General features: G+C 45.2%; 2 protein-coding genes and 1 long non-coding RNA gene across 4 annotated transcripts; all 3 read left to right on the top strand.

Moving 5' to 3' along the window:
* Positions 1-10,128: 10,128 nt before the first annotated feature.
* On the top strand, positions 10,129-13,455 carry LOC137449291 (uncharacterized). Its single transcript, XR_010989346.1, has 2 exons — positions 10,129-12,769; positions 13,257-13,455. It is a non-coding gene; the product is annotated as an uncharacterized lncRNA (long non-coding RNA).
* A 9,311-nt stretch (positions 13,456-22,766) lies between these two features.
* On the top strand, positions 22,767-164,455 carry LOC137449277 (uncharacterized). Of its 2 annotated transcripts, XM_068154630.1 has the most exons (6): positions 22,767-24,911; positions 86,904-87,038; positions 88,696-88,784; positions 89,239-89,473; positions 158,914-159,050; positions 160,710-164,455. In XM_068154630.1, the coding sequence occupies exons 2-6, from the start codon at positions 86,954-86,956 to the stop codon at positions 160,710-160,712; spliced, it is 549 nt and encodes a 182-aa protein (XP_068010731.1). In that variant the 5' UTR covers positions 22,767-24,911; positions 86,904-86,953; the 3' UTR covers positions 160,713-164,455. The 2 variants fall into 2 exon arrangements, 1 of the variants encoding a protein (XP_068010731.1); XR_010989344.1 differs by lacking the exons at positions 88,696-88,784; positions 158,914-159,050; positions 160,710-164,455 and adding an exon at positions 118,486-119,265.
* A 6,251-nt stretch (positions 164,456-170,706) lies between these two features.
* IRF2BP2 (interferon regulatory factor 2 binding protein 2) lies at positions 170,707-174,444 on the top strand. Its single transcript, XM_068154618.1, has 2 exons — positions 170,707-171,979; positions 172,215-174,444. The coding sequence occupies exons 1-2, from the start codon at positions 170,965-170,967 to the stop codon at positions 172,928-172,930; spliced, it is 1,731 nt and encodes a 576-aa protein (XP_068010719.1). The 5' UTR covers positions 170,707-170,964; the 3' UTR covers positions 172,931-174,444.
* Positions 174,445-243,793: the final 69,349 nt, after the last annotated feature.

Raw genomic sequence — 243,793 nt, 5'->3', positions numbered from 1 at the left:
AAAACAGTCTTCTCTACGAGCTGCAGAGTGACGCATTAGTAGGCCGTATGCCCAGTGTAAAATCAACAGAAGAGATTCATGCAAGCTAAGAGCATGCAGCTAGATGTTCATAGGAGAACTTGTTATCCCAGTTCAGGTAGATTTTCACAGGAGCAGAACCTGTTAGCCCAATTCTCTTCTCTCATAGCTTTCTAAAAGCCTGTAGTGCTTTTGCTCCTTAATCCTTTGAGTAAGATAAGTTATGAATCTACTCAGGCCAATCCATAATATTTCATCACTTACCAAGGATATTTTTCTCCCTTCCTGTCCTAGGGGATCTGTAGGTTCCTCCTATAAGAGAACTAGAAACCAGCAGTACTTACTGCAGTTAATGGGCTTCTGTTTTGGCTGGTACAGCTGAGATGAGGCAGATGATTGGCCTGCTCTTCAGGGGGAAGAAAAGAAAAAACCCCAAGACATCTATTTGCTCTGCCTATTAGGTTGGCTTTTGCTGTTACTTGCAGGAGTCTTTTCCACTTCTTGCATCTCCTAAATCCTTGTCATTCAGGTTTGAGAGCTGAGACTATCTTCTTTGGCACCAAGTCAACAACCTGTTTTTTAGCACCAGCAGCCATTCATATTTCACATTAGTGTTCCTTTCTGTTCCTTTCAAGCAATAATCATAAATATCAACTTTCATTCCTAGGGCACTTTTCATCCCAGGGTCTCCCAAAGCACTTTCCAAGCTTAACAAGCATATTATAGAGTACTCCTTTAGAAGGGATGAAACTTGCTTCCCATTAAAGCCCAGTTTTGGAAAGAAAACCCCCAAATTACAATGTCTTCAATACACGAGGGAGTCTTTGCAGCGGTTATTTACTCTACACATTCCCATACCAAAAAAGATTGCTTCTTGCTCCTCCATTCTCTTGTCTCCCCTTGCTTAATCCAGCAGTGCTCAGTTACTTGGGGAAGAAGAGTGCAAGCAATGAGAGTGCAAGTAATGAGAGATGATCATTCCCAGTGATCTGAGGAAGTGTTTTGTTTTGTTTTGTTTTCCCCAGAAACCTATTGCTGCCTTCAGCAGTTTCTTGTGGCAATTCTATTTCCATGCAGTCTATTTTCTCTTTACTGGGGCAAATATCCCAGGCCAGAGTTGAATGTCAGCCAGAGAGTTTTGGACTATGCTAAGGATCATTGTGAGAAACTGTAGTCCTCTTCAGGCCAAAGTCGGATGGCCTAATTTAGGTCATATTCTCCTTCAGTCAAAGCAAAGCTGGTTACTTTGTATTCAGATGAATCATGACCTTTCAAATAGTCCTTTATTCAGCTCATCTGTGGGAGCAGTAAGCTCGGAAGATGGTTGCTGGTAGTTTCTGAAATGAAAAATCACATGATTTGTTTTAGGGCAGCTTGAATCTGACCAGTGTCAGTTTATTTTCAGAAGGATTTACTATGGTGACACTTGGCCATCTCATGATGCACAAAGATTTCTTCTATGCTGGCTCTGTGGGACAGTGCTCTTTGCTTGGCTGAGAGAGGCCCAGGTGAGGCACATGAACTCCTGTTGGTTCTCCAAGGACATACTGAAAGCCTGTAGCAGAAGAAGGAACAAAAGCCCTATCACTGGTTCAGTGCTTCAACCACACAAATATAATTTATCAGTATAGGTACTTTTAGATGAAAGATACATCAAAGCATATTTCTGGCTGCTACCTTCAGAGGTAGCACTAAATCCCCTGGGGGAACACAAGCGGCGAGATATGATCCAAGTATCAAAATTGCCATCTTCTTACTGTCTCTCCTCTCTCACAATGGTTAGATTCACAGGGAACCCCTTTCTTGGAGTTGTTATGTCATCTTTTCCCATAAGGAGGTTTTGGTTGAGAGATGCATTTTCATTCTTTTCCAACAAGATGCTACCTAATCAACACTAACTCTGAAGATCTGTAAACTGGCAAAGGATCCAAGAAGAATAATGAACCAGCAGTTACTGTTTACATTGGCCACCTTGTTTAAGTGCTGATATTAACATCTGTGAAAGGATTCATTCATCATTGAAAAAAGAGATGTGTAGCTATGACTAAAAGCTTGCTTGGGAGGCCGTCTTCCTTCTTTCCTCTATCAACAAAGATTGCAAACGAAAGGAGAGGATTTTGCAATGGATGTTAACCCATGCCTATTATTTCAGTATGAGAATAAGCCACTCAAATTATTGCATGACTGTTTCTGATAGTGTAATGAAAGCAGCAGTAAATTGATTGAAAAAAAATTATTTATTTTTGTGTGTCTTATTTATTTATTTGGAGCTCTAGATATCTATATTGAAAGTGACACTCTTGTGCTTGTTTTTTAAGCAAAAATCCTGCAATACAACCTCAAATGCAGCAGTAAGTTCTCATGTCATGGAAAATGAGGTAGACCTGTACTAGAAAGAACAATGTCTATTGGACACAGTCTGCCCTTTCCACAGTATGACCTCTTCTGGGGATGTCAGCCAAATAAACATACTTTAATGAAGTACCCTTAAGTCTTCCTTACTTCTTGCTGTCTGTCAAGCTTGTTGCAATTTGCCATAAATCAGTTGCCTTCACACCAAGGTATGTGATTCTGTTTTGCCTAAAAAAGAGGTTTGTAGGTTCTGTGCTGGCCCGTGAGCCATGGCTCAGAGGTGGAACAGGTCCTCTGCACAGCCACCAGCCAGTGTTCCCTCCTCATACTGCAGGTAAAATATCTCACAAATGGAGGACAATTAACAAGAGCATTTGTGTAGGAGTTAAAAGTGTTCAGTGTCTGTGAGATGCCTACATTTTGCCTATGACTCTGGCAGAGTCTTGGGACTCTGTAGGATAAAGATCAAATGCTTCTTCAGGTATGTTATTATGTTATAACCTCTAATGTACCACTTTTAAGCTTTTGACTGTTTCACTTTTAGGTTGGAAGCAACTAAGGACTAGGGCTCTTCCTGGGCACTCGCACAGATCCTGGCATGATATGGCTTCAGTTCTGGCAGGACACTTAGGCTACTGCTGCAATCTGGACACACAGTTTAAAAAAAAGAATGAAATGTCTGGAAGCTAACCTGCTTGCAAGTGTCCCTTTCATATCACAGGACCACAGGGTGTTAGGGGTTGGAAAGGACCTTAGAAGATCATCAAGTCCAACCCCACTGCCAGAGCACAGGTCTAGCACAGGTCACACAGGAACACATCCAGGTGGGTCTGGAAAGTCTCCAAAGTAGGAGACTCCACAGTCTCTCTGGGCAGCCTATTCCAGTGCTCTGTGACCCTCACAGGGAAGAAGTTCCTCCTCATGTTGAGGTGGAACCTCCTGTGCTGGAGTTTACTTCCATTTCTCCTTGTCCTATCACAGAGTGCAAGTGAGCAGAGCCTGTCCCCTCCTTCTTGATGCCCAACCCTCAGATATTTATAAACACTTATTAAATCCCCAATCAGTCTTCTCTTCTCCAGACTAACCACCCCCAGGGCTCTCAGCTTCTCCTCACAGGGCAGTGCTTCATCCTGGTGTTGTCTCTTGGTATCCAGGGAAAAAAATTCACTCTTGCAGAACCTTTTATTGTTGTTGTTAAAGCCTGTTATTTTGATCTGCAAAGCACAGATTTTCCCACCAAGCAAAATGATAATGATGGAAAGGTTTCACTCTAATAGCCACCATTGTGCTTTGTTTTATGAAGCATTGGTGGGTTGGTTCTTTTTCACAGTATCACAGTATAACTAAGGTTGGAAGAGACCTTGAGGATCATTGAGTCCAACCTATAAATACAGACCCCATGACTAGACCATGGCACCAAGTGCCACGTCCAATCTCCTCTTGAGCACGTCCAGGGACGGTGACTCCACCACCTCCCTGGGCAGCCCATTCCAATGATGAACGACTCGCTCGGTGAAGAACTTTGTCCTCACCTCGAGTCTAAACCTCCCCTGGCGCAGCTTGAGTCTGTGTCCCCTTGTTCTGGTGCTGGTTGCCTGGGAGAAGAGACCAACCCCCTCCCGGCCACAACCACCTTTCAGGTAGTTGTAGAGGGCAATGAGGTCACCCTTGAGCCTTCCCTTCTCCAGGCTAAACAATCCCAGCTCCCTCAGCCTCTCCTCATAGGGCTTGTGTTCAAGGCCTCTCACCAGCCTTGTTGCCCTTCTCTGGACACGTTCAAGTGTCTCAATGTCCTTCTTAAACTGAGGGGCCCAGAACTGGACATAGTTCCATGGAGGCAAAGCAAACCATGAACTGCAGTTGTGCATTATGAAAGATCTATGAAAAATAAAGTTATTTCAAAATCCCCTCCTTTCACTACCACCTCTCCTTTCCCACCAGATCTGCCCCTTTTCCACCCCACCCACCCATTTTCTCCCTTTTTCCACTGAAACCCAGAGAACCTGGGCTCTGTTGGAGTCTCCTCCCACCCCAGGTGTGGCCACTTGGCCCTCCCCACCCACTCCCCTATTTAATCCCAACCAGGAAAGGCAGAAGCCCTAAGCTGAGCCCATCTGGGCTGAGGATCCTCCTCTCATCTCTGGTGAGTGCCCATGGTGCACACTGGGTGGTGGTGACAACAAAGGCCGGGGGGCCTGGTGGCCCCCTGGTTGTTAGGGCAATGATTGATGCCTACTCCAATATCATCCACGGGTGCTGGCTGGGCTTCCTTCCTGGGGCTGAGCTCCTCTGTGATGTTCCTCTGTGAAAGATGATGCTTTGTGAGCACTGTTTATAAGGAAGAAGAAAATAAGTTTGAATGAAATAAGAGATGAAGAACCAACCTGCTTCTGTTTGTACAAGGTCCTCTTGGAGGGGTGTGAGTCTCTGAGACTTCCCTGGTGGAGCTGCTTCTCAACATTTTAAGCTGTTGGGCAGGGGAAGCTGCGCTGACAGCTGACAAGGAGTCACGAGGGTCACCCCCAGCCCAGAGAGGTAACACTCTGCCTTTTGATGGCCATGATTTCAGCATGCAGCTTTGTTGCATGGAGGAAGTAGAAATAACACTAAGAAGCTCTAACGGGGTGAGTGAGTATGTAAAAGGCCAGTGGGGCATCTAAGGGATTTCATCCTAAGCTGTCAGGGGGCTGAGGCCTGCTCTGCAACAGGCAAACACTTCTCTGCACAGAACTGGGATAATTTCTTTCCAAGCTGGGGTGGATTGCCAGCAGATGTAATCCTCATGGTATTACTTCCAAAGATGAAACAGGGCTATTATGGGCACCTAGGTAACCTTTAAATATAGCTGCAAATTGCCTGGTTTAATGCTAACAAACCCTAATGGTGAGGAGGTAGCAACACTGATACAGCATAGTGTAATGTAATGTCTGATATAAATGTGACTCATTCTATCCAGAGGCTTTAGTATAGGAAGTTGGATAAAGGATATACAAACAAATCTGAATTATTTTTTCTTCCTGGTGAAGGTCACTGCCAGGAATAGCATGGGAAATAATTAATGGAGGAAGAAATGTCCCCCCTCAAATTAGAAGTATTGTCATGCTTCAGGTTTGTTCTCCTCTTTGGGCTGGTAAACATACAGGGCTTCTCTCCCTGAAGCTGCTGATGGGTATCCCACCGGGTGGGTACTGAAGGCGAGGGAATGGCTGTGCCATGTTCACGATAGCTGTCAATGGGTGTCTGCCTTGCTGGCAGTCCACCTACTAGCAATGTGCTGAATGGGCCTAGGAGATTGAATGGGGCTCTGTGCAACAGCCGCCAATTTTCCTGGTCACCACAGAGGTACAGTGCCAAGGATGTGTGTGAGAGCTGATGCAGCCTGCTGCTAAGGGGGTTTCACCCCTTTCCTTCTGCCTCTGATTCCTGGGGAGGTGGGTCTTTCCAGCCCCTGCGCAAGTCATGCTCCTTCAGTCCCTATGCTTTGTGTGGGAGGACATAGATAACACAGTGACCACTGCACTTGCAGTGGCTTGGGCTGTTCTCTGCTCATCCCATGGAGACCTGGGAGGTTCTGGGCTGCTTGTTTGCTCCCAGTGAGCAGCGCTGCCCTTATACATAAGGGGCAAAGGAAAGCCATACAGTTGTGCAGTGTGCATGCAACACTACTGGGGGCAGGAGCAGTCCACATCAAACTGCCTCTAGTCTGGTTCTCAGGGACCAGACACTTAGAGGTTGGAGCACAGTGGGGTCAGCTCCTGGAGTCCCTCTCCTGGTTTCCTTTCACTTAGAGGGAGCCCTGTTGAAAAAATTTCTTCCTGATGTAAATCAAAACACTACAGCCCTTCTGCTCTGTTGGATTGTGATGCTGCAGTTTAATTTCCTTTCCTCAAAGTGCAGTTTGAGTGGAGGTGGGCAAGAAGTGGACTGAGTGCCTCTGCTTCATGTCACCATCCTGCAAGCTGGAAACTGGTCAGCTGCAGGGCCAGTGCTGGGACACTGCTTTGTCTTCCTATGGGTGGTCATAGCAGGGAGGAGTGTTGGTAGGAAGCTCTGAGCTTTGCACTCCCAGCTAAAATCTCTGGCATGTGACTGTACCTTCTGCTGTGAAGAACTGGTCATGTTTTCTATTCTTGGCTTCTTGTGGCTGCTCTGAACATCCCAGGTTTTCTGTATGCAAACCAGCTGCCTTTCCCACAGCTCCATTCTTGACAGCTCACCAGGCCTTCATTGCTGCTCAGTGCCTGTGTGCCAGAGTCATTAAGGCAGTTAGCACACTGTTAATATAGGTTCATTTCTGGAGGGCTTTTTTTCTGGGACCCTAGGAGGTGAGACTTCAGATCCTCTTTCCCTCAGCAGGCTCCTGAATCTGCAGTGGACTTTGAGAGGTAGGAGTTGTGCAGAAGTCTTGAGTACCTCAGAGCTGCTCTCATAGCACAGGCAAAACCTATTATGGGAAAGCTGCTAATAGCAGAGGTAAGCTCTTACTTGCATTTTTCACTAGAGACACTTGAGAAAAAACTTGTTTCAGACCGGTTCCCAAACTCCATTTTGGTGTTTATCCAAAACAAGCCTATACATTGAGGTTTCCTACCTTGAAACTGCCTAACCAAATTAAAGGAAATACCTCAGTTGCACAGATGCTCCTCCAGCTGGTCCTACAACTAAAGTGAGGCCAGGACACAACCCCAATTTGACTCCCCTCTGCTTCCCCAGAAAGTGCCATCTGAGGATGTTGGAACTCAGTCCAGGTCTGACTTGCACTGCTGTTCCCTTTCTGTGTAGTGAGTAAACTCCTAATGCAGAAAGCTTTAAGGCAGTTCAGGAACATGGCTGTGCATAGATGCTGGACATGTGGCTGGTAGTGTTCACAGTGCTGTTCAGTCTGGAGTATTTGGGGAACAAAGATTAAATCCACAAGCATGATCTGTCACTTGCATGTCTTCATGTGGACTTAGAGTTTGGCCCTTTCATTCTGCTTGCTTTATCACTTTCCAAGGTATGTGTGTTGCTCTTCTAGCCATCTCTTTATGGTCATGAGATCTGGGGTCACACTTTCTCTTATCTGGGGTTTTCACAGCTGCTGCTCCATGAAATGGTTGCAAGGGATGTCAAATTGGGTGGGATGACAGCTCTCAGGTTTATTTATTTATAGCATCTTTCTCAAGAAAGACTGTAAGACCTGTAATGCAAATACTTCTATCTAGGTCACCATTGTCTTGTCAAGCTTGAATGTTATGACTCCTTGAGAATGTGGGGTTTGTGAGCTGGTTTCTCTTTTTGATGAAAAAAAGTTGCACCATTCAAGCTTTTCCTTCTTCTTTCTCTTTTTTGAACTCTTTTTTTTTACCACATTTGCAGAGAGATTGTGCCTATGGTAGCAGTTGGTGTGGCACAGCAAGAGTTGATCCATAGAGGTGGCTATTTGATGCTGAAGACTTACATCAAACTGCCTCTATTCTGGTTCTTGGGGACCAGATGCTCAGCAGAGGTTGGAGCACAGCGGGGTCAGCTCCTGGAGTCCCTCTCCTGGTTTCCTTTCACTTAGAGGGAACCCTGTTGAAAAAATTTCTTCCTGATGTAAATCAAAACATAGCAAGTGGGGGAAAATGCAGGCCAATTCCCCTGAACTCACTCCTGATGCAAACAAAAACAGGCACATACAAAAACCTGTCAAAAGATCAAGGTCAAGAGACCAAGGCCAAAGACATAGCTTTACCCTGAGCTCCCACATAGTTTGAATGCATGACAAACAGGTCAGTTAGTTGGCTAGTGAAACTGCTGTTCAACTTGACTGAGCAGCTCTCTTTATGTTTTTCTTGGATATAGCTGCTAATCTATTCTTTCCACTTCATACACTTCCCTGTCCTTCCTCTTTTCCAAACCCTCATTATGCATACACACATATATAATATTTAATAATATATACTATAGAATTAATGTATGTGTGTGCATAGGCAGCTGTGTCTGCTACTGGGATTTCCTCCCAAACAATACCTGTTGTGCTGGCCACAGTGGTTCTCTTGGTTCCCATGCTCAGAGCAGTTTGAATTTCCTGCTGGCTCAGCAGCAAGACTTTCAAGGCTTTTTATACTTCTTCAGGAGCCAAGTGGAAGAGCACAGTTTGCCTGTGAATAGCAAGCTGCTTGGGCAGGCGGCAGGAAGCTTGCATACTAAACTGTGTGAACTTTGAGGAGGGGAGGAAGGGGGCTGGGATCTGTTGGCTAGGCTTAGCAAAACATTTGCTGCAGCCTTCTGCCTCATGAACTTGTCATCTCAGCACAGGGATGCTCCCCACCAAAGGAATGAAGATATCTGTAAAATGGGAGTGCAAAGAAGTGAGAGAGCTGGAAAAGGAATTATAGGGGAAACATGGGAAGGGCTTGGAGAGTGAAGAGGATTTGGTCTTTATTCATGTGAAAACTTGTGCAGGGGTTCCCTACAGGGAGTGATGCCACAGTATCTTGTACTGCGCTGCTGGGCTCACAGGCCCCCTTGCTGCCCTGGCAATGGCCATACTGTCCTCTCTGGGTAGGGGCAGATATTCTGTATTGTCCGGAAATTGTGACACACTTCTCTGTCCCCTTCTCTGCGCTTCCCCATCTATACCTTTCTGTTGCTGCCAGCAAAAATGAATAAATAAGCAGGTTCCCATTTGCAAGGATGAGGCATTATGGTGTGGCTCAAAAGGGAGGTTTGATGAGCAGCACCATGAAACACTGGTGCCTACTTGTTGGTCACAGGTACAGCCATCCCTGGGGCAGGGCAAGAGATGTTTTGGCAGGCACCGTGGCTCCACTGCAGGTGCAACTGTGCTGGGAGCATCTTTGGAAAGAGGCAGCAGGCAAGAATAAGGAGGGAAGGAGGAGGCTGAACCCATCTACCTGCAGACCAGCTACCTGCCTCCTGCTGGTGTCTGCACAAACAAGGAAGAGTCTTTGCCTGTGCTCTGAAAGTGAAGAGGCAGAGGATCATATGTGTGGTGCAAATGCTTCCTGAGTGGCCCAATGTGGGCATGGTGCTGTGGTGCATGTTGGTGAGATGGCCCCATGCAGGAAGAGCTGCTGCACTGGCCTGTCAGGCCCTGCCAGAGGGGTGGTGTGGGCTGTGGGGCAGGCATGAGCACTGTGCACATGTGTTTATCTAATTTTAGGGTGATGGTGTGATGAAGAGAGCCATCAGGGGATGGAAATGCTCATCAGGATAACAGGTCAGGAGATGAGATGGAGCTCAGCTCTATTAGTCATGCTGCAGCATCATTGTAAAGTGCTGTGGCCTTCCTGACTAGAGCTGAAAACCCACAGCTTTTGCCTCTGTTTGGCAACACCCTTCTCTGACAGTTTTCTAAGGTTCCCAGGCTCTGAATAACCCACAAATACATAGCAAATATGAGCAGTTAGGGCCTTTGCTTCCCTGCCCAGCTCAGTGCCACTCTCCTGAGTGCAGAGCAACACAATGTCTGCTTGGTACCTGCATCCCCCTGGTGTCTCCCCAGGATGAGTAGCCTTGCCTGGAGGTCTGCAAACACTTGGGAAATGGGGATATATCTCCAGGTTCCAGAATGGGCTCATGGGGAGCCAGTGGAGGTCCTGTGGAGAGCTACCTGCCAAGCTTATCTAGATCCCAAATGATCTTTGCCTAGGCAGCTTGTGGCAGAGCACCTGCACTTCCAAAGGTAACCAGTGCCTTCATCATGGTCTTCTTAGAAAATACGAAAGCAGGAGCAAATATGAAGAATTTATCATCAAATAGTTGCATTTTCTGTCATCTCCAATCCTGGCTTTGGTGCATGTGTCTGCTTTTCAGGCTGTCAAACATTCCTTGCAAGATCAAATGTTCAGTTGCTGCAACCCCCTGAAAACTGTTTACCTCTTAGCTGCTTTTTTTAAAATTATTTTTTCCTGTGCTGAGTACATGTCTCACTCTGAATGCATCTGAGAAACTGAAGCAAAAAATCTATTTTCTTGCTTTTGAGAAAGAGACAAGAGAAAATACTTTTTTCATATTCAAACATGTTCTTAAAGTGATCTGTTGAGAAACTCCAGGACTAATAATAGAGCCTTTGGAGGAGAGGCTTGAAATTTGGCATGTATCAGGAATGTGCCTTTGGTTGTTCTTCATGGGGGGAAAAAAGAAGTTGAACTAGGAATCTTAGGGGGGAAAAAAAGCCTCAGATCTCAGACACTCAATAGAAAGTCTCTTTAAGGTTAGAAGTTGAGTTCTCTGAAGGCGCTTGCTCAGTGGAGACTTGTTCAAGTCTGGCATCTAAATCGCAGAGCTGCTGCAGGTGCACAGCAGCAGCTCTGAAATTGTTTTTCTGTGTTGATAGGCTGGCTGCAGTGCTGGAGACCAGACCCTGGAATTGCTCTCAGATGTGGTTCTTTGATACTGAGGCAAACACAGGGGAATCCTCTGGTTGACTAGGGCTAGGACCTGGCCAGTGGAGGGAGAGACTGAGGGAAGGAAGGAGGGAGCAAGCCCTGCTTCAATGCAAAGTCTGAGGACCCCCTGCCTGGAGAGGGAGACTAATGTCCGACATGGAGCTGGATGTGGGAGCAGTACCAAGACAGAATACAGGCTTGAAGGAGCAGGAGTAGTTATTTCTGAGAATTACCCAAATCCAGGTGATATCTCCTGCAGAACCCGAGATACACTAGACCCAGGGATTTCTGCTGTGTAGTACTTGTTTATTGTCAGCAAATATTTAGGAAGCCATTGACACAAGCTGTGATTCATTCCTGACTGCTCCTTCAGCAGGGATTGATGGGCTATCAATACCCCCAGTTATTCTACTTTCCAAACATGATGGAATTAGTATCTGAGAATAAAAGCCATTCCTGCAGTAGTCAGTGTGATGCCACATGATAGAATTCCTTGATTTTTATTTGTTTGTCATTTGCAAATCAAGGAAGTGACACAAACCCAACATAGACTGAAAGTATGGAAAGTTTACAGGATCAAGTACTCAGTGGATAGAAACACTTGATTTAACACTGCCCTTGCTGTCTGAGTGTGACTCCCATCTGCAAAGACATTGTGATAGTGTTGCTTGAATGGGTAGACACTTTGCTGGGTGAAAAAAATGTTTGTATGGCTGGGCCCAAAAAGTGGTGGTGAACAGAGTTAAATTCAGTTGGCAGCTGGTCACAAGCAGTGTTTCCCATGGCTCAGTTTTGGGGCCAGTCTTGTTTTATACTTTTATCATTGATCTAGATGAGGGGATTGAGTGCACCCTCACTAAGTCTGCAGATAACACTAAGCTGGGGGGGAGTGTTGATCCTCCTGATGGTAGGAAGATTCTGCAGAGGGACCTGGAGAGGCTGGATTGATGGGCCAAGGTCAATTGTATGAAGTGTAACAAGGCCATGTGATGGGCCCTGCACTTGGGTCACAATAATACCATGAAATGCTACAGGCTGGGGGCAGGGTGACTGGAAACCAGCCCCTCAGAAAAGGACCTGGAGGTGCTGGTTGACAGCTGCCTGAACATGAGCCAACAGTATTCCTGGGTAGCCAAGAAGGCCAACAGCATCCTGGCCTGCATCAAGAACAGTGTGGGCAGCAGGAGTAGGGAAGTGATCATGCTTTTCTACTCAGCACTGGTGAGGTTGCACCTGGAATAGTGTGTTAAGTTTTGGGCCTCTGACTACAAGAAGGACATGAGTTGATGGAGCATGTCTAGAGAAGGGCATAGCTGGTGTAGGGTCTGGAGAAAAAGTTTGATGAGGAACAGCTGAGGGAGCTGGTATTGTTTGGTCTGGGGAGCAGAACAGTGCAGGGTGGCCCTATTGCTCTTTACAACTCCATTAAAGGAAGTTGTAGTAAGGTGGGTGTGCTGATCTCTCTTCCCGAGGATCAGGTGATAGAATGAGAGGATATGGCCTGAAATGGTGTCAGTGGAGGTTTAGACTGGATATTGGAAACATTTCTTTAGTGCCGGAGTGGTCACACATTGTAATAGGCTGCCCAGAGACGTGGAGTCATCATCCCTGGAGGTGTTTAAAAAAAAAAAAGTATGTGTAGATGTGGCACTTCAGGACATGGTTTAATGGCCAAAGTAGTATTAGGTTGATGGTTGTACTCAATAATTTTAAAAGTTTTTTTTCCAACTGAATCAATTATATAATTATTATGATTCTGTGTAATTTTAGCTGCAGGATAACTTTTTTTATTTTTTTCTTCACAACTCTGCCTCTGTTGAAGTCCAGGGTGCATGGTTCTTGGCAAGTGAGTGAAGGCAGCTGCACAGAATGAGAGGATCCTCACTCCACTTTCATGCTTCAGTAGACTCCAGCCCTCAGTGATGGTGATAATAGCCAGCGTCTACATCCCTGACCTGCAGCAAGCCCCAAACAGATGGAGTCCTCAAATTATCTGGCAAACTTGAACAAGCTCCCACCAGGCATGTGCAGAGTGAAGTGCTATATAACCTGTAACTTGACTGCAGGAGGGAAAACTGAAGGCTGTTTTCAAAGGCACACCCCTCTTCTCTGGTTGAGTATTGGTACCAGCCTCAGAAGACAGAGGTGCTTAATCTCTCAATTTAGAGCAAGCTAATCCTAACCCTAATCTCATTTGAGGAGACAGTTGATTTATTTTAGCTGAAAACTACCAAAAGAGTCTGCCCAAGGCAGGCATCCAGCGTGGAGTATTTGAGCTTGAGCAGATGAGCTTTGGCAAAGCTGTGCATAGCAGAATGCAGTCATTAATGGGAAGTGTTAAGCAACTTTAACTTCTGACATCACAGAGGGAAATGAGAAACTCTGGCTCAGTGAATGGCCCCACCAGAAAAGAGAGTGTGTGCAGGTGTGAAATCCTGCCACCATGCATTCCATTAGATGATTGCTACAGGTGAATACTGACCTGTGTTTGTCATACTACATTTTCAGGCTCCAGAAGTGGACTTGCTGTTTTGCAGACTCACCAGTTACTTTGTGGTTTGCTGTTGAACCAAATGCTGAAGAGAAATGGTATTTTGGGGATGCCAAAGCTGAAGAGATACACATCTGATTTCTCTTTCCCTGTGGGAGGAGGATGTGCAGGAAGACAGACACTGGCCCCAGCCATGGTGATGTGTGGTATACATGGTATGTGTGGCAGGTTGCTTTGTGGGCAGGTCTCATCATCATGGCTGTTGGGTGGTCCTGGGAAGTCCTCCCTGCTCTCCTGACAAACTCTACACTGACAGAGGTTGTGGTAGGGTGTTGAGAAGGCTGTGAAGGTCAGTGGTGGGGTGCTAGCAGCTCTTACTGCCCTCCTACATTTTCCTTTTCTGCAGGAAGAGGCATTTTCCTTTCTTGTTATGCTTCATGTAGAGCTGTGTAAACAGCACTCGCTCCTTGATGTTGACACCTTCAAATGATTTTATCTCTGTCTTAGGAATTTATTTACCCAAACTGCACTATTTAATTATTTAATCTTCCCTTTAGTTATTTAATTGTTGTTCATTGCTGAATTCTTTCCAATATGCCAGTATCTGGCACATGAGTGCCTGAAGTTGCTTTCTCTTTGAGGATGACTCAGTCCCAGCAGCATACTGCCGAGAGAAGCCATCTTCTTCCTGCTCGATTATACAGTGCTCTTCACCTGTCTGAAGGTCAAAATCAGGCTCTGTTATATCCTTTCCAGCAGCTGCTACAGATTATTTTTCTTGATTATGTTTCCTTGCATTGCCCATGCCCCAGGCAGGAGCTGTTTGATGCTGTTTGTACTTCTCCAGCCCGGGAAACTATTTCTTCCCATTCACAGCCACACAATGCACTCCTTGGTGACTGGCCAAGCTGATAGGAACAGTTTGGTTACATGGAAAAAAAGGAGCATTAAAATGAGGAGCAAGACTCTTCTGGAGAAGGATAGAGTAGAGCTGTCTCAGTCCAGCCTTTGGTCATTCTGGGCACTAATGCATTCTGCCAAAACTCTGGCAGAAGTTTTAAGAACTGATTGTTTGAACAATCAAATAAAAGCTTTGGAATGATTTATACACTTTGTGTGCAGTCAGTGCTTCAGTTTTACATTCCAAGTGCATACGGACGTGAAAGGAGCCAGTTTCAACCTAGTCTGTAAATGACACCTAAGCCTAGTCTGTTAAACATGTCCTACCTCAAGAATGTTTACTAGGATGTCTGTGAAGATTTATTTTTCTTTAAAAACCTTTTTGACTATTTCCTCCCTACCAGCATTAAAGGTCAAAATAGGATAGATTTTTGTGCCTAACCATACAACTAGGGAAATGAGAGGGTCTAGGTAGCTGCCCAGTATCACCCTGTTAAACCAGTAGTGAACTGGAAGCTTCTCCAAAGCTGTGGGAACCAAATGTCCCACCTTGTTTATCTCTGGTTGCTGGGTTAATTTTTCTCCTTTTTGACATCTGAACCCTTCAAAATTTTGTTTTGTAGGGGTAAATAAAAACTAGCTGCAGCCTATGGAGAGACCTGGAAATTTTTTGGTGCAGAAAGATCACCAGACAATTAGAATGAATGCAGGATGCTTTTTAACTGAAAATAATATACATGTAGATAGGTAGGTAGGTAGATAGATAGAGATATTTAATGAGCAAGAGATGCAATGGCTTCTATCAGGAGTTGCTGTCAGTTTCTCTGAGCAGAAAAGTCCTTGTCTTGAAGATGTCTGCTACCCCACAGGCTTCTATTTATTTGTATATTGTTACCTATATATAGTGTTTAAGTCCTGTTAAGTTTAACTGCATAAACTTTGTCTGTTCAACACCAGCTGCTTGTGGGAAGGAATTGGCCAGAATCTCTGAAGCTAAAATAATCAAATGTCTGTCTTTCCATTAAAAAGGCTACAATTTATCTGAGAAGGAGTGTAAAATGGAATAGGTAGCTCTGAGGAACCTATTGTTGTAAAATCAGGCAGGAGGATTGCACATAAGCAGATAACGTACTTTTACTAATACTCAGGCCTGTTAGCATATTTTGTTCCATAACATGTTAGTCTTATCAGCCTCTTGGTCTTTATCACTGTCTTCAGAAATATTCTAGCCACAACTTGTAACTTTTACAAGCTCATCTAAGGACGACACTCCTCCTGTTGTGATCCAGTAGAGGATGTCTTTGTTTCAGTATTGTTCTAGGCATGAGAAAACAAAATCAAAATTAAGATGGTGGCCAGCACAAAGAACTAACCAAAGCAATTGTAATTAATTTCTTTTCATACCTGCCAATCCACCCTCCCCTGCAGGAAAAACAACTCACATGAATAAAGCACATGGCACAGAAGATGGAGCACCAATGCCAAGTTTGTCTTTGCCTTAGCAGTACCTGCTGCAAAATGCTGAATCTGCAGGTCTTCTGGAACACACCTGTTGAGAGGAAGGGGAAAACATATTCCCACTGCCTTTTATCTGGGCAGGGCATTGTTGTGGCTGCAGTTCTGGGCAGACACACAGTAGTAAGCTCAAACTAGCTGCGATGGAGAGAAGTGCATGGAGCAGAAAACCTATCAATGAGGTGGGCTAAGTATTTGGGAAGGATCTGAGCCTGACACTAACCTGTCTTCTGTGTGTCTGAGAGCTAACCCACTGTGACAAGTACTGTTGTAGCAAGCAGGTATGTCTGCTACAGTGTAGTTAGACTTTGCAGTTCGAAGTCGCATGAATCTCTGCTCAGCAGAAATGTAAATATTTTGATAAAACTTTTTAACAAATTTTATTCATTGAGTCAGCTTGATTAACTGCAGATGTTTATGGTCTTTAATTGAGAAGAATTTCCTATAAATTACTGGGTTCTTGCAATTTTGTGAACAATGTGTTGATGCACAGGGTCTTGCTGCCTTTGCAGAGGTGTGGGAGGTGCTTGTCTCTGACATCCAGCTGCTCGTCTGCAGATTCACATGTTTCAGACATTAAGGTGCTGAGCTTGCCCTCAAGGCCAGACAGATGCTGGACAAAGGGCATTATGGACATGCAGCTGGAAGTGTCTCAATAGGCCCTATCTCCTTTCTCATGTTCACATTTCATAGATGATTAATCTCCCTTTCCAATAAAAATGCATTATGCCTCTTGTGACAAGTCCTATGTAGTCGTCCACAACAGCCATTTCCTTGGGTTTGGTTCACAACCAGCCTCAGCCTGCACTGAGTTTTCCAAGACTGGCTGAAAAAAAAAATCCCCAGGCTTACCAGCAGAAAGGGAGGAGAAAAAGAGTTGATCAAAAAATCTCGGCTTTGGTACACGTTACAACTGGTCTTTCCTCTCTTCCATTTAACATGGCAAACTGACAGGCTGTGAAATACATCCAGCTGGAAAGAAGATAATTTTGTTTTACTCTGCCCAATCTCATTTTTTGGAGCTGAATGTCCAGTTGTATATCTGTGTGAAACCTCCAAGCCCCTGAAGGCTTAATGCAGCAATATTGTATTTTTTAGTAGGCAGTTTATTGTCCACGTTACGTTTTTCTGTACCTTTTGGTCAGTATCCCAGTCTAGAGAAACCAAGGAGAAATTTAAGAAAAAAAAAGAACTCTCCCCTTAAATTTAGAGTCTACCAAAGCATTGGAGCAACTGGCACATTGACACAGTCTCTGCTCAGTGGAGCAGAGCAAACCAGTGGGTTTGCTCTTGGCGAGCACTATTCTCCTGTGCTGTAGAGCTGCTGCTCAGTGGGTGTTGGAGGTCTTGTCATCAAAATGCACAGGCTGAGCAACATGGTTTCTTAGCTCTTTTCAGACAGCTTTGCACTTTTACTCCTGTCTCATTCTGAAGTGGAATGTCCCCTGAGAAAACAATCTATTTCACAAGAAAGGAATGTTTTTCATCCTTTCCTAGCACTTCTGTAGCCCTTCTGCTTGTATGTCTGTCACAGGCCAGCATGATGCAGGAGGAGACCTTTCTAACAGCGAACAACCCGGTTCTTCTTTCACCTTTGACATTTTTACATTATCAAAAAGCTCTTGGCCATTCACCAAAAGTTAGCATTTGATGCTCCTTAGGCTTCCCCCCCCCCCCCCCCCCCTTTTTTTTTTTTCTGCACAGACTAAACATTCATATGTCATATCCTGTAGGAGCAGCTGTTTTAATGGATTGTGCTGCCAACAAAGACACTTGGGTTTAAGTGGCTGATCCTCTGTGACCATAACAGTTTTTAATGAAAGGTTTTGTATTCATAAGGCCACAATGTTTTTCATCCAGCTTTGGCTTTCGAAAGAAACACCACAAATGTGTTTGGATTGGGTGTGAAACATTGTGTAAATTCTGCAATACCAAGGTGGAAAATCTGTCCTTTCCTTATTAATAGACTAGATATGAAAAGACAGCCTAATGATTCTATACACTATGAATTAATCTGTTTTGCATGCACAGCAGGGGGAATATTTGAAATCAAAAGACATGCATGAAAGTAAATTAAATATGAAACTAAAGAAATACCTGTGTGTGTTTGTGTGTAGGTTTCGTTTTGTTGTTGGGTTGTTTTTTTTTTTAATTGCTGTATTGTTTTGATTTAATTTTAAATAGATTTAGTTTTCTTTCCCAACTCCTCTTCTCTGAAGTTGCTTGTACTCTGGGGCTGTGCATCCTGACCCCTGCAACATTCTGAAAGGAGCAGGCTGGGATACAGAAGCTACAAATTACTCTTGACAAAGGCAGAAATCCAGAGCCATATTTCAAAACTATTTCACTTCATGCTGCAGCCACTGCAGCATGAGGTTTGAGGCTGAGGAGGCCACAGCTTACTGCTGCAGTCAGGAAACAGTGAAAAGCTCCATCAGTGTTCAGGATGCAGCACAGTTCAGGCAGCTTGGAAAAATAAAGTATTATCACTGGTTACTGGATCCAAGGAGAAAACAGCTATGCATCGGTGATTGCCTTCTGGGAGAAATGGCAGATGACTGACAACTTTTAAATTGCCCTTTCATCGTGCCGTGTGAATGGCACATGGGGACTGAGGCTGCACCAGAGGCTCTTGCATCACAGATCATGCTTTCAGCAAGCTTTGCAGAAAAAAAAATGAAAGTAAACTGTTATTTTCAGCCTGAACAGTGAGCAAGTTCTCAGTATCTAAATGACAGCCCTTGAAGTAAGCTACAGGTGTTGAAGGAAGTGGTGGAGGTGACTCAGTAAATGTCACACTTCCCTCCAAGTCAGTTGTGATGTCCAAAAATAACATTTCATGTGTATCTGGCTGTTTGAGATGGCTCTGCCTTTTCATGAAACTCAAAACTAGTGCTGCTTGGCACATTCTCGATTTTGCACCACCCTGTCACAACTGTTTGCCTTTATCTTCCTGTCTTTGTTCTTCCCTTTAAAGCCAAAGATGTGACAACTGAAGTCCCCTGGGTCTCTAAAAACAAGCGTTAACCTCTTACGTCATCATTCCATTACTTTGATGCATTTTCTTAAACATTTATGCCCCTTGTCTGATGGATATTTCCTCCACTGTTTTAGTCCAACACATTTTTTTTTTTACAGCTGCTGTATTCAAGCATTGATGAGGCAACAAAACAGCTGCTGGGTTCAAGCTGGCAGAGTATGGTGCAATGGCAAAGAAAAAGCTTTTGTGTCTAACAGAGTGGACGTTCACATGCCGGTGTGTGCTATATGCAGGCAGTAAGAGAGGGCAACAAAACCCCACAGCCTCCTAGATTGTTTGAGGGCAACCAGTGCACCACAGCCCACCTCCTCAGTGGTAAGCAAGTGGGTGGTTACTGTCATGCTGGACTCTCTGGTCTTTATGGCTCTTGATGTGCCCATAGGCATGCTGGTGGGGAGGTGCTTCACAGTCTCTGGCTTGGTGATATGAGGACTTCAGCAACAATGCCAGTGTGGGATCATGTTGATCCATGGCCTGATAGCTGACCACTCCCCTGGGGAAAAGGGGAAAACTCTTACCCTAAATCAGAGGTGGTCAGCAGGGAGAAGATAGGCCAGCTCCTTACTGATTACACTGGTGACTAAGAAGTCCCAAGAAGAAAGAGGAAGGGAGGTTGGAGTACAAAGAATTCCTAAATGTTGTGTTAGGGTAGAAGAGAAAGTATGGGCAAATCATCCCAGATCCACTCTCCCTAAACACATACTTGGGAAGCCATGTGACACTGCAGCCCCTTGTTTTAACATGAACAGTCACCTTCTGCTTTCACAATGATAAGGTTTCATATCTTTCTTACAGCAGCTCTTTCCTGGAGCCACCTGGGCTACAGCCCAGCCAACTGCCGCCTTCTGCTGAAGGCTGGAACTGAGCTGGACAACCCTGTAACACCACCTCCACCCAGAGCCAGGCCTCGAATGGCTGCAGGTGGAGTGCTTGGGTTTGAGGCACACCTTCCTCCTCCATGGCTGCTGCCTGCAGAAATGCTGCAGCATTGACAAGAACGTTTTCTAAACATGTTCCCTCTCCTCCCTCCTTCTCAGCCAGTGCCTTCTGTGATTGTGCTTTGTGTCAGGGTGCCTGGATTGACCTGGGCTGTTTGTAGAAGTCAGCCGGTGTCTTGTGAGCAGGGGTGCTGGGGCTCTTCCACTTCGGTGCTAGTCTGATGTAACTTGCCCTAAGATGTGTTAGGTGGATGTAATATCGTCAGCCCTGAGTGCTTTGCCCTAGAGATCTGCTCTTACTGGGCTGTATGTCTTGCTTATATAGCCACAGCCTTTGTGACTGGGATAAGTGAACAAACCTCAGCTTTCCTGGTAGTGGCCATGGTCCAGCCTTCCGGGATGTTGTGGTACACTGGAATTACTAGCAGCCAACTTTAACACACCAAAGTGTGAATTCTGGAAGTTCAGCAGTGCTGGCAGAAACCCACAGTGCTCAGGTGAGGGAGATAGGCAAGATGGGAACCACCGCAGATACCCCAAAGCATGCCTTTGGGAGCTTGGTCTCCATTCTGTGTTGCAACTGTGGGGGCCACAACATTTTTGTACCTGATAGGCGTATGATAGAGGTCAGAGGGATCTTGCAGTCCTTGAAAGACCCAGGAGCACTGCAGTGAGGGGCACAGCAGAAGAACTTGGGGGGCAGCAGTCCCTAAGCTGTTTCCCTATGCCATGCCTGCAGTTCCCAGACAGGGTGCAGAGGTGTGGGAGGGCAGGCAAAAGGCACAGAGGACAGGTTTTGTTTCTGAACAGTTGTGCATCACAGGTGGTGGAGTTTATGTCTGTGGGTTGTTATAACCCTGTCCATACAGAAAACCGTGACAGTCTTGCTTCTCGCTTTTGTTGAAGGGTTTGTGTGTGTGTCTATTATGCATCACTTTTCCTGGCACGCAGAACAAGTTTTCAGAGCTTATGTTGTTCTGCTTCAAAAATTCCTACTTTTTGTTGACTTAGATCAAGGAACCCTTTGGAGAATAATATCACCTGAAACTCTAATACTGAGGAGTTTTTGATCATGAGTTTTGGATGGCTTCAGGGTCAGACTCACTGATTTACAAAGCATGTACACCTGCCCTTCAAAACTTGTAAAATATGGAAGCAATTTGTGTATGACTGGGAGAGGTTGTCTCATGCTTGAAGTTCCTGAGGCTTTTTACAGTTTCTTTCAAGCAGACCCAAACTGCTTATGAGGAGCACAAGGCTTTGGCCCTTTGAGTGCAGGAGAAGGTAGCTCTGAGAAGCAGTCAGCCCTAAAAGCATCTTTTTGCATGGACCCTTCACAGTGAAGGAGCCAGCACAGAGCACCCTGTCTGCCTCGCTATGTCCCGGCTCTTATATTAACAGGATCACGTTTGTACCCTTTCCAAGTGTCAATAGCAGGCATTGTCACAGGTAGATGACAGCCAAGTTTGGAGGTCTAGCAGCTCCCAGAGCAGCAGGGACAGGCTGTGCTTCTCTGACCTTTACAGTGGACTCAGCCCTGATGAGCCAGTCAGCCTGGCTCCCTCTCTGCTGAGTTTACAAGGTGGGCAGAACTAAAACATCTAGCTAGATCACTATGAAAAGGTCAAAGCAGTGCAGCTTGGTTGTGCTGGCAAGGGAATGGCAAAGGGGGATTTGGGGCTAATTCCTGGGACTCTGTGGATTGAGGGTGCCTCTTGGCTCCCAACACTGGCTATGGGGGCAGCTCTGGCTGCCACTCACCCTGGCATCCATAGGTCTGGAGGACCACCCTGGGGATTTGGCTGCTGGGGTTTCCTGCTGCGGGAGGCAGCTGTTGCAGGAGGTAATTTGGTGCTGCTCAGCAGGGCAGCAGATTCTCTCAGGGGAGCACATATAGCCCCTCAGTGGGCAGGTGCAGATGTGTGGGAACAGGGTTGGAGGGCACACGGGGATCCAGGTTGGTAATGGCAGCATGAATGGAAAGGCACACCAGGCTGCCAGCTATGATGGTGCTCAGCACAGCTCCCAGGAGGTGCTGTGGGAAGTGGCTTGGGGTCAGATCTCCTTGTGCTGGCTCAGGGTTTACATCAATCTCCCCAAAATACATGGAGCCCTTGGACTCACTTTTCCCTGACCGGTGGCAGTGAACCATCCCCAAAGGTTTCTGCCAGGCATGAGCTGAGCTGTAGGCTATAAGCAATATGACGTGCCTGCTGCCCTGCTTACAGGTATGACAATACTTAGCAGGACTTTGCATAACTTCTTGAAAGGAATGATTTGGCAAGAGGGAAGAGGAGATGCAAGATTTTCCCTTTATTTTAATGTTTGTTGTTTTTTTTTCCCCGCTAGGGAGGCCACAGCTTTACGAAGTCACCATTCATTTTAGCAGCCAAGGCAGCTGCACACAGCAGATTTGGTGACCGGATGCTGCGGTACAGTTGTGTGTGCAGTTGATGCAAAGCTTGGAATAAAATAAACACAAGCTTCCCTGGACAGGGCACGTCCGTTATTGCATGCATGCTGTAATTCAGGAACCAACAGATGTCTGAGCTTCATGCCCAAGCTAACAAGAGACACAAGAGGGGAACTGGTTCAGGGTTTGTGCACAGCTGCACCAGTCAGATGACTCTGTCAGCTGAACCTGCCCCAAACCAGCCCTGATTTTCATAGCAGGGAATCTGACCTTTGGTCACAGAAATACTGTCTTGGAAAGCTCTCTGAAAGCTTTGTAAAGAAGGGGAGTGGTAGCAATAATAGTTTAGGGCATCTCTGTAAAGGACTCTCCCTGCTGGCTGAGATGTGCTGCCCTCTTCCTCCACATGACTCTCACCAGTGGTATTCAGAGACATTCACAAGAGATGTTTTCAAGGGGTCTGGTCCAAGGAGTAATTAACATTTTATCTTGCATTTGTCCAGGGGTGACAGGGCATTGTTCTGCCTGGTGGTCTTGTTGCCACCTTTAGGTAAGCAGTGCAGCTTTACCTCTAGCATGGGTGGCTCAGAACCACAGCCAGCCTGTGGCTGTTTGGTGACTCGGGTGACACAAGTTAGCAGCTGCTACAGGATCCTGTGCAACAAAATCCATGTACGTTGGCAACATTGGCCCAAGCTGTGCAAGTTGGGCTATGCTTCTCACTGTCAGGGCCTCCTTGCTTGGAACTTAAAACTTGGGCTCAAGCTCTGCTTTCACATGGTGGGGTTGCCAAAGACTGTCCAAAAATAGCTCTGCAGATCAGTGTGGCCAGGACTCAACCACATCTCCAAACATAGCTGAAAAAGAGAACTGGAGAAGCCTGTGGATTTCCTTTCAACCTCCTCTGCCGTGGCTGGGCACACTCTGCTGCAGACCGTTGCAGCCACAGCTGAGTTGTTAAAATGCTCAGTCAGAGAGCCTGGAGCCACGTGTAGGCAGTGGTCTGGGGTGCCTTTCTTATACTTTGGGGAGACTGTGGGAGAAAGCAGGCTAGTTTCTGGGCTGTGCCTGTTGGGTATAAAACTGGGGAGTGTTTTCTTTTAAATGAAAATGCTGCCATATTCACCGATGCTCCTTGTCATTCAGAGTCCAGAGGGTAATTGTCTTTGCCTGCTCTGTAAAGTGATAGGAACTTTCCAATTGCAGGAGGAAGGGAGCATAGGTTGGTGGCTAAAACTCAGGATTGGCAACTTGGAGATATGAGCTCCATTAACCCATGGGCACTGCTATGTTGAGTTGTAATTACAGACAGCTATTAATTCTTTCCCCCCACCAGAAAGCACATGATGAAGGTTGAGAATGAATCCTGAGAAGACACATGTTGTCAAAGGGACCTCATCAGGCAATTCTGCAGAAAAGGCTGACATTGTGCAACACTTATCTGTAAAAATCTGTGACTCGTTCCCTGAGGGTGGTCACATAAAGAGGTGTGGTGTTTGCAGCAAAGCCCAGTCTGTAGCTGTGGCCCCAAGGGAATCATAGCTACTCCCACCAAATATGACTTGGTTCAAGACCTTTTCCCCATCCTTTACAGCAGCATGTTAAGTTTCATAGCTTAACTTCAAACAAGCAGCACAAACGCCGATCAAAGTAGCAGGTGGAAAGCCACCAAGTTGCTTGGGTGACCATAAGGAAATAAGGAGATCAGCATATGGAATAATAAGAAGAATGTGCCAGAGTTTGTGATCACATAATTTGTTTGCAGTGAGTCATGGTCTTCCACTTTCACACATTCCCCTCAACCTCCCGCACAGTGATGCACTGTCTGTCTTTGTGGTGTTTTGTGAAACAACCCTGTCTCTTGGCTTTCCTGGACAGTCCTCTTTTCCCTTGCCTGCCCTGGTGATCCTGCAACTCAAACACGCCTGCAGTATCGTTTCATTAACATATCTGATTTTTAATGTTTCAGTGGTATTTACTTAAATCCTGCGCCCACACTGATGAACAATTCACTCCTTTTACCAAGAAGGGTCTAATGGAAGGGGTGTTTCATGAAGGAACAAAAGTTTGGAAAGAGGGGAAAAGTCAAATGAGTGCAAACACCGATCAAAGCTCTTCCCTTGCTCAAAACAAATACTAAGAAAACTTGCTCAGTGGGTCATGATGAGCTCATTCAGTCCACTCAATTACTGGAAAAATCTTCCACTCTGAGAAGTGTGCATGTGTTTGTGTTGAGTCAGAACCTGGCACAGCAGCTTCAGTGCACATTTTTATTATAAAAGAAGTCCCTTTGTCTTTTGCAACCCTAAAAAAACTGTGTGTTTCATCTTTACATAGAAAATGTGGGGACTGTAATGTTACATTTCACTTGGGGAGGTGACATCTTTGGGCCTAGGGTGGGTCAATATTCCTACCTGCAACATTTCAGCATTGTGAATATTTTTATTTACTGTCCAGCAACCTTTCATTTAATATATACATAACAATGTATGAAAAAGTTGCAGGTGCACACCTGCACGTGCTCCTACATGGAAGTCACAGTTTAAACAGTTTGCTGAAAGCACAGCGAATTTTTTTCAGCTGAACTTCTTGGCATATTTTCAATGCAAAGCTGGCAGCTATTGTATAATGCCTTCAGCCTACACTATGGGGGCCTCAGAGAAAACAATGTGTTTGGAAAGAGTGAGAAAACACAGTCACAGACACCATAGAGCTATGCTGGGATGGGCACAGCAGCAGTTGTGGGGAGAGGTCGTGGTCAAATATGCCATTTCAAGCAGAATCTGAGATGAGGATGTGTTCTTAGCCACAGGAAGAAGATTGCCTTTGAACGGTTAATCATGCAACATCAAGAGAAATACATACTGTAAGTCCTCATGGTTTCTGTTTCCAACAGCTTTTTTCCTTCCTCCGAAAAGACTTGCATACATTTTGGTGCTGCTCGTTCTCAATATGGTGGCATCTGCACTCTAGCTTTGTTGATGAGAAGCTGGAGGTTCTCCAGGTGATATGAGCCATAATTTGGTCACAGTTAACCTCCCTGTGCCTCCTTTTGGGAGGCAAGCAGACAGAGAGAATGAGGGGGGGAAAAAATGTCCTGCTAACATCAATGAAGACCACACCATACTGGATAATATTACTGTGTACCTCAGCCACCCACTCCCTTTAATTTACTAGAAACTAAGCAATCTGTCTTGAAACCTATTGCTTCCAGCATGTTTGCACTGTTCTCCCTTGACCAAAGGCTATTAATTGTCAGGAGTTTGAAAGCTACCTGATTCCTTGTTCAAAGCACTGAGACAAGAGGGGATTTCCGTGAGTAATAATTTCAGTCTGTGCCTGTGCAGCACACCGTAGGCTAGAGTAAATTGATCCAGCTGCTTGCAAGACTAGATGGAAAAGTGCCCGGGGGGGGCCAGGAGCACATCACCAGATGGAGCTGGATGCTGTTGTCATCACATGGGGCTCCCCAGCTGCTGGGCATGCTTAGGCTCGACTTCCACCATGAGCGGGGAGTGCTCAGCCTTCCTGTCTGTGCTGACTTGCAATGTGAGGCAAATTCACCAGCACATGTTGCAACGTTTTCTCTTGTAATATAAAGGATAATTTTAGATTAGACAAAACTGCCTTCCCCCCCCCCTCCGCCCTCCCCCCCCTTTCCTTTTTCTCCCTGCTCAATGTCCTCACCATGCTGACTCCAGTATTTCATGCATGTATTTTGCTCGGCAGTAGTCTTCTCTGTGACAGAGACTATAAAAGCTTCCAAGAGGCCAGCTACCTCTAACAAATAATAAAAATTGGCAGGATTAACCTGTAACCCGAGGCAATGAAAACAGATTCCACTAGCCAGATGGCAGAGTTCAAAGATCCACTCACTTCCTGGTGAAGGTTGCACAAGTTAATTTTTATCCTTGTTAAAAAGAAGTAAGAAGTGAAAACATACCAATAAAATGCGTGCTGCTTGCTATCTCTGGTTTTAATCACATTTATTTTATTCTGTTGTGTTTTGCTATTAGAGATCTCTTCTGGAGATGTTTAAATTCTGCTTGAGGATTGTTTGTAATTTTGCTGGGGTATTTGTGTGATCAGTTCAATTCAGTAAACTGGAAGAAGACTGCTATATAGGAAAAACTAATTAACATAGCAGGAATGCAATTCACTTACTTTTTTTAATGAACACTTCAGTTAGAGTAGGAGAGAGAAAAGATGATGCCCTAGATTAGGCCTCTAGTTCCTTGCAGGAGTGCTTTGGGCTAGCAATGTGACAGTGGCCACCCAGTGCAAGCTGGGCACAAGCCAAGTGCGCTCAAAGGGTCTAGGGGCTGCCTGAACCTGAGCCCTCCAGTGAGTTCATGTAGGCAGAGCTTAATGCAAATAAGTTGCAATGCCATCGATGAGGTCATCAGAGCATTGGCTGTGCAGTGGTGGGGCAGGAACAGTAGAGAAAGGCAACCTCTGAGTGCTGACACTGTGTGCTGGGAATAAGGAATAGGGAATGGAGGCTTTCCTTCTGAGCTGCAGAGGAGCTTGCTTGGCAAGGGAAAGTAATTTTCTAGAGGGGAACACTGCAGCAGGGACATGGGATGTGGTTTAGAGAGTGACAGAAATGGGACTCTCGCAGGAATGCCCCATGAAACACGGCTCCCATGGCAGGGCCAGAGAGCCAGTGCTTTTAACAAACAACAAAACCACTCCACTTCTTTATCTTTCCTATTAGTCCCCTCTGACAAAGCCAACATGCCCTGTGCGGAGCGGCTGAGGGAGCTGGGGTTGTTTAGCCTGGAGAAGAGGAAGCTCAGGGGAGACCTTATTGCTGTCCACAACTACCTGAAGGGAGGTTGTAGCTAGGTGGGGGTTGGTCTCTTCTCCCAGGCAACCAGCAACAGAACAAGAGGACACAGTCTCAGGCTGCACAGGGGTAAGTTTAGGCTTGATCTGAGAAAGACGTTCTTCACAGAAAGAGCGACTGCCCATTGGAATGGGGCTGCCCAGGGAGATGGTGGGGTCAACATCTATGGAGGTGCTTAAGAAGAGACTGGATGAGGCACTTGGTGCCATGGTCTAGTTGATTAGTTAGGGTTGGGTGACTGATTGGACTTGATGATTTTGGAGGTCTCTTCCAACCTGGTGGATTCTGTGATTCTGTGACAGTATTGCAGCACAAGGGACCTTAACCGCACCCCTACCGAATCAGCCATAGTAAATTCAATAGAGAGAGAGAAGAGGGTATGTTAATCTGAGAATGGCTCTTAGTTCTTCCTCTTCTGGGCCTGGCCATACAACTTTCTTCACAAGTGTTAAATGTGAGAAGAAAGGCTGCAAAGTGTAAGGTTTAGATAAGTGTGCCTTGATGTCATGTGGCTGTCATGAAGCATACACAAAGGTAAATGGCTCAGCCAGCAGATTGCAGAAGCAAGAGAGGAGGAATAAAGTTCATGGGTTGTTTTTGTGATGGTTTGTCTTCCCTTGCCAGCTCAGCCATTAATGAAAACAGAAGTTGAGCTGCTGGCAGGGTTTTGGAGCAGGCTGCAGGTACCCTTCAGGAGAGCAGCACTGGGAGTTCCAGGCAGGGAGTTTATGATTAATTTTGCAGGCATTTATTGTGCAATGTGAGATGGCCACCAGCCAGCTCAGAAGTTAAGCCAGAAGATGACTGTCAAATGAAACTGTTACGTTTGGCAGATATTTCCAAAGCTGCTGTACAAAATAAGCATACTGAAGCTGATTTCTGGAATTTTCAGGCCCTTTGTACAGCATTTTCTTGTACAGCAGTCTTCTTCATTTTGCCCTTTTAGGCAAAAGAATTAGGTTTGAGTTGCAGCGTGCATGGATTTTAGGTCAGGACTTATACTACAGGCAGCCCTCTCCATGCCTTATCAGCAAACCTTTCCTGGTAATTCCTCCTTTAATAATCTTACCAGGAACTAGCTCTGCTTCACTTTGCTTTCTGAAAACAAAATCGTGTTTTCTTTGACAAGACATTTTAGCCCAGATGAAGGTGAGGAGGAGATGAAAAGGCTGGTGGTGTGAAAAAGCCCTGCCCGTGCAAGCAGATTGCAATAGAAATTTCCTTCTTGTGTGGCTTACCCTAAGCTAAGGTCAGTCAGTTAACTAACTCTGTTTGGACACCATCTGGCATGAATATTTCAACAATAAAGCTTAATGTATAACCAAGGGCTTTTTTTTCCTTCTGTGTCAGCAGTTGGCAAGAAAATACTGTAAATAAGGCTCCCCGTGAGTAAACAGATATGTGTGGAAAGAGGAGGGGAGCACCACGGTAAGCAATTTTGAAATTCATGCCAGCCTTACTTCAAGTGATAAGGTTATTTGAGTAACCTGCAAACCATACGGATGCCCAGGTTTTAAAAACAGGAAAGCATCTTGTTTAAAAACCTTCTGAGGCAAGCTGAGTGCTTAGAAAAGAAACCGGCCTTGCGGTTAAGTGATTGCACTTCCTTATTGATATCAGGACTGAAGAGGTGCAAGGCCTGACGGGACAGCAGTGCTGCGGGCAGCAAGCAGGACGGCTGTGCTGACCACATTTGCAGCCGGTCAAGGGGATTTCTGGAGGGATGAGAAATCGCAAAGTTTCTCTTTTCATTTCCTCTTTGGGTGAATTGGAAGGGGTTTTTTCTCACTCTTTTTCAGTAATGTAGTAAGAATAAGACATCCTCAGATGATGCTGTTTCTGAGCTTGCCCTGTCCTCGGCTCCCAGTGGATGGGACCCTGCTGTGGCCTGTGCTATGCTGGATGCCTGGCTCCTGGCCCTGCCACCCCAAGCACCTAAACAGGGATGCCTTTGGGAAGGGAGAACACAATGTTTTTCAGGGAGGTTTAAATAGGGACATGCAGAATTTATTGATGTCTTTGGAAAGCCTGATGGATACATTTCTCCACAGATAACCCAAAGCTGTATGATTTCTGTTTGACCTTTGTTTTGGGTAAAGAAGATCAGCCCACAAGATGTGAAGTTATGTTTCCACACAAGAGCGAAATGCATACGCCTGGGTGCATGTGACTGTCAGTGTACACGTGCCTTGCTGAACACAGTGTGACCCCTGCTCGCACTGGCAGCACACTCCTTGGGGATTTACAGAGCTGGTGCCTAGAAAACACAAGCCTTTCTTACCTGAAATGACATAACTGACACAGTTCCAACACATACTATTATTATTTATTAAACAAGGGTCAAAGCTCAAAGCTGGGACACAGGCTTTATCTTTCCCAGTGTGCATATTTTCCAGCGGGGCTGTGCTTCTTCCTGCTGAGCTTGGGTGCATTGGTTCTTCAAGCACGTGGGGTTGGGCAAGGACCCGAATAGGACCCTTGCCAACGGGATGGCTTTTCTCCTCATGGAAGCGGAGGGGATATTTCAGTCCCGCATGGGTTCTCCTCCTTACCCACCTTAAATTCCAGGATATCCACCTCGGCTGGTTTCCTCACTGATGGCAAAAGCTGTGCCAACCACAGTAAAGTTACAGTAGAGATGTCTTTGATTGCTCTTTGACAGATATGTCAGCGGCTTCTCAGTCAACTTGCAGCAAAGAAAATGTCTGAAAAACTTTCAGAAATTAATTTAACCAGACTTGGAGCAAAATTTCTTTGGCTAGAAATTCAGGCTCCAGCCAACACAGCAGACTTTTGCCAACTCATTGCCTTGGTCCTAGAAGCCAGCAATGAATAGAGAGGAAAAAAAGGATTAAAAAATCCCCTCCATTGCCCCTTAGATTTAATTGTGCTTTATGTAAGCCTCATAAATCCTGCCTAAATCACGTCATCAAGCCACAGGGAAACTGAAACCTTGCCCAAGGCAGGATCCAGCAGGGCTGCTCAAGCTAGAAGGGTTACATTCAGGGACAAGTTCAATGCACTGCAATCTTGTTTTGAGTGGAAATGTGCTTTCCTCTGTGTGTGTCAGAGAGGCACCTGGGTGCAGGAGACAGTCCTGCCTTTTTCCTCTTTGAATGTCAGAAAAGCTACAAGAGGAGGAGTGGCACAAGTGGAGGAGAAGCACACATCCTCACCACCACCCCTGGAGAGCCTTTCAAGTGTTTTTCCTCTTGTGCTGCAGCAATGGGGAGCAGGAAGGGAGGGACAGGGACTTGCACTGCACAGGCCCATCCAAGCACTTTATTTTTTTCCTTTGGGCATCAGACAGGCAGAGGGAGGTGGATTAAAAAGCAAAGATGTCTAAAGTGAACTCCTGAGGGTTTTCTTCCCCTTCTCTCTTGTGGTGCTTTGTTACAGTTCTTTTGCATGTAACCCTCAGCCAGGAAGAAGAGGGTTCCAGCTCGGATTCTTGCTGCCTCTGATGTGGTCCCTCAGTCACAGCTTCCCCAGATGCAGGGCAGGTGATGCCCATCTGGGACATCAGCCACATATTCCTAGGTGAAACCAGGGTGACCCCAGCCCAGCCAGCCAAAACATCACCATCAGTATTCCATGAGAGGGGGTGTGCACAAGAGGGTCTGCAAGGTTCCAGCAAGCACATTTTTTGTCCTTTCACCTGTGGAGGTGAGAACAGGGTTTGCCTTGAAGGAGCAGCTGATGCTGTGCAAGGGCACGGTTGCATGCCCTTCAGAGGGGTGTCATGTCACACCCCATTGTGCACCTCCCTTCGTCTCTGCATCCATTAGCCCTGAAGTGCTCTCATAGCCCTTCATCTCTCCAGAGTGGATAAAGCTAGCAACAGCATGCTTTAATAGGAGCTGAGCTACTGCCAGCAGCATTTAGTCACCCATCCACAGACTGCAGCACAAGCTGAAAAGGTTTGCCTTCCCCACCCCCTCGTCCGACCTCAAGCAGTAAAATATGTGTGAAAACACAAGGGGATAAGGCTTCCCCTACCAAGCATGGAGCTGAGTCCCCTCGGTTCTGCAAAGTCCCAGCACCCTGACCTTTGCCTTTGGTCAGGCTTTTTTCAGACTCATCATTATTTTGGCTGCATCTGTGCTGCAGAGGAATGCAGGTGTTTCCTCTGTTCCCACCAGCATGCCCGTGCTCTGATTTCTGAAAGGCTGGGGAGGCTGCTCATGCGTGTCCTGTCATGCTCAAGGAGGCATTTGAGGAAAATGTGGATGCAGTTCAGGCAAATGACCAGGGAAACGATGCATTTGCAGGCACTTGTGTGAAATTGTAATTTAAGCAGGCTACGTGCTGAGCTTGCTTGAAAATCTGGTCCATGGATTTCTATTTGTGGGTTGTTTTTCTGAAGTTAAGGCAAACAACTTGTTCCTTATTTGATCTGTAATAACCTGAACTGGTTCCCTTGGAAAGCTTATTTATTCTCCTTGGCTGCTGAAGTGGATGCTGAATTTTGAGCATCCTGAGAAAAGATGATGTGCATATGGGTTTTTTTGTTGCCAAAGCTTTTGTTGGACAATTATGAGACTCATTTATATAGCTGTTTATGTATTAAAATTGTTGGGTTGCCTAGAGCTACGGATAAGCACTCCTTGTTTGACATATCTCTAAATAAATATGGAGGCACGTTATTAATGGATACAGCTTTAAAAGCAAACACCCAGAGATGCACTTACAATAAGGGGAGGAAAAACCAAGGTTACATCATGTTGCTAGAAGCCAATTTCTTTGTTTTCTAAAATGCTTCTTTGTAGGGCACAGATGATTTTTTGACTCATTCAGTGTTTGAGCATCCAAAAAGTCTTTTGGTTGTTCCAGAATTCTTTCAGCAGCATCCCAAATGGCATTAACAGACAATTAAAATATTTTACTGTCCAGTGTATCCTTTGTCCCTGATGGACGCATGTTCGATAGGGAGGTTTTGGAAGGAGTGTTTTTGTATTTTTAGAGAACTGTGACTGTGTCCCTGCTGAGAAAGGAATCAGCGTTCTGAGGCTTTTCAAACCACATCATTTTGCAGTCTCAAGACAAGTGGCTGTCTTGGGCTTGTCCACGTGTATGAGTGCAAAGTGTACCTATGAGTGAGTGCCATGGGTCACCAGGAGAAACTGGAAGACTACTGTTCCTGCTCTCATGCTGCTAATCCTTTAGGATTTGCCAGCTATGGCTGGCAAAAGGAAAGATCTCCTAAATGTATACCTGGTTCCCAAATTGCAATTATAAACTGGCTTGTGGACTGTGGCTCCTCTGCTGCACCCCTTCCTCTGTATAGCAGTGTCCCTGCCACTGTGCCACCTCCTTCTTCCCAGACTGCTCAGGCTTGGAGCCAGAAGCTTCAAGTTAGAGCTTGCTCATGACCCTGCTGTTTGCTTTTTCAGCCCCATTAGGAACTGGTTGGGTTTTCTTTGGACCTGAAAGGTGCAAATTCAAGCAGGGCTGTGACCAGAGACAGGTTGTCCTGCCTCTCTACAAGGATTTGAAACAGAAGTTCGAACTGCAAGTTGGGTCAAGAGCTGACGGCTGGTGTCCCTCTTTCCTCTCTGCAAAAAGGTTGATGCTTTTGCTGCCATTCATGCCCTGAGCCAACAATCTGCAGTTTGGGATAGAGAACCCACTGCCAGCTGCCTCTTCCAGGGGGCAGCCACCTTTCAGTTCAGACCTCCACATTCAGTGAAACCCATGTGATGGCATCTGGGACATGGGACTGAAAAGTGCCTGCCCATCTTCCTCAGGGAAGTGATGGTGCTCTCAGGGCTGTGGGTGTATTGTGCCTTGACAGGTTTGATGGCTGCATCCCTACACTCAGTGGCTCTGTGACACTGTTCTGCCAGCAAAAGCCTGTAGCACAAACCTAGCTGTAGGCTGTATTTTGTTGTGGGCATGCACTAATTTTCCCTGGCACACCTGCTGTGCCCTGGGGGCAGGCCGGGACCCTGAGCCTTCCCACTGTGCCCAGAGCCAGAGCACAGCTGAGTGCAGGGATGCTGGCCCAAGGAGAGTGTATGGCTGCATGAGACCCCTCCTGCTTCTCACCAGCTTTGGTCTCAGTCCTTATTGCTCACACAGTTAAAAAATAAATACTCTCTGCTTTGAAAGCTATTGAAGGATCAGCCTGGCCAGATGAAACAGTAAGACACCTCTTAGTGTGGGCACTTGGGAGGCGTGCTAGCTAGCTCAGCCCTCAGAGTGGGTGGTGAGGCTCCTTGTGGCTCCTTTGACTCCTTCCTTTGACACATGAGCTGCCAGGCTTAGGGCTGGTGGTTCTCCAGAGGATGGAAATGGGGCAGGCCTCATTGTTGCCTGCTTAACCGGCCCCTTCAAGTGGCTATCCTCCTTCCTATGTGGTTGTTTTTATAATGATCTCATCTGTAGGCGGGAAAATTGTTCTCTTCCTCACCTGATGAAGCTCCTGCAGGCTAGGAGGGTTTTGGCTAGGGCAGTCCTGTTTGTTTGCTCTAGGAAAGTGTCCTGTATTCACCTACCATGGGGAGGGTGTAAGCACAGCAGCTGGCATTGCTTTTGTCCCCTGTAGTGGCCACTGTCAGAGCCAGAGCCAAAGCTTCTCATACTGCTGTCATCTTCTGGAAACACATCTCAGTATCATCCCAGCTAGTGCCACAGGCAGGGGTGGTTCCCCAGCCCGACCCTTTATTCCTCCCCAAGAGGCACAGCCCTGTGGCTGGGCAGCTGCAGGAGAGTCACTGACCCAGCCAGACATGAGCATCCCCCTATGAACAGTCCTGGCCATGACATCTCTTCTTTGGTGGTTCGAAGCAGCAGCTTCTCCCTGCAGGGCTGGGATCCCACAGGCTGTGGCCTTGCACAGAGGTGCAGCACATGGTAGAAGGGAAAAGACTGAAAGAAGATAAAAGAGTTAACAAAAAGTGCATCCCGATTATGATGCTGGATGGGACAGTGCTGCCCCAAATCTTTATTCCATGTCACTTACCTGTGTTGTGGGGATGTGGTGAGATTGCAAAGGGGACTGGACTGAGCACTCATGGGCTGCATGGAAGGTGTGTGTGTGAGTTGGTCTCTGCTCAGCTGCCACTTGGATTTCAAAGCACCATGAGACTGGCAAGAGGCCATGACACCTCCAGCAGCACTGTGCCATCAAAATGAGAGCTCCCATGGCACCTCTAACCCAGCTCAGGGAGAAATTATTGCCAAAATAGAGGCCAAACTCTGGGGGGTTTTGCAATCCACTGCCTGCAACCACCTAGAATTCAGTTGTCTTGAATATTCGACTTCTGCCCCCAGCTCTCTGCCAACCAGTATGGCAACTCTCCCAAGGAAAGGGAACAGAGCTGGCTTTCTTTGATGTGCTTTTAAACATTAGCTATGTCCATCTCAGCAGGCAGCCACTTTCCATCTTCTTTGCTGCACGCTTCTCCACATGCACCAGAATGCTTGTGGTGCAAGGCATGCATTCCTTATGTTTTTCAAATGGGCAAGCAAAATTGCATGGTATCAAGCTGAATATATTTCACTTTTTGTTAATTTGAAGACTTCCACTACATGGAGGAGTTTTGGGAGGTGATGAAGGAGACAGAAATGTTGGAAAATAAGGGAAGCAAGAATAAAAGGGCAGGCTGGGCTGATCAAACTCCAGCCAAAAATATCTCCAAAGCAGCAAAGCAGAGATGGATAAGAGATTGCCAGTGAGTCAGTGGGATGGAATGGCAGCATTGTCTGTTGTTTAAGCAAAGAATCTGTAATGGAAGAAGATTAAGTGCCAGGGAACTAATATCCCTCTGCAGCAATTGTTTGATCCCTCCCTCCCCCTCAGAAAAATCAAGTTGCTGCTGGCTAGCTTGCAAGTAGAAAAAGCCAGCCCAAAACCTCATCTAGTCTCTTGTGCCAATAAGCGCATCTGTCGGTGTGTCAGTGTTGATCTGCCTTCAGTACATGCCACATGCTCGTTTCTTTACACAAGATGGGCTGGAAGGGCCATTAACTAGATTAGAAATTCTAAGACACAATTAAAAACCATGGTGCTTCTTTGCTTTAATCTTCTCTCGTTTAGCTTCCAGGCTTGTTTTCTCTCTGGCCTGACACAGTTCTAAGTTGTTTGGCGGTGGTAGGGTATAATTACACAAATGGGGCTGGTTTCTAAACTGTGTAACATCATGCATTACCTTGGTAGCAACACACAGGTCCATGAGGCTCCCAAAAGAAAGAGTAACCCCAACAGCAGGCAAAACAATAGGTGAGTTTATCACTTGTGGGGGAGAAGGTTTGAGTCTGTGCAACCAAGGAGAAATTTACTGTCCAGTTACAGATGTTTGTTTTTTTTTAAGAAGAGAAAGGAGACTTTTGGTATAGTTGTTCACAATGCAGCTGTACATATGTAGACCTATGGCAGCTGGAGGTACATGGGAAGGAGAATGACTGAAAGGTTACTGGTTGTCAGTATTGCTCAGCAGGATTCATGCCCTAGCAGCCTAAAGAAGAGGCCCCATGCCAGCAGCCAGGGTGGCTGTGTCTCTGTCAGTCCCATGCAGACCATTTCTTTAGTGAATGCAGTGACACTGCAGATAATGCCTTGGTGTGCATCTCTGCAAGAAGGGTCATGCTTTTGCTCCTCCTGCTTCCTTCACACAGCTGAATCAGGGATGTGGATTTTCCCTATCCCACTGCCAGCAAGGGATGTTAGGGCTCTTCGGGCCCTTCAGCTACAAGGCAGAGAGGGCATCCCTCACCAATCCAGATGCTGCCTGTACCTCAAGGGCTGGCAGAGCCCAGGAGGGGCAGCACCATTTGAAGCATTCCTGATGTCCTAAGCAACATCTGATAACACAAGGTGGATTACAGCCTATTTTCGGAGATGGGGAATTGCTGCTTAATTGCTACAGCATTGTACAAACGTAATGGAAATTTTAAAGAGGATGTAATACATGCTTTTATTTATTTATTTATTTATTTATTTATTTATTTATTTTATTCCTTGGGCAAGTGTTTTCCTCAAGCAGAACCACATTCATTACTACTATTAATGGCCTCACCAGACCTTGTGCTAGTTTTGAATCTTTATAGCCTCTGTCATTACATATTTTGAAGGTACAGTCTGGATCCTGGCCTATCTGCATGAAAAACTGTTTAGGGATTAGATTTTTCACAGGTTTGGGCATATCACAGGATATTTTTTACATTGTCTCCTGTGCTTATTGTGTTGAAAAGCTGTCATCAGCACAGCCTATAGAATATAGCAGGAAAATCTTTCCCTGCTGTAGATGATTAAAGACATTATAACTGCCCCATTAATCCCTATAGGGTTTTAGAAGTGAGTGCTATAGTGTCCTAGTATTTTGGTAGGGCCCTATTTACTTACCTTTTTAAAAATGCTGTAAGGTTTTTCCATATGGTTATGTTTAGGGTGCATTATGGAGATCTTTCATCTTCCTCTGAAGCACAGGGATGAAATATGGGTCACTGCTAGACTAAAGCAGTAAGGCTTTGGGATCTGGTAGTCTGCTGCATCTGATATGGCAAACCCTGTGCTGCTAGGAAAACCATCATCCTTTGGGGAATTAAATGGCTTGGCGGGGTTGCTTTAATATTTGAGCTATACCTTTTTGATACTTTTTTGGATGAAAGAACAAGATCTTTCACTCTCCTTACTCTGGAGTTCCAGCCAGGTTTTAAATTAATATCAACTGATGCTCAAGAAGGAAGGAAATGAAAGAAACATTTCTTCTCCAGAAACAGCCCCGCTTTCCTGCCTTTTCCATAAGTGCACAAACGTCTCAATTTTGGCACCAGGAAACATTAAAAATAAGAATGTTTTTAAAAAAAATAAGAATCTTTTTAAATACCAGGAATTCTTCTGCATCTTTAAATGTCACCCAACAGGAATGCAGAGGCTGTAACATGGACAGAAGAGAACTGATCCAGTCAAACAGTTAATGTGCATCTGCAGAGCATGCTTGTTGCTGCTTAGCAAAACATCTGAAATATCCCTTGTGTATTTGAAGAAGGCTAGAACAAGGTGAAAGAGGACTAGAACAAGGTGAAAGAGGCACTGCATCTTGCATCCTGCAGCCTGGAAATTGAGGATAAGCCAGGAGCTGAGAAAGAGGGGTTGAGTCTCCTGATGTCCCAAATTCACTCCAGCTCCCCATCAGATTCCAGGAGTCTGGGATAGCTGATTGCGAGATGCCTGTGGTCTTCTTTGCTAGAAATACTGAATGTTATCCTAGTCACTGGTCTGGAGCACAATGAACTGTGGTAAATCAGGCTCTTGGCACTCAGAACGCAGATAGTTCAAATGAGCAGAGGCTATCTCAAGGGATATTTTTTCTCAGCATAAAAAGGGGGAATAGCTACATTAAAAGAGGGAAGGTTAAATCATGGAGGTTTTTTCCGAAGCCACGGTGAAGCTTTGGAGAGGAAGCCATTATAGGAGTGCAAATTGCTCTTTACTTTTTATTTTATTTATTGCCTCATTTTCAAATAATGAAATTCTGAATGTACCTCCTCACTAGCTGCTGAAAAATAAGGGAATGCAGGAGGATTCTTAATGACACTAATAAACCCAGCTGAACACTTTGCCAACGAGGTTGTGCTTTTTTTTATTGCAAAGATACCGTTTTATTAATACAAATGGTCTTTGTAGGATTACATTGCTTGCCACACAGTTTTGTTTAGAAAAATATACAGGCCAGATAATTCTCTTTGAAACGTTTCCTTTTTATCTGGAATGGAGCACTAGAATTTCATTTTGTAGTGATTTCTAATTTTTTTATTTTTTTTTTCAGTTTGAGCAGTTTAATTTATATTCCATAATGAAAACATGGAGATGTAAAGTGATGTGATTTTAATGAAAGGGCAATGTATTAATGTAGGTTATAGTTTTATGTGAATGGAAGCTTCAATTAATGGGAAAAATGCAATTTTACTGGGGGTCCATTCTACAGCCTTGCTGCCCTTCACTACTCTGGCTCTGGAAGAGATGGAAAGCTTGCTGGAGTGTCCAGAACAGACCTCTTTGCTTCTTCTACTGAATCCTTATTGTTCTTAGTGCCTTTCTTTGCTAGAAGATAGCATGATTTCAACTGCAGGTTATTTTCTTCAGGTTGTGGTTCATATACTTTACCCTCCTCTCACTTGTGTGATGGGGAGATCACTCACTCATTCAGTCTGCAGCAATGTGGTGATGAAAATCCATCTCTTTTGCCCCACTTGGCCACTGCCTTCCCTCTGACCTGCCACCCTGATCTTGATGGTGCTCTGTATTTTTATCTCTACATGCTGTTCAGTCTGGTGGGTGCTATGAGTGCCAGTCATTTTCTTCCTACCATCCCTTTTAGCACTATGATGCTGGTCAAAGTAATTGCTACACTTCTTAGGGGGTTGCCTGCTAATATGGTGGTGCTGTTGGGGTTTGACTGGTTTCTGTTCTGTTTATGAAAGATGCTAATTGTGATGTGCAGTGAGTCCCACAAAGCAAAAACAAATGCTCCTGCCTTGTTTTGAGGAAGAGGGATGTGGAAGCATCTGCCCTTGGCAGACATTGGGAGCAAAGTAGGAAAAGGGATGAAAAAGTTGGGGCCTAAATTCTGTTAATCAACAAGTGTTGGAAGTGATGTGATGCTCTGGGAGCCCAAGGAGAGTCCCTTGCAGTGTGCACAATACATGGTGTACTGAAACCACCGCTGCTTTGTGCTTTTCCAGGAAAAACGGAGTATGTGAGTCTCTACAAAACGTACACTCTGTCAGGCATTGTCAGAAGTGGTTTTTCAGGGAGTGGGGGAGCTCTCTGTCCATTAGCTGGAACAACTCCTCCACTGAATGTGTACTCGGCTCCCTCCTTCCTCCGGGCCACTCCCTCCCGTCTGGCTGTTAGCACTTCCCAGCCTTCAAAACGTCCAAATAACTCAATTTATCCTCACAGGACCTCTGTGGGAGGGATGGAGGCATGGGTAAAACCTTCGTTTATGAATTGGAAAACTGAAAAAAATAATCCTTAATCTTTGATGAGACTTTGGTGTGCCTGGCAGCGCTCACGCCGTGCTGCAAGCATGTCTCTGCACAGAGAGAAGCAAACACACACTTCTAGGCATCTGTATACTGATATATCTGTATATTTATGGCTTGGTCAAACTGTGTGGATACTGGAGGTTCAAACGTCACTTGCTTTCGGTTTCCCTCACATAATGCTTACCTGGTCTGACAAAGTCTGGTGCAAGCTGTTTGTAAGAGATTTGTTTCTCTGTTGGGGTTGGTCAGGGAGAGGGAGAGACCTATGGCATGCAGGGACGTCTGTAGCAGTGTGTACACGGGCACAGCAGAATGTAACCCACCAGCAGTGCTAGCCGGGGGCGAGGCATGTGTAGAAACCACTTGCACATACCACAGGGCTCAGGGAGCCAATGGCCCTGCGGCCTCGGGGCACTCCAGGCTGTATCTGTTTCATCTGAGCTGCTTATTTGGTTTTCCTGGAATCAAATTAGAACCCCCAAAGGACGTTGCATGAAACTTGTAAACCAAAGACAGGCCTCTTTGTTTTGTTTGTTTTAATTTTACTGTGGGCTGTCAGGAAAACAGTGTGTGACTAAAACTGAAAGCTACCTTGAAGCAGATGCCAAACTAAGGGGCATCAGTGAGGGCTCCAAAGGGTTTAGTTAACTCAGTCCTCAGTGCCTTGTTTTACCCTATTCAGATTCGCATGGAGGATCTATTCCCAGATCTAATCAGGATTTGGACTTGCAAAGGGGTGAATGTTAGAGCTGTGATTGGAGTCTGGGAGGAGAAGGCAGCCCTTGTGTAATTTGCCATCATGCTCTTGAGAGCTGCTGAAATCTCCTGTAAGAAGGGGGTGAGTCTGATTTAACAAATATACCAAAGCTCACAGGTCTGTGATGAGAAGTCAGTACAACAAGTCTTTATTTGCTTGGGATTTATGGCATGTAAATAAGTCAGTGTGCTAATTGTGACTGGTGTTACAGACAGCAGGCTGCTCAGAAAAGCCTTGCAGGGTGATTTATGTGAGTTACTTTGTACACGCTTGTGTGAAATATGTTTGTAGATTCTCTGCATCTCTTCCCTGTAGCCACAAGGGTAGGAGCAAGGAACAGCTTTCCTTACAGCAGTGTTGACTGGCCCATGCTTCCTCACTGGGGTGATGAGCTCCAGACACATGGAATCATTAAACTGGGGGAGGGAAAAAGGCTTTTGGCTGCACCCAAGCCCTCTCATCAGTATTACCCTGCAATATCTGTGCTGAATGGAAATGATTTCCTCACCCCTAGCCCTAAGCTTACAGACAGAGCTTCCTGCCTTCCTGTTAGTGCCTCCACCTACCCAGACAGCTCTGACGCTTCAGGCTTACTGATCAGTTATGTTCTACCACAGCTCTTTTAGCAAAGGTTTTACGTGGCAGCATAACAGCTGACTAAGCAGCAGCAGGCCTGCAAGCAAGAGAAACCAATGTAGGGCTTTTTTATTTGGTGACCTGACAAGGCACTGTCTCAAAGCGTTGGGGCATTTTTCCATGTGAGCAGCCTCTTCAGTGGATGGGCTGGCATTCAGCCATGCTCTGGGAACTGGGAGGCTAGCCCTGCCATGGCCAGATAAAAGGCAGGGGGAGATTTCAAACACAGTACTGAGAATAGAGGAGTACAGGCAATTTGCACAGTGAAACAGTGACAGGAAGGTATGCTGAATGCACCACTCAGCTTTGAAAATGGTTGTCGTATGCAAAAGCAGTCAATATATAGGAGAAACATTATAGAGGCACTCTGTGGATCAGAAACCTGCAAGTACAAAGTGATTTTCATATTAGAGTGCCTGTAATTTCTCAGTGTCCCAGAATGGGACATTTTGGGGCACCACAGTCAGGCTGGAACCAGACAGACAGATCTGAACTGAATTTTATGTGTGTGTGTGTATATATATTCCCTCCTCTGCACTGAATTCCCTCTGTAGTCAGGGTGGTGCAGCTATTCAGAGCACATTTCCATGGTACTTTCAGCTTTCATACTTACTTTTGCAAATTACTTCCAATATATCTCAAGAAAAAAACAACTCTGTCTTCAGTTAGTGACGGATGTGCATTAAAACATTCAAGGCACTTGAAAAGTTCTGACATCTTTGGTTTGATCCTTAGCCAAACTATGTTTAACCTTGTTGGAGTCTCTGTTTTATTCAGACACTAGTGGCAAAAACATCTGTATACTTGCATTTTAGCACTTCATTAATCTACTGTTACCTATCCTAAACATGTCTTCAATCTTGCCATGTGTGGCAGGTGGGGGAAAAAAACACCCTGAAGCATACTCTTTTGCAGGTTTTAGGAATTGCAAAAATTTGTTACTGCTATGGGACCTAGCTTCTTCTGTGAGATTGTCTTACTAAGTGTCTCTCTACCTTGTGGATGGTGTTTGAGGGCAGGCAGGGGAGTCAGGGCATTGGTGGGACATTAACCCTTGCCCACGGGTGAGATACTCTCCTGAGCAGAGGAACTCCTAACACTAGTAGGGCACATTCCCTCTTCCTACCTAGAGAAAAGTGAGAAAGAGGAGAGAAATGGACAATTATTCACAAGACAAACCAGTAAAGGTGCCAAATGAGTTCATAGGAACTTGAAGAGGAAAATGGACGAGGTAGATCACATGGAAGTATTGGTAATGAGAGGAGATGAGGTGGATGGGCTTGTGGGGGATGAAGGCTGGTTCAAATGTCAGGACAGGGCAAGATTAGAAAGTCCAGGGCTGGTCTGCATGCCTGAAGATGTGTCACCGGTTGGGGCTGGAAATGTCTATGGATCTGTCACGAGATGACAGGACCTGGAAGAAAAGATGACTTCATATGGGGGTGCTCTTTCAGGGAGCTAGTAATTTCTTGTCCTTTGCTTTTAAAGAGCAACTGTAGCACATTGCTACATATCTCTTCCTTTCCTTGTACTTACTGGCACTCTGTTGGTGATGAACAGCTAACCTGCAAGGCAAAAAAGATGAGGTATCCCTTAGTATTGATAAGAGGTGGCATTGATGTCATTCAGGAGGGACCTCAGAAGTGAATGTTTTGCCTGTGGAAAGTATTTGGAAAGCAATTCTGCAAAACTGAAACCTTTGTTCTTTATAGCCAGTATCACACACACGGCCAGGGGAACATTTGCCTTCAGAGCACCGGGAACTGAGAATTGTGCTCAGTACCAGAGTTGGGTGAACTGAATGGGTTAACAAGCCCACTGATGTGATGGTTCCTTTCACAGCATGGCTGGAAACTAAACTGAGTGTGATGCAGTATTGATACTTCAGTGAATTGATTTCTCTGAATGCTATGCCAAGCAGATGAGAAATCTTTGTCAGACAGTTTGGATCAAGTCTGTCATCCAGTCCCCAACCTATAGCTTGTGAGAGTGGAGTACGAAGGATGAAGTAATCAAAAAAGTGCAAAAGTCTTGTGTCCTTGAAGGGGAGAGGTGGATGTGCAAGAGGAACAATGTATTCAAAATTAATCAATAAATCAAAGATGCTAACCCTGGGCAGATGATATTTCTTTGCTGATTCTACTGCCTGTGCAGAAGTGCAGCAGAGCAAGGTTTTGCTGGGTACCTGGGTGGGGTTTTCATGCCATAGGTTTGAAATGTACAGTTACTGCTGGAGCACTGGAAGAGAATTAGCTTGCAGTGCTGTGTGAGTTTGCTCCTCTGACCTGGAACACAAAAAGACTGAAGAGTGAGAAGAATTTTTAGAAATGATGTGGCAGGCAAGCAGAAACAAAAGAAGGGAACTGTGGTGTTACAGCTATTTGTCGTATGCAGGTGTCTGGTTTTGATGTATTTGGATTCAATTTTCCCCAGGCCTTCCTCTGATTTTCATCTCAGGAGATGTGGGCCAGGGTTATCAGTATGTTCATGAGGGAGATCTCAACTACTGCATCTGGATAAGATGCTGTCAGAAAAATACCACAGCCTGCCAACTCCAGCAATGGACATTACTGCTTCTACAAGCATAAGAAGGTCCCAGATCCTAATGCCAGCACTGCTGGGTAGTGTGGTGGCTTTTCAGCTTTTCCCTTTCCCTCTCTCTATCTCCATGTTGATCCCAGGATTTATGAGATGTTGGAGAGGCTGGATGTTCTTGTCTCTGCAGTTTGGACATGAGAAGGAGCAAGACTCATCTAGCTCAGAAACTCAGGATATTAATTACTCTCTGGTAAGCTCTCCAGTGGGACATGCTGACCACTGCATGTGCCAAAATGACCCTGGCTACTTTTTCTGGCATGGCCTTTCAGCTCCATGCCTTAACATATTTGCAGGTATGTTAGGGGAAGCATTTTGAAAAGTGAGAGCACAGAGATACACAGAGATCGTTAGTGGGACAGTTCACTTGAAGAGCTGGAAAATTAAATGAGGAAAGTCTAAGAAGAGTGGTTTAGAAGGGTATGGGGCAGCAAGATCACAAGGCTATGGATAGATAAATGGAGCATCCATTTGGAGTCAATTGCAGTGAAGCAGCTCTGTGCACACATGTACTATGGGATTTTAAAAGCCAGACAGGTTTAACCCTTATACCTCAAGGCTAGACATGTCACTGTTGTGGCTGAACTCGGTGTCTTTGTAAAGATGGGACAGTTTTAAATCTTGCCACAGGATGATCCATTTATAGCTCCTGGAGCTGTGGGAACAGAATAAATGAAGAGAGGAAGTGAAAAGAGTCTGGAGAGTGAAAGCCCAGGGACCCATGAATGAGAGCAGGAGGTGGAAGGCATCTGTAGGTCTTTGTGGCAGTGGAGAACAGATCAGGACAATGAGAGAGAAGCCACAAGGCTGTGGTAAGATGACATTGTCAATATGATGAGACCATACCCAGACCAGGAATAGAAAAGCCATGATTTGGGCCAGTGCCTGCCCCAAAATTGCTACCCTGTGCCAGCCCAAAGCTTCTTCACAGAGGTAGCTTTGGCCTCTGTTGTACTAGCAGTGCTGTGGTGTGCCCATGTCCTGGCTGACCAGACCATCCACTGCTATCTCATGGGGATTTCTTTGGTCTGTGCCAGCTCTCCATGGGTCGCTCTCCTTGTATGTTTGGGCCACATCCTGTTCTGCCCATGGAGATGCTTGCCAGATTTCATAGAATGGTAGAATAGTTTGGGATTGAAGGGACCTGTAAAGGTCATCTAGTCCAATACCCCTGCAATTAGCTGGGACATCTTGAATTAGATTATGCTGTTCAGAGCCCTGACCAAGCTGACCATGACTGTTTCCAAAGATAGGGCTTTTACCAGCTCTCTGGCCGACCTGTTCCAATGTTTCACACCCTCTTTTTGTAAAATTATCTTTCTTATATCTAGTCTAAATTCACCCTCTTTTAGTTTTAAACTATTCCCCTTGTCCTATAACAGCAGACCTTGTTAATAAGTCTGTCTCTGTCTCTCTTATAGGCCCTGATCCAGGTGTAGGACCTTGCACTTGGCCTTGTTGAACCTCATGAGATTCATGTAGGCCCACTTCTTGAGCTTGTCCAGGTTCTCCTAGATGGTAATCTATCCCTCAGGTGTGTTAGCTGCACCACTCATCTTGGTGTCACCTCCAAACTTGCTGAGGGCACACTTAACCCCACTACCTATGTCATTGAAGGAATGGACCCAGTATGGACTCTCAGGGACACCACTTGTCACCTGTCTCCATCTGAATATGGAGCTCTTGACCATTATAATCTGGATGTGACCATCCAACCAATTTCTTATCACTGAACAGTCCACCCATATCTCTCCAATTAAGAGAGAAGGATGTTGTGAAGGACCATGACAAAGGCCTTACAGAAATCCAGATAGACAACATCCGTGGCTCTTCCCTTGTCCATGGATGTTATCACTTCATAACAGTAGGCCACTAGGCTTCTCAGGGTGGACTTGCCCTTGTTGAAGCCATGCTGGCTGTCTTGATTCACTTCTGGGTCTAGGAGGATCTGTTCCATGGTCTTCCCAGACACAGAGGTGAGGCTGACAGGTTGGTAGTTCCCCAGGTTCTACTTTCCACCCTTTTAAAAAATGGGTGCAATTTTTCCCTTTCTCCAGTCACCAGGGACTTCCCCTGACTGCTGTGAGTTTTCAAATATCATAGAGAGTGGCTTTTTAACTTCATCAGCCAATTCCCTTAGGACTCTGGGAAGTATCTCATCTGGTCCCATAGACTTCTGTATGTTCATGTTCTTCAGGTGGTCATGAACCTGATCTTCCCCAATGGTGAGAGGGACTTTGCTTTCCCAGCCCCTACTTGCAGTCCATCCAATTGGGAGGCGTGGGAAGAGAGGCTGCCAGTGAATACTGAAGCAAAACCATTGTTGAGTACCTCAACGTTCTTCTTGTCCTTTGTTACCAGTTTGCCAGTCTTACTCATTGGTGGGAATATACTTTCTTTGACCTTCCTTTTCTGGATAACATGCCTATAAGAACCCCTTATAATTATTCATTGCATCCCTGGCCAAGTTCAGCTCTAGCTGCGCCTTGGCTTTCCTGACCCCATCCTTATACAACTGGGCAGCATTCCTATACTCTTCCCAGGATACCTGTCCTTGTTTCCACCTCTGGTGCAGTTTTTATCTCAGCCAGACCAGTCTTGCTTTTCTTGCCTGATTTCTTATATTTGGGGATCCTCTCCTTGGACCTCTTCTTGCAGTCTTCTGGGTTTTCCATGCTTGGACTGCCCTCTGCAGCAATCCCGCTCCTCCTATGTGCCTGCCTGTTTGCTGGATGTGGCCTTTCCCACCCTTGATCTCAAACACCCCACATAGAATCGTAGAATCAATAAGGTTGGAAAAGACCTCAGAGATCATCAAGTCCAACCTGTCACCACAGACCTCAAGACTACTAAGCCATGGCTCCAAGTATCACAGTGCCACGTCCAATCCCCTCTTGAACACCTCCAGGGATGGTGACGCCACCACCTCCCTGGGCAGCCCATTCCAACAGCTAACAATTCTCTCTGTGCAGAACTTTCTCCTCACCTGGAGCCTAAACTTCCCCTGGTGCAGCTTGAGACTGTGTCCTCTTGTTCTGGTGCTGATTGTCTGGAAGAAGAGACCAACCTCCTCCTGGCCACAACCACCCTTCAGGTAGTTGTAGACAGCAATATGGTCTCCCCTAAGCCTTCTCTTCTCCAGGCTAAACAATCCCAGCTCCCTCAGCCTCTCCTTGTAGGGCTTGTGCTCAAGGCCTCTCCCCAGCCTCGTTGCCCTTCTCTGGACACATTCAATCCCTTCAGCTGACAGTCTGGCACCCCACCCCAGAACAACACTGGTCTTTGTTGGAGAGGTGCTGGGAGCCCTCCCACTGTGGTGGGACATTTGCTTCACCGAGCCAAGAGCCAAACCCCAACTCTTTCCTGAATCATTTGTATATCTTGAGATGAGAAAATATGAAATGTGTGTCCTGCATTCACCCATCCCCACCCTGGGGGGCTTTGTCAGACATTCCCTGATACTTTTGGTGCTCCGTGTGCTCCACACTGCAAGCTTGCAGATTAGACCCAGGGACACCAGCGGGAGAGAGAAAAGCTGTGCGTGCTCTGACAGCTCCTTGAAAGTCTGAGCTCTCAATGGAGGAGACCAGCATGGCCAGCTTCTGAGCTAGGAGAAGATTTGGGTGAGGATTGAGTCTACAAGCCTCTGTTGTGTCAAAATCGTGTTGTTAAATATCTCAGCAGTCATTAGATCTGATCCCATGCTGTGAGATGGGGAACTGCTGGTCTGGGACTCAAGCCTACGTGGATTCCAGCAACCTTGGGGTTCACTATCTGGCCATGCCCTGTGGCCCAACTTCCCTCCAGAGGGATGTTGCCTGAGACATTGGCTGGGGTGGGAGCTTCTCAATCTGATTTGAAGTTTCAGTTGTTGTCAGGGATGCTGTGGGAGCAAGGGAATTGTAGTGGCATGAGTCCTTGCTGTTTCCTGCTGTTAATACCAGTGACATTGTAATTGTCTGTAAAGATGCCTGGAGCAGAGGATGGGGCCCCTTAGAATTAGCAACATTTATTTATTTATTTATTTATATTCATACTGAAAGGAACAAATGGTCTTTCCAGCAAGCAACTTCAGCTTCTATTGCCATGGCCTTCTCCTCCCAGGAAAGCACTCACTTCAGACTTGGCAGCCGTGCGGAGTGTCAAGGGCTGCTCACAAAACACACACACACACACAAAAGGGACAATTCAAAGTAAAAAGCAGCTGCTGGAAGTAAGAACTAGGCTAATGTGTAGATGAAAGCATTTAAGCAGAGCAGAGGTGGAGAATATTGGCACTGTGGAGTGGGTGGAAGTGTCCTCATGAATGAGCAGCACAATGTGGGTCTGCCTCAAATAACAAAGAGGGGAGGGGGACGTTAGGATTTGATAGTACAGACGTCGGAAAAAATGAGAAACTGAGAGGAGAAGGAAATCATGGCTAATTTAAAACCGCGTTGGAGAAGCAGGTGGGAGGAAGACCTTGAACATTTGCTACACTGTGATTTTAAAGTAAGGAAATGGAAAAACAAGGGTTGGAAGGCAGAGCAAGGGAGGGCTCATCTTCTGCTCACTCTTTAAAATGAACAATACCGAGTCTTACAGAGAACATTAGGGTTTTTCTGAGAAAATGTAGAGCTCCTGGAGTGCACTATCCTAAAGGAAAGGTTGAGGAAAAAGGATGAAGCCAGTGGCTTCCATAAAAATGATGATGATATGATGAGTCAGAGACACAGTTGCACTGACATATTTACTCTTTGTCTGCATGTATCCTCAAAGCCCACATCAAGAAGTAAGAGCAGCCCTGCTTTGACATGTTAGAGTTGTGCTATCAGGTGAAATACAAGGAGATAAATAACAGCAGCCAGAGGAACTTTATCAGCTCTTCCAGCTGTTGCTTGCTTTGAACTAAATTCTTATTGATTCAGGTTGGTAGTGTGCTGGGGTGACCAAGTGGGAAGCCTGGCCACCTCTCCCTAGTGTGTCTTCATTTTGATTTTTTTTTCATGCATAACTTGAGAGAGGTAGCAACTCTGTTATGCAAGGTGCATGTGACAGTGGCACTGTGCCCCTCTTGAAAAATTGCCCAGGTCTGCATCTCACATTTTATACAAAGAGAGTGAGGGCCATCCAGAAAAACAGGCAGAAGCAGCCAATACAATCAGTTTCAATATATTCTCCTCTTCTCAAAAAAACCTGAGCATCTCTCCAAAATAATCAGAGCTGTTAAATAACACTTATTCTGTGCAGAGGAAGTATAGCATGATGGGACTGCCAGCCCATGCCAAGGAAAACACTTGGACTTGCTTGGCCTGTAACGATGGACCAAACCAAAGGAAACTGGAGGCTGTGGTACCCATGGGCTCTGCCGAGGGGAGCGGGGGAGACACTGGACCCAGCAGTGGTCCCAGGAGAGGACAGGACTGACGTGTATCCGGAACACTTGCTGGCTTACTCTCCCCAGATCCTGTCCCCCCAGCAGCCAAGCCAAATTTAGGTCATGCAAGCAGAGCTCTATCCCCATGCATCAGGTTTGCAGTGATCAATCAAGTCATGGTGATTTCACTGAGAGAAGAATAGACATTGTATTTGCAAGAGTAAACACATAGCTTTTTTTCTTTCTTCTCTGCTATACCAAGTATTACCTGCTTGTGTTTGACAAGTAGTAGTTCTGAAACACTGTTCATGATCCCAACACCAGCACCAAATAAAGATGTAACACTATGTATGTAAAGGTCATGGAAAGGCAGGGAGACAAGCAGTTTGCTTACCACAGGCTGATGGATGGAAGACACTGGTGATGCAGGGTCAGATTATATTGCAGCATAGTGACACTCATGCAGAGAACCATCATAAATATGTCATGCATCATGCAGAGGACTATCATATGACAATTGCACCCCTTGCATGCACAGGTATCAGTTTATAGGCTAGTAATATTTGGCCTATATATTTTATATTAGCTGTGCATACCTGGTGATGGGAGGGAAGAGCTTCAACTGTGTCAGAAATTTTATATGTGAAAAGAGATTTACCAAAGCTTTCTAAGCTCACAGTCATTGTACTTGTCATAGAGAATGAGGTGAAAAATGTAGATTTGGTTAGTGTTGCTGGATATATTCTGATAGGAGACATCTTTGCTTTGTCTTCCCATCCTCACAGGAGATATTTTATTTTCTGTGTTTCTCTTCTCTACTTCTGCACACAAAACTGATCTTTCCCTCCTGTAGGTATGTCTGTAGATGTATTTATCCTTGATTTTCAAGCACCCTCAACCATCTTGTCTTCAGTGCTGCTGCTCCTGTCTATGGCTGTGTGTGGGGCAGCCCCACTACCCCATAGCCAGCCTCATGTTGCTATTTAGTCTCCGGAATTTTCCTAATTACAACTAATATCTAAGCTAGGCACTAGCTCAAACCACTGCATGTGTGGTGTGGGGCAGCTACAGCAGTGCTCCCTGCTGGGCTTCCTTATCCCACCAGCTGTTCTCCTGGATTGCATGAGATCCCCATGTGATGGCCTCCATGCAAATGGGACAAATCATGGTGCTTAGTTGGAAAAGGGGAGATTTACAGAAAATGATACAGAGATGAAGTGGTCTCACCCTGGGATTGCCCCTGTTTGTAGGGAGCAGGGTGAGGATGTGGCACTGAGAGGACCAGCATTATGCCAGGGTAGGGCTTCTCATGTCCCAGACCTGCTGCACAGGGCAGGAGCAGGATGGGAGGAATGGCTGAAACACCAACTGCTGACAGCCTTATTTTTGTCAATGTCCTGCTGAAGTCAATGGGATATCGCTCCAGGAAAAAATGGATAAGAATACAGGGATTTGGCAGTGGAAGAAGTTCTGTCTTCTTGTTGTTTATTCTCCAAGTGGAGCCCTAACCCGCTGTTTGTGACTTCATGATCATTTCCAGAGCTTGCACTAATGATGTCATACCCAGGGGATTCTGGCTTCAGGTGGGAAATTAACAGCAGGAACAGATGAACTCTTTTAATAAACAAAGTTCCTGTTTTCATGCAAATGTCTTTAGAAATAAGGCATGAGGGGAGTAAGAAATACAGAAATTTATGGTATAGAAGCACTGCTGTTTGGAAACAGACTTTTTATGAGTTTTCCAAGAGGCGCCAGCTGCTCTTTAATGTTTTCATTTAAGAGTTTTATGTATGAGAGCTCTAGCTTGTGTAAACAGCAAGGCTGAGAAAGTTGCAGGGATTGTTGTTAATGCTGAACGTAACGCGCTGGGGATTTGGCTCAGAATAGCCAGGGACTGTTGGTGTTTATACAGAGTGGAGGTTTTTAACACAGCCGGATGATGCCTCTGACACCTCTGTTGTTCTCTGGGCTCTCCTGCCAATGTCCCTCCTTCCTCCTGAGACCTGGGAGAAGGTGGCACATGCGTGTGGGAAACTCTCTGGTTGGTGCAGCCCCTTCTCCACTGTGCCACAGCTTGTCATCTCTCAGGGAGGCTGGACCTATTACCCTGTCAAGAAGTAAGTCTCAGGTCAGGAGGCAGCCACATCATCCCATTGCCATGTCCCTGGCTATGAAGGCAAGGCTGGGCAGAGTGTTCTTGTGGCGGAAATGCATGCCAGCCCTTTTGTCACCTTCTCTGCCACGTGCCCTGGTATTCCCTGCTCTCACCAACAGCCATCACTGATCTGCATCTATTAATCTGCTATTTTGGGGAGTGCCTATTGTGTGCTCCAATTAATCTTATTGCTTTTCTTTTTGCTGGAGAGAGTGCCAGATCCTGTGCCACAAATAGCTTTGTGTGCGTTCTTTGGGTGGGTTCCCTTTGTTTGGCAATTAGCTCTCCAGGGATGAAATGTGTGGCACCGTGTCAGAAAAAAACAAGTGAAGTTTCTTCAGCAAGGCCAGCAAGCACAAAGCAGGCAGCTGCATGCCCAGCACTTCCCAAGGAGGACGTGAGCAACAATCCTTACTGCTTGCTGCTCTCCATGTTGTTCTCATGGTTTTCTGCAGCAGTGTTCTGTTTGCTTATCTACAGGAATACTCTGCATCTAGCCTTCTTGTTTTTGAAAAGGTGACTGCTGATGACAGCTAAGATAACAAGAGGGTGGGTTGGTGTGGGGTTTTTTTGTCTTCATGAGAACGCCTCCGGTCCTATTAATAAAATCCTGAATCTGACTCGTCCTTCTGAGAACTCCTGGCCGCTCATCACCCATTCAAATCTGTATTTTTAAGCTGCTGTAGGTGGATTGTCGACAATGGTTGTTATGCAAACTCCAAGTGCTGGCTCGGGGAGCTTCTTGGTAACCTGCAATGAGTAATCTTTATGTTTCTGACAGGTCTACAAGGAGGGAGGGGGTGCATTTTGCTGAAGATAGGTTGACAAAATAAATGTCAATTCATGACAAACTAACTGCCAAAAATACTCACATCAAACACTGGAAACAATTAGCAAACAGCATGACAAAACATATCTGAGGCTGGAGAGCACACCAAGGATGGAGCCCATCACCAGGAAATTGATTTTTTAAGCCTTTTTTTTTTTTTTTTTTTTTTTTAATAATTTGGAGAAACGATCATGTCCTTTGTTCTCTGGTGTTACTTGTGGGTTTGACATTTGGGTTTGTTTTTAACCCACAGGCAATGGCTGTACTTGAAAGATGAGATAGATCTGTTTATTTCTCCAGCTTGTTGTGTGATTGAGTGCTGATCACATGAAGTATGAGATTAGCCATCAAAATTTGAAGAAGTCTGGTCAGGACTAAACCTGGACTGCAGAGGCTTCTGAAGTTGAAGCTAAAGTAGCAGTGCTGTAGTACAGTGGCCTGTCAGTAGTTGACACTTTAGTAAAAAAATTATTTGAAGAAAAATTTTCCAGAACTAAGAATCAGCTTTTGATAGCTCTTTCTGTACATGGTCTGCATTGGAAGACCGTGGTGCAAACCTTTAGATGCCAATCTGAGCAAAACAGGGAGAGAAGGGCTTCTTGGGGAAGGGGACTTGCAGCAACATGTGTACACTCCCTGGGTTGCCGTGTGTTTGGGTGGATTGCCACGTGGGGCAGTTTGCCATTTGACCCAAAGCCATCACATCCTACGCTGGCTGTATTTAGGACATTTGGCTTTGCAGTACCTGTTTCCTGGCTGTGATGAGAAGCTTCTGCAGCTGCAGAGCACACTGGCAGCAGATGGGACAGAGGAGCCAGCACAGCTCCTTGGGCTTGGGGCTGCTCGCACCTCTAACGCATAGGGCAAGTCACCTATAACTTTGTAACAGCATCAACTAAAGTGGCGCAGGCTCCTCTCAGTTGATTTTCCAACATGCTTAATTCCTCTTAATGATAGCTCACACTGCCATCACACTCCCAGCCCTCCCCAAAGCAGACTTGGATTTGGCAGAGGTCTTGAGGTGTCTGTCGCAGCTGCATGGATGTGACCCTGAGGTCAGCAGCTTCTGAAGGGTACAGCACCAGGTACCATATATTACCTCGTATTGCTCTTCTCCATAAAGCACTCTGTGCTGTTGTCAGCTCTCACACCTGAGTACCTACAATGAGCCACATCTTTGCATCACACTGGTAGGCACAAGGAGGCAATACCCAGGAGTCCACCCGCTGGAAAGCCCCATCTCTGTGCACAAGCATTGCTTATTACTATACCATGGCTCACAGATCTTCAGAAGGTAATCCATTCTGTGTATCCCTGTGCTCCTGCCAGTCTGCTAGCTCCATCTCGCCCCTCTCAAGTGAGTCAATAGCCATCTGTGCATGCTGAAAATCAAATAAATAATTTCTGCTTTAAGTAGGCTTTCTGCCATTTATAATGAATCCCTCTGCGTCACCCTATGGGGTACATAGTGATGTCCAAGATGAAATCAGGAGAAAAGAATATGATCTGAAGCCACCCACAGCAGCCTGATATCACCTTTCCATCTCAGCTGCATTTCAGCAAGCCAGCTGAAACAAGGCAGTTTTCTCTGTGCTTGGTGCCAAACACTATTCTCACTGAAGCAGAGGGAAGTTTTGTTTTTCCCTAAATAGGAATGATTTGGCCTTTGGTGATGCTTAACTGGAAAGAATCCAGCACTTTTCTGATCGTGTCAGAGAGACTGAGATGGTCATAAATCAGCAGGGCTGCTCCAGAAATATTTTCTCTGGGTTTGATTCTCCATCCCACCAATGAAAAGAAAAAGTGGGCCCACCACTGGTTTAATTTAACAGATAACCAGTCTTTCCAGACAGTCTTTATGATTAATTTTCCTCACAGTCTCTTTGTTTTTTTCTTTTTCCCTGTTCTTTTCAGGGGGTTGGGGTGGTGTTTCATAGGACTGTTCAATTTTTCTTTCTTTTTTTTTTTTTTTTTTACCTTCATCTTTCCTTCCATATGGGGAAGAATAAAGAGAAGAAACAACATTTTCAAAGAAGAAAGACTTGGAAAGAGTTGCTGTTTTCTGGGAGTCTGCTACAGCTGTTAATTTGTGGAAAACCTCAGTGGAAAGTAAGCAATATGGCAGCATCACTTTACACAAGAATTCAGCAATGGCTGCATTCCAAACCATGGCTGATTTAGGTTCTTGGCTTGCACAGCCTAAGCTTCATGTAGTGTCATGCTTTTTTAAAGAGATAATGTTGATGCAGCTGTGGAAGGCTCTGTTGTTCTTTTTTTTTTCTTCTTCTGCTTTTTTTAACATGGAATTGTCGTCATTCAATCAAGCTTAAGCATTGTGGAGCTGTGATGTTGTTTGTCTTTCCTTGTCAGATGCTGGCGGGTGAGGCTGAGATGTTGTTTGAGAAAGCAGAAAAGGCTCCCTCCCTTCTTTCTTGCCTCCTTCACAGATGCACACAGACCCAAACTTCCATCCAAAAAGGCAGCAATGCTGAGAAAATTTGGGCTTAAACATTGTGGGCTGGGCCCTTTCTGCCTCTCCAGAGCCCACACGCTCTTCACTTCCTGTAGACTTTGTTCCTCTCCAGCATTTGTCATGCATAGTTGGTGGCATATCAAGATTTTGAGTACTGTACTGAGTGCAGTAACCTCTTTTTCTTGGATGGACATTTTGTTTGTGGAGAATACAGCGTGGTGCTCAGTTGTCTGGGCAGAAATGAATACAGAGGAAAATCTAAGCTGTGTGACATCTATTAGATCAGAGATCAGTTTTCCAGTAGAAATATTCAATGATTCAAACCTCTCTAGTAGACAAGAGAGCATTTGACAATCTGTTTTGCTGCAAATCCCTGCAATTCATTCAGCATGGATTAGATAACCTGTTAGACATTACAAAATGGGGGAAAGGTTTCTAATTAATGCCAGCCCAGCTGTTAACTTGGGGAGTATTAGTGAGTGATAGCACAGGCTATCAGATAGAGTCCTTCAAACATTTCTGTGATGATGGTTTATGTGCACATTGCAACATAGCATTGCACAAGTTTCCTGTTCCCAGGTAAAATAGTTGCACTGGGCCAGCTGCTGCTTCTTGGGTTTGTCTCCTTTTCCAAGGCAGGCTTTTGTGAATGGATAAATATTTCTCCCCACCATCACTATCTTGTGTCTATGGATCTGTCACGAGCCCATTGGTATGTTGCATCTCTGCCTTGATGTCCTGACGAATTGTGAGCCCACCGAGCTAAGAATATCTCACCTCGGTGTTTCCAGTCGAGATCAAGATCAGAGTCCATGTCTACTTGAGAAACTCTTGCAGCTAGATTTCCTGGTTGTTGCGTTGTTGTTCCTCAGTAGCTTTGCTCTTAGGAATGTGAGCATCAATGTGTCTCGCCTTCACTGGAATTCTCTCAATTGGATTGTCAATGTCCTGCCAGAGGTCAGCTGCCCAAATAGGCTTTCCTTTTCTCTGCCAACCATTATTTTTCCAGTCCTTTAGCCAACCCCACAGAGCATTGGCTACTATCCATGAGTCGGTGTAGAGATAAAGCTTTGGCCATCTCTCATGTTCAGCTACGTCGAGAGCTAGCTGGACAGCTTTTACCTCTGCAAACTGACTGATTCTCCTTCTCCATCCTTTGCTTCTGCAACTCTGTGTGTTGAACTCCACACTGCAGACCTCCACCTTCGCTTGTTTCCAACAAGACAACAGGAACTGCCTGTGAACAAAGCATATTTCTTTTCTTCATCAGAAAGGTCATTGAGGAGCTTCCTCAGCACGAGTTACTCTCTCCTCTGGAGGTTTAGTACAGTTGGTACCTTCAGGCCAACTTGTGATCACCTCCACTAGACCAGGTCTTTCAAGATTTCCCATTTGAGCTCTCTGTGTTATCAGAGCCATCCACTTAGACCACGTTGAGTCTGTGGCATGATGTGGCGTGGAGCCTTTGCCTTTGAACATCCAATTCAAAACTGGTAATCTGGGAGCTAAGAGAAGTTGTGATTCAGTTCCAATTACTTCAGAAGATGCTTTTACTCCTTCATAGGCAGCTAGAATTTCTTTCTCTTTTTGGAGTATAATTACTTTATAAATACTTTATAAAGTATAAATACTTTTTATTACTATTTATTATAAATACTTTTTATTACTTTTTTTATAAAGTATAAATACTTTTTGGAGTATAATTAGCCTCTGAACCTCTGTAACCTCGATTCCAGAAACCAAGAGGTCGTCCACGTGTCTCACCTGGAGCTTTTTGCCACAAGCACCAGGTTGGACCATTGTCACTTGCAGCTGTGTACAAAATGTTCTTAATGTCTGGACCATCTCGGACAGGTCCCAGACCCACTGCTTGAACTACCTCTTGCTTTATCTGGTCAAAAGCTGCTTGTTGTTCAGGTCCCCACTGGAAACTGTTTCTCTTTCGAGTCACATCATACAGAGGTTTCACAATCTGACTGTATCCAGGAATGTGCAGTCTCCAAAATCCCACTATCCCCAAGAAACGTAGGGTCTCTTGCTTGTTTGTGGGACTTGCCATGGTAGAGACTCTATTTACCACATCCACTGGAATGTGTCGGCGTCCATCCTGCCACCGCACTCCCAGAAACTGAATCTCTGTGGTAGGTCCTTTCACCTTGTCTCGCTTGATGGCAAAACCTGCATCCAGAAGAATGTCAATGATTTTGCTACCTTTCTCGAAGACTTCCTCAGCAGTTTTACCCCAGACGATGATATCATCGATGAACTGGATGTGTTCTGGAGCACCGCCTTTCTCCAGAGCCTCGTGGATCACTGCATGACAGATGCTTGAGCTGTGGATCCAGCCCATTGGCAGTCTGTTGAAAGTGTACTGGATTCCTCTCCAGGTGAAAGCAAAATGAGGCCTGCATTCCTCTGCTATGGGAATAGAGAAAAATGCATTAGCAATGTCTATGGTAGCATACCATTTGGCCTCTTTGGATTCCAGCTCATACTGGAGTTCCATCATGTCTGGCACTGCTGCACTCATAGGTGGTGTTACTTCATTCAGGGCTCGGTAGTCTACCGTCAGATGCCAGTCTCCATTCTGCTTCCTCACAGGCCACACTGGACTGTTGAAAGGTGAATGAGTTTTGCTGATGACTTTCTGACTCTCCAACTGATGAATCAGATTCTGAATGGGCAACAAAGAGTCACGGTTGGTTCTGCATTGTCTGTGATGCACAGTCTGAGAAGCAACCGGCAATTTAATGTCTTCTATTTTGTGTTGTCACCCCTTGTCACACAATGACTGACTGACTTGCCTTCTTATCTCTAGGTCCTATGACTTTGATGGCATCTTTCTTGACAAATTTGCTATGTATCTTAATATTTTCCCAAAGAGTGAATTTGGGCAGAATCCTTGAATCTTTAGCGTTTCTCACAGCATCTGGGAAGAAGAGAAAACCCAGAAATGGGCCAGAAAGAGGCAGGCAAAGAAAGATGAAAGAATGTGGAGACTGGAAGCATTCTATCTTGGAACGAAGCTTCCTGCTGGCTGGCCTAAGGCGGAGCAATTTACTGCAACATGCAGAATGGCCCTGCCCCTACTCTTAGGAATAAACATTTCAAAGGTGCCTGAGGGGGCCGCTATTTAAGTTTTTACGAGCTGTTTGGTCTCCTTTGAGTCACAGGCTGTATCTCAGTCACCAGTATGGGAGCTAGCTTGAGGTAAGGTAGTATCTTGTAGAGCTGTCTGAGCTAGACAAGTAGTTTATTCACAGCAGTGCATTTGTCACATCAGAGCATTATACCTGTCTGCTGCCCTGCCTTATCCTGTGCCAAGTCCAGTTCAAAGCTGTCTCTAGCTTGCACTCATGACTGTCTGCGCAGGGAAGGCTTTCACAGCAATCCTAGCCTCTCTGCAGCTGCCTGCTGAGACTCAAGGACCTAAATGCCAAAGTCAAGGTACAGCATAGTGTTTAGGAGCTCGAGTCACATAGGTGCTTTTGAAAACTTTTTGTAGGGCTGAACCCACCTTCACTCTTAGCATTATTAAAGGCTTTCCTGTATTTTGCTGTCCTCTTGAACTCACACTGCAGCTCTAACCAACTTAATGTATTCTCTTTTTAATGACAGAGCAAAGGTGCCAAAATATTTCAGTAGCTCCCATAGGAACATCTACAACTTCTTTAGCTAGTATTTTCATAGCTGGTCATAACTTTATTGTATTTTTGAATGCTGATAGTAGTGAACATGGGAACGAGAACAATGGCTAATTTCTCTTGTCTCTGGATTTAGAAGTTATATAAAGCTACTCTAGAACCTTTGAATAAATGCCCAGGAACAGAGCTAAGGGGGGCTTTGTTGTCTGAAAGACAAAGCTGCTGAGCTCCAGACAGAGCTTAGACCATCCTTCAGACTTAGAAGAAAGTTTGTGTCTCGAGCCATCAGTATCAAAATGTATGGGCAACTTTAATGACGGAGCTGTAACTGCTGCTGAGGTTCATGCTGCCACCTGGCAGGAGAGACATCTGATCACTGCCTCCAATGTAGTTTGTGTCATCTTTCATGAAAATGGGAAGAGTAAAATCTTGCAACTCTAATTTTATATCAAGATCTTGGAGCAGCAATTAGGTCTGAGAATTTGAACTCCCATCCAGCAAAAATGCTACAGTGTAGCTCAGATTTACCACCTGCTAGCCATACTCAATTTGTCTAACAACGAGAATAAGCCAAAGGCATTTAATAACTGTATTAACCTATCACTCGTATACTTTGTGCTGCACCTCTTCACTCCTTATACTGAGCTAACAAAGTATGAAAAAAACCCAAAAACCATGCTGCAAAGCTTTCAATTTTATTTAACCACTAGCAAAGAAGTTTTAGACTGAGCTCTTTATCCAAATATTTGTTTGTTTTTTTTTTTTTCTCCTACAGTGCGTAGTTTTTGACTCCTGCTGGTGTGGTGCCCATAGTTTACCTCAGAGCTGCAACACCAGGTACAGGTACTAGTTGTGAGCACTGCCCCCACTCAGCTGTGACAGCTGCATCCTTACCCAGGCAGCAGCTAACAGGCTGTGCCCTGTTTCTCAAGGCCAAATTGCTAGGAGGACGTGGTTCTGCAGCCACAAACTGAACAAATTTACAAGTGGCGCTTGCAGACTGAGAATACCAGAAATATGTCATTCTGCCATGTTTCCATGGGATGTCCCATCTCAACAGTGGTGTATTCTGATGGTGACACAAGCAGGCTGCCAAGCAGCGCTGACTCTACCTGCTCTTGGAGAAGTCCTTGATAGCCTCACTTTTGAGAGAGCCAGAGCTATTAGGTGAAGCATGCTAAGGGTGGATGGTGTCATATACCACTTCCTGAAGGAACAGTTTCCTGAAGACATTGCTTCCCAAATGCCCTATCTGTAGGTGGACCCATACCAGTATACTCAAGCACGGGCTGGATCTGACACAGATTTTTCCACAGCTCAGGGGAAATGGTGAGGTGGGGTAGGAATTCAAAGTTCCTGTTTGAGCTCATTCCCAACACAGGAAAATATCTCTGGTAGGATGTCATGGTGCTCCCCTAGGGGCAGAAGGCCCAGAATCCATTTCAGTTGCACTGGGACCATGAGCTCACAATTCCTTCAGATGCAGCTGAGTTTCTTTCCATGTACCTCTAAGTGGGAGAGCAATAAGGCTTGTCACTTTTTTTCACATTCCCATGGACCTGCCCTGTCAAACTCAGTGGGAGTTTTGCTATGAATTGCAACTCAAGCACACACATTGCTGAGTGTGATAAAATCCAACAGAAATCTTTAAAATTCCCCAGATTACTTTCATTACTGCAGTTAATTTTTTGTGCATGGCTTTTCTACAAAACCAGATGCAACTAAAACAGAGTCCAAGAAGGCTTAGTACCTTGACCTAAGTGCTAAGGTATTGTAGGAGCTGCCAGATACCACAGCCCCTGGTTTTACAGACAAGTAATTGGGTCACCACTTGTGAACTTTTGACACACACAGACCAAAGGCCTGATAGCACAGATGCCCTGAATGCCATGAATCTAACTAGCAAAGAACTACAAACAGTCATTTAGAATAAGATGGCTTCAAATCCTCTGTATTTTAATCCTACATGGAGGCACACAACTTGTCTTCCTCGGTGTCTTGCTGGAGATGCCCAAGAGAGCTGAGGTAAATACTGTGTTGGTGGAGTACCATGGAGGACACTCTCTTGGGTCCTGTGCAGACATTTGCGTGGTGTCTGCTTTGGGACACTCCACAGAGTACTTTAGCACTTTAGCACCGCAGCAGGAGGTGCATGTATCTCTGTGACACAGAAAACCCTTAGAAAGCAATGTTAAACCATGATGGAAGTGCATGGCTAAGGACTGATCTTGGTGCTGTGGTTCCAGGTGTGTGTGAGATGGACAATGTCCTAACAATCTCTGTATCATCTTTCATAAGTGGAAAATGCAGGAGGTGGTCAACTAACCTCTCTCTCCCCTTGCTATATTTGTATATTCTGCAGTATTTTTTTCCTCATACTCCATCTCAAGACACATTCCCATTGGCTCTTGCTATTACATCATTCTCCAGTGGGTGAAATCAGTACAACCAGGAAATGCTGAAGGAAAATGAGATGCAGGTGTGGTAGCTGCATTAATATTCCCCTTGAATACAGTTACTGTTGGAGAGCTTGTGCTGGTGCTTTGACTTTGCTCCTCCATAGAGCATGCTTACATCAAAGTGTCAATCTTATCTGCTTGTCAGTTCAGCCCACCTGCCCTTGTGGAACAGCTTGTTCAGTGCACTTGCATCCTACTTGGTCACCCTCCACAGGATGACTCAGTTCGCAGCGCAGCATGTCTGGTGGGGACCATACAGGACACTGGAACCTAAAAAGGGCTTGGATCTGCTGTTCAGTTATGTCATGTCTGAGCGGTGCTTGTTTGTGAGTTTCAGAAAATGCAGGTAAAAGAATATAAGAAAAGAAGAGTAAAATTTTTTGTTTGGTTGGTTTTGTTGTTTTGGTTTTGTTGTTTTAGTTTTGTTGTTTTGTTGTGTTGTTTATATTTTCCCTCAGAAATTAATAGTGACCTCAAGGCTCCTGTGGTGGAAAAACTGTTCTGTGAGGCAATGCCAGTACAATAGAAGCAACTGTAACTTCACAGAAAAATCAGTGATACTCTGATTAATTGCTGTGTTTTCTAAGGTTTTGGTAAAAATGCCTGCTGATTATTTCTGAAACTTATGATGGCTGTCAGTGCATAACCCCTTTTTAACATAATTTTGGCAAACAGAAAAGGAAATATATCATACAGTGTTCCACTTGTAAGGCCAAGTTCTGTCATCTCTGCTTGCAAAGCCTCTGTTGACTGCCTTGGGATTTCTCCTTGCAGAATGATAGCAGGACATGATCCAGACCCAATATAAATGTAACATATGAACCAGTATATTTTCAGATGGAGAAAATGTGTCTGGAATTTCCCTGCTCTATCATGTGCATACTTTATAGGCAACTGCATCTGCAGTTATTGAAAAGAAGCACAGACGTCTGTGGTTAGACATCAATGACTATTGTGGGAGGGAAAAGAGGGAAATGGGAAGGCTTAGAATTTGTGCTTGATTAGTTTACTGAGAAGTGCAAGGAGAGAGAAATGAGAACAGTTCAGGATAGAACTGTAAGGAAGGGAAATTAACATTGATGGCAACAATGCTGAAATAAAATGTCCTTGCCAGAAGAGTATAAATAATGAATTTCCTGATAGAAAATGATGAGGCCAGTATGGGGGATAGTCTGAGGAAAATGTATATATGTAGAAACTGAGTTTTATTTTGGTGGTGACTAAAAATAACCATGAAACCTGTAGCTTGTAAACCTGGGAATCCTAAAATTAGTAATTTTCAGAATTAACCGTTGGAAAGTGAACAGCCCCATGAGGACCATTATCTTTTCAGGTCTTGCATATCCTTGCCTATTTTAAGTCCTTGGGCTCACTGCTGGTCATGTAATATCTTGTAAAAGAGTAGTTAGCTGAGATAGCAGCCTTCATTTAAACAGCAGTCATGGAGGCTGCAGGAAGTGCTGGTGGGAGTAGAATATTTGCTCACTGGCTCTGTTTTGGGTAGGTTTTACGTTGCACACATCTCTGTGCCACCTAATTGATGCATTCCTTAGGTGTGTTACGTACCACTACTACTGCTATCTGTCCTGTGCTGTTTTTTCTAGGCTTCTCCTCACAGTGAAGAATATGTACCATTATAGTACCATGTTTCATTACATTTTCTTGCTTAAATCTACACCATGGGATACATCGAAGTTCTGGAGGTGTCTTGTCCAAGCCCCTGCTCAAAGCAAGACTAGTTTCATGGGGAGATCAGGTTTTTCAGGGCCTTGCTAGGGTGAATTCTGCATGTCTCCATGGATGGAGATTTCACAACTTCCCTGGGCTGCAGGCCTGCTTCATCAAGTAGGATGATCCTTCTTTATAACTTTAAATGATTGGTACTGATCCAGGTTTTAAGCCTTTGCAACACAGGATGCTATTCATTGCCTTTGGGGCATGTTTGGGCTGCTTGAGTAGAAGCAGATGAAGGAAAATTTTCTTGGCCTGACAGCAAACCTTGGTATCAGCCCCAACAAACTCCGTCTAAATCAGTTTCCATAAAGGTGAGCCTTAGGCTACCTGGCAGAGAGAAAAGAGGCTCCTGGGGGATACTGTTCACAGCACCTCTGCGAAGCCTCTCTTTTGAAATGCCCTCAAGAGGTGCTGGTCTATCTTCATTGATAATGGCAGGCATGTAAGAAGATTAGCTTCCCCTCCGTTTCTTATGTGCATCCTCTGTGCATGAGCCTTTCTGTCATTAACCCTGAAATCTGCATCCTTTTTTCTTTGTCAGGAAAGAAAACTAAGGAGATCTGGAAAGACAATGAGACAAAAGGTGCCACTGAAAAGCAGCAATTCAACAGCTTGGATTAGTATACAATAATGATAATGCTGATGATTCATCAGCCCTTCAGCTTGTTGCCCTGTGCATGGGTTGTGACTGTGTTTCAACAGACTTGGGATTTTGTTGAGATAGAGCAGTATTTGCCATCAACCACTGTTTTTCATCACCTGAAAGCTGGAAAGTCTCACTCCTATACGGAATCTCCTGTTCAAAATCCCAGAACAAATATTCTGCCTTTACACCTGGTGTCTCTCTTCTACAAATATAAATGTGTTGATGGTTAAGGTCTGAAAACAGTCCATCCAATGCATCCACACATATCAAAGGAAAAGCATACTGGTGATCAGTGAAAAGACTGTGTCCCAAATCCCTACATAGTCAAGCCTTGGTGGGTAGCAGATGAGAAGGGTTCTGTGTGGGAAGGCTCCTAAAACCTCTTTCTCAGTACCAGGAGCTAAAGATAAAAAATTAGTGATTTTCCAGACCAAGAATGACTTCATCACTTCTTCACCACATGATGAAAAAAATGTACCAGAAGCTTTCCAGAATTTTCATTTCACGTGCAAGCATAATGGTCTGATTGATGACCTTCATTGGCCAAGGAGATGTGCAGTGATACTGGTAATGTGCTGTCCAGTCCCCTTCCTTCTGGACAAGGTCCTGGCTGGGAAGAGGATGCTGCTGAAGTGTTTAATACATCCTCTTTCAACTGCATCTGTGCTTAGTTTTTCTGGCAGATAGGGCTGAACCTAATAATTATTAATTTTGGAGGAAAAAGATAATTTACATGTGCTGGCAAGACACTGATACAGGACATTTAATTTTGCATGTAACTCTTGCTTTGGTCCTTAGCTCCATGTTGGTATTCACTTTATTGGAAGATGTTGCAGGTCACATGAAGCTAGTGGGATACAGGCCACATCTATGTATACCTACAGGTTTCAAGGTGGCTGGTGAGCCTCTCTCAGACTGCCAGCACAGCAACAGCCCTTTGGTATAGCCCTTCTCTTCTGCTGTACTTGTAGCCTGGCTTACCCAGACAGCAAGGCTCATGGGGTCTCACTTGACAAGTATGTGAAAGAAAGTTCCTGACAAACATCTTTCAACATTTGGCAGATACCAGATGTCAATAGGGCACAGATCTCAGCAACTGTATATTCTTACAAGTTTTGTGAAAATAAACAGCCAGGTAAAGAGAAGACATTGATATTCGTTCTGTGGGAAAGGCTGAAGTAGTAGCTTGTATCTCATTACAGCATCTGGATGGGACACACAAAGCTCCAGGGTTTCCCTTGGCTATGGAGCTATTTATTTATTTCCCCATCCCAAGCCAAGGCAAGGCACTTTATAGTGATAGGTGGAGCTGGGGCTGTTTTGTTTCTCTTCTTCAGTAACCATAGCAGTGCTGTAAGTGCCATGCTTAAAGCTCAGTCAACAGACAGCCTCTTTCCAGGCCTCTCTGGATCTCTTCTCTGTCCACCGTGGTGAAGGCTAGTTTGTGAAGCATGTCCATGTCTCCCTTCTGGCTGCTGGCAAACAAGGACTGTTTCTTTAAAATGGAGCTCAAATGCTTACCCAGAGTCAACTGTCTCTTGCCTCCTGTCTGCAGAATCTCTTTTATGAAGTAAATGTTTATGCTTTCAGACTCCCTCTAGGCCTGTATAATCATTCAGCACATGGCTGCAGGATAAATCTGTTCTTGCAGTTAGCAAAGGTCTAAATGCATTCCCCAAAATCCTCAACGAAACCACGAGAATTGGAGGGACACCAAACCAAAATATTCTTCTCATTTAGGCTGTTTGAGCTGCTGGGAAACTGGATATTTTGCAAAGGAACTGCCTTTTTTCTTTCCCTCTTCACTGCCTTTTGTTTTTTCTGTTTTCCTTGAAGTCTGCAGGAATGGAATGAGTGAATTATTTCCTGAGGCAGCTTCTGTGTAACATCCAAGACTTTATTCTTTGAGCTCATAAAAGTAAGGGCATCAAGAAGAAGAAAGTGGCAACTTAAGTGTTCCAGAGGATCAGGTGGCTCCAGAGATTTCATGTTTGTTTTCTTGACACGTGCTAGATATGTCCATCTTTTTTCTTTCAGCTTCTGCAGGCACCACCTGCCCCTTGTTCTTCTTCAAAAATAGATGAAGTAAATCTGAGATGTGGGGCCTCAAGGGAGTGCATGGGGAGGGAGTGGAATAGAAAACAGTAGGAAGAGAGAAAGGCTTGTAACTCTCTTCAAGCAATGAAGATAGATTTTAAAAAGCATTAAAAATCTGAACAGTTGGTGAAATCTGTCAGTCATTGTGTCTTACTTGTGACACATACCTCTACAGGCAGATTTTCATCTACAAGCTAAAGGACCCTCTTACAGGCCCATTCCTCACCAAGATGCATGAAGTATCATGGTCCTGCAGCAATGGCCAGGCTTAGGGTAAGCAACTGGTTGTGCAGAATCACTTTGTTCATCTTACAGGGGTGGAAAATGTAGTTTCTTTCCACTGGAAATGGAGGTTGAGGCACTAGCTGAGGGTCTTTGCCATGGAATCTGAAACATCCAGGCTACTGTGAAGGGGAAATCTCACTCTCACTTCTGTCAGTGAGTCTGGCTGGAGGGAAGGAGGGGGTGTAATCAGCATACTTGGGGGGGGAGGGCATCAGTTAAGATGCCCCGAAAGGGAAACCAAGGGCTGTGTGAATCATGCCTCTCCAGCTCCACACACATCAAAGTCAGCATGGCATAAACTAGGGCTCCTTTTGTCCAAGGTGTGCTTCACCACAGGTTTCCTATCATAAACGGTATTTCAACATGAGAACCCTAGCAAATAGCAGAGGAAAGAGCAAAACAGCACTTTGGGTTTGAGGGTCACTTTTGAGGGGCTTACACCTAAGAGGCACTTTCCTTTCCTAGATAATGCTACCTGGGAGCCAGCACTGACAGGTTCTCATCCCAAGGTGCTGTTGGGAAGTGCCATGGGCAATGGAGCAGCACACAGTGCCTACCCAAGCCAGTATCCTTCACCTCTTCCTCTCCCACTTTGAAAGCAGCTATTCCATCACCTAAGGCAAAGTTGTGGTGGAGTCGCTATCACTGGAGGTGTTTAGGAAGAGACTGGATGGGTCACTTGGTGCCATGGTTTAGTTGATCAGATGGTGTTGGATGATAGGTTGGACTCGATGATCTCAAAGGTCTTTTCCAACCTGGTTAATTCTATTCTATTCTATTCTATTCTATTCTATTCTATTCTATTCTATTCTATTCTATTCTATTCTATTCTATTCTATTCTATTCTATTCTATTCTGTTCTATCTTACGAAAGTCCACATGGCTACACTGATTCACACTCTGAAGATGTGGCCTGTCCTTGCTGCCTTTCTAGCTGATCTCCAAATCACTGTTGTCTCAGGGACTTTGGTCATCTGTGCACAAGAACCAGCTACATGCTGCAGATGATTGTACTTCAGAGCAGCACTTGTGCTTTGTGGCAAAGCACATGCCTGAGATCTTTTTTTAGCAGTTGAGGAAGGAATGAAATATCCATTGGTCTCTTTCATCCACCATGTGCTGGTTTAAAGGCCTCTGATACATCCTCTTATCACTGGGACTTTCTTGGGTATAGTGAAAGGTCAGTGTGAGACCCCATCAGTGTGTGGGGCAGAAGGAGGGTGTGTGTTTCACTGTGATTCCTGCAGTGTATTATTTGGCACCCACTTGCTTTGTTTCTTGACTCCTTATCTTCTCATCTGTGAAATGAGATTTTTGGAGAAGGCTCTGAGATACGTTGAGGAGCAGTTCTTTCTTAAGTGCTAGGCATTTCTGTTTCTGACTGGTTTATGGGATTTTTCCAGTGTCAAATAATGTTTACTCTTTGGTTATGTCCTAGTTATCTGTGGGGGCTGGGAAGAATGAGAGAAGTATTAATTGAGGTGAAAAAAAATCCTGTCTATGGCCTTCCAAGGCCATGTCTTAGAGCACATTAAAAAAATGTACAGAGAGAAACTTCCGGGCCAGTATATTGAGTTGCTTATAACAATACACATGAAGTGTTTTGAAGAAGGAAAATATGAAAATGGCAATAGTGATCAAATCAATAAATAAGTATAATATGAATAAAAAAATAAATACGGTATAAAGATTTGGACAAATACTGAATAGGAAAGAAAGTTACTGTGAGGAAAGCGGTGCTGGAACTGACTGTAACCAGATGAAAAGTACCATTCTCTTTCTGAACGATGTGCTTTTATCTCCAGCAACAGTCCAAAGTGCTGCCACTTACTGTAATGCTAGCACAACTGTTGGGGACTCTTCTTTGGCAAGCTACAGGCTTTTTTAATTATGGAAGGGCAAATTCTTATATTTTTGGAGGGGTATGCAGTGAGACATACACATTTTTTTTAAATTAAGGAAGCTCTTTCTTCTCTTCATGTGTGAGGAACTCAGAGACAAACATGGAAATCCTTTGTTTCTATGCAAAACCCTGACAAGCTGTGAGAGGACTCTAAAATGTGCTAGTGTCTCACCCAGAGGTCTGCCACTGCTTTGCAGCATGACCTTGGATTTACCTTCACTTACCATCACTGTCCTTTCATCTCCTCTGAAAAAGGGATAAACTATCCTGAAGCAGATGTTGGGTAGTATGTTAAAAGCTGTATCCAGAACTGATTACGACAGGGAAAGTATCATGTTATTACAAGCAGGTGACCTCTTCCAGGACGTCAGCATTACAGTGATGGTCCTTGTAATGCAGAAGAGGTGAAATAATAAAAAGAGAGAGACCAAAGCCTTATCAGGAACACTGTAAATGAAGTGGCATGGGCAGCTGTACATTGAGGCTGGTTTGGGGATAAGGTCCAGGTTCAGCATCCTGGTGGGTTTCCTGACTGGTTAAAGTGTCCCAGTGCAATTCTGTTGTCTTCTACAGGTAGTCCCATGGACACTGCTACTATTGCTGGAGCACAGCACCTCTCTAGATGTGCTAGGTGATAAGAGTTTCAACCTAAATCAATCTTCATCACAGGGATAATATGCCAGAGACCTTTAGTGCACTAAAGGTTACAGTTTCAAATGCTTCTAGAAAGTGGCACTGCAGGAGTTCAAAAAGGTATTTTATGGATTTGTGTTTTGCTTTGTAAGTGAAGAGTGGAAAGGAATACATGCTACATGCTATGTATGTCTGTGTTTATAAATATGGAGAGATCTGGCTATGTAGATTGAAATCCTGTGTGGAAGTGTGTGAAACAAACAAAGTATATCCGTGGGAATTAACATAAAAATAACCCGTGACCTTTCCCTAATAAGCTGTATGAAAGGTTGGTAGTGATGGCCAGAAGACTGCACTTGTGATAATAGAACTTTCACAGAGCAATTCAAAGTGGAATTCACAGCAAGAGCTCACTAGCTCTGATTTCTCCATCCATTTACAGCATCACATCTACTGAGTGCTGGGTCTTTTAACCACACCCCTCCTTGCAGATACAAATTCTTTATGTGGTACCCAAGTGTTCACGGTATTCTGTCGTGGTGAGAGGTCCATTTACATTCAGGGTGTAGTGTATCCCATCTGGTTTTCTTCCTCCAGTGCATTTCACATGGTTGCCTTGAGATTTATAGTCCCAGGGTACAGAGGTGCCTGTGCCACCATGAACCTTCTATACATGCAGCTCCTCTGCACTGGCAGAGGAGCTAGATGCTGGAGCTGGAGGAAATGTCATGTACTTGTTCACTAGCTCACAACAGTGAGGGAATGCTACAGAGCCTCTCCTTGTGTGTCTAATATAGGTTAGAAGTGAATGTTTGACCCACTTCTACATGCCAAGCAAATCAATGAAATCAGTATTTCAGACCAGTGTAAGTAAAAGAAATCCACACAGTCCTTATGAGGCTAATGTGCTTGCATAGCATCATTAATAACAGACTTTTTACCTAAACTGTCAATGTGTACTTGATTTTCAATCTTGATAACCATTTGTTCTCTTTCCTGTCTTCTCCACAGCAGTAGTATTTTGTAACTATGAGAAGGGTAATAACTGTGCAGCCTCTGGCTGTGAAGCAAATGCTTTCCTCAGTGGGCTCTCTGGTTCCACAAAGAGCATGCACACCACACTGAAAATCAAAACAAACATTCATCAGTTTCCTGCAGAAATTTGGGAACTTGAGTTCTTTTCTTTTTCTTTTCTTTCCTTTTTTTTTTTTTTTTTTTTTTTTTTAATGTGTATTTATGTTTGTTTTTAAAGATTGATGTAGTTCAGTAGGGAAGAAAATGACTGATGAGAAGGTCTTTTGCTGTGTGTTCAGCGTGCCTGTGGGAGGGTGTGAGAAGAGTGAACAAAGAGCTGTTGGGCATGAACACTAAGAGTGAATTCAACCTGTGTTGCTGGAGGTGAGCAGTACACTTGTGGTGGGAGGACAGTGGCTGTGCCTGTGTCACCAGTGACAGCATCAGCTCTGCTGATGTCAATGGTAATCATCTGGTTTTAAGTGAGCTGAATAGAGTAACACATCAGAGGAAAGACATCTCTTTTGCTACGTAAGGGACTGTGGTCTACCCTTGTGCCTCTGTGTTGAGCTTCTGAATGATTATTAAGTATATTCATACTGCTGGCACCTAAAAATCTCCAACTCAGGCAGCAATTTCACCGTCTGTCAGGCTCTGCCAGGTGATACAGAAACATTGTGCTGCCCCATGAAAACTGTATGTTGACCTTTGGGCTGTGGGGATTCCTTAGCTTCTCCTGACATCCATAGCCAGAGCACTTTCTCTCTCCTTAGGACCGGGGGCTGATTGAGGAAGGAGTCTGTGCCCAGAGACCCATGATGGGACTTGGTGTTGCTAGCCCCCTTGGATTTGTGATTCCTCTCTGCTGGTGGGATCACAGTATGCTGTGGCAAACATGAAGAGATATCTAATAAAGCAGATCTTATTGAAGAGTCAAAGGAAATGATACAGAAAATGTAGATTGCCCTAAGTTGTCTGAACCCCAGACTTTGATGTGGGAGTTTCCCTGGTTCTCTTGGAAGAGTCTTGATCCTTGGATTTTCAGCCTAGGATCCACAGTTTGGTCCCTGGTGTCACCAAGACCCACCTCATTCATGACTGTGCATCCCTCCTGCTGGCTTCTTGGAACTAGCTGTGTTTAGCCAACATGACCCAGTTGTTCCTGCTCACCCAAATCAAAGGATTTCAGTGTTTGAACAAGGGCTGTGTCTAGACAGTCAATTAGTCTCCACTCTCCTGTCTCTTAAGAAACTTCAGTGCAAATGTCTTCTTTGACCTTGCGTGTATAATTATTTGTCTTCCCTATAAATAATGTATTTCTTTGTTGCTGGTTGGTGCCGATTCATTAATATTTTGTTACCTCCTTGAGTTTCCAAGACACATAGCATCTTTCCAGTCTACTCTTGCACCTAAACCTTGTTCCTTTGCCTGTATCCTAGCTCTTCTCCCAGCTGCTATTTGCAAGTTTTCCATAATCCCATTAACCGTAGATCCTCTGTTGACAATATCTGTGCTTTCAAATCATCCCATCATAGCTTTTGTTAATCAAGAATTAGATGACTTGCAGAATATCCTCCTGCTCATCACAGAGTCATAGATTCATAGAAAGGGACACCTTCCATGAGACCAGATTGCTGAAAGCTCTATCCAGCCTGTCCCTGAGCACTTCCAGGGAGGGAACGTCCACAACTTCTGTGGGCAACCTGTTCCTGTGTCTCACCACCCTCACAGTAAATAATGTCTTTCTAATCATAAATCTACCCTCTGTAGGCCAGCTTTAGGTACTGTCCCCAGAGTGTTCTATTCTCCAGGCCAAACCCTCTCAGCCTTTCTTCATAGGAGAAATGTTCCAGCCCTCTGATCATCTTCATAGTCCTTCTCTGGATCTGCTCCAATGAGGCTTATACCTTTCTTAAGCTGAGGGTCCCAGAGCTGAACTCAGTAATCCAGCTGGGGTCTTGCGAGAGCAGAGCAGAAGGGGAGAATCACCTCCCTTGACCTGCAGGCTACACAACTTTTAATGTAGCCCAGATATGATTTGCTTTCTGGGCTGTGAGCACACATTGCTGGGTCATATTCAGTTTTTCATCCATCAATACCCTCAAGTCTTTCTCTGCAGGAGTCCTTTTAGTCCACTCATTGCTCAGCCTGCATTTGTGCTTGGGTGTGTTCTGTATTCAGACTCTGAGAATCTCTTTTTCTCACTCATCACCTTTGTATCAAACCCAGTAATCTCAGTTTTGCCAGTTGAGGGAGAAGGAAAAACACTGCAGAGAGTTGCAAAGTGGGACCAAACCCTGGGGATGAGAATTTCACATAATGCAGAGTATTTTCCCAAGACATTCCATAGCAAAGCGCTATGGATGGGTTGCAATAATACTGGCTTTGCTTCCCAGGTATCACAGTTCTTCAGTTTTCTCCTTTGAAAACCAACCCAAGTCAGGTTAGCACTGTGAGTTTCCAATAACCATTCACAGCACATGTGTGCTTCTGGGTGCAGGATCAGTGTTGCATGAAACTTGGTGCAGCAGAACTGAGAGAGAACTGGCAGATGAGGTTGCTAAACCCCTCTCTATTATATTTCAAAAGTCATGGCAGACTGGGCAAGTCCCCACAGACTGGAAAAGGGGAAACATCACCCCCATTTTCAAAAAGGGTAAGAAGGAGGAATCAGGGAACTACAGGCCAGTCAGTCTCACCTCTGTGCCTGGAAAGATCATGGAGCAGATCCTCCTGGAGTCACTACTCGCTCAAAAGAATAGTGAAGAGGTGATTGGGAACAGTCAGCATGGCTTTGCCAAGGGCAAATCCTGCCTGACCAACCTGGTGGCCTTCTATGAGCAGGTGACAAAATTAATAGATGAGGGGCGAGCAACTGATGTCGTTTACCTGGATCTGAGCAAAGCCTTCGACACTGTCCCGCACCACATCCTGGTCTCCACACTGGTGACACATGGGTTTGATGGGTGGGACCACTAGATGGATAAGGAACTGGCTTGATGGCCACATCCAAAGAGTGGCTGCCAATGGCTCCATGTCCCAGTGGAGGCCAGGGACAAGCGGAGTCCCTCAGGGATCAGTCCTGGGACCTGTCTTGTTCAACATCTTTATGGGTGACATGGACAGTGGCATTGAGTGCACCCTCAGCAAGTTTGCTGATGACACCAAGCTGTGTGGTGCAGCAGACATGCTGGAGGGAAGGGAGGCCATCCAGAGGGACCTTGACAGGCTGGAGAGGTGGGCACAAGCCAACCTCATGAGGTTCAATAAGAGCAAGTACAGGGTCCTGCATCTGGGTCGAGGCAATCCCAGGCACAAATACAGGCTGGGCAGTGGCTGGCTGGAAAGCAGCCCTGAGGAGAGAGACTTGGAGGTGCTGGTGGACAAAAAGCTCAACATGAGCTCTCAGTGTGCACTTGCAGCCCGCAAAGCCAATCAGATCCTGGGCTGCATCAGGAGAAGTGTGGCCAGCAGGTCGAGGGAGGTGATCCTCCCCCTCTACTCAGCCCTGGTGAGACCCCACCTGGAGTACTGTGTCCAGTTCTGGAGCCCCTATTACAGGAGGGATGTGGAGGTGCTGGAAGGTGTCCAGAGAAGGGCCACAAGGATGATCAGAGGGCTGGAGCACCTCTCCTATGAGGACAGACTGAAGGAGTTGGGGCTGTTCAGTCTGGAGAAGAGAAGGCTCCGAGGTGACCTAATTGTGGCCTTCCAGTATCTGAAGGGGGCCTACAGGAAGGCTGGGGAAGGACTTCTCAGGATCTCAGGTAGTGATAGGACGAGGGGGAATGGAATGAAGCTGGAGGTGGGGAGATTCAGGCTGGATGTGAGGAGGAGGTTCTTCACCATGAGAGTGGTGAAACCCTGGAATGGGTTGTGCAGGGAGGTGGTTGGGGTGCCGTCCCTGGAGGTGCTTAAGCCCAGGCTGGATGAGGCTCTGGCCAGCCTGATCTAGTGTGGGGTGTCCCTGCCCATGGCAGGGGGGTTGGAACTAGATGATCCTTGTGGTCCCTTCCAACCCTGACTGATACTATGATACTATGATACTATGATACTATGATACTATGAACTCCAGGTTTGGTTAAGTCCCCCTCGGGCACTCCTCTAATTGAGATGCTTAGTATGGGTAATTAGTAAGGGTGCTAATTGTCCTTTTTTAAGATCTCATCTTTCTCACACTGCAAATTGCCTGGTAGAGAGAATAAAGGCATAGGAACTGTTAATGCCTCTCTGCAGACAGCTTGGTACACTTGTATATTTACTGTAATCTTGTCCAAAGGCACCATAGAGAAGTCAGCACACTGTGACAATGATAGCAAACAGTACCCTCTTCTCAGGCAGGAGTGGAATTTGTAGTGTGCTTGCAAGAGGAACTACAAACCTGGCAAAGGCTATACATCTCAGATGGGATCAAAAGGCCATGGGAAGGGCTGCCTGGAAAGGGGGAGTGAAAGTGGGGCACTGCACTCTCAGATACGTGCCTCAGGAGCTTAAAAAAGAGCCCCAAATCTGTAACATTACAATGCACCTCACTAGTGCAGAGAGGGAGGTCCTAGCCCCACATTTTCTTTGAGACCTCCACTCCAACCGTCTCTCTGCATCTGGGAGAGTTAGCTGAGCCCTTGGGAAGCACAATACAGGCACCCAGCTGCTGGGGCTGCCTTTCCAGAGTAAAGGACATAAATGTGGATCCTGCCAAGACCCACAGTCTGTGTAACCAGCAGACATAATTAGGAGTGCCCCAGGCTCCCCAGCCTCTCTACCCTTCGTACCTCACCACTGGCAATGGGCAATCCATCCCTGCCTGCCCAGGGGACTGTGGTGGGTTGAAATTTTCCCCCCAACATTAACTTTGCCAGACCAGCTCAGTTAGAAGCAAATGAAAGCTGTATTTACAGGTAAAACGACAATCTACAATTAAATGCAATAAATACATACAAAATATACATGATTTACAATATTTACAGATATTTACAATTAACAAACAGCACAAGATCCCTCTGGTCAAGAGACCAGAGAAGGAAAGGAAGCTGGTAGAAAAGAGAGAAGGAAGCTGGTAGCTTCTCCTTCCCTGCCTACCCAGACCCCTTGGACAAAGAGGGGAAAGGAGCAGAGAAAGTTGCTGTTAGACTTAACCAAAACAATGCAGCCAAGGTCAAGCAGAAGCAAGTTAGTATCTCTCAAGAGCAATGAGGCGTGAAGAGAAGACACAAGAGGAAGGACTTGTTTTGGTACAACCACTTTTATTGTAGATATCTCTCCAATGGAATTGTTTAGAATTATCTTTATTTTCCTTTTCACACCCAATAGTGATTTAGTTACATTTTACCCAAGGTCTATGAAAAATTTTAAAGGCATAGCCTAAAACTACCACAGGGGCACAGGGGCAGCACTGCAGCAGTGGGCAAAGAAGCCGGAATTGGGTGAAAGTAGTTGAGGCAGAGATCTCACTGGGCCTGCACACTGTGTAGCTGTTTCCCACAGCCTGTGAGATGCATACCAATGCCTCTAGTGGTTCACACCCTCCTTACACTGCAGAAACCAGGCAATAGGCTCTTTGTGACTGTTTGCACCAGTGCTGGGGTGTTTCTCCCACTGATTGTGTATTGCAAAACCACACAGCACTGCTGCTTCCCTAGGAGTTAAAAGAAGATAATTTTTTTCCTTGACTTTACTGGGATCTGCAGGAAACCAGTACACGTGTTATCAGGGGATCCTACTGTACGATGACAATGAGTTCAGGCAGATCTTGAGCTGCTCCTCCTGACTGGTTTTCCAGCAGCAGGTATCCCTTCCAGCTTCTCCTTGCATGCAACCTTACCCTTCACAGAGCCTGCTTCTGATGTTGGCAGCTGCCTGTCCCAACAGCACTTGCCTTGTCTGAGGAACAGGGCACACTGAATGAACGACTCAAGACCATTGTATACTTAATCATAAATGCTAGGACAAAAATAATTGTCAAACATTTACAATCTGCTGTATTTTTTATAATTTCTTATCTTCTCCCCCTCCCCCCCCCACCCCACCCCGACTATGCACTGCATGCAATCTAAAATCCAGCCTTCTGCAAGCCCTGCCTACCTTTTTAATATCCCCATTATGATGTGGAATTTCCTTCCTTCTGGGCTTTACTGCTTCTTTGGGCTCTCTCAAGGCTGCTGCTGTCTCCCACAATGTGTGCAGCCTCAGTCTCATAGACTCTCCAGGTTCATCTTCCCAAAACTAACAATCATGGAAGCAATGAACACCTGGTACTGAATACTGCTCACTGGGTCCACATACCTGCTCAGGATGCTACTGTACAGATGGTGGCTGGTTCCCAAGGATGGTGGGGAACAGATTGTTTATTGCTGCTTCTCTTTATGCTGAGGTGTTGGTGGGCTGATCTCTCACTTTGACCTGAGCTTCATGAGGGCAGAACTGTACATGTAAGCCACTGCCAGACAAGTAGCCTTGTGTCTTGGGAAATAGCCTTTATTCAGTGTCCATAGGTGGCTGTCTGGTCTGAAATGCTATTTGCATTTGCATTTGCAGATTTCCATTTCCCCAGATTCAGGGCATACTAGAACTGTAGCTATAGTTTGGCCTTTTGTTCAGAGGTGGGGATCAGTTGCTTTAAGCGGAGTGCTGAGTTCACGTCATAAATCCACTTCCCACAGTATTGGACAGTAGCTGAATTTGTCTGGTGCTTTTGTGTACAAAATGCCTAGACTTCAAAAGCCATCTGTTCCATGAGCTATGAAATTTTAAAAGTCCCATTATGTACAAACTTGTGTCCTTAATCTTCTGCAATCCCACTGAAACAATCCCAGACCCTCCACCATGTTCACTGTGGCTTCCTCCACCACTTAGTACCTTCAGCTCCTTTCCAAGTTCCTACCTCCTTTTAACTTCCAGTTGACTTCCACCTTATTACCACTGTAACCTCAGCTCTTCCATGCTCCCATCTCCTCAATCCCAACATTCCCTGGCACCTTCCATGACCTGTTCCCTTGAGAAATTTGTCTGCAAAGTAAAATGCTAGACAGTTTAACTGGATCAAAACTGTACTTTTACAATTTCTGCAAATGTGACAGAGTGGATTTTACTGGAAAAGAAGCACACTTCAGAAGTCTTCACAAGGCCAAATAGCATCCAGTGCAGTGCATCACTGCAGCAGGGGCACAGCATCCTCTGCTGTGTCCAGACCTCAAGCTGCAGTGGCAGGCTACCATCAAGTTTACCTAACACCATGCTGCCATAAACAGGGTATATTTCTGCATTTTCCCCTGGTTTGTGTGCCTCATAGTGCTGTGTGAGCAGTGATTGTGTTAAATATTGGAGCAGCTTGCTGATCCAGATGGAAATGAATGACTTAGTGGGACAGGGCTCAGCCTCCAGAGGGTTGGTAAGCAGAAGCCATTCACCCCACAACTTCATGAGCTCTCAGTCTGATGTCACACAGGTTGCAGGCAGGTATGAGCAGAGATGGCAGGCAGGATAGGACCATAGCTTTCATCAGTGATGCCAGTTTATGTTGATGTTGTGCTGACCATGACACTGTATCCCAGTGTACCCTTCATTCTGACCAAGTGCTGGGTGCAGTAGGCTAGGTTGAGCTGTATGCTTGGGGGAAGGATGTGGGGGTCCACTCCTTCTGGGGCCAGTGGAGGGGCATAAGCTCCCTTTACAGAGCAGGGAGGCCACCACACTGAAAATAAGCTACTGCGTTCTGTCAGATCCACACAGTGCCAGCAGACCTCAGCTCCTCTCTGTTAATGCTTTTTCAGAGCAGATTTCATCAGTGCCACTGCATGCCTCTTACCTCTTTCAACAGTAGACATCCAAGTTAACCCAAACCCCACAACTTCCGTTAAGCAATGCAATCATATCAAAAGAAAACAAACGGGGGGGGGGGGGAGGAAGGGCAGGAAAAAGGAAAGAAAAAAGCCTGTATCTAGCATTTTGCATCAAGATATAAAGACAGATTTCCAGACAATTGTGTACACAGGGGCTGCAGAGTGATTTGGTGTGCAAGCCGGTGCTGTCAATAAGGGAGGCAATGGTATCAAAACTATTGATGAGCACAAACCTTTCCTGGTGCAAGTCCAGGTACCTCAGAAATGTTCTCAGCCCATTTCTTTTTCTTCGACTTTGGGCCAACTTGTTTTTTTCCTTTCTGCTTCTACAAACCACAGCAGACTCATCCAAAAACCTGTCATCCTTTTTAACAAAAGGGTGAAATAAACATCCCAGCATCATCCTCGGCAACCTGCCACAGAGAAACTGCTGCAAGATATGACAAGATGAATACTGCCTTTAAATGAGATACAGAGAGGAAACAAATCACGCCCACTTGGAAGAAGTGGCATTGGGGCCCTGCAGAGCTGATTCGGTGGTGGCAGGGTGGAGTGCCAGCATGGCAGCAGACAGGGGAGGGGTCTCCTTTCTAACACAGCCCTGGCAGCTCTCCCTAGGAAACAGCATGTACTCCTTGTGCCTAAAAGGGTCTATTGGTCACACACATCTTGGCCACCTCTACCAAACTGGGATGAATTTCTGTTGGCCTGGGAAGTTATTACTGGCAGAGCAATCCTGGATGGTGTGGAGACAGTTTTAGGGCAGTTGTGCCTTGTTCTGTTAAACTGTTTATAAAAAGAAAACTGTTAAAGAAAGAGAGGACCTGTGGGGAAATAAAGGCACTAGTCGGCAGGGGATGAGAAGGTGGCATGGTGTGCAAGGCTATCATTCTGGAGGCCTTTGAGCCTCCTAAGAGCTGTGCAGATAGCCTGTGCCCAGTGTGGTAGTTTCAGGCGATGCCTTAAAAAATTTTCCACAGATCTTGAACAGAAAGTGGTAGAATGTAAATAAATTACCATTGGGTGTAAAAAGGAAAAGAATTATAAGTTCTAAACAATCCATTGGATAGATAATAAACATAAGGCTGATAATGTAAAGCTCTCTTTCTCTCTCTTTTGTCTTCCTCTCTCTGGCTGGTGCTTCTGCTGTCTCTTTGCTGGCCTTGGCTGCATTGCTTTTTTTTTGATTAAGTCTAGCAAAACAATTCTCTGCTCTTTCTCTTGTCCCGTTGTGTCCACGGGGGTAAGGAGGGGAGCAGGGAAGGGGAAAGCTATTAGTTCCCCTGGTGTTTGGCCAGGTGGGTTCTTGTGCTGTTTATAAATTGTAAACACCTGTAAATATTGTAAATACTGTATATTTTGTACATATTAATTGCATTTCATTGTGGATTGTAGTTTTGCTTGTAAATAGAGCTTAATGTGCTTCCAACTGGGCTGGTCTGGCAATGCAGTGTTGGGGGGAATTTTCAACCCACCACAGCCCAGCCACTTGGCCTGCAAGATTTTGGTGCAGAGCTGTATCAAGGCATCAAGAGCAGGTGACACTGACTCCTACGAATGTACCCTGCTGGGTGTCTGTGCTGTGTTGCTCCCTCAAAGGCAACAACACAGTATGTAAAATGCACTGAAATGTTGCCCTTTAAAGGCAATCTACAGTTTGTCCTTCTATTCGTTTGATTTTAAAGCTTCTTACTGCCAGAGACAGACCATAAAACACAAAAATGTAGCATGCCTTTCTTAGAGAGACTTGAGTTATTTTGACTCAGTGTCTCCAATTTCAAAAGAACATCAGAGAAATGTGTAAAGGATGTAGTCTTTGCCCTAGAGATATGATCTAAACATAGATTAAGCATAGCTAAAAAGATGACATAACGGGAGATTAGAAGGAAAGACACTGAGGTGTTATAGGGTACAGAATCACAGAAACGTTGGAAAAGACCCTCAGGATCACCAAGTACAACTGCTGCAGCACCTCCACATCTCTCCTGTACTGAGGTGCCCAAAACTGAACACAATACTCGAGGTGTGGCCTCCACAGAGCTGAGTACAAAGGAACAAATGTCTTCCTACTCCTGCTGGACACAGCATTTCTAATCCAAGCCAGGATGCCATTGGCTTTCTTGGCCACCTGGGCACACCACTTGCTCATATTCAGTTGCTTCGATTAGAATCCCCAGGTCCCTTTCTGCCAGACAGCTTTCCAGCCACACTTCCCCAAGCCTATAGCATTGCTTGGAGTTGTTGTGACCCAAGTGCAGGACCTGGCATTTGGACTTGTTGAAGCTCATCCTGTTAACATTGGCCCATGGATTAAATCTATCCAAGTCCCTCTGTAGAGCCTGTCTACCCTCATGAAGAGGTTAGGGAGGGTACTGCAGCCTTCTCTAGGATCCTGAAGGACATGTGATGGCAATTCTGTGTGTAAATGTCTAGGCATGAATGCACATGTGCATATGTTTATATATAACCAAATCTTTAGCTCTAGTTGCTAAAAATGAATCCGTAAATAATTTGAAGTTAAAATGGCCTTAGTGACACTTGATGGCTGATGGTGAAGGAAAGAGAATGGAAGAGTTTTCCATGGCTACCTTGTTTCCTCTCTGAGCCCTCCAAATGCTGCTCATCTCCGTATACTAAAAAGCTAGCCCACACATACTCTTGCATGTCTTCTAGGAGTTTAAGATCCTGTCTCTGTTGGTTCATTAGAGGGCATTAGCTTCAGTGATAGTAAAAATGCTACCTGGGACGTGTCAATCTTTGGCTTTCACTAGCTCACAGCAAGCCTTGGATAGCTCTTATAACCATGACTCATTACAAAAGTGTTCTTGCTGTCTGGAGAATGGTGGTAATGTTTGGTTATCTTTCTGCCAAGAGTTCTGCTAATTAATTATTTAATCCTTATAGTGCACTTTGATATTGGGATAGAATCACGTATGCCCTTAGCCATCAAACCACAATAGCACCTTTTCAGCCCTACTGGTGATGCAGTGAGAGATAGTAAAACATCCCCACTTCCTGAACACACTGAGTGACTGACTACCTTTATCAAAGTAAACCACAACAGGTTTCACTACTTGAATGTAATAGAGCCTGAAAGCAGGTACAAAAAAGAGACAGGAGATTGATGCTAGGCTTGATGGAAGACTTTCTGGCTGGCAGCTCTTGCCCAGAAAGTCATATAGAGAAGATAATTAGTGGGGGTTTTGCACACATTGGTAGCATTTGTTCACCTGATGTTGTCCATCTCTGTTGTGCTCCCTTCCTCCTCCATGGGTTTGAATGTTTTGTGTGTGTGGTTATGTAGACTGGGTCACCTTTTCTTTCATTACTCTGTGGATGGTCTCTATAGTGTACTGCAGAGGCAGAGCAAGGTGAGAAAAGCAGACAGTATTGAAGTGTCACCACCTGTCTGGATGGGTGTATGGCTGTAGGAAGGCTTATAGACTAGATGTGACTCTACAGTGTTCAGAAATCTAGTTCAGTGGCATCAGGGGACATCCCTGTGGCCACTGCTGCCAAGCACACCCAAGCAGCCTATTTCAGGCAGGATGTTAGATCGGGTGCTGAAGTGGCCAACCTGGGACACTCACTCACTCACTCACTAATCTCTGATCCCTGTTAACAAATTGATGATGCAATGCTCCTCACTTCTGGCCAAAAGCCATGACAGTGCAATGACACCACAGGAGACCTCCACTGTTGCTATGTGGTACTTGGAGCAAGTGAGCTGTTTTCTCTCCCAGAACAGGCAAAAATGGCAGATCAGTATTTTGAAGTAAAGTTGGATTTCAGAGCAAGTCAGACTTTGTGAACTTTAGCAGACATGAGTTTGATTTAGTATCTTAAATTCAGGGATGGATCTGTTTTGGACCTTACAGTAGTTTCTGTTCCCTGTTTACTTTTTGGGTGGGTTGGATAAACCAAGAACATCCTAATTTCACCACTATAGAGAGACACAAAATCTGGAGATTTTCATCCAGACCATACAGAACAGACTTAGGTGTCTTCAGATATATTGATAGTCAACTTTATGCTGTTTCTGTTTTCATGGAATTATAGGCTAACTGATCTTTCATAAACCCAATAGCCAAACTGTTCGTCTCAGCTTGGCTGCATTACCTATTTTAAAACTGGGATTTTTTTAAAGTCACATTAAAGTGCAGCTTCAATTACATCCTGTTAATAGCTAATCATTTAATTATGCCTTAGTGCAAGATCCCACTCCACCAAAGATTGGCATTTAAAGCATTATGCCTACAGGGGTGAGGACAGTTTGGTTTCAGTACTGTATCTCCTTGGTGTGACTGTTCCTGATGGATTGTGAACAAAATTGTATTGTGAAATACATGTCCTTATTGGAATTGCTGTTAACTTCATAATTGCTCTGTAATTACTAAAGAGAGAGTGTCTTGCACGTCTGACAGCCAGGTGCATGTATTGCTTAATCTGCTTCCATTATTGACTTGGCTCAGTTCCTGCGGGTGCTTTCCTATTCTCTTTCAGTTGTGCAATACCAAAACTGACTAAATGGCGTCTGCTGTTTTGTTCCTGCTTCCAAGCTAACAACAGGAGCAAACAGAAGTGAACTTTGGAGAGGCTGAAGAGGCTGGTTTGCCCCAAGCTGTGAGCAGGGCATGCTGCTCCTGCCATGAGCTCCTTCCCTGGCTGGAGGCCATTCTGCTTGCCTTCTGGTAGGGCCCACTACGGGCAGTGGGGAACAGCATGGCTCGGATACATCACTCCTCCTGCTCTGCAAGCATGAAACAATACTGCAGCATCTCAACAGGCAGAATCACCAGGCTCTGAGAAGGCTACCAGGAGAGAGATCAAGGGTCTTTCTTCTGGACATCTTCAGGCTGGAATTTGGTTAAAAAGAGTTTCATCTCAAACTATGATTTAAAGTGAGATATCAATGAGATAAACAGTGAGCTGTCAGCAGCTTTAGAAGTGATTCCTGCCCTGAGGGAAGTGCCATTCGTCTGTTTTGCAGCATACTGGGTCAGAGCTTATGCTAAAATTGCACAGATTGTCAGCTTTGTCTGTGGCTTTGGGAGTATTTCAGTGGCCCTTGCTGCATGCACTGGCATCCTAATAGAGCTTTAAGAAAGAGCTTTTTTTGTGTGTAATCCATCAACAGGTAAGCCTGGGGAGAAACAAAAGGACAATCCAGCATCTCGCCCAAAAGAGGCAGCAATGAGCACCCTCCTCTCCCTTTGGTACACCCAGCATAGCAGGGCCTTTAAGGATCTCTTCAAGCTCAGTGCTGGCTGAGTAGATGTTCTGCCTAACAAAAGCTTTTCTAGATAATGTTTTCACTTACATATAGAGAATAAAGTTCTTGCCTTGTCCCTTCTTATATCTTTTTTTCTCCAGAGGAATAAAGGTTTCTAGACTGTGTGACCAAGGAACAATGATCTCATGGGGGTATTGTCAATTTTTATTGACTTCCCAGCAGAGAAGATTATCAATGGAACAGGTTACTACAGATATAACTTGCTTGGTACACATGTGACAGCCATACAAAGCTCTGACCAGGCATTAGTTTGTCCCGAGACCAATGTTATGCTTCCAAGGCCACCAGCAGTATTTCAGTTGTCACATAGCAGGAGTCCACAACACCCGCAGGGCCATTCACATCTCTACCCACCTGCCTGCATGGCTCAGAGGGTGCTTTTTTTAGCATCCAGATCCAAATATCTGCTGTTCTGGAGCTGTGTGTGCCCAACACTTTTGTTCCTTGAGCCCAGGCTGCCCGTGGCCTATTTTCTGCGCTTGTTACTGGAAACTCTTGCATCTCAGGCTGACAAACTAGCTTTGTGTGCTCCTCCACCAGGGAGATGGAGTCACCCTTGGGCTGCAGAGACAAAAATAGCCTCTTTTTGAGGATGTTTCAGTGTAATTTTTCTCTTCAGTCACACTTTCAAAGTCAGATAGTGCCAGCATTGGTCCCTTGTCCTCAGTGGACTGAAAGCATACAAAGCATCTGGCTATCCTTGCCTTTTTCTCAGTTGTCTGCTTGTCCACATAGAGCAGAAGTTATCTCTCACAGAGCAATTGTATTATAATAGGTGAAGTTTTCAGCTGCTGTAGCCCCCCTTTTCCATTTCCTCTTTTGTTATTACCCATTTTGTGCTGAGAAACTTGTTAAACACAAGAGATACAGCAAAATACTGATGTGTTTCAGGAGGCGCTGCAAAAGACCAGAAGGGGGAATTTTTAATTTCAGAAAACAGCTGTGTGTTCAAGGGCTCACAGTCAGTGCATTTCTAGGAAATACTTTGAACTGAAGAAAGATATGAGACTTTTTTTTTGAGAGAGATTTGTGCTTTTTATAGATTAGCAGTTTCACAGCCTTGGAGGCTGATAAGTCTGTCCACAGAGCAGGTGCAGCAAGCACCCTGTGGAGGCCTTACTGTGCACACAGGTCATTTGCTTCAGCATTGCTGCAGGGAGACATGACTATGCAGATGCCCTTGATTTATCAGCCCTGCTGTTGTGCTAGCTGTAGGGACTCCCAGGGCTTTAGGCTCACCATCCATCTATATGGTCACAGGGGGAGGCAAGAGAGGGTGCGTGCATGCCTCCTGATATAACGTTGCCCCCTTAGAAGGAAAAAAGAAGAGAAAGCCAGTGGTGAGGAGGCTGGAGGAGAGACCTGCACAGAAGCAACTGTGTGTCACGTAACGGGAAAATGAATTCCACATGCCCACATGAATATCATGACAGGTACCTGAGTGTTCCCAGGTATCACTGAAGTCAGCCCCTTAGCATGCCTGAACGGGCTTTACGTACAGTCCATTTAGTGTGTTGTTATTGCTGCTTTACCTTCCTTTCCAGCAAATGTACGGCTTCTTGTAAGACTCTTGCCAGTAAATGATATCATAAGGGATGGGAACTCAGGGAGAGATGCAAAAGCAGCATAATTGTGCTTTATTAGATACAGTTACTCGAGTGTTACTGGTTCAGCTTGGGGTTAATGCCTGAATCTAAGTGTGACTTTGCAGTAATTCACAACACATTAATTTTTGGAGCTGCAACACTCACATCTTCTCTTCCTCTGGTTGTGGCATGCTTCTAAATATTCTCCCTTCAAATACCAGGTGCTTTCTACACATATGCAGAGCAAATGTGAGGCCTGTTTTTTCTCTCCAGGAAGGGATCTTGGACTTTTGTTTCTCTCATCAGCTATGTGAAAGTCAGCTCCTCTGAGCCTGTTCCTGTTTCCAGTCTCCTTTGGAGCACATTTTCTCCCAGACAGTTTGTTCTCACTGGAAAGAAATTCCCTGCAGAAGCGTTTTTATAGGGTTCTGCCAAAGTTTGATCCCACAGATGGGCTAAGTGGTGGCATGAGGCCTCCCTCTCTCTGGATGTTGTGCCCCATGTTGTGTGGCTCTATGGGGTGTTGCTGGCTCAGATTCACCTAGTGATGATGCAGCTCCTGGTATTGATATGCTCCTTGGCCTCAGAAAATATAGAAGTCTTGAGCCTGAAGACCTTTGCAGGCAAATCTTTCTTTATAACTTTCTTTATAATGTTTGGAGGCTGTAGCTTATGTAGAGGCAGATGGATGGCATCCATTTGCCACAGCCTCTCTATTACCTTGAGGCAGGTTAGTCAGGTTGTACATTAACTGTGCTCTAAAGATTAACAATTACAGAGACATTGTAGATATGCCACTGTGTATATCCTTATGTTTATGACTTCTTTCTTTCTTAACCCTGTTTCTCAAAGGTAAATACACCAAACTTGCAGTGTTCTTGCAGCCTCTGTGCTTTTTTGTGACTTGCCTTCCTCCTGTACAGAACATGGCTTCTGGTCTGCCCTGCCTGCTATCAGCCCATCCACTCTGTGTCTCAGGAGGATGCCTGGGACTGAGAGACCTTGAGGAGATACCTGTTGCTGCTTCAGGGCACAAGTTGTGTTAGCAAAGAGCCTCACTTATGCTGCCTTCAAGTATCACATGCTTCTGCACTCCCGATGAACTCAGCCAGAAGCTGCCTGCACTGCGGTGGTTACTGAGTTACTCAGCTCTGCCAGGGCTTGCCAAAAACAAAGTAGGGCTTGGTGTTGGAAAGGAAAGCACAAGAGCAGACACTGTCTTGCCCCTGCTGAGTACTAATGGCAGAGGAAGAGAGGAGTAAACATCCCCTCGGCAGAGTGAAAGGAAAGTAGAGTCTGGATCTGTGCATGCCCCACACTGAGGCTCCCTGTACAAAAGGCAGGAATGGTGCTGGCATCAGCAAGCATGCCATGAAGCAGTTTAGTTTCCCCCTTGCCTGCAAGGTAGCAGCCTCTGTACATAGTATGTGGCTTGGGCTGGTAAGAGGAATAGCCACCTCTTCTCCCTGCTCTCTTGACAGCATGCGCACCATCGAGAAGGCAGGCTGGCTCTCTGGAGCAGGGGCAAGCCTGCAAGGGGGTCGAGAGTGCACTGGTGTATGAGGTTGTGTCACCTGACTGTCAGGGGAACCACTGTGCATCAGCCTCCAGAGCTGCTTCCAGTGTTTTCCCACCAGATGGCTGATTTCTCTCTTAGGGAACACAGTATACTGGCATGGCTGTCAAATGACTGCAGAAAGCATTTGGAAATGTGTGCTGACTTATAGGCAGCTGGAGATTTAGCCTGGTTCACAGAAACACCCATAGCTGAGAAAGTATTTAGAAAAACACCCAGTCACTTGTGCTACCTTAACTTCCACTTCTGGCTGGGACAAGGAAGTGCTGGCTCCTCAGGAATACAATTGAGCAGGCTCACTCAGGTATATCTGAACTGTAGGAGGAATTTGGATTCCAAACATTTCTGGTTCAGCCTGGGGAACTCATTCTCTCAGCCCTTGTGATGGCTGCAAGTAGCCCAAATCAAAACTACCAATGAGATCAGGCAAGGGACTTGAGTCAGGCTTGCAGGAGTGGGAAGGATAAAAGGGGGAAGATAAAACCAGTCCCACATTTTGCAACCATTTTCAAAATCCCCATCAGAACCCAGAGCAAAACATTACTGATCTAGGGAATACCATGACTACAGTGTTTGCCTCTCAGGCCCTCTCCCATGCCCTTCTTTTTCATCAAAGGTTTGCCACTGACCTTCCAAGAAGAAAATAAATTCAGTGGCATTGAGCTCACCAAGTCTCTGTGCATGTGGCAGTGGCCTTGTGTATATCAGCAGGTTGGCAGTGCTTGGGAAGAGCAGTTGTGGCAGAGGCCAAGGCAGTGAGAGATGAGCTCTAGCTATGTGTAGTGTCAAGCACAAACTATGGCTGCAGGTAGAGAGGTATCCAGGGTAAGGCATGGCGGGGCATCAGAGAAGGATAGCTCTCTGGGAAATCATCCACTTTCCTCCCTGGAGCTGTGATTGCAGTGGGTGCAGGCTAGCAGATGTTTTACCCATGGTAGCCTTCTTCCATGTTTTCAAATTTCTAAGCATTATTCATAGAATAGCTTAGGTTGGAAGGTATCTCAGAAATCATCTACTTCTGCCCTTCTTTCTCCCTTCTCCCCTTCACAGCTGACAAAAAATTAAAAATCCATATGCTCTATAATGTTTAGAGATTTTTGGGAGGTGCAGATTTAGCAAGGTGGATTTCTAAACAGTGTGGTTTGAGTTTGAAGAAAGAAGAGGTTGCACACTGAAAAAACCATGCTGAACACTGAGTGCAGCCTTCTTGTGGCACAGCCTCACCTCCATCGATGCACCCCTCTGTCAGAAGGAAACACTCCTGTGCAAAGTGTATGCTGCCACCCTCTCTCTTTGCAAGCAGAATTAATCACACTTATGTGCCATATTCCATTTTAATTTTTATTACACAGTCCAAGATTAATGGTTAATGCAGTACATCTCCCCATCTCCACTCCTATTATAATGGAGTGCTTTGAATAACTATTAACTTCACGGTTAACTGAAAAAAAATTGTTAATCATCTACAAGCTTATGTTGCATAAAAATCGTTCTCTTTAACCTTCTCCTGACTGTGGGAGAGCCCTTTCCTCAATGCTGACCTTCAACGACACCTGGTACCTGCAGCCTGCAAGACACAGGAGATCATACTATGTGGTCTTATCTGCTAGCTAAGGTCATAAACTACGTGAACCAGTGGAGCACAACCTATGTTTCTTGGTGTTGATCCAACATCCACTTCTCCTACTCGTAAAAATATGGTTCTCTGGGTCCCCAGAAAGTGCCTAATGAGTGGTTTAGTTTTGGTTTGTTTTTTTAATTTAGCAAATTAAAGCTAATCTGTGGAGCACTGAGTGTTGCTGGGATACACACTGTGACAGTACAGCCTGTCCTTCCCATTGCACAGGACGTACACAGGCCAATGCATATGTGGATGGCACAATTCAGTGGTAGAGTTAGGGCTGGCTGTCCTAGGGAGCAGCTGTTGGCTGGGCATTGGAGCTGAAGGGCAGGGGGACAAGCCCCTTGTGAATTAAGCATCCCCTTGTTTGAAGAGCCTGCTGGCAGAGAAGGTGTGGGGTGGCAGCTTCTGCTGCTTTCTGCCTCTGCTTACAGCCACTGCAAGTGCCTGAGTTTGGCTGCAGAGGTACAATCTCCCTGTTGAGCGATTGCATACAGGAGGCTTGCATCCAGCCATTCAGGAAACAAATCACCCGCTGTTTGTGAAGAAGAAGGGAAGCACTTGGGACAGTGAAAGATTAGACTCACAAAACTCCCCTTCTGGCTGTAAAGATGGGCTGCGGATGTTGTGTTTTTTAGCTCTAAGTGATTACTCTGTGCCAGACTTATTAGGCAAGGTATTGTTGGGGTCTTGGCAAGAAGATAAATATGCTGCAGGCTTTGCAGCCATCCTTCTCCACATCTGGTCACTGTCAGGCCTTCAACTAATGGGTTGAGGACTGTGTGCTATAGTAAACAGCCTCTGCAGCTGCTAGAGGCTAAATTTAAGTGTATATTGCTCCAGATACAAACAGTTCCACATTAGGTATTGTGTGTCCTCCCCCAGAACAGAACTGCAGCCATTGACCTTGGGAACCTGCACTGCATCAGCTTGGCATGGCTACTCCTTGGCCAGCAAATACCATCTCTTTTATAGATGTGGCTCTCAAAAATGAGAGCAACAACCCCAGCTCCAGTCAAGGTGAGTGTTACCAAGAATTCTGCATCCTCCTGCAGATGGTCTCAGTGCTGAACAACCAAGGAGCCATGAGGTGGTCAGGGAGGGTGTCTGGGGAGAAGAAGCTTGCTGGGGACAGGGAGGGGTAAGCAGTGTGCGGAGAAATGAGTGGTCCCAGGCAGCAGGAAGCTGCAGAGGGAAGGGGTTTGGAGAAAGATGCAAATAGCTCCAAGATGTCCTAGGACTTTCCAGACATCTCTGGCTGGGCCCCCACAAGTCCTATAGAGATGTGGGCAAGAGCTGTGAACTGCTCTTGGCTCTTGCTTGGGCTTCAGGCAAATTATTTTGCATGTAAACATGAAGCTCCATGCAAGGGTTCAAGGACAGTGCCCAGCTTCCTCAAAGAGTATGCTTCCTCGCTTTTTCTTCTTCCCTTCCTTTTTGCTTCTGTATGCTGTCCAGGGCCAGGAACAGTTTGGTCAAGACTCCTTCCACCAAGGTGCTTGCTAAACTTGGTTTACAAGAAATGCAGACATATTTCACCATCTGGAGCCTTTGGTCACCTCTATGACAAAAATGAAATAATCTTCCATCCAGTACCTGCAGGAATGCTCACTTGCACCTGAAAGGAGTCCATGAATAGAGGGAGGTTTGGTGCAGCTGTTTTCTGGTCTGGCCTGTTTCCAAACTGGGGCAGAGGTCCATCCTTCAGTGTCTGCTCAATTTGACTGAATAGATGACAGGGCTCAGGGGGACTTTGCCCCAGTGCAGCAACTGGGTGTCTAAAAGCAATCTCTCCAGAAGGAGGCTTTTTCAAGACACAGTATCCGATGTGGCAGGTGCATCCCAGGCACCAGCCCCTGGTTTGGAAATGCAGCAAACTGTGCTGACCAGACCCTGCTTAAATCTATTCTCACTAATTGTTAGCCTGTTTACATCAGCCCTCCAGCCTTCTTGTGTGTGCTGTGCAGCACTGCGTTGTGCTGTGGTAAAGAAAGATGGCTTTTGCAGTTTGGCTGACTCCAAGCTGGATCAGCTGGCCAGGTGCATGGCCAATTTCCATTACTGCTTTGAAGCTGAGAAGTATTTTGAAAATGATAGAGCTTTTAGCCCTGTAAGTAAAAGCTATTTATCTTAGGATGAAAAAGTGCTGGCATGGAAAAATTCCAATGCTATGAAAGCCTTTTTTCCTAAATGTCTTGGATACTTGCTGGATTAGGTTCACTGGTAAGGACCTTGGAGTTATGAATGTCTCTTTTACAGAAATGAGCTGCATGAGGAAAAGGAAAGCACTGGCATGCTTGTAAGTGGGACAGAGTGAGATTCCCCATGGACTAGACATTTCTGAGATTGCTTTTAGAGGTGCAGTCAGCATTACTGCAGTGAGCTGAGGTGGTAGTAAATACCCTGTCATAACCATAGCTGTTACTGTTTCCCAAGGGTATAGTATCAGCAGAATACCTTATATAAACAAAAGTGGAGCACGATTTGCTCTGCTCTGCATGGCTGTTTAATAATGCTTTGTGTTCCATACAGAGAGAATCAGAGTGTTTTATAGATGCTAATGAAATTAGCCTCATGATATTCTTGTGAGGTGGGGATGTGTTAGCAGCAGCCTTTACCCAGAGTATGTGTGTGGTGTAGGAGTTCCAGCTGTGTGTATGTTTACACTTTCTCACAGGACATGACCCAGTGGGACAGGGCCTTCTTCAGCCCCTGACCTGCTCCACTGCCTCCTCCCCAGCTAGTTTCTTTCACCTGACACTGAAGGTAGGTGCAGGAGGAGATGGTGGCAAACACACTGATGTGTCACTCCCCTGCAAGGCACAGGCTTTCTCCTGGGTCAGAGCAATCTTTCACTGCCCAAGGTCACATGAACAGAGACAGAAAACTCAGATCCTTCTCTTGTGTTGCTCAGGGTCTCTCTACTGCATTTCAGGCCCTTCTGGCAGCTTGCAGTATCTAAGCTCCAGGACTTTTCCCACATGGCCAGTGACTCCAAAGAGCAGCCTGGATAGCAAGGATGCTGGAGTGTGGCTTTCTTGCTTGCATTGTGCATGTCTATGACCTCTTTGGGTGAAAGATGGGATGCTGTCTGCTGCTTTGCAATGTTCCTGCCCTTGTCGCACAAGTAGCCCCAGTTGTGGCCCCAAGGTTGTTATAGATCCTAGGCAAACCTCTCTCTTTGTTTTTCTTGACATGGTATTGACTGATGCTTTCCAAGAAACAAGGGAAAAAAAGCTGCCTTCACAGTGGTAATTTTGACTCCATCTGGCAAAAGCAAACTCATCTCCTAAACAAAAAAGGCACAGGCATGGAGAGTAAATGGGTCACTTCAAGAAGCAGCCTCTTCCTTCTGACCCTGTGGCTACAAGTGACAAAATCTCCCTGGTGCTTGGTTAGAAGATCCATCCATTTGAAGATCTGCTCTGTCACAAGAACACCGAAGTGCTTTCCAGGTAAATAAGATGTACATATGAGACTTCATAATGGATTTCATAAAGTTTTCTGGACTTTCTGGTATGTACACTTTCTGCTTCCAAATCATACTTTGTCTTTCTATATCATGTGGCCTATGACTGGTAGGCTCATGCATGTTGCAGGGCATGAATTTGTGACAGAGTGGCCTAGAGAGCAGGGATGCTGGAAAACAGAAGGAGACATACCACATGCCCCGCTTCCCACCCTCTAGAATCTGCTTCTTTCCCCATGTGAAGTCTGAAGGGTTGTGGTAGCCCAGGAGCTCAGAGGAAGGGCTGAGACCTTCCTCCAAGTTGGACACTGAAGAGGACCCTTGTTTTAGAGCTCTCTGGTTGGAGGGAGACCTGGACCTGGGAGCAGCTCAGAGCATTACTCTGGAGGTTTACACCTCTTAGACTGTACAGTAGAGCTACCATGTATGCTAGGGGAAAAAACTCCTGGGAGCTCATCAGAGCCTTTCCTATCCCCTCCTATGCACTGTTACTGTCTTCTGACCAGACATTCAGCCAGTGGGAGCTGAGAAACTGCCCTACCTATGCAATATGAACACATGAGCCATTGAAAATGGTCCCAGTGATTCAGAGTGGAGAAAAAAATGCCATGCTCAGGCTTGATCTCCTGTTATGAAACAGGAGGATGAAAATAACACCTTTAAACATCATCTCCACAATCCAACTCCTCTGCATCTCTGCATCCTCCTAAAGGTTTGTTGGCTGGTGTCTGCAGGCAGCACTCACTGCCTGAGCTCTGTGTCTCCCCAGGGCTCTCTGCCTGGGTGCTCTTGGATGGTGTTTTGCTGCTGGGGTACAGCTGCCAAAGAAAGATGTAAATACCAGCTCGCAGGGCTTCAGTGCTGGTGAGTCACCGGTGTTTGGCCAGTGGTGAAATCAGGCTGTGGAATTTGGGTAGACCTTTCTGAGCTTCTCCCTCCAGCCACTCACAGGTACTTGAAGGTTGCATTCTGGTTTGTCTGGGAAAGTGAGTTCAAACTGGCCTTTTCCACCAGCAGGAGGCTTTCATGGGAAGGCTTTGTGGAAACAGCTGTGATCTGCTCAGCTTTCAATCTGAGGGGAAGGTGGATCCTGATGTGCTTTACTGCTGCTGGTTGCAGCCAATCTGGGATAGCCAACAGTGCATGAAGATACTTTCCTCTTCCTGAGCCAGAATTCTGAACTGGCCTCTCCATCCCTTTGTGAAGTGCCCACTGTGACTAGTCCACATCTGAATTAATGAAATTCACTTAAGAAAGAGATGGAAATCTAGTGTTGGGGAGAATACTCTGCTTCAGAAGTATTTTTATCAGAGACAAATCTCATATTGCAGCACAGGATGAAACATGGATGTCCTTGAAAGCTTCATCAGGTTTAGATATAAATTTTAGAACTGGTTCTGTCTTAATAGAATAGAATAGAATTAACCAGTTTGGAAAAGACCTTTGAGATCATCGAGTCCAACCGATCATCCAACACTATCTAATCAACTAAACCATGGCACCAAGTGCCCCATCCAGTCTCTTCCGAAATGCCTCCAGTGATGGTGACTCCACCACCTCCCTGGTCAGCCCATTCCAATGGCCAGTCATTCTTTCTGTGAAGAACTTCTTCCTAACATCCAGCCTAAACCTTCCCTGGCACAGCTTGAGACTGTGTCCTCTAATGACTGGCTGGTTCGTGCTGTCCTGGAATCCAAACTGTCCACTTCCTAAAGCTCTATCTCTGGACAGAAGTTACCAACAGCATTACTTTTACACAGCAGGTTGGGTGGGCTTCTCATTGTGAGAGCAGTGGTGGTGAAAATGCAGTTTAGTTTTATTTTAGGGCTATGTTCACGCATCTCATTAGGCATACAAGAATTCCCAGGGAAAGCTCAGGCTAATTTCATTTTCTGTGCCAGCCAGTGAGCTGTGGACAGAGCAAGAGCCCTCCAGACAGGCTCTGCCCTGCTGACCCTCCCCTTCCCTGCCTGCTGCTAATTAGAGCTTGGCTTAAACTGTGAAACTTGAGTTTGAGGGCCTCTTCTACAAACTCTCTCTAATCACAGCACATAGCATTGGCAAAAACAGGCAGTCATGGTGTGTAGGTAGAAATCCAATCCTCATCTGAGCTGACCACCAGCCTTTTGTAACACTGCTTAGAAATTAGGCTTTCGATCATGATGAGGCTCAGCGCTTCCTGCTTGGTTTCCCCCCCCCCCCCCCGCCTATGGTGCCTGGAATGTGTCCTAACAGTCTGTTGATGGAAATGATAATTAGGGGCTTTGTTGTGAGCAATGTGCATGAACTTTTCAAGATGTCATTCAAAAAATATTTTTTACAGTCAGTTCTTGATTATCAGTGGGTGTGTTATCTGAGCTGCACATTGGATGTGCCATGTTTAAAACAAATCAGAACTCTTTCAGAGACATTATAAAGTATAACACACTTGCAAAAATGTTGTTTTTATTTATAAACTCCTACTGTATCTTAAACTTTGGGTTTTTTTCAAAGGTAAATGTATTAAAGCACTGCATTCCTGAGGCTTTATTTGCATGTATCTTGTATTATTTGTTTTGCCTTTTTTTCTTTGTCCTCATTACCCTGGATACTGGGAGTTGAGCATATCAGATTATAGCATCTGTGGAGGAGGGCATGTGACACTGTAACCTTTCCCCAGCTGTTTTCTTCTGGTGCTGCATAAGAGTTTCTGCAGTGTGATGCTGCACAGCAAGCTGGGTGGGAGAGGAAAAGAGAGTGCTCTGCTGTGGAAAAAAAAAAAAAAAGCCTGTACCTGAAGGAGTGTGAGTGAATGACAAATAGCTGAAAGAGAAGGGATGTCTTAGAAACCATTTGTCAGGGTGGAGAAGCAGCGGCTTGTTACAAACATGCCTGTTCAGTTGAAAGGATGAATTGACAGACGAAGGCTCAGTGCAAATTCAGCTGCCATCACTTCAAAAGCTCTCACAGCTGAATCAGCAAATTTCTGATTTCATACATAATGGATGTGTGCTATTCCGATGCCCACAGCAAGACTTGTGTTAAGCTCCTTAAATTAGCTGTTTATGATAGTCACATTCTGTAGCTGCAGCTTGTTTTTTTCCTGGACCTCCTTCTCTTCTCATGCCTCTTCCTTGTACATCTCTGGGAACAACTGCATAAGCAAGGATTTTGGTGCAGGAGTGGTACTGCTACAGTGCTACCCATACCAAGATTTCCAGACACACTTTTCACAATCTTTTCAGCCTGCATGTTGCTGCAATTCCTACTGTGCTGGCGCTGCCTGTCCCCACCACTAGGAAGGGGCTGGGGCCTGGAAGCTCCAGTGGACTGACCTGCACAGTCTTGGCATGCAGGAGTGCAGGGCACTGGGTGTTTTTTCCCCATGCTTGTCCTTGCTCCTTCCTTGCCATCTGCTTACCACCTCTATTGCCAGAAACATCTTTCCTCTACCACTGCTTCTTCTCAAGAGTCATTGTGTATTCCCAGCCCAGAATTGCTGCCCTGTTCACCTCCCAGTATACTGTGGCTTGGAGGCAAGTACTCCTCATGGCTGGCATAACTCCATCCATATCAGCATTGGGTACAGCTTGCACTAGAGAAGGACACAAATCAACCACATGCAGACTTCAGTGACATTTGGGTTCAGATCCTTGGTTTGATTATAAAGCTCTCTAAGAAGTGACATAGGATTATATTAGAGTTGCTTGAAGAGTTTGAAAGTGGCTCAGGATCTTCACTAAAATCCTTCTGAACAAAGTATTATTAAATGGTTGTCAACATTAATCCAAACCTTGTGGCCCTATAACGGTTTTACTCTTTTATGCATATATATATATATATTAGCTTAATAAATGGAGAAGAAAGGTAAGGTTGCCATCCTTTTATTCAAACCAGAAGGTTTTCTGAAAGGAACTTTTGGCTGAATTTTCTTTTTTAAAGTGTTGGCTGAGAAATGTCAACCAGCTCTAGTATCTTGCGAAAGATGTTGCAGTTAATAAAACGTCAGGCAGGCCAAAACAATATACCCATTCATCTCTTTCTAGCTCTGTGCTCCCTTTTCCTGCCACCCTGCTTGCTCCCAGAGGCACAAGCCCTATCTAGTGATGGCAGCCTTTCCACTGGCTTTGGAGGGATTTCTGGGCTAAGAAGTCCTTTTGTGAGCCACAACTGCAAGGCAGCAGCCTGCAGCAGCTAAGGGAAGCGCACACATCCCTGCACAGAGGGGACATACAACATCTCTGCCACGGGATGGTGGGAACTGTGATGCCTTCCTTGGATATGTCACATGAAGACCAGTAAAACAGCAGAATGAGTAATCCTCATTTTCTCAAAAAAGCTATTTCACTCCCTCTCTTGACCCCAGGGATATGTAAAAGCTGTCTGTGCTGCAGACAAAATCTGGTCCTCGAGAGCCAGAGGAGGAAGGAACAGCTGGGGCTTTGCTGGAATATGATACCAGTGTAGTTCCTTTTTAAGGGGTGGAAGTGGGGCAGAGCTGCCCCAAGGGCTTCCCCCACTGCCTCACTCCAGAAGTGGGACCCTGTGAATCTCAAAGTGCTTAGGGGCCTCCGAGGCACATGCAATGTTTCTGTTTGCTGTGCTATTTCGGGAATTTTTCATAAGACAAACAAGGGCCCCCTCTTGATTCACTGAGGTCCTTAGCAAACTGTAGGATGGTATTTACATTGCTAAGGTATTCACACAAGCTCTCTCCCAAACAGCAAGTTCACCAGGGAGGAGGTGACCTTCAGCATTTCTTGGTTTTGCCCTGTATCTGGCAGGCGGGGGGCCTGCCTGTTTGACTGGAGTACTGTAATCAAAATAAATCATCCTTATCATCACCAGGGGTGATACTGCAATGGAAACAGAAGCAGGCGCCTGCTTTGCACTTTGCAAAAAAATGACATCATTGTGAGAATGATGGGAGGGAAGAGAGGTCAGGGGATGAACTCCAGGTGCCTGCTGACACTGCCTTTCCTGAGCAGGACTCTCCTACCCAGGGCCAGCCTCCCAGTTTGACAAGGGCATGAACAAACTACCTGCATGTCAGGGTAGCAGCTCTGCTGTCCGAATTAAAGCAAATAATAACCAGGAAGAATTTCTAATGAATGAAAAGGGGAGAGCATGTTGAGGTTCTGGTTCAGCCTACCACCTTTTTTTAATGGCAAAATTATAAAGGACCACCTCAAACTCTCTGCCTCTTTCCTCTTTGGGCAAACTACAGAATACAATTTGTCATTTTGGTTGCCTGGCAAGTTTTGGAGGGAAGAAAAAAAAAGGATAGAGGAATTATTTAAGATTTTTTTTTCCCCCATGGATTTCTGTGATTCTCATGGTGCTGAGGCTGACTTTGGCTGAATTCTCATAATACTGAGGAAAGCGAGCACTTAGAGAATCTACTCATGCTAGCAATGCTCTGGATACCATAATCACAGGGGGGAAAAGTCTTTACAGTTTGCATGTATTAAAATCCAGCAACTGCATATAGGCATGGGCCATGGGCTGAAGAGTGAATTCTCTGATGCCCAATAAGGTGTAATAATTCTTTCCCTTTGAAGGAGGATTTATAGAGATCCTGTCCAGCTGAGTATTTTCATGAAGATTGTAGGAGCAACTTCCTTTTTCAGAGGCTAGAATTTGCCAAAGAGGATTTATCAGTTTGTGTCAAGGAAAACAGTTGTGGGAAAGGTGATGAGATGTGCAGGGAAGAAAGGGCTTATGCTCAAAGCAAAGCCAGGTGAAGTAGGTCTTGACTCTGAGTGTGAATGAGGCACACATGCTGCTCAGGCCTCTGCTGCCTGACCAGAAGGCAGAGATGAGCACAAATGATGAGCACTTTGGTTTCCTTGGGTAGGTGATGTTATTTCCTTGCTGCAGGTCATTTGAACCTCAGGCAAAGATGCTGTCTCTACCACTGTCTTCCTTGGTCCCATTGCTTTTCTCCATTGTGGGAGGGTAGTCACAGGAAAGCCAGTAGCAGTCAGACAGGGAAGGCCATCCCATGCTCCCCGGTGATGCTGCGTGCTCTAGCAGGACTAGGCAAAGGGTTTAAAGATGAGTTGTTTTAACACTTTCACACTCTTTTTCTGCCTTCCTCAAAGAGACAGGCCTTAGCTTTGAAGCCTTTGAAACATCAAAGGATGAGATTTCCACAGGAGCTTAAGGGAGTTGGGTGCACTCATCTCATTGATGGTCAATAGGAGATGGGTGCTTAATCCCTGGAGGTGCTTTGAAAATCTTGGCCTAGTATAAGTCCTTACTGGAGAGAAAATAAGAAGCAGTTGGCAGATCCTTTACAAAGCTGACTTTGTGAAAGGCAGATCCTGCCTTTTTTTCTGAAGATAAAACATGATGAATTTGAAGATCATCTACAGAACTCAGACTTGCCATGAAAACTTCCAACTGCTTTTTAAAAGAGGTGCACTTAAAAACAGTCTGTGATTTTGCTCCGTCCAAAAGATCATAACTCATGTGCTGCCTCTTGCTCTCCTCACACTGCCACTGCAGGCATAGAGTAACCTCGCTGAAAACCTGAAATGGAGGCTATTACCCATGGAGTCAGTACCGTTTCTCTGGCTCTTTTTGCATCATCTGGCAGCAGTACTTCAGTACAGCCTGTGTTACTTTTTGACAGGGGTATTATTGCCTGTTTGCTCCTGCTTGTGAATATTAAACCTGGGTGGTTTAACTCTAATACCATGGAGGGGGGACCACCAGAGCAGCGTGCCCCACTGGAATCTTCTCATTGCCACCAGTGCCAATGCCCACTGCCTACTACCACCTGTCTTGGGACCCTGAGGTGCAGATGGGGCTTTGCCGGGAGTGGTAAGTGCTATTTTGGCCAAACCTGCTCAGAGCGGCCTGCCACCAGCGAGCCCATGAGGCATGAGGTTACCACTGGTGCCTCTCCTTGGGCCTGCCCTGGTGCTAACTGTGAGGAGAGGTGGCAGGAGGGGGTCATGACTGTGGGCAGCCCAGCAGCAGCTGTGACCAAGGGCTGGTGTCAACGGGTTCCCGCAGAAAGGCAAAGGAAACTTGGCTGCAGTCTTGCTGTTGTGCTATTTTTACTTGAGGTAATAATAGGAGCTCCACTGTAAATAAAAATAGACAAGAGAAGAATTTCCCAAGCCTGTCTCTGCTCATTTCTTTCCTGGTGAGGAATTATCCCACTCCAGAAGAGTAAAGTGTACTTGTCTGCTGCTTGGAAACTGGGACAATAACAATGGAAGGGAAAGAAGAGATTACAGAGTTGTCATGGGGGTGATATCAACATATTGTACACTGGGTGCCAGAAGTACATCCACTAAAGCAAATAATAGCCATGCACTGTAGGGCTTGAGCTGACAATGTGAGGCCAGGCAGACCTGGTCTCAGCAACTCTTCATACCAGCTGCCTTGCAGAGCCTGTGCTGGGGAAGGACCCTTATCTCTCATCTGCCTGGTGGGGCCCTGGTACTGGCTCTTGGGTGAACGTTATTGCATCCCTCTCCTGACAGTCACTGGCACTTCAGTAGCACCTCTGCTTCAGCTGCACCTAGGGGGACAGAGCATTCTTGCTCCCTCAACAACCAAACAAGGTGGTGAGGAGTGTAAACTGCATTACCTGCTGATATCTAGTGCCTTTCACAAATAGGCTTTGTGTTTTGCCCTTTTGCTGCAAACTCTGAATTTGTGGGGGTACTTTTTTCTTCTCGTATGAGCCAGGGAACTGAAATCCTCCCACTCTTACACACTGAATGTGTCTTTTGGTTAATGACTACACCTGTAATTAGAAAAGTGCATTAACTGTGCTGTCCTCACAGACTACAGGACTCTGCCAGATGAGCTGACCCTGACATCTTGTCACAGTCTACCTTCCCCTGCCAAAGAGTGCTCTCTTTCTCTATTTCAAGTGTCCTCAGCATTCAAGGAAATCCCCAGTCACCAGGAGCTGCAAAGGCAGGAGCCCCAGTAGATACTTGTGAGGAACCTGCAGATGTGCTGCAGACCACAGTGGGGAAGGGATGTGGCAAAGTCAGAAGCAGCACCACACAAACCTGTCTGAAAACTACTCAGTGCCAGAGGGCTTTGTGTGCAACACTTTCTCATGCTTTCTCTGTCTACTGAGACATAATGCAGAAAAGATCTGGAGATTCTGCCATGTAGCATTTGGACTCAAGAAGATTTTAAAAAGACCTGTATGAATATAGCCACAGGTGCCGTGGGAGATGGATAGCCAGAGAAAGAGAGATTTGTATGCACATGAAGCCTTGCTAGCAGAGATAACTAGCTCTGAGAAGCTAAGTAAGTGTTAGGAAGTCCAAATTCTGTCCCTACTTACGAACAGGGTTTTTGTTGATGGCTGGGGATGTTTGAAGAATGAAGTGCACAGATGGTCTTACTCTCTTTCTGCCTCCTGCTGTCTGCATAACTGACAAAGCTGCTCTGGTGTAAAAGCCATCTAAGCAAATGCAAAGCTCTTCCATGCCTCTTACCTAGGTTGCACCAAAGCTACCTTGCTGAGGAGCAGAAGACAATTGAGACTGACAGTAAACACGGTGGTGGTTCTAATTTAGGGATGCTCTCTAATTTCACCCGTGCTCTCTAATTTTACCCTTTTTCTCTCAACTTTATATTTTGGTTGGCTAAAGCTTAATACAGACACTGCAGAGAGGTGCTGTGGTCATCCACTGCTTTGCCAAAGCCTGGGTTTTAACAGCAGCCTGATGATACCACTGCTCAGGAGCAGGGTCTTTACTGAGTGTATTACTTTTATGCTTGTCAAAAAGAAAGTCTTTGTATTTAAGGATTTTTTCCCCTGAAGTTCATGACAAAAAATATTCTCAGTTCAAACCTTAGCCTTCTGATATAGTAGCCTTTTTTTCATTGAGGCATCAGTCTAGTCAAGCACTTAAGTTTGATTGTGTGCCTAATAGAGTCAAAACCAGCTTCAGGAGTGTCTCTTGCTGCCCTACTAAACAGGCATAGGCAATGCATAAATGCAGATGTCTTGCTGAATCAGAGCAAAGTGATATTATGCTCCCACTAGCTGAGATGGAGCAGTGAACTGCATGTGTCAACAAGGTGAGATTTCAGAGTGGAGGTGACATTAGAGGACAGAGAAGCCAGTTTTTAATAGCATTTGCTGCACCTTGACATAGCTGTAAGATGAGAGACTGAGTTGAAATGGCAAAATTTTGAAATGTAACTCAGAAGCAGTTGGAGCCTTTTGCAGTGCTGTTTGCTTTCTATGCAGGCATACGGTGGGGAGGGTTTCTTCTCCTCTCATGTGTGCAGTCACATACCTTATTATTTCATGGTAGGACAAATAGGCCACCAAGAACAGAAAGTGGGACGTTTGTCCTCTCTCCTCTATGGGAGATGCAGTGCAGATTGGCTTTCTGAGAACTAGGACAGTACCTCCAAAAGTAGAATAGCTGGTCACCCCATTTGTGTGTGTCTTGCCTTACAGATGTATCCTCTAAATCTCAAGCTCTAAGAGACATTTGTGGCCTACTTAGGGAAATGTTTTCTGAAAATAGGGATGGATATGCTGGAACAGACCAGAACTTCTGCCTTCTTTCTGGAGCACTGAGCAGAGCTAGCAATTGGAGAAGCCATGTGCTGGACAAACAAACTAAATGGCACTCTGCATCACTTCTTCCGTATCAAGCAATACCACAGTGACAAATATGCCATCCCTGTCCAGAAAGTGTTTGCCTTTCAGCAGCAAACACATCCAGAAGACATTGCACTGCAGTGTGAGATGATGCTTCACTGAAACAGAGATCAGTTACCAAACTGGACTTGTGCATGTATGCTATACACATGTATATATAACAACATATATTTAACCAGAAACAAAAATGTGACTTTCATTCAAATAAAATACATAGAAAGGATACACAGAACATTTAATTGTCCTGCACTAAGGTCCTTCTCAAAGTATAACTAGGTCTATAATGTCTACAATCTCATTTGAGTGCTAATGATGCCTATGGGATGGTCAGTAGGACATGCCTGGGCACCGTTTACTGTGTGGGTAAACAGAATCACAGAATACAAACCAGGTCAACTAGCACAGTTCCTAGAATGCTGCTGCTGTCCTTATTGGTCAAGGAAAACTCCTCTGTGGCTCACTTAACAATGGCCATTAATTTTTCCACCTGGCTACAGCTTGGACTAATCCCATGTAGGCTTCTTGCCTTGAGCCAGAGGTTACTCAGAGTGGCTCGGCTGCTCTGAAATATGGGTGCACTCTCTTGGGACTCATCTTTAGTCAAGTCAGTTGTGAGGCTGAATCTTAATAGTTAGAGAGGGAGGCTAATAAAAAGGGAAGCTTTTTTAAATTATTATTTTTTGATCCATTAAGAGTGCTTTAGTAATTAATTTGGAGGCTAGTGGCTCCAGTTGTAGTAGGAAGCTCACTGCCTTGAGAACAGGTCTTTAATCCACACGAAGAGCTGCTTCATAAGCCATATGTAAGGCCCTGCTTTGAATATTAATACCCAGAGCACTTATTCAGCTCACAGCCATTTCATGGAAATGCTGTGCTTCTGTGAGGCCAGACTGAGCCCCTGGCTGCTCTGATTTTTAATTCTTTAAATTTTTTTTTTTTCCCCCCAACAACAGTTTCAGGTTGTTCTGTACTCTTAATTCAAAATCCTTATTCAGCTTAGAGTCTCTGATGCCACTGCATTTCTATTACATAATATTAACTGATTTTAGATTTAATGAAAATGTGAAGGAGACTATAGGACAGCAGGCTTGGTCTACTTAACAAAGTGACCTACTAGTTATATACTTCATGAAGTTAATCTTCTACAGGGCAGCCCCTCCTAAAATAAAATAAGACAAGGAGGCAGTGAGTTCTGGTGGGCGCTTGTGTTTTTAAAGGCCTTCAGCAAAAGCTGGCAAATGAATATTCAGTGTGAACTGAGATGTATTCTAGCTGTGTCAGCCTTACAGCTTTTGTTTTTTACATTTATATCTGTTGGCAGAACTGGGGAAATTACAGTGACAGAGCCTCTGTTGAAACACTTGCTCCCACCAAGTGCCATTTGTCCAGAGCTGAGGGCACTGCATCTATGGCAGTGGCAGGTTCATAAGAAGTCAGAGGTCTTGGAAGTGGATGTGGACAATCCTGATGATTTTTAATAATCAGTGATGCCTGGGGAGGATGGTTTGGGCTTCTGATGCAGGACCTTGGTCATACTCCAATCCATGCAATGATGTACTGAACTGAGCCACCTACCTTGTGGGGGATCCTTCCCACAAAGCTGACATAGTGAGCAATGTGTGATGATTGTTGCAACTGTTTTGCACTTCCAGTGCTGAAAAGGGATGGAGCAGGTACTGATTTTCTCTCCACATAGTTACTACATTTGCATGTGTTCCTCATTAAAAGGCAGCACTGTTACTTGCTATTTATGACTGCAAAGCACTCTTGCTCTTTGGTGACCAGCAGGACACGGCACATACCTGCAACACCAGAATCCTATTCTGAAGCAGGGCAGAGGCAAGGCAGGGATTTATGTGCATGTAGAGAAGGTAGCTAATTTGTACCATACACCAGTGCTTAGTGTTTGCAGTGTAAATACTTGTCTCTGTGCTTGGTTCTACACTTTTTGCTATCTCCAGGGTGCTCTCTGGAAGAGATAGTTACTCTGGATCTGAGCTTCTGGTCGTGTATAAATTCCCGTCTTGTACAAAATCTGGTAGGTGGCTCAATCCAGCAACACTATCTTGATATGAATGTCTCTAGGAGGCAAAAGAAGTAGAAATCCAAAGCTAAGCATGTGTCTGAGTCCTGCAGTATGATGAAACAGGCAGGCAACCAGTTGAAACCGTTGCCTAGTATGTAGCAAATTTCCAGTTTATTGTTTTATTCTGCCACTTCCACTCTTGTCTGCTCAGTCTGATGTTACACCTTACCCTTAACTTCCAACTGTAACCCCTCTTCAGGTAACATTTCATCTCATAGCAGGCCTGCCCCAGTGAGGACCTGAACCTAGTCTTAACTGGCAAACATCTAAAGACCTTTTGGCCTCTTACCTCGAGTGAGATCTATGGAAATTGTGTGCTTATGGAGCTCTGTCACAATTTAAACTTCTTGGACAGTGCATTCAGAGGTACACTTCAAAGGCCTGATCCCCTGGGTTTCTCCTCTAGGCTTCCCCAGCTTAGGAAATTGGCATAGTGGCTCCCTTCTGGCTAGGACAGCAGGAGATCCCACCGTGGGACCTGAGCATGCCCCTGGCTTGTGTAAACTAATCCTAGTCTTTGGGTTGACTATGAAAACAGTATGAAGTTGTGAAAGTGAACATTCGTGTGTAAAGCTCAAGCTCATGGACCTCATAAACTGTGCTCACCAGCAAACTCATTCTCTTTCCTTCATTTATTCCTGAACGAGCCAAGAGGTTCACTTAGCACTTTGGACCAAACTGTTCCAGATTGCAGTTGTGTTTCAGTAGTGTTTGCTGGATCAAACAAAACAGGTAGCTTCCACTGACTCTTTCAGATGGATGGAGAGGGCAAGGCCACAACACCAGCCCAAAGAACTTCAGTCTGTCTAGGTGGACTAGAAGACACAGGGAGAGGAGATGGTGGTTGGAGAGAGATAAAAGGCTCCCAACCACCTCAGAAGGAGGCTCTGACATCCTGGGGCTGAAAACTGATGGAAACTGAACAGCTGTGTCCTCTCTTCCTCTGTGTGCTATTGGCTGCAGAAAACAGACAGGATTGTTTGTCATATGAGTGTCCTTCATCTGAACATGCAAGGGAAGCTGTGTCAGGAGAAGTGGAGACACTGCCACCCAGATAACAACCTCTGCCCACAGCAGGGCCGGTGCTCTCACGGTTTTGCAGCACCACATGCTAGGCAGAAGCTGAGCCTGGGTTGGCTGCAGAATGAGCAGGGTTGCTTCTCTTCTCTGTTACAGAGATGTGCAAAACCTGTTTCCTCTTTGAGGTCTGGGGGGTAGCTCTATCTATGATCTTTACCTGGTCTTCAGAGGACTTGCTTGGTTCTGGACACACAGGTACTAGAAGAGATGGATGAAGAGTTTGGTCCTGATGAGGAAAATGAGAGCATGAGATGCTGGACAGACCAGCAAGCAAGGGCCTTAAGTTAGATGTGAAAAACAAGTCTAGGATGGAGGAAGGGCCCCCTCCTCAGGAAATGCAGGAATTGTAGCTTGGAAGCTTATTTAGAGGCTGTGAGGCTGCGATAAAATGGTAACAACCCTGGACCCAAAACTTGAGAGGAGAACATAGGTCTTTCTGCCTTTGCTGCTTCAGTGCCACATATAGGGTAGACAGTGGCCTCCTCAGCAGCTTGCCTTTGCCTTTGTGAACACAGTGATGGAGCTGGCTTGGTGGTGAGCCAAGAAATGGCAGGAACTCATGAGAAACAACCAATCTGAGGCAAGGGATTCCTTTTTCAACCCCAAAGTAGGCACATGGGTGATTTGCATACTTGGGCAGGATTTGGGCATTTGTGCCCAGCCTTGTGGTTCATTTCCTCATTCACTCAAATGCAGAAAGAGTGAGGAAATGTTTGGTAAACAGGAATCTAAGGTTTCAGCAGTGAAAAACATTAACTTTTGCCCACAGAGCTGCTTGCAGCATTGGCTTGGAAGTGTTTCTCAGAAGGTGATGATTTTCTAAGCCTGAGGTAGCTCCAGCTATTCTCCCCATGTTGCCTTGCTGCTGCTCCCTATCATGGAAAGCACCCACCCTGTGTCTGGAACTCTGGCTGGCAGACCCACAATGCTTCCAAGGGTTTGAATAAGCAAGGAAAGTGCAGTAAGGTGGGGTCCTTTGGGTTGGCCTCAACTGGCACTGGTGAGGGCCAAGCTAGGAAACTTGCACAGCTGCTGCCTGGGCTCAATTTGGTCTGTGAATAACTGGAGAGCTTTCCATCACCAGGGCTGTCAGTCCAGGTATTTGCAAGCATTTTATTTGGTGGTTTCTTTTTAGTGTGGTTGCTGGACAGGGAGGACAGGATAGAGAGAAGAACCTTTCATGCTTCAGCCTTCTGCAGCATCCGGCGTTTTCATGAAACCACAAAGGACGTTAAAGAAAAAAGAACAAGTGCTCTGTTTATAGGGATTTAGACTGTCAAAACAAAGAGGGGGCTGTGTTGTTCAGTGATTGCCCAGAGTCAAGGAGCCCGGACACATAGGTTCACAAGAGATGGGTTTCCAGGTTGGAACCTACCCTGCTTTCCCACCCTCCCTGGGCCACAGTTTGCTGCCCCTCACTTGTGCCCCTACAAGGGTTGGCAGTGCTGACTGGCACTCCACATCCAGTGTGCTGCCCAGTATTGCCATGCATATTAAAAAGCCTCTCAGGAAGATGAATCCAGACTTCTGCAACTGCCTGGGAATTTGTCTTGTGCAGGGCTTTTCCATTCAGAACCCCTTGTGGCACATGTTGGATTGAATGGAGAAGCACGATGAGCACCCCAAATGAGAACTGCATGGTGAGAGGCGTTGGACAATCTGTAGTCCACACGCCATCAGCTGTTGCTGCACTGGTTGAGTGTAAATGCTCCTTTTCACCACCTGTGGAAGTGCAGGTTTTTATGCAAGCATGATACTGGGAGATAGCACAGAAACAGGTCTGTTGGCAATAGCAGAAAGTCTGCTTTTTTTTTTTTTTTTTTTTTTTTTTTTTTTAGGGGGGAGGGGGGGAACATTGCATTGGAACAATGGCAGCAGGAGGAAAAGGATGGTGGCAGTTGCCTGTGATTCTTAATCACCTGTACTCACCTCTCCTCAGTGTCCAGGCTGACTGAAATACAAAATAAAGGCAACAGCAGAGCATATATCAGATGCTGGAAGTCCTTTTCATGATCTGAAACCAGTGTACCCAACCACAGATCTATGCTGAGAACAGCAGCTCCCTCAGGCCACCATTCACCCACCACACTTCATCCCTCAGGGGAACAAGCTGTAAAACAAGTGAGAGCCTGTAAACATCCAAACCACCCAGTGCTTCTTGGTAGGTATTCGTGGACGAAGGCATTTTGAGGGTGTGCAATATGAATGGCTCAAGTGCCTCTGCAGACTGAAGGTCTGTCCAGCTAGTGTTGGGCTATGGTGGTGGCTGTGACTGCCCCCTGGCTCCCACACCGTGACTGCTGGCAGTTTCCAGAAAGACAGGGGTAAAGCAGATGGCAGAGGCCCAACACTGCATGGCCTTGTGTAACCTGCTACAGGGAGCAAGTGGCCTGCAACTCCTGTGATTCCTCTGCCTCCAGCTAAGTGCATTAAAACATTTCCATCTCATTCAAAAGTGCTGTTTTACTAGCTAAAACTGCTCCTGGCCACTGCAAAAATTCCTAGTTTCTCTTCACTGCTGGAGTGTTGGTATATTTTAAGAGGAAGAGCTGGGGGAGGGATAATAAATAAATAAGTTCTCACTCATGTTTCTTAGTCACTCAGCAGCCATTGGACATTTCGTTTTAAGTATATTATTAGCAATCCATATACTCCAAACATAAACAGCAAGGATGAGTGCATGTGCACGCTGCCTCCAGACACTGCTGCTTCATGTTTCTGCTGGATGGGGTCCATGTGTGCCGAGAGCAACTCTCCTAAGTCTGCCAGTGGTGGGGACATCAAAGACGGTGTCAGATGAGAGCCCACCTTTGTGTGGTGGGGAGGGTGAGCATCTGCTTCTGGACTTTGCCAGGGCTCAGCTCCCTGCGAGGATTCAGATGCCCATGAGTTAAAAGGGTTTGCAACATGCAGCACTATGTCTGAATTGCACTATGTTCAAATCATCTCCTAGTGACCTGTGAGGGAAATACTGAGCTAAGAATGTATTACAAGCCTTTGGAAGGATGAGGACTGAATCAACCACTCGTCTTTTATTATCCAACTCTCCTTAACAATCTCCTCAACAATCTCCTCATTCACAGAGAAGCAGTAAAATTTTGGGTGTGGAAGAGAACCAGTAAATTCTACTACTCATGGAATCTATGAAAATTATTTTCTCCTTGGGTTTGCATAAGAAGCAAATAAGCAGCAAATAAGAGACAAGCATTTGGGGACTTTCCAAAGAAAAGTTGTAGAGATAGTCTTAGTAGTCTCTGTGGTTTTCATCAGCTTGGAGAAAAAGTCACATATTTTACAGGGATATTTTTTTCCAAAAAAGACTTCATTAGGAGTGTCCACATTACATAACTATCTTAAAGCTTAAGATTAAAGCTAATTAGACACATTTGTGCTGTGCCACACTGCTTGTGCAGGTGATTATTAATCTAGTCTACAGATTTTTTGGCCCTCATGTACAGTCATGTACATGCTAAATGATTTTGGCCCATTACATGTGAATTGTCTTCAGCACTGATTCAATGAAAAGCTTAAATTTGCTCCTAGAGGTTTCTGTTGGCTCTTAAAGACAGTCATACTGGTCCACAGTACTTCTGCAGAGCTAACAGGCTGTGTGAGCAAGTGAGTTTTGAACGTAAACCCTACAAAATTGTATCATCCAAGATCATGACAGATGTAAATGCAGAATATTTGCTTGAGGTTCCCTTTTTGTTAAGCTCTGCCATAAATGGTGGGTGCTCCTCTTTACCAGTAGCATGTACCAAATCAGTACCAAATCATCAGCCAAAGGAATTCCTAAAGAGCTGTGGGACTGACTATGAAGTAGTCAGGAGGTCACTGTGGTTTTCCAGACTAGCAGCAGGATGGGAGGCATAACTCCAAATTCAGCAGTGTCATCCTAGACTTACAAGCTGGAAAGTCTCATCACACTAGTCAATACTCACCATGTCACTCGGCATGCAGTGAGCTTTGTGTAGACTTCAGGACCAACTATTTCAGAATGCTTTGTCTGAAAGCCCTGGTGAAAAATTAGATTAACTTTCTAGACCTTCCAGTCAATTGTTTTTAATAGTTAAGTTTCTGTGGGTCACATCTTTAGTGTTGAAAAACATTTTAGTGTCATGTTTGTGTCACTCATACACTTAGACAAAGTGCTTCAGACACTAGACAGAGCACCAAAGTCTTTGGATTAATATTCCTCTGGACTCTCTGATATCTGAAGATCAGTTTGGACCCAAAGTCTTTTGCAAAACTGAAATATTAAGTGTGCCAATGAAGCTTTAGGACAGCAAAGGTAGCTATCAGCAGTTTCCAGTTGCTTCGTTCTAGTGATGGAGAGGTAAAATGTGTAAGACAAGGCAAAAGGAACATACTAAATGCATCCTGTAGGATTGTATGATCCCTTGTTTTCTAGCTGTTTAAATGCAAGGATTTGTTATCTTACCTTGTATCTCCTTGTTCTTCTGGGGCCTTTTTTTGCCAACACTGAGCCCAACTGTGTCTTTGACCAAGGGCACATTTTTTTGCTATTTCTACTGACTTTGTCTATTGGGACCACCTTGCAAGATAGCACTTCTATGCAAGTGCTTGTAGGAAGCATCCAGCTGGATCTACCTCCTCTCCCTTAGTTTCAGGAAGACCTCTCCAAATGCAGTCCTATATGTTAGCACCAGTGAGTCAGCAGTACTAAACACTGCCTGCTAAACGGTGGCTGTGCATGGCCAACACTTTATGAAACTCATTCGTGTAAGTGGAGATTACAAACTAGAGAGCCATGCTGAGACATTGGGCATGCTACCAAGGATAGGCAGAGTACTGGGCTGTCAGAAAGCATTGAAGCTTTTGGGTTTGGGTACATACAGTAATGTGGCAGTATGTTCCAGTATTGTGTTTCATGCATACAGAAAGATGAGGGAATTCCCAGACATTTACTGGAAGAAACAACCAAGCACACCTGAGAGAGCAGCAGTCTCCAAAAGAAAGCAGATGTCCCCCCACATTCTGTTTCTGTCCTAGATCTTCCACCATGAATCCTTTTGCAGACCTATTCTTGCTACTAAGAGCACTGAACTTGCCCAGCCCTCTGTACCTGGGCTCCCACAAAACTTCCCACAAACTGGAAGTGAGTCTGGTATCTTCTTCTCTGTTGCTGAGTCTTTGTAATCTCTAGGCCACAAGTGTGGAAGGGCTTTGCAATCTAACTCATCAGGTCAGAGCAGGCTGTCAGGTAGGAGGGTCAGGAGATGAGCATGCACGGGAGTTGGGCGAGCGTCCTGGTACTGCTGTTTCTGCTCCATCAGGGTCCCCATCTCTAATTTGGCACAATTGCCCTTTCTCTATAAAAAAAAATAAATGGAGGACTCACTCATTTATCCACAGGATCTACCCTCTAAACCGTTGTCCTGCCTTAGGCGTTTCTGCATCAGGTGGAGCTCAGTGCTACCTGCAGCATCAGCATGGAAAGGCACAGCCTGAAGCAGTAGTCACCAACCCCTGCCAAAGAGCAGAGAATGGTTTGATTTTAGACTGAAATTTGGAGTAAATGTTGTGCCCTGGAAAAGGGCAGATCTGCAGCCCTGTTCTGAGGGGAGCTTCCTCCAGATTTCAACAGCAACAGAGACAACAGTACTCAAAAGAAATTATTGGAAAGTTTATATATTTCATAAAAATGAGTGGGTTTAGGTTTGTGGGGGTTTTTTTGTGTGTATTGTATTTTTGTTGTGGGGGTGGGTGGGGTGTTGAGGGTGTTTGTTTGTTGTGGGGTTTGGTGGATTTTTTTTTTTTTTTTAGGATTTTGGGGCTATTTTTCCTATTCAATTGTATGGAGTCATGTGAAATCCCTGTAGGGAAAGTTATCATTCTGTGTTTAACATAGAAGGGTTTCCCATGAGGACAGAGGCTGAAGTAATTCCAGAGGCACAACTGAGCTAACAAGCAGCTGGAGCTAGGGTTGTTGCTGCCCATGGTTCCTCTTGGTGAAATCCTGGTTATGTACCTCTACCCAGGAATCTCATGGGGAAGCGCTCCCCTATTTCTGTCCCCACTTGTGGCTGGACTGGCTCCTACCACCCCATGGCATACTGACTGGGGAGGGCTTTTCTCACCAATAAATACCTCCCCAGTGGGTGTTGGCCTGGGGCCTCCAGCTAGTTCCACTCTGTCCCTGAAGTCACCTCCAATTGGGAATAATTCCTCCAAAGTCTTTGCTAAATGAATTTGCTCTTTACAGGCAATTCATTCACTTTGGATGCCAGAATATTGCATTGTGGCTGCTAATAACCTGGGCCAGAACTGAGCTGATGATTTATAGGGGCAAGGCTTCATATCTGCTTCCTTAAGTGTCTGTGTTGCTGCCTTGCGTCTCTCCCTGATACCTCTTCTGATCCCCTTGCTGCTCTCATTCTGGGCATTTCCAGCTACCCCTGAATGAGGCATTAATGTAGATAAATATTACTTCAAGGAAGTAATGGCCAAATACTCTCTGCATCATCTATATGCATTGGCTGGGGAGCAATTTTTCATTTCATACATCATTTGCTATTTCAGCATGTAGCAATTTTGCAAAATGAGGAAGGAGAATTAAGAGTTGAAGAAGAGTCCACACCTTGTTCCGGCCATTTTCAGCACTTGTGAATATGGATGGGAACAAGGTGATTGCTGTGCAGTTCCTGGCCTGAGGCACATTTGGATGAGCTTAGGTGAATTTTGTCCTGACTCTGTGTTAGCCACCAAGTACACCTTTTTGATGCCCACCATTCTGGCCCTTTCTCTTCTTTGCTTGGCTTTAACAGACCCATTGAGGTCTCCTTTCCTACCCACCCCCAAATGTTCAACTTCCTGCATCCTGCATTCTTCAGTGTAACTGATCCTAGCATAAAATACACAACTATCATCCCTTTTCCCCAGTTCCAACAGGATCTTGTATGCCAGTGAAGTAATCTTTCCCACCTGGTGTGCTCCTGTGGTTTCATATCACTTAATCCTGCCCCAGGAGCTGAGGATGAGTTTAAGGTAACATCTGTTCAGCTTTACGTTGGTTGTGTTTGTACTTGGTGTCCCACAGTTCTTGTTGTCAATCAAGTGAGTGGAACAGCTTTGCCACAGCCCCCCATCTTTTGGGAGATAACCAACTCTGCTGGGCTCACCCTGCAATTAGAAGCTTCATTAAAATCAAGGATGTAGGCCCAGTAAATTTATTCTTCTGTGTTTATTCTGTCTGGCTATCTGCCCCTCAAGTTTCCTTATTAATTCATTTCCCTTCTGGTCCCTTCCCTGGTGACACTGGGCTGTGAGGTAGAAGCTGGGGTGCCTTCCTTTCTGTAAGCTGCAGGTTTGGTTAGTCCTGAATCTCACTGTGGTCTCACAGCTGGCAGCACTGGCACGTTAGCTTTGTTTGAAGTCTTCTGCTGGAAGGAACTACCAAATTTGCTTTGTGGTAACTGCTTCTCGAAGGCAAAGTGCTCCCTCACACAGCACCTTGCCAGCAATGCCCACACTCCCTGTGAAGGCTGTGGGCAAAGGAGATCTACTGCAAAGCATACCAGCTGCTTGCTGGTCCCAGGGACATATCTGAAGGTCATCTCCTTCATCATACTGCAAATAGCAGGGGAACTAAGAGATGTCTTTCTTGCACACTATGTCAAGCTCATTCATCTCTGCAGTTTGCTGCTACACTCCTTGAAGTGAGCTATCACTTAATTTTCAGTGACTTCCTAATGTGTGTTTTTTGTTCAAAGCCTATGCACTTCAGTGTGTTTACACCATTGCACTTCTAGACCTCAGTCTCAAAACTCAGATGGACAAAGACTGAAAGGACTCAAAATCACAAGTTAGAAAAAAAACAAAACCAAACAACAACCCACTTTACCTTTATCTTGTCTCTAAAGGACTCTGTCAAGTACAGTTTTATGTGTGTGCTTTATTTTTGTCAGTAATACCTCTCCAGAAACCTGAAAATAGCATCTTTCACTATTGATTTGCCTGCCTGACAAGCACTGATTTCTCCCTCTCTGATTGACAGGGCTCATTGTGTTGCTTTGCTTATGCATCTCTGTTATCAATGAATGTCAACATGGCTCTGGTCACACAAAGGAAACCTGTTATCCATTTCTTTGTAGATGAATGGCAGCCACTGCATTCCCCAGGAGTCTCTCCAACAGGTTGTACCTCCTGAGGCAGGTGCTGGGGTGATGCCTCAACGCTTGCACAGCTCTGTCCTAGCATCAACCATGGCAGCCAGTGGAGGATGAGACCCAGCAGGCTAGTGTACCAATTTGGAACTGCTTTGTAGCTAACCCAAATATACAACATTAGCACAGAATAACTTATGCTAACACAATGCCCAATGTTTCTGATATAATTATGCCTGGAAAAAGGGTACTTCTTCTGCCATGTTTATGCACATGTCAAAGGCACAGATCTGGTGTTACTTTGCCACAGAGTACCTATATAGTTCTGTCCCTATAAACCAGTCTTCTCAGCCTTCAATTATTTTTGGTGCTTTTACCCTGCACCTCCTCCAGCTTGGCAGCCGTTGTGACCAGGAGGGGTCCAGAAAGAAAGATTGCAGAACAGCAATCAGAACAATTGCTTATCTGTCTGTCCTGAGATTTATCATGATGCCCAAAATAATCCTGAGAGTTTTTCTGTTGATGTGACAGACTGTAAATTCATGTCCAATTTCCTGCATGCTAATCCTGCAAAGTCTTTCACTGCATTGGGTCTCCTCCTCCCATAGGGTGCCTTAATTTTGGACTGTTTCCTCCCTACACATATTCGCCTGTGCATCCTTTAAGCTAGGTCATTTTCTCCCTATGTCTGTATCTTTTTTTTTGTCTTTTTGTGTTATATTCCACTCCTGGATGGTGATTGCATCTCCTCCCCAGCGTAGTATCAATTGCAGTTTTAATAAACATGCTGTCTAATGCTTTTTCTAGACCATTAATGAAGATGGTAAATAAAACTGGAGCTAACACCAGTTTCTAGTAATAACCCTACTGGATGCCTCCCTGCAAGCTGACAGTTTTGTCATTGATCACTATTCATCACCAAGCCAGAATGTCAGTGTCTCCATGTGAGGTAATTTATACTCATTTAACAGCATTCATCACAGAATCAAAGAAAACCGTGACTAGAAAGGACCTCAAGAAGCTAATTTCAGAAATATTCCTGAAGTTTCCAGCCCACTATTAAACAATATCAAGGATAGTGGTTTCACATCCTTGCCAGGCAGATGGGTTTAGTGCTCATTAGCCTCCCCCTGTGCTAAGCATCTAACTAAGCTCTCTTGCTGCAGTTCAGGCCTGTTGTTTCTTGCCACACCCACAATGGATGCAGAGAGCTATCTGGAGAACAGCTTATTCACTGGAGAATACTTTCTCCGACAGAGAGATATCTATCAGATATATCTGGACATCTAAAGATATCTTTCAAACACTCAAAAATTATTGTGTCTCCCCTGGTCTCTTTCTTGATGGAGTAAACAACCCCCACTTGTTTGCAAGTCCCATTTTCTACTACTTTCATCCTGCTTCCTTCCACATTCTCTTGTGCTGGATAAAGACCCTGATAGCACTGGGTACAGTAGTAGAGGAATCAGCCATGTTTTTTACAGATAGAGCTTCTCTTAGAATTCCCTGCTATGGTGACTGCCTTGTGCATAGCAAAATGGCACTTTTTGTTCATTTTAGGTTCCTGAGTGCTGCACTGTTCCACTTCTGCCAAATAATCTGTCATACTGTCCCTGTTCAGCTGATTATACCTACCTCTGAGCACAATTTTGCTTCTCTCCTTATTAAATTACATTCTGTTATTCAGACATTTTGCATAACATGTCAGAATGGGTTGGGCTTTTTTATTCTAATTCTCTTCTCTTATGTACTTCTGGCTCATCTCAGTTTGGTGTCATCTGCATATCTGACAAGGATGATCACTATACCACCCTCCAGTGGCTGGACCTCTGCTGAATCCTACCCAGTCCTTCCTCATGTTTTGACAAAGACACCTTCCTGAATACAGTTTCCAACCAGTTTAGCACTCCTTTCTTAAGGTAATTTGTCCAGGATATATTTCCTTAGTTTACATCTTGTAATGCGAAGTGAGACAGTACCAAAGTTGTCTCCTGCTCTGTTTCTATCCGCAAGCCCTGTTGCAAGATGAAATCACATCTATTTGACATGATTTGCTCCCGGTAAATCAGTGCTGGTTGTTACTCTTCTCTTGGTTGTTTCCTAGGTGCCAATGATTAGTTTCATTATTTGTTTCAGTGCATTTCCAGGAACCAAAGCTGGGCTGTCTGGCTATACCTATCTCATTCCTCATGTTTTCCCCTTTCCACAGCCAGGCAGGACGCTGCTCTGTGAGGAGTGTCAGTCTCCTGTGCTGGTATCAAAGGGTCCTGGAGGGTCCCAGCCTGGGCCAGCTTCCGTGTGGGGCTCTGCAGTGCTGGCAGACCAATGCTTTCCTCATCCTTTCACTGACCAGCAGTCTATAGCCAGAATTCTTCCTTTGTGGTCCTGTTTCCTTTTCATGTCTTGTTTGGTTTTATCCATCATCATATGTGCCTACCTTTCATGCCAACCCTTAGCCATCTCCATGTATTTCAGCTTTCTGTTTGCTTTCTTCCCCTCAGTGAGGCCTCTGAAGACTGAAGCCAGTTGATCTTGCCCTATGTTTCTTAACCCTCATTGTAGCATTGGTATGACTTAAATTTGTGCCACTACAATTGTTCCTGTAGACAGTGTTGATGCTCTTGAAAACCCTTGTGCTTGGACTTATTATCCTGAGTGCTTGCTTACCAATGCTCTGGGTTGTCTGCAAATATCTGTGGTGCTCAGCAAAGTGCCTTTGTGAGCAAATGCAGAAACTCAGCCTATCAATGAAATTGTGGACTTCACCTACTTTCAACTGGACTTTCCCAACCCACACAAGACTTCTTGTTTTGAGAAATCTCTGTGTCTGTTAGCAAAAGTAAGCACAGCAAGGCAAATTCTGACCTCATTTACACCAGTAAAATGTGGATTGGTGCCAGAAAAATGCTGAAGTTGTTTCAGGTTTATAGTGATGAGAATGAAAGTGGCATCTGCCTCATTAATTTCCTGAGTCCACAGAAAGTAAATGATTCCAAAAAGAAATAGCTCCATAGAGGGGAGCCCTGAAAAGAATTAAAGACTGACTTAATGGGATTAAGGGGAACAACATTTTAGTGATTTCAAATCAATCCTCTCCTCAAAACATTCAAGGAGCCAAAACAAATACAAACACTGTTTTGGAAAGGAAAAGGTTAAAAAGCTAAGAAAACAAAATATCTCAGCCTCTTCTAATGGTGTCCTGTAGCAGAATAATCTCAACCCAGAGACTGGATGCTGAGTCAGCAATCCCATACCTGCCGCTTGGTGTTTATCCACAAGTCTCTAGAGATAGAAACTCAAGTTTCCCACTTCATCCATGGGGCTCATTCTGTGTTTTCAGGTCTGAAAAAACACCCAAAGAAACCAGACTGAATTACAAGCAGGGATGAGTGAACAGGTCTGTCAAATAGAAAGCTCTTTCTCAGATACCTGGCCATCCTGACATCCAGCCCGTACAGCCATTCCTCCTGTTGTTGCTTTAGGTTCTGCAGCTAATTACCACCTTTGCATATTTCTTCACCCACTCCACACTGTGCATGGCACAAGGATCAGATGTGCCAAAAATAAATAAATGTCTGCACCTAAGGTGTTGCCAGGTATACTAGCAGCTGCATGAAGACAGCCAGCTTTTGTGCAGTCATGTGGAGGGGGGAAATACTTTGAGCAAATGGCAAGAGCCATCACCTTTCAAGCAGGCAGGTGGACTTGCATGCTGGCAGGGAGAAGAGCAGGAGGCAGCACAAGGCCGACACTGTGCCTGTTAGTAATAGCTGGAGGTAAGCAGGAGCTGTGACTCCACATGCAAACTGCCTTCTTCTATCTCCTGTCAGTGAGGTGGATGACCTTATTCACCCAGCCATCCTGTTCAACCTGCCCTAAGAGCTGTGGAAGAGTAATTAGAGCATGGTCCAACCTTTGAGCAGCATGAGCATTTATTCACTGTTTACATACAAATGCAGTCAAGTACTAAGGACACTTTCTGGTCCAATTGTCTGATGGCCTTTGAGGAAGAACAGGGATTTATGCAAAGACCCTCATGCTCCAAGGTAAGCTTCACTAAATGAAAGCATTCGGATGGGAACCGCAAGAATATACAAGGTCCACAAGGTACTCCCTGTGATGAGAGATTACAGGGGACTGATCTATTGCACATAATTAGAAAATATAAAGCAGCTTGGTAACTGCATAGAGATGCTGCAGTAGAGAAGAGATTTCTGACTGGAGACATCCATTTGAGAAGAAGTACACCGTTGTGTGATCCAGCAGCTAGAAGCAGAAGCAAGCCAGATGAAGAGGAGGGAAAAGGGTGTGCTTCTATATGAGGGTAACTAATCAAAGAAAAGGCTAGTCTAACATCCTGATAGACTCTCCAGATCTTGCAGGGTTTTTTAGCCAAGACTAGGTGACTTTTGAACAGGTGCATGGCATCTCAGAAAGAAGGTATGGGTTATCATCAGAAATGACTGGAGGAGGTACTCTGCATCTCTTATGCAGTAGGTTAAACTTGATGATTATAATGGTTTCTTCTGACATTAAACAATGAGTCCATGACATTCAGCTGTGTTCAAGTGTGGCACTTTATTGTACAGCAGTTTTGGCTCAAAAAAGCTGTTACCAGTGAATTAAATAGGAAAATGAACAATGTGGCTGCTCCAGCACCCCTTGTGCTCCTTAATTTGCTATTTCTTTATTTTTTCTTGTCCTTAAATTTTTAGTGTGCTGCAGAACTGTGTATTGGATATGCAGACACACATTATAGGGGCAATTAGGAGGCAGCTGAAGGGTTTTGGCAGCTGGGAAGGGGACAACAAGCACTCTAGGCTCTTTGAGAGGCAGTGAGGTTTTGTGGGAGAGAGATATTAGCTGAATGCTAAGATTGTCAGCTGGTAGCGTCAGAGGCACAGACTATAGTATTTGCATCATCTTGAAGTTAACCACTTCCAGGAAAGAGCAACAGTGTGCAGCAAAATAGGAGTTATTGTTCAGTTTGCAGACTGGTAATCTCAAATTTTGCTGCAAAAGGTTTTTTTCAATGCAGCTTGACTGGTTTAAGCCCAAAGTATAGCTCCTATTGGCACTGATGGCTTTTACAGAGGCTGAAGGCCAAACGTTTGAGGGAAAAAAAGTCCTACTGTCACAAGACCTGGCTCTTGGTGCTGTGTGTGCTGTAGCAGTTTGAACTGGTCCAAGATCCATAGTCTACATCCACAGTAGTACATGACTGAGATAGGTTTGCTTTACTTGCTTTGCTTTGCTACAATGAATCTGGTTTGGGCTATTTATTCCCTTCTGCAAACCACATAAACTGCTACTCTGCTCCCTTGCTGCCCATGCAGGCTTAAGCCTTGAAGCCAGAGACTGGGCTGTAGGAGGGATAGAATTGATGCTGGGGATGAGGAGACAGGACCTGGACTAGCATTTTGGTTTTGATGAAAGACATTAGTCTCTTGGTTATGCCACAAAATTGCTGTTTTATGATTCACATTGTGGAAGAGGATTGGGGTATGCAAGCTGGGTTCCCCTTGCATGATGCTGTGCTTAGGAGAGGAGATGCAGGTGCTTAAATCTGTGACTGTTTAGGCCATGGCTCTAAGCTGGAGCTAGTCACTGGTAAAATGAAGTGAGAGCACAGCAGCTCTGGTCTTGTGCTGCTCTATTTGCTAATGCAAACAAAGCCTTTACCCTCAGTGACTGTGTCTGTCAAAACATTCTAATATCTCTTGTTTCCCAAGATCAGAAGTGATTAAGTTAATTTATATTTCAGAAGTACCCATCAAAGAAACTGTCTTGGCCATGATGTGATTATTAAGAAGGTCAAAGTCTCTCTGCTGTGACTTACTGAGGATGTGAGGTTGCCTTGTGAGGTTGCCTTTCTGCCGAGAACCCACTTGATCCTGATTTCTCAAGTTTTTCTGTTTAATATCCCTGCCCTTAGCCACAGTTGTGTAACTTTTCTTATAAGGTTTGAGGAATAATGTAGAGGAAATAAAGAGTGGTGAGGCTACACAACAGTCCCAGGCTTCATTGTCAGAGGCCAGAGTAACCCCTTACTCTTCCCATGTGACATCATTAGGGATATGATTTCCAAAGTAAACTACAAATTCCAGATCTGAAGCCTCAGTAGTAATTAAGAAGATCATCAGTTCCCTATATATTGTGCTACAGATCCTGTATTTATTTTATTCAGGTAATTTTTTTAATCATGTTTGGTTCTTCCTTTGTTTTAATTATCTTTTCCACCTACCTTTGCCTCTTTCTTGTAGACCCTCAGGTAGGGCTTCCAGTCAGGAGGATCAGGGTCTTACTAGCATTGTCCTCTCCTCTACTGTCCTTGGTGAGAACCATGCTGCAGGTCACTTTGGATGTCAAATGGAGTGGGAAGGTGGTCCAGCCTGGGTGAATACATTGTTCCCCTAGGTGGGTATGATGCCTTCTGCTACTGGAGCTAGACTTGCTGCACAGGTACACTTGCAGTGATGTCCTAGATACCCTGCATTATTTAAGATCCTAAAGCAATTTTCACATTATTGGAACCATTAGCTCTACTTATTTTAGTAAAATCCTCTCCAAGATGAGCATACATTTCCTTCCACAGTCTTAAAATTTCCCTTTGGTTTTATCTGGATAAGCTGTTGATGAATATCATTGGAGACTGACTCTCCCAACCCACACCAGTGATGGGTAAAATAAACCCTATCTTACATGCAATTTCTTAATCAGAGAACAAAGTGCTTTGGCAATCTGGATCAAAGGAACTATGTAAAGTTGTGATTATTATTATTATAGTGAAATAAGCTCCTGGAAAAATCAGGTTGACTGCTTAGTAGGTTGCCTGCTCCATGGAGACTAAGATGTTTGATGGTCTGACACCATATCTTGTGTAGGTACAGTATATAAACAAAAATTTATAGTGAATAAGCAAATTACTATTTATTGTTTTTAGGACCACAGAACACAATCCTGTATACATGACACTGTGCATATACAGGGCCAAGAGGTGTTAGAGACTAATAATGAAGTCTTTTTGTTTGATCCACTATGAACATCTTTTACATACTTTCCATGCCATTTTAGATGGATGTTCAGCCAAAAAAAGAGGTGTTAGTTCTGACTACATCTTAAAATTCTATGTTGTTGGCAAGTTGAAGTTAACAAGAAAGATATTCTATGTGAACTCCATCAAAGGGCTAGAGATAATAGGGGAGGGAGAATCAGGAATCCTTGAAATTTAACTAGTTCCTGATGTTTTCTTCCAGGCCAGAGGAAATCTCCTGTGTGCTGTGCAATTATCATATTTATATTCCTGAATCCTCCTCTATCTCTAAAAGACTTGGGAAACAAAAAAAACAACCAAAACAAAAGTTACTGTTTGCAGTCACTCTTCTGCACTAAGTACCCACAACGGTACTACTGCCCTGCAGCAGCTGCGCAGCCACCTCTGAGACAGGGCCATGGTGAACCTGCTGCCAAAAGCTACACTGTGACTGACTGTCTGTGGCTCCTAGAGGGGCAGAGCCAAAAACCTCTGAACCCTGCATCTCCTCCTGGGTTAGCTATGGTCCCTGCCTTGTGACTATTACAGTGTGCCATGTTCCTGCATTTCCCTGTCATGTTTTCCTGAACCTCCGTGCTTCCCAAACTCCTCTGACAGGGATGTGTATTCCCATGGCAACTGAAACACAGAAGCTGGGCAGTATTTGTTTCTCTGACTGTCCCTAGCATGTATCTGTGGGTGTATCTCTGGTATTGGCACAGGTAGCAGCTTGAGGTGGGGACCCTTGGTGGGGGGGGCGGTATTGGGAATGGAGTGAGGAGGCGAGAGGGTGGGGTAAGGCTTCTGCCTCTTCCCATGAGCCAGGGTGGCACAGGTGCTGCATGCGGGACACAGAAGCCGAGGCCATCCTTGTGCCTGGCAGCAACACTAGGGCACTTGCAGAAAACACAACATGAAGGATAAAGCCAGCTCCAGCATGGGGTACTGGAAGGGAAAGCACAAGCCCATGCAGGGCAGTCTCCTTAGGGGTGATGGGGTAGTTGGATCGTGTGTCTTGTTTATTTTCTTGCAGCATCAAGGTCATGGAAGGGGAGTCCTCCAGCACTCCCAGAAGCCTTTGAAGACCCTCCATCATCAAGGTATTGCTAAGATTTTGATGCCTCCAAGTGACTAACATCCATGATGGGGATATGGCTGCATCAGCTCTGAACTTCCCCACTCCAGGACCTGCCACAACTGCAGTATGCCCATCAGGAGGGGGAAATATTGAGAAACTTCTGAAGGTGCTAATTGAAGAGATTTAAGCTATAAACATGTTTAATTGAACTAATTTTTTGATGTCACATACTATGTCTTGAAGAGACAAGTCCTAAAATTAAAGCTGGTTTTGACATCTCTCTGCTCCTCCTCTCCTCTCTGCTTTTCTTTCTGGTTACAAAGTAGAAAAGAAATCAGTGAAGCTTCTTGGGTTTTGCTCAACACTGCTATTTTTAATGTGTTATATTTGATTTACTTTAAATCTTACCAAAAATCTCCACCCTGTGACCAGATCTTCTTTATCAGTGTTGCAGATAACTTTCTGCTTTTGTAAACAGATTTTTTAAGGAGGAAAGACAAAAACTGGGCTTATAAAAGGTGCTAGCTCATCGCCTTAATGACAGCACCATCCTTTAATGTAACCCTTGCCCAGGGATATTGTAGCATATCACTGTCTCCTTGTGATAAATGTTACATTGTGAGCTCTCTCTCTCTTTTTTTTTCATTAAATGTCTCTTAAATGATAGAAATGGTTCTGTATTGGATTACGAGATCCAAACACCATCAAGTTTTCCTGTATGCTCCTTTGTCACTGTCATGGGCCAACCAAAACTCTCCAGGCTTTAAGGGAGTGGGGTGTGGGGTCTGTGGTCTTAGGCTATGCAGGTCATGCCCTCTTCTGCCCTGGGAATAGCTAAAGACATCAGATTTCAGCCTTCCGCTTATGAGAAGATTACTACCTGACATGTGCCTGCCTTCATATCTGTTGTGCTGGACCAATTTTAAAACCAAAGCTTTGAAATTAATGACTCTCTGATGCCACAGCACTATGAAACCCTCTCACCAGGGGCTAAGGGTGAGGAGGACAGAGATGAAAGGGGCTGAAGGTTTCACTCCCATTGTCACCTTTTATTCACTTGTTCTGCAAGTGTTCCTTAGTGTGGTACTCTGCCCAGAAACAGGGCTGTTTTGACCACTGTGCATGCATATAGATATCTGTGCATCTTCTGAGGAGCCACAAACACACAAGTTGAAGTGGACCTGTGATGAAAGGGTTCTTGAGTATGCCCATTGGTAGCAGCTGGTGCTGGCTGACCACTGTGCTCCTGAAAGGCACAGAGCTTCCCTAGGACTGCCCTACACTCAGGCTTCTGTCCCTCAGAGTGTATGGAGAGGTTAGAAGCCATCTGGCTGGGGTTTGCTCCTTTTACCTCCTGGCTGCTGGAGTCTGTACATTAAATTTCAGGGGATGTATAATCTGCCCTGCCAAGAGGAGCTGGATATTTTGGAAGCAGCAAGATGTAGTCCTGGCAGCTCCCTCACTCAGTGCTAAGGCTGGGTATTTCACAGCTTGCATAACCCTAATTTACTTTGGGATTTTTCCTAAGAGTCTATGATGCCAAGGGTTGTATTGTAGTTTTAATTTCATTTCCAGGAGGTTGTTTGCCATCTCACATGGTCATGGAGTACTGCAGGTAATAGAAACCTTTAGTTTTCATTGACTATTCATGGCACAGTTTGCTTTGCTAGGCCACAGAGCCTGCAGCCTCCCATCACATGTAAGGGGACACATTTCCTTGCCACAGACAATTTGGCTTGAAAATTTCCTTGAAGCATTCCAGCTCTGCAAGTAATGAATACTTGGGTGGTTTTGACTTGGTTTCACTCCTCACCAACTGTTTATGCTATCTCTGGGACCCATGGCTGCCCCTGGCACAGCTCCTGCCCCTGGGGGGGTTTGGTAGCTCCTTTTTCTGGGACACTGCTTCGAGATACCTTTTCCTCTTTACATCCAGCCATGACCTCCATGTACTAATCCTAATCTCTGTCCTGTGGGGAACTGATTTGGGTGCCTGCCAGTGGGAGCTGGGACCTAGCAAAGCCTACAAGGAAATACTGAAACTGAGCTCCATTTCACTTTAAATTTTGAGGGGAAATCCTGAAAAGCTCTTTATAGGGATTGTATTTTTGCAGCAGCCTGTTTCCTCCTTCCCTCTCCTTTCCTTTCTCCGCCTCTTTGTCTGCTAAATAAAACAACCTACATTTTTGACCTGAATTACTTTAAGTGTCCCTGAAGGCATGTGCAGCTCCTAGGACTGTAGGAGGGTTTTCTTCTTTGGTGCAGTCAGATACCATCATTAGAGATGACAGCCAAGCTGGATTCCCCCAGCCTGAATGCTATATTTGTATTTTGCCCTACAAACAATAACCCCATGCATTTCTGTAGCACCAGCCATCAGGGAAAGGCTTGGACTGCTTTATAAACTGGTAGGCATCAGTCCTGTGGGCAAAATACCTCCCCATTTCTGTAGGTGAGCGTGGCAGTTTTAGGGAAGTTAAGTAATTGCTAGCATTGCTCAGCGAGAGCCTGAATCTGCCTTTATCTCTATTCACCTAAAACACCAATAACTCTAATTCTGTTAGCAGAGGAATCAAAACTAGGACCCTAATCCGTAGGTGGCTGCTCCCACCCTTGAAGCACCCCCCTCTCTGCACCACTAACCAATAAGGTTGGAAAAGACCTCAGAGATCATCAAGTCCAACCTGTCACCCCACACCTCATGACTAAGCCATGGCTTCAAGTGCCACGTCCAATCTCCTCTTGAACACCTCCAGGGACAGTGACTCCACCACCTCCCTAGGCAGGACATTCCAATGGCCAACAACTCTTTCTGTGAAGAACTTTCTCCTCACCTCAAGCCTAAACTTCCCCAGGCACAGCTTGAGACTGTGTCTTCTTGTTCTGGTGCTGGTTGCCTGGGAGAATACCTCTTGGTCTCTCCAGGGAGCTATCAACTTCCATGGAGAGTGTCTGAGGACCACACTCCCTTGGAGCATCAGCAGCAGGACATGGTGGGATGTCCTCTTCTCTGCCCTCACCTTTCTGCTGCCAGAGCTGAGGGGCCAGCTAAGCCCCTCTGGAGAGTCTGTGCATCAAGCTTTAGCAAAGCCCCACTCAAATCACACGTTCCAAATGGTGGTTTTTCTTGAAAGCACGATGAAATTGCTCTTTCTGGCCTGTTCTAACACTCCTATAACATGCATGGCAGACCTGTCTGAATTAAACCAGCCATACTAATTTGTCTTCTTATAGCAGCCCTGTGTAGCACACAAAATGCTTGGCTTTGGAGGATGATATTATAAAGAAGGACACTGTAATTTAGTGGCTCATTTAACATGAACCAAGAGAAATATGAGGCATGCCAATGCTGCACTGGGACTCTATTTATATCCTTTTTGGTGTATGGTATGATTTACAATAAAGGATAACTTTTATATAGTATTAGCGCAGTAATATAGCTTACTGGGTTACCACATCTGAATTTAGGAAATATTGTATTAGAAGCAGCTCTGCAAACACTATGTAAGAACAGCCCTTTCTTTAGTAGGAAATAATGATTTCGAGTTTCCTAAAATAAATATTAATGCACTCTTATTTACATAGGAATCTGGACCTTTATTAATGCAGCAGGAGGATCTCCACCTCTGAGCTCAGAAGCTGTTAGGTTCAGCCTCACAGAGTTTTTATGGCTCCCAGCCCTGCTGCTCAGCACTGTCTGGCACCAGGAGCATCCTCCTCTGCTGGAAGCCCAGAAAGAGGGCAAAAGGCAGAGAAAGCAGAAGAGCCATGTTTTGCTGGGGAGCATGGTATCACAACGTATGGGAAACATTTCCTCCTTCTTTCCGTCTGAATGAAGCCCTGCAGCCCCCACACCCTTGCCTAGGGGTCTGCCAGCAGGAAGGGACAGAACTTACCCTCTCAGAGTTTTTCATAAAGACCACAGAGCAAGTAAGCAATGGAGCCAGAATAAGAGCAGGGATGTTTCTGGCACCTCACCCTCTGCATGATTCAGAGCTTGTTTCTGAAGAGAGAGGACTGGGTAAAGTTTCACTTGTCTATCTAGAAAGCAGTGTGTTTTGCTTCCCATTTAAAGCTTGGGAGCCTCTTGATGATTCAGAGCACATGCAGAAATGTGTCTGTATGCTGAATTTTAGTGCCAGGCAGTGTAATGCCTGCCAGTGATTAGTTCTGCCATACAGGTGGGTAAAGGAATTAAATCAGGTTTAGAAACCAGAGGGGAAATAATCAGCTGGAGGATGCTAGGGAGAAAGGGAAGGGGAGCTTGCACGGGTGTAGCAATGCCTTTGCAAATGTCACTTCCACTGAAGCTGACATGTGAGGCAGTGAGAGACAATTTTCTTTCAAGCAGTTTTCTTTAAAGTACTCCACAGGGCACTGCAAACTCACAGGAGGGAGCTGGTGTTTCTCACCCCTTGAGGAAAGATGCTTGGCCCTTTCCCTTGGCAGGGCAGGGAAGAGCTGTGGGAGGCTGCAGTAGCTGTGCTACTGTGCCCAAGTACTCCTACTGCTCTGTCACAGTGCCAGGATGCCTCCAATGAGCTTCCCCACCTGGGGTTTCACTTTTGGGGCACAAAGTAACCGATGCTTCTCACTGCTGATAGGGCTGATGGCTAGCCAGCCATCTTGGACCAACCTGCAGAAATGGCAGCCACAAGACCAACTTTGGTGTCATCCGTAGAATGACATGCAAGCATGTAGCCCAGCCCAAGTGCCCTTCTGGTCCATGCTGAGAGGGGCATTATCCTGAAGCCCTCAGCATGTGCTGCCTTGCTGGAGGTGAGTTCCCCTCTGGTTCTGTGGGGACACAGCCACCGTAGCCAGCCAGGAAGGTGACACGCAGGAGCAGACATAGCTGGAGCTGACTCTGCTTCCTGCTAAGCCAACCTCAGGGAAATTACTCAGACTCTTTGAATAAAAATGAATTTAGTAGCCTGGCAGTAACTCAGGCCATATTTTATTAACCTAGCCAGAATGAAACAATGTTAATCTCCCTCCCTGAAATGCTTTTTTTTACATCCAGGCTCTAATATATGAACATGTGCTGGCAAAGTTTTTGGTAGGTTACAACACTCTGGTTAGGGGCAATCATATGGTGAGAGGGTTAGAGCTTGGACAGGGGCTGAGCTGCAGCTTGAAGGTCCACATGGCTCACCCAAGCACCAAGGCAGCAAGTAACTGCTTGCCATATCACCAGCAGCTCATCACTTTTGGAGTGATGTCTGGGTGCCTGAGAGGGCCATGGTGGTTACTGGGTGAGAGCAGAGACCGGCCCTGGCTCATGAGGTTGAATTGTTCTGCAGAAGTGCCCCACTCCCTGCCTTCCTCCCTCTCTTCCTTAGTCCTTTCCTCCCTGCCTCCCTCTTTCCCTCCCTCCCCGCCTCTCTCCCCTCCAGGTAGTAAAACAGCTTTTCTTGGCTCAGCAAAAGCTGTGTCTCAGTTCTTCTACAAAACTGGGAGGGCATCCACTCAGACCACTAAGTATGATGCCTCAATTCCTGCCCTTGCTTTAGATGTTGAGGTGCACCCCAGAGAGGAGTCTGGCATCTAAAGAAAGGCCAAAGTCATCCTCTCCTCAGTTTCCTTATGGCTTATGGCCATATTACAAGGCAGCAGCAAGGCACAGTGAGAGTCCAGTCTCCTTTACTACCACTTGCAATCACGTCTGTTTTGCTAATTTTCAACCTACCACTTCTCCATGCCTGTGATGCTCCAGTGGAGACATCAAGGGAGCTGCTGCAGGTTCTCGAGAGTGGCGTACTCTACTTGATTACTGTGCTGTTTGGGGGTTATCTGCCTTCCCAGCATGCACTTGCTCAAGGCAGTCCTTGGGTGACTGCAGGTGATGACAACTGCTCCTGGGGTTCAGGATCAGGTTTGCTCCAGAATTTCCCACATTTTGGACACTGTCTGCAGTGCTACCCTGCACCCTACAAATGATCCAGGTCCTCAGGGCAGGTGGGAGAGCCCAGTGCAAGTGTGAAAAGGAGGATGTCCCAGGGACAGATTGGGCATTGCATCCCATCTCAGGCAGCTTTACGTGTCCTTTTGCTGCAACCTCATCTACAAATATGCTGCAATCCTATCAGCTGCTGGGCTGGCTGTGAACACAGTTGCCCTCACCCCAGGGCTGTTCCATTGCCTGTTAGGCTGGGCGTAAGGAGAAGAAACCTGATTATAAATAGTCACATGAACTCCAGCTCACTAAGCAGTGAACTTTTTGTATGTAGCTGCTTTGTAAAATGAAACTAGCCTGTGCCTCTCGGGGCGGAAAAAGAAAGTGAGAGGGGACCACACCTCTTCCATTATGTACACAGATCTGCCCATGAGGGTCTGGCAGCACTTGTCTAGTACAGTGAAATACTCATTATAAGAGTAGGACTACCAAGTGGTTGTTTGTTAACTGTTTAGAGCATGACTTGAAATAACACAATTTGCCCTGGGCCACGGGTCAAAATGGGATTTTTCCACCTTGAGATGTGAGCAGACTTGAGATGCCTGCTTCCCTCCACTATGTAGAAGGTATAAATAACCCTCCTCTCATGCTCACAACAGCTTCATCTTCTCTTTTTTTTTTTTTCCCTTAAAAAAAAAAAAAAGGAGAGAAAAAAAGAGTCAGGCGAGCAAGCAATAGTGAAAGTGCCACCATGTTGTTCTATTTTAAATCTTGCTTGCCTGAAATTTTGCATGCAGGCAGGGGAGGAGACCACTGGGTCAGCCCACCACTGCCTGCCTGGCCGCTGCGGTATGCATATGCCTGTGTGCAGTTATTGTTCTATCCTCACATCACCTTTTAGCCTGTGCTGCTCAACCTCTTTCCATCCCCAAAATATTTGATTAATAGGTTTGCTTGCTTTTTATATCCACACATGTGGCTCATCTGGAGCAAAGGCATGCCTCCGCTTTCTTCTTGTTGTTATCTCCCTCTCTATCTGTATGTATGCGTTTTTGTTGGTTTGGGGATTTTTTTTTTTACTTTACTTGCGACTGCCATGGCAACTGTTACATGTTTGGCAAAAAGCTTACAGAGAAGAAAAGGGGCTCAGAGCGCTCAGCTGGCAGATGTCCAGTGTAATCATGCTGCAGCGCCGAAATGAGGCCTTTGGCTGGCTGCCGAGCTAGGGAGAACAAAGATGTCAGTTCCCTGTGTTGGCGGCAGCGCTTGTTTGGCACCCTTATATGGTTTCCCAGAACTCCTTGCCTTGGCAGCTTTCCATTCCCTTTAGGGCAGCAAACAGGATTAGCACACACAGACTTGTTTTTCTCTTTTCTCCTCCAACTGTTCCAATGACATCATCCCTGCTGCATTCAGCTGCCAGCAGGGTGACTTTGGGGGTGTTTTTTTTTCTCTCTCTTCTCTTAAAAAAGCTGCCACTGCATGCACATCAGCAAGCACGATGGTTTAGGTAACAGCTGCACACCTTTCTTGTTGAATTAAAGCCCCAAAGTGCAACAAGCCTGGGTGAACCAAGCCAGACATGCAGACATGCTACTTTTTTTTTTTTCTCCCTTTTTTTCCCCCCTTGCTTCTCATAATTGAATTCCTGCAAGATAAAAATCTTCTTTTCCTCAGTAGGCTGTAATCAGCACTTGCAGAGCTGTGGTTTCCAACTGCCTTCGTCATGTGCTTCCTTATGAAAGTCCACGGAAAAATTTCCTTGGCACAGGGGGCTGATTTAAAGGGCCCGAGAGCAGGCAGCAGCCCTCACTAGCTCTCTGAAGTGGCAGGGCTACGACCACCCAGCCCAGGGTCCATCAGTGTGTAAAGGCTCACAGGGCTGTTCCCCTCAAAGCCCAGGGCAGTTTTGTGCTTCTGGATATCTTTTCCCCCGGGTATTTTTGCCTCCTCAGTAAGTCTCTTTGCCAGCCAAATAACAGAGTCATGTCCTGTTCCCAAGGGAGCCCCGAGGAGTGCCAACAGCCGAGCATCACCCTTCACCAGGAGGTGGACAGCCTCGGTGTGGAGACTGGGGCTGGCTGGGGTAGGAGGCTGCCTCCCAGATCCCTTTGCCTGCTTCCTTCCCAGCAACACTCCTGTTTAACTTGGCGCAGAATGCAGGATGTGATGCTCGCTTCCTCCTGTCGCTGCAGATCCAGGGAAGGGGCCCAAAGGGGATGGTGGGTTTTGCATGAAGGGCTGCTCAGTGATGGAAATGCTTCCCAGCTTTGGGCTGGCCACAGACCATTTGATGTCTGTCAGCATGAGAAGAGCTGGCCGGTCCAGTTCCTCATTGGATTGCTCAGTTTTTCCATCACACAGGCAGATGGAGAGATGGATGGATGGACAGATATACACGACAAAGCAGGGTTGCTAGGAAAGCTTTAAATAAGCAGCACTTGACCAGCTGACAGTGCAGAGAGTGTTTAGCTCCCAGGGCTCCACATTAAACCTGGCAGCACATCAAAACCTCTGTTTTGTAACCCACTAGAAATAGGATTTTCTAACAACACCAGGAGGACTTGCCTTGTTGTGCAGGGACCTGGGATATTACCAGTTGTTAATGGTTAACTATGCAATGGTCTAAACAATTCAGTAGGGCTCTTACCCACGATGAGGTATGGGATATTAGCAGGCACTATGCCTGGCAGCAGCCATGCCACCATAGTCCACCTCCTGATAACGTAACTTGACAATTAATTAGCAATTAACGGCAACCAAATAATTACAGAATCAACTGTCAGGAGAGAAGCCGTGATGCTGTGAGTAGCTCTCCCAGGATGGGGACTGCCCTCCCTTGAGAAGGGGAGTGCAGGTCTGTGCCACAGGGAAGGAGAGGGCTGGAAGGGAGTCTTCCCTGGAGAAGCACAGATTTCCAGAAGCACCGAGATCTCATAGGAAGAAAATGGCACCAAGAAACAAAGTTGGTGTGCATGGACACTGACAGGCTCACCCCCCTGAAGTGGCAACCCTCACCTGCTCATGCTAACTGATGTGCTGGGAGGCTGAGCTAGTGCCTGGGCTCCTCTGGGTGTGCCAAGGGAGCAACACGAGTGTCAGACATGCCCTGAATTTTATAATGCATGTAAGGCACAGCTTTGAAAGCTATTTTCAAAGCAAAGAAGCAGCTATGGTCAGTCCTAGCTGTGGACAAGAGGCTTGGTGCAGTGTTGGAAAGCAGAGAAATCAGGGCAGTGTTCCCACAGATTCAAAGAATCACAGAATGGTAGGGATTGGAAAGAGCCTCTAGAGACCATCTAGACCAACCCCTCTGATAAAGCATGTTCGTCTATATCAGGTTGCACACAAACCCATCCAGACGGGGTTTGGAAATCTACAGAGGAGACTCCACAACCTCTCTGGGCAGGCTGATCCAATGTGCCATCACCCTCAAAGTAAAGAAGTTTTTCCTTAAGTTCAAGTGAAACTTCCTGTGTTCTAGTTTGTACCCTTTGCTTTGAGCGCCTTGTCCTATCATTGTGCAGCTCTGAAACTAGCCCAGCCCTATCCTCTTGACCTCCACCCTCTACGTATTTATATGTATTAATAAGATGCCCTCTTAAGTCTTCTCTTTTCCAGGCTTAAAGAGCCCCAGATATCTCAGCCTCTTCTCATAGGAGAGATGGTCTGGTCCCCTAATCATCCCTCCCTTGCACTCTATCCATTAGTTTCCTGCTTGCTTGCAGGGCAGTTCCTTCACAACAGGGAGGTAAGATTGGATGACCTTCTCAGCTTTTGGGCACCAAAGGAGATACCAGTGTTCTCCCACCCAGGCTTGTGTCCACCCCAGCTCCATGCTGACATGACCTGATGGTGCAGGAAAGGCACTTTTTTTTCCAGATGTTGGAAGAAGAGTGAATATATTAGATAGAATCATGGAGATGGAAAAGGCCTGGATTTTAATCTTATTTATTGCTGTTTCCTTGCTGATGAAGAGTTATCCCCTCTTGGAAATGATCCAGTATTTCGTCCATCTTCATTTCCAGAGATTTAAGTGATGGGGTATGCTTTGTGAAACTTCATCACTGCTTAATGCACTTTGCTGTTAAGGAAGGCTTGGCTTCAGCAGTTTGTAGCTGGGCTCTGTGCTTGCTTCACAACATGCTGGCTGCTTGTGGGCTCCTGTCTTCTCCAGGCAAACTAGATGTCTTGAGGTCTTTTCACTTTTTCCATCAGTCAGTCTTAATCCCTTAACCATTTACTGCTTTCCTCCTCTCTGCTGCTGTCTGCCCCATATCAGCCTTGGTCTGCAAGACATGACTTAAGTATCTCTGGGTGGAGAAAGCCTTCCTGGTGTGCAGCTGAGGCTCTGTGGGCTGTAACGGTGGTGGCTCCCCAACAGGCCTGTTCTTATCCAGCTCTGGGCCAGTGAGAGTGAGCTCAGTGGCTGGCACAGGAGAGCACAGCAGAAGGGATGCTCATTTTACACTGACTACTAACAGCCCAGAGGGGCTGTTCTGGCCAAGTAGGACTGCTGAGACACAGAAACACCCTGGCCACACAGAGTCTTTCCCTTGGCCATGCTCCCTGCAAAAAAGCAGGCAAGAGGTTTGGGTGGAGGAATTTTTCAGTGTAATTCCAACAGGGTGAGTTGCCAGGCCAGTGCAAGCAGGGCAGTCTCAGTCCTGTCCCCTCAAGGAGCATCACTAGTGCAGTTGCAAGGTGCCTTTTATGGAGGTGCCTGAGCTGGATGGAACAAAAACTTCTTGAGGAGTCAAAATAACTGCACTGGCACAAGTTACTTCCCTGAGGGCACCTTACTTAGAGCAGTCTCCTTCCTTCCATCACCTTCACAAAAATGGTGTGAGCAAACTTTGCCCTGCATGGGAACTACTGTCTGCAGCTGAATCCCATGCACGTGTCCTCCCCTCTTTGGAGGTTCAGGGTTATCCAGCTTGAATTGTCCCCAAGGTATATATTTCCATGGACATATTCCAAGTAACTTTTTATTCCTTCACCCCATTTCCATTTTAATGTGTCCCTGTACTTGTAGGTCCTTGGAGCCAAGACAGACATGAGCACCTCCTTCCTGTGCTCCCATCCATGACAGGGGTTGTCCCAGCCCCTTGTCCCCCACCAGCTCATCTTCTCACAGGTTGCATCCCCTCTGACTCCAGGCATTTGTCACAGTGCTCAGCACAGCTTGGCCTGGGTCATATTCCTGAGTTCCTTCTTGTCGACCCAGCGCTCTTTTTGTTTCCTTTTGTTTATGGTACTTGACCCAGCTTTGAAGCCATGTGCAAATGCTCCACTCCTGGCCAACTTGAATTCATTTCAGGGAAGATTGCACAAGAGTTCAGGGCTGGTGCTCTAAGCCAGGCCTGTTGGGCTGCCTGTTTTGTCCTCTCGGCCCCAGTCCTGCCAGAGGACCTGCTGGCACAAACCCCTGCCAAAGCAGAGTCAGCAGGATGCTGTGCTGGCTGCTGGGCTGGGAGGAGCCAGAGCAGCAAAGTCCAATGGAGGTCAGGGACAGGATTTGCAAATTTAGTTAAAAAAAAAAAAAAAAAAAAAAGAAAAAAAAAGAGAGAGAACAATAGAAGTTTGTCTGGGATGTTTTGCTCTCTGTAAAAACTATGTGGATTGATGGTAACCCCAGCTACCTCCACGTATAAATAGCTTTTCTTCCAGTCCCATGCTGGGGCTGAGCAGCAAAAGCTCTGCTGCTGCTGACTGTGGTAGAGAAGCCAGGCTCCATGCAGCAAGGTAGGCACTGACAAGATGAAATAGCCACCTTCAAGTCAAAGGGAAACAGGTAGAGAGGTTCTGAGAGCTTATATAGTTGTGGATGTGTCCAAGATCCTGAACCCCCTTCCCTCAGTGACAGGACTGAGAAGCTCTGCAGAAGCCTCTTGCTGGGTTGCCATTTGCAGTTTGGCTGGCCTTTGCTGAGTGAAAGCATTTACTACCCCTTGTCTTTCAAGCATTACTTACATTTCAAGTGACATGAAAACCTTGCTTACCATCCGTGGTTTTAAAATTGCTGCAGGTGGGCAAAACTAAACCTTCTTTTTTAATGATTCCTAACCCTTTTTTTCAAAGGCAGGGTTGGTCTGTCTTTTCTGTGACCTTGTCAACAAAGAGATCAGCAACGAGTTGATAGGGGAATACTTGGAAAAATCAAACCTATCTGCAGGAGCTGGCTGTGGTAGGGTGAAGCCTGGGAGAGTTAGCTGACCTGCTGAGCCCCTGTCAATTATTTTTGAAAAATCACAGGGAACATGAAGCTTCGGGGCATAGGAGGCTGGTTCCTCAGCAGCCTGTGGCTGAGATGTAGAACTGCCTTGTGACACTCACTGCCATCACAATGAAGAAATTTTGTTTGTTTTCTTGACACAAGAGCCTGCCTGCTTTGAAGGAATTCCAAGTGACTTAAAATCCCTTGGAAAGGCTCTGTCCCAGAGGTGGGATTCATCTCAGCTGACTGTAGATATTTGAAAGTCATACAGTGACTTGCTCTTCTCACAGGGCATGAGAAGGAACAGGCATCTCACAAAATGTGACTTCTTTGTACGTTCAGTGGGACAGATCTCTTGCAGGGAGTGCCTGTGGAGCATAGTGGTAGCCTGGGAGGTTTGGTCAGCCACAGCTGCCTACCTTAGAGTAGAAAAGTGCTAAATGGGGTAAACTAACCTGGAGAACAGACAAACTTTTGATCCTTTGCAGCCACAGAGGATTCTTGATGAACTACAGCAGATATGCAATGACATACAAATTCTGCCTCTGGCTCCCAGGTTCTGTCATGGCCTCTTGGATGCTGACACTCTCATTAAAAGTCCTGATAAATGCAGTGATGTGGCCCCTGTTCTCACTTTCACCAGTTTCATCTGAGTACATGGCAATGCTTTCCCATACTTTCCAGTTTAGCATAATCCTGATAAATGATATGACAACAATAATTTTTCATTTTATTTAAAGCTGTTTATCATTCATATCTATTATGGAAAGTCATCAATTATGCAAAAAGTGTGAATGTTTAAAGAGCCTCTGAAGTGTCTCTATTTATGGATTGCATGTTGTGTCTTCTTTACTCCTTGCTTGTGCACACACTGGAGAGGCTCCTTCATTAAGTATCATTTTTGCACAGAATCTGAAAAATAGAATTTGACAGGGGGTTCTTAGACAAGCTGGAGGCTTGTCATGAAATGAGGCTTAGCTATAAAAATTTCATTTTGTGGGAGAATCTCTCAGCCCTCAAAGATGGGTCTAAATTAGAGGACCAGTAAAATAGCGTGTCTGGGGTCAAAAGCCATGTTCTACTGCTCACCTGAAGTCACCTTTCATAGCTTAGCCAGGTCCTCTCAGTGAAGGAGAAATAAATGGGTCCTTCATAGGCTTTATTTAGCAGAGTGGTCCACACTGCTCACAGCTCAATGATTTCTGCAGTCTGGTACCTTGTAAAAACCAGAGGAGCTGCATCCCAGCAGCTGGGGTGGGTGTGGACCATGCTGCAAAGACTTGTGGCATGCAGAAAGCTGCTCCTGCTTGGAGTAAGGGAACAAAATGCTTGAAAAAGTTGAAATATTGTATATCAGGCAGCTATTGCTTGTCTCTGGGAATTGCACAGCAACCTCTTTCCTATGCAGGGCCAGATTCTGCTGGCAGGGCAGTGTCTTTGGAGCTGTCTTACCATAACTGGCAGCTTGTTTTGGCATGTGCATTAAATTACAGTATAGGGGGATTTTACAGGAAAGAACACAGGCCAGGGAGTAGACACCAAACAGAGACTCTTTAAAGGAGTTGGAGATTTTGGCATCTTGGATCACTTCTTTCTTTCCTTTCAAGATGCTGTGAGGACAAAAAGAGTTAAAGTAAGGAAACTGGATCACAAAAAAACAAATTTCCTAAACAGTACCGTCCTGGCCCGATGTTGATCTTGCACATGGCAACTGAGCACACATCTGGGTGTTTCTGGGACAGCTCTGTCTATTCAGGCCTGCTGGGGTGTTGGAGGGGGCCCGCAGCTGCCATGGCTCTCGAGCAGCGTGCGACAGGAAAGGGAGAGCTTTCTCACAGGTCTGACACAAGAGGTTGATTGTAGGAACTGCTGATGGGTGATCTCCCTGTGCCACCTCCCTGTGCTGGCTTCTCTGGCATGGGCACCCACCAGGAGACCCTCTTCTCTTGTATTACAATGCCCATAGCATCTGTAAGTGTCATGCAGCTGCTGAAGATCTAGGTACTTAAACATCTCTCCAAAGTAATTAGTTGTGTTTTTATACTATTTAAAAATTATGTAGTGCTGTAGGGGATGTGTCAGGTTGTGACAATGAAGGGAGTGTGAAGCTTGTGGAGTAGGAAGCACGGTGGCATCTGCTATTTTTAAACATTCCATGCAAGGTCACGTTGACACTCTCTCTGCGTACAGCACCAGTGTCTCCCACTCACCTGCCCTTCATGGTGCTCACTGGTCTCTGCCATGAAATCTTTCATTTTCTTTCACTCTTCATTTCCCCTTGTAGCCATCAGGAGATGTCCTTGACAATGCTGCATGCCTTTAAGCCAAGTAAGCAATAACACAAGAGAGAATTTGCAGTCACTGTGCCTTTTATTGAGTGCATTAAAGGCCTAGGATCAAAGGCTGGCTACTTCCAGCACTTGAAGAGTTGCAGTGGCACATTAGTAGGATGGGTTTTTTTTAACTCTCCAGTTCAAACAGCTATGCAAATTTTCCATTCAGCTTCTGTTTTTTCCCTAGGCTCATGGGATGACCAAGAATGTCTCCTGAATCCTGGCTTCTCTCATGGTAGATCCTGCCTCTCATTGCTCTTGTCCTGATCCAACCTGGCTGTCATGAATCTTGCTGTGGATCTCGTACTTAGTGCTCTGGCTGTTGGGCTGATCCAGAACTGCCAGAACTGCTCTGCCAGAGAGAAAACTTTTGCTTTACACCCATAAGCAAGTACCTGTCTGTGCACATCAGTATCTGTATTTTATCTTCTCTGATGGATGCACTCTCCAGTGCATACTGGGATTGCACTGGTCTTTCTGTAATTGCATCCCATTGGTGCTCAAAATCATTAACTACCAATGTGCCCTTTCCCCCTTCAGGCAGTTCCAGACCAGCTCTCAGTTCATGGTGTCAGTTCTTGCTGTTAATCCATAAACTATAAGCTTTACATCAGGCAGTGTTCAACCTAATTAGTTTTCTATTACATGATGTTCCTTCCTGCAGTTAAACAAGACTTGCTTTACTTAAACAGCCAGCCTTAGGTGAGGTTTAATTGTAACCTTGGTGTTAAAGCTCTGTGCTTGAAAGCTGGCCTGTGGTCCACCACACTATTGCCTGTACTTATCTTGACATGACATGTTAGCAATCACCCATAGCTGTCTGGCAGCAAGACACATTCTTGTCCTGCAGGACACCAACACTCTCCCAAGGACCCACTGTTTCTGTGAATAGAAGAACAAAATCAGGATGGCTCCAAGTCAGGTCACCCTGACTGCACTGTAAACACACTACCTGCTCTGGTGCAAGCTGGAGAGGAAAACCTTTGTTTTGCACAATAGACCAAACAAGGTCATTACATACAATTTGAGCCAATTATACATCTAAAGCCAGGGCTCTCAGTGTGACAAGCTTTATTTTCTGTTGAGAGGGAAGGGAAACAGCCTTATGCATAATGGAGTGGCACTGGGTGTCGAAATGTGTCTCCTCACCCATAAAGAGCAGTAGTGCTTCTTAAATCCACCTATGCCTCGGCTGAGCATTCATTTACCCCCACTCTTGCTGCTGCTATTCCCTGCAGTTGAAAAATGTTAATATGCAGGAAAAGTTTCCTCTGTCAGTGTGCAGGCTGCAGCTGCACCCCTCCCTGAGACTAGTGGCTGCTTTGATGCCACAAGAGCATGACAGTAAGAGAAATGCCTGGGGAAGTGAATCAATAGTGGCAGGGCGGCCAGCTGCAGGGTGAGGACAGGGTAAATCACTGGATGAAACTTTCCCAGCCACCGGAGGAGTTGGGAGAACAATGTGGAGAAGAGGATGTGAGGCACTTCCCGCCGCTGGCCAGCCTTGAGCCAAGGGGTGGCGCAGCCTCCAGCACTGTGTTTGTCCCTTGGTCATCGTCTGTAGGCAGCTTTTGCTGTTTGCTGTGGGCTCCTGTATTCAACCTTTCTTTTAGCTCAATATCAGAGAGCTAAAAACAGCCAATTGTGTCCCCCAGCCCTTCTGGCTGACAACTGACCAGCCTGTCCAAGGCAAGTCTCTGAGCCAGTCTGGGAATATGCTGGGTTTTCTCTAAAATCTGTCTGGTAGAGCAGTGCTGAATCCTTTTTCTTTCCCTATCTCTCTTTCCTTCCTCCAGTTCCTGAGAGAAGGAGATCGTAGATTTCTTGTTTGCTCTGCTTTCCCATAACATCTGCTTATTACCAGCCACTTGAATCTCTCTGTCTTGATCCTTCAAAGCTGCTTCTTCCTATAATATCCAACTGCCTTTTGCGAGTGAAAAAAAAAAGCTAAACCCAAATAATCCAGCCCTGCTTTTTTCCTCTCTGCTGTCAGGAAACAGGTTTGTTTGTTTTTTAATGCATGCAAAAGAATGCAGACAGTGGTGAGGAAAAGCTTGGGCAATGAGTTCAGCACTTCTTTATTTAGGCTCCTCCATGTATATCAACCAAGCCCACCAGGCGGCAAAGCAAGAGCTAGATGTTATTTCAGGAGAAGCCTGGTTTTTCATTCCTGGGACAGAGTCACATTCCTGGGAGGGAACTCTTGGGTTCTGTTGTGCATGTGTGGCTTAGACAGGAAAAAGCACAAGGAATTCCAGCAATGCTGCTTTTCTTCTCATTCTTACAAGCTCTGCATAGTGGGTGGGTGTCCCCCAGGTCTGACCACTGCCACCAGACAAGTTGGAGGGCATTCACATGTGCAGCTCTGCCTGGCTGGTATTTCCCACCACTCAGGAATGGAGACAGAACAGGCATGTCCATGGCATGATGTGGGAGATGGACAGTACATGCTGGTGCTGGAGGCACTGCTGCTTATGCCATGTGGGCAAGGCAGCTGTGCTAGGTGGCATAAGCTGAACACTAATAAGAATTTCATTCTAGCTGCATATTTGCTGGTATCGACAGACTGAAATCACAATGATACTGATTTCAACACCAAAAGGGCAAAAAAAACCCCCAAACCAACAAAAAAAAAACCCAAAACAAACTAATGTGGCAGATTAAGCACAACATTTGTCTTGATATACTGCTTAGCATTTCATGCTAGTTCTAGGTGTTTCTACATTACTGAAAATCAGATTTCACTCTTGAAGCACCACCGCAGCATGAAAAGTAGAAGTGCATTACATAGAGAAAACTGCTTAGACTTATCATTTTATTCAAACAACATACATATTTTAGCAATGGCTCTTTGTTGAATTCTGCACAGATTCAGGCTTGGTCAGCCTGAAACAGCATTTTGCAGTGCATAAAACATTCACTGCATGTTCTCACCTGGTTCTAGCCATGATATTGTGTGAACTACTACTTCATCATACCTCAGTAATTGAAGGCACATCTGCTCTTTGGGATCCAAGCAGCTCTGAGATAAGTCACCTCCAGTTCCAAACCTGACATTCATTTGTCCGTGGTGAGTGTATTTCTTCTTCACACAGGATTTTTGCTTCTTTCAAAGTATATCTTTTGTAGCAGAACTTAATGCAAAAACTTATTACTAGGTTGTTTTCTATTGATGCACAGAATTCTTTCATGTAATTTGCATCCCATTAACAGCTTCATAAGAGACAATCCTGATTCTAATGGCTCTGCACAATAAGCCAATAAAGCCAAATACAGAAGGGATTATGGAGTGTGTTGCTCTTATACCCACAAAATGACTCATACGCTCAAAAGAGAAGCATCGATGCCTCTGACACTCAAGGTTAATCCTAATACTTACTACTACTGATATTTTTCAGCAGTGCTTTGACTGACTTTTGTCTTCTGTGGTTTTCCTCTTCATTTTCTTGTTCTGGCAACAGAAACTGAAGAAAAGCCTCAGCCTTCAGGGACCACTGCCTCACATGTGGGTGTGCTGTGCAGCTTGTTGGGTGGAAAATGCTGCTGGATTCCAGCACTGCAACAGAACCAGTGCTGTGACATCATTTCTGTAGTGCTGGAACACAGAAGCTGCCTTAGGGCAAGTATAGGCACCAGCCTAAGTCCCTGCCACTAACACCTTCCTGTAGGCATATTTCCACCCTGTGCTCTCCCTGTAGTAAAGGCCAGGTGTCTGCACTGAGCCTTTCAGATCTGCTGCCCATCTTTAATGCCGCTGGCATGATGTAGGTTGGTGGGCAGACTTACTAGCTGTGGTAGATGAATAACTCTTTCCTCAGTGCCAGAGTTTCAATCCATAGCCTTGGGGAATGTGTGTGTTGGTGTGGTGGTTATTGAGTTTCATAAACAGGGGATTGCAAAGAAAGGGCAGATGTTAGAAGCCAACTTTCTGCCGCCAGAGACCCTACAGCTCCACAGAGGGATGTGAGGAGGTGCCTGCATGGAGAAACAGCACTGAGCAATGGGCAGGTTTCTGTACCTGTCCCTCAGGGAACGTGTTTGTATGGTGCTTTTTACTAGGGTTAGAAATCTACTAATGTGATGTACAAGGTGGCAGAGGAACAAAGCTTGTAGGAAGCTGGCTCGGTGGAAAGAGGGAGCATGGTGGGAGAGGGAAGAGCAGCAGTCCAGTGCATGGTAGGATCTGCCTCCAGTCTGCTTTTCCCTCCCTCCACCAGATCCTTCCTTGTCTGCTCTTGCTTCACCTGAGAACAGCGGTCATGGGTCAGCTCAACCATCTGGCTCCCTTGTGCCCTCTCTTTTCCTGCAGGATGCAGTCTGAAATTCTCATACAAATTCAAGTAATTGTCCAGGCTCCTGGGAAATGCATAAAAGGGCACTCTTGAACTGTGGCAATGCTCAGACCACATTTCCTCCCAGCATGCATGTAATGCTTTGCATGTTGTTAACTAGCCCAAGGTTTTCACATACTCAATTGCCTAATAGAGAGAGTTTCTTCTGTTTGCACCAAACAGCACTCATAATGGTTTTTACCTTCTTTGGTCATATTCATATGTGCTCTTCTTCTCTTTCAATTTCTTGGCCTTTATGAGGCTTTGGAATATTTTGTTTGCATATTGCGGTCTGCATTTCCAGCTTTGTGGTTATCAGTGTCTCCATTTGATTTCAAGGTGGCTTGTAAATGCAACACACCAATGGAGTCAACCACACAAACAGCTGCTGAGCATGTAGTGGAAGACTTTCCAAAATGGAGTGAAGAGGGGCTGAATATAGTTCTGAAAGAGCTCAGCTTAGCCTTTTCCAGTACAGATGTGCCCTGTCCACTGCCCCCTAGCTGGCTTATGGCACTGTCCTCAGGTTTCAGCCATCCTATGCCACTCAGCATGGTGGACTGGGGTGCTCAGGCACATGTGTATGGTGGGCTCATACTCTTGGCCTGCTGTGAATGCAGAAAATCTGATGTTTCTAGGCCATGGCTGACTCTGGCACTGCAGGATTCACAGGGTGCACATTTTCTGGTATATCAGAACTGGAGGTGACACTGATGGGGGGCCTCAGATAGACATAGATGGCATGAGTGACCTTCCCTGTCTTCTGCATGTGTGTGCTGTGCTGGAAGTTAGACACCTCACAGCCCTTTCTGCTAGTGGGAAGTCAGTGAACAGCATTTAAAACTTCCTCTGCACACACCTATAAAAGTGATTTTTTTGCAGTCAAAATTGAGCACTGACACTTTTTTTCCTTCCCCAGCGGTATTTTCAGTGTCATGGCATATTCACACAAGGCCTGTTTGCCTTTAACTTCACTAAGTGGCTGTGGCTGTTGCTACCAGTCTTTGAGGCAGCAGCCCTGTAAGCAAATGACCTGAGGACTTTTCCATTTGTTGCAAAGCACTGAACAGGCATCATTTCCCTTCTTGACATCCACAGGGTACACTGTCTGGGCTTGGTAGTGACAGAGGCTGGGTCACAGCTTCAGATCTGCACTGGGGGCTGAGCTGGCCCAGCTGTGGTATCTTCTGATTCATGGTATGATGTCTTCTGTCCTCTTGTCTCCACATGGCATGGCTTTGAGCAGAACCCCTCAAAATGCAATTTTAATTGTCATGGGATTTTTCACTAATCCAAGCTTTTGTGCCTTTTAAATTTCTACCATCTGTATGGTATAACTTTATCAAGGAATAAAAAAGACAGTTCATCCAGCTTCAATATACTCCTCCCTTGTTTTACTTTCCTTCTAAGATTGTGAATTTTCCTTTCCTCTAGAGTGTATATCTAGTTACCCTTTGCCGTTCTGTTTCACAACTTTATTATAGTGATAGCTAGCAAAAAACAGGACCCTATTAGGCCCACCTGAAAAAATTATATTCCTAGCTTCTAGTTCCTTAATTTTGCACTTTTTATCCCCCCTGTGGCCTCTAAAACCATTTCTTATCTATTGGTTTGTGTGTCAGACATTCACACGCCCTTGCTGGCTGTGCTGGCATCTTGAAGCCCCAGCAGCACACAGAAAGGAAGGTGAAGCTTAGTGGTCTCTTCTCCTCCCATCTCATAGCAGAGGGAAGGAAAATGTTTTCCTTTCCTCCCCACAGACAAAGGCACAAAAGCCCACTGGACTATCCTGCTTCTATGCACTGGAGCAGATGCCTGCAGGAATTGCTCCCAGCTTCCCTCACAGGCTGGTGAGCAACACGTTGAGATTTCCTCCATCTCAGGAGAGTGTGAGTAAGGAGCTGACAGAAGCAGCATCACCGCAATCTTTCTTTTCTTCCCCTACTTTTAGCAGGCAGAGGGGAATACAAAAGCCTCTTCTGGAAAAGTTTTGGTGGAGCAGCTAGTGAATTGAAGGGCTGGCTGATCTTGCTTTCCAATGGGAGATGGAGAGGCTCAAGTCAGACTGAAATGCATCAAGCAACCCATACCCTGGGGATTACATACCAGGGGCAAGACTTTCCCCACCAAATCGGGCCAAATCCCCACCTATGCCTCCTGCAAGGTCAATATGGAGAACAAACATCCAAACAGCTGTGTTGTAACCCTGCTTTGCTCAGCAGGGTTAGCCACCTCCAGTGTCAAGGTAGTAGGCAGAGATCCAGCATTCATCCTTAGAAGCTCTTCCAGTTCTGGGCCAGAATCATGGGTTTTGCCTTAATCAACACATGTCTTTGAGGGTTGTCATTGGTAAAGAGTATTTCAGCAAAAATAGTATTTTCATTACAGTTAGCATATATGTTTTGGCCTCCTACTTTGTCATGCCAGTAGGAGGCTGGGTTATGAGAAAAGAGAAATTAATCTGGTGATAAGAGAAAGAAAATATCTCTGGATGAGAGATAGGACTTAAATGGGATTGCTGATAACTATGAGACCTGTTGCTCAGGTGAGAGGGAGTTGCCCTTTCCTGTGCCTAGTGCTAGGCTTTGCAGGCAGCCAGGCAAATGTCTGTCAGACTTTGGGTGGTAAAGTGTGGATGCCTAAGGTGGCATATAGAGTCCCATGAACAGACCAAAGCTAGAGGAGAAGTTAACAAGCAGAGGGGGCAACAAAACTGCATCATATAAACCCCTGGAGGTTTTAGGGGAGGGATAACTTGGGTTGTAAGAAAACAGATCTGCATTTCTAGACACCTAAGGAAAGGTAGAAAAACTGTGGATGTTGAAGATATTGCAGTCAAAAGAGGCATCTGAGGGAAGAATTTCTACTAAAGGCAGCAAATAGGCAGCATTTGCCACACCAGTATAGTACCCACAGGAAACTAGAACTGAGGTTACTAAGAAAGTAAAAGAGGAGAAAGAGTGCAAGGATATTTATTAGGAGCCATGGTGTTGCTTAGTAAGCTGTGAGAGGAAACCCACAGCATCAGATTCCCAAAAGCTTGCAATGAGATGCACTTTTGTGGGTGGGACAACACCAAGTAGGTTGCACACAAATTCTAACATTACCCCCACTGTATTAAAATTATTTGATTCATGCTGAGTTTATGTCTTCTTTCTAACCAAAGCCATTTCATTAGCTAAAGAGACAATTAGTCTGTTTGGTTTGGTTTTCTGTACTGAGAAATGGCTGTCAGTGTTGGAGATGTTCAGATGCAGGCTGTGAGCTGAAGCCCAAAGCCTATCCAGTCATGGAAATTTTTGGAGGTAGGGTTAGCAAGATCACTGATTGGCCCAACTGCTCCACCTGGAGCCCCAGGTGGGATCACAATAGTCCGCAAAAACTTTTGATGTGTATTCTTTGACTCTCTGGGAAACTACTCTGGTGCTTACTGGTCTTTGCTCTGGGAAGGGCTTTTGCTCTAATTTAGGCTGTTACTCTAGAAACACAAATGGACTTAGAAATAAGATCATTCCCTTCCTGTCTTATATATTAGATGACTACTACCATATCTTCCTTGCCTCCACATATTGATACAGATGATCTTACCAGTATGATTTTTCAGTGTTACATTATTCATCCTTTCTCACCTGATACCTTTTCTGGTGTCTGCTTTCCTTTGCACTTTCTGCTCAGTCTCCCTCAACTGCAATGGCCAAAGCTTCACAGATGACACTTCAGATGAAACCTTTACAGCATAGACAACAGGGGAAGAATGGTTTCCTGTTTATCACTAACTGTATTTCTGTTTGCACACTTCATGAGAGAACTTTCGTTTTTTATTGCAGCATGACCATGCTCATTCACATTGAGCTGTCATCCCTTGATGTTCTTCTGCAGAACTGCTGTGGTACTGGTTGCTCCTCAGTTGGTCTTGTAGCCTTTGATGATGCCTACATGAAAGCAGAGCTCTGCTTTTTCCCTACCTCTTCCCTTTTACCCATTTGTCAAGATTGTTTTGCATTCTCCTCCTGTTCTCCAAAGTGCTTGTTCTTCATGGTGTCCTGTGCTAATTTTATGCGTTCCCTACTCTTGTGATTTTTTTTTCCTAAATATATTAACAAAAATACAGTACACTGCCAGACATAAAACAGATGGCTTCAAACTTCATTTGATACGTACTGCCAATTTGACAGTGAGGCATTTGTAACTGCTCTTAGTCTGGTTTCCCAACCAGCTGTACACTCCTCTGATAGCAGTTTCTTCTAAGCTGTGTTTCTTTACTTGGTTCATGTAAGTGTCAGGTGAGACGATGGCAAAATCCTTATTAAAATCAAGATATAAGACCTACTGTGGAATGAAATTAGATTGATTTGATGTAATTTGTTCTTGTCAAATGAGTGCATTCTGTTCCTCATCTCCTTGTTGTCCTCTAGATAGTGGGAAATAGTTTATCCAATTACCACTTCCAGTACTTTTTCCAGAAACTGAAAATAATGCTTGATCTCTTCACTCCTTGGTAGGTTTGGCTTTCCAAGTGTGCAGAAACATATCTTCTCCACCCCAGCTTCTGTGCTGATGGCACTGAGTGGACTTCACCTGCTTTCCCCAGTATCATATAAGGCTTTTAGGACTTGTCAATTGGAAAATATCTAACTTATTTAGACACTGTCAACCTCCTCATTCTTTCTTGCAGCTGTTGTTCTTACCCTTGGACTGTTTATGCTAGCTCTGTTAAAAGGGACACCATTAAGCAAAAGCGGAAGAAATACAGTATCTAGCACTTCTGCATGTTTGGCATCATCACTCAGCATCTCCTTCTCCTTGTGAAACCCAACTCTTTCTTTGGCCCTCCTGTTGCTACTAGTGTGTACTTCATAGCCACTGCTTGTTGCATCACTTACATCTTTTTCACGTTTCTCCTCCATGCCTATGCTTTTCTTTTATACTTAGTAACATGACCTTGTTCCACTTTCTGTGTGCTTCCTCTGCACTTCTGAAACTAATGAAGACCTTGTGATTTAGCCATCTGATACCTTACTAGCTTCCCTTAGTACTTGTGATAAGGTGCCCCTGTACTGAGCAGCTGCCAAGTAGTTCTGTATCTTTTGTGACTGTGCCCTTCATACAACTTCCCCAGAGCACTGCCAACTCTCCAAATGTTCCTTCTGCCCTGGATTTGCTCCTCTGGGCTTGTGTGTACTAACACCACAAGCTAGCTAAAGTGTGTCTCCTTAAAGTCCAATAGTTTGTCTTTGCTTTTTTTCCCTCTGCTTCCTTATCTAGAAATGATGATTGCTACCACTTTGAGGACACCCTTAACCCTGTCGCTTTTCACCTTCACCTGGAAAAACAGTTCACCTCTGTTAGAGTAGAATTTTACAGAGTAGCTAGTCAGAAAGAAGCTAGAGAGATGGCAGCTGCAGTCAGTTCAGGGAAGGGCACAAGACCAAGTACCAAAATGGAAGTAGAAAAAGGAGCCCCTGCATATTTAGCACTTATTTGTGTCAGGAAAAATTAGGATCACCTTTCACAATTATCTGACCCTTTCTATGAACTTGTCATTAGTTTCCAGGAGATGTGTCTAATAGTGGTGGAAACATTTGTGTAATTTGTGTAAAACATGAACAGTACAAGCACGTTATTACAATACTTGCCAGTCCTGTCTGTCTTAGCACTTTTTTATGGTCTTTGTACAATGTACCTTACAAACATGTCAAAATTCTGTGTGTAGTAAGCATACTGTTAGAACTCTTTATTCAGTTATGTATTGACATTAAATTGTATTTTTAAACATGGACACTTGGGCCAAACAGAGATGTTTTGTCATCACTGAAGCATTAAGGAGTACCCACTATAAGGCAGAGCCTCCAGCTTCTCAATGGCTAACCAAGATGCATCTGAGCAGATTAATTTTTTTTCCAGCCAGCTTTTTCCAGCACACAGTGTACACTGTTCCTGATAACTTCTCATTCTGGCTGCATTAGTACTAGAAGGTCCTTCCTGTGCATACCTCCAAAGCCAAAACTTCCTTTTGCGAGCTGTTTGTCCTTTCTCCTTTGCTACCATCCTACCCAAGCTGCCCTTCTTCCAGCCTGGGGCTGTCCTTGGGTGCTTGCCCCTGAGCTGGTTTGGAAATGTTCACTTGAATGAGGTGAAGACAAAATTGCCTTTTGGCTGTTGTCTGTGGTTCTGGTATGTTCCTGCAGACATCCCTTCAGGTATTGAAGTAAATACCTGTGAGTATTGTTGGCACAGTGGCCAGTAACTCTGCTGCAAGTTACTTTAATAACATTACTAATTTCATTACTTCACTGTAGTTTTGCTTCACTACATGAAGTCTTGGCATTAGGGTGAAGCAGCAACTTATTAATTCAGAATAAATTATGTTTCTTTATAGAGCACCCAGACCCAAAGAGAGCTTCTGAATGTCTCATAGATGTCTACACAGGGGTTGAGGTACTTTGTAAAGGAGCTGCTGACTTTAACACTCCAAATAACTATGTGAGCACAACTTCATAACTGACTCTTGATACATTTGTACACAAAGAAAACACTCTTCCACTGTTATAGAAGAGCTATGATGATACATTGATAGCTGGTATCCTTGCAGGCAGCCTCAATTCTGTTGTTCAGCTAACAATTGATCTGATGTGTCCTCCAATGGTTGCTCTTTCAGTCATACGAAGCTCCTTGGGAAAGTGTGGAGAACTTCAGCCCTCAAGGAGAATAAACTAATCCCAAGTCACTGACTGAGTGAGCTGTGACACTAAGTGCTGTGTGTCCTACTCAGATCACTCTCAGAAAGACAATTTCTCAAGAAAAAGAAAATAAATATTTACAAAATGCTGTCACAGCACATCCTTCTTTTATGGTCTAATTCAGGACCGGTTGTCTTTGTTTGAAGAACAGTCCTGGTCATGCTCTTGGACTTTACAATGCTTCAAAAAAACTGTGGAAAAAAAAGGTGGGAAGATTTGAAAGACATGGATGGGTAATATATATGTTGTTCAAACACATACCTAGAGGCTTAGACAACTAGCATATTTACATAAACCAAATGGTATTCTGGTTAAAATAAATCATACTACTGGCAATCAGAGAACCCCCTGAACCTATAGCTCATCTTCCCTGAAGTAAAATCAAAAGCAGCAGTGCCAGCTCATCGTTTCAAGCTTCCTGAAACAAAACATCTACTAAAAGTAACTCACCTTGGGCAAAAGCATGTTTGAAGATATATACTTTCCACTGCTCCTCTTAGAACACCCAGCTGCCCCAAACCCTGCACCTAGATCTCACTGCTCATATCTCTCTCTGACTTTGCCAGGAGAGGACTGAAAGCCACATGTCAGTCCCAGGAATCACCATGCTCTTAGTACTTTTGCAGAAGGATCTGGAAGGGCAATTTGCCCCAACTTTTCCCCAATTACTTCTAAAATTGTTATTATTCCAATAATTCAATCTTGTCCATGCTGAAGAATTAGCTTACCAAAAAGACAATCTTATAGGAAACTGAGGCATGATGGAGATAAAATAATCCTCAGTTAATAAAGATATAAACAAACAAACACACAAAAACCACTTTCTGCTCTTCAGTAAAATGTGATACATATTCCAGATTTACAGTTAAAACCTTTTGAAACTAAACCATGAAGAGAAGGCCTGCCTTTGCTAATACTGTTTAAAGTGAAAAGCCAGCATGGAAAAAACTAACTGAAAATGCATTTGAGAATTCTTTCTTATTTTTAAGTATCATCAAAAGCATAGCAGAATATAAACTAAATTTTGCAATAGTACTTTGCAAATAGTCTTGATTTTGAAAGGACACAGAGTGCATGCTAAGGTCAGCTGCCCACATAGACTATTTAATAATAAATGTTATTTTTCATCCCCAGTACAATCTCCAGCCATACAATACTTTTATTTATTACCAGAGTGTTCAGCAGCAATGAGAGATGAAGTGAGGAAGGAAACAATTTCGAGAATATGGCAAGAATCCTGTAAAGCCAAGGGAGTGGAATAAGGGAAGGTACATTAAAAGTACAGGTGGTTGGCGTAAATTATTGAACATTTGAAATGTTTTCCCTTGGCAATTTAAGTCACATTGAGAAATCAGTCACTCACACTTTTGCAAAACACTTGATTTATGGGAAGCTTTACATTATTAGTTGTAGGGCAGGAGCCAGCCCTGCACTCAGCATTGTGGGCATGGCACACCAGGCACAGCAGCACGACAAGGCTGGCTCAAAGCCATTGCTGCCAAAACCCCACTGCTGTAAAAATAAGCAATGTTAATCCCAAATGGGATGCTAATGCCCAGAAGCATTGAAGTTGATCCATGAATCCTATTCAGACACCAGAATGCATACTCAAAGCTACCCCTGCTTCGAAGGAGATGTACTCACCCACAGAGTTGTGCTGGGTTGAAGGCTGTGGGGTGGTGGTTGCTTCATGCAGGAAATGAGCCGAGCATGTTTCAGCATGAAGTGTCTCTGACTCTTTTCAGAGATGTCTGCTGGGGGCTAGCCACCTCTTGAAGCACTGCTCCAGAGCCAGGGACATGGAGGTGCTCCCTCAGCCTCCAAGGGTACATAAACTGCAGGGAGATGGCCCAAGAATGAAGCTGATTTTGAAGTATCCCAGGGAAATGGTGCCTACGGAGAGCTGGAAGGTGTCTGAGGTTGGCTTGTGCAAGATGAGTACTGTCAGATGTATAGCAGTGCTTCACTGATTCCACCTCTTGCTGTTCTTTAAGCACTGACTTATTTTTCCACTGTATTTGGAGATTTCTTTTGTCTTTATTACCTAAGAATAACTTACTTATTTTGGTTAATGCCTTTTTTACCAAAAGAAATGTTGTTGGCTCAAGTCTTCTGTGCTTAGGAAATGTGATCAAATCTCAACCATACCATTTCACAGTGAATGCAAAGATGATTAAGACAAATAAGAATTAGGATAAGCAGATGATATGTCAATGTGTTTAATACATGAACATAGCTAATGCCCATCAAATGAGTGGATGTAATTTCTGATAAGCAAGCTTCTAATAAACCAGTTTTGGCTGCAGAGATGTTGTGCAAAAGTCTTTGTAAGGACTTTGGGCAGAATTGCACTGTCTCTGTGGCTGTAGAGTACTTTGCACAACAGGGTGTTGGAAGTGATAGTAAAGAATGACAAGGTTTCACATCTGCCTAAAAGCAAGGGAGTGCTGGATTTCTGTTCTACTTGGTCATTTTTGCTGCTGCCAGCTGCCACAACTGATGGCCAAAATTTTCCTCATCCATTTGTTTTCTTATTTCTTTTTTCCTCTTAAAGAATTTAGTTTGACTTCCAGAAACTAAGAGTCAGATCTTTTCCTGAGAGTTTTGTCTTTGGCATTCATGAAGTAGGATCTCACCTTTAATATTCTGTATTTGAACCACTCAGGCTGCCTGAACCTTATTTCAGCTATTAAATGGGTTTGTAGCAAGCATAAGTACAGTGGACTTGTTGGGGCAGCTCTTTGCCTTTTTCTGGGAACAGATTTGGCAGAACCATAGACTGAAGGATTTCCCCCTTTTCCTGTCATCATTCTCGGTACAGGGAAATCCCTCCCTTCCCTTGGACTGCCCAGCAAGGTCCTTGCTCTTCTTTAAAGTCCCTGAGGGACAGGGATCACAGTAAGGTGATGTGAAAGGCAATACAACTGGGCATACCTCTTGCTCAATCAAGTGCCTCCCTACACACCAAATTCCCCATGTTTGCAGTTAGTGTAATTTAACATAACATGAAGACTCTCCCAAACATCATTAAAAATGCAAATGATGCTGAGGGATCCTGATGAGTGGGGAATAAGCAGATCTTTTGCAGCCCACTTCCTCCTGGCTCCATCACATGTTGTGCAGATGCTGCTCTGCTGCACCATGATTGTGAGCTCTCCAAATTGCATCTATTTTTTTTTTAATCTTAGCAATATAGCTGCAGACTTAAAACATAATAGACGTTTAGAAACTGTATGACTCTCCCCGTCTGTAACAGTTTCAAGATAAGTCATTTTAGAAATAATTACTTTAAATGCAGACTGCCTTAAACCAGACATTTGTACTTCTTACTTTTGCTTTTATCTTGGCACAGATGCTTACCCTCTCTCAAGATCCTTTGTAGAGTTCATTATGCAAAGGCAAAGAAGCTACACTAATGTTGTAATTTTGTTTGGCAAGGTGAGCTGCAAAACTTATGCTGTGTCATGCTTTTTTATTACTGTGCAAGAATTGCCAAAGCAGCCTAAAGGAGGAATCAAGGACAGGGTCGCTGTGAGAAAAAGAGGAAATGATCCAGGTTTACAACACTCCAGCCTGTAACCACTTGTGGTTGATAGTTTCAGAACCGGTTTAAATTTTAAATTATTTTCTTACCAGCCAGTGGTGGCTCTGAAATGACTTATGTTTAATACCACCATTTTCTGATCTACACTGTGCTATTTTTCAGTGTCCTGGGCAGGCATAGGAAGATGGCAGAGGTAAAGCCAGTGCCAGCCACAGGAGAAGGCCTCCTTGATGGCTCACTGACATCCCTTTTCCACTTCATGGAGCATGGTGTGTCACAGCTTATTCTGCTCATGCTCCAAGAGCAAACCCTGTACTTCTCAGTCTAGACAACCTGTAATCAGGAGAGGGAAGCGCAAGCAATGGGTGTGACCTCAGCTTCCCACCGCCTGCCCCAAAAACCTCTGAGAAATGACTTTCTGCATGAGCATCTGTGGGAGTGGAGATGAGCCCTCTCAGACCCATACGCCCTCTGGGGCCACCCATGTTGTGGATGCCTCACTCCCAGTCCCTCTGCATGCTGTGCTTTCATTTAATTTAAAAACGACCCAAAAGATAAATTATTTGTAGCTTTGTCCCAGATGTAAGCTGTCTCACAACTTGCGCAAGGGTGGGCGCAAGTGAGAGGTTCAAGAGGAGCAGAAGAAAGTCGGATTGTGCTATATAAAAAAAATGTTCCATTGCAACATCTCCTGGGTGCTTTGGCTGCAAGACCTGCAAGTCTGCCTGAAGCTTTGAAATAGCTTGAGAGAAGTAGTTGTGTGACCAGAGGTCTGGTGTCCCCAACGAAACAAACCCCAGACATGGCTGGTGGCTCCCCACTCCACAGTTGCTGCCTGCACTCCATCAAGGGTATACAGGGTGGCAGGAAGGAAGAGGGACTTGCATGATGGCATTGAAGGACACAACTCCCTTCACTGCTTGTTCCCAGATTTGGCAAACCTTTGGAGGGGGGAGGGAGAAGAAGAGGAAGGAATGTTCATTTTATAGTGTGATAAAAGAGGTAACGAAAGTGTGGCAATGCCAGTTGCTCATCGCATGCCATGAAAACACATGGGCAGCATCACCCTTTTCATTAAAGGCAGTGTGTTGTGTTCTGCAGGGCGCTGACCACTCCAGCATCCAGCTCCCCACCCACAACCTCCCAAGACTGCTCATTGACAAAGGCCTGGGGTGATTGTCTGAGTGAGATGTGATGGGGGACATCTCTGGAAATCATTACTGATCCATTGTCACAGGCTGTCTCAGGCATGAAAAGGCAGTTCTATCAGCTGGGAAAATACACAAAACTGAGAACTAGAAATGTTTCCCTTTCCAGTCACTTTGGTCACCATTAGTATTTTCATACCTTTCCTGTTCTAAACAAAGGTACTTTATGTATGTCAGACTTCAAAGAAGCAATAACCAGCTCCAAGTGAGTGCCTGCAGGAAAGGGTCAAGGTGAGATACCTTGAGAAAGGCCCCTGCCACAGACCTGTTCCAACCCCTCCAAAGGCTGGTCCTCCATGCAGGTGCAGCCCAGGAGGGCAAAGGCTGCTTAAAGATGATACCTGTAAAGCCCAGAGATGTAGGAAGCTGTGGAGAAGTTTGCAATTTGTGGCTCTGAGAGGGAGAGCACATAATGTCAGTATGCTGGGAATGAGAGGCAGGTTTCCTCAAAGACACAAAGTAAACCTTGCTGTCCCACTTGGCACTGCTTTCAACCTCCTGTATAACAGATATTCAAAGCAAGGCAGTGACACTAAATGTCCTTTCAAAGGACAAAACTCAGAAGAAACTTGCCAAGTATCACCTTTTCATAACAGACAAAGCTCCTGAGAGGCCACTCCAGCAGGCCTGCCCTCCTCCTCCCAGGCAAAGAGGGCATGCTAGCCCCATGGGACTGCCTTGCAGGCAGGAGATGGACCACATGGGGCACCTGCTCTCTCACTGTGTTTACAGTAGTAGCCACCATGGTCATTGTGGATTTTGGGAAAAAATTACTACTATAAAAATCTGTCACTTAGATTTAATACCCTGTTTTCTCTAACAATGGAGTCCTTCAGAGCACCTCAGTCCTGGCAGTTAAAATTAAGGCAGCAGCATGAAAACAGTGAGACAAACAGCTCTGCACCCATGCACCCAAACCAATATAGCTGGAGTCCTCAAATTTCAGTCACACTCAGCTCAGATCATTTCCACTCCCCACAGGAAAGTTGTGCTGGAAATTACTTTTAAGTGATTATTTGCAATTGACATGGAGTTACAGTGCCATGAGACTTTCCTGTACTGCAATAGGCTATTTTTAATTTGAGGCAGGAATAAGACAAGAGGCAGTAAATACTGTTCATATAGGGAAAGTCCTTTATTAATATTCAAACCTTGGGATTGGTATAAGGTAGAGAATTTTTTGCAGCACGCAACACATTTAAAATGCAGACTTGCCTTTAATGCCAAAAGTATTGGTGCACCTAAAATCACTTCTGCACCTAAAATCAGGCCTTCAAAGGAACTCCATTTCCTCAGAGCACCAAAAGATTTACCTTGTATGGGTGGAAATGTTCTCCAGTCATCAAAGGCTAATCTCAAGAAAAAGCAAAACCTCAAGAAGCTGCAAGACAAGTGGGGTTTAATTTTTACTATCTAAACAGTTATTTAAACCAACTAGTGGCAAAAAAAAAAACCAAAACCAAACATGTTTCCATCCTCCTTTTGCACTGCAAAAAGTTTAGAGTATTTAGAGAATATGTGTGTCTCTGGGCCACACTGTGAGTAGCTCATATGGGGTTGGACACGGAGAGGATGCATGCATCCTGTGGCCTATATTGCTCCTGCAGTCCCTGGCTGAGTCTGGAGGGCTGCCATACCCCAGGACTGCAGCAGCTGGCTGCCAGTTTGCCTTTCAGGGATGGTTCCAAATCCATGTGATGCAAGAATGGTGCACCGACTGTGCAGCTTGTGTCCAGGCAGGGCAGGCAGCTGGGGCAGGAGATACATGCCCCTCATGCCAAGTTGTTTCTGACTGAGTCACAGGCTTGACTCATGAGCTGGTGTGGATTAAACTGTAATATGAAGATGTTGCCGCCTACATCTGTCCACACTGCTCCTCTCCTGGAGGTGGCAGAAAAGAACACATACTCTGTCATCTGAAATATTTGCCCAGACCTGCTTGTTCAAACCTCAGGTGAGGGTAGGTTGGGGTGAGTGTGCAGGCAAGCACACACCTTGCAGTATTAATCCCAGAGGAGGTTTCCACATCAACTCAGTGGCTGGAAGATTCCCACCTGCTGTTCCTGTCTGGCGGCTCCTACAATGGCTCTCTCACCTGCTCCTGCCCAAAGCACTCACATGGCCCCAGCACCTCAAGGAAGTTCTCTCTGCTCATCCCACACACCATGGGGCTCCTCTACCACCTAAGACCGGTCTTTCCAAAATGAATGTGTTGGTGCCCTAAGGTTCATGGACACCATTTCTTTCAGCCTGGAAAATTAGTTATATTTGGGCTAAAGAGCCAGAAGCATTTGCACTGATACATATATTAAACTGAAATTGCCAATTAAACTAAAAAAAACTTTGATTTAAGTGAAAATTAGCAAAGTGGCAGTAGCTAGGATAAGACTGATCAGGATTATTTGTGACCCTCCAGTCACATTCTTGTTAGAAGAGCCAAAATTACATGCCATGTGCTTTTCCCTGGCATTAAACCACCTGTTGGAAAACAGACTGTGCCTTATCCAGCAGAAAGGCAGCATGTATAGCATTAACTCATCAACAATTTGTAAGCAAATGGAAGCACACGTTTGTACAGGATCAGCACTTTGCACCAGGGAGTCACTGTGTTTGTGATACTTCATTGGAAGCCATAAAGCCAAATTATTTTTAGGTTTGTTTTTTCTGTCAGCATCCTACATATGCAGTGCTTTAGCTAAAATGGTTTAACCTTGGCCCTTTGATTACAGCAGCACAGCCTCTTCTTAGAGGCTGGTCCTTACCTTTGGATCAGTGATTGCTTTTAGTTTATGCTTAGGAATTTTTTTGGATACAGGAAAAGATAAGTGATGCATCTTCTCCATCATATTTCCCCACTGTCCGCCCCTTTGTTTTTGCTTTTTATCTGCCAGGTTCCCTCTGCAGAGATTCCTGCAACACACAGACTCCTTCCCCTTCTTTTCTAAGTCTACCCCTGCCCACCTCTGCATCTGCAGAAGAGACCAGTCGCTAGCATTTAGTAAGGCACTTAATATTGACTGATGTTAATTCCCTCGCTCAGAAATAATTTCCCCTTTGTATGACTGCTCTAGAATGGTCTGCAAAATTTGCAACCGTTTTTCCCAAAATGAGAGAAGGGAAGACAGAAACCCTGCAGACACGCATGTAGCAGCCCTGCCCACCTCACCCCGCTGCCTTCTCTCGCGGCTCTCCCGCGTCCTGGTCACGGATGTACGTTCGGAGTCACTGCCCGGGGTTAACCTGCTCCGGCCCTGCGGCAACGAACACCCGCCAGTGGAACAAAAGCGCTGCTGACAGCAGCGCAGAACTAACGCCGATTAAGGGCTGGCTTGACTCTTTGGCGACGAGCGATGGAGGGGGTGGAGGCAGGCGCTGGTGCCCAGGAGATTCCAAGCGCTTTTCTGGCTGACTCAGCTAGAACTGACCCCCGGGGGGCAGGAGACAGCTCCTGCCCTGCCCCACACGGGCTGGGAGCAGCCGCTCCTGGGGGTTCACTGCACCTCTCCCGCCCCCTGAGGCAGTCCCCACGGCTTGGACATCTGGTGGCTCCGGAAACATCTCAGGGTTGGCTTTGAGCTGGGTAGAGATGCTTCTGCCCACGGCGTGCACAGCAAGTGAGCAAGTTGGCTCACGGGGGTAGCACGCTTGCAAAAGCTGTTACATTTCTTTCTACTGAATATCAAGCAAAAATCAAGGGTGAATTGGGATGGTCATACACACCTGTTCAGAGAACTGAAATGCAGAGGCAAGGCCAAATGCCTTTTCTCCAGAGGGGATAGAGTATTCGGCTGCTGAGCAGCTGTGCTGCCTTTCCAACAATTAATTCAGCAGAAAGGGAGAGAGGAATAACAGCCCTGCAGGCTACTGGTTTGGGACTTCTTTAAATCTTTGCTTGGAGGGTTTACCTGGCAAAGTTGTTCCCTGAGGTCAGCAGATCTAGAGAACAGTGCCTGGTGAACAGACACCCTGTGAGTCTTTCACAAAGCTCCTCTGCTGGGGGAGCATGATTCATCTCTGTGAAAGACTGCTATTTCCCAGGGAATACATGTTCTGAGAATGAGGCAGGAAACACAAAGGCAGACAGGCCTTCTCACATTCTGGGTTCTACTTGGAAAAGGGCAGGGAGGTGTGTTTAAATTATTTTTTCTTTTTCTATTGGTTGGCTAGGCCTGTCCTGGGCCCTATCTGGATGGCACCAGGCAGACTGCATGTCTGGGTAATGTGTCCCAGGATAACAGACACTGTGTCCCAATGTGGTCCTCCAGTATTGCTCAACACCTCCATCCAGACTAGTGGATTGCTGTACTATTAAGGTACATTATCACCAATGCTGTCTTTGCAGAGCAACCTGCTCCACAGTGCAGTTTACTCTGTTTTTGCCTAAGCTGGGCAGCAGGCAGCAGAAGTATGAAGTGCAGACAGGATGCCACAAGCCATCCCTGACACCAGATTCAATGCCTGGAGAAAAGTGTCCTAACCCTGCTAGATTTGTTGTTTTGGCACCCATGTGAGCTACTCTCCCAGTTCATACCCAACCCTCCCTTTTCCTTACCCAAGAAATCTGCCAACCTTCTTATCCAGAAGTGTTGTCACTGGGCAGCTGAGCTGGTGCCCATGGGCAGACTGGGATAGCCACCAATGCAAGCTGGACTTGAGGCTGCATGGGCAGGCCAGCATCAGGGACCACCCTGGCTCACACCCCAGCAGCTTCCTCTGCAAACCTAACCAACACTTGCAGCAAGTAAACTGAAACTAACCCAGAAAAATGAGGCCACTGCAGGAAAGCACGTTAGTAGAGCGCTGTTAGAGGACTGATAGCACTTCCAGGGCACCTGTTCACGTTGAGATCTACCTTTACTGCTGTTTGTAGCCACCTTAGGCTGCCTCTCCAGCAGGAAAACAAGTAGTGATCACTGGGGATATTACTGCATGATGGGAAAACGAGATAAAATAGTGGCCGGACATGATGCTGAAGAAATTGTCTTCCTACAGTGTCCTTAACACAAATACTCTTACAGAAAATGAATCATCCTTCTTTGGGCTTTTTTCCAGAGGCTCCTATGACTAATTCTGCTCAAAACAGCCAGGCTGATCCTGCACAACGGCGTGATGGTGGCAGAGAGGACTCACTCACGTTTGGGTGGAGGCAGGGAAAAACTGTTTTGCAGGCCTGACCAAAAAAAAAATCCTCAGGCTGACTCTGCCAAAACCCACACCAAACATATTGTAAATGAAATTGTTGGCAGGGAACTGGTTTGGACAGCAGGAGTGTTTCAGCACTGTGGACTGCTCGTTAGCTGGCCTGAATTGTATTTATACTGCTTTAAGCATCTCCGTATTTAAGGAAAAGAAGGCAAAGAGGCCAATGCCAAATTTTTTGGTGTGCTTTTGATGCTTCTCTGTGCAATGCTGTTTTTATGAGGATGTTAGTGTAGTCCCAGAGCTTGCCCCATCTCATAGTTAAGAGCAACAATAGCATCACAGAAGGTTTCACCTCCTCATATGGAAAAGCAGACAGAAAGGTCTTCTTTCTCAGAACAGGAGCTCTGTCTACTTCACCATATGAATGTCCTGTACATTTTGTGGAGCTGATGAAATCATGCACAGATGGGATCGATCTTAACAACGGCTTTTATTCACAGGGCAGGTTTCTCTGCCATGTATCTTGGGCCACATTCCAGCTTGCATAGCCATATCAACCAAATGTATCTACAGAGACAGACAAATTTTCAAGCAGGTACTAGATGTGGAGATGCTCTGCCTCTGCTGCAGTGAGCAATGTGACTTCCCTGTGCAGCACTGTGTCCCCTCTGGAAATCTGAGACTTTGGGTTGTGGCAATAAATACACCTTTTGTCACATGGCATCCTTCACAAGGACTCAAGTTCCTGATACTATTTCGAGGGCACTTACAGGTGCTGTGCAGAAAGCATGGCAGAGCAGCAAGAGCCTAAAAAGAGCATCCAGAGGTGTCTATCTTCAGTGGTTTGACAGGCAGACATAGGAATAGCTTTGTTTGTTACAGCTACAGAAGGAGGATGGAAACAGCACTGCTTTTTGTTGAGTTTAGAGTGTCATTTTTCCTCCTGCAGCTGTAGTGGTGGAGTGCCAGGGGAACAGCTCACCTTCATGCCCATCCACAGCTTTCCACCATCCTTTGTGTGCTGCAGCTTGGAGCTCAACCCTTCCCCAGCTCTACCCCGTCACCTAGATTCTCCTATTTGTCAGTAGGCTGTGGCATCCTGACCCTTTATTGCACTGGCAAGAGGCTTTTGTAAGAGAAGGCAAGAAGCCAGATACCTTACAGCTGCTGTCCTGCACTTGCCACAGCCTCTGACTCCACACACACCTTCCTGGGGCTGAGTGATCACCTATGATGATGGAATGACCAACCCCAGATAATCTGTTAGTTCAACAGCCTGATCTGGGCAAGTAAAATGGAAGACTGATTGAAGCTGAAGAGCAAACTTTTGGCCACAATCCAGAAACATGCATCAATAAACTCTTCCCCTCTTCCTTCTGCCTTTTTTTTTTTTCTTCTGTACATTCAGCACTCAGTCAGTAGTGCCTTAGAAAGATCTTACTAGCTGCCCACACTCAAAAGGAAAACAGCAACAACAATAAATGGAAAAAGAGGGACAGCTTAAGTGAGTTGGGAAATTGCTTCTTGTATGAAAGACTCCTTTAGTCACAGGCACAAAAAAGCATCAAAATTCCCTGCCTCTGATATAAACAACAGAAAGAAAAAGTCATCTGGAAGGACAGGATGATTCATACTGAGGACCTGTCTTGTAATATTCATCAGTGTTGAAATTCCTTCTGCAAGATGACTACATGTGAAAACAGCACCAGTGAAATCCCAGCTTCTACAATGAGAAGTATCATTAATGGCAAAGTGGTGTGGCAAAACTACAGTGCTACAACCCTTGCTCAGGTGAGTAATTGCAAGTCATCCAGCCAGACCCATCTAAAACAGCAGCATCATTCATGTAAGGCTGCTTTATATGAGGACCGCAGCAGCAGAGTGGAGTATGCACAAGCACTGCAGCCCTCTCGACTAGCAAAATAGAAGTTTCTTTCTTGGTCTTGCAAAAACCTCTTCTGAGAGCTTCCTTAGAAAGATGCTGCTCAAGTTGAACACTTGAAGAACACTGGACAATTTGGCCAGTCCTTCCCTTTACGATAATCACCCTGGCCCAAAAGGTAACAGGGCACAAAAGATCATGCTGACTTTATACCCTGTTAAGAGATACTTTCCCCTGCATATTTGGATCTGTTTACTTAATCTTCCAGGCCTTTACCCATGAATATTAAATTCCTTGATCACTATGCATTAGGAGTCATCTTTGCACCATCTGTTTGTATTTGTCATCTAACCCTTGTAAATAATAAAATGTACTTTGTTCTCAAATTCATGGATCCTGGCAGAAGAACAATTACCATGGAGGAAAAATACTGTGTGAAAGTATTGGCAGGAGCAGGACTCTGCTTTAGTTCCCATCTTGCCACTATACAGTAATTAAATGAAAGCCCAGAACCTCACACAAAGAGCAATTCTTAGCCTCCATAGCTTCCCTGAAGGTCCAGAGAGAAGATGGAAGGTTCTACATTGCTGAAAGTGATGGGGGTGCCCACACCTACTCTTCTAAAGTAAGGCAATGGCAGAAGAGAAGGCAGGCTGCACTTCAGGGGAGTAGCCTTTCTGAATACCAGGTATGCCCATGGGAGCTAGCTGCCCTGCTTACACAAAAATATAACTGGGCTAGGCTGAAGCAGCTGTGGCTGTTTAATAGGTGATGTGGGCACTTGGCCTCAGCAAACCCTCTAAGAGATACTGGCAGGGAAGGAACAAGGCAGGGAGAATACGTTTAAAGGAGCGGATACACAAAGTTGCTCTTACACCTGGGAGTGCCATTAAAGAAATTAAAGAATCACCCATCAGCTGAGAGGGAAAGTTCAGGGGTGGCTAGGCAGATACTAAGGGAAACATTGATAAAGTGTAGTTTTTATGATATAAAATTAATCCTTAGAGGGAGCTCGCTCTGAACATTTTATTAGATCATGCAATGAGGACAACACTGACACATATTGCTGAGGTTTCATTTCAATGTTATCAACCCAGATAAATCTGCACTTTCCCTGGGAGAGTGGTCCCATGAGTAAGATGGAACATGCTCCACAAGTGAAGACCTCTGTGAACAACAAAAGCTTGTTGGAGAGTACACCTCACAAGCATGGTACCTTGCCAGAACCAGTCAGGGACATGTGGGAGACTCATGATGATCTATGTCACCTGAGCCCTTCTCTGTGCTTTCATAAATTAAGTTGTATGCTAGGCAACTACCAATAAGCACTCAAACTCAAGTTAAAACCTTATGTAGATGGTTAAAGAAGTAATAATTTAGGAGATGAAATAGAGTCACATTATTTCTATCTGATGTGCTGGTAGCCAACAAATTTAGGCAAGAAAATGGTTGCCAAATATTTGTTTAAGTGGAAGAGTTATCTGTGCTTGGACAAGATACCACTTGCCTCTGTGCCTGGCCTTGCAAACATCCCACACTAGGAGGTTACCTGTTAAGTGATACACAATATATCTTGTTAATTGTTAGAGCATGATGACCTTAGACTTTGCCCAGCTATTTAATAACACCATCTGCTGTCTAGGTCTGCAATACTATTATTTTTCCATATGGATTACTCTTCTTGCTTCACAAACAAGGCTGTAATAACAGTGCTAAAGGAAAGCAAACCAGTGTGGTATTTAAACCTGACTGTCCAAGTAAAACATACAGGAGGTGTACCTCACCCAAAAAATCCCAGATACATTGCCTTGAACCCAGAAATCCCAATGTGCTGATGACTGAAGGGCTGTGATCCAGCCTTTAGGATGGCACTCAGGAAAAACTCGTGTCTCACCTGAGAAAGGTCTGGGAATGAAATACACCCTTATGCAGGCTGCCTGTCACTTTGCTTTTTTTGTTGACATTGCTGTTTCCTTCAACCAAATCAACAGGAATGGCCCAAAGGCCACCACTTAGGAATCACCGTTCTTTCAGACCTTTTATTTATTGATAGTGTGTTTTTAAAGAACCTTTTAAAGAATTGTGAACCTTAAAATGCTCAAAAAACCCATGATGACAAGCTCAGACTGTACTTTAAATTAAAAAGTTCACATCTGCACTGGGGATTTTGAAAATGTTTTTATAGTACTGCTTAATGATGTATGTCACTCTAGCATGTGTATGAGCAGTAGCATTGTGAATCCCTGACACTCTCCAGCCTAATTCCTGTATCAGGCCTAAGAGAAGGAGTGCTTTACTTGGCACTCTTTTGAAGCAAGAGAGGTCAAATATGAAACCAAACATATCAATGTAATTAGGAGGGTATGTAAAATATGGAAGCTGGATGTCTTAACTGTGTCCGAAGCAGGCATGTCTTGACATGCCATTGGTTAAAGAGGATTTTAAGGATTCCAGTCTCAGATGGTGTATTTGATTACATCTGAAAAGAGTTTCTTAGTCTTTTCTTCATATGATTTTCCTTATATTTCAGGTGTAGAAGTTCAACTCTGAATGCTTTGTGTGCAGAAATGTTCATCTCTTTCTGAAGTATGTGAAATAATATCTTCTTGTGTTTGGAAGATGATGCGAAAAAGCCCAGATTCTTCCTGTACCTGTCTTGTACCAGTTCTGAGTTAAAGACAATATTATGAATACTTATATATGCTGTCTGAAGGTGCATACAGAAGGTTATGCATTTTTTTAACCATTTGTAAACAGATAAACTGGTATCTTTATATCTTATATAGTTGAGTAGGGGTTCTTTCTGTTGTTTCACAAATGACGAAAGAATGGCTAGAATCTGTGTGAAAGATATTTACAAAACCCTATCTCTGCCCATTGCCTACAATTTGCATTTTCTTTTAAACCTTTCCAATGAAGTAATAGGCAAAATCCCCAGCAACTAGAAGCATGTGCACGGATGCAGAAAGCATTAGAATACATTTCCACACCCTGCTGATCTCTTCACCAAATAGTCTGCCAAAACACATAGTTCTCAGTATAAAACAAAATTTAGAAGAACCTTGATTGCAATAATTTACTTCTTTCCAGGTTGCATGGCACTTCAGGCTCTTGGAGCAGAAGAGGACCTGAGCCTATTATGGGACTGTCTTGTCATCTGTAGCAGTATTCCCATCTCCTCGGTGAAGGAAAGCACTGGCAGGAGTAACCCTCTTTCAATGCTGGTGGTAAATTGGACTGGGACTCTTGGGCCAAGCAGACACAATGTTCCTCATGATCACCTCGGGCTAAATGCCACCCTGGTGGAAATTCAGTGACTTAGCACAGATTCCACTTGTGAGAACAGGGCCCACTGTGTTCATTGGTTTCCTGAGATGGGGGAGTGGGTGGGCAGTGGTGAGCAATATTATGTTTAGATGTCTGTGGCTCCTTGTTTGCCAGCTCTCTCTCCAATTGAAACAACATCTTGGTTTAGGAGCATCAAGCAAACTCAGGCTGAGGTTCCCACAATCCCAGAGAGTGTTTGTGGAGCCATAAATTTGATAGCAATGGCTTCAAATTAAACATAGTCCCCTAAACTGAAGTAGACATGGGAGTATCTTCCTTACCTCATACCTGCATCCCATGTCCCAGTTTTCCAAATTCTAATATAAAGACACATTTTATATTCTGTGGGAAGACACAGAAATGCGCACACACACACACAGAAGGCATGTTATGGTTTGTACCAATTCGAAGCTAGCCTTGACAAGAATACCTGATAACAACAACAAAGGAAAAATCATAATGGTAGTTAAATGCATTTATAGCACTACTGGGCCATAAGGACATCCCTCTGTTGTGAAGAGGAGCCCTCCGCAGAGGCTTCCCTATACTATTGTTATCAGTGATGGAGGCAGGTTTGCCATCCTGATCTGCAGCAGATGGAGTCCAGCTTCCAGGCACCTCAGGCCCTGGTAAGAAATCAGACACATCACCAGAGTGGCCCCATGTCTTTAGGAAAAGATTACAGTCCATGTTTCTCTAGTCCTTACCAATATGCCCTCTGACAGTGGGCAATGGGACAGGTGCAGGTGCAGCATGAGAGGCTCTGGCAGCAGATGCAAACCATCTGGCAGCAGATGCAAACCAGTGAGGTCCCTCACTGGCTGCCCATCCCAACCTGCTCCCTTTTGCACTAAGGCTGTGGGCACTACCAGGTCTGCTCCAGAGGCATAACTGAGCAGCCAGGGGGGGAGGGAATGGGGCCACTTCTGTTCACAACACCAGTTCAATGTATCTGCCAAGGCAGAGCTGCAGGTGTACTGCATGCTCTCCTCTGGTAGCTCACCCACGTCTAAGACTACTGGATCAAAGGCAGGATGAAGTGGTACCCAGGAGACCAGGGCCAAGCTCCTCTGTTCAGTGTGGCACTCTGGGACAGTGATTTGGCCTGTTATTATGTAAGATTTAAGAAAAGCTGTATAACAAAACTATTTTAAGTAAGAATGTTAATTGAAGGCTGAGTCAGGCTGCAGCTAATGCCGAGTGCTTTTGAGAAGCTCATACCCTTTTTCATTTGGTCTGTATTTTTTCCACGTAATTACAAAGTGTGTGGAATGGCAGTTAGCAATAATAGTAACCGGCAGAGGGAAAATGGATGATGAAGGTGATCATTCTCTTGTCCCAGGATCAGCCATTGAAACTCATTGCAGATCTATGTATGCAGAAGTCATTCATGTCTGAGGCTGCACAGGGCATATGGGAAGTGAAACAGAGGACTTTCATCTGACTCTTGGGCCATGTCTCCACCATGTCTCCACACCTCCACAACTGGAGGGGCCCTGGTTAGCACTTGGTAACTAATCTTTGCTGAAATCTACTGAGGTGTAATTTTTCCCTTTCAGTGAAAAACGGGGGTTAAAGGAGATGTGGACGTGTTTGCTTCTGCCTCAGCAAGCTGCCATGGGATGCCATAGGGTCCAACACAAAACAACAGCTGTGTCATCCATACCAGCTGCCACTGGCATAGCCTCTAAAGGACTTTCCAAGCAGACCACAGAGCAAAGAGGTAGCTGCTTGGTGCTCCTGATCATGATGAACTGCACGTTGAAACTGGTGGGATGTTAGTTGAGGGATGCCTGTCTGGAACCTTCCAAGAACACATGCAAGAGCCCTGAATCAGTGAAAAGTGGTGGCTGTGCAAGCAGCTTCTGCAGTCACCCTGGCAAGCTCACCAGCACCGCCATTCCTCAGGCATGATGTGAGTACCTCAGCAAGTCCCATTATGAAGATGACTGGTTCTCAGTTCTTCATCTAGTCCCATTTGGAAGGCTAAATGATATGCAAGTTCTAGCCTTTGGCAAATTCCTTAAATGAATGAAATTCATAGGAGGAGACTGAGTTCCAGCACAGTCTACTGGTTAGCAATGTTGTTGGTGTTCTTTTTATCAAATATGAACTCAAATGTACTTCCTAGCAGGCACCTCCTTCTAGAGCTCAGTGTGAACAGGAGGGATGTGGGTTGTTGGAAAAGGGATGTGCACGATTCTTTTGCTTGAAGGTACAAGTGGACAGGATGAGGTAATGCAATAAACTTAAGCTCTGCTGCTTAAGTTTCAAAGGGGAGAAGGGGAAAACCCATGCTTGCTGGGAACAAGCCTGGGATGCCTGTGAGGTGGTGTGCCAGCTCCACTGCTACTTCAGGGGAGGTAGGGGATAATGAGCCATGTGTTGGAGAAGATGCAAGAGCAATTGAAGAGTTAGGACTCACAAGAGAACCTGGGAATGATCAAGTAGATGAGAAAGAGAAGGGGGTTAATGATAATGATTTTAGCAGGCCTTCATGTGTTAGGCTGAGGGACAACACACCAGGGTGGAAGGGATGGGTGGCTAGCAAGGGCCTTCAGCCTGTTGCCCTGCAGCATGCTGGGGACACAGCAACACAGTCCAAGTTTCACAGAGATGAGCCAGGGGCTCATGTGGTAGTAACAGCCAACAAGGAAACATCAGCACATGCAGGGCTCACTGGTAGGTTGGTGCCCATGGAGGTGGCCAGGAGTGGGTGGGCAGCAAGAGTGAAAACTAATAGATTAAATCCCTCTCTGAAATGCTTCTATACCAATGCACAGAGCATGGGGAATAAGCAGGAGGGGTTGGAAATCTGCCTTAGGCCGCATGCCTATGATATAATTGCAATCACTGAAACACAGTGGGACAGCTCCCATGGCTGGAGTGTTGTCATGGATGGCTGTGTACTGTTCAGGAAAGACAAACAAACAAGGTGAAGTGGTGGTATTGCTCTCTATGTGCGAGAACTGGAATGTGTTGAGTTCTAGCCAGGGGGGAGAGGTAAAACAGGTTGAAAGTTTGTGGGTAAAAACTAAGGGATGTGGAAAGGGAGGTGAAATTGTTGTGGGTGTCTACTGTAGACTACCAAATCAAGCAGACGCTGATAATGCCTTCTACAGTCAACTGAAGATAGCCTCTAGAATACATTCCTTGGTACTCATGAGTGACTTCAATCACCCTGATATTTGCTGGCAAACCCACACAGCTAGGCACAGCCAGTCCAAAAGGCTCTTGCAGTGTGTCAATGATAATTTCTTGATGCAGGTAGTGGAGGAGCCAGCAAGGAGGGGTGCACTGTTGGACTGTGTACTAACTAATAGAGGACTGGTTGGGGACATTAAGGTTTGGAACAGCCTTGGTGACAGCAATCATGACATGGTGGAGTTTAGTATTACACAGGGTAGAAACAGGGCTGTAAGTAGGATTACAACCCTGGAGTTCCACAGGGCTAACTTTGTACTCTTCAGAGATATACTTGCAGGAATCCCATGGGCTAAGACTCTGGAGGGTAAAGGAGCCCAGGAAAGTTGGTTACTTTTTAAATGCCACTTCCTCTGAGCCCAAGACAGGTGTGTTCCCATGAGTAAAAACTAGGGTAGGCATGCCAGGAGACCTGCATGGATGAGCAAGGAGCTTCTGAAGGAAATCTCATGAAAGAAAGAAACTTACAGTTCATGGAAGAAGGGACTTGTCACTTGGGAGAACTATAGAGTAGTAGCCAGGGCATGTAGGAAGGCAACAAGGAAGGCCAAAGCCCTCTTGGAACTAAAACTAGCAAAGGAAGTTAAAGAGAACAAGAAGGGCTTCTTCAAATGTATCAATAGGAAAAGGAAGAACAGGGCAGGTGTGGGCCCACTGCTGAATGAGGAGGCAGCCCTGATAACTGAGGATGCAGAGAAGGCAGAGTTGCTGAATGCCTTCTTTGCTTCAGTCTTTACTCCTAAGCCTGAACTCCCCTATGAATTCCAGACCCTGGATAAAGGAGTAGAAGACTGGAGGAGGGAAGACTCTCCACTAGCTAATGAAGACTTGGTTAGGGATTAGTTACACAAACTGAATATTCACAAGTCCATGGGACCTGATGAGATACACCCAAGGGTGCTGAGAGCACTGCCTGATGTTGTCACTCTACCACCCTCCATCATTTTTGCAAAATCCTGGCAGACAGGAAAGATGTCTGAGGACTGGAGGAAAGCCAATGTCACTCCAGTCTTCAAAAGGGTGAGAAAGAGGTTCCAGAAAACTACAGACCAGTGAGCCTCACCTCTATGCCTGGAAAAATGGAGCAGCTCATTCTGGAGGTCATCCCTAGGCACTTGGAAGAGAAGATGGTTATCAGGAGTAGTCAGCATGGATTTACCAAGGGGAAATCATGTTTGGCTAATCTGGTAGCCTTCTGTGATGTAACAGAATGGGTAGATGCAGGGAGACCAGTGGATGTAGTCTACCTTGACCTTAGCAAGGCTTTTGACACTGTCTCCCATGACATCCTTGTGACTAAGTTCAGGAAGTGTGGAACAGAAGAACAGACAGTGAGATGGATTAGGAACTGGTTACACAATAGAGTGCAGAGTGGTGGTCAATGGTGCCAAGTCCAGATGGAGACTGTAACTAGTGGAGTCCTCCAAGGATCAGTGCTGGGTCTGGTTCTGTTCAACATCATCAGTAACATTGATGAGGGGACAAACAGACAGACAGAGTGTCTGCTGAGCAAGTTTGCTGATGATACCAAACTGAGAGGCTTGGCTGATACACCTGAAGGCTGTGCAGCCATTCAGCGAGACTTGGACAAACTGGAGAGCTGGGCAGAGAGGAACTTAATGAGGCTCAAAAGGATAAGTGCAGAGTCCTGCCTGTGGGAAGGAATAATAAACTGCACCAGTACAGGTTAGGAGATGATCTAGAAAACAGCCCTCTGGAGAAGGACCTGGGAGTCTTGGTAGATAACAAGTTATCCATGGGTCAGCAACGTGTGTCCTTGTGGCCAAGAGCGTCAATGGTGTCCTGGGGCGCATTAAGAGGAGTGTGTCCAGCAGATCGAGGGAGGTTTTCCTTCCCCCCTGCTCTGCCCTGCTGAGACCTCACCTGGAATATTGTGTCCAGTTTTGGGCTCCCCAGTTCAAGAGGGACAGGGATCTACTCCAGAGAGTCCAATGGAAGGCTATGAGGATGATTAAGGGACTGGAGCACTGCCTTATGAGGAGAGACTGAGAGCCCTGGGGCTTTTTAGTCTGGAGAAGAGAAGCCTGAGAGGGCATTTAATAAATGTTTATAATAAATGTTTATCAATATCTGAGGGCTGGGGGTCAAGAGGGAGGGGACAGGCTCTTCTCAGCTGCACCCTGTGATAGGACAAGGAGCAATGGATATAAACTACAGCACAGGAGGTTCCACCCCAACGTGAGGGGGGACTTCTTCACTGTGAGGGTCACAGAACACTGGAATGGGCTCCCCAGAGAGGTTGTGGAGTCTCCTTCTCTGGAGACTTTCAAGACATATCTGGATGCATTCCTGTGTGACCTGTGCTAGATTCTATGGTCCTGCTCTGGCAGGGGGGTTGGATTCGATGATCTTCTGAGGTCCCTTCCAACCCCTAACATCCTGTGATCCTGTGATCCTGTGAAATGCATCATTAACAGGCAGCTCAAGAAGGGGCAGAAACAAACGTCACTTGCATCTTGGTTTTGCTCAGATTTGACCACACTTCTGTTCAGTCTTGTTATGTTGCAAAATTGATATAATATAGGTGTGATGACTAGCAGAAATATGAGCACCCCAACTGTATCTCAGTGTGTCTGGAACAAGCCAAAGCTGCACCCTAACACACTGGCTCACTGCCTTTGCATGCCAGTGTTCCAAATTTCTCCTGATGGAAGAGTGGCCTGTTCCAGAGACCAGCTGTACATCACTCTGTATGTTGTAGTGTTTCCCCAAAAAAGGGGAGCAGGGGCAGGAAGGGCACCAGAGCAGTATGTCTTACTACTCAGATAGGCAGGTGCTAGTGCTTTGGTAACAATAAAACTCTAGCAATTGCTAGGTAAACAGAGAGAGAATCCACCTCTCCTTTCTTCACCCCTTTCAGGTCTCTTAGTAATAGTTGATCTGTACAGAGGCCAAACCCATCAGCACCTGCCCCCCAGAGCTCCCAGCCTCTCCAGGTATCTGTGCCCAATGGGGAGGACAAGGCAACCACCAGGCATGCTGAAAAGCACGACTGCAAAAACGCTGGTGCTGGCAGGAAACTCTGAAGTCAGCAGTAGCAAAGACTACCTTCATCTGGGCTGCCACCATTGGTGGTCCTGTCCTGCCCCAAACTGTGGGGCCATCAGCTGCTGAGGCAGGGAGGCCTTTAGGGATGGCCAGCTCTTCTGGTGGGCCCAGGAGGTGACTTGCCAGCTGGAGCTGTCAGCAAATGAACTTGTTGCTTTGGGGGGATGTTCTGGTAATGCAGAACTCCCACACTGGAAACAGCTTTAATAGCTCTGGCTCAGGCTTTGAGAAGGTCTAGGACTTGATTTTGACTTTTATTCTGTGTGAGGACTTCACTGCCAACTCCCACACACCGAGGAAAAGTGTTTCCCATCCTAAGCTCCCCAGCCCAACCAAGAAACCCCTTGGCAAACTCTCCCTGGGGCTCCTCTTCCTGCTTTGCTCAGGCACACCAGCCCTGCAACACATGCAGAAAGGGAAGCTCTCCCCCTTCTTTGCAGCTAGTCAGTGCTTTTGCACACTGAATCAACATGGGCTCAGGGGGGAGAAACACAGACAAGCAAGGCTTAAACAGGAGTTTTAAAGCCCTCCACATTTTTTTAACAGATGATCTGTTTCTGCTCATACTTTGTGAGATTATCTGTGAAGTCCTTGCCCCTGTCCCATTTTTAGAGGATGCTTGTAAGCCTGTCAGCTCCCGCGCCGAAGGCAAGCAGTGCTGGCGCAGTGTCACGGAAGGGTCACAGCTTCCCAGGCTTCCTGTTTATTTTGGGAAGGGTCACCCAGCCAGCTGGCCGTTCTGCCCCTGCCCAAGAAAGCCCTCAGCCACCGCATTCCTGCCTCCCTCATCCATGGCCACAGACAATTGCTGACTATAGCTTGCAATGCAGAGCACCAAGGCGGGGTGTAAATGGGATAACTCGACATGCCTATTAACCCAGCCTGTGGATAAGGGCCAGAAGCTTTTCCACATCAATTTCCCTTTCTTCTGGCATCTGGAAGCATCTATCTGAAGTTTTTACTTCAGAAGGTAGTAACTTCTGAATTTCTCAATTATTTCCACGATCTTTTCCTTGCTGCTTTTTTAATACTGCCACTTGAAAAGAGGGCACAAAGTCATCTGCTCAGCTAAACCCAGAATTGTTTCCTTTTGCAAAGAAAGTGTGCAATTTTTGCTTTGAACCACCCAGAGTAAAGCCCACCAAATGGAGAAGAAGCTCTATCACCCAGGTTCTTGCTTGTACTGAGAATTCTTGGTAACTAGCCCTATCCAAACTTTCCAGAGCAAAAAGTCATAGCAGAATAACAGCATACATCGCATGTCCATATTTTGGGAGATATCTGTGAACTAATAGCACACCAGTGTCCTTGCTGCTGTTTCATTTTCTAAGCAATTCTTTAAAAGTTTAACACCAAACAGCAGTGTTCAACACAGCTGTCTCCAAGGAGTTAATAAAAGGCACCCATGTATGCCAAAAGGCAGACACCTCAGAGTCCCTCTCAATCTCCTGGCACATCCAGCCTCAAAGGGAGATAGTGTGGTGACCTCTCTCCAGCCTCAGTGGAGTATTTCTCTGGAAGTGCCTCTGTCAGCTCATTCCACCAACAGTCAGCTCCAGCCTGCAGGGCAGGGCAGCCATCAGCATGCTGCTGATGAGCAGCTCTCAGGGAAGCTGCTTTCGTCCTTCGAGCACGTAAGTGCACATGGTTTTGCATTCATAGTGATGCTCATGTGAATAAAGCTATAAGTGATTGTAAATATCTGCAGGATCAGTGGCTTATCATGAGCCTGTCCAAAGCCTGTTTATGTGAACAGGCTGTGTCTGATTGCCTTGGTATCTTTCTGTTGTTTTTTTTCTTCCTATGGCATTAAACAAAACACTGTTGGATGAGCATTTTTCTTTTCACTAAGATTTTTCTCTTTTTCAGTGTGCCATGAGGCTGGCTTTGGGATTAGCATCAACACAAAAACAGGACATCACCTGAACTGCTGTTTCAATTGCTAAAATAAAAGGATAGTGATAGTGATTGATTTTCAAAATGCTGGATTGTTTTAAATGAAAATCAAAATGTCAGTGTTTCTAAAATGGCTACCAGTAGCTCACTCTTACAGGCAAACATGAGCAGCTGTCTACAAGTGAGATCTGGCAGTTGCATTAGGGGCTTCTGAACTGTTGATAAAAATCACGTTATCCTTACCTAGGCAAGAAGCCCACTGAAACCCAGGTTAATTCAGCTTTCTGGAAAATCCTCTGGAGCAACCTGCCATCTCCAGTAGGAATGAAAACAGCAGAGATGTCATAAAATCAGGAGGCACATCAGAGGGGAGGTAAAACCCTGCTGTTCCTACCTGAACTCTTCTCTCAGCAGACGCTCTACAGTGTTAAGCAGTGACCAAGCTCCCAGCTGTGCATTGGAAGAGGCTGTAATCTACTGTTGTGTTTCTGCAGGTTGAGACGGAAGGTCTTGCTTTCAGCCACGATGGTGCTGCTTTGGTGGTCTCCTTGGCCCCAAATCACCTGCATCTGACCAAATCCAAAACTTCAAGGACCATTCCCAACCTCTTCTCTCTCAGGGCACCACCCTACACATCCGTGGGCCCCAATGCCCCATCATGTGTCCTCCAGCACTCGCTGTTCCTATCTACAGAGTTGGTGTGTCATAGCAAGAGGAATTTCACACAGCTCAGGCACAAAAGGGCAGTTTCTGTTAAAAAAAAAAAAAAAAAAAAAAAAAAAAAAAAAAAAAAAGGCATAAGAAACAAAATCATTATGTGTTTGATTCCTGGGCAGTCATTGCCTCTGAGGGCTATTTTTTGTGATTTGGTATGTAAACCACATTTTCTATGTATCACTGCCACTATTTTTTATCAGCTTTTTTGACACTGAGCTTGGTAATTTTTTTTTCCTTTCCTCTTTTACCAGAATAGAATCAAATGCAGAAAATGCTGCAAAACCAGAATACCAGTCTTCTCAACTTTCCCAAGCAGCTAGTTTTCCTTAGACATAAAGGAAAATAAATACAGTTCACATTTTCTGCTCTGAAGTTAAAAGCCTGCCACAGCTGAAAGCTTTGCTTTCTTCTTTCCCTGCAGCCTCACTCAGCTAGCACTCTAGCTCTGCTCATGATCTGAAATGTGCAAACACAATTTCTTGGCTTTCCACCAGTATATATATGTAATTTTTTCCTTCAGAGAACCTGGAGGCTAAAGCAAAAGGGCAACGAGTACGTGACTAAAACATCCAAACTTCCTCTTTCATAAGCCATCACATGATGAAGTGCAATTACAATTCCTGCCTTGTCCCTGCCAATTGCAGGCGCATTGCCTCACCCGAGAAACCGGGCGTCTTTCCCCTCTATGTGTGAGTGTCTGTGTGTGTGTGTGCGTGGAGGCAGCAATCGCTGCCTCCGGCTTGGCGTGGGTCCAGCTGCAGGCTGGAGAAAGAGGGCAGTGGGTGGAAGACAAAAACAAAGATCTGTTTACTTAGTGTGCATGGGTAAAGCGTCTTTCCAGCCGGAGAGGGGAGGAGGGAAGAGAAACAGCTTTAAAGGACTTTGATGCAATGTGAAAGGAGGGCTGCTCGGCAAAACCGAGCTTTGTTAACCCTTGGCTCGCTGGGGACACGGCGAGGCCGAGACGCGGCCGGACACTCCCCTTGTCCTCTCTCTGGTCCAGCCGGCTGCTGCAAAGGTGGTACGAACTAGGGCTCCGGAGAACGGTATCAGTCGGACGAGCAGCCGCGGCCACCGTCCCGACGTGCGGGGATGAGTCGGGGGCATCGGCGGCTTTTAGCCCCAGGGCCTTCAGGACGCCCAGTCAGGGACGCAGTTGCAAAGTCACCCAGCCTGGCACAGGGACCGGCGCTGGCAACCAACGACACGACGAGGGGGAGGGCGGGGCAGGGCGAGACAAGCCACCACCCCGGGGAGCACAGGCGGCCGTGCCACCCAGCTCCCCAGCTCCTCGGCCCTGGAGGGCGGCATGGGTGGAAGCTGTGGGGAGGAGTAGCAAGGGGTGCCTGCTGCCCCTACTCCCCGCTGAACCTCGTCGCGCCGGGACACGGGGGAGCCGCGGGGAGGCGGCGCTTCGCGTGGGGCAGACCCGGCAGCAGCAGCGCCCCATCCACAACCACCGTGCGGCTGCCAGCCGCGGGGAGGCACCTCTCGGCGGCGGCTGCGGACGTCAGAGCTTCCCCGGCCCCTGCCCCCGCCTCCCGCCCTCTTTCCCTCCCTCCCCCGTAACCTACATAACGCAGTGGGAAGGGCTGCCTGAGCGGCGGGGCAGCCTCTGTCGTGTTTACCGTGTCCGGGGGACGCGTAGAGCCGGCCCTACGTGCCGGAATGCGTCCGGTAAGGGATCGTTTCACCGCCCGTGGCAAACGGGAAGAGCAGGCACGTTCTTTTCCTCCGTCCTTTACGCTGCCCTGTGTTTAGTGTGGATACAGGCGGCGGATGAGCGATTCGCCGCGTGGGAGTGGGGAAACGTCTATAGGTTTTTCTTTTTCTAAGGAGATGGTGCTTCCTTAGACTGCGTGAATTTCCCTAATCTGCATTAGGAAGCACTGTTTTGTGGTTGAAAATGCCCCATTTCCTGTGCACGATGATAACAGTTCAAAATGTCATTCCCCTCCCCCCTCCCTCCAAAAAAAAAAAAAAAAAAAAGGACACACACCGAGTCGTTCTATTTATTTATAATGGTGCCTTCTGCTTCGGCGGGGAGAACAAAGACAGGCCGCGGCGTGGAAGGGCGCCAGTCCCTGCCCGGAGGCGGTGCTGACCGGCCCCGCGGGGGAGTGTATGTGGGGGAGCCGCGCCGTGCCCAAGGTCACCGCCCGAGCAAGGGAGGACACGGAGCCCCGCACTGCGGGGGGCGCCCCGGGTGGCAGGTTTCTGCGAAGACCTCGGCTGCGCAGGAAACAGTAATAAAAACAATTTAATAACAGAAAAGCAGACGGGAGCGGCAGCGCACCCCCGCCCCTTTTCCTGTCCCTCTCCACTGTCCCTTAGCCCTCCCCAAGAGCGAGGCGGGGCGGGGGCACGGCGAACCCCGACGGCAGGAGGAACCCCCGGTGCTGGTGGTGTTGCCGGTGGCGGGGGCGCGGGCCGGGATCGCGGCGGTGGGGCGGGGGCGCCCATTGCGCAGGCGCGTCCAGCACTGTCGAAGAATCGAGGCGGCGGCGCGCAGAGGCGGCGGTGACGGCTGGAACCCGGCACGGCGCCGCCGCCAGCCCCCGCCCCGCCCGCCCCACCGCTCCGGCCCGCGCCGCCCCGTAGTAGCCAGCGAGCGGGGGAACCGTGCGGGCGGCAGCGGCCGCAGCCCTGCGTCAGCCGCGCCGCGGAGATGCGCGTCCTCGCTGCCCTGTGAGCGCCGCCGGCGGAGACGGCGAGGAGAGCGGTGTCCCCCGCAGCGGCTGTGCCAGTCGGGGCGCCCGTCGCGCCCCTCTCCAGCGCACGGAAGAGGAAGGCGAGGGGGAGGGGGCCCGGCGGACGGTCCCGCTGCGGCCGCGGCGACCAAGCCTCCCCGTCGGGACTCCGGTGGCGAGAGGCGGAGGCGGCAGGAGCCGGAGCGGGGGGCGCTCGCCGCTGCCCCGGGGACGGGACATGTCGTCGGCGGCGGTGGCGGCTGCTTCCCGCAGGCAGTCGTGCTACCTGTGCGACCTGCCCCGCATGCCCTGGGCCATGATCTGGGACTTCACCGAGCCCGTGTGCCGGGGCTGCGTCAACTACGAGGGGGCCGACCGCGTGGAGTTCGTCATCGATACAGCGCGGCAGCTGAAGCGGGCACACGGCTGCTTCCCTGAGGGCCGAGCCCCGCCGCCGCCCCACGCCAAGCAGCCGCCGCTCTCCGCCAAGGAGCTGCTGGCGCAGCAACAGCAGCTCGGCCACCCCGCGGCGGCGGAGGCGGCGGCACGGCCCCCGCCGCAGCCCCTGGAGCGCTACTCGCTGGCGGCCGAGCGGCCGCCGCCCCGCCTGGGCACCGAGTACGGCGGCGGCCGACAGGTCAATGGCATCCTGGTGCCTAACGGCTTCCCCAAGCCCGAGGAGCCACCCGAGCTGAACCGGCAGAGCCCCAACCCAAGGCGGACGCACGCTGTGCCTCCCACCCTGGTGCCGCTAGTGAACGGCGCTGGGCTTCCCGCCGCCATCAGTGGCTTAGGCAGCCGCGCTGCCGCCGCCGCCTCACTCGCCGCCATCTCCACTGCGCCCGCCCCGATGGCCGTGCCTGTTCCCCAGCAGCCGGCGGCGGCGACACAGGCGGCGACGCAGGCGGCGGGACAGCCGAGCGAGCTAGGGCACAAGCGCCCGGGTTCCGTCTCCTCCTCGTCCTCCGGCGGCAACGGTGCGGCGGGGGAGCACGACGGCGGCGCCAAGGAGAAGCGGGGCTCGTCTGAGAGCTTGCCGGCGGCGGCGGAGATGGCTACCGAGGGCAAGGGCCGTCCGGGCGGCGAGCAGGAGTGGCTAGCGAAGCCCAAGACAGTGCGGGACACTTTGCTGGCCCTGCACCAGCACGGTAGCCACGCCGTGCCACCTTTCGACAGCAAGTTCAAGAAGGAGCCGGGCATGGCGGGCGGAAGGCTGCTGGGCTACGAGACCAACGGCGCCGTGGCCAAGCCAGGTGAGGCGACGGGGCCCGGGGGGCGTAGGGCAGGGCTGGGGTGTCGGGTAGGTGGTGTCCTGGCATGTGGGACAGAGGTTCTTGGGCGTTTGAGGCGGCGGCCCGACGGCGTGGGTGGCCGGTGCCCAAGGGGTGACAGTGGCCAGTTATTTCTGCGGGTGCACAGCAGAGACTCTCGTGCTCAGCGGTGCGTTGCGACTACACTGCCTTCTCACCCGTCTCCTCCCCTCTGCAGGGGCCCGGGCCGCCCGGAAGAGGAAGCCTTCCCCCGAGCCAGAGGGTGAGGCAGGCCCCCCGAAGATCAATGGGGAGGTGCAGCCTTGGCTGCCCACCTCGTCGGAAGGGATGAAGCTGCCGCTGACGGCCACCCCGTTTATGTCGCCCCCGCCGCCCACCGCTTCTCCCCACTCCAACCGGACCACGCCGCCCGAGGCGGCCCAAAACGGCCAATCTCCTATGGCTGCCCTCATTTTGGTGGCGGACAATGCCGGGGGCAACCACGCCTCCAAAGAGGCCAACCAGGTTCACTCCACCACGCGGAGGAACAGCAGCAGCCCCCCCTCGCCCTCTGCCATGAACCAAAGAAGGCTGGGTCCCGGCAGGGAGGTGCCGGGCCAGGGGGCCAACGCGGCGGGCGGGCTGGAGCCCGTCCACCCCGCCAGCCTGCCGGACTCGTCCCTCGCCGCCAGCGTCCCGTTGTGTTGTACTCTCTGCCACGAGCGCCTGGAGGACACCCACTTCGTGCAGTGCCCCTCCGTCCCCTCCCACAAGTTCTGCTTCCCTTGCTCTCGGCAGAGCATCAAGCAGCAGGGAGCCAGCGGGGAGGTGTATTGTCCTAGCGGGGAGAAATGTCCTCTGGTCGGCTCCAATGTGCCCTGGGCCTTCATGCAGGGGGAGATTGCCACCATCCTGGCTGGAGATGTGAAAGTGAAAAAGGAGAGGGACTCGTGACTTGGTCACTTTCGTTGCCCAGCATCACCTTGAACTCGAACTGCTCGAATTCTGTATATATCTATAAATATATATATAAAAGTATATATATATATCTCCAAGACAAGGGAAATGTAGACTTCATAAACATGGCTGTATAATTCTGATTTTTTTGAATACATTGTGTTTCTATATTTTTGAAGACTAAAGGTATGTACTTATTATAAAGGCATTTCTTATTCTTCCTTTTTTTTTTTCCTTTGAGTTAATTTTTTTAATGTTTATTTTTTTTCTTCCCTCCCCCCCCCCCCCCTTTTGTTATAGCAACTATTTGTTGTGCTTCCCTGGTGACAGTTCCTGTTCAATGTAGGCTGTGACTTGCGCTGCTTTTTTTAGAGAGCACTTGGCAAACCAGAAATGCTTCTAGCTGTATTTGTATGCACTTGTTTCCTTCCCCCTCCCCGCCTTTTTCTTCCTTTTTTGTTTTGTTTTGTTTGTTTCTGTTTTTTGTTTAAATGCCAAATACACTTTCTGACATTGTAAAGATTGCCTTACTGTCTGTGATTCCTTATTCCTGGCCCCTGTCCTGTAGAGCTGGTCGCATGCAGGCTTGGTCTGAGGCGGTTGGGGAGAAGAGTGGCTGGCCAAGGCCTGGATGCCCTTTGCCAATTCCGCCAGTCAGGCGAGCTTAGGGAGCAGGAGGGCTCTCCCAGAAACACGTGGCTCACATTGAGATGGCTGATCCAATAGATGCAGTCAAAAATTCCTCCATGTTTTTCAAGGGAAGTCGCCTCCAGAGTAGAATGTGCAAAGGTGTGAGAGGCGCTGTTGAGTTAGGGATTTCTGGGTTTGTTTGGTCTTGTTTTTTTTTTAAGGCAAAGTTGACTGCAGTTCACGTGATCACTTGAACGATTACAAAACTGCATTTATCTACCAATTATGTACCAGAACGTGGAATTCTGATAACGAACTTAATTATACGACTGGTGAAGGCACCATCGAAGCACTGTGATCTCTGAAGGCCTTCAGTGTCACTTTTGAGGCTTTTGTATGCTTAGACAAAGCTGAGAGGTGGGGATGAGATTGAATTTTTTTTTTCCCTCTCTTAATTTTTTTCCTTAATTTTCAGATGGTGCAGGTGGACTTTGAGTTTGTTTATCAGTCACCTCTAGTGCTGTTGCTATTGTTACTATCACTGACCCAGTATTTCCAAGTAGTGGCAGGTACGGTGTGGTACAGTGACAGGAGTGACTGAGGCTCTGCCAGATTGCCTGTGGGCATATCAATGACAGCCCAAATGTGGGTGGAGGAAACCTGTAATTTCCTTATTACATGTGCTTGAAACGAACCTACTGCTATTCTTTGAAAATGAAAACATAAACTGGTTGAAATGAAAGCAATTGGGGTTGCACATAATGGCCCTGGCCCAGCCTTTTAAGCTACTTTGGAGAACCCTTGTAAAGCCACTTCTTTTGATCACGCTTCTGCATCACCAAGCAGACTTCTAAAATCAATAAATCATTGGTTACTAGAAATAGTTTGAGTCTTATAGTGATGTTTTTGTGCTGTTTATAGTTTGTTGGCAATGCTGCAGCTGTACAAGCCCTTCTGTTGAGGTGTTTATAACTGGGTTATAAGCAGTTGTTTCTGAGCAAAAGGGTGGCAAGGTTGTCTCTTCCTGGGGATGGGCTCATAAACACTTCCCGTGTGGTAAGAAGAGGAGGAAAAACCTGTTCAGACGAATATAATTTGAAGAATTTGGGGTGCTTTTTAGTCAACTGTTCATATTGTGATAATGTTCAGACTGCAATTTAATGCAGACTAGATCATCTTTGGAAGACTACTTTTTTTTTTTTTCTCCTTTGGAAAAAAAACCAACTATTATTATTAATATTTGAAGATCAGGACTGCACATGCACAGTAATTTTTAATGAAGTGTTTAATGAGCACACCCACTACGTTGTGTTCCATATTACAGGTCAGTGTAATACTAGGTAAGACTTGCATGATAAACAAAATCATTGAGTCAATATTACGCTTTAAAACTATACCTATAGTCAAGATTGGTGTCTTATGTAAGCACATTTAGCCAATTTGAAGAGAACGCACATTATATATATATATATATATACACACACACACCTATATATATACCTATATATATTAAAAAAGAAAACAAACCACAACTGTAAAGGATTCTTTGGAACCACTATGATCTGTGTAAATGTGTATTTAGGCACTTTATTAAAAAAAATTGGATTTTGAGCTAATAGCTGGTAACAAGTTCTTCAGAGTTACTTGGCATAATACCTCATATGGGATGAGGCTCATGTTTTTGAAGTGCTATTCCTACTCTTAAAAAAGAAGCAAAACCAAAACCCCAAGGCCTCCCTAAAAAAGTTGTCATGTCAGGTGGCTCAGCGTTGAGACAGCTGAGGGTGAGACCTACTCCTGACAATGCATATCCTTGTTTTGGGGCTGAGGGACATTGGTGTGATTGGGTGGAGAGACCCATAAGGAAGCACATCTTCCTCCTCCTTCCTGCTGGCTGCCCAGGTCCCACAGCTCTATGGCTCATGAAGGGAATGGAAACTCCCCAGCTACTGATTCCAGGTGGTGGCCCAGGAACAATTTAATGGGAAGACAAACGGCTTGCAGGGGCTACCTTGCTCAACTGATGTTCAGCCTCTAGGCTCCAGCCAAGTCTAAACTGCACTGTAAAGCTGCAAAAGGAAACAAAACCAACCAACCAAAAAACCAAAAAAAGGAAAAAAAATCTTGAGGGTGTTCACACACATCTCATTTTTCTTTGAAATTCAGTGTTGCCTTTCTCCTTTTGGTTGCTTTACTCAGTTATGATAATGCTCCGGTGGATTCTGCCTGTGGTTTGCAACTTCTAGGCTACAAGCTGTTTTTTTTTGTTTTTGCTTTTCCCCCCCCCATTATAATTTTGAGGTGCTTTAGCTGCAACAGTGTTACTGTTAATACTCCTTTTTAAACCTTTTCAAAGGTGGTGCTGTAAGTCGTGTAGTATTAAAAGTGTTTTAATGAAGAATGTTTGATTTTATTTGTTTAAAACTCACTTCTAGCACTTTTTTTACCTGAGATATTTTTTTCTTGGCCGATCACCTGCACAGTGCTTCTGTTGATAGCTGCTGAGCTCTAACCCATTGCCTTTTTTTTTTTTCCCTTGCCTTTTTTTTTTTTTTTTTTTTTTTTTTTTGGCCTTTTTTTAATTTATTTTTTTTTTCCTTCTGGCACTAAGGCTAAAGAGCCTAGGAGCTTTAAATACTTCTTGCATTTCTTTGTATGTAAAAAAGAAAAGTTGAAAAAACTGTAGCTGCCCAAAGCCAATTTAATTTTTTTTTAATAGTACCATTTCTGACAATTTTAAGCAGGCAGAAGTGTGGGGTGAGAGGGGGCCGTGTGGAGCTGGTGGGTACTGCCTGCACCCGGGTCAGGTGGGAAAGGTGCCACAGAAGGAACTCTCTGCTTTTTCAGTGGCCTCAGGAAACCTGGTAAGTTTGGGAGCACTCTTTCTAGATGTGCTATAAACCAGGTCATGGCAACTGCATGTTTTTATGAACTACCACTTAGGCAAAGGATATAAGTACATTTGAGAGTGCGCTCTAGTGGCTTGTTGCATCAACAGATCCCCTGGATCTTTCCCTTCTGTGCCCGGGCCAAGCCCTTGTTCATCCTCCTGGTAGGGCAGCTACCCTCAATGGGATGGGATGGTGCTCCAGGGACACCCAGCCACCCGCTCGCCCTCCCAAGTTGGTGGCGCACATGCAGCGTGGCACCTGCCCTGCTAATTGCTCCTGCTCCCCATGTGTAATTTACCCCTAAACCGGCATGGCCTACCCAGTGTGGTGTGCATGATATTCAGGCACAGCTGCAGTCCCTCCCCCAACGCAGCCACTCCTCAGATGGGAGGAGAAAACTGGAAAATAATGGCAGCAGCAGTAGATGAGCGTGTCACAAACAGACAAATACCTCTAGCCCTGACTCCTACTGTTTCAGCTGTGATGCTTCACTGCAACAGGACTACATACAGGAGGCATCAAATAATTAGGCTTGAAAAGGCTCTGCCCTCAGCATTTTATGTTTGTCCTGGAGCATTTGCATTTAGGGAGCTACAGCTGCAGCTTTTGAAAAATAATTTTAGACCCCCTCATCTTTCCCCAGGTGGACTCATTTGATTTTATGCCACAGTCCAGCTCAGTGTAAACGACACCTTCAAGTCTGTGCTCACCATGGGCAAGTAGAAAGCAAAAAGTAATCAAAAACCTCACCTTTTTTTCCCCCTGTGAAAATAGAAGGTGGGCTGGACAATGTATGGATTCACTTTCTGCAGTGGGTGGTCCTCACTGCTTGCCAACCAGGGCCATGGGACAGCTCAGCCACCCTCCCTGGGATCCCATATAGGCCAGATGGAGTCCTGAGTCACTCCTCCTTCACTTGCCCTTTGTTCCCAGGAGCAGGATGTCTTTCCTCTACCCTGGCCCAAGGTCAGGCAGTGCTCAAAACAAATAAATGGAGTGCCTGCTTATCCACTTCGTCACCGAGGCTGCTGCACAGGAGGTAACTCTTTCACTTGACATGGGCTTTGAGTATTAAGTGCAGGGTTCAAATCTGAATCACTGAGCAACCTGAAAGGATGAACACTCCTGAAGTCTCTCTTCTGGGAAAGAGGAAACACTGATGTCTCCTATAGAAATTTCCTAAGTGCATATTATTGTCCATATGGCTGTCTTGGTTGGCATAGGTGCACTGAATATGGGGTGACAACTCTGCAGTTATTTTTGTACACACTCCACCTAACTTTGCTTTTCATCCTGCCACTCAAGATTCAGTTTTGTAGAGATTAGTATAGCAGAACACATGCTAAAATCCAAGGTGTTGAACCAGGTAGATGCCCCCAATAAAACTCAAGAAGAAGACAGAAAAAAATTGTGAAAGCTTCCTTCTGTAGTAGGTGTTTCCTCCCACCACCTTTGACTCAGTAAACATCTCAGGAAGGAGCCCAGCTCGTTAGTTTACACCTCCATGTAGTGCTGGGGTAGGGGTGAGAACCCTGCATAGTACCCAACTGTTCCCCCATCTTGGAGTCCCCTTCTCTGTCCCCTTGACATGCTGCTGCTTGCCTTGATGGTCCCCAGCCCTGGGGTGCCCCTGTCCCATCCTGATGAATCCTTCCTGGGATTTTTCCATGAGGCAGCAGGGCAGCAGGGTGCTCTCCATGATGGAGTGCTGTGGTATTGTTGGGAAACCTTGGTGGGAAAGCCTCTGACTATCAAGGAGACCTCAGTCACTGCCTCTGGGAATGCAGGCATTCACTCTTGCTGCAAAAATGCAAAATATAGATTTTCTTTTACCCTTTTTTTCACTACAAACCATTTAATGCCCTCTACCTGGCCCCAGAGATACTTCATGTTTGTGTTTTTTTTCTTTTCCAACAATTTAAAAACAAACAGAAGATGAGTAAACAGAGATGAAGGAGATTATTGGTTCAGTGGGTTTTTTACTTGCTGTAGGGGACAGCTCCTCCAATTCTCACAGTGCCAGGCTGGAGCTGCTGGCTGGTGGCTGGGAATTAGGCAGGTGGTGGGCTGTGGATGGGGCCCTCACCCTGCCACCCACTTGGCCAGTGGCATAAGAAAGCCAGCTTCATGTTCCCTTTCTGCCTTCTCTGTTTTTGGGCTTTTATCTTCTTGCATCTTTATGGACTGAAGGAGGCCTGATATTTTTATGGTTGGTTGTTTTTAAAAAACAGATTCCCTTGATTGTGGTGTGGTTTTTTCCTTTTTTTTTTTTTTTTTTTTCCAACAGAAATTCAGGGTTTCTCCAACTCTTTTTTTAATAGGAATTTCCTATTCTCCAACTGTCCAGTAGTAAGAGGACTTAAAAGTATTAGGCAAAAACTGCTTAATGAAAGGAGGTGTTTAATTTAATGCAGACTATTTGCAACTCTTTTTTCATTGTTGTTTTGGTTTACTTAATTCAGCTGCTGCTAAGTGCTAGGAACAACTAATTTTCTCTTTTAAGAAACATCACTCCTCAGCAAAAATTTCAGTACTGTATGAAAGACTTCAGTGGGAGCAGGGGAAGGTGATACTGAACTTCATAAAAATCAGGAAATATCAGCTCCTACATACTGACGTGGGCTTTTGCAAATCTTACTTCATGCATTGCAATGAAGCCAAACCAGTATAGGCAACACTTTTTCCATTGCACTTGCTGACCTATTCAAACTTCTAAAAAACCACCCCACTAAATTCCCTGTAACTTTATGGTGGTGAATGAACAGGGGTCAATCCATTTTCCCTATAAGAATAAAGTTAGGGCAACCTCTCTTTCAGAAATTAAAGAAGGAAGATGTTTATTTCCTTTATTTTCTTGCAGAAAGTACTGTGCTGTCTTTATTACCTCGGGACCACAAAGCACTTCATGCAGTGGCGGTGCTGAGTATCAGTTTCCTTGGTCCTGGGAAGAAGGGGCAGGATGCACCCTGCTGGGGATTTAAGTTGTCATTCCAGGGACTCTAATTAGTTCATAATTTTTGCTTAGACATCTAAGTTGTGCCTTCTGGCTTTCAGGGAGGAAACAAATGATGATAAACAGCATGAAACAACAAATGTTCAGCTCTGCTTTTTAGTGGCTATTTTGCTGGTTACTTTCATATTATGAGAGCCCTTCTGCTTATGTAAGCCCTGTGATTTTCTTTGGAGAGACAAATAACCTGTGCACATAATTGAATTGGCTGCTTTATACTCCCTATTAATATTTTTACAATCCAGATGGTTATTTCACCTCACAGGTCCTGCTTCTTTGGGTTATCATGGCTCTCTGCCCAAACCTCTATGTTAGACTATGTTAAAATTAATTTGCAAAGGTGGAGGTCTGACTTCTGCTCCTTTCCTTTTCTTCACAATTTCTTTATTTCCTGAAATGTACATCTCAGCCATGAGGCTTTCCTGGTAGCGAGGCTTGCTGGGAACAGTGGTTCGTGCTGGGTGGTTAGTCATTTGGCCGCCAGCCACCTCCAGAGGACTTGCAGCAAGGGCTCTGCAGGTTTTGTGTGGTCCTGGAGCTGGTGGAAGGTGCGTACCAGCAGCCTGGCCTGGCTTGGCCATGCTGCTTCCCAGTTATCTTCTGAGCAAGAACATTTTGAACTGCATCAGCAGGTTCATCCTGTGTCACACAAGTTTCCTGACATTTAGTGTTTTGGGGTGGATCCCTTCCTTTTCTGCAAAGAGTGCCAATTTCAGTGCTGCTTTTGATGGATAACAGTCCACAAAGCACTGGAGTCATACCAATAAATCTGGTTTATGTAGAAAAGCTTCTGGGCTCACTTTTTATCTGTTTCCTGGCTGTAGAGGGACTGGATTACCTGCCCTGCCAGCCTCCCCTCATCCTTCCCCCTGCATCCCTTCTGCCACAGTACTTTCCTTGGGAGTACACCTTCAAAGGTGCCTGCAGAGAAAAGGACTAGCTGAGAGAGGTGGGTTTCAGCCTATTTTAGGCTTTTCCTGAGCAGCATTAAAAAGGTGCTCTGGCACTGCCAGTTTCATCCTGTGACCAAGGAGAGTTCAGGTAGTGGTTCATGGCCTACATTTGGCCTATCAAAGGCTATGCATGCAGCTACTTTCCTTGGCTGAGGGATTTCTTTTCCTTTACTGAGCCTAATTATAGTATCAGTTTTGAGGTCCTAGAGGAGAACTTTATACAAGCACCTCCAAAAGTGGAAGTAGTGCTTAATCCATCCTTCTCCCCCATCCCTCACCCCCATTTTCAAAAAGGGAAAGAAGGATTATCCAGGTAACTATATGCCTGTCAGTCTCATCTCTGTGCCTGGTAAGATCATGGAGCAGGTCCTCCTGGAGGCACTGCTGAGGCAGAAGAATAACGAAGAGGTGATTTGGTACAATCAACACAGCTTCACCAAGAGCAAATCCTGCCTGACAAACCTGGTGGCCTTCTATGACAAGGTCACAACATTAATAGATGAAGGCTGAGCAACTGACATAATTTACCTGGACCTGAGCAAAGACTTTGACACTGTCCCACACCACATCCTGGTCTCCAAGCTGTTAAAATATGGGTTTGATGGACCACTTGATGGATAAAGAACTGGCTTGATGGCCACATCCAAAGAGTGGCTGTCAATGGGTCCATGTCCAAGTGGAGGCCAGTGACAAGCAGAGTCCCTCAGGGATCAGTAATGGGACCAGTCTTGTTTAACACCTTTGTTGGCAACATGGACAGTGGCATTGAGTGCACCCTCAGCGGGTTTGCTGATGACACCAAGTTGTGTGGTGCAGCAGACACTCTGGAGGGAAGGGATGACATCCAGAGGACCTCAACAGGCTGGAGAGGTGGGCTCATGCCAACCTCAAGAAGTTCAACAGGAACAAGCGCAAGTTCCTGCATTTAGTTCAGGGCAATCCCAAGCACCAACATAGGCTGGGCAGTGACTGGCTGGGTGGTGAGACACTGGAACAGGTTGCCCAGGAAGGTTGTAAAAGCCCCATCCCTGGAGGTTTTAAAGGGCCAGGCTGGATGTGGCTCTGAGCAACCTGATCTAGGTGTACCTGCCCATGGCAGGGGGGTTGGAACTAGATGACCCTTGAGGTCCCTTCGAACCCTGACAATTCTATGATTCTCCAACAGCAGAAGGCTGTTGGATGCTGGAGACAGCTTCTCTCCTTTTGTGTCCTTTCTGATGTAGGACAGCCAGTCCCTATTCAGCTCCTGCAGGATGAGCAACACCTTGATTGGCCCAGCCTTGTACCCATGCCACTCTTCTTTTGGATGAGAAAGACAAAAGGAGTACCAAGTGCATTTGTGATTGTTGAAGGTGGAGCCATCTTGAGCCATCATGCTTTTCAGCTCACCTTGAGTTCTTCTCCTAAGCAAATCGCTGACTTAGGTCAGTAAAAGCAGTACTGCAAGATCTGTTTCTCTTTAAGTTTGGCCCTTTTCAAGAAGATGACAGTAATGAAGCATTCTTTTTGTTTACTGCTTTCAGCTGAAATCCAGTGTCGCTTCCGTGAAGCAGTTGGCACCTTACCAGAGTTACAAACCATCCTGATTTCAAAGCAGGGATGAAGGACTGCAGTGAGTCTATTTACTTAATAAAAAAGCTAAAAGAAGTCCCATCCAGCCCTGCTTCTGCCTGTTGAGTACGGGAGCTGGAAGCTGGTTGGTCTAATTTGCTCATCACTCCCTTAAGCTAAGGCCCAGGCTAAAACCAGGAACAGGCTGGTGACAGCAGTCTCAATTCACTCACTCTTGCTCAGATAGGACATGGCACACTCTTTCAGATACCCCTCTCAATTATGTCTCAATAACCAAACTTTGGGTTTTATCTTGGTACCCTGAAGCATTGTAGTGTGAGTTGTCCCTGCCCATGGCAGGGGGGTTGGAACTAGATGATCCTTGTGGTCCCTTCCAACCCTGATTGATTCTATGATTCTATGATATCTGTTCGGCTCCACATCACCACTCTGTCGCGCAGAGTCAGGCAAGAGCGGCTTAGACAAATGGTAAACAATACTTGTGAAACAGAATTAGTGTCATCTGGGTTTCATTTGCTTTTTGAATGGGGTCAAGAAAGGCAAAATAAGGTGAATTTGATCTACAGGCAAAAAGGAAAAGCTCATCTTATAGGGATTGAATTGCTGACCCTTAGCTGGTTAAAAAAAAAAAAAAGGCAACGTTTTTCTTTTGCAATGTCTTTTTCTAATCCTAAACAGGATCTCATCCTGCCAACAGCTCTGTCATTGACATCACTGGCTCTGTGTGTGTCTGTGTGGGCAAAGTTACACCAGAAGTGCAGGAAGAATCAGGCCATAAATGTAAAAGACGAGTTACAACACACAGAGTTTTGCTCTAATTATTTATAAGAAATAATTTCATTATAAATAGGCTTCTCAGTTAAATATATTTCTAGCATTACCTTATTATTATTCATAATTAATTAAATCATAGCAGGTTTCTATATTATTATAATTCCCATGTACTATAAATAATTCAGAAGACATACTGGTTCTTTCAGAGTGCTTGGTATATGCAGATTGAGATGAAGGAGCAATCTGAGCAGAGCAAAGTTGCACTATCCTCAGCTTTTTCCACAAACATGTCTTCAGAAAAACTGGGAAGGAAATGTGTGAAGGGGTGGCCAATGAGTGAAATAAAATGCTGGTTCTTGTTTTCAGTGTTGCAGGGCTCCTGGTTTCATGCAGGGCATCTCCTGGCTGCTTTTCAGAATAACCAGAAGGCAGTTCAGAGCAGTAAGGCTGAAGGACTTGAAGCCATTACCGATCCACCAGTCCGCCTTTTCTCCAAAGTATTTACTTCCCTTCAAGTGTAAGGAAAGATGGTTTTGTTGTCACTGCAAGCTTTATTGGCCTTTTGTAAAGCAAACAAGAAACGTCATTGGAAAATTCACATTTAAACTACCTTTAGAAATGTTTCTGGTTAATTTACCTGGAAAGTACAATCTTTATTCATGAATAACATGAGAAAACCCAGCATGTGTCCAAGCAGAATCTCACATATATTTTAAGACTTTGGTCATTGGTACAGGCATCTCAATGGTTTGTAATAAATATGAAGGGTTGGGAGAGTTTTTTCTTCAGCCATTTATTACTCTTGCTGTCTCATTAGAAGTGTCTTAACAGTTAAGAGTTTTGTGAGTCCAGGGATGCAAACTGTCAAGATGATGAGGAGAGTGGCTGGACTCCAGCAGTGGAATGTTCTCTGTCACCCCCAGGCCCACCAGGGAGATGGTGGAGATGGAATCAGACTGAGCATAACTGGATCAGGCACATGGAAGGTGTGATAGAATCAGGAACTGCTTCAAAGTTGAGGAAATGAAAAGAATAAGCCTGAGAACTGAGCTTCAGTGGTGAACTTCATTTGAAACACTGGATATGCTCCCTAAGTGATTTCCTGGCTGATGATGTGTCTGTGCTGCATGTGTGCATTTGCACCCCAGGAAATGTTAGCATAGCATCACCGTGGAGAAATCATGTGGGAATAAGGCTAACCACCAAGATGTGGCTGACTGAAGTTTAGTTGTACTGAATGAATGAGCTTTTTGGCTGATCTTCTTCACCTCAGATGTGGCAAAATACCTAGCAGCTGCACAGGACCAAGGCAGAACATTTCAGCATTCACCAGGTAAGGGAAAATTGCAAGTAGGTTGCATCCCTTTTATCAGGAGAGCAGTAGAAGGAACCTCATAGTCTCTGGGAAAGGGCTCATCAGAGAGAATAGGGCTGAGCAGCATCCTGCCTGCAGGGAGGTGAGCAGCACCTCTGTATCCTGGGAAGCACAGGCTACTGCTTACACTCCCTCCCTTGCTCAAGATTAATGGAGGAAAAGAAGATGGATTTGATGCCAACAGAGGAAAAAGTGCATGGATTGGAGCCCGTCATGCAACCTGTGTTGTAGGAAATTATTGTGGTGCCTCTGCATTGCTTTGGCCACAGAATATGTACAGAAGTGCTGCTGTCCAACTTTCCTTCGGCTACAGTCACCCAACAACAGATAGGTTTCTTATAGATACATATTGAATAGAGCTGCCTTTAATTATTGCCAACATAGGGAGGTTCGTTGGAGGTGATACTCTGCAGAAGACTGTTGGATGCTAGAGACAGCTCTTCCTTTTTGTCTTCTTGGGATGAGCAACACTTTGATGGGCCCAGTCTTGGTCTGTGTTCCCCCATATTGATCCTGGCTGTGCTGGAGTCACTGTAGATTTACAGAACATGGCAGAGATGAGAACCTGGTCTATGTGAGTTTGGAAGAGCTCTGCTCACTAGTGCAGGAGGAATCAGGGGGCCGTCTGATGAGAAAAGCACAATTGGATTTCTCTGTCTGGCAGACGGCACCACAACTGTGTTGCTCTTGTTCTGGAGAGCTCTCCAACCATGCTTGAGAGTGGCAAAGGGAAGGAACTGCAATGTGATGCCTCTCAAACCGAGTGTGGCAGGTGATAGTAAAGCTTATAGCAGCAGCTGGGGCCATTAGCTCTCTCAGCTCCCCCTTTTCATTATGGCAGAGTCTCTGAGCTTGTGTTACATTGGTTGCCAGCTGCAGTTTTCTAAAGAGATGAGACTCTGCTGAAATACATTTAAAAAAAAAGGGGGGGGGGGATATTTATTTGAAAAAGAATGGTTTGGATGTGTGGAGTTTTTTGTGGAGGTGTGTCACTGTCTGTGGGGATGGGCATGAGAGACCTGCTCTGAAACCCAGAGCTCACATGGACATGGCACGGTGGAGCTGCCTCCTTCTTGCTGCATTTATACAGCTCCAGCTTATCCTGGACATTGTGATTTTGACACCTGGGGAAAGTGAGTTCTGCCTCTGATTTTCCAGTATAGCCATGACATGACACAGGTTGGGCCTTTTTTGGATGCTAGGTGCTATCAAATTGTGCAGGTAGTTGCTCAGGACGACAGGGCTGCCTCGCGTGGGGCAACCTCTGTGACAGAGGCTCTTCTTTCCCATGGAGCCGGAGGCGGCAAACCAGTGGGCAGAAAGCTCACAGGGCAGTTGGTGGGTAACCAGAGTCACAGTCAGCTTTGTCCTTTGCTCTTTTTATTCTTTGTTTGGCTTGGTTTGGTGTTTGTTTGTGGGGTTTGTTTTGGTTTTATTTGCTAAAAGAATGTATGCTCTTCATCTAGCAGGCAAAGTCCCTGCTGATGCACCAGGCCTCTTCTCCCACACCTTCCCTTATCACCTCAAAAGGTGATAAGTCGCTGCCTTGCAGTGTCCCAGTCCTGCTAGTGCCCTATGTATGGCCCATGTGCTGGGCACAGTCCTCCATGCTGAATGAACCCCCAAAGGTGGGACCCACCCTCCTAATTGTGCTTATGTTGCTATGTTGCTGCTTATGCAGCTGGCAGGGCAGGGGCAATTCAGTCTGGTGGACTACTCTGTGTGTGTGTGCATGAGTGATGGCACAAAAGAGGTAGTGTCAAAGGGAGACCAAGGAAGGGATAGACTGTCTGTCTAAGCAGCAGTGTGATTGATATGGGAATGGCTTCACTTCACTGCAAAACTTCCCTGTGTTTCTCCTCTCGCTACCACCCCAGTCTGCCCCTGTACACTGCACTGGTTAGGCCACACCTCGAGTATTGTGTCCAGTTCTGGGCCCCTCAGTTTAGGAAGGATGTTGACTTGCTGGAATGAGTCCAGAGAAGGGCAACGAAGTTGGTGAGGGGCTTGGAACACAAGCCCTGTGAGGAAAGACTGAGGGAGCTGGGGGTGCTTAGCCTAGAGAAGAGGAGACTCAGGGGTGACCTTATCACTCTCTACAACTACCTGAAGGGAGGTTGTAGACAGGTGGATGATGGTCTCTTCTCCCAGGCAGCCAGTACCACAACAAGAGGACACAGTCTCAGGCTGCGCCAGGGGAGGTTCAGGTTGGATGTTAGGAAGAATTTCTATACAGAGAGAGTGATTGCCCATTGGAATGGGCTGCCCGGGGAGGTGGTGGAGTCACCATCATTGGCGGTGTTCAGGAGGAGACTTGATGGGGTGCTTGGTGCCATGGGTTAGTTGTTTAGGTGGGTTGGATTGGTTGATGGGTTGGACATGATGATCTTTAAGGTCTCTTCCAACCTGGTTTGGTTTATTCTAAATATTGTTTATTCTAAATATTCTAAAGAACCTGGTGCAGAGGTATTGATTCAGCATGCCACAGCTCTGAGGGGCTTCCCAGCAGAGCAGACATGCTTTCCCTTCACCATCTTTCTGTGGGAATTTCTGTCTTATAGTTTTTGCCTTTTAAAACAGACAGGAAAATGTAGGCCTAAAGGTCAATAACCTAGCTGTGTCTGTAAAGAGGCTAGTCAGTAAGAGGGGTGGAAGCAGTCCCTCCCTGCCAGCCCCAGGGAGTCCTGGCTCCCTTCCGGGCATGGTGTCACAGGCAGGAGTAAGCAAAGGAGAAGAAATTGCCCTGACTTAGTAAGAGGTCATGCAGAAAGATCCATGCTGGCAGACAAGACTGTGCTAAAGATAACTGTTTGGCAAACTATATTTACTCTCTCTTTATGGGAGGACTTACAGGGGATTTGGAGCATTGTGCTAATATAAGCCACCCAGTGCCTGTGGTGGAGGAAGTGCCTACTTTGGGCTTCTTTGCACTTGTGCCTTTACAAGCCATGAGAGGGGACACTGCTGAAAATAGCCTTATCTCCTAATTATATTCTTTGGAATGCTAATCAGAGGGCTTACTCTTCCCACCAGTAGCAAATGGGCAGCAATGGTGTGTGATCAAGTGCAGCTGCTTCCTTCCCCACCACCACCATTTCTCTGGCCAGTAGTACTAGTCCCTGCCCATGCTTCTCACTAACCTGCAAGGGAGATGACCCATTCTGGGGGCTCTGAGAGTCCAGGGAAAACCTGTTGTCTGAGTTTTCTGAGAAGCCTCTGTACTAGAGCTGGCTTTCTGCCTCTCAGAGCTTCCCACCTAAACAAAGGCAAGGCAGGGGGTGGCACCAGACAAAGAGGTGAAAGAGAAAATCCTCCTAAACAGTCGTGGTTTTTCAGCTGATACTCAGTAAGCTTTCCACCATACAGGAAAAGAGGCACTTGAGATTTTGAGTATGCAGTAACCATGACAAATAGAGAAGCACAAAAACAGCTCTAGGCAGCTAGAAAGAACAATATCGAACAAACACATTAGCCATCTGTACCATCTCTAGCTCCTAAAAGTAAACATAAACACAGACCCACACTGAAAAAGAACTGTACTCATGATACGTCAATTAGCTCCACCAGCCCTTGGAGGCAGCCAGGGGTTAGGGACAGGGACCAGAGAAGCAGATTTCTCACTGCCTGCCTTCAGGTTTGCTCTCTGAGCTCCTGAATCTCTCCTGCAGCCTGAGGAGTGAGGATCAGCCTATCAGTGTGCTCTGCCCATGAGCAACAGCAGGAGTGACACCATGGAAAATCTCAACCCTAGGGTGGGAGGATGTCCAGTGTTCACATTTCGGAGACTTCCTTTCCCAAGCCCCAGCCAGTGAGGGTCTTGTGATCTTTCCTCTCCTCTCCTTCAGGCACAGCAGGGTGTTAAGAAGGTTATAAATACAGGCAACTGTTGGGTCTAATCTATCTCTGTCCATAGGGATCAGTAGTGCATCAGGCCCTTTTCCTCACTCCCAATTTATCCCTGATTGACTTGTCCATCCCATGGCCACCATTCATAATCTTCAGCTTGCTGCATTTCTTACTGATGCCTCCTTATATGCCAAACACCTGCCTTAAAATAATCACCCCCTTGCAATGGAGAGGCACCAGATTGGTGGTAGTGGAATAGCAGGGCAGCCCTTTCGGAAGTTTAGTTCCACTCTGTTCTGCATGGAGGGTGTCTTACTCCAGAGTAGAGTAGCAGGGAATGGCCAGATTTGGTAATAAACTATCTCTGTGCCATGGGAGCTTGAATCCCTCCACAGAGTGTGAAGACCAAGACACTTGCCCTGTAAAGGATCTCTCTGTGTACTTAAGAAATGGAGCCACATCCTTAGTACTGCTAACCAGGGCTGTACTTCCACTTTTGAGTCCCCTAGGCAGTCCACAGCCTTGTGTGACAGGCACAAGGACTGTGTGTGAGCTGCCATGTTCACCTCAGAGGATATTGAGACCATAGGCTATGCAGAGCACACTTGCAAAGTCACATAGCCAGTTCTTTGCTGGTGAAGTCTCCAGGCAGGAAGGATTTTGCATTTACTGTAAAGGTCTGCACTAGCTGTGCCTAATTGCAACCGTTTCAGGAGCGCACAAGCGAGTGAAACTTGAGTTGGGGGCAAGGATTAGGAAAGCAATGTAGACTGGTGAAAACAAACACCCATGAAAGGGTGGCATGCTAAGCCTGAATCTGTCACTGTCAGAGAAAGAGCAACAGCAGCATCTGTCTAATAGCACATACTGATAGGGTAGGAACTCTTGGTGGGTGCATGACCTTCAAGTCATTGCCTAGAATAGATTTTGGCTCCAATTTCAACCCTAAATAAAGCACCTTCTCTTGTCATGATTTGCAAGTTGAGGTATTTCAACAGAGATTGCAGGAGGCAGCCCAATGTCCCTGGTTGCTGCAGAGCTCCACATGGCAGCAGTGCAGGACATAGCCAAGCTCTGTCCTTTGGGAATGATACAGGTTGAAGGGACTTGATGGACTTCATCCCCTCTTCCCCTTGCCATTGTACAATGGCTCCCATGCACCATCTATCCTCAGCTGAAAATGCAGCTGTGTCTTCTAGTCTTTAAGAAACACTTTTCCCAGTTTGTTTAAAGGACTGAGTATTTAACAGTGTAATTCAGCTGTTGTCCCAGGCTCTTGCTGCTGCTACCAGAACTCTATTTCTTTCTGAAGATGCAGAAGCCCAACAGCTGAAAGTTTCTGAACAGAGGAAGACTACCTCTCCTTCAGGTTGACAGACATGGCAAGGTGGGACCCAGGGGCCAAATAGCCATCTATTTTGCATGGTAGCCATTACCTTCATACCAAATTAATCAGACTTCCCATTTTGACACTCTCTCCCTAGCCTACTTGAGAAAAGCAGATGAGAAAGACGGAGTGCTCTGCCCTTAATGGAAAGAAACAGCCTAATGTGTGGAGAGCAGCATGGAAGGCTAGGAGGCACAAATTCTCTCCCAGATGCTTCTGCTCTCCCCTGCCAGTCTGGGTGCAGCCACCAGCCCCTCCAAGGAGAGGCTGGGCACTGCTTATCTCCTGCTTTCAGAGACTGGAAAGAAACGAAGCACAGCCTGTTCTGACAGTAGAGAGAGCACTCATCCTCGGTACAGGTTTCAACGGCACTTGAAACTGGCATCCTGGTTCTCCTGCTTCTGCAAACTGAGGTCTGAATTTGCTTTTTCAGACTAGTAGACCACAGAAGGCTGCAATGAAAATATAATGGCCATGCACAGCCTGTGCTTTTTCAATAGTCTTCTGAGGCCACCATCATTTTCCAGCACTGGCAGTGCTGGTGGCGATGGACGCTGTCATCTGCAGCCCCACATCTGCTGTTATTAGGATGTTTAGCAAATCCTGGGATCTGACTTTCTTCCTTCAGGTGATGTGTGAGCATGCCAGTAAAATCCAGCATAACTGGAGCTGGGAAGAACGTGCTCTGTGTGCACAGCCTGTGGCTGGTGGAAGATACAGTGCCATTTAAAGTCTATAAGGATGTTGTTAAAGCTGCCAGGACACCAAGCCGGTGTAACAAAAAGAAAGTAAAACCTTTGCAGGTATCTGACAGGAAGCAGGAGGAGTGCTCAGAATGAGGTTTTTTGGTAGGTGTTTTTTTGTTTTGTTTTGTTTTTTGTTTGTTTGTTTGTTTGATAGAAGCCACAGCACTTCTCTCTAGTAGTGCACAAAAATACCTGAAGCACTTGAAATTGTCTGAGTTACTGAAGCAAAAAACTGAATGCTGCTCTTGGTGCCTCAGGGAAGCCTTCTCCTCCCAGGCCTCTTTGGAGCCTGAAACCCACAGCAGTAGGGTGCTGGCTGCAGCCACTGTCTGTAGTGGTTATAATAAGCTTTTCTGTATGGGGTAATTGCCAAACATACAGGGTTTGGTTTATTACCTCACCCAGTGGGCATGAAAGATGCCTTATGGATCCATGTGATAATTCCTGGTAGTTAACACTCTCCCTAATTCCTGCACAGCCACGGTCCAGATTATGTATGTTTAGGTGGACAGAAGCTGTGTTGTGAGGATTTTCAAAGCTTTTAGCTTCTGTATTCATGCTTTTAAAGATACCCTCTCTTCCAGGCATACAGATAGGGTAGGTTTGTCACTTACCTCAAGTCTGCCTTCTTCAGGATAAAAGAGGTGAGAGCAGGAGGTTGTGGAGGGTTCATGCAGCTTGACAGGGAACACTGTCTGGTTTACAGATCATTACAAAGCTTTTCAAAATTAAACTATTTTTCATATGTAATGAACTGTACATGTCCAGAACAGCAATAAAAATATTAAAACTAGTACTAAGAACTAACATGGGCCATAAATACTGACTCATATTCATAGTGCTTCCATAGAGCCATTATAACTAAAATATAAATGCATTTTTTATTTTAAGCATTTAATATTAATCAAATGGTTATGGAAGTACATAACAAACAACTGTGACATACTCACAACCTAAATAAATGGGTGAAAATTTAATTTGCAAAATAAAGAATATTGCATTTATAAGGCATAATTATATCATCAAATATTTACCACTATTTGCTGGAATCCAATTTACTGTTATTTTACATCATAAAACAGTGAATACATAAAGCAGCAGGCTAGGTCCCATCTGAACTCTTTTTGGACCCCCAGGTCACGCAGCAATATACTTATAACTCAGGTTTTGCTGCTTGGTTTCACTGTTTTCTTCTGAAGACTCACAACGCTACGTTCAGTATTCCGACATCTCCTCTTTTCCATTACTCAGTACACACTAGTACAATTGTTTCAACCTACACCTCTAGGGAGAATAAATAAAGTGTCCCAATGTCCTTTGCAGACCCAGGTCAGTGGATAAATAACCATTTTTCATGGCCTGTCTGCTGGGCTCTGTCACACAGCAGTCACCTTCCTCCTCCAAGGATCACTGGAGGAGCATCATATAAACAGTAAGAAGCTGAATTCACACCAAAGCTATCAAGCTAATGTCCTCCATAACCAGAGAGAGGCTGATGGTGGGGTGCATTTAGCAGACAGTGACACCAGCTGAAGGTCATACCCTCCCTCATCTTCTGTGTTTTGTTCCTAGCTATGTACTGAGGTTTATTTTCTTCCAGCACGTCTACTGGCTGAAGGGATTGGACCTTTCCATGCAAACAAGTGCTTGGAGACATGTCCCAGTCATCTGGGCAGGGTCAGTGGGGAAGGGCTGGCCCAGGGTGGGGGCCATCATCATCTCAAATTGAAGCCCTACCTTCCAGGATGGTTGTTTTTCCATCAACTTACATAAGGCACAGTTCCTGCCACTCAGTTTTGTGTTGCACTTATTTTAGACAGCCTTTGCTCAGCTCAGCTGAGCAAGATTCAGTGGGGGCTTTTTTTAGGTTAATTTGGAAAAGTTCCCTGATTATACGTCTGCCAGCATAATTTACACCTGTGAGGATTGGGTTGATTAGAGAATCAGTGAAAATGATTAATTTTATTCATTGACAACAGGGTTGTGAGTGTACTGCAGCCTGCAACTGAACTGATACTTCTTTTAATCATTCAGCTGGGTCCCTGGCAAGCCTGAGCTGAAGCTGCCCCAACTGACTCAGTAAGTGTTTCTGGTAGCTCAAGCTTCAGTGGTCCTGCCAAGCCAAACCAATCCCAGCTTGTCTTCTGGCTACAGGCTTGAGGTTCAAGATTTACACACACAGACAGGAGCAGCTTTTAAACTTTGGAGAGAGTCATGCCTACATCAGATGCTGGGTTTAATGCCTTGCGCCAGCATCAACAAGCTGCTGAATGTAGGACAATGTTTTGTACTCCTATCTTCAGGGAGCTGCCATCACCAGTTGCAAGCAGATGTCCCTCTTGTGTCTCACCATGAAGGGTGATCACTGCCTTGGTACTAGGAGAGATTGGAGGGAAGGGAGAGCAGCAAGTAAGTGGACAACACTGTATCATGCTGCTATTATTTATATCATTAAGGAGAAGGCTAATGGGATTGAAAGCACACTTTAAAATCTGTGGGTGGGGAAGCACACTTTGAATGCACTTTCAAGGGGTAGAAATCAAAGTGGTCTTGACAAACAGGAAAAATGGTCTGAGATCAATAAAATGAAATTCAGTGCAGGGGAGTGCACAGCACACATTTCAAAAGAAGATCTAAGTGGATAATGTTACCGCGGAGAAGGGCCAGGCTAGCAGTGGCAGAGCAGGGGAGGTCTGGACAAGTGGCAAGGCAGCAGCCGGTGGTCCAGGACAGGAAAAGAGCCAGGGAAAGAGACAGAGAAAGATGTAAGTGTTCACACCAGATATTCGGATGGGGAAGTCACCACTGAATTGGGTGGAGGATGGCATCCCACTGCTCCAGGGGTGATGCAGGCAAGTGTAGTCTTAGAATGTGGGGCATGGTGGTATCCTGGAGGATGTGGCTTATGGGGAAAGGTTCGAGGAACTTGTTTGTCCAGACTGGAAGAACAGAAGGTAAGGGAAGATACAGTAACATGTCAAATATGTAAAGATTGCCATTAAATCAACTAGCCTTGAAGTAGACAGAGAAGAAGGTGAGCTGTTTTCCAGTGAGAGTGAGCTAGGTTAAAGGAAAAACACACTGTAACCAGCAGGAGAGGTGAGCCCTGGTGGAGGGCTGTCCCTGTCATCAAAGATATTTTAAAAAGGTTAAATATTAGTCAGGAAGAGAGGAAAGGGGAGGAGAAGATTTCTGGAGGTCCCTCGATCCATACATGTCCACAACTGCTGTGATTCTGGCTGGGGCAGTGCCCAAAATATGTCTGCTGAATTCCACACATATTCAGAGTTACTCCTCATTGCAAGTTATATGTTGTCCTAAAATGGTCCTTGATTTTTGCAGACAGTCAAGCCTGCAGAGAGATCACCCACTTAGGGTGTCAACAGCACCTGCATCCCCAAAAGCACAGGCCGCCCTACTTCAAGTCTCACTGAGTTTTACAATATTTCAGATCAAAGTATCTCTACTGGCATGACTACAGTGCCTGTACTGCCAATACTAACATATAATGCAAATTAAATGATAACTTGTATGAAATATTGTTTCATCTATATCCAACACTAATATTGTAAGATGTATAATCCTAGTATCCTTCCTCAAAAATAAAATAAAATGAGAAGTGTCAAAAAAAGAGCTGCCAGGAAGAAAGCAAAAGGTTTTCAGCAATGTGCTGGGCGTTAGCTTAGCTAGGAAAGAGGTGTGAGGTTAAGCTGAACAAAGTCAACATGCAGAACAGGTCAAGATAGCCAATGATATCTTGAAAACTACTGTTTCAGGCATGATTTAGTTAAGTTTAACAGTCTCAGGGATGTTGTAGCTAGAAGGCTGCATTTAGATTAGGAAAGAAAATGTCTTCAGGCTTCAATGTTATTTCAGGCTCAACTAAATTCACTCACCTTTTCTAGTCCTGCTTTGTAAACATGCCCTATAGGAACCCTGGCAGTCTGAGATATGCTGTGTTGGGTAACTTTCATCTTCTACTCCTGAAGATGGGTCAGAAGTAGCAGACATACATCATCATGTTTCACTATTTATTGTATATTTTAAAAGTCAGATCTTCTGCAAGGAAGGAGTGCTTAAACATAGAGAAGAGTTGTACATTATGATTGCTTGGTGAAAAAAAATGAAACATCAGGTTTTGCTACCTGTTGTCCTTGCTTTAAGAAACTTCTGCCTACAGCCAAGTGGTAACTCCCTGGCTCTCTTCTATTTTTGCTCATCTGCCATGGGCTCTGTGCTATTTCTTGCTCTGTTTCCCTACTTGGCCAGGCTGCACACCAGTGCCTTTTACAGCAGGGCAGGGGAGGCAGTAGTTGTACCACATGCCCATAGCCTCCTGCTGCTACCCTTGTCCCACCTGCTTGCACCCTTAGGACACACAGTACAGTGGTGGGGAGCAGGAAAGTGGGGCCAGCAAGAGAGTCATATTTAGCTCATCTGGGAGAAAAAGCATGACATCAGCCTAGCTCACTCCTTGCAGCCAGGCTGTGCTCTGCTGCCTGCTCCATGCCTGCTCCCCTGGCACTGGGCCCCTGCACAGCTCCTGTCACCCACCTCCTGTTCTCACCCGCCGATGCAGGGGTTAGTCCTAAGTGCAGAAACAAATGGCTGGGGACCCACGTGTTTTGCTTTGCACAGGGCAAAAGCTAGGGCAAGCCCTGTCACTCACCCAGAAGCATTTTGGCAGTGTCAGTGAGTATCAGCATGGATTGGGAATTTCAGTCTCTCCCCATCTCCAGTGACAGGCCCCAGTGGCCCCAGACAAGCTCTGGCTGAGCACAGCATTAACTGATGGTTATTCCAGGGCAAAGAGCAGGCAGAGTTTTGCAGCCACAAGGAACATATTCCTCTGGGTTTATCCTTCTGACTTCACTCCTGGCAGTGTGATGGGAATTGTGATTCCAGACTCTGCAGTGAAATGGGTGCTGGGCACCTGTGTCCCACTGCAAGGCAGATGAGCTCTGGCATGCTTCACCTCTCTAGGCTTGGAGGCTTTCTTCTCTGTTTGTCAGCTGGGAATGACGTCTGAGAGTCAGAATTCTTTTTTCCCCCTGATTCACAGCTACATTCAGCAAATGCCATGGGTATCTACTGGGTCCTTAACTGTAAAACAGGTCTGGTCCCAGCTAAGGAGCTGAACACAGGCAGCGAAACGTACACTTTTTAGTTTCAAAATTAATGAGTCTTCTTTGAAATGTGACATGCATGGCTGGAATTTTGGCAGTGCTGAGCACCTAAGACTACTACCACATACACTCAGAGGACATTGGCACACAGCACTCTGGAAAATTAGGCCATGTTGCTCCAGTGCAAAAGGCTTGCCAATGTGTGAAATATCAAATGTGTAAAATTGTTTGCACTCAGCCTCTAACTAACAATAAAAGGATAATTCACAATTGCTTTCTGAGAATATTAAGATCCTAGACACAACGCTTCTTGCACCGTACAGCACAGTGTATTAAATGCTGTCCTTTATTACAGACTAGTGATGTCTAAAAACTCCAGAGCTCAAGTTTCACCACAGTATTTATAATTCACATCCATAATAACTTTTTCCCATTTAGCAGCCTGAGGCAGATGCCACAAAGTGTTATACAGCACGGGTGCAAATAATGAGATAGGATGATGTCATTGTGCAGCGTTCCCCCTATGTGATCTAAAAATACCCTTGCCTGCTTTCCCACATTTCATCAGCACCCGCTCCCTCCTGTCTGAGGCTTTTGCACTGGTTTCCATGGTAACAGCTTCTAATGTAGCCCAGACCCTCATGCAGATGTTGTCATTGATCCAACACCTTGCGGCAGCTCTGATAGCACATTGTCTTCTTGTTTCCTCCTTTCCTGTCTCCATTCTCCCCCATCAAGCATGGGTTGAGACTCTCCCTGCTCAATACCTTTGATTTGAAGGAGAAAGGGGAAAGTATTGACTGGGTTTTATTATCAATCCTGATCCTTCTTGAGGCACTTTTTGACTGCAAAAATAATACACAGTAGAGACAGCTACAGATTTGATTGCATAGTGGTTAAAATGAGTGCCTTAAATAAAACCACTAGAGGAATCAAGAAAGATTAGCATTGGGAGATTCTAATTTAAACCTCTCTCTGACAGTGCATGGAAAACTTCTGTTTCATAGGGGGATGCTGCTGCTTTACTGCTTTCACAGTCTGATCAGAGCCTTTCCCCCCATCCCCCCTTTCTTTCTTCTGTCTTGTTTTGTTTTGTTGTTGTTTTTTCCTGCTAAGTGCCTAGGGAAGTTTCCACAGTTTGGCCATGTTCATTGTTCATTCTCTCCCCACCCAATTTTGTCTCTCCAACTTGGCTTGAAGGCAAATGGAGGAAGATGGCAGAGTTGTACTAGAAAAGCTGCACCATGGATTACTGCTGAAATTAAATGTAGCTATAAGAAAAAAGAAGAGGATAAGGAAATTCTGCTTAATCACCTATTGTCTACAGTTCGTTTGCATTCTTCACCTGTCACTCCTTTCTGGAGTCAGACATTGTTCTCTTTATGATGAGAACCTGACAGTTGGAGGGTAATGAATGTGTAACTGAAGACCTGGGATTTTGCATCTGCATTATTTATTCACCTTAAGCAGGAGCTAATCTATATTTAGTGTATGATGTCAGTGGCTTGTTTGCATCCTTAAGAATTGTCAGGGAGACATATCTCACATGATATATGAAATTACTGATAAATGCTTCTTTTTACTGAAAGAAAAACAGCTTAATAAATGTATCTCTTTTCTGCTTTCATCTCTTCCCTCCCCACCACACTCCCTATCCCTTCTGGGATTTGTCTGTCAGTGACAGAGCTCAGCAGCATCTGTGAAGTGGAAATGAGCAGGCAGCACGGCAGATCAAAATGAGGCCATGGGTATGCTTGGGAAGTTGCTGCCCTTCCAAGTGCCCCTACACTCCCTGCTCTGAAATCCTAGGACTCTGCCAAAGACATAGACAGGAAGGGTAGAAGGGAAAATAGAGAGCTCTCCTCCCGTGCATAGCACAAGCTTGGTGGGGACATTGGTATTCCTAGTATGTCATGAGTTTCAGTTGAATTTTAGCAGGCAGGGAGCAAGGGGAACACACAAGGCTTCCACATGATTCACCAAGTGTAGAAATGACACCATGACATATACTAGCAGTTGTCTGCTTTGAACATGGCTTGATGGCTGCACCCAAAGGGTGGCTGTCAATGGGTCCATGTCCAAGTAGAGTCCCTCAGGGATCACTACTGGGACCAGTCTTGTTTAACATTGTTGGTGACATGGACAGTGGCATTGAGTGCACCTTCAGCAGGTTTGCTGATGACACCAAGCTGTGTGGTGCGGCAGACACGCTGGAGGGAAGGGATCGGCATTCAGAGTTACCTTGACAGGCTGGAGAGGTGGGCCCATGACAACCTCATGAGGTTCAACAAGACCAAATTGAAGGTCCTGCATCTGGTTCAGGGCAATCCCAAGCACTGATATGGGCTGGACTGCGACTGGCTTGAGAGCAGCCCTGAAGAAAAGGACTTGGGGGTGATGCTGGATGAGAAGCTCAACATGAGCCAGCAGTGTGTACTTGCAGCCCAGAAAGCCAATTGCATCCTGGGCTGCATCAAGAGAAGCATAGCCAGCAGGTCGAGCGAGGTGATTCTTCCCCTCTACTCTACTCTGGTGAGACCCCACCTGGAGTATTGTGTCCAGTTCTGGAGCCCCTATTACAGGAAAGATCTGGACGTGCTGGAACGTGTCCAGAGAAGGGCCACAAAGACGATCAGAGGGCTGGAGCACCTCTCCTATGAGGACAGACTGAAGGAGTTGGGACTATTCAGTCTGGAGAAGAGAAGGCTCCAAGGAGACTTTATTGTGGCCTTCCAGTATCTTAAGGGGGCAACAAGAAAGCTAGGGAGGGACTTTTTAGGGTGGCAGGTAATGATAGGACTAGGGGAAATGGAGAAAAAATATGAATGGGTAGATTCAGATTGGATGTTAGGAAGAAGTTCTTCACAATGAGGGTGGTGAGACACTGGAACAGGCTGCCCAGGGAGGTGGTGGAAGCCTCACCCCTGGAAGTTTTAAAGGCCAGGCTGGATGCAGCTCTGAGCAACCTGATCTAGTGTGAGGAGTGCCTGCCCATGGCAGGGGGTTTGGAACTGGATGATCCTTGAGGTCCCTTCCAACCCTGACAATTCTATGATTCTATGTCTTTGGTGTAAGTGACCAGCAACAAAATTCACACTTTCATAAGCAAAATGCAGCCAGGGCACTTTTCTGGCATTTCAGCAAAACCAAAGGCCATGCATAAATAGAAAGTTTTATGTATAAAATATACATCAGGTTCCAGATCTTTAGCTGCTGTTACCTGGAAGGACTCCACCGAATTTCCATTCAACAGTTAATGGCAGCTGATGGTTGGATCCTGAATTCAAATGTGGGGCGAGTCAAAAGAGTAAAGAAGCTCAGTGCAGCTCCTAGTTCACAGGGGCATGGACAACCTGACAGCCCAGGGCTATTTTTCTAAATTCAGCAGGTGCAATGGTTCCACACCTCAGTGCAGCTCTCCATGGCAGCAATGGTAGGACCTGTATGGAGATTCAGGTGTATTGGCAACAGATTCTTAAGCTACCGTTTTGGGGCCTGAGTGGGTTGCTAATTTGGCCATAACTCACTTAGATAAAAAACACAGCCTACTATGGGGCCCGCGTCCTCAGCAGGGACAAGCAAGATGTGAGAAATTAATTCAAAGCAGGCGAGTGGCTTACAGAAACAATCAGACTGTTTGCTTCAGCAAGGATTTCTTGCAGCAGGAAAAAGCAGTTATCATGAGGCCAGAGATTTACATTCCCTAGCATTTCCCTACCCGGATTTAACATAACTGCTGCTGTCACAGACCCAGTAAGAAGCAGGAGGGAGAAGATGTAGCCTTGCTGCAGAGCTGCTACATTGCAGATGAATGACTTCACCTGTTTATTAAGCAAGCCCATTCAAGCTTCCGCTCCACAGCCATTTGCTTGATGGGTTTGAACAATAATGAACTAGCATTAAAAAAACCCTGCCCCTGAGAAATTCAGGCTGCTCCAGCAAATGGGATCAAATAAAGCTGGTAGTATCATGTGGCCTGCTAATGTTCAGAAATAACATCCATGTATCCTGAGCTTATTCAAACCAGCATTTTGCTTTGTTTTTGGTGAATAAGGTGACCGGCAGGCTAAGTATCAGAGAGACATTTGGGAGGAATTAAGCAGAGAAAGGTGGGGACTGAGCACAAAAGGAAATTCTTTTGAGAGCTTTAGCATAAAACATCCTTCTATAATGGAATATATGGAACAAGAGTTTAGATGAGACAGTTGTCCTCCCAGGAAAAACATCATGAAACTGTTACACAGAAACTTGTTTAAAAACAGTCAGCTGATGCTGCAAGATGATATCTCAGTAGTCCCAGATGTTCTGGGAAACTCTCAGAAATTCACCATGTGTCAGCGAGATAATACTCAAGAAAACTTGGAGTGAGTTTATAAAATAAAGAAAGATGTTGCTCCTTGGAGTAATATATCAGCAGGCATAAATAGCTAGCTGCCATTTCAAAATGCTGAATTAATCCTCATAGCCTGTACCGGGCAGGAACCAGTATGCCATGGGCCTGCTAATTAGAAAACCTAGGTTCATTCCTGCTCATGTAATGCATTTTCTAGGTGACACTAGGAGATCCTGATAGTTCTCTGCCTCCCTTCCTCTGAGCAATACCAGAAAATAACTTCTCCCTTTCCCCCAAGGCCATAATCTTTTGCATGTTGAACACTGAGGGCTGGGATGGTCCCTCGCCTTGTTTCCACCAGTCTGCTTGATGGCAGGTGCTCTGCCCTCTGAATTGCCCCTCACTTTTATCACCCTGGCAAGCTGTGTGGACTAAATCCCTGGTATCTAGACATAATTTTTTTGCAGCACTGTCATAGCTGAGACATTGTAGCATAGATGTGAGGAAGGGAAAGGAACTCCTACTAATGGGATAGAGGGATGAGACTCCTGAGCTCTCCCAGTAGGATGCTGAAGGAATATGACTGGGAGAGGAGTTGTGCCTGTCATTCCCACTGGCACTAGCAGCCATCCTGGGGAATTGCATCCAGCACAGTTCTAGCTGCAGGCAGGGCAGGTGGCACAGGGAGCAGAGCCAGCCATGACAAACCCACAGTGCCCCTGTGAAGCAGCTTTTTAATTTCCACTACAATCAGCCCTCAGCTGCCATGAATGTGAGGTAGTGTGTGTGACAGCTGTGGGGCCAGGGGCTGAGAGCAATGTCTGTGGACTCTTTAAGCTTGCTCCTGGTCATCTTAAAGGTTGTGCATATGGTGGAAAAGACAAAACAGTGCCTGGCATGCAGGCAGAGGTGCAGTGCTTTTACCCTCACCCAGAGTGGCACGAGTTGCTACAAAGCGGTCTGGGCCAGATCTAGCCTAGCTTGCACAGGTCAATGTCCTACCACTTGCTGTAGACTGACATCACATCTATGTGACATGCAGGGACAGCATTCAAACACCTAAGCTAGTTTCATTTCACACTTTTAATTATTTTGTAAGATGTTTCCATGGAGGTTCTCATTTTAGTGTAGTAGCCCCCTGTTTCACTATGGCTAAAGACCTGACTGTGACTTCAGCATCATTTAACAGCTGAGTAAGTAAAGTGAGAGAAAGCTGAATTGAGAGCTGGGCTAGTGTGGATACCGGTGGGTGGCCCTAAGCATCAGAACATTCACCAAGAGGTGAGTGAAATAGGAAAACTGTGATTTTTTTTTTCTCTCTCCAGTGAAACCTAGGAGATAGCTTGCAAAGCTTTACTTGCTAGCAGGTGTGATGGAGGGGGTGACCAGCAGACGCATCTTCTCAGAGGTTCTCTTGAACATAAAACTGCTCTCTCTGGGCTGAGGCTAGAAGGAAGGGCATATTACACTTGCTGTTTTAGAACAGAAGATTTAAGAGCTATCCAGCAGATTATCTAACTCTAAAACCACAATCAATTAGTTTTGATGTTCTCAAATTGCAGTGCTAAAGCAATAGAGATAGATAAAATGATAGGATCTCAACAGCAGAGCCAGATATGCTGGGTCTCTCTCCAGGGCATAACCATGGCACCTACCTTCCTCTCTGGCCCACCACAGCTGCATCTTAAGGCTTGTTAACCTGAATCAGTGGCAGAGCTGTTCTCTTCTAGAGGTTCAAAAGCTCTTTTCATGTATTTTCCTAGCGCAGCAATAACCCAGGTCTTTATGACTGAAGCAAAAGGCAAGTTGTTCTGGCTATTTATCTTTATCTAGTATTTTCCTTCATGTGGAGCTGCAAATGAGAAAAATATCTACATATCCCTAAACCCAAAGCATGTAATAAGAACTGAGCTATTAATGACCCACCATTCCCTCACATCCAGAACAATTTCCAACTGAAACCCTGACAACAATAGAGTGATTCAGAGCTCACAGATGTTTCATGAAGATTTGCTCAGAACATCTAGTCAGATGGATTTCACAAGTAGGCTCTGTTTGCTATCAGGCAAACATGATATATACTAGATTCACCTTTACCCATAAACCACTTGAATGAGACTTCATCAAAGAAAGTATGCTTTTCATCATGCTTTTTACTGGCAACTGAGCTGTGCCCAGAAGCACTTTATGCTAAGCCTTTTTCTTGTAAATACTTACAGGCATATTGCACATCCTCCCTCATTCAGGACACTGTGGGGACTCAGGAAAGAAAATGATATTTCCACATGGCTGTTGGCATAGCCAGTGGGGAACCTTTCTTACTGGACCAGGGAGGAGAAGCAACTTACTTCCCCTATATTTTAGGAGCTCAGCCTTATTTTCAAATGTGATGTCCTTCAGTCTAATCAGTTATTCTCTTGTTCTGAGCCCTCCTAAATGCCTGACTGACCTTCACTGTCCCTGAAGCTCTTTGTCCCTCCTAGCAACAGATAAGATAAAACCTGTCAATGTGTTGGAGAGCTCTAGCAGATCTTTCCTGTGTGTGTTAGGTTGCAGTTGCTCCCTGACACTGTGTTTCTTGCTTGTCCAACTTTGGTTCTGATTGATGGAAGCTAGGAGAAGTTATTTGAACTGATATGGCAGCCCTGTGTCATGGTAAAAGACAGGGTCATCTTAGGCTTACCAGGGTAATAAATGAAGTGATGATGCAGTCACCTCCAGCATTTTTACTACACAAGTGAGGAACTATTTTGTGTCCCTTCCCTTACCTCTTGGATGCTGGGGAACAGAAGATGTTATGGTGAGATCTGTCAGGGTATTTTTCCCCTTCCCCTTCCCCTCAGTCTCAACTTACCTGCCTTCCCTGCTCTTTCCTGCCCTTACCCTTGTCATGCCTCTCATAGCTTCTTCCTACTAAAGACCTTAAACCTGATCTCTTTTTACATTGATCACAACACTATGGTGGTATTTGCAAACTCATTTTATGACCCCTCTGCTTCCTTGTTCAATCTCTTTTATGGCCTCATTTCTCCTGAGATAGATCTTCAGGTCCAAGACCACCCTGTGGTTCAGACCTGTACAATGACTTGCCAAGTACGGATCCAGTTCTGCCTGTCCTCTCTACACTGCCACAGAAGAACGGATAAATCCCACATACATCCTGATCCACCATAAAGCTCAAGAGCAGTAAGCCCTGTATTAAATAGCTTTTCTGCCAATTGGGCTGGGCTTGTCCCAAGGGTGAGTGAGCCTCACTGGGCTCATGGAACCTTGTGTCTGGAGAAGAGGCATAACAAAGAAGAGATCACAGCAACTGTGAGTATGTAAACAATGCAAGTTGAAGAGGCTTACCTTTCAGAAAAGAGGGACTTTAAAACCAATAAATATGGCCTTCAACAAGATCTTGACCAGCAGAGCTTGGTCTTTTATGAGTCTGATCTATGGGAACTAGAGGTAGGGAAAACATCTTCACTTTGTGGACTGATGTCTCATAATGGCAGTGGACTTTGTTCCCTGGCAGAGAGGTGAAGCAAGTTGTTTGTGGCATACCTTGTGACTGCTTGTCAGAAGCTTCTCCCTCCTGCTGCCAACTGGGGATGGGGTGAGCTGTTCATTTTCAGGACAACTTGATGGGTTCCCCTTCACAACACAACAAACAAAAGAAACTTTTGAAGAGCAGCACAGTTACTGGATTCCTGGAAGCATCTGTAGGAAAGCATATTTTTGCTGGCTTACCTACAAACTGAAGCAAATGGCCTATGCAGTGCAATGAGAAAGGAACATGGGACATGTTGGGTACCCAGATCCTTGCAGTCAAGGAGCCTTGTCCAAGCATCCCCTCGCCTCTTGGGAGGACACCATGAGGGCTGCATCTGGCCAGAGGCATCCGACAGAGTGAGCTGGGCAGGGGACAGAGTCCTGTGGTCAGCAACAAGGAGAAGGAAGGAGTACCTTTATTCAACCAATTAGCTGTTTCTCTCTGCTGTTTTCTGACACTTTTTGAAGACCCTTAAATCCTGAAGTGGAAACAGTGATTCAGGATTGGGCAGCCACTACCTAATTTTCTCCTGGCTGTATTGCACATCACACACAGCTGGTGAGGTGAAGCTTCCCCGAACCAGCAGCTTCACTGATAATGAATTTCCTGTCTGACAGGCAGTGGGCACACTGAGACAGTGAGCTGCTGGCTACTTTACTGCTGTCCTAGGTTTTCAGTTGGGAAAAGTTGGTCACTCTGTGCCTGCTCTGTGGGTGGAGGAAGCTTCTTGTCTCCTGCTCTGACTTCCAGGTCACACACACTGCTCCTTCAGTCTTCCAGTGTTGCCCAGTATGGTGCTATTATTGGCAAACACAGGAAAGGTGCCATCACAAGACTTGCACACTGGAGGATGTTTAAGACCCTTTCTGGAACTTCTCAGCAGCACAACTGCAAATCTGAGTTTTCCCAGCCAAAAGTTGAGCAGCCAGGGCCACTTCAACCACAGAACAGAGAGAGGGAGCTGGAAGGAAGAAATGTGGGGCAGGATCCAAGTGTCCTAGAGCTTCACTCCCCAACACACTAATCATGTTCTCCTCAGCCCAGCCTCTAAGAAGTGACAGCAGCACACTCAACTCTCCATGACTGGGATGCATGCAGAATAGATGGCAGAGACATGTCTGTTTCAGTGCCCTGAGTCTGCTGCCTTAAGCCTGTGGCGAGGGGCCAGCCTAGCAATACATATATCAGGCAAAAACCTGGCCCAAACAGGACCAGCTGCTGCATCGCTCTCACTGTGCAGCTGGCTCCTGAGCCAAGAGCACAGGATTGTACCATCTGTTTGGCCCGGGGGCAACACAGGAAGCAGTGCTACTCTTGGACACTTTCTACAGCCTTTAAGACCAGCACAGCTGAATCTGTGGGGAAAATGTAGTCTAGGCCCAACTTTGTACGGTGGGCTCAATGAAAGGGGCTGAGCATGGGGTGAATGAGCAGAGAGGTTGTAGCATCAAGATGGTTACATTTCCGTGGTCTTCTGTCTTTTCTCTCCTTGCAACCAGCCTTTGGAAAATATTGGGGTTCCATCACATTGAGAGCCATGTGAGCCCTGGGATGTGGCCACCTTCCTGCTCCAGGGCTGTGACAGGCTGACACCTGCTGTGACCTCCTCACCCCATGCCCTTGGCACATATCCCAGCTTAGCATAGCTGTAACTCCCACTGACGTGGGTCAGAGATTTGCTTGAGGGACTAGAGCAGTGGCACCACTCCAGGCTGTTGCATGATGAGGGTGACTCACTGCTCCCCGCCTTTGTGTATACAATAAGTAAGGCCTGGACTTGTCCCTGCTCCCATCCCCTTGCTTTGGTTTCCACCAAGCTGGAGCAAGCAGTTCTGTGAGAGATGGCACATTCTTGGGAAAACTCAGTCATCTCACTTTTGCCAGGCTTTTCTTCCATCTGGGTAGAAGTGGAAACTAATACAAAACCTCTTTTTCTAGTAATTTCACTCCATTCCTCTGTGTTAACCACAGAAACAGCTGTTGGAGAAAACCCGCTTTTTCACTCATGTTTTGTTTTGGGTAGGGCTGCCCCTTGCATCTGAATGGCTCACAGCTCTCTGGACTCTGGGCCTCAACTGCAAGAGGCATAGAGGTACTGCCAATGTCACAGGGCCTTAGTCTCTGTCCTCTTAACTTCCTGTCATGGCAGAATTCACTTGCTGTTGCCATGACTTAGCTATTTCCCTCAAGGGTCTGGTCAGCATCAGATATGCACATGTGCAACATCCATTTAAATCCATAATAAATGTGTGCACACATTTTGTGCAGTGACTGGCCCCCTGATTCACACAAAAACGTATTTTAAACGGGCTTGGAGGATTTGGGCTGTCATTAAATTTCCAGGAACAAGGCCTAGTCTCACATTCCTGTGAGACTCGGAGATGTGCATGTCATGAAGGACTAAATTTGTGCCGCTCTTGCTGCATCTCCCCCTCCCTGGCCACCTCCCTGGGATGAAGAAACACTACTCCAGCACTTTCTCAGTGGCGTAGACTTCCTGCTGCAATCCTTCCTTCCCTCACCAGTGCAGGGGAAAACTGCTTAGCCTTTACTTTCTCACACGTTTCAGATGTGCAGGGGTGTGATTGTAAACAATGTCATTGGCCGTGCCAGAGCTGTCTGCTCCTGCCGCGCTCCCTTCTCAGCACCCCAGGGGTTCCCGTAACAGGGCGTAAAGCAAACAAAGCAAAACAGTAATCTGCTGTTCCAATAGCATTTTTTTTGTTTTTGGAAAATGTTAATGATAGGTTATGTGATTACTCTAGGTTTGGCTCCACTTACTCTTTATTAAGCACATCTGGTATTTAGTAACAGTGTAAGTAGCAGGAGTTTTTCTGGCGTGCAAATGAGATTATCCAATGTTGCCATGCAGCATGGAAACTCCTCAGGGAAGCCAGTGAACTGCATGGAGATACAAGACTTTCTTGTCGGCTGGGCATCCGTCCAGAATAGCTAAAAAATGTGGATTGGCACAGAGCTGTTGCCACGCAAACACTTCTGGAAATTTCTGTGTTCAGGCCTGCCAAATCCTTCATGTGTAACATGAGTTTCTGTCTTCCTCAGCAGCCTGTCTGAAGCCTGAGCTCTCCTGTATGCTTTGAAAAGGAAAAATAAAAAAGAATTCCAAGTCGATCTTTCAGTCCTGTTTCCAGTGCACCACTGCCAAGCCAACAATTTCACCGATTAGGGGGAATTTCCTAAAACATTTGTTTGAGTTATACTGAGTGCAACATGTGGGAGACGACTGTGTTTCCAGGAGAATAAAGGAGAGCTGTCTCACTCAGTGGAGACTGCCTAGCGTCTAGCAGGAGAAAAACAACCAGCCGTGACAAGAAAATGGTTTTTAAAACTTGGCGTGAAAAGTGTATTTTATTTATTTTGAATGCCTTTTCCAGTCTGGTCCATGTAGTGTATGGAGAGAGGGACGGTGGAGGGAAGCTGGTGTTTTTGTTAGGACCTAAGGCTTGGAGTCAGGAGGTCTGGGTTCTATTTCTGGCTCTGCTGTAGCCTTCCTGTGGGACTTGGGTGAAGCTCATGGAGGTGAATTGTTCCAGCCTCTGAGCTTCTCCATGCATTTAATAGAGGCATTGCTTGCCTGTTTCATACATGTTTGTGTGAACTCAGGCTCTGCATCCAAAATTATTAATCTTCTACTTTTCTTAAGGAGAGGACTGGGAAGGATATGAAGCAGAAAAGTAAATGTTCATATATTACTTGAGCGTGCTTGGCTCTTGCTGTTGCAAGGCACTGATCTTTGGAGCTCTAAACTTGGTTGATCTGTGTCTAGGGATCTTTGTGGGTGTTCCTGACAAACTCCCACCAGTTTCAGCTCTTCCACCCCTAACAATGGGACACATGCCTTTAAATTGCAGCTTTGTTGACTTAGTGATGGTGCCCTAGGGAAGGAGTTAGTCCTGGTAGTTTCTAGATTTATTTCACTGTGAAGAGAGCATTTGGCATGGAGGCTGGCCATGATTCATCATAGCAACTTAGAAGCACACTGTGCACAATTTTTATATGGCTAGTGACCAGCTCCAGCACTTGGATTGTGCATGGCTATCCCTTCTGTGGATCTGCTCACAGCATGGCAGGGAAATACCTGGCTAAAATTCATGGAAGCAGTGCAAAAGCACCCTGCCAGGTGTTGGCTGGCTGGCTGCTGCCTGGTGGCTCAGCTGTCCTCTGTGGTGAACTTCTGATGCAACTTTCAGCCACAGGAAAGAGAATCTCCTCCAAAGAGCTGGCTCCACTTGAAGCTGCATACCATTGCAAGTGGAAGAGGGCATCTGGCTCTGCTGCTTCATGTGTTTGATCACAGCAGCCAGTCCCACCTCCAAGACAGGAAGGGAAGGGGCATCTGTACAGCACCGACCATGCTCTTTGGGAAAGCAGCAGGGGATCAGTAACAGTGCCAAAACAGGCATAGCTGTCCAAAGGAGAAACAGATAAGCTTGGGATTTTCCTGTCTGCTGACCCACCCTTTGATAAACACAACTGATAACCTCCCTATGAGTTAACTTGTCCACAAGCAGAGCTTCTTTTCAGCCCAGTCTTGCTTCTGTATACTTAACTCCCATCACTGTGGCTGTAGTGACATCTGTAGCTTAGGAAAGACATTTTGGTGGGTGGCTAACAGGTAAGGATACAGAAAGTTTGCAGGGGAGTGAGTTGTGAGGAAATGAGAATAACCCATAGTGCAAGGAAGGGAAGGACTGCAAGAATAGGGAATAGGAAGCTGTAAGACTTAGGGTGAGAGAACTCAAATTCCTTTAGGCAGGCAAATATAAAAGAAGATTAAACAGTGGACAAGGAGAACTGACATAATGAGCAACAGACAGGAAGTAATTTTAGAAAAGGAAATGCAAACCAAAACAAGAGAGAATGACATGAAGGAGACAGAAAAAAAATCAGAGGTGGAAGGAGGAAAAGTAAGACAGAGACATTGGAGAAAGCAGGTGAAACAAGGAGACTCACACTGTTCTTAAGTTAATGAAGTTTCTTTTTACTAGTTCAGTATTGTGTTGCAATGTCCCAGGAGGTATTTTGTTTCCCTGGCTTTTTTGTCAACTTATGGCTGAGTATTCTGAGTTCCATGACTAAGTAATTAGACAAAAAGGAAGAGAAAATAGCCTAAAAATCACCCAGATGTGTCACAAGGCTTTTTCTGAAGGACTGTTCCCCTCAGAGGGAATTGTTTCTAGAAAATAGCTGAGATGCTGACATCCCCAGTGTACGTGTGGCTGGCCTCTATGTTGTCTGGGCAAGCTCAAAGATTTCTGAACCTTCCCCAACCATTTTGTGGCAAATCACTCTGTTCTGCTTGGGAGGCAGAATGAAGGGAGGATCCCATCAGAATCCTCTTGACAGCACATCTCAAAATTCCAAAGCTGGCTCTGATTCTGCAGCATTTGACCAATATTTGCTGAAAGTGGAGCAACTCTGAGTGCAGGGTGGCTTGATTCTACACCCCACTCAATAGGAAGTCAGAGAATCGGGAATGGACAGTAGATTTCTCTTCTGAGCTGACATTCCTTTTCTTCCCATGCTATGGTCATACTAACTTGGTGCCTTATATTAACTTACTGAAATGAGACACAAACATTTTGCATTCAGCAGGGAGATGGACCTGGCAGTTACAGAAACCCGCAGCCCTGGAGTAAACACCAAAGGAGAGCCTTTTCTCTGGAATTATAGAACCCCTGTTAAGCATATGGGAATAAAACAACATCCTACAGAAGAACAACTTAGTTAATATAAGCAAGGCATGTAGCTGCACTGTATGTCTTAAACCACAGTTCCATGGGATGGAAAATCTGGTATAAAAAGTGCTCTGTGCTGGTCCTGGACATCACAACCATGTGCTGCCAAGCACTGAACAAGCACAAATTTACTATGCTGGTTCAGATGTGTTTGACAAATTCTGGCAGACATCGTACTGAATCAGGTAATGTCTGTCCTCCAGTCAGCATAAAACTGGCATAAACACCACATCATGTCCTCTGACTAATTCAACATAAACATAATTGTGTGCTTGTGCCAGATCCGGATCCAGTACACATAAGAAGGTGCTCCTGCAGTGCCAAAATCTCATATTAATGAAGTTGAAAGCAGAGTCATGTTCATTAGCTGCACGCTCTGAATTCTTAGGAGTGGCAGCAGTTCATGGCAGGGAGCTTTTTCAGAACAATTATAAAAAGCCTTTCTTTTTTTTTCTTCTGGGGTGACAAAATTATTTCCTTTGTTTCCAATAATCTTAGCATTTGCGAATACTGAACTGGTCCTTTTGTTTGTTGCATTCATTTATTGCAGACTGTAGTTTTAGTGCAGCTCATGTTAGGATGACCAGTTCCCCTGCTCTCTATCTCTGTACTGTCATATTGTCAAACTCAATTACGCTGGTCTGTTTAAAAATGCTGACCAAGCATAACATTGACTGCATTGCCATGAAAGTAGTTTGCCATACTGGAACTGCCACTTAAAATCAGACATATAACTCGCTTGAGACTGAAGAAATAATTTGGTCAATAAAATTGGGTTTTCTTAATGTACATATCCCAGCAAGATGCCAGAATGGGCCTTGGAATTTTCTTTTAAAATTTTCATGACCAAATTGAGGAAAAGCTTGGAATGTTTTCTCCCCCTCTGAGGAAAATTGTGGACTCTCAACATTATGCTTAAGCATCCCTGTTAGAGATGATTTATTCCTGGGGCTCATAAAACATTCTTGAAAGAGTAAAATTTTTTGCCTTCTGACTGCAGAATATTGCACCAAGTGTTAGGCACTTTCAAAACAATTTCCTGAGAGGTTGTGAAAGGGAGATTGGGATCCAAGCAGACACATTTTTCTTCTTTTCTCTCATAGTCCCAAGGCTCCTTCTCACTTCTGTAGGAAATGCAGTGCAGAGCACTAATCTTGGTTGACTAAAAGGAATAATTTTCCTCATTTCAAAGAGGAAAGCAAGTCTCAAAAATGAAGCTAAACCTGGGTAACTGTAATAACGCTTGGCACTTACATGCAGGTTTTCATCTTCTAGCCACTTTACATTAAGTAATGAATCCTCAGGACTCCCCTGTAAAGTAGGTGGCTGAGTATTATTAACCCCTTTCTGCATATGGAAAAAACTGAGGTGAATCTGTTAAGTACCTTGCTTAAAGTTACCAGGGAATTTTGTTGTAGAGACAGGATCAGAGGTTAGGGGGTTCTGTGCTTTCAATTCCCTTATCTATCATGTCACTTCAGTATGGAGCCATAAATGAATATTGTAATGACCCCAGGGTGGAGTGTTTCCATCTACTCAGATACAAGCACTGCTCCTCTGATGGTCAGAGATTCAGTGGCACACTTACATGCAGCTGGATGGAACACAAATGCCTAATGCGTAGGATAAAGAAGTGTCTCTCTCTTTGGCATAGTGTTGGGCAATGTTCGCCAGGCCAAGTCTTAATTTTGAAGCATAAGACCAAGTGCTTACCTTTATGAATGTTTTCACAGTAAAAAATACAGCTTCAGAGGCAGATGCTCATGTTAAGATCAAGATTGGTGTTCCTTTACTTCTGTGTGAAGTTTGTTTTAAGAAAACAGGCAAGTTCTAGTTAATTTGTGCTTATGCAGGACTGTGAAAAGAAACCCAGACCCCAGCACTGCAGGATAAAGCAGATACTTCACTAGCTTTAGGAATATGACTTTTGTGGTCCTCATATTATACAACTGAAAGAGCCTGGTTGTCCAGAAGAACATGTTGGAATGGATATAGCCCTACTCTGAATGACATGAGCTGAAGGAGTAGGCAGCCTGAATGGACCATGATCACATCACCTGATCAGAAGCACAGGTCCGGCTTTTCACAGGGCTGCTAGGAGTACTCACAGCTCTCAGCCTTGCCCCCAGCCAGTGTGTGACAGGAACAGGGAACCATGTATTGAAAATAGAGAGTATAACATGAGAATCATATAATCATATAATGGCCTAGTTTGGAAGGGACCTTAGAGAGAATCTACACCAACTTCCCTGCCATGGGCAGGCATGCCTCTCAATTTGACTCAGCTGCTCAAGGCCTCATCCAGCCTGGCCTTGAACACTCCCAGGGAGAAGGCATCCACAGCCTTCCTGGGCAGCATATTCCAGAGTCTCACCAACCTTGTACTGAAGTTCTTCCTAAGATCCAGTCTAAACCTATTCTCCCTCAGCTTAAAACCATTCCCCCTTGTCCTGTCACTAGACATACTTATGAAAAGTCCCACCCCAGCCTTCCTGTAGGATCCCTTCAGGTATTGGAAGGCAGCTACAAGGTCTGCCCAGAGACTTGTCTTTTCTAGGATGAACAACCCCAGCTCCCTCATCCTATCCTCATAGCAGAGGTGTTCCAGCCCTTGGCTCTCTTCTGGACTCACTACAACAGCTTTGTGTCCTTCTTATGATGGGGACACCAGAACTGGACACAGTATTTGAGGTGGGGTCTCACAAGAGCAGAGTAAAGAGAAAGAATCATCTCTCTTGACCTGATGGTCACATTCCTCTTGATGCAGCCCAGGATACAGTTTGCATTCTCATGTTGAGCTTCTCATCAACCAGTACTCCCAAGTCTTTTTCTTCAGAGCTACTCTCAACCTGCATTGCACCCAGCCTGTATCTGTGCCTGGAACTGGTCCAACTCAAATACAGAACCTTGCACTTTGACTGAACTTGCTGAACCTTATGCAGATGTCACTGGTCCACTTCTCAAGCCTGTCAAGACACTTATGGATGGCATTCCTTCCCTCAAGCGAGTCTACTGCACCACACAGCTTGGTGTCATTGGCAAACTTGCTTAGGGGGCACTTGATGCCACTATCCATGTCACTGAGAAACATGTTAAACAGCACTGAACCCAGTAGAGACCTCTGAGGAACTCCACTTATCACAGCTCTCCACCTGGACATTGAGCTGTTAATCACAATCCTTTTGGTCTATCCACCTAGCCAGTTCCTTATCCATCAGGTGGCCCATCCATCAGGTCCATGTCTCTCCATCTTAGAGACAAGGATGTCATGCAGGACAATGTCAAATGCCTTGCACAAGTCCAGGTGGATGACATCATTTGCTCTTCCCATGTCTCTTGGAGCTGTAACTCTGTCGTAGAAGGCCACTAAATTTGTGAGGCATAATTTACCCTTTGTGAAGCCATGTTGGCTGTAAGCGATCAACTTTTCCATCCGCTTCACCACAGTTACCAGGATGATCTGCTCCATGATCTTACCTGGCACAGAGGTGTGAGAACCCTGAGGAAAACTATCAATTGCCATACAGTTGTTATCATGAATAAAAGAAAATGCACTTCCATGAATTCAGGAAAGAATGCTCCCATTTTGACATTCCTCAGGCAAATAAACTCTTAGATTTTTTTTGCTAAACGCCTGTTTCTACCAGCAGTATAACCTGTATGTTGCTGAGCCATGTTGTTTTCACACCAGGATGTCATCAGGCATTAAAGCATACAAACTGGCCTGTATCTCTCACAAACTGCCCATGTATATTTACATGTCACTGAGTGATATATCATAAAGGGAAGGTCTTTAAAATGCTCTCCATCACTAATGTTTCCCTTTCTGATCTTTCTGCTAATGTGGAACCAGCACAAATCCATCCATTTGCCCAGTGACTTTGGTTCTGCATGTAGCACACATACTATTCCAGTTGGGAAGTGGAGTCTATTTTGCACCTGACAAGGCCTTTGTTTTGGAAAGGAATCAGAGGGTTTGGAACTGGACACCATTCCACACCCCAAGTTTGTCTTGTTTATGCATAGTTAAAATGTGGAAATCCCCAGCTGCTGCATGAAGTGGCCTGGAAAAAGAGGATTCTTGCCCTGCAATCACAGGATCATCATTGCTCTGAGAATGAAAAACTGACATTTTCACACTGCTGTGGATTTTGTCTATGGATTTTGCCCTGAAAACCACCTAGTTTTTCTAGCTGATTACTAGAGATTATGAACATCAGTCTTGCATGAACATTGTACAACAAAATAATATGATGATCTTTTTGGAGTTCTCTGAATAATTTTAGGACTACCACGATGAAGTGGGTGATTAGACAATGCCCGAGTCAGTAGGATTGTCAGAAATCACTTGACCACACCTGAATTTGTGAGAGGGGCTGGGACAACTATGAACCTTGAAGAATGTAATTAATGCTGACACATATCTTGTATCATAACATACAAGAACGAAAACTCCACCTAGACCAGAGTATTGACTTGTTTGGAGTCTTCTCACTCAGGTTTGTGTCCTCTGGAGAGAAGCCTGCCTCTCAGCAGTGCTGGACCCTGAGGAGTACAACTGAACTGCATGTATATGCAGAGTAAGTCCCTTTGGCCAGGTTCTTCACATGACCTGTGGTGATCACTTCACATGCACAGCGTAGACCATTTGCTGCAAAGGAGGTTCTCTTTGGTGCTTTTGGTGGCGGTGGGATTTTTGCTAAACATGAATGTTTCCAACTGTGCAAAGTGTTTGTAAGGCACACAACACAGGTCTGACTGAGGAAAAAATACTTTTATTATAACATAGTATGAGCATGTGGAAAAAATAATGGAGACTGTTCTCCATTCAGAGTTCAAGCACAACACATGGTAATTACATCAACAATTTTAGAACATGTTTTTTTTTTAAGTATTTCATTAAATAGTAAGGAAATATAAACACATGTTAAAAATTGTGTGAATGTCCCATGGATTGCATAGGAAGGGCTTGGATTGTTCTATCTCATTGGGATTGCATTGTAATTCCATGAGGTCATCTTTGAGTGGGGGTGAGTGCGCCTAGACTTACAGTTCCGTCTCTGCTATTATCTGTGTATGTACTGCAAAGGGAGGGCATGTCTGGAGCACTGACATATATATGATGTGCTAAAATGTATCTTCACTTAAGCTGTTTGCCTCTTCCTTACTCATATTGAAAGGGAAATGCCTCTCTCCTCCACTATTTTCATGTGAGCAAACACAGTTAAATCCTTTGTTGGAGAGGGAAGGGTCATAGAATCAGAATCACAGAATCAATAAGGTTGGAAGAGACCTCAAAGATCATCAAGTCCAACCTGTCACCACAGACCTCATGACTACTAAACCATGGCACCAAGTGCCACATCCAATCCCCTCTTGAACACCTCCAGGGATGGTGACTCCACCACCTCCCTGGGCAGCACATTCCAATGACTAACAACTCTCTCTGGGAAGAACTTTCTCCTCACCTCGAGCCTAAAATTCCCCTGGTACAGCTTGAGACTGTGTCCTCTTGTTCTGGTGCTGGTTGCCTAGGAGAAGAGACCAACACCTTCCTGGCTACAACCACACTTCAGGTAGCTGTAGACAGCAGTAAGGTCTCCTCTGAGCCTCCTCTTCTCCAGGCTCCAGGTCTTTGGTCATTAAACATTTTACCTTTTCGCAAATCAGAGAAAGGGTAATATAATTACATTAATGCTCTCAACTGGTCTGGTTTATGAGGCTGCAGTACCCAGACTATCCATTCACTTAAGATACATTGTTTTTGAAAGGCAGAGGAGCTGAAAGGCTAAAGGCAGAGGAGCTGGTGTTGGGCCAGGAAGCATTGTGCACCTGAGTGGGACAGGTGTAGGCAAGGGGGACATGGTTTCTGGGGACTGGAGGTGTAGAAATCAAGGAAGAAGTTATGAGGCCAAATGTTTGTCTTTCCCCTGCTTCTGTCTCCTGACACCTGCCCTGTCCTTTTTCATATCTCCTGCTCTGCTCTTACTTTCCATTTCTTGTTTCTTGAGCATTTCTGCCTGTGGGAGAGACCCAGAAAACCCTCCCTGCAGACCATTGCTCCCACACAAGTAGCTCTGCTCACAGGACCAAGCTGTCAGGGAATGGAGAGCTGAGGAGAGAGCGGTGACGAGGAACCTCATTGTGCCAAAAGGGACACAGAAATGCAAACAAATGCCTGATGGATGTGTGAGATTGCAGAAAGGTGTTGGTGAGCATCTCAGAGGGTTTTATGCCATGTGGCTGCTTGAGTAGGTATAGGCTCACATGAGAGGAAAATGATTTCCTTTACTTTTGATGCCAGTGAAATGTAGGGGCAGTTACTTGGTCCAATCATCACCAGCTGCTGTGGAAAGGTTGCCTTGAGTGTGACTTGGGAAAAGATGTAGCTGAGTGTATTGCTTTTTTAATCTCCAGAGGATTTTCCCAAAATACCAACCCAGCTCTCAGACTCTTCTATGAATCTGACTGCCTCTGGAAATCCTGAATGACATGGTTAATATTCTTCTCACATTTGCCAGGAGTTAACTCAATGACTAATATTACTGTAATATCAGCTTCTATTTTAAAGCACCATTTCCCTAAAATTCCCCTTAAATTTTATCTTATAAAGGAAGAATAGAAGGGAACAATGTATTGACCATTGGATACAGGCTGGAATTGATCTACTTTGTTACCAACAAAGTTTACCTACAAATTTTATCTAGAGCAAGAATTTATTTAGAAACTTTGACAATTACAACACCAGTATCCTGTGAAATAAACTGGTGCAGGGTTATCACTTACAGGAGGTAGGATGATGGTCCAGAAAGCTGCACTATCAGTTAGTAGCAAACCAACACTCAAGTGGTTTTAGGGTGCAGTTAAGTGCTGGAAGGGCTTTCCATGGTAGAAGGTGTAAAGCCAGGAGGTTCACTGGAGGTTACTCAGGCTTTCAAAGTTCTTCTATAAGAGAGCTAGCCAAATTACTACTCAGACAATTACATGGTAATTCAATATCCTTGGATTCCTCTCCTGCTTGTTTCTTGGTTTAAGGTACTGATAGTGTTGTCTATTATGAAGGAATTGACACACTGGCTGTAGGACTGATGGATCTTGACTGCTGGTGACTCACTTTGAGTCCTTCAACCTGCCTCCGTGCTGTCTACCCTGGTAGAGCTGCTGTGAGGCTTTGTTAATCCCCACAGAGCCCTCTGATACAAAAATAAAAAGTACTGTCATTATTACATAAAACTCCATTTTATTCCTCACTATAACTGATAGCCCATTTTATTATCCAATCACATTTTGCTTGTTTTCTTCTGCTGGTATATCACTTAAAAGAATTGGAAGGCTCTTGTATGTGATGAGCAGCCAGCCCTTTCTCAATGTGTGGCCCTTACCTGGACTCTCCATTATCTGAGGTATAGATGGGTTTGTGTACAAGCCTGCACACACATGCAGGCGTGCAAAAGCACACATTGGGTGAACTTGAGGCTCGTCATTAGATTTCCACTGCTATTACTCTATGGTACATATTCTTAGTAGATTAGAGCAGAATTTTTTTATATGCTCTTCTATAAAAAGTGTGCTATATTGATTGCAGCAGAGTGAGCTGCTGTGGTTGATATCTGAGAGCTAACCCAGATAGAGATTAGCATTACATCAGCCATCAGGCGAGGGAATCTGGCGAGCTGCCAGCCTGTAAAAATGGAAGACATTTGCGTCACTGTTCCCTTGGTAATGCTTCTTGGAGCCATGTCAGCTGTCCCCCGAGGTTGTTTCCTTAATATGTCAACAGACATTCCTGAATCTTTAATGCTGAATAGCTCTTTTTCCTCTTCCAAAAACACTTACGTGACAGAGTACCTAGAGTCTCCTGCTGCCCTATGCATTAAAAAATTATATACATATGTAGATCGGGCTTAGTATCTTTTGGGGGAGGGTCACAGCTGCTACAGTCAGATCTGGCTGAAGCAAAAAGCCTATCTGCAGCATGATTGCTGCTTGCATGCACTGAGGAAACAGCAGCTCTGTTCCAAACCACTCCTCCTTTGCCTCCAAAGCAGCCCCTGCTGGAGGTAATGGAAGAGTCAGTGTCAGATTAGATGTTGGAATTTGCTAATGTTTAGGATAAGCTATCTGACCTTGATTTCAGAATTCTAATTACATACAATAACTTCAGGTTAATGCCTGAAAGATGTAGGACTGTGTGTGCAGTGACCTCTAGCTTCCAGAAACCGTTTGTTAGTGCCAGTTGTGAGAAATGGTCTGAGGTTTTATCCAATGACATTTTTCACCTTTCTGCTTCTTCATGAAGCTTGAAGAATTAAAATGCAGGTAAGGTACACTTGACCAAATTTGATCATGTGCCCTTTCAGCTGAAAGTAAACATCCCCTATCTGAAAGACCTTTTGTTCTTAGGTGACAGTTTTAAATTTGCTGTGCAGGTGCTGTAGTAATCAATCACAGACCTGTAATTCAATCGTTTGGGAAGAGCAAGAAAAGAAGTCATTCTAAGAAATCACTCTATGAGTAACTTAATTTTGGTCAAGGAGTGTTACTAAGCAGCCATGGTAATTTATCACTGTTGTACCTGTTTTGTACAATACATTGACAAAGGCTGCCACAGCAGAAAGCATCTCTGCTGGTTAAAACTCAGTTTTGCCGAGGGGACTGCAAGCCCTCTTATTCTGCAGTCTTTATCCCGTACTGGACTTCTAGATTACTTGCTCGAGGAATTTGATCCCAGTGGTGGAATTTGCCTCCTGCATAGCAACCCAGAATGCCTGAAATGGGCAGGCAGGCAGCCTGGGGGAGGGAAGTGCTTCTCAGGACCTAAACAGAGGCAGGAGGTTCCTGCTTGTGGCTCGGCCAGCGCTGCCGGGCAAGGAGAGGGATTCCTGAGAACTCTGATCTGGCAGCCTGCAATAGCAGTGAGGAAAATACCCTTCAGGTCGAGCTTTTGCATATGCACATACACTTTTGAGGGAGACCTCCTTCCTAACCCTGTGCCTGTCTATGCTTACACTTGCCACCTACTAGGTCTGCCAACCAGCATGGCCAGCTTTACTGCCAACAGATTGGTTGACTCAGCTCACTGGGAGACCATGGGAGACCCACTACAGAGCTGAGGCCAGAGCTGGGCAGCCTTAGGGAGGAGTAACCTTGCCCTCCACTTTCTAGGGGTGCTGGGAGAACTGGCTTTCCCCTGAGCCCCATGACACCTGAATCCCACATAGAGATAACTATTGATGAGTCATTTGGTCTGCATCTCAGTATCCCAGAGATGGCTGCTCATTGAGGTTGGAGCCAGGTCATGATGGGAGTTTGTTCTACCTTTCTCCTTGTGCTGTTGCTCCTCTGGATAGGCTGGAAGAGGAAGGTCAGAAAAACATGACTCACAAGGGTAATCCAAAACTGGGACAGGGTCATATGCTGAAGGCAGGTGGAAAGTTTTGATTTCCAAACTGAAGGGTGTTTGGCTATAGGTTACCAGTCTAGCATGAGAGAAGCAAGGCCTCAGCTGAGCAGCTGGGCTTGGCACAGGTGCCAGAAGTAGGACTGATCCCAGCTGTAGCTGCTTTTGGATCTTGGCTGCTGCAGAGGCCAGCGTAGAGCATTCTTGAGGAAGATTATTTCTGTGTTGTAGGTCTCCTTGAGGGAGAAGAAGTCTCCACAGTACAGCCAGTAACATGTGGAAGGAAAGGAGAAATGAAAAGGTTCCTTCTCCGAGACAGAACTTGTAACTCATCCTTTCCAGGTTCATCTCCTTCCCTCCATGCACCTACTATACACCCCAGATTTGTCACCAAGTGAAATGAGCCTCAGCAAACTCCTTCAAAGCCCTGACCCTTCCCATTGTCAGTCTGTCATCTCTATCTAGTGTTATCATGAATTTCTACATACAACACAAGTCTTGTGTCTGATGCAAAGGGTATTTTCTGAGGTAAAGTTAAATTCATGGCAAAACCTTCAGAAGCAGCCTTGAAAACAGAATTGCTGTATCCTCACTGCTTCTGTCGTTTTTCAAACAGGTAGTCAATGAAGGTCAGCTCTTGAATAGATTTGAATTTTTATGGTGCTGTGAATGAAATGCCTCCTAGTGCCAGAAAGCTGCAAGTGGAGGTCTCTTGTACTGCTCCAAGGTAGGCTTTGAAAATCCCAGTGCTATCTGAATCCCTGAAACTTTTATCACACAAGAATACCACTCACAGTCACTGAGTAGCTGCAGCTTGTAGGAGGTGGGTGCCAGCTTGCCCTTGAGTTCTGCATGTCCTATCAGCTTTCCAAGCATGCTTCCTCACCATCTCTGGGTGCAATTCAACACTCCCCGCCTGCGTGCTCAGAGGCAGCAGGAACCTTGCCACTGACCTCAGTGGACATAGGAGTACCCTGACAACACTGATAGCAATCTATAAAGCTCCATATAAGTTGTGCTTTTAATGTCCTCTTTCCATGCACAATGCCAGGATGAAAGGCTTCAGGGGCTATGCTGGCCAGCTTTTAAATCTGCCTGTCTGAAGCAAGCAATTCTCAGAGGCTGGCACAGATTTGTCACATGATGTTCTTTCACCTGATCTAAACATGTCAACTTAACTGGAATAGTTTCAATCCAGGATATTCTGAAACAGCTCACCAAAACTGGTCACTGGAGGACTCAGTAATATCCCTGCCTCTGTGCTGCAGCAATGCTTCATTAAATTAGCCTTGGATACCAGTCTGACAAGCTAATGTACTTCCATACCAACTTGTCTGCAGGTACACCCTAGGGGACTGGGTTCCATGGTGACTGTTAGTCACCATTTCCCTATGACTTTGTGCTTTTTGAGCCACATGTTCGATATTGTGAGCAGGTGCCTATGTAAGCAGAGAAAGTCAGTGGCAGCCCAAGGAAATACTGAGCTAAGATGGTGCGGCTTTCTGACAGCACAGGTCCTTGGGTTGCAATCTGAAGGATATCATTGCTTTTGCTTGACTTGTCTCCCTTTCCCATGGAAAAGAAGGGGATAGCGCTGACAGTAACTAGCATAGATCTAGAGACCCAGAACTAAGCATACTGCCTTTCGCTTTCAGAGTATAGTTTGAAATGAATCATCTACAGGTGAGTCAATTCATAACTTACATGGAGGGCGTGACAGGCACTGTAGTAGCATAGGAGGAGCTATGCCAGCCCCATGAAAAAGCTTGTCATATGTCCTTTTGTGATGCCAGAGTATTTAGAAACTTGGGCCTGCTTTTGGGATGGCTGCTCAGCCAAATGTTCCAAATGAAAAATGACTCATCAGCTAACTGTGTTTGTCCATGCAAAGCAAAAGTTCTCTGCCCAGCTGTTTCTCCTAATGCAGGAAAGAAGCCTGGTTCACCTCAGCCAGTCATCCCTGCTCAAAGCTAAGTGTAGGGGAAATTCCATGAATATCAAGAGGCTTGGGTTAAAGCAATGATATTTGAGATTCCAGATGTTTTAATTTGTCTTTGTAAAAATAAACTGATCTTTATAATACTTCATCAACATAATGAAAATCTTTGTTTGTTTTTAAACAAACCTCACATTCATCCTAGACATTTTATAGGTCTGTGCCAACGGATGTCAACAGTGCTATGACTCTAGCTGTCAGTCAGAAAACCCAGCTTGTCCTCCTGTGCCCTGACTTAGGAAATCTCTTGCTGGAGGCTTGGGCCAAGAAAAGGAGCAAATGAATGTTCCCTTGCGTAGCTGGAGAATGTGGGTAAAGTGAATGCTTGGAAGACCAAAGGGTAGATAGCCATGCCAAATGGAAACACTAGTTATTTCTGGCTAGTACATGCCTCATGTGAGAACTGCATGCTGTATTTTTGGACTTATCTAACAGCAGATGAGTGCTCTTGAGGGCATGAATTGGAATAGGAGGCAAGGAAATGTCTGAACCTTAAGGACATCCACAAAGGATGTCTATGAAACACACTGATGAGTCAAGAAAACAGTATTGTGGGTAAGGAATGTATCCCAAGCAAGGTAATGTTTCTAATTGAAACTGCGAAAAGCCACAGCATGTGCTTCATGTCATGTTCAGTGCATGTTCAGTGAAATCTTTCAACCATACTGCCCAGGATAAATTATAAGCAGCAGATGGCCGATGACATGAACAAAAGCAGGTAAGTAGGAATACCATATAAATATAGGGTGGATATAACTGAGCCTGGGCAAGACTTCAGCAGAATTCATAGGCTGAAAAGGATATCTGCTGTAGGGAGACAGGCCACTGATTGCTACTTGACATGACTGTCCTCACACAGATATAGTGGGATGCTGTCCCAACAGGTAATCTACCAATGCCACTTGCCTGCACTCTGTGCACATCAGGTCTCCAGCATTGAAAATGCACTAGAATAAGCCTTTCCAATACTTGCCTTCAAAAAGCTCTTTTTATTTCGGTTTTGTGAAAAACTCAAAAGCTGATGCTTGTTGATAGCTCTTCTTGTTTTTTGTGGAAATGAGGATGTTCTCCAGACCCACCATGAACTGTCTGTTTTCAGTGGGATTCCCTCTTCTATGCTGATGACAATAATTCCCTCCATATATGTTATTCCAATTCTGCTTTTCCATTCTGGGGTGTCCAGAATGGAAAACACATTTCCCAAGTATTTCCCCCATTAAGTCCTGTAGATTCTTCTTTCAAAAACTGATGTTCAGATCCTTGGGCTGGTTTTAGGCATGTAGTAGATTTTGGGGTAGAACCATGTGTGAACAACTGCTCTTGTTTTAGGCTATGGCACAGGTGAGTGACAGAGGCAGGGTAGTGATTGCCTGTGAGGAGGATGTTACCTGAAGCCAGTCCCAGATGGTGTAGGATAAAAGTCATCTGACTGAATGTAGCTATCTGTATCTGAGTATTCATTTTGATTCCCTTCATAGTCAATGGAGAAAAATAAGCACTTCTTGGGTATGAGTCATCTTAGTCTAAAGGAGATGTGTAAAGTAAATCAGATGATTCATACCTCAGACATGCCTTTTTCTCTTCATTGAATAGGAAAGGTGACTGGCTCAGATGTAGATATCTAAAACAGTGAGACAAATCCCACTCAATGCATCATGTTTGAAATGGCAGCCCAGGAATATATGCAGAAATAACGTTCTCCCATCTAGGCAGTGTGCAGAGAGTACCTCATCCACCTTTTCTGCAGTTTTTCTCTGCACCTGCCATAATGAGAAGAGTGGTACTGCAGAAGACATGTCTTTTTTATTTTTTAATTTTATTTTATTTGTTGACTTCTTGAGCAGGGAGATAGGGATTGCTGGGAGTCTGTACTGTGAAGGGAGCAGAGAAGGTCTGTGGGTCTAACCCACTCAGAAAGCGTGGTGCAAAGGTGGCAAGCATGGCCAGTAGTTCAGGATTTCATATTATGGGAAAGCAACATGTTGAAGCTTGATGTTGTCATGGTGCATGTCTCTGGCACAACACAGAGTGGGACAGGGAGTATTTATTAAACACCAGTCAGGGTGAAGCAGCCTCCAATCTTTGCCCAGAATAATGGAGGGGGTGTAGCTGGGAAGAGGAGTTTTAATTTACCTAATGCTCCATTGTATTTTGTTGAATAGCTTTCTCCTGCAGCCATTTCAGGCTGAATGCTGATGAATCTGTCCTCCATGCCAACGTCTGTCCTTCCATCTTTGTAGATATCTTAAGCTCCAACCCTGCTGAGTCAGTCAGTGCTTGGCTGCCCCAATAAATCCTCCTGTTGACAGTGGTAAGCTATTGCAATGAGCACAACAGGAATAACAAGGCCTGAAGTAAAATTAGTGCAGAGGCAGGCTTTAGAAGCATTAACAAACTCCTCTCCTTGGTTTTGCCCAGAAATATCCTGCAGATACTTGCATTTTGGAGAGTTTTCTCCAAGTGGGAATTCCCATCTGAATGTAGCATTTTTGTGAGGGCAGCCAAGCTGGGGCCCTGATGGTGTTGGGTAGGGAAACATGATGGCTCATCTGTTTCCTCTGTTGGACAGATGCCACCATGGCTTCTCACCAGACACTGGATGGAGGGCATCATCCTCTTAAGGTGAACACTAAGCAGGAAAGGGCATGCAGAAAGCAGATACAGCCAGCCCAGATGTCTAATGACACAATTTGTGATAGAAGTGGGTCAGTAATGTTGCAACCACACGAGCTTTAAAGGGATGGTGATCTCTGCGACACAGTTGCTCTTGTTCCAAGGGTAGGGGGTTGTTTCCTGCAGTTAAAAACATAATATAATTAAAGAAGGAAAAAAGTGGTACATGGAAGTAAGACATTCTGAGATACATTTCTATTTGGCATTATAATATTGCACATCCAAGACTTCCAGGCATCAGTGGCAGATCTCTTATTTGCTTCTGAATATGCTGACTGTCAAAGAGCAGTGTCAGGCTCTATGTTGGCTCAGATTGGAGGTCTTGCACAATTTTATTCTGCAGTGAGACAACTTAATTGTCTGCAGGTCTTTGCTGGTGTATTTTATTGATTATTATCCAATGCCAAAGATACTGTGATGGAGCATTTATAAACACCTGAAAATAAAATATCTGCATTTCACTTTGAGGTCTGATGCTTAGCAGTGGAGGACCATACTGTAGAGCTGTTAGGTGAGAAGCTGTGGAGCTCCAGTGGTTAATAGGGTGTGGAGGCACAAGGCCAGCAGCCTGGTTACACAAAGGATTGGAGAAGTGGTTCTTGTCTCAGTACCGAGTCTCCAATAGGCTGAGAGCTGGAATACTGGAAAAACTAGATGGTTCCCTTCTCTTTCCCAGTCAATCCTGTGTAGCAATGAGAGTGAAAGATTGGCATGTGACAACAGCTGGCCTAAGCTCCTGCACTAGTGCCCCAGGAAGGGACTTCCAGTCATGTTGCAAGGTCTGTACCTCTCCCCCAGAGAGTCAGCAATCTTGTTGACTGATTCTTACTGCCTTGGGGAAATGGAAGAAAAAAGACAAAATTTTGGTGCACATCTTCTGTCTTGTGTGTGCCAGTTGTGACGCAAGGCTTTGTTTTCTTTCTGTTCAACTAGGGCAATTCTTCAGGAAAATAGTCCCATGACCGTTTAGAGTTTAGATGCTGCAGACCTCCATAAGGACCTTCTGCTGTTTTGTTGTGCAGGTTCACTTTTAATTCCCACCTCCCCCCTGCAAAGAGGTTTGCCAGATTAGGCTGAGAATAACATCATAATGACTGGAGTTGTGCAAAGACTAAAGTGCATGGGATTGACATGATGTGGTATGAAGGAATCCTCAAATGTTTCCATTAGTCCAAGCCAGGAGGTTCCTCCTCAGCCCCTCTCTCAAAACAAAATAAGAAAAGAACCCCCATGTGCATTTCAAAGTATAAAGAGCAAATCAAGTTTACAAAATTCAATTCAATCCTGCAAAGAGAAAGAAAATGAAAAAAACACCAAGCCAAACAAAACAAAACAAAACAAAACCCCAGAAATGCTGTAGTTTTATGCTGATAAGTATTTTTAATAGTTATTTTGGTTTTCACAAAAGGAACCAAAAAGAAAAAGGAAAAACAATAAAAAAGAGAGAAGTAATCTGGGCTGTGGATGAATGCCAGCAGATTTCAACACTTTGAACACATGCTTTTTAACCTTTCTCTCTCTCTCTCTCTCTGGCATCTTGGGCTTTTTTTCCATAGCAGAACCACTGCACTTCCTGCTGCATTCCCTCTGGTATGGGCATATGGATCTGAGAGGAATCAGTGGATAAAAAAAGTAATGCAGGTAAATTAAATCACTCCTGAAACCTGGGGGGAGTGCATGTAGGGCAGAGTATTTCTTTACACAAAATCCACACTGTTGGAATGTGGATTTTTTCCCCAGAAATGATTACTTCATGTGATCAAGACTTGTGTAAATGAGAGTTGACTGTGTATTTACTCAACAAAATGAACACTGAGATTAGATTTTAGAACATCTTTCTAACCCCTTGAGTAATGTTGACTTGTTCCCATTCCCTACCCTCTGGCTATTACCTGCTGTTTGGTGTCTCTTGTTTAATCTGACTGGCTATTCAGTCATCTTTTAGCATTACCTGACTCAGTAACATAGTTAAAAGCCTGCAGAGTTTGTCAGTACATGCAGGGCAGAAATGAGTGACAAGCAGGATCGAACAGGATAGACTGATTAGGGGCAGTCAAGTTCATCAGATAGCAAACTGCCCACTTGCCTTCTAGCTCTTCTCTAAGGGGTGTTTTATTTGTTTATTTTGACTATTTTTTAAGCTGCACCCATAAAATCCCACTGCTTTGATCAGAAGATGATGGTTAAAACTACTCCTGGATCAGATACAGGTTATTCATATGGGCTTGGGTGTATAATAAGTATTTTCAGAAGTGTGGACTGATTGGATGCGCCTCCATTTTTTAATGTTGTGCTTGAGCCACTTGGAAGACCTTTCAGAAAACTGTCCCAAAACTGGTTCCCATAGTATTCAGTAAGAGAAGCAGTCACTTCATTCCTTCATGACTGCACTGTAACCTCACAAAACTAGGTGCTCTGTCTCACTGTCTTTCTAACTTCTTCCATCTGCACTGGTGTCTTTGCCCTGCTCTGATGGAACACAAGATTTATTCGGTAATGCTGTACTAGGGACCCCAAATAAATAAGTAACACTAAACTAAAAAGCGTTGGCTGTCTTCAAAGACCACTGAGTTTTGGTTGGTTTTCTTTTTACTATTGAACAGCTTTAGAAAAGCATCTCTGATTTTCAGCTGGAATTAAAATTCCATATGCACTATATTAAGTGGCTAATTATGGCTTTCATTTTACAGTCTTCTTCTGAATGACTTGATTGAAATGAATGGATTTTAGTCTCCAGGGGGTGGTGGGGAAGGAAGGAATAAATGCTCAAAGGTTTGTTCTGTTTCATCACTTGCATTTTAGAACTTAAGTTAGATGTTTAAAACAAATTTGAAATGTCTTTCTTGCAATTATAAAGTGGCCACTTTCGCAGCTTGATAATCCCTGCCAGGATATGTTAATTGTTTCTGTGATTGATGGGTAGTTTAAAGGGGCAATTCTTGGGTTAACGAAAAAAAGGGAGGCAGTGGGGCTATAGGAGGAGAGGAAAGTGCGAAAGAAAGTGTTCTAACTTACAATCTTATTAGTTGGGCTGTTAAAATATATTCAGTCATTCATTAAAGCTTATTCATAAAAATCATTATTCATTAAAGCACTTTAGGGAGTGTGGGGGGAAGAGCTGAACAGCAACAGTCATTATTTACACTAGCAATTTCATCATGGAATTAGATCATGGGGCCAGATTTGCCTCAGCATTTTGGCAGTTTAGTTTCACTGACATCATGGAATAACTACCAATTTAGGCTAATCTGTGGCAGAACAGAACCCAGCCCATGGTGCTTGTTTAAGAGGATGCCTTGGGCAATTTCTTTGCTGTCTTATTGCTTGATAGGCTTTGGGATGCTTTACAAATGGATAAAAAATTAAAGAAGTCTGACAAATGGATCTTCTCACTGTGCAACGTTCAACTGAATCATTCCATTGAGATAGTTAGTAGGAGATGGATGTGAAAAGCATTCACATTAATAATTAGTAGCTCATTTTTAAGAGTTCCCCCCCCTGCTGTCCTGAAAATTTTAAAACAAATAGTTTAGATTTTGAGTCCTCACATAAAAGGTGGCAGCAGGGGACAGGACAAGATCACATGAAATCTCTTATTTTGTTGATATGACATACAGCACACAAGATCACAATAGTCAGTAAAGGGAGAGAACTAGTAAATCATTGAATTCATGCCTTTGCAAGGAGGGATGTGGTAATGATCATTCTTCATAGCAGTACTGAAATGCTTCTTCCTAAATGATTTTTAGCTGGATCTCACTGATGGAGCAGCCCACATAAGGCTGAATGGGTGATTTAGCAGCTATTGGTGATGCACAGCACTGTCTGCAGGCTCTCTGCCTAGGGGTGAACGTCATGCTTTGGAAACTTCAGGCAGGATTTCTAAAACTCATTTCCAGTGGTACTTCTTGTCCTAAAAATCCTACATGTTATTTTATTTGGGTTCTTACTGTAAGACTGAAATAAAAGATACTCCTTTCTTTATTAATGATCAGCAGGTCAGGAGACAGTAGTAAGGGAAACTAAGGTTTTTAAGGCATTCTTGACCTACCCTGATCCTGCAAGTATTGCATCATACATGGAGTGGGAATGGCTAGAAGCAAAGCCATAGCACAGAAGCTTTGTGCTTCCTCCATTTCTGGTGTAAGTGGAAGAACTCATCACTGAGACCTGATACCAGTCACCTGAGGATGTGGGAAGAAATTGATCCACAAGTCTACTGAATCAGGTAGTATTATGGAGGTACAACATGAACTTCTTTAGGATCTCTTGCTTTACTTCCTTAAAAATCCTGCTACACTGGGACCTTGGAGTCTCCTTGTTGTGCAGGGTGATAATGCAAGTCCCAAGGAAACAGCTATACAGGAAATCTGCAGCTCATGGTTATGGGGCCAGGTTTTCTGATGACAGAGAATGGAGTAGTTACCCTGGAGTCAGTGGACTTGTTCTAGCTAACAAGCTGACCTATTGAATTTCCAATTCCTTTTGTAGGAACAACTCAGTGCATGATTTGATCTGAATTTCTGGGGCAGGGCAAGCCAGGCATCTAATTGGCATTAGAATGTCTTTAGAAATTCAGCCTTTGCCATTTTATCTTCTGATCATCTTTCAGGCTGCACAGCTGTCTCTTGCTTTGACTCCTGTACAAAATCCAAAGACTCCATTACAGCAGTCTGTCCATGGCCGACTGTTTAGAGCCTGCCCTAGCACCACAAAGGAAGAAATGGCAATTTCCTTTTGGGGTGGTCTGTGTGCACTTCAGAAGAGGATGTAGATCTACTTGAAAGTAAGGAAGCTCCTTATGGCTGTAGCACTCCCAGAGGAGGAGGGAAAAGGGGGGGGAAAGATAAAGAGCAGCACCCTTCATTGGCTCCCTGGTTCTCTGTGTTAAGATCATATTCAGTGACGGTACGGACATTGGATCTAGGGGCAAAAGTGATTAGGCAGATGTGTCATAAGTGGCTATTAAGAATGGAAAAAAGAGAATACCTTACAATCCCCCAAAAGACAAAAGTACAGGGAAGACATCATGAGTTCATACCAGGTTCTCATCCCAAAGCTGCAGAAAATGAAAGAGGAAGTACAGACAGCAGCTCTGCTAACCGTTCCTGAAGAGTCACATGGGAAATGTAAACCCTTTGCCATGGGGCTGGGTAAACAGGAAGCCAAATAAGCTCATTCACACTGCCAGCTGTACTGGGCGATGGCTTCAACATGTTTCAGCAGCGTCTGGATGTATACTAACTGCAGACAGTGAAAAAACCATGCAAAGTCTTAGAAATGTCTCAAAAGCATTTCCAGTCCTTAGAAAAATGATATACAGAGAAGCTATGCTGCCCCATAGTTGTGCAATCAAAAAGCTGGAGAAACAATAGATTGGTATGCTGCCAAACTGTGCAGAAAATGGCTGACTCATGAGAGTATGCAATCTTAAAACCTGAAGTTATTAGTGGTAGATTCATAACAGGGGGAAAAGTGCAATATGAGACTGCTGAAAGAAAAGCTGTCCTCACTATTAGGAAAAAACAGGATCATCTAAGGCTGCTGCAAAGGCACCCAGCTGAAAGCACAGCATAGGTGAAGCTGGACACAGTTAGCTCAGAAGGCAGAACTGTGAAGCATAAAATAACATCAAAAGTAAATGCATAGATATGAAGCAGAGAACATTAGGGAAGACCTTTGCTGCTGTGAGAAAAATGTGTACAGAATAGGAAAGTTTGCACAGTGCTGACGTTAATACGGTGCAATAGGGCAAAAATAAAACTCTGACCTATTTGCCAAGAGACAGCAGTAGCACTTAGTCAGGAGAATGGATGCAAGGGAGACAGTAAAACATTACTAAATGTGTTAGGTTGCGAAGGCTTCCTTAGAGCTGTGCCAAGGAGGGAATGGAATTATAACCATGCAAAGCTGACTTAAAGCAATGCAATGACCCCACACCATTAAGCAGAGTAAAGGGCAAGCCAAATCATCATTGCTGGTAACACCAAATCCTCAGATTTTAGACACATCCAGTGAATTCATCACCATACAGGGGCCCTAAGTTTGAAATAAATGATTCATGCAGGCAATGCAGGCAGAAAGAATTTAAAAACTCAAACAATTAAATGTGCTAAGCTGGCAATATCCACTAGCAACCTTGCAATGAAGCTGTTAGGAGACATATCAAGAGATGTTTGAAGGGAAGGATGACTTTGGGGCATGCAATTGCCTTCATTTATTTCCATCTTTACAACTTGTGCCTCCATGACTGACTACACCATAAGATAAAAAAAAATAATTGGGGCATTAGAGGGAATGGAAAAGGAAGGTATTTTCAACTAATGTCAGGAGCAACCACAAGTCACAGACGCAGTATGGATGCTGAGAACCTACCCCTTTCTAAAAACTGAAGTAACTTCAACTAGCACTAAAAGCCTGTTCAACTGAATGGTTATAAACAAGGAGATAGCCACCTTCGCAAGAACAAACATATTCACGGTTCAAGAGGTATTGATAAGAAAAAGAAATAAACTACCACACCATATCCAGGAAAAGAGCAGATGCAAATGGTTGAGAGCACCACTGGGATGATATGTGAGGTGGGAGACCACCGGAGACCACCAGCAGTGTCAGCATGACATATTAACAGGACTCTGAGGGATCAGTGTAATGGCTGCGGATGTTGCTAGAGATGGAAGCAGAGATAGTGCGGCAAAGGCTTAGATACAACACGATCTCATCTTCACCTGTCAGTTAGAAACAGTCAGGGAATAGATTTAGAGTTGAGTAAAAACATAATGGTGCTGGGATTACATGCAGTACCCTGTATGAGACATCTGTTGATCTCTAAAGGGCTGGGACCAACCTCAGCAATGTATAACAATCCAGCAGCTTCCTCCTTTCAGGCACAGAGATTCCATTGACAGCCTTCTGGGATTCATAACCTATCTGACAGCTCTTCTTCCATAGTTTTCACATATCACAGTATCACAGTATAACTAAGGTTGGAAATGACCACAAGGATCATCAAGTCCAACCTATCAACACAGACCCCATGACTAGACCATGGCACCAAGTGCCACGTCAAATCCCCTCTTGAACGCCTCCAGGGACGGTGAATCAACCACCTCCCTGGGCCGCCCGTTCCAATGACGAATGACTCGCTTGGTGAAGAACTTCCTCCTCACCTCGAGTCTAAACCTCCCCTGGCACAGGTCATTGTGCAGGGCATATGTGCAGGTCATTGATATAGCTCCTGAACAAAGATGCAATATAGATAACTTCTGTCTTCAAAGGATGCAAGTATCAAAGAGGCAAGTGTATAACATATTGCTGATGAGGTGTACTAGCCCTTAAATAAAGACACATTCCACTTCTTGACCTATATCTAAATCTTAGTATCTCTGGCAGAACAGAGAGATACATTCAAGCAGAAAATCTGTCTTTTAAAAATATCTACAAGTGCAAAATGTTGTCGGTGTGACAATAAATAGGAAAGCACTTGTGCAAAGCATGACCATAACTACTAGCAAGCATTTTAGATTGCTGTTGGCAGCCTCACATCATCTCCAGCACCTGCTTCTGAAGCAATCATGCTAAGTTGTAGGAATCCAAAAGGAAGGGAAGGGTGGACATGGTTATAGCTGGTACTGTACATAGCCCCAAAATACAGCAGGTGAATGTCAATCTGACAGTGAATCATACACACTAAGCCTCAGTCAGGTCAACTTCACCACTTAAAGGATGTGGAAGAAGTCCAAGATTAAATCATGTGATTTAATATTTATCCTTTTTTTTTTTTCCTCCCCTATTGGAAGAGCCAGAAAGCAGAGGGAAATGTCCCCATTTTCAAGAGTACTGGATCTACTGAGGTGGGTTGAATGTGCAGGAAATCCAGGCAAGCACATTACCCATGCTGTGGAGAATAGACACTTTCTTTGGGAATTGCTCATCTCTTCTCTGGAGCTGCAATCTGTGAGATGAAGCCAATAATACTCTGTCTTGGTGCAGTATGACAGAGAATAACCAACATCCAATGATCTGTTGTGGGCAGTCAGCACAGAAGTGGAAACCCTGCTCTTCTCACTGCCCTTGGGAAGAACAGGACTGCACGTCCCCATCCCAAATCTGTCTGTTTGAGCTGCTACTCAGACTTGTGGTCAGTGGATGAGTTTAAAGCAAAGAAGTACTTCAGCAGGCAGATTATCATATGCAGTGGAAACATAGATCTGTTTACTCGCAATCTATTCTCAAATTTATTCACGTCAATCATCACCACAGCATCACCATCAAATGGTGAAGCCAATCTAGCATTTAAAATGCCTGAAATGTTATTAATGCCAAAGAATACCAAGAAAATACATAGCATCTCTGTTCCTGAATAGAGAAATAATCTCACAGAAAGCCCTGCTCTGTCTGCTTCCACCTTCTCATGCTTTGAGCATGGCGTCATTAATGTGACTAGCAGCGATGAAAGGAATCACAGACAAACAGAAGAAACAGGAGTGATGAAATAAAGACCCCCCCGAACTATCAGCAGGAGAAGGTATTTCTATTAGACTATTTCCTCTGGACATATCATGTTCTGGGATGCAAACTATTTTCTTGATCATAGAAGTTCTTTCTCATCTAATACAGCATTTCTAAACACAGATTTCCATGAAACCTCAAATACATTACCCTGCTGTGCACAGAAGACTCGGAGACAGCAGTGAATTACGCACTCTGCAGGCCTGATTGACAGGGCACAGACCGAAGCAGAAGAAAAAGAGCAGTGACTGTGAGAATAGATGCAATAACCCGGAAAACACATCGCTGAAGAGCCCAAGCAGAATGCAGTCATCTGCAATCATGAGTGAATGATACAGTCTCCAACATTCCCACTGCCATGTGTACACATGAGGCAGTAAACTACTCTGGCATAAAAGAACAGCCCCTTCAGACACAGAGGAAAATAGTCTTGCTCACCAAAGAATTGTACAGAAAAAAAACAACCCAACCCAAACTGAAACAAAAAAAATACAACCCCCCAAAAAGCAACCCAAAATAGCAGTCTGTTATTTATAAAACCAGATGAATATTAAGCATGTACATTGGTATATTAAAGGTTCACTCAGGCTCATGCTTAATGCTGTGGTCTCAAATGTGACCAAAGCTACATAAGTGAAGTGTTCAATTGAAATTTGGATGCTCAGGCAGAGGACAATGTCACCTTAGCAAGAGTTGGTTGAGAAGCAAAAGAGGAACAAACAGATAAACCCACAGCACTGAAATGCTGCTTCAGGTAGCAGACAGCTGGCAGTGTGGTTGGGAGGCAGAGAGAAGGCAGGGAGCAACAGGGCTCCAGTACATCAGAGAGCCCAGCTGTGGCCGGTCAGGAGGAGTGATGTACTTGGTGGTCTTGTGAGACCTGAGACCTCAGAAGTGCACCTTATAAATACATCCTTTTAGGGAACCACACTGAGGGCAGGAATTGGCAATCCCTGTTCATCTCTGAAGGCTGTAAAACAGAGTGCACAGATAGCAAGCTTTCCCAGCTTGAGCATTGGACATCCATCAGCTATGGCCACCAAGTCTGCAAAGAAGTTCCAACCAAAATAAGCCCACTTACAGTCATTCAGTAGGAGATACATACTCCAAATAGAGAAGTGATAGGACATGGACTAGTATAAAAAGAGCCTAAGCTCCTTTCAGTTTTTTTTTCAGCCTGCTGTAATAATGTAAGCCTAGTTACTTGAAAACTATTTGCAGAATGCATTTTTATGGGCCTTCTGCTAAGGCTAAGGAGTGCTTGGGATGCTTGTGGGACAGTAGATGTAGGTGCCAAAATGGTAAGTAGGAAGAGGTGTGTCATACTGACATTTCAGACCTACCTCCTGTCATCCAGTGCTTGTACAGAGCACTGCAAAGAGGGGCTCCAGATTGCCAGCATTTCTGTCCTGGTATTTCTGAAGTTCATTCTATTTGCTGAAAGTGACACGAAAATTGCAATAACACTGATACTGGTTTTTATGTAATAGTTGATCCTTTACAGAGAAAAATCAGGGTGCCTTTGATCTGGATCATCTCTCAGGTGTTTCATGTCTATCTTGATATGGCCATAAGCCAGACAAAGACATTAGAGAGAGTGAATATTTAAAGAATGAAACAAATAAAACAAAATGTCATTTCTTGGGATTACAGCAGGCATGTTGCTGGATTTCAGGCCTTCACCAGCACTCATGACAAGAAACTGCTGCAGATAGGGAGTTCTGCATGGTCTTGTCCTTCAAGGAGCAAATATGGTCTGAAAAGTGTCACGTACTTTTCTTCTTGTTATATCTTTGACGATTGCAGATACACTTTTCAGCTATCCTCTGAACAGTAAAGAAAAATCCTTGCAACATGAAAACATCCTCTCCCCCTCCAAAAAAAAACCCCAAAACCCACAACAAAAACAAATAAAATAGACTCCCTCCCCAGTAACAATTAGGCACAAAATAAAAGCAGTCACCAGAATTTTTATTAGTTAAGTAATTTTTTACTATCATTGAAGCCAACTGGCTTTAAAACAAAGCCTCACCTCCACAGTTAAAAAGAATACATTTGCCATGTTAGTCAAAATCAGTCTCACATGATCTCACCTATATTTCTGGACACAAAATGCATAGTTGAAACAATTCTGGACCTGTTTTTGTTTTAAACACTTGGATTATGTTAGGAATAACAAAACAGCAATTTCCTTTAAGGACTAATGTCCATATGCAGAACAAAATGACAAGAGTGCACTCTGGTCTTCTTCCACCATCTGCTGGGTTTCCTTTGTTATTGCAGTTGAAACGTTCTTTTTTAAAGAACAGGATTATTTTATCATTCCTTTTTGCTCATCTCTCAGAAGAATTTTGTGATTTATGAAGTCCTGAATGAAGAAGTATTGGTAATTCTTTCTGAAGTGTCATATCTCACCAAATTTATTGCCAGATATGAGGGATTATTTTTTTTTTTTAAGACAATGGAATTATTTGATTTGGATTTTTTTTAGTATAATGAATTTTTTTCTTTCTAAAGTGAAAGAACATTTTATTGACAAAAGTAGATTGTTTTGTCTCCAACTGTCTCTTTCTTAACTCTGCATTATTTCATACCAGCATGAACAGGATTTTGGCTTGGATTTAATATCATAAGCCATGACTAACCAAGTATGTCTCACAACATTTTATTAAGAGTGATCCACAAATTAGAAGCTACACAAATATTTCTTTTCTTAGGAGTCCTGGATTAATTCCCTCAATGGCTATTTGGTGGGGAAAGTATTTATATAATATAAACTGAATAGATGAGCATAGAAATGAGAAATACTGAATTCCCCTTCCACACAACGCAGAATAGAATAGAATAGAATAGAATAGAATAGAATAGAATAGAATAGAATAGAATAGAATAGAATAGAATAGAATAGAATAGAATAGACAGACACCTCAATGCCATTTTTAGACTTGTTTTTCTTAGTAGAAACATGTTTTAGGAATATGGAACTAGTTATCATTTACACATTTAGTGTCAAAAACCTGTGCATCACAACTTGATGCTGTGTGTGAAGATCTCATCAGAAACTTAAAGAAAGTACATTTTGGCTAATGGTGCTGAAGCTAAAATAGATTTCTACAATAGTTCACCTGAGAACTTCCTTGCATATCTAAACAAAACATTGGAAGTTTTGTCTCTGGGTTTTGTCTTCCAAATGTTTTCATGAATAAAAATATGCACCATGGTCTGTTAACACCATTTTATTATAAAGCAAGGATGGTCAGAAATCTCTAGAGTGGTCTTACAAATATGATTCAAATTATTAAGCATGTATTATAAAACCAGTTTCCCATGAAAAAAGCTGAAGATCTCCAAAGAAACAGCTTTGCAGCAACAGCAGGTAGAAATGGAATAAAACATTCTTAAAGATGGAGAGTAATTTTGGCTGCCTCCACTTTTGGGCAGCTACTAGAGGCGAGCCATACTTTCAGAAAATGATTCAGCTTCTGAATGATGGGTTCCATCAAAGTGTTTCTATTGCCCAAACCCTGATGACTAGTTATTGTGGTCTTTAAGTTCTGTGATTATTGTGGTACAGTTTCCTGAGTGTAAAAACGTGGCAATAAACGCCTCAGCAGTGTGCTTTGAGGTTTCATGTGTTATTGTCTGTAATATGCTTTGAACAGACTCATAAACGTGTTAAAGATGCTATTATCATTTTTTATCAGATTGAGATTTAAGAAGTGAAGCAAAACAGAAATGTTGTGACAATATAATAAACGCCTCTTTTTAGCTATTCCTGTGTAGACAGCAAGAAGGCAATCCAAGGTAGGACTGCAGGGTCAAAGGAAAGTAATTAATTAAGAATTGATAATTTTTATTTATTTATAAATTTATTTATTTAGAAATTACCCACTGTCTTCATGATGAAATTGCAAAAAATGATGTGTTTCTAAAAATGAACTGATCTTTGTCCTTTGATCTCTTCAAAGTACACTAGAAAAACTGAATAGATTGTAACCTCTTGGAAAACCTTTTACAGCATTAAACAAGAGCCCTCCTCTGACTTTGAAGATATCCTGCAATCAATTAAGAAGGTCCTAAATGATGCTAGAATGAGTCAGTAGCTTTGCAGAATAACTGGCAGGCTTCCACTTAAGAGAGAATCACTGGGAATATGAGAACACAGGGCAGATTAGCCATCCCCATTAAAGACAACATCATTAGGAGCTGTTTTCAAAACACTAGAGCTTTTTCTTGCCTAATGCTTTCAAAGCTGCTCTTCTCAGCTAAATTGATGAGTTGTTCTGTGTCTTTATTTTTAGAATGGGAAATTCGAAATAAACCAGGAAGAAGTTCTTTGAAGTCAAATGCACAAATCAAAATGGAAAAATTACATCCTGACACAACTGGCTCCTGCCTTATTCCTTGTGAGGTTAGTTAAACCAGAGTAACCAAATGTGCTGTGGAGGATGAATAATTTAAACCCCCTTGCTTTACATTGATATAAAAGACTGTGAGAGGTGGAAGGCAGCAGCAGTGTGGGCCTTCCATATCCTGACATCCCACTGAGGAAATAACCTTGTTCTCAACCAGTGTATGACTAATTCCTTCCCTGATCTGAAAACCAAAGATAACTTCTCTGTACATGGCAAACTGGTCCTTGTGGTTTGCTTTTGCTGTATTCGTGTTTTTTGTTGGTGTTTTTTTTTTTAAATCCACCTCCCTGTAGTATTAATTCCAGTAATAACACCAGGGTTTCAAAAAGACTAAAAGCTCCTAGGATTGCAGCTGGTAAATTTTCATGCAGAAGATACAGAGTATTTTCCCCACTACAGTAGATCCTCTTATCTGGTTCATTATCAGTAGAATCCCCTGTAGACTAAAATCCAGAGGCAGCAAAATACTCAAACATGTTCTTAGAGATAAGCTCATGTTTACATGACTCACTAGATGAAGACCTATAGACCAAAGCTGGTATAGAGAAACTGTGAAACCACACGGACATTCTCTCAGTTGTCAAATTTCTTCCAGATCTATATATTCTTTTCAGGCTGAAAGGTAGATAAGCATGGATTACATGCATTTCAACACTCCATTTGCTTCCCTGTACAGGCAATGGTAAAATCCATGTAAGCTTTACTAGCCAGCTCTTAGTCCTATCATGGGGGAGAGGGCAAAAATGGACAGTGCAGCCTATTGCTGAATGGGAAGTCTTAAATTATTTTTTAAAAGGAAAGCAAATGGGGTCAACAAATGAGAAAGCCAACTGTTACTAGGAAGCATTTTAATTCCAGTCTATACAGCTACATGATGCAGATAAAAATTACTGCAAGTTTCAGTAGTGTTCTGTCAAGTAGGTTAGCAAAATACAGACAGATGGCAACAGATTATATGTAATTCTTTTTCCTAACTCATCTTTTCCTGACCATTCCACTGCATTCAGTCTAACTAGAGATTTACCAACTTAACTTCCTCTCTGTAGCTCACTGTGAAAAACTACATAGTACAGATTCGCAACTTCCTATTATTAGGAATGTTTAATTGGATATAACCGCTTTTTGTCAGCTGTCTTTAGGTGCCACTTCTGAATGAAGGATGTTTACAGTGTTACAACAGTAGAACTCGAGATTCATTTTTAAAGCAAACATTCTAAAAACCTAGGAAGATCAGTGTTTCTGGTGAATGTAGCTGTCCTACTCAGTCAAACAAGAGTTTCAGGCTAGAATCTCTTACCTAGATATGGGAAATTTCACAACACGATACTAACAGTACTAAAGATACCTTGCTGTTTCTTTCCTGTGCTCTTTTTCCCTGTGTAAAGAAAGAAAAGAGGTCGTGTTGCGCAGCCCTGATAATGCTGAAACCATACAATCCATGATTCAGTGAGGGCCCATTCTGCAGTCACAGCTTTACATTGTCTGCCTGATTCTGTTCTTTCTCCTTCCTCACTGAATTATTTGAAGCTGTTTTCTTATAATTCCCACTAGTTTTTGATGTCTCTGTTTTCAAATGCCTGGCTTTGAGATACACCGAGCCTGATGTTTCCAGGCGTTGATGATCAATAGTAGTTCATCATGGAGTCAGTGATGGTTGGGCCCAAAGAGTGGCAGGGAATGGAGTTCACAGTCAGTCATAAGTGATGTTGGCAGTTTTTGGTCCACTTCTCATTAATGTCTTCATCAGTGATCTGGGTGAGAGGCCTGAGAAAGTTTGTAGTTGACACTAAGATGGGAGGGAGTATTGATATGCTTGAGGGTAGGAAGGCTCTGCAAAAGGACTAGGACAGACTGGATTGATGGGCTGAAGCCAACAAGTGCTAGGCCCTGCACCTGGGTCACAACAACCCCATGCAATGGTACAGCGTTGTGGAAGAGTGATGGAAAGCTGCTTGGCATGGAAAGACCTGGGAGTGATGATTGGCAGTTGTCTGAACATGAGCCAGCAGTGCACGCAAGTGGCCAAGAAGGCCACCAGCATCCTGACCTGTGTCAGGAATAGTGTGGACAGCAGGAGTAGAAAGGTGGCTGTCTCCTTATACTCAGCACTAGTGAGGCCACACTCTAAGTACTGTGTTCAGTTTTGGGGCCCTCACTACAAGAAAGGCATTGAGTTGCTGGAGCAGGTCCAGAGAAGTGCAATGAAGCTGGTGAAGGGTATGGAGAACAGGTTATATGAGGAACAGCTGAGGGAATTGGGGTCATTTAGCATGGAAAAGAAGGCTGAAGGGAGACCTTACCACTCTCTACAACTCCCTTAAAGGAGGTTGCAGCAAGGTGAGTGTTATCTCTTTTCCTTAGTATAACAAGTGATAGGACAAGAGGAAATAGCCTCGAGTTTCACCAGGTGTGGTTTAGATTGGATATTCCAAGAAACTTTTTCACTGACAGGGTTCTCAACCACTGGAATACTCTGCCCAGGGAGGTGGTCAAATCACCATCCCTGGAAGGATGATACAGAGACACAGAGATGTGATACTAAGGGACATGGTTTAGCACCAGACTTGGTAGAGTTAGATAATGGTTGGACTCAATGATCTTAAAGGTCTTTTCCAACCAAAATAGTTCTATGATTCTATTCTAAAGGGGAACTGACAGTATTCAGCACCTTCCTAAGCCTGGTTTCTAGTATCTTCAGGAAAATGGGGAAGAGAACATCCAGCATACAGTCTGTTTGTCTCCTAATTGCTCTTATGCCTCCTCTGTACTAACATGTCTTGAAAATTCCAGACCTAGGCTCTCTTCTAGATGGTTTTCTGTGAATTTATTATTCTTCTCTTTGAGTTAAAAAATTATAAAATCTAGGAGATGGAAGTTGCCTTTCTTCCTATACCTTTATTTTACTTTCTTCTCCTTTCTTCTCCACTATCACTCACTTTCTTTTCACAAGGACAAAAAAAAAAAAAAACAACCCAACTAACCACACACAAAAACAACCTAAAAAAACAAAAAAGAGAGGAAAAAAAAAGGAAAAAAAGAAAAGGGGGAGGAAAAAACAAAAAAGTACATATCAGTGACAACAGCACCATCTTCTGTTCTGCAGAAATTATGAAGCTTTCATTCCTGTTTCCACAAGTCCTTTGAAGATGGGTCTGGTTGAAAAATTTGGAGCTAGAGCTGGATCTGAACTAACTCTTCATGAGCTTCAATATCTGAACAAGTCTGAATGTATGTGGAGAACTACAGGTGTGTGCAAGGCTACAAAATCTCAGCTCTCATAGCACTTATCTCTGTGAGCCACCTTTACATTTGTCTTTTATTCTCATAAACGCTCACTTGCAATACTTAGGCTTCTTATACTTTTTTTCCTTATGGCTTGACATATTGCCAGTTTCCAATTTTGCTTATTTATTTGTTTGTTTATCACAGTGTTATCTTTATTCTCTACAGACACTACTGCACCAATTGTCACTGGGGGAAATATGCAGCCCAAAGAGATGACAAGATGATGCATAGACAGGCCATAGATCACTGAAGGTCTAAGACCATATGCTACCTAAAATTTGTGTCAGAGTGACAACAAAGGGATGTTTGAGGTATAAAAGCAGAAAATTAACTGGGAGTTAGCAAAAGAAAATGCATGAATCCTTACTAAAAAATCTAATACATGGTCAATTAAGACTGGCAGTTATCAGAGAAACAGCAGGACCTACTTAGTGTAAGATTGCTTTTGTTAGGCAAGGGAAGGGGTTGTGGATGTGGTCTGATGACAGCACAGATAATAATTTTGTCAGTAGACAGAAATGGGCCTGTTTGGGGGAAATTCTGCAGACAGGATTTGCAAGACACAGGGTTGCTTGTCTTTACAGTGGAGTTTGGGGATAGAAACCTGGACCTAGCTACTCAGCAGGTAGCTTGTGGGTAGTGACAATTGACATGTTAAACTAACAGCAGACATACTATTAGTCAGACTGGGATATAAGAATCAGACTGGGATGCAAATGTTGAAATTAACACTGAAAGGGAACTGGAGATGACAAACTCCAGGCTCACTGTAAGTGGGTAGCAAGCTCAGAAAAGAAAGGGAAGACAGACAGAAGATGATAGCTGGAGAGATAAGCTAAATCTGCTTTTAAAATGGTAAAGATTAAGACATGCTTGCATTGTAACACGTGACATGAAAGAGATGAAAGAAAGCTTTAGAAGCAGGGGTGGTGGTGGGATAGCAAATGAAACAAGCACGAGAGGATCAGGAGACAACTGCACAAGCACCTTGCAGAAGTGCTGTGACCAGATTTCTTGACTGCAAATCAATTATTTCCTTGTTCAGTTTGAAAAGTTCTGCTTCTGTCTTTCTTAACAAGGAGGTTCAAGGACTTGAGGGCAAACTAACAAAACTGAGGCAACTTCCTTATTTCCCTTTCTTACCTGTTCAAAGTCTTTCTTTCCTTATTCCCTGGCAGAGAGTAGAATTTTCTTAGCAGCCATCCCTTTCCAGTTCTTCCACTTCAATCCATCTTGTCCACCTCTCTTCTCCTCCAGACCAAGACATTAAGGCACTAATTTTTTAATTAGGAGTGTGAGGAAGGAATCTCAGTCCTCTTGTATTACTAAACTTGTGTAGCATTATGGATCTTCATGAAAAGAAATAGACTATTATTAAGTATACAAGTTGTAAAGTCAGCCCCAAATTGGTCAACTAGTTTTCATGAGCTGGAAACACAAATCACCAGCAAAGGTGATGTTATAAAGTTCAGACAAGAATCAACAACAGTATGTGTTTCTCATCTCTGTCCTACCTCCCATAGTACAGTAAAGGCACAGAGAACTTCTGGTTAAAGCAGAGGAGTGTGTAGTAAGCCCTGCGGGTGTGACAGGATGCTGAAAAGTATTTTGTTGTCTCTAGATAGCAGTGGTCTGTGAAAAGAACATGTGCAGACTGGCCATTTATGTCAAGGTGGCCTGGTTTTGATATTCCAGGACATAGTCTTACATTTCTAAAATAGATTAATCTGATTCAGGAAGACTATTTCATATGGCAGAAATAAAGCAAGCAGCTACAGGCTGTCCTATTTTAGAATCCCCCAACAGAATCACAGAATCACAGAAACATTCAGGTTGGAAAAGACCCTCAGGATCATCAAGTTCAACCAATAACCCTAATCTATAAGGTTCACCCCTAAAGCATATTCCCAAACACCACATCCAAAAAACCCTTAAACACATCCAGGATTGGTGACTCAACTACCTCTCTGGGCAGCACATTCCAATGCCTGACTACTCTTTCTATAAGAAATTTTTTCCTAATGTCCAGTCTAAACCTACCAAGTCTCAGCTTGAGGCCATTCCCTCTTGTTCTATCACTAATTACCTGCAAGAAGAGACCAGCGCCAGCCTCTCTACAATGTCCTTTCAGGTAGCTGTAGAGAGCAATGAGGTCTCCCCTCAGCCTCCTCTTTTTCAAACTAAACAGCCCCAGCTCTTTTAGTCACTCTTCACAAGATTTATTCTCCAGGCCCTTCCCCAGCTTCGTTGCCTTCCTCTGCACTCACTCCAGCACCTCAACACCCCTCTTGTATTGAGGTGCCCAAAACTGGACACAGTACTCAAGGTATGGCCTCAGCAGAGCTGAGTATAGGGGACAATTACCTCCCTACTCCTGCTGGACACAGCATTTCTGATACAAGCCAGGATGCCATTGGCTTTCTTGACCACCTGGGCACACTACTTGCTTATATTCAGCTGCTTGTCGATTAGAATCCCCAGGTCCCTTTCTACCAGACAGCTTTCCAGCCACACTTCCCCAAGCCTGTAGCATTGCTTGGGGTTGTTGTATCACAGTATCACAGTATCACCAAGGTTGGAAGAGACCTCAAAGATCATTGAGTCCAACCTGTTACCACAGACCTCATGACTAGACCATGGCACCAAGTGCCACGTCCAATCCCCTCTTGAACACCTCCAGGGACGGTGACTCCACCACCTCCCTAGGCAGCACATTCCAATGACAAATGACTCTCTCTGTGAAGAACTTTCTCCTCACCTCGAGTCTAAACTTCCCCTGGTGCAGCTTGTGACTGTGTCCTCTTGTTCTGGTGCTGGTTGCTAGAGGGAAGAGACTGACCCCTTCCTGACCACAACCACCTTTCAGGTAGTTGTAGAGAGCAATGAGGTCTCCCCTGAGCCTCCTCCAGGCTAAACAATCCCAGCTCCCTCAGCCTCTCCTCACAGGGCTTGTGCTCAAGGCCTCTCACCAGCCTTGTTGCCCTTCTCTGGACAGGTTCAAGTGTCTCGATGTCCTTCTGAAACTGAGTGGCCCAGAACTGGACATAGTGCAAGACCTGGCATTTGGTCTTGTTGAAGCTCATCCCATTAACATTGGCCCATTGATCCAATCTATCGAATTCCCTCTGTAGAGCCTCCCTACCCTTGTGCACATCAACACTCCCACCTAACTTGGTGTCGTTTGCAAACTCACTGATGACGTACTCTATGTTTTCACCAAGGTCATCAATAAAGATGTTAAACAGAAGTGGTCCCAACACTGAGACCTGAGGAACACCACTTGTGACTGGCTGCCAGCTGTATTTAACTGCATTGACCACCACTCTTTGGGCCCTTTCACCCAGCCAGTGCTTTATCCAGCAGAGACTGTGCTCATCCAAGCCATGAGCAGCCAGTTTGTCCATCAGGATTTTGATGGGAACAGTGTCAGAGGCTTTTCAAAAGTCTAGATAGACTACATCCACAGCCTTTCCCTCATCCAATAGTCAGTCCTCTTGTCATAGAAGGAGATCAGGTTGGTCAGGCAGGACCTGTCCTTCATAAACCCATGCTGACTGGACCTGATCCCCTGGTTGTCCTCTATGTGGTGTGTAATGGCACATGAGATGACCTGCTCCTTGACCTTCCCTGGTACCAAAGTCAGACTGACAGGTCTACAGTTTCCTGGATCCTCCTTTCTTCCTTTCTAGATCAAACTTTGAGCTAGCCCATATGCCAAGGTTGGAGGGGACTGGAATGAAGTAGAAAGGGTCAGAGAACACAGAGTATCTTCTAAATAGGTGTGCAGAGTATATGAGAGATCAGGAGGTATGGGATGTTCTGAGTGCTGAGGCTGGTGTGGTAAGCATTGGCTGAAAGGGCTTTGGGATCCTAAAGGTGGCTGCAGCTGGCAGGCGGGAGACCTGTGAGCAGGGAAGAAGGCAGGAAAAGGATGGGATAAGCTTGGAAACTGAAGAAAACAATGGCAAGATAGGGGTAGTTGTTGGAAGTATAGAGCTGGAAAGCACACATTAGAGTCCTAACATGAGGACATTTAATGAGTACAGCTCAGGGGTAATGAATGTTGCAGCACCTGCCATCTGAAAACTTAAAATTTCTGCTCCTTGCTCCCCTTTTACCCCTCTTATCTCCATATCCTCCTTTCTGGTTTTACTTTGTTGTTGTTTCTCTTTCTGCATCATCTTTCACTCAGAAGCTCAGCAGCCTGACCTCCCGTAGTCTTAATTTATCACTTCTTTTTCCTCTGATGAGACAATATGCAGCAAAACAGGTCAAATGTAAATGCTGATGCTTATCTTGATGTAATGAGGCCTTAGATTTGGTGCCCTGCTGTAATAAAAATAAAGGCAAGGGAGAATTCAGACAATAATGGAGAAACAGCACAGCACCTAGTGCTTTATTCTGTTTTGATTACCACTTGTGCAGGTCTTCAATGCTTCATGTAGTTAAGTCTTACTTGGAAGGGAAAGGTAAGACTGTAATAAAAAAGGAATAACCTGCTTGGTACTTTTTCAAGTCTGATTAAAAAAAAAAAACAAAAATCACCCACAGTTCTTGAGATGGCACATTATAAGTAACAAATGCAAGAATTACCGAAGACATCAGAGAAAATGGAAGAGCAACCAAAATGTATTGAGGCA

This window comes from Melanerpes formicivorus, unplaced genomic scaffold, assembly GCF_026170545.1.
Source record: "Melanerpes formicivorus ecotype bairdi unplaced genomic scaffold, bMelFor1.0.p_v2 SCAF_2, whole genome shotgun sequence".
Classification (NCBI taxonomy): Eukaryota; Metazoa; Chordata; class Aves; order Piciformes; family Picidae; genus Melanerpes; species Melanerpes formicivorus.
The sequence above is the reverse complement of the archived record's forward strand: the minus strand, read 5'-3'. Positions and strand labels throughout refer to the sequence as shown.

Excerpts from the sequence above, each read along its gene's own strand:
- LOC137449277 (XM_068154630.1), top strand. The coding sequence starts at position 86,954 with ATGGCTACTCCTTGGCCAGCAAATACCATCTCTTTTATAGATGTGGCT. Across the intron at positions 87,039-88,695 it reads CAACCCCAGCTCCAGTCAAG|GACATGACCCAGTGGGACAG; the intron begins GTGAGTGTTACC and ends ACTTTCTCACAG. Across the intron at positions 88,785-89,238 it reads TCTTTCACCTGACACTGAAG|AAACAAGGGAAAAAAAGCTG; the intron begins GTAGGTGCAGGA and ends ATGCTTTCCAAG.
- IRF2BP2 (XM_068154618.1), top strand. The coding sequence starts at position 170,965 with ATGTCGTCGGCGGCGGTGGCGGCTGCTTCCCGCAGGCAGTCGTGCTAC. Across the intron at positions 171,980-172,214 it reads CGGCGCCGTGGCCAAGCCAG|GGGCCCGGGCCGCCCGGAAG; the intron begins GTGAGGCGACGG and ends TCCCCTCTGCAG.